Raw genomic sequence first — 281,102 nt, forward strand, 5'->3', positions numbered from 1 at the left:
AAAAAACAAATTAACTGATGCATTACCGCACAACTAAATTAATATCATTAATCATCATATAAGTAGATCAAAGACTAGAGAATTCCTCAGAATTAAACAAAATAACTTACATAGTACTCAACCCATAGGAGGCTTTCAAAATGGGTTAAATGGATATGACTATGAATCTGAAAAAGAAAACTTTTTTTTTTTCAGTTGGAGTCTGAGGTTTCTAGTAGATTAAAGAGAATGGCATTGATCTACTTTGTAAAACTCTTGGAAACAGACTTAACTACTTTAAGATTGAGTTTCTTTATTTGCAAGGAAGGAATGAAAATTCTTGATGTCTGTCGAAATGCCAGGGACATCATAGAGATTCGTGAGTTGAACGTTGGTAAAGAATATTATGTTCCTTAGAAGAGTAGTGCTATATAAAGACTCGGTTCAGTATCACGTGAAACTGGCTACAAGGGCACTATGAAATATACTCTACGCCATTTTTAAAGTAGAGTATAAAATCATAACAAGACAAATAGCCCTGCTCACAAAATTATAAAGTGTCATTTTTCTTCAAAGAGAAGAAAATAAGAAAAATGAAGACTCCTGTCACTGAACTTAAACACAAAATTAATATACAAAAGAATCAAGTTCTGAGTCCGGAATGTTTTAGTTCCTTCAGCATTTTAGTGAATAAATACAAAATAAGTTTAATGAAAATAAAAGTACTTTGACAGATGTTTTCACCTTTTTATTTTCTTTTTTATGGTTGTTGTTTCCTTTTTTTTTTTTTTTTGGTGACAGAGTTTTGTTCTTGTTGCCCAGGCTGGAGCACAATGGTGCGAGCTCGGCTCACTTCAACCTCTGCCTCCCGGGTTCAAGCGATTCTCCTGTCTCAGCCTCCCGAGTAGCTGGGATTACAGGCATGCACCACCACGCCTGGCTAATTTTTGTATTTTTTAGTAGAGATGGGGTTTCTGCATGTTGGTCAAGCGGGTCTCAAACTCCTGACCTCAGGTGATCCTCCTGCCTCGGTCTCCCAAAGTGTTAGGATTATAGGTGTAAGTCACTGCACCCGGCCTGTTGTTTTCTTTTCAATAGTAGAGCTACCCTGAGAAATCTTTTTCTATGGTCTCCTGTCCATCTGATTTTCCTAGAGGCAGCCCAAATGAGTGAAAAAGAATGGACTTCACTCCTGTAATCCCAGCACTTTGGGAGGCCAAGCCAGGAGACTCGCTTGGGCGCAGGAGTTCAAGACCAGCCTGGGCGACATAATGAGACCCCGTCTCAACAGCAACAACAAAATTAGCTGAATGTGGTGTCATGTGCCCGTAGTCCCAGCTACCTGGGAGACTGAGGTGGGAGGATCACTGGAGCCCAGGAGGTCCAGGCTGCAGTGATCCGTGATCATAACACTGTACACTCCAGCCTGGTCAAAAGAGCGAGACTCTGTCTCAAAAAAAAAAAAAAAAAAAAAAGAGTGGGCTTCTAGTTAGGGAAACTAAACTTTAACTCTGACACTGCCTCTTAAGTGGGAGTGAGCCTGAGCAAGCCAATTCAGCTCTCTAAGACATACTCTTTTCTATAAAATGGGAGCTTCTGATAATAGCAGCAGCTTTTCCTCTCCCACAGTGATGATTAAGTGAAAATGAGTAACTTTTCTTTAGGAACAGTAATTTCCAAATGTTAATGACGGTTTTTCATATCTTTGTTCCTTTTTGTCTATACAAACCTATCAATCTTGACTTTATCAATCACTGAGTCTCGATGATTTTACTCCAAAAGTCTCATATCCAGTTCTTCTCTGTATCCCACCTCTGCTGCCGTAGATTCTACAGGAACCGCTGCCATTCACCACCACATCACCCCCCCACTCCCTTCCCCCAACTATTGCTGGGCTCTAATCAAACCACCCTGACATCAGGGTGAAATTTCCCATGGGCAAATGTAACCATGCCTTCCTAGTGCTTGGTATTCATTACGGCTCCCAATCACCTACAGAATAACATCTCAAGTTTTTCACCATCTAGCCCTGCCTACCTGTTCAGCAAGCTTCATTTTCTGCTGGTTCTTTTTTGCCCTTCACAGACTCATAATTCCAAGATTGTTTTTTTCCTGCCTCTCTGCATTTGCACACTTCTCCCGCCTAGAATGTCCTCCTCCCACTCAGCATCTCTAGTACAATTTTTCTGCAGAATCTTCTCATTCATTGCTGGCAAAATCCTACTTACTCTTCACATATGAGTTCAAAATGCCTCCTTTTCACATGCTCCTTTCGCACTCTGTTTGCATCTTCTTTGTGGTTCTTCATTGTACTTGCTGTGTCCCTGTTAGACCTTTGATACCTAAAGAGGGTTGATCATGTCTTTTTATGTTGCCATCTCCAGCCCCAGCACAATGCCTGCACCTAGTAAACACTTAACAAACACTTAACAATCTTTCTTTGTTGCATGAATAAATATTTTTTAGTATTCTTAACACTTGGGTTGGTTTCATTTTATCTATCTTATTTTTCCCATTTTCACAGGATTTAATCATTTATGTATACCAATTTAGCATCCTTCTTTTGATATTCATAAAAGTAGCTATAATAACCTTATCTTGGGGCATCATTACTGTATTAAATACATTATTGCTGAAGTCAGGACTTTTATAATTCAAAGGAACAGATAATCACCCAAGCTAACTCCAGGGAAGGAAGGGCTGTGGCTGTGGGTATTTTTAAGACACTGCAGTGATCCTGTGGTGAGCCAAGCACAGGAAGCCTCATGGGAAATGGGGCTGGTACAGAGCAGGTTTTTCATCTCTTGTCATGTCGTGGCATCTTCCTACGTACGTGCTCTAGTGTTTTTCACTCAGCTCCATCTGTTTTCAATTTCCTGGTAACTTGCCTGTGAATTTTGGCTATCATTCAAGTCCCTTACGTCCTTTCACTCTGCCTCACTATGTCCTCCCTTTTTCTCAAATTTCAGATCCATAAGAGGGAACTCTAATTGACACTGTTCATCTATTTGGGCCAAGCCACAGTCATTCATTCATTTATCAAATATTTATGGAACACCTAATATGTGCCAAGGACTCATCTAGACACTGGGGTAAAGACAGTGAAAAAGACAGATACACATGTCTGCCCTCATGGAATTTACATTCTACCCACCGCAATCAAGACACTGAACTGGCAGTACCTAGGCCAGACGCTATCTTTTGACATCATCACCTGGGGTGGAAGTGGAGAGGCAGGGTCATGTGGCATAAAACATGGCCATTTGGTCAGCAAAGGTGGGCAGGGCAGATTCCCCAAAAGGAGGTGTGGGCAGGCATGGAGGGACTTTAGCACAATTTTGGTTCGAATTTTCTCTATATTATTCAGAATTCCCTTACTTTATTCTCCCTGCTTCCTGTATGTCTCATATATGGCTTTAAAAACATTCTTTTAATCTTACCTTCCTTGATTCATACAAGGACATCATGATATCTGAACACATTGTTACATCTTCTAAGTAGGTATAATCTTGAAAAGTAATTTGAAGGACTTTACCTTAAGAAAAATCTAAAATTTGAAATGTTTTTCAATGCCTAAGGAGCATATTCCAAGGCAGGATGGTTAACCTTCTACTTTTGATTTAATTGTCTTGGCTCATTTTGCAAGTACCAGATGTTGTTATTCCCGTTTATATCTTGTGGTTGGGGAAAAAAGAAATGACTTTAGGAGCCTTTAATAACAAACCCTAAACTCCATTAAAGTCTATCTTTCTGTGTGAGTCTGCCTTTCTAGGATCAGTGTGTGCACAGGCACAGGTGTATATGTTTGTGCACAAAAGAGCATAGCATATTATTGTCACTGTCTCTTGATATGTCTGTCTTTATTCCTTTGCTCATCTTTTTCGCCCTCTACCTCTCCATTTTTTCTCCCTTCTCTTCCCTCAGCCCCCAAGTCTGTCTGTCTCCCTCAACCAACTATGACATAGAATTGAAATCAATGTTTCAGTACTGGTGCCACCACTTCACCGGTTTGCAATGATAGATAAGTACCCCAAGACTAACTTACCATTTGGTAGTATGCCCAAAAGTCAGTTAGCTGCCAACAGGTGAGAAGTAATGACTCAGCCATAGGCCCAAATGGGAAGGCTTCTTACAGGAGTAGCTCTCACCAAATGATACCCTTTCACTTACAACTCCATAAGTTACTGAATTGCATAAATACATTATGTGAAATTCACAATGATGGTGCTCATGTATTTTTTATTAGGAAATGGTCACAATGCATGACAGTGTCAAGAAAATCTAACACCCTTCTACAGTCAAGAACTTTGCTCATTAGACTTAACTATAATCAAATACTCTCCTCAATAATCCTCTGTTTAAACTAGCCCAGGGTTACTCAGGCCTACACAGATTAAATTTGCCATAAATCTCTTCAAATCAAAAGTCTACAAGGGTCCTGGCTCCAGGTCTATGGGACTTTGGAACAACTTATCAATAAACTCTTGTTGGTAGTTTTCACTCTGCTTTTATTTTTATTTTAATTTTATGTAATTATTTATTTATTTATTTGAGATGAAGTCTTGCTCTTTCACCCAGGCTGGAGTGCAGTGGCGCGATCTCAGCTCACTGCAACCTCCGCCTCCCGGGTTCAAGCAATTCTCCTGCCTCAGCCTCCTGAATAGCTGGGACTACAGGTGCCCACCACCATGCCCGACTAATTTTTGCATTTTCAGTAGAGATGGGGTTTCACCATATTGGTAAGGCTGGTCTCGAACTCCTGACCTTGTGATCCGCCCACCTCAGCCTCCCAAAGTGCTGGGATTACAGGTGTGAGCCACTGCACCCAGCTATGTATTTATTTTTTATTTTATTTATTTATTTATTATTTATTTATTTATTCATTTTGAGATGGAGTTTTGCTCTTGTTGCCCAGGATGGACTGCAATGGCCCGATTTCGGCTCACCACAACCTCCACCTCCCAGGTTCAAGCAATTCGCCTGTCTCAGCCTCCTGAGTAGCTGGGATTACAGGCATGCACCACCATGCCTGGCTAATTTTTGTATTTTTAGTAGAGACAGGGTTTCTCCATGTTGGTCAAGCTGGTCCCCAATTCCCGACCTCAGGTGATTCACCTGCCTCGGCCTCCCAAAGTACTGGGATTACAGGCATGAGCCACCTTGCCCGGTCTATTTATTTATTTTTAAAGATAGTCTCATTCTGTTGCCCAGGCTGGAGTGCAGTGGTGAGATCTTGGCTCACTGCTTCCACCTCCAGAGTTCAAACAATTCTCCTGCCTCAGCCTCCCAAGTAGCTAGGACTACAGGCACCTGCCACCACGCCTTGCTAATTTTTGTATTTTTAGTAAAGACAGGGTTTTACCATATTGTTCAAGCTGGTCTCAAACTCCTGACCTCAGGTCTCTTGACCTCCTGCCTCAGCCTCCCAAAGTGCTGGGATTACAGGCGTGAGCCACTGCACCTGGCCTAATTTTTTTTAATCTTTGAGACATGGTCTTGCTCTGTCGCCCAGGCTGGGGTGCAGTGGCACAATCACAGCTCACTGGAGCCTCGATCTCCTGAGCTCAAGCAATACTCCTGCCTCAGCCTCCCAAGTAGCTGGGACCACACGTGTGCCCCACCATACCTGGTAATTTTTTTTTTTTTTTCTGTAGAAATGGGGTTTCTCCATGTTGCCACGGCTGGTCTCAAACTCCTGGCCTCCAGAGATCCACCCATCTCGGCCTCCCAAAGTGCAGGAGGATACAGGCATGAGCCACTGTGCCTGATCATTCTGCCTTTTTTTTTTTCTTTTTTTTTGAGACAGTCTCTCTCTGTTACCCAGGCTAGAGTGCAGTGGTGCAATCTCAGCTCACTGCAACCTCCGCCTCCCAGGTTCAAGTGATTCTCATGCCTCAGCCTGCCAAGTAGCTGGGATTACAGGTGCAAACCACCATGCCTGGATAATTTTTGTATTTTCAGTAGAAACAGGGTTTCACCATGTTGGCCAGGCTGGTTTTGAACTCCTGGCCTTAAGCAATCCACCTGCCTCAGCTTCCCAAAGTGCTGGGATTACAGGTGTGAGCCACAGCGCCCAGCCTACTCTGCTTTTAAACTCCAGCTGGACCTATAACGGTTTGCTTACAAATTGTAGAAAACCAGCATTCATTACTTTCTCGAACTTTCCCTGTTCCTTCTGACCTCATCTCTTTGATCTTATAGCAAAAGTGTATGGCAGAGGAGACAATGTTTCAGCATGATCTAGACTGGAATAAAAATCCTAGGATGATCCTTTTTCAGTCAAAAGGCCATTCTACAACTGTTGACTAACTTCATCCAATTCCTTCCACACTCGTAATTGAATTTATACCTACACTTACCATGTGTATATTATTGACTCATTTGAAACAGCTTTAATAACATTATAACACCTTTTTAAAAACTTGCTTCTTAATGTGACACAATCTTGAAATGATGTTAGACATTACCCTCTTGTTCTAAAACATTTTTGTAACATGTTAGACTAATGAGAGTTTTAAAACAGTTTGTTCAATTTTTCAACAAATGTTTATTGAGCCCCCACTAGTGATAGTCACTAAGAATATACCTGAATACAACAGATAAGAATCTTGACCTCATGGAGCTTACATTCTAGTGGGGATGAAGAAGACACAATAAAATAACTAACAAGTATGCAGTATGCAAAAAGATGAAGTGTTCTAGAGAGAAAAAATGAGAAAAGGCAGAAGTTGGGATTATAATACAAAATAAGGTGATCAGATAGGCTGAGTCTTTTGAGATAGTTCTGTATTTCCTATTCTTGATTTCAAAAGCAGAGAAATGTCCATTTATAAGCCTCCTAGTATAAAAAGGTAACTTACTATTTTTAATTGCTCTTGAACTTAAATGCTCTCATTATGTATTTTTATGTTGGATCTTCTGCCAGAAAATTAATAAATAAATAAATAATACATAAATAAATAAACTAAACCAGAGCTTAGGTTTTGCTGATTGTCTGCAGCTGCTTCAATTTATCAACTTAGCAACATTCTACTTTCTGAATTGACTGGCAATTTGGGGCATCAGAAGACATGTACCTAAGAGTTGATAATTCCAGAGAAAGAGTACTCTAGATTGTCTGGGACCAAAAACTCTGGTGAAGCTGTCTGATTTTAGTCATGTCAAGCTAATGCAGAAATTTCTTGCATTTCATGTTGTCCATTTCACATACAACAGATAAAAATACTAACCAAATACAAGTTAGTTTAAACTGTTTGCAAGCATATGAGAATGGGTTTAGGTTCTCTATTTCTGTTGCTTTCCTGCCTTTTTCTGAGTACATTTTTTTTTTCCTTTCACCTTGAAAAATCCTCTGCTGAGTACCTACTTACCAGTCAAATACTTATGGGACATCACTTCAGCTTCTGTTAAACCAAATCAGTGGTGCTTAACCCTGGCTGTGCACTGGAATCATCTTTTAAAATTACTGATGTCTGGGCCCTGATTCCAATTAAACTAGAATTTCCAGGGGTGGGACCCAGGCATGAGTACTTATTCATTTATTTATTTATTTTGCAGTCAATCATGTTTTCATTTTCCCTTCTTGTATTCCTTCTTTCTCTCTTTTACCTTTCATTCGTTCACATATGCCTCACATATACTTAAAATTTTAAAGACATGCCATTATAGTCCACATTATGATTTTTTTAAAAATTCCAATTACATAAAAGATTCCAATGCTCAGCTTAGGCCAACAGTCTCTGAACTTAGCCTACAAGCCCCCAGCAGCCTCCCACCTGGCACCACTGAGGGTGTCCTAAGGTAATCAATCAGTACTTTGTTACCTCTGTGGGGACTTCAGCTTTCACATCATTCTCTTATTCTTTCAACTCCTTTCCTCCCTCTCCCTTACTTCTTGTCCCCTCTTGTCTGCTTCTGCCTGAGGCCTGCTGACAGCACCTGCTAACACTGTTTAGCCCTATTGGTGGCCAGCATTGGGTTAGTTTCAGCCCCTGATGCAAAACAGATCTAGTTACCTGGAGATTGCCCACTCATCACTTCTGCGGCTGCTTCTGTGGTTCTCTGGGGCCTCTCCACACCTGCCAGGCTGGCTGCTCTTCATGGCTGGTGCTGCCATGGGCCAACCCCAGGATGGCATGCTCTGACCCTCAGAATTCCTGTCTAAGAAGTGCTGTCAGAGCATGTGTGTATGCTCTCAGTGTGGCAGGTAAGGCATTTAATCATCATCTGGCCCTTTTCCTCTTTCCCATCTCACTTCCCACTATCACCACCACAGTATTCCCTGGCTGCCATACACACACATCATATGTGTGCTATTATATCTCCCTAGATAAAAACCTTTCCTCAACCTGGAAAACTGCATATTCATTCTGCAGAATCCTAACTCAGCTGTTACTCCCCTAAGAAGCCTTCTCCAATCCCCTTGATCACAGTGTTGTTCATATTGTATCCTGCTGGCTTGTGTGTTTATGTTCCTGGCTCCTCCTCTAGGCTCAAGGCAGAGGCTGGCTCTTTATTCTAAATGTCTTGGCCGGGCGCGGTGGCTCAAGCCTGTAATCCCAGCACTTTGGGAGGCCGAGACGGGCGGATCACGAGGTCAGGAGATCGAGACCATCCTGGCTAACATGGTGAAACCCCGTCTCTACTAAAAAAATATAAAAAACTAGCCGGGCGAGGTGGCGGGCGCCTGTAGTCCCAGCTACTCGGGAGGCTGAGGCAGGAGAATGGCGTAAACCCGGGAGGCAGAGCTTGCAGTGAGCTGAGATCCGGCCACTGCACTCCAGCCTGGGCGACAGAGCGAGACTCCGTCTCAGAAAAAAAAAATAAATAAATAAATAAATAAATAAATGTCTTTAAATAGATAATAGCTTCTCAGTAAACATTGAATGGAAGAAAATGTGAATAGACCCAAGGAATGTACATGGCAAACTATAGTTAGCTTGTAGACCACATCTGGCCCATCACTTGTTTTGGTATCTAGAGTTTTATTGAAATACAGCTACACACATTTGTTTATGTATTCTGTGGCTGCAGAATACAAGTGCTACAAGGCCAGAGTTGAACAGTTGAAACAGAGACCATATGGCTTACAAAAGGCAAAAATATTTACTCTCCAGTCCTTTCCTGAAAAAGTTTGCTGACCTCTGATCTAAAAGAAACCTGAGAGGTCTCCTACAGTAACATATCCAGTAGAAAGATAATACAAGCCATACAGGTACTTTTAAATTTGCTAGTAGCCACATTGAAAAAGAAAAGAAACTGGTAAAAATTATTTTAGTAATATGTTTTATTTAATCTAATATATCCAAACATTATCATTTCAACATGCAATTAAAAAATTGTTTTGTAGTGAGATATTTTACTTTCTTGGTGTGGTACTAAGTCTTTGAAATCCAATGGGTATTTTACACTTACAGAATATGTTAATTTTGACTAAGTTCATTGTAAGTGCTCCATAGATACATGTGTGGCTAGTGACTATCTTATTGGGCACTTCTAGATCAAATCCATTAGGTTATAGTTGAAGAAACTGGTCCAGAGAGAGAAAAAGTTTAATCTAATGCCACATTGCGTAGAAAAATTGGGCATTAAGCCTGGCTGTCTTTATTCCTAGCAAAGTGCTCCACTGTCACATCATGCTGACTTTGGCCTTATTGTTCGTTCACTGGAAGAGATCCGATAAGAAGATCTAGTTCCTAGGCCGGGCGCGGTGGCTCAAGCCTGTAATCCCAGCACTTTGGGAGGCCGAGACGGGCGGATCACGAGGTCAGGAGATCGAGACCATCCTGGCTAACACGGTGAAACCCCGTCTCTACTAAAATATACAAAAAATTAGCCGGGCGAGATGGCGGGCGCCTGTAGTCCCAGCTACTCGGGAGGCTGAGGCGAGAGAATGGCGTAAACCCGGGAGGCGGAGCTTGCAGTGAGCTGAGATCCGGCCACTGCACTCCAGCCTGGGCGACAGAGCGAGACTCCGTCTCAAAAAAAAAAAAAAAAAAAAAAGAAGATCTAGTTCCTAATTCTGTACAAGCGTTAATAAGTTGTGTGACTTTAGGATATTTCTTAGCTTCTCAGGATTTTCATTTTCTCATCTGTAAAATAAGAGCACTCAATTCACTAAAACTTAAAGGTTTTTAAGTTTTAATGGTATATGACAATCAAACATGTTTGGTTTACAAACCGGAACACACTGCAGTTATTTTGCCAGATAATTCTTTTCCTAAGAGGCTGTGTGCAAATATGGATTCATGGATATGTTGACTGTCACCATAACTTGAGGAAGGCTCTTAGAGGCCAGATTTCTGATGGACAATCCATTCACATCTACATTTTAGTAATAAGGACCAAGAGATTTGGAAATGATCCAAGAAGGTCATCGCTGAGGAGTGAAACAGCAAAGAAGGGACTAGTGTTAGGGGCCATATGGGGCAGCAGAATGGCTTCCTCTCTCTGCTAAGCAGCATCAGAGTCTGTCACAGGCAACACGGCAGTGAAAGGAAATGGAGCTGGCATATCTTAAGAAATTAGAGGATAGAAAACTATGACAAAGATTAGATAATCAGATTTGTTTGTTTATTTATTTATTTATTTATTTATTTATTTATTATTTGAGACAGGGTCTCGCTCTGTTGCCTGGGCTGGAGTGCAATGGCATGATTTTGGCTCACTGCAGCCTCGATTTCCTGGGCTCAGGAGAGCCTCCCACCTCAGCCTCCTGAGTGGCTGGGACCACCAGTCATGTGCCAGCATGCCCAGCTAATTTTTTTGTATTTTTTATAGAGAGAGGGTTTTGCCATGTTGCCCAGGTTGGTCTCAAACTCCTGGGCTCAAGCAATCTGCCCGTCTAGGCCTCCCAAAATGCTTTGATTAGCCACTGCACACAGCTTTTATTTTGTAAATAGTAAATATTGCAACAGAATCAATGGCTTTATTAAATTTGTACTCAAACCACAGAAGAAACTTAACAATGTAGGAGAAAGGCACATCGAAATGGAGAAATAGAGGTGGGCAGGCACCAAAAACAAATGTGATTTTTTAAAAAAGTTTGGCTAAGATTGATTGTGTTCACTTTAAAACCCATTTACACCTTGCCCCTTCCTCTTAACAGAAACATTGCTTTCCTTCAGGGACTGGAAAAGATTGCAGTATAAGGCAAAAGGTATGGGCTTTGGAGTTAGACAGACTTGAATATGAACCCTAGATCCTCCTGTAAAAATTATATGGCCTTGGCACAAGTTCATGCCTCAGTTTCCTCCTCTGTAAAATGTGCATAATAGTACTTAACTCACAGAAGATTAAATGATTAAATGAGGCAATATATGAAAAGTTCTTAGCACAGTGGGTATCACATAGTAAGTTCTAAATTAACCTTAGCTATCAGTCTCTCTCTGAAAATAGGATTCAAGAGGCAGGAGAAGAACTACCAGTGTGCTATATCCACAGCTGGCTATAGGTGAATCAGAACCGGTCCACCATGTTTATGGAAATGGTGGTATAAATTAAATTGTGTACATGTAAATTAGTGCAACTCTAGAGCATTCTGAGGGAATCTCACTGTATCACTGACTCCTCTGTTATAAATGCCTCCAGATAGTGACTGGGCAGCTGGACATGAAGGTAAGGAGTCTCCCAGGGAGCAAGACATCTTGCTTTTGTTACCTGATAGGTAGGTTCTTCAGAATTCTAAAATGGAATTTTGTTTCTTTATGGAAGCATTTCATTTTTATAAGCGTGTGCATTGCTAACTGACTTTAGAATGGTTTTGTTATCTTTCATCTTTCCGGAAAAAAATGACACAACAGTTTAAGCGACTTCAAGTTTACATCTTGTGTAGGAAAATTTACCCCCCAGTACCAAATGACTTTATAAAACAAAACTTGTGCATTTGTGCAGCCAGCAGAGGTGGGCTCCCTCCCAGCCAACTCATCTACCACGCTTCCTGCAGGACGGATTCAACTTCGCATATTTGCAATCACTGGTCAAAGACCAAGGAGACAACCCTGGGGATTTCTTCCTGGGACACTTCTCAGGGAAAACTCAGCTCCTTAGATAGAACAGCAGATTTATTTTGAACCAACTGTCAGCTACAATTGAACTAGGAGACTACCCTTTTTCCTGTAATTTAGAGTATTTAAAAGAAATACACAATAATAACTACATCCAACACTTATGTAGCACTTATTGGCCACCAGTATTCTGTCTATTTTACTTTTATTAACTCATTTAATCTTAACAACCCTATGAAGCCCATCCTGCTATTATCATCATTCTTATTTAACAGATAAGGAAGGACAATGATGTTAAGTAACTTGTCCAAGACTATACAGCAAGTAAGAAGCAGAGCCTGAGATCAACCCTAGGCAGTCTGGCTCTAGTCTGTGCCTTTATTTCCCTGTGTCACGTCTACAAGTTAAGAAGTGCCTTTTTAATTTTTGGCCAATGTTTTTGATGCGACTGCAAGTATGTAGAATTTAAAGACTATTTTATTTAATAAAAATTATGTATAATACTTGACTTTGATACTAAGTCAATTTGTACTTTTTCACGACTTTTAAGTTGTTAGTTATTTGCCAAAATGATTATGGAATTACAATATATTTTATTTTGTGAATAAAGAAAGACAAACAGGTGGGGCACAGTGACTCATGTGTATAATCCTAGCACTTTGGGAGGCCAAGATGAATGGATTGCTTTGAGCTCAAGAGTTTGAGACCAGCCTGGGCAACGTGGCAAAATCTCATCTCTACAAAAAATACAAAATTAGCCAGGTGTGGTGGCACGTGGCTGTGGTCCCAGCTACTTAGTAGGCTGAGACTGGAGAATTGCTTGAACCCAGGAGGTGGAGGTTGCGGTGAACTGAGATCATGCCACTGCACTCCAGCCTGGGCGACAGACCAAAATCCTGTCTCAAAAAAGAAAAGAAGGAAGGAAGGAAGGAAGGGAGGGAGGGAGGGAGGGAGGGAGGGAGGGAAGGTACGCTCCTGCTTCCTCTCATCTTCATGTGAAATTCACAGTCATCCCTCAAAATCAGTGTATACACATCACCTCTGATGTGAGGCCTTCAGTTGTGGAGTTAATTACTTCTGCTACTGCTACAGCTTATATACATATCTATAATTTTACTTATCACAGTGCACTGTAATTATTTGTGTATCTTACTTATGACCTATGCTTGACAGGAAAGCCTGAGGATAGGATCTATGTATTACTCATGTGTGCATTTGTGTAATAAAGTCAACAAATTTTTGTTGAACTGTATTTGAGGAAAAATTCTTATATTTAAATGGATTTCTTTTTTTCTTTTTCTTTCTTTTTTTTTTTGAGATGGAATCTCACTCTGTTGCCCAGGCTGGAGTGTCAGTGGCGTGATCTCGGCTCACTACAACCTCCACCTCCCGCATTCAAGGAATTCTCCTGCCTCAGCCTCCTGAGTAGCTGGGATTATAGGTGCCCACCACCATGCCCGGCTAATTTTTGTATTTTTAGTAGAGACGGGGTTTCACCATGTTGGCCAGGCTGGTCTCATACTCCTGACCTCAGGTGACCTGACTGCCTCAGCCTCCCAAAGTGATGGGGTTACTAAATGGATTTCTTTTATTTGAAGTGTTTTTATTCAGTTGATCAGGCAGATTTAACATGAGAGAAATTTCTGGAATACATGATGACTGATGGCTACTCATAAAATTTTTCTTATTTGAAATACCGTGGGTGCAAAACTATGGAATAACTTAGCTGTATTCATTCTAAAGAACTGTAGCCTTTACTGCATGAAATATTTATAATCCATTCTTCTAATATTAATAACTCTACCATTTAGCCGGGCACGGTGGCTCACGCTTGTAATCCTAGCACTTTGGGAGGCCGAGGTGGGCGGATCACGAGGTCAGGAGTTCGAGACCAGCCTGACCAACATGGTGAAACCCATCCCTACTAAAAATACAAAAATTAGCCAGGCGTAGTGGCGCGCACCTGTAGTCCAAGCTACTCAAGAGGCTGAGGTATGAGAATCGCTTGAACCCAGGAGGCGCAGGTTGCAGTGAGCTGAGATCACGCCACTGCACTCCAGCCTGGGTGACAGAGCAAGACTGTCTCAAAAAACAAAATAAACAAAAAAACTTCTACCATTTATTCTAAAATCTACCATTTATTCTAAAATTACATTTATTTACCATTTATTCTTAAATCTTATTGAGTCTAAGTTTTAAAGAGTTATGTGAAGCAGACGCAGTGGCTCATGCCTACAATCTCAGCACTTTGGGAAGCTGATGCAGGCATATCTCTTGAGCCCAGAAGTTCGAGACCAGCCTGGGCAGCATAGCAAAACCCCGTCTCTACAAAAAACACAAAAGTTAGCCAGGTATGGTGGCATGCACCTGTAGTCCCAACTACTCAGGAAACTGAGGCAGGATGATTGTTTTGAGCCCAGAAGGAAGACGCTGTATTGAGCCATGATCTCACCACTGGCTTCCCACCTGGGCAACAGAGGAATACTCCGTCTCAAAAAATAAAAATAAAAATAAATGAGCAAATATACACACATCAGATTTTAGTGGAACAAGGAGCACAGCACTGCAGCTCAATTATACAAATAGAAGCAAATACATTTATGTAACGCTTAAATTTCACCACTTAAGCACTGCTTTTTATAAGAATAAAAGTAAAGTAATTATACTGCATAATCTTTGATTAAAATTAGTTGAAAATCAACATGGTTCTAACATGCTGTAATTCACCCAGCAGCTACTATTAACAATAATTTTTTTAAATCCCAAATTTATGTAATTTCTGCTACTAAGCATATTTACATGGCCTGAATTAAAACAAAACTTAAGCTTATGTTACTTGTAACTGGCTTCCTGAATTTAATATAAGAGCTCTTTTCAATTAAAATTTTTTTGGATCAAGATTTATAATTTATTTTGCCATTCTAAGAGAATATATTTTCATATATTTAAATTATAAACATGCTGGTGTTCACAATGTTTTTAATATAAGCATTATGAATCCTGGACCTCAGATTCCCTAGGGGGGTTTTAGGAACTTGTAGTAAATATTTAATAGAGGATATGAGCTTTCTATTTTAATTTTAATTTTTCCAGAAGGGGATATTGTTTAATCCACCCATATTTACTCTATATTCCTGTAAGATAACGCCACTAGGGATGTAGTGGACTTACAAAATCTAACTTCCAAATTCTCAAAGTCTCATTGTATTTTGAACGTTTGCCTATAATGGGATATTGCAGAGTCTGTTGAACAAACGGAAGTAATTAGTTAAAGGATGTCAAAAGAACAAATTTTTTTTATCTTTCTCCTTCCTTCCTTCCTTCCCCCCTTCCTTCCTTCCTTCCTTCCTTCTTTCCTTCCTTCCTTCTTTCTTTTTTGAGACAGTGTCTTGCTCTGTCGCCCAGGTTGGAGTACAGTGGCACGATTTGGGCTCACTGCAGCCTCTACCTCCTGGGTTCAAGCAATTCTCCAGCCTCAGCCTATCAAGTACCTGAGGCTACAGGCATGTGCCACCACACCCGGCTAATTTTTTGTATATTTAGTAGAGACAGGGTTTCACCGTGTTGCCCAGGCTTGTCTCGAACCTCTGAGCTCAAGTGATCCACCAGCCTTGGCCTCGCAAAGTGTTGGGATTATAGGTGTGAGCCACTGCACCTAGAGTACAATTTTTTTTCTTATGCTACGTTTACAACTAATTGTAAAGACTTTTAAGAATTAATCTAGAAGCAAACTGGTTTTGCAAATAAAGTATTGGAGAATTTTTTTCTTCATGTACAACCTTTGAGATGTAAAAGGAAGCTATTATTTTCATGGAGTCATCTTGTCTCAAAAAAAGTCTGTGTTGTTTTTAAATGTGTGGCTTGCTCTATTTTAAAACAATAATTTTATTTTATTTATTTTTATTTTTATTTTTTATTATTTATTTTGAGACCAAGTTTCGCTCTTGTTGCCCAGGCTGGAGTGCAATGGTGCAATCTTGGTTCACTGCAACCTCCACCTCCCGCGTTCAAGCGATTCTCCTGTCTCAGCCTCTCAAGTAGCTGGGATTACAGGTATGCACCACCACACCTGGCTAATTTTGTATTTTTAGTAGAGATGGGCTTTCTCCTTGTTGGTCAGGCTGGTCTCAAACTCCCAACCTCAGGTGATCCACCCGCCTCGGCCTCCCAAAGTGCTGGGATTATAGGCATGAGCCATGGCACCCAGTCTTATTTTATTTTTTGAGATGGAGTCTCATTCTGTTGCCCAGTCTGGAGTGCAGTGGTGCTATATTGGCTCACTGCAGCCTCTACCTCCCAGGTTCAAGCAGTTCTCCTGCCTCAGCCTCCCAAGTAGCTGGGATTACAGGCACACACTACCATGACTGTCTAAATTTTGTATTTTTAATAGAGACAGGGTTTCACCATGTTGGCCAGGCTAGCCTCAAACTCCTGAACTCAAGTGATCCACCCGCCTTGGCCTCCCAAAGTGCTGGGATTACAGCCACTGCACCCGACCAATAATGGGGAATTTTTAAAGTCACCCATAATCTCACCATCCTAACAAAATAAAATTTCATTATTTTATGTTTCTGCATCAGATTTGTTTTGCACGTTGCTAGACAGTCTGTAGCACTACAATTTTAATAACATCATAGTTCCTCTCTCTTTTGCCCTCTATATATATACATCCAATCATCAACCAGACATTTTTAACAGGTATGGAAATGGACGAACGTAGGAAAATAAGGGAAGGTAATCATTTGTTTTTGAAATGGCTGAATCTTTTAATATCTCCCTTTGCAGACAATCCACACTCATCTGCTTTGCTTCTGACAGCAAATAGCAAAGCTAGCCTTGGTCATTACCAGTTCTATCTTTCATTCAAGTCCAACTTGTCCTTATTCAACCTACATTCTAGCCATTTTAGTAGATTTCTCTCTGGGGCTTAGAGCGCATCAACAAACATGTGGACCTTTGATTTGTTGGTCACGAACAAAAGCTAAACATCTTACAAAGGGATAAAACTCATCTTTTTTTCAGCTTATGTTAGCAGGAAGAGTTGTTTCAGCTCCATGGAGACTCTGAACACTATTTTGAACTTATTGCCTGGTGCTTCGGAGCAATGGGATCAATATTTGGAGGCATTTTTTCAAATCTTACAATTCCAAATCAATCTCAGCAAGTCGAACTAAACTTTATTTGGCCTTAACAATTCAAATCTTCAATATTTCTTTCCAGAGTTTTGCAAGTCAATCATATCTGTTCTTTAATGTGTTTAGGTTTTGTTTGAAGCATGGGTCTTTCATCGTTTGTAATTTTAACTTTTTATGTTCATGAAAGTAACATAAGCTCGTTATAAAAAGTTAAAACATTACGGAAATATTGTAGAAAGTTAAACTTCTGTGATGTGGAGAGCCGTTGTTAATAGAGAAATAGCAGATATTCGTCAAGAATGTTTTCCTGATTACTAGCACATATCCTTATATAGACGTTTTTAATTTCTTGACTGTTATATAACTCTTAGAAACATACTCATCATACATTACATATTGTTTTGCACATCGTGTTTATCATCTTGTATCTCTTGGGTCTCTTTCCATGTTAGTACTTATAAAGTTTACTTCATTCTTTTCATTAGTCACATAGTATTCATGTATACATACACACATATATAATAACTTAAATCCATAATGATGGACATTTGTTTCCAGATTAGTTTTGTTTCTTTGTGTTGTTTTGTCATACCAATGCTGCTGTGAATATCCTTTTAAATATACCTGTATATGTGGAACACAGTATTTTAAAGCTTTAAAAAGGAAAGTAATGAACTCATACTGTTTTAAGTATTTCATTCTTGTTAGCAGTTCATCTTACCAGCCTACGAAACGTGTAATAAATATTCCAAAAATTTTCTTCAATATCTTTAGTTCTCAAAGATAACTGCATTTTTCTAGAATTTAAGAATATTGTCCTACAAATGACCTTCCAACATGTTCTTTTATGATTCACTGAATGATAGTAATAATGATTCCTTGACCATTATATAGCTCTTCAGTTTACAAAGCACCTTCACAAAATTATCTCATCTGACTCTCACATCAATGTGATGTATGCAGGACAGGTTTATAGGAAAAAAATGGTGCTGAGTTGGAAATTTTTACTGCCTAAAATAGTTATATAAAGTCTTTTGTTCTGCTAACTCAAGGGGTCAAGTCCACTGTCATGATGGGATTGTGGTATCATATTGGTAACTTAATGTGAAAAAAACACTTCTGCGTCACTTCAATAACTGATGTTGCTAAATTACTGTTCAGTTTTCAAGCGTTTTATTTAATTCTCTGATATCTAGAGATTAGGCCCAGCAGGCATTTTTCAGGTAAGTGCTCCAGTAATTGCTACTCCAAAACCAAGTATTTGCAGTAGTTGTTAAAGGTTGGTGAGTTTCAGTGTCACTTTTTCTTGTTTAGAATTGGAAGAACAGAGGGTAAAGGTGGGAAAAAAAAAAGTTTACAGAAATGTAGCACCAACAGGACAGTGCCTGCTAAGACCTTGGAAATTTCTATCCCCACCCGTTATTATTTCTGTATCCCTATGATCCTTCCTTTAAACAGTGCCTGTAATGATTGGGCACGTAATAAATGGTGATGCTTCTCTCATTTCCCCCACTCCTGGTAGGAAGTAGGCTCCTATACAGGAAGGGAAAATCATTGTCCTATTGCCTCCCACTTTGAGAAAGGAAGCAATCTTGAATGACACTATTGTTTCCATAGCTGCAAATTTACTTTGTCTCATTAGTAAATCTATCCATACCCTCAGTTTAGCTGAGAATGCACTTCTGAATTTCCTCTCTCCCTACATCTACTCTAACAAGTACAGGAACTCAAAATCAGTTCCCAGATCTGAAATCCTATGAGATTATATAAGTTCATTTTCTGTTGTTTATAACAGAATATCTGAAACGGAGTAATTTATAAAGAAAAAGAATTCGTTTCTTATAGTTACGGAGGCTAAGCAGTCCAAAGTTGAGGGGCCACATCTGGTGAGAGCCTTCTTGTTGCTAGGGACTCTCTGCAGAGTCCCAAGGAGGCACAGAGCATCACATGGTGAGGGGTTTGAGTGTGCTAACTCAGGTCTCTTTTCCTCTTCTTATAAAGCCACATGTCCCACACCCTGGATAACCCATTAATCCATTCACGAGAGCAGAGCCCTCAGGACACAATCGCCTCTTAAAGGCTTCTCAACACTGCCACACTGGGGATTAAGTTTCAACATGAGTTTTGGAGAGGACACATTTTCAAACCATAGCAGAGATCCAGTCCACTTCAAGCTCTGCTTGAATATGATAGCAATTTCTAAGCAACCATGATCCTACAGAGTGGCTACATCAATGTTTTAAAATGAGTTATATTACTTACAGAGAAATTACATTGCTAGGACTTTGAAATTCTGATGCTCTGTTCTTTTCCATCAGTAGAATTATAGGAAGTTGATCTGCCCTTATCCCATCTGTCCTACAGTACTTTGTATTGCTCAAATTGTTCTTGGCTGTCAAGTCTTCACTGTCTGGTCTCTTCAGTGTCCTGTGTGTAATACCTAGCTCATTCTCACCTCTCTGCCTTTCCTTATATTGTTGCTGTCTTTCAAATCCTTCTCTCTGACCTATCTGAATTCTAATCAAGTTTTGAGAGCAAACCCCCAAGTCACACCACATAAAGGCTTCCCTCCTACGACAGAGAGCCCCACTGTTGTTGGTACACAGGCAGAGATAACTCAACACCTTTCTGCACATTCTGATGTCTTTCCATTCCCAACTTATATCAAACTTGTACTCTTGAAACCAAGCTTTTAAAACAGTAACATGTTTATTGGGTTGCAATAATCATATTAGACACCAGAGTGTAGCATATGCCTTGCCCATTCTCACATCCCTAGGGCCTTCTCTCTGACCCAAATGGGGAGACACACTGACTAAAAAGCTTGGATTTTAATACATATCTCTGGGCCTATCAAAATACTCCCATTGAAAACAAGAGTCATTAGTTGATCAGTTTCTTACTCAAGTAGTGTATGGGAATGGTAGATAGTTCCAGATTGATCAACGGCAAATGCCCTGTTCTTCTTGTTTGACAAACGAATTCCCCTTCTGTACACAAGAATGACCTATTGGCCCTCATGATATTTATACAGCATGTACACTGACTCAGGGTATTTTGAGCATAAATATTCCACAATTGGTTGGAATTTCTCGAATACTTTTTTTTTTTGTAGAGACAGGAGTCTTGCTATGTTGCCCAGGCTGGTCTGAAACTCCTGGCCTCAAGCTATCCTCCTGCCATGGCTTCCCAAAGCGCTAGGATTGTAGGCGTGAGCTGCCATGCCCAGCTTTCATTAATACTTTCTAGTTCACAATAATATATTTTATAAGTCTGATAAATAAAAAAATTCCAATTCAGATAATTTTAAAATGCAGGCACTTCAGCCAGGGCAAAAGAGCGAGACCTTGTCTCAAAAAGAAAAGAAAAGCTTAAAATCTCCCAAATTGGCTCCTTTGACTTGTTCTTCTGTTTCCTTTGACTTCTGTTCTTCCTTCCTTTAAAAAAAAAAAAAAAATACACGGCCAGACGTGGTAGCTCACATCTGTAATCCTAGCATTTTGGGAGGCCGAGGCAGGAGGATCACTTGAGGTCAGGAGTTCAAAACCAGCTTGGCCATCATGGTAAAATCCTGTCTCTACTAAAAACATAAAAAATTAACTGGGCATGGAAAGTGAGCATTTCCTAAGATAATTTTATCTGCTTTCACCTGCCTAGTCCTATGAGCTACCTAATTTAAGATTTAAAGTCCTATGTTCCATGTTAATCGTTTAATGTGTTGATCATGGACTTCCTAACTAAAGTATAAACTTCTCAAGGGCAAGAATGCCACATAAATGACTTTTTTTCTTAAGGCTAGTCATGTGAAGCAATGGGAGTAGAAAAGAAACAAAGAAACCTGCCACTAACTGTGATCAATTTGTTGTAGACACCACCGCACTTGGGCTAGCCTCAAATGACTCTTGTACCTGTCATAGCTCTTGTTACACCCTTAAGCACATCAAGATGCTCAACATGTACTCATTGATTGAAGTCAATGTCATCTTTGGGATGAGGTGCTTAAATTCCAATTCAATGAGTTTTAGGTAAGTGATAGTGAATTAGTTGGGATCCTGGGGAAGAAACAAAATTCATCTAGATGGTTCAAATGAAGAGACTTTAATGAAAAGACTATTCAAACATACATAAGCAAGGTTAAGAAGAGACAAAATACGGTGAGATACCCAGGGACCACCTTCAGAGGGAAAACCACTTTCCCCCTGGGGCTGTAGAAACAAAGAAAATAGAGTAGTTAGCAGGGCCCAGTAGAAGCTGGAGCTGGGGAAGAAGACCAGTGTGGTTGGGGAGTGATGCGGCTACTGTGAGAGATGGGGTGCCAAAGTGGGGGCAGGGAAGACATGCCGACTTTACACTCTCAGATCCCCTGTGTGTTTCAATTCAAACAGACTTATGGAGACACAGTTAGCACATTTCAGCCTTCTGAGGCACAGTCCAGGGCACAGAAGGGGGAAGAAGAGATGCAGGTGGAGAGGAAAGGGAAGGACTGGGCAGCATTGGCAAAATAACCAGCATAGAAGGTTTCCATTATAAACAGGGGCAAGAAAAGGCTGGATCATTATGTACAGAATAAGGAAAGCCTGGCAACCCTAAAATTATCTGAGAAAAACTAAATCTGACTTAGCCAAATTTAGGCCCCACAATTATAGGACATTGATCTGCCCCATCCCATCTGACACGGTGTTAATTTCTTCATTAAATCTCTCTGAATACACTCTGAATAAATAGATTAAATACTGTTAACATTGTTTCAATTTTTGCAGGAAGTGAACATATATATCTATCCATCACAGCAATGAATAAAATTCATTTACAGACGTAACTGCCATCACACTCAAAAGTTAGGGCCCTACTGCTTAAATGAGCATCTCTGGTGTTTTCGTTTGCTTTTGGCTGTAAAGTAAAACAATAAAACAAACATGTACTTTCTGTTAAAATTTATTTTAAATTTAAATTTAATGTCTTTTACTTTGGTTTTGTGCCTATTCATAACATGGTGGTTAGTGAATATTTACATAAATAAAATCACAGAATAGAAAATATTAAAGTCTTGTAATCTATCATCTCATTTAACATATAAAGAAACAGGTTCTCACCAGTTAATTCACCTGCCCTTGATCAAATGGTTGTGGCAGTGCCAGACCAGAATGCAGACAGTTTGAATCCTAATCCAGCTACCCATAGTCCTAGAAATGCTTGATCTAGCTCTAATTAAATGGCAAAAGGGCATAGAGGTTAAGGGCAAAGGTTTGGAATTAGGCAGATTTAGGTTCAAATGCAGGTGGATTTTAGGCAAATGACAAATTCCTGCTCAGCTTCCTTTTCCTTCCCTATAAAGATGGCATGAATACAGAATACCTATCCCATTAGGGTTGTTATGGGTTGAGTGAGGAAATATACATTAGCATAATGCTTGGCATATAATTTTTTTTGAGATGAAGTCTTGCTCTGTCGTCCAGACTGGAGTGCAGTGGTACAATCTCACGATCTCTGCTCACTGCAACCTCCACCTCCCGGTTCAAGCAATTCTCCTGCCTCAGCCTCCCAAGTAGCTGGGATTACAGGCGCCCACCACCACGCCTGGCTAATTTTTTATTTTCAGTAGAGACAGAGTTTCACCATGTTGGCCAGGCTGGTCTCAAAATCCTGACCTCAGGTGATCCACCTACCTTGGCCTCCCCAAAAGTGTTGGGATTACAGGCGTGAGCCACCGTGCCCAGCTAGATTTCACTTTTTAGAGCAGTTTTAGGTTTGTAGGGAAAATAATTACCTTTTGATTCACAGAGATTGATATTATTGTACCCAGTGAAAAGCTGAAAATAACTGCAAAGCATAAAGCACTATACAAATATAAGGTGGTGTTTTTCTTATGAATGAATAGTAGGAAATGCCCAGGACCTAGCTAACACACCAGAAAGAGATAAATCAACAGAATTTGTTCTACCTAGGATTTTAAAGAATATCAAGGGTAACGTTGTGCAATTGCTAGCAAAGTTGTGTACCCTGTTATGGCAAATTTTCCAGGGGACTGATGAATTGCCTATCTGAATTCTATCTGAAAGACAAGTTGCAAGCATAGCTGTGGAAACATACACATAGTGAGTATCACACTATACTGGACAAACTAGCTGAATCTGTAATTAAATGGTAGGATCACTGAAAAATGTAAAAACAACCTACTGGGGAAAAGGCACCATAGCTTATAAAGGAAGTTCATGTATAAATATTGTGAGCTCTTTAGGGAAATAATGACTATTGTGGCAAAGGGGAAACCAGCAAATCCAATTTACAGACATAAGACTTCTCAAAAATCTTTATATGCAGAGACATTTCCTATTCTTAAATAAGTTTTTGTTTGTTTGTTTTTTCTTTCGAGACGGAGTCCTGCTCTGTCACCCAGGCTGGAGTGCAATGGCACAGTCTCGGCTCCCTGCAACCTCCGCCTCCCGGGTTCAAGCGATTCTCCTGCCTCAGCCTCCCTTAAATAAGAATTTTTTAAATTGGGTTTCCTTGGATTGGAAGCATGTATTTTATTAAAATACATGAGACAAGTGCAGTGGCTTACACCTGTAATCCCAGTATTTTGAGAGGCCGAGGCAGGCAGATCGCTTGAGCCCACAAGTTTCAGACGAGCCTGGCCAACATGGCGAAAACCCGTCTATACAAAAAATACAAAAATTGGCCGGGCATGGTGGTGCGCGCCTGTAGTCTCAGCTACTGGGGAGGCTGAGGTGGGAGGATGGCTTGAGCCTGGGAGGCAGAGGTGGCAGTGAGCCAAGACTGTGCCACTGCACTCCAGCCCGGGCAATAGAGCCACATCTTGTCTCAAAAAAAATTTATATATATAGATATAGGGATGGGAGCTGGTTTAAAATGATGAAAGAGTATATGAATCAATAAATACATCCTAATTTGGAGAAGCCTAAAGAGCAGAGTTTCGAAGATCCCTCTGCTGGGACAAATATATTTAAAATTTGTGTAAGTAATCTGGAGGCCAGAATACCCAGGGTCATAGATGATGTGACTTCTTCTAAGTAGAGAATGCCTACAATAGCAATGGGGGAAATGACAGGAAAATAGGAAAACTCTGAAGTTCGGGTAAGTAGACAGAAAGGTAGTAGCTTCCATTGTTTTACACTAAATGTCCAGGAGTGTTGATTCCCCTTTCAAATAAAGGGATCGCAGGGAGATGCTGTTAGTTAAGGGAGTGCCATGAGCAAAAGGAAAGCTCCATGTAACTGAAGCCTCGGTGTTCATTCTAAAGTAGGTTTTGGGCAGGGCAGAAAAACTATGAAGACAGACTTTTTCCTTAAGGGTAAATGCCTTGTGGAGGTTTAGATAAAATTGTAGTTAGGTACAATTTTCAATGATAATAATCAATTTTCAATGATAATCTGCACTCCCGTTTATAGATGAAAAAGACCAAAATGTAGCTTAGTTCAGAAGGATCCAGAGATCACTGAACATGAAGTAAAAAATATTTTCTGTTTGTATGCTAGGGTCTCTGTTTTGCTTTCCTTTTACACTGGATAAGATCACAGAGTTGGTATGTATGCCGCTGTGTAAAAAACACACAGGTTTCAGATGCTTTAAAAGAATACATTTCAGAAATTTGAAGTTGGTTTCCCTAATTCTTTTTTTTTAAAGGAAAATTTGCATTACTTTAATTATTTTTATATATAGAAAACTCAACAGTGTATATTCAACCCAGTTTGATGCAAGTTCTTTAGCCTTTGCCTTTTTGAGCTTGGCAATGTGAGCCACAGACTTGGGACCCAGGACATTGTCTCGGATCTCATCATATATGTTGTTGTAATTGGTCCTGATAGCTTCCACCCGCGTAGCCAAAGCTCCTTTGTCTTCCACATCAACTTGTGTGAAGGTGACAATGATCCAGTTCTTCCTGTGGACTAGACGTCCCAGTCTTGCTTCCCTCTTGATAATGTAGTAAGTGACCCCCATTTTACAACACAGGGCAGGCAGGAAGACAACCAGACGTTGTGTGCCACACATTGTGTGCAATCACCAGCAGCTGAGCTTTCTTGTTCTCCACCAAGGTTTGACGGTCTTAACTCCTGCTCAAAGGCCAGGTAGTCTCTTAATGGGGACATCCCCTTTGCTGGCAGCTTTCTTCTCAGTCAGACCAACAGCCTCTGCTTCTTCTCCTTGCTTTGTCTCTGTCCTGTACTTGTGGGCCAGCTTAAGCAGCTGAGTAGCTGTTTGGTGGTTCAGAGCCTGAAAGAACTGGTTAATCGCAGGAGGCACTTTAAGCCGCTTATAGAGGATGGCTCTCTGCCACGGCAATGTGATACAGCAAGGCCATTTCACAAAGCAGGTGAGGTCTCTTTTGGGCTGGATGTCCTGTCCAATGCCAAAATTTATAGGCCTTTTCTTAAACCAGGGGATTCACCACTTTCTTGGATTCCTGATTCTTCATGGCAGCAGGGGCCGGAGCCACCTTCTTCCCCTTGGCCTTTGTTCCTTTTGGCATCTTGGGTGGTGGAAGACAGAGCCAGTTTCCCTAATTCTTACATAGTCGAATGTTCCCTTTTCATTTTATAGTTCCTCTTAAGTAGATGATTGTAAGGTAATACAAGGAATACAAAAAAATGCAACTAATTTTCTTTTTTTTTTCAGTGACTTACTAATTGTTTTTTTTTTCTTTTTTTTTCTTTTTTTTTTATTATTATACTTTAAGTTCTAGGGTACATGTGCATAACGTGCAGGTTTGTTACATATGTATACTTGTGCCATGTTGGTGTGCTGCACCCATCAACTCGTCAGCACCCATCAATTCATCATTTATATCAGGTATAACTCCCAATGCAATCCCTCCCCCCTCCCCCCTCCCCATGATAGGCCCCGGTGTGTGATGTTCCCCTTCCCAAAGATACAACATACCAGAATCTCTGGGACACATTTAAAGCAGTGTGTAGAGGGAAATTTATAGCACTAAATGCCCACAAGAGAAAGCTGGAAAGATCTAAAATTGACACTCTAACATCACAATTAAAAGAACTGGAGAAGCAAGAGCAAACACATTCAAAAGCTAGCAGAAGGCAAGAAATAACTAAGATCAGAGCAGAACTGAAGGAGATAGAGACACAAAAAACCCTCCAAAAAATCAATGAATCCAGGAGTTGGTTTTTTGAAAAAATCAACAAAATTGACAGACCGCGAGCAAGACTAATAAAAAAGAAAAGAGAGAAGAATCAAATAGACGCAATAAAAAATGATAAAGGGGATATCACCACCGACCCCACAGAAATACAAACTACCATCAGAGAATACTATAAACACCTCTATGCAAATCAACTAGAAAATCTAGAAGAAATGGATAATTTCCTGGACACTTACACTCTTCTAAGACTAAACCAGGAAGAAGTTGAATTCCTGAATAGACATCAATAGCAGGCTCTGAAATTGAGGCAATAATTAATAGCCTACCAACCAAAAAAAGTCCAGGACCAGATGGATTCACAGCTGAATTCTACCAGAGGTACAAAGAGGAGCTGGTACCATTCCTTCTGAAACTATTCCAATCAATTGGAAAAGAGGGAATCCTCCCTAACTCATTTTATGAGGCTAACATCATCCTGATACCAAAGCCTGGCAGAGACACAACAAAAAATAGAAAATTTTAGACCAATTTCCCTGATGAACATCGATGCAAAAATCCTCAATAAAATACTGGCAAACCGGATTCAGCAGCACATCAAAAAGCTTATCCACCATGATCAAGTGGGCTTCATCCCTGGGATGCAAGGCTGGTTCAACATTCGCAAATCAATAAACGTAATCCAGCATATAAACAGAACCAAAGACAAGAACCACATGATTATCTCAATAGATGCAGAAAAGGCTTTTGACAAAATTCAACAGCCCTTCATACTAAAAATGCTCAATAAATTCGGTATTGATGGAACGTACCTCAAAATAATAAGAGCTATTTATGACAAACCCACAGCCAATATCATACTGAATGGGCAAAAACTGGAAAAATTCCCTTTGAAAACTGGCACAAGACAGGGATGCCCTCTCTCACCACTCCTATTCAACATAGTGTTGGAAGTTCTGGCTAGGGCAATCAGGCAAGAGAAAGAAATCAAGGGTATCCAGTTAGGAAAAGAAGAAGTCAAATTGTCCCTGTTTGCAGACGACATGATTGTATATTTAGAAAACCCCATTGTCTCAGCCCAAAATCTCCTTAAGCTGATAAGCAACTTCAGCAAAGTCTCAGGATACAAAATCAATGTGCAAAAATCACAAGCATTCTTATACACCAGTAACAGACAAACAGAGAGCCAAATCATGAATGAACTTCCATTCACAATTGCCTCAAAGAGAATAAAATACCTAGGAATCCAACTTACAAGGGATGTAAAGGACCTCTTCAAGGAGAACTACAAATCACTGCTCAGTGAAATAAAAGAGGACACTAACAAATGGAAGAACATACCATGCTCATGGATAGGAAGAATCAATATCATGAAAACTAATTTTCACATCAGTAAAAGAAACAGAAGTCTGGGCATGGTGGCCCACACCTGTAATCCCAGCACTTTGGGAGGCCGAGGCAGGCGTATCACGAGGTGAGAAGAGCAAGACCATCCTGGCTAACGCAGTGAAACCCCATCTCTACTAAAAATACAAAAAATTAGCCGGGCGTGGTGGTGGGTGCCTGTGGTCCCAGCTACTTGGGAGGCTGAGGGAGGAGAATGGCGTGAACCCAGGAGGCAGAGCTTGCAGTAAGCAGAACTTGCGCCACTGCTCTCCAGCCTGGACGTCAGAGCAAGACTCTGTCTTTCATATGTAAAGAGTGTATTTACTAAGCATTTGCTTAGTAAATATTTCATTTAATTATTACAATAAATCCTTCAGGTACTATCAGTATTCACATCTTAGAATCTGGGAGACTGAGGCTTACAGATGATGTGTTTAAATAACACATCCCATGCTACCTGGCTGGGCCAAGAGGACTCAAACTCAAAATCCATCTGATTCCAAAATTCATGTTCTTAATAGCCCTATATAAGAATTTACTGCTATTCTCAAAGTTCATGTTTGTATTTGAGTGTGATTAGTATTAACATTACAAAGGGTAGTTTCATTAAAATATTTTCTTTTTTAATCTCTAATTATCTTTAATCACCACTTTTATTTTTCATTTTATTCTACATGCAGCTTACCCTGTTAGTACAACAACCAACATTATAGATTCTAAAATTGTTTTTCAATAGGGACATGTTGCTGAATGTCATGACTATTCATATACTGGTTCTGGTGCTTTCAAATAAATTTGCTTTGTGATGCCCACTCTACTGCATTTTGAGTAGGTTGTAAATCTTGTTAAAAACCAATAGAAAATATAATTTCAGAATGTTTCAAAAGTAATCTCTCATCTTACTGGAACCTCAAATATTTTATGTTTCTTTCTTTGCACAGTTCAAAAAGAACTCTGATAACAATAATTTTACCTTGAAAAATAACATTTTTTTTCTGATTCCAAAAAGTAACACATGCTCACTTGAAAGAATTTACAATATGTATAAATGTATAAAGAAAAAGCATACAACATTTCATTAACCAGAGATAAAATATAATGAACGTTTTAATGCACTTCCTTTAAATACATATAAGACTAAAATGTTAACTTTGGTTTATTTTGCAGGTGGTGGTGAAAGAATTTTAAGTAAAGTTATATGTATATATTCATCTAAGATATTCATCTCAGTTTTCAAATGCTTTCTCTAGCTTAAATTTATCCCATTTCTCTACATGGCGACTATGAAATGTTATGATGATAAGCAAAAATGTGGCTAATTGGTTGGGTGCGGTAGCTCACGCCTGTAATCCCTGCACTTTGGGAGACCAACGCAGGTGGATCACCTGAGGTCAGGAGATCAAGACCAGCCTGGGCAACATGATGAAACCCAGTCTCTACTAAAAATACAAAAAAATTAGCTGGGTGTGGTGGCACGTGCCTGTAATCCCAGCTACTCAGGAGGGTGAGGCAGGAGAATCGCTTGAACCCGGGAGGCAGAGGCTGCAGTGAGCCAAGATTGTGCCACTGCACTCCAGCCTGGGCAACAAGAGCAAAACTCTGTCTCAAAAAAAGAAGTGGCTAATTAGTCTAGTTGTGAATTGAAAAATGTAAATTAATGAGATATAAACAGAAAATTTGATGTTTTTGTATGTTTTAATTTGGTTTACAGTAACATGTAGTCACTGTATACAAATCAAATAACATATAAAAGTCTTAAAAATAGCTAACATATATGAGTGCTTTTTGTGTACCAGGCACCGTTCCAAGGGTTTTGTTTGTTTTCATTCACTTAATCCTCACAACTGTATGAGGTAAGGACTATTATTTATTCTCCATTTTACAAATAAGAAAGCTTAGGCATCAAGAGGCTAAGTAATTTGCTTAAAGTCTTGGTTTGCCAAGAAATTAATCATGGCAAGCTAGAATTTTTTTTTTTTTCTTGTTACTCATTGGGTTATTTAAAATTTAATGGAAAAACAAAGATGATAAATTAGGGCATTATCATGGACATATTAAATCTTCATTTCAGGAAGGAAAATGATAGTTCCACATGACATTCTTGTAGATGAAGAAGGTATTAATAAAAGAGGTGAATGCACTCCTAGGAGAGACTGGAGCTGGCTGAGCCCTTGGATTGAAAGGGCAGCTTAGTGGATCAGTATCAAGAACATGAAGTTACTAAATGACAGAGCTGAAATTCAAACCTAGGCAGGATGTCCCCAGAGTCTATACTTAACCACACCCTAAATTGCCTCTATAAAGTATAATGAAGAAAGGTAGCAAAAAGCAAGCCAAAGTCTTCGGATTCCATGACCCAGTGACAACTACCATCACTTTGTTTTTTTTGTTTGTTTTTAGAGATGTGATCTTGCTTTGTTGCCCAATATGGGGTGCAGAGGCATGATCATAGCTCACTGCAGTCTTGAACTCCTGGGCTCAAGCAATCCTCCTGTCTCAGCCTCCTGAGTAGCTAGAACTATATAGGTGCTCAACACCACATCCAGCTAATTTGTTTTTTATTTATTGTAGAGACAGGGTCTCTCTGTGTTGGCCAGGTTTGTCTTGAACTCCTGGACTCAAGCAGTCCTCCTGCCTTGGCCTCGCAAAGTGCCGGGATTACAGGCATGAGCCATTGTGCCCAGCCCATTACTTTGGCAAACATATTTCCAGACCTTTTTTCATGCAAGCCTTAACTGTAGCTGACATAAATTTTTGCAGAATTTCTTGTGATCCTCCTGGAACATGAGACCAAGGGAGACCTGGGAGGAGTTGCTTCAAGGCAATTTCTCACTTGCCTTCCTATCTTTCAGGAGGGTGTCATGAGACAGTTTCTCATTGTCTCTTGGGTTCTGAGGAGGTATGTGGTTTTTCCTTCTGCAGTGCAATTATCATGCTACCTATTTGGAGTTAGGTAATGTTTCACAGGCTAAGGGCAGTCTCCCACAAGACTGACTTCACTTCACATACCAGCCACAAGATCAGGAGTTTCCAGGTTACTTACGTTTCTGATCAACTGGCTACAAACTCAGGGGTTCCCACCATCCCCTCCCATTAAATAACTTGCTAGAATAATTCATAGAACTGAGGAAAGTGCTATACTTATGATTATAGTTTTATTATAAAGGACGCAAGGCCAGACGCAGTGGCTCATACCTGTAATCCCAGTGCTTTGGGAGGCCAAGGCGGGTGGATCACAAAGTCAGGAGATGGAGGCCATCCTGGCCAACAGGGTGAAATCCCGTCTCTACTAAAAATACAAAAATTAGCTGGGCATGGTGGCACGTGCCTATAGACCCAGTTTCTCGGGAGGCTGAGGCATGAGAATAGCTTGAACCCGGGAGGTGGAGGTTGCAGTGAGCTGAGATCGTGCCACTGCACTCCAGCCCGGTGACAGAGTTAGACTATGTCTCAAAAAGAAAAAAAAAAAAGGACACAAATCAGGAACAGACAACTAAAAAGATATATAGGGTAAGGTCTGGGAGGACCCCAAATGTGAAGCTTCCGTGTCCTCAGGACACTTTCCTGGCACACAGGTGTATGACTACTCACTAGGGAAGTCCACCTGAGCCTCAGTGTCCAGAGTCTTATTGCTGGTTCCTTAAATAGGGATCACGGATTGATTCACTCGCCATGTAACTGAACTCAATCCCTAGTCCCTTTCTCCTTCTCAGAGGCTGAGCTAATAATGTCTTACTCAAAGCCCTCATCCTCTAAACACATGCCTAGCATTTCTGGTATGGCCTACCCCTGTGTTGAGTAATTTCATTAGCATAAACTCAGGTATGGTCTAAGGACCCACAATGAATACAAAGGTTGACCAAATTCTGTTTTATACAACACTTCCTTTCCCTTCTAGCATACAACTGTAAAACTGCTTAGCAGCCTCATAGAATTGACTCTTCAGCAACAGGGTATCCCACTATTCATGATGCAATAGAGACAGGGTTTCTCCATGTTGATCAGGCTGATCTCGAACTCCTGACCTCAGGTGATCCGCCCGCCTCGGCCTCCCAAAGTGCTGGGATTACAGGTGTGAGCCACCGTGCCCAGCCAACTTACAGTATTTTCTAACAAAAAAGATATAAAGGAGAGAAAGATAGGACAATTAAGAGTATATTAACGTCTTTTTTGGTCCTCCCACAATTGAATTTTAAACATATTTGTGTATTTTTAATATTTTCAAAATAATATGGTTTGGTTTTGTATTATTACAATAATATATAATCATGATAAAAAATGCAAACAATACAAATGGTGTTACAGAAATCTTTTAAAATCCTCCTCTCCTCTTTAAATCTCAAATTTACAATGGCACTCTCTCAAGTTAACCACAATTCAGTTTATTATATCCATCCAGAATTTTTTTCTGTATTAGGCATCTTCCCATATCAGAACTATAGATCTACCTCATTCTTTTAAATAGCTGCATAGTATTTTATTATATGATTGTATCAGTCCTCTATTGATAGACATACAGGTTGTCTCTTCTCCCTTTTTTCATTTTAAAGCAATACAAAAAAATCTACGTTTATTTGAACACTTGAAAAAGAGTATCTGTAGGATAAATTCCTTAAAGTGAAACTGCTGTGTCAAAATTTATATATGTCTTTAAGGATATACCAATTTGCACTCCTACTAACTGTGTGGTAGTGCTTGTTTTCCCATATGTCAAACTTTAAAATAACTGCTAATCTGATAGCTGAACAGAATTTGGGCTGGGTATCTTTAGTTTGCCTCTCCAGATCCATCTTTGAGCCTTCTTTTTCCTGCTCCTTGCCCCAGGACGACGTGGACTGCATCATTGGGCTTCTCTGCCCAGCTTCCTGTATGTCAGCTTTAGAAGGAGGAATGCAACAGGAGATGGCAGGTGGGGTGGGAAGGAGAGTAAAGTTGAGTTATTCATTTCCTGGGCTGCCTCATTGTGGGGTCTCTGTGAGCTGGCTGTGACCTTTAAGCAAAGGATATAGCTACTTCAGACAACGCTTTCCACACAGCCGTCTCTGCCTCCAGGTTCCTTGCATTGCTCTTTCTTCCTGTCCTTTCAGGCACAGATGGGATAGTCTGTGCTGCTATGCCAGCCACTGTCCTCTCTCTTATGGTTTTCCTATATTGTGCCCCACCTTTGTAAAGAGTAGCATTTTGCTGAGCATAGCGGCTCACACCTGTAATCCTAATACTTTGGGAGGCCGAGGCGGAAGGACTGCTTGGGCCCAGGAATTTGAGCCAGTCTGGGCATATAGTGAGACCCCATCTCCACAAAAAATACAAACATTAGTTGCCGTATTGGCATGTGCCTGTAGTCCCAGCTACTTGGGAGACTAAGGCAGGAAGATCACTTGACCCTGGGAGGCTGAGGCTGCAGTGAGCTGTGATTATGCCACTGCACTCCAACTTGGGTAAGAGAGCGAGATCCTGTCTCTGGAAAAAAAAAAAAAAGTAGTATTTTTTATTAAGCACAACTCAAAATACCTAATTTGAATGTTCTGTTTCCTACAAGTTCTTGTTCCGGGGACTTCAGCGTGAGGATTCCCCAGCCCTCCCAATGATTCTATGAGCTATGTATACCACCCTACCAAGTCCCTGTGTTCTAGTTAGAGCAGATGCTGTTGTTTGCTCCAGCTAACTTGTTAAGAACCCTGACTAGGCTGGGCACTGTGGCTCAAACCTGTAATCCTAGAACTTTGGGAGGCCGAGGTGGGTGAATCATCTGAGGTCAGGAGTTTGAGACCAGCCTGGCCAACATGGTGAAACCCCGTCTCTACTAAACATACAAAAAATTAGCTGGGCATGGCAGCAGGCGCCTGTAATCCCAGCTACTCGGGAGACTGAGGCAGGAGAAGGGCTTGAATCCGGGGGGTGGAGGTTGCAGTGAGCTGGGGGCAGAAGTTGCAGTGAGCTGAGATCAGGCCACTTCATTCCAGCCTGGGCTAAAGAGCAAGACTCTGTCTCAAAAAAAAAAAAGAATCCTGACTTAAGTAATTTCTACCTAAGGATAACCGAAAGTCCTAGCAAATCCATTCATTCAGTAATCATTTATTGAGCACCCACTCTGTGCTAGACATTGTCTTGCTATTATAGACAGGAAAGTAAACAAGGTAGGCAAAGTTCTTCTTCATGGGGCTCTATTCTACGAGTACACTGATATATAATACTATTTTAGACAGTGTTGAATATGCTATGAAGAAAATAAAGCAAATTAAGTGGAAGATTAATGGCTATGGAGGTACAGATATTTTATAAAGAGGATCTTTTTCAAGAGATGTAATTTGAGCACAGAATTGAATGATGAGGAGGACCACACTATGTGAAGGTCTTGGACATACGTGTTCCAGGCAGAAGCAACAAAAACAGTGCAAAGGCCCTGCATTTGGAGCAAGCTTGTCATACTTGAAGATCAGCAGAAATATGAGTGGCTTCAGGCTGCGTGGCAAATATGTGGTTTGTTTGCCCAATGGCCACTGGTCTTTCTTCCATGCTGAGAGTTTTAATTTGGTTCAGTCGCAATAGGCAGACTCAAGGGGTGAACCACCATTTGTCTAAGCCAATCATGAAAATCCAGTTCCAAACTATCAATCACTGATTTAGGGATGAGCATGTAATCTAATTCTGGCCAACAAGACATGAGAAGGAATTTTCTTGAGGTCCCTTCAGAGTTTTTCTCCATGGTAAAAAAAAAAAAAAAAGAAAGAAAGAAAAGCAGCCATAAAAGAGAAAAGAACTCAGTCTCCTTCCCTCCCTTCCTGCTTTGGGTGTTCTTTGAATGTGATGCCTGGAAATACAATAATCTTCTAAAAAAGAAAGGGACAGCAATCCAGGTTTAAAAGACAACACATGAAGATAGCAAAATAAAAGGATGGAAAGACTCTAATGACACCTTGGACTTTCCAAATCAATTGTTAAGACCACCTACCTCCAGACTTCTTTTTAATAAGCAAATTAAAAAATGACCTTATTGGTTAAGTCACCATTACCTGGAGTTTTTGCTCACGCAGTTGACAATGCACCATCCCACACACTAGCAATGGAGGGGGAAATGGAAACCAAGGTAAGAGAGGTGAGCAGGGGCCAGATCATGCAGTACCTCTTAGGTCCAGGCATGGAGTTTGGATTTTATTCTAAGTGTAAGAGATTTTAGAAGATGACCTAATCAAAACAGGAAAACTATATTTTTATCATGTATTGCCATCATATATATCAGGGGTCCCTAACCCCTGGGCCACAGACTGATATGGGTCTGTGGCCTGTGAGGAACAAGGCAGCACAGCAGGAGGTGAGTGGCAGGTGAGTGAGCATTACTGCCTGAGCTCCACCTCCTACCTCCTGTCTGATCAGTAGCGTGAATCTTAGGAGCATGACGGTTCAGGGTTCTTTCTCACAGCAGCATGAACCCCATTGTGAACTGCACATGCAAGTTCATTCATTCATTCATTCATTCAAGGGATCTAGGTTGTGCGCTTCCTACCAGAGTCTAACTAACGCCTGCCGACCTGAGGTGGAACGGTTTCATCCTGAAACCATCTCCCCCACCCTACCGAGGGGAAAAATTGTCTTCCACAAAAGCGGTCTCTGGTGCCAAAAAGGTTGGGGACCACTGATATATATTATAAAAATATATGATTCGTTATTAAAAATAATAGAAGAGGCCGGGTGCAGCGTCTCACGCCTGTAATCCCCACACTTTGGGAAGCCGAGGCAGGTGGATCACCTGAGGTCAGGAGTTCAAGACCAGCCTGGCCAAGATGGTAAAACCCTGTTTCTACTAAAAATACAAAAATTAGCTGGGCGTGGTGGTGGGTGCCTGTAATCCCAGCTACCAGGGAGGCTGAGGCAGAGAACTGCTTGAACCCAGGAGGCGGAGGTTGCAGTGAGCCGAGATCGTGCCACTGTATTCTAGCCTGGGCGACAGAGCGAGACTCTATCTCAAAATAATAATAATAGTAATAATAGAATAAATATTGACTACAGATATGATGGTTTATTTTGGGTATCTACTTGACTGGCTTAAAAGATACATAAGTAGTGGGTAAAGTATTATTTCTGGGTGTGTCTGAGGGTGGTTCTAGAAGAGAATGGCATTTGAATCTGTGGACTGAGTACAGAAGATCCACCCTCGCCAATGTAGGTGGGCACTGTCCAATCTGCTGAGTACCTAGGTAGAACAAAAAGTCAGAGGAAAAGCAAATTATCTCTCTCTTCTGGAGCTGGGGTATCTGTCTTCTCCTGTTCTTGGACATCAGAATTCCAAGTTCTCCGGCCTTCAGCCTTGAGCTGAGTGTTACAACATTGGTTTCCCTGGTTCTCAGGCCTTGTAGGCTGAGACTGAAATATGCTGCCAGCTTCCCTAGTTCTCCAGCTTCAGACATTGATTTCTTGGCCTCCATAATCACATGAGCCACGTCCCATAATAAATCTCACATCTATCTACGTATCTGCCAATCATCTACTTACCTGCCTATCATTCTCCCTATATATACCCTATTGGTTCTGTTTCTCTAGAGAACCCTAACTAATACAGAAACATTTACCATTTCCATTTAATATTTAGAGAAATTAAAATTTAGAACAAGATGAAAAAAAGCCTCATAAATAATTCATGAAATATTTTGGCTGAAACTCTCAAGTGTTGAGAATCTTCATTTATTTCTGATTCTTATGCTTGGGAGAAACTTTAACACGGGTTCTAGGTCTTGCTTCTGCCTGCTTTAGCCATAAACATAATATTTATCCATTATGTTCTGCTTCAGAGAGTTTGCAATTGCCATCTTAAAGCCCCATCTCTCTTTGAAATACTCCAGAATTTCTGCCTCAGCCTTGTCTCTCTGAAAATAAAGACATTTCCTTCCATAAGAATGACTGTCCTAAATATCTTGTGGGTTGTTTTTGTTTTAGCTGGCACCATAACAGTCACAAAACAAGGTGGCTCATTTAAAACATTTTCCTCATGGTTGTTCTGTTCCCCCATTCAGGAAAAAGATTATTGGTTACCATGGCAATCAGCTTCCACAGCATTCCATTCTAAGTAACTGCACAGGTACAGCACAACCTTTACTCCACATTCTTTCCTGTAGTTCTCTGCAGATGTGCATATTTTTCTAGCCTGTTTTCCCTAACTCCTGCTTGAAACAATCAACCAACCAATCCAGGTTAAGTCAGACAATTTTTTCAAAGGTACAATATCCCCATCTTTTCTGAATATTTTAACAATTTTATATAGACAGTTGTACTACCATTTCCTCTAATTTTGTTCTATCTGGGCCCTCAACAGCAGCTAACTGAAAACTTTCTAGCATCCTCTTTCACTATCTAGGATTACATTTGTATCCCTCTGACCATGTTTGGAAAATAAATGAATTTACAGTAAAAATCAGAGCAGGAGGTAGTTCTGAGATCATTTCCCATGGCTATCTACCATAGTTTTCCTAAGGCTAATTCTTTAGCTTCCTTTACTCTACCACTCTCAAACTTCTCTAATAAATTGTCTTCAAGCCTTGCCTTGAAGATGCCAAACACATGTTCCCACCCTTGAGACTGTTTAACTACTTTGCTTCTGTTCAAAACATTACTGATAATAAAAGATGGTTTTATTACAGGCCATACACAACTCAATGGTACCCGGTATCTGCTATGTAAATGGAGGAAGTGGGATGATTTTGGAGAGTCACTGGATAAATTCTGTTTCCCTGCAACTCTTTCATTCTTACCATTACGTTTACTCTTTGCTGGTTAGTTTCTTCATGACTATGTACTACCAACTAGGAATTATGATATTTCTTTTATATAGAGAGATATCTTTTAACCTATTTTTCAATCTGACTTTATTTGAATTAACAGTGGTATTCTGGTAATTAAAAAGAGGGCGTTTAAAAGGAAGTTGTTATTACCTAATGTAAGGCAATTAAAAATAAAATCTGGCTTTTACTCTCTTTCCTGCAAAGGTTTTCTATCTCATAGATGTCTTTTCATTGAAAAAGCCATATCTCATGACCAATGTATGAACACCCCATTGAAGACTGCCATCTCCTATTAAGGGCATGGAAATAAACTCTGTAACTAAAACAGATGCCTTCGCCCACAGATTCTAAAATCAGAGGGTATTCATAAACCGCCCTACAAATTTTCAGAGCATAGTGGGAAACAGGAACTGTTAAAATTTGAAACTCTACTAAAGTACTTTCTTCCTCTTCCGGTAAAAGAAAATATATTACTTTCTAGGAAGTTTACTATTTTAAAAAACATACAAAAAAATCAGGGTTGGGAATTCACAACTAAAATGTGGGTTACATCAGCTCATCTTAGGAGAAAAGATATTTACTTATAGATGGAAAGCCATAGAATGCCTCTCTGACGCCTCTTAAAACTGTATTGGAATTGTTTCAAGCAGGGAGAAAAGGCTATTTTTTTCTGAGAAGACATGCCATATTACATAAAATGTTTCAAAGTTTTACATATTCTTTTGACTACATGGACATATGTACTTACTGATCCTGATCCCATATAAGCTGGCAAGAAATTGATACCTATAATTAATCAATCATAGGTAAAATTTTCTAGATTAAGAGGCTGAAGTTAAATAATCGCATAAACTGAGTAATTATATCACAGTGCACCATTCGATTTATGTAGAAAAAAGCTGCTCTCAATTTTCAGTTGACAAAAGAGCAGTTGAGAAAAGACGATGTGGTTGTGAAAAGTAGAAACTAACAAAGGGTCAGCACTCTAAAGGCAGGGAGGTAACTGAAAAGCTGTTTTGACAGTTGGGTAAAGATGAGGGGAAAAAAGACTGTAAATGAGAGGAAGTTGTGATGAAAGGGTAGAATAAAGTGTTTGAAAATGGTAAAGTGAGAGGTTTAATTAACACGGAAAGAGCAGGGAAGAGATAAGTTATTTAGTTAGGTAGGAAATCGTAAAGAAATTTTAGTAGTGTTAAGAACATAATTTGTATTTTAATTTGCAAGGGCCAAGGGATGACATTATTTGAAGAATGACAGTTTTATTGTTTTAACATTTTAGATATAAGAAGCTCCATTTGTCTGAAATACAAATTGGTACAAGTTTCTATTAATATGATAATAATATACATTAGACAAATTGGCAAGCGGGGATTTGCCTTTCATTAACCTTTTGTTATAACCTTAAAAACAAAACAGAACAAAACAAAAAAAAAACCCTGAGGCGACCGGGCGCGGTGTCTCACGCCTGTAATCCCAGTACTTTGGGAGGCCAAGGCAGGCGGATCACTTGAGGTCAGGAGTTTGAGACCAGCCTGGCCAAAATGGTGAAACCCCATCTCTACCAAAAATACAAAAATTAGGCGGGCGTGGTGGCAAGTGCCTGTAGTCCCAGCTACTCAGGAGGCTGAGACAGGAGAATCGCCTGAACTTGGGAGGTAGAGGGTGCAGTGAGCCAAGATCGTGCCACTGCACTCAACCTGGACAGCACAGCGAGACTCTGCCTCAAAAAACAAAACAAAACAAAAACAACAATAATAAAAACTAGGGTGAGCACTATGGGTCATGTCTGTAATCCCAGCACATTGGGAGGCTGGGGTGGGTGGATGACCTGAGGCCAGGAGTTTGAGATCAGCCTGGCCAACACGGCAAAAAATCATCTCTATTAAAAAAACAAAAATTAGCCGGGCATGGCGGCGGGCGCCTGCAATTCCAACTACTTGGGAAGCCGAGGCACGAGACTTGCTTGAACATGGGAGGCAGAGGTTGCAGTGAGCTGAGATAGCGCCACTGCACTCCAGCCTGGGCAACAGAGCGAGACTCTGTCTCAAAAAAAGACTTTTAATATTTCAAACTTTAAGCAAGATCATAATTGTATAATGTTAAGATGACCAGAGTGTTTGAAACAGTTGGCCGGGCGCAGTGGCTCAAGCCTGTAATCCCAGCACTTTGGGAGGCCGAGACGGGCGGATCACGAGGTCAGGAGATCGAGACCATCCTGGCTAATACGGTGAAACCCCGTCTCTACTTAAAAAAAAAAAAAAAATACAAAAAAAAAACTAGCCGGGCGACGAGGCGGGCGCCTGTAGTCCCAGCTACTCGGGAGGCTGAGGCAGGAGAATGGCATAAACCCGGGAGGCGGAGCTTGCAGTGAGCTGAGATCCGGCCACTGCACTCCAGCCTGGGTGGCAGAGCAAGACTCCGTCTCAAAAAAAAAAAAAAAAAAAAAAAAAAAAGAAACAGTTACAAATTGGTCTTTTTTGTTGTTGGTGGTGGTGTTCTTTAATCTTGGACTCCTAACTTGAGCAAGAAAATGTAAATACAGAAAGTTGCAAAACCAATGTTCCTTAATTAGGAACCATGTGAGTAATTTAACATTACAGTTTCTAAAAGTCACATGTGGTATACATTCTAACGAGTTTTACCTTCTTTTATTTAAACTGCGTTGAAATTGACATATAACTTTCCTAATAATCACTTCGTAGGCTAGTAATCCTATGTTCTGGATTTTCCACGTCACTTCAGATTCAAATTTTTTTTCTAATGTCAAATGGTGTGTCTAGATTTTGGTTTGGAAAACAGGGTCACTAAATTTGTAGACTAACTTGAAACAGTATTGGCCTTTGGCAATACGTATCAATTCTATTTCTTGGCCATGATTAAGTAAAATAAAACCAAAGTTCACTATATGAATTTACCTAACTTAAAACTTAAAAATTTTTTTTTACCTATTTATTTTAAAATAATTTAAGAACACTGTAGTAATTTACAATGTAAAAAGCATTCATAATGTGGTGTTTTATAGACACAAACACATACATAGCTAGCACACCTATAGAGAGCCAAAATGGTGAAACCCTTGCCATACAGAAAATGCAAAACAACACACTTAAGAGATATTGTAATTATATATTATGTGGTCAAAACTAAAGAAGATAAAAATATGCTTGTGTTAATGAAAAAGGATTTGGTGGTCTTTCCAATTTTTAATTTTTAATTTAAATTCCACAGACTGAAACCCATATTTTTTTTCTCTTTCTTGTTTTATTGTCTGGAGGCAAGTGTCATGGAACTCATATTCTTGATGAAGAGGAACTGAGAGGACACACTGGCATTTGCTACGCATGTGACGATAATTATCTGAGTGAACTAAGATTGACTCATTTTCCTATGCCAAAACTGCTGTTTTGCAAATAAAATTACTATCCTTTATAACATTACTTCGTTTGCTTATTGCTCTGCTCTTTACTCTTTCGTGTTTCAGGTAACCAATAAGAGAAAAAGTTTAAAAGTCGACTACGTCCAGAATGGCACTCAATAACTGAAAATTGAGGTAATTTTTCCGAAGTCCTTGTTGGAAGTACATCTACCAGTAGTGTGATCAGGCTCTCCCTCCCACATTTCCCTGCTAGTTAGGACAGGAGAAGCCCGGGGGTGCTGCTGCAACAGCGGTGGGAGTGGGAGATAGGATATTACCCGCTTGACACTTCTGCACTTCTGCTACGAATGATTCACTCCGGTTTGGCACATTTGTTGCAAGGAAATCTCCTCCCGCCGCTTCCTTGTTCGAGCTCCTCTCGGGCTGTCTCCTGTGCTTTGGCCTTTAAGGAGAAGCGAGAGAAGGTGGGCACACAGGAGCTCGCCGAGTCCTCCTCCCCCTGCTCCTTCCCTAATTTAGCAGTACTTCCGGCCGCGTGACATCATCCCCCGCACCCCGGTGACGTGAGCAGCGGGTGACGTGTGTGCGGAGAGGAGCGCGCTGACGTTGCTATTTAAAGGTCCTCCTGCGGGGAGGATGGAGACACAGCGCGAGCACCTGGTGTGGGGCGCGGAGGAGGCTGTGGCGGCCGGGAGCGGGGCCAAGAGCCAGCGGAGGAGCAGAGCGCACGGCCCGCCAGCCGCCGGCCTCTAGGGGAGGGGGGAAAACAAGGACGGACGGACTGAGGGCCTGCCGCCGGCCCAGCTCCCCACGAGGGCCGCTCGGCCCCGCACCACCAGCCTCTCCGCCGCCTCGCGGCTGCTGCTTGCTCCCGCTGCCCACTGCCCACTACCCGCAGGGCCCGTCGGGCTCCCGGGACCAGTCCGCGCCCTAGCCGCGGCTCCGCGGCGGCCACCGCCTCCCGCCCTCTCCCGCGAGCAGGGGGAGGTACCGCCCTCGCCCCCCCGTTCTCTCCGCCCCCTACCCGCCCCCCGCAGCCCACTGCCGCCGCGCTCGCCTCACGCCGGCGGCGCTGACTGGGAAAGCAGCACCCTCCGCTCTGCCAGCCGGCCGGTGCAGGCGGAGGCAGCGGCGGGCTTCAGGCCGCCGGGGCTGGCGCTGCTCTGCCCGGCGGGAGCCGGAGGCCGGCGGAGGCGGGCGCTGATGGAAGTGTGAAGAGGCGGCGGCGGGGCCCGGGGAATGTGAGGCGGCGCGTGGCGGCGGCGCGGAGCGTGAGAGACGAGGAGCAGGGGTGGGGGCGCTGGAGCGGCGGCTGCGCTTCGGCTTCGAGCCCAGCTCTCCTGGCCCCGACGCGGGCTTAGCCTCACGCCTTGGCTCGGGCAGGCGCCCGTCGACCCTTCGGCCCCTTTCGCCCGCCCTGGAGCTGGGGGCAGGGCGCCAGTGGAAGCGTGGGGCTTGGCTCTGTGATTCATTCATTCTCCGCCGACGGGAGCCTCAGATCCGCTGTGCTCTGAAGAGAGGAGGGAAGAGGGGGCAGCCGCGAATGAAGGGCCGGGCGCGAGCCGGGCTCCATTGTGCTCGGCGGCGGGGGGCGGGAAGGGGCTGAGGGAGGTGGGATCGGGCCCCCTCCTCCAGCTCCCCGGCGTGCGCTGCGCCCCCAGCCTGCTGCCAGCCTGGAAATGGCTCTGTTTATTCTCCTCGGGAGAATGAATCGATCCTGCCCAGCCTTCTCTTCCTCCTCCCCACCTCTTCTCTGCTCCGAGTCTTAGGAGAAGAAACATTTAAAAAGACAGATTCCAATGTGGAGTGCCGTGCAGGTTGCGAGCTGCCGGGTTTGCACTTCGAGGAGATTTTTCTATGTAGTTTTTTTCCTAATGTGAGCGCAGGGAAGCCGTGGCATTACTGCTTTTGGGATTTTTATTCACGTGCACGTCGCGTTTGGTTGCTCGCTCCACCCCCGGGGACCTGGTGTGGTGGAGAAATTTGAACCCGCAGCCTTAGCTCTGTAAAGGCCGAGTTACCTGGCTCTCCCTGAGTGTCGAGGAGGACATGAGTGAAATGACCAGCGAACTCATTTTTTATAGGACTCGGTGAAGCCAGATTCTGCATTTTCCTTCTTGTAGACTCATTTTGTGGAATAGAATTGATCGCTGTCTCCTCCGCAAAGCGTTTTAACTCGAATAAGCAAATGCCGCCTCTGTTTGAACGTTTTGGTGTTTACAAGAGAGAAGTCATTTTACCTAAGAGAACTAATTGAATTGGCAGCATCCTTGAAATACCTCCGGACAAAGATCTGGGGGTGGGGGTGGAAAAGCAACTGCGAAATAGCAGACGGAGAAATTCCTTTGGAAGTTATTCCGTAGCATAAGAGCTGAAACTTCAGAGCAAGTTTTCATTGGGCAAAATGGGGTAAGGATTTTTGTGCTTAACACAGCTTCGAATCTGTTTATGTATGTGTATTATTGAGCGGTGGTGGTGATTGTGTTTTGTGTTTTCAAACAAACTTGCCACCTTGCTAAGCTGGTCATACTTTAAAGAAATAGGCATGCTAACCTTTTAGGTTATTTTTGCATTTTTGTAGAGCGGTACCAGAGGTCATAATTAAGAAACACATATATCGTTTGTAACTTGAATATGGATTTGTGAGTAATATTTACAAAGATCGCATTCTACACTTTACTGGTCAGACTGCTGCATCAGTTTGTAATCAAAATCACATTATCTTAGCTTTTGCTGACGGTTATCTTTCAAAGAGAAGTACTGCACTCTCTCAGTACTTTTAGATAATCAGTTGCACAAAGGAACGATTGTAATGAGTGGTTAGACAACAGTCCTTGAAAGTGATCCAGAGTAAATTGTTGCCCTCACGGTGCCCTCTGTTTTGCCCTTGAATATCCAAAGCTAAAATGTATAGAATTGATTTACTGGGACGTTAAAACGAAAATCTGAAATTCAGTCTTACTGATGCGGTCACCACGGTGCGGGTGCATTCCGTAGGAAAAGGCTTTTTGTTTAAGGAACTTGTTCACTCCTTTTGTTTTTCCCTTTTAAGCTCAGCCCTTCAGTTTGTGTTAACAGTATCAGATCTACACCTTCCTTCGGACCCAGAAACAACCGAGAGTGCATTTTCCAGTCTTTTATTAACTCTTCACACTGTGGGTTGATGAAATGCTAGTGACACTTCCTAATTTAAGCTGGAAACCCATAATATGTTAATGGAGTAATCAGATTTCATTGACAGATTGTCGTTGGTTTTTGGCAGAAGAACTTCCAGAATTTTCTCTCTTTGTGTGTGTGTGTGTGTCGTTGAACAAACACATCTAAAGTATAGTTGAGGGACAGATTTTGAAAGAATGGACTCTGAAATTCATTGTGATGGTTTAGGGGTGTACACACGCTTGAAACTTCCTGAGGAAAGTTCTTGAATAGTACCTTCTTTTTGGAGTTAGAATTTGAAGTTTAATATGCATAACTTTGAAAATTTAGAACATGTTGTAGGAGACTTTCCTCAGAAATTAATGACAAAGTGATAATGGTTTTAAAAACTTGAATGACAAGTGATGAGAGTATATATAACTTGCATGATTTGGGGGTACTGCTAAGAGTAATTAAAATGCCTCATTCTATTTCTAGCGCAGCTATTAGTAGCTTAGTGATCTGAGGCAAATTGCTTAACCTCTGTGGACTCTATTTCTTATCTGTAAAATGAAGGAATTAGAGATGACTTAAAGATTTCTTCAAACTGTAAAAAACGAATTATTTTCTTTTTATTCTCCTCATTTTAATGATCACTAGTTGGTTTCTGGAAGTCAATCTTTCTGATGGAGACCTTTCTCTAAGCAGTTTAAGCACTTAACGCTGAAAAATAATGGCATTTGAAAAATGTTTTGGATGAATTGCACCAATTTTACATGAGAAAAATACTGAAAAATACTACTGTTCAAAACCTTAGAAATATGGCTTCCCTTGAGCATCTGCAGCTCTGTTTAAAACATGTTGGAGGAAAAAAAATCAAGCAGCAGTGTTTCATGTTGATGGCTGCATTTTGTCTAGACTGTGGAGTAGTAGCATCATGGAAGAAAATCAGTTTTCCACAACCTTTAAGCTGCATGAATGCCTGTCATTTTACCAAGGAAAGCTTAGGCTGAATTTTTTTTTTCCTGCCTCAGGTTTATTTGTACAAATAGCAGAGGAGGACCCCAGCCCCATGCAGGTGGCAGCCTGGTTGGGGGTTGCACCAGTCCTGTCCTCACATTGGCAGACAGATATCTACTCTGAAGCCTTTGTAGGGGCCTGGGCACCTTTGGGAGCCTGAGCTGGAACTGAAGCTGGAGCTGCAGCCTGGGCCTTGGTTTGATCCTTGTCCTTGGCCTTTGGCCAGGACAGCCTAAGCCCCTTGGCAGTGCGGGCACGAGCATGCTTCCCAAGCTTGGGGTGGGCAATGTAGGCAAGCTGATTGAGCTTGTGGCTGACACCCTTTGGGATCTTGGGCTTAACCTCCTTGGGCTTTACGAGGGCCTTGATAACCTTGGCACATGCACTCATGGCTTTGGCACTGTTAGCCTGCATCTTTTTTAGGCCCTTCTTGTTGTGTTTCTTGGCAAAGCACATGTTCCTCAGGAATTTGGGGTCCACCCCCTTAAGAGATTCGTATCTTTGTGATTGGGATTTCTTGATACCATTTCTGTACCATTTTCGGGACTGGTTGTGTGTGGTGTGGTTCTTGGTCTTGGTCATGTTTGCACCTTAAGCTGCGGCTCCTGAAGTGCCTAGAACCAGAAGAGACAGGATGAATTTAATACTGAGGGGGCTATTGTTTAAAATGGGAAAGTAAGCACCACATATAACATGTATTTAGACACTTAGCATAATTAATTTGTTTATAAATGAATGTATCTGTCCTTTAGTTAATAAAGTCCTATATATGGACTGAGGAGAAAAAGGAGCGGGCATTTTGTGGTGCTATTTTTTTTGGAAAGCCTGTGTTTGGGGCTATTACCCGTTCTCATTGATAGTGCCTTGTTTTATGTGAGTTGAGAGAGGAAGGGTAGGTGGAAGTAGAAGAGCGTACAGCAAAGCAAAGGCATTTGCTGATGTTTCTACACTTTATGCGTATTTATGCCTAATAAATGTTTGTGGAATTAGCATAGCTGCCTGGACCTATTTCAAACAAAAGGAAACAGGGCTTTAAATGGCCTTTAAAGCTTTACCTTAGCAATCCTTAATTACCTTGCTGTAATAGATATCTAAAATTTAATACTGTGGGTAAAGTGTTTCATATATTACAAATTTTTTTTTTAAACTAATGTTAGGTTATGATAAGGATTTATCTTTGTCTTAATTGTAGATAATTATTGCAAGTCTAGGGGCAGTCTAAACAAAGGAATTATTTTTAATAAAATCAGTGATTGGGCAGAAAAAAATTATGGCTCCCCTAATAGTAGTTTATGAACTTTGTGGAAATGGAAAAGAACAGCTGAAACTTGACAGTTGGCAAAGTCTGTCAAAGTATCTTGCATGTTGCATGAACTGCTGATTGCAGTGAAGGCAACTAAAGTATGGATTTGTAAAATAGGTGTATCAGATCCCCTAAAAATTAAGGCATTCACATATATAAAATGAAGTCTCTGAAAAGTTTTGAAGCCTCTGTGAGAAGCCCCTGTTAGGTGTGACCCCCACCTCCAAATAGTATCTCATAATGACAGCAGTGAGTCAGTAGCTATTTCAGAACTATTAGAGTAGGCAACAGAAATCAAGTAACTTCAACCAGTTATTTCACGACACCCTTTGTTTTTACTTAGTTCATATTGGCAACCTTGTGCCATCAGCAATGGTAAAGAATTCTTTCTCTCCCTTCTCTTATTAAGAGCTGCTTATACGTAAAATAGGGCTCTCCCTGCTAATGAAATCTGTTAATGCTGCTTCTGATTTACCTCACCTGCTTATGGGAACTTCTGGAGTCCTTCCTCGCCCTCTTTCCCCAGGTAACTTCTGGAAGCGTGGAAATGAGTGCTGCTACATTGCAGCCCAAACTGAGTCTCTTTGCTGAAAGACAGGAAGCTGACACCTCCTTCTGCCTCAAACTGCAGGGTTCTGCTCTCTAGGGGTTGTAGCAAAAATGTGAAAATCTTGATTCCAGCACTATGAAGGGATTTTATTGCAAAGATAACCACCCTATCATTTCTGACAACAGACAAGTTAGATGCAAGTCCTTGATTCTTCATTTGTTCATTTTACCAACTTCGAACCTATGTTATAGTGCACGTACTTAGCTCAGTGCTGCTGATAGGAAGGCTAGTACAATGTACTCCTTCCCTTAGTGAGTTTTTACTTTAGAAGTTGGGAAGACAGTCAAGCCTAAAATTAAAATGTGCAATGAAATTTTGTAGGAGCTATAATGTAGGGCATTATGGAGACACGAAGTGGGTATTGGGGCATTAGCTGCTGAGGGAAGGATAAAAAGCTTTGTAGAGGAGGTGATAGATGTTAAATACTGAAAGATGAGTACAAGTGAGCCTCTTAGAAAAATTAGAGGGCATTCAAGGCAGAGGGAACAGTGATTGACACCACTAAAACGAGGAACCGCAAATGAGTTTGGCATGACAAGCTTGTTTGCTTGAGCCAGCTCCCTTTGGTGTAGCAAGAGATCGGTCTAGAGCCTTATTATGCAGGGGCTGGTTGGAGAGCCATGTAGATCAAATGAAAGATTGGATTATCCTGTAGTCTAGTGTGTTTAGAGGTTTTTTTGGCTATGACCCATTGGAAAGATAACCATCTTTACATTGCAACCCAATATGCTTGTATATAAATGATAAAATGTCACTACATAATACCCTTGCTTTGTGTGGTGCACTCTGGTAGTTTCTATTGTGTTCCATTCTATTTTATTTTTAAGATAGACTGATGATGGTGACCCACTCAATTTATTTAATGACGCTGTGGTAGCAACTGGTAATTTGAAAAGCACTTCTCTTCTATGTGAAGATTACTAAAGAGTTTTAAGCAGAGTAAGAACATGATCAGGGAAGCAGAATAAGAGAGCAGTTTAAAAAATCATTTAAAATTCAATTTTGTGTCTTGCATCCTGTGGAAACACCAAGCCAGAACAATGAACTATAGCTGGGTAGAGGAAGTGGATAATTGGGCAGGCCCTGGAAAGTTCCGAAGTGGGGAGGGGAGGGATAGTGACTGAGAGATGTGTAGTTGACTGAATGCAGCTTCTTTAGAATTAGGACATTTCATGTGCAGAGGTAATAATGTAGCAAAGAGCATGGTATGTTCTTAGCAGAGTCACTAACTGTGGGTCATAAAATAGTGAATTTGGGAGTTAAGGGGTTGACAGAAGAAACTGTCTTTATTCATAGTTTATAGTTTTGAGTGATTAAACATCTCAGAAGAAAAGGTGGTTGTATCCCAAAAGGTCTGACCTCTCTACTGCCATGTGATTTTTTTTTTTTTCAGTCTTTAATGTTTAGTTGAAGTATTTGTTTGTAGTTACTGGATTGTTATTTTGGATTAATATGACTAACTGGACAGAAGAGTAGGGAAAATGAGTGGTGAGTGCTTAATGTTTTCTGATATAATTTTTTTCTGATGTAGTTTTTAAATGACTATAAAACATTTTATGTAGATTTATATCTCAGGACATATCTAATGGAATGAAATGTGCAGTTTTTTTGTGTTGCATATTTGTAATGCCTTATGACCTGTGGCTAATATTTCTGTTTGTTTTTGAAAAGTTGAGTGCTTTTGAGGCATTGCAAAGTTTCAGGTCTGTTAAATATCTTCATTTCAAAAGAATCTATATGTGATAAGGAATATTTATGTAGATTTTAGCCCATATACAAGAATTCAGATAAAATTTTCACATCTGTCTTATTGAATGAGTATTGCAAGAGTAGGTAAAACTTTTTTGTTTTGTTTTGTTTTGTTTTTTTTGGAGACAGAGTCTCGCTCTGTCGCCCAGGCTGGAGTGCAGTGGCACGATCTGGGCTTACTGCAACCTCTGCCTCCTGGGTTCCAGCATTTCTCATGCCTCAGCCTCCCAAGTAGTTGAGACTACTGGTGTACGCCACCACGCCTAGCTAATTTTTGCATTTTTTAGTAGAGATGGGGTTTCACCATATTGGCCAGGGTAGTCTCAAACTCCTGACCTCGTGATCTGCCTGCCTCAGCCTCCCAAAGTGCTGGGATTACAGGTGTGAGCCACTGCACCCAGCCAAGAGTAGGTAAAACTTTTTAAAAACTAATAATTCAATGGTCTTCAGTATGTGAATAAAATTATATATATATATATATATTTAATTATTGATTTATTTGAGACAGTGCAGTGACCCATGCTGGAGTGCAGTGGTGCCGTCATGGTTCACTGTAGCCTTGACCTCTCAGGCTCAAGCAGTCCTCCTACTTTAGCCTCCCGAGTAGCTGGGTCTATAGGCTCACACCACCATGGCAGGCTAATTTTTGTACTTTTTGTAGACATGGGGTTTCATCAGGTTGCCCAGGCTGGTCTTGAACTCCTGGACTCAAGTGATACATCTGCCTTGCTGTGAGCCATCACGCCTGGCCAAAATCATGTATTTTAATCTTACTTTTTATAGCACACCTCTCCGTAGTCTATAAAATTAGGACATCCATGATGACTCTCTGTTAAAAGAGTCAACTTTATTGATGAACTTATGTTCTTAATTTTAACATTTCATACCTTTTGATACCCCTTTTCCCATCTGTCCTGAGTGTAACACATTAGTCATTTCTATGCTTCTTCGTGAAATGTCTGAGAAAGAAAAAAAAGATGAAACTGATAAGAATCAATATTGTTTGTTTTAAGCAGTATTTTTGAGGGAAATTATTGACACATATAATCTTTTTTTGTTTTGCCTTTTTCTTCTACTTGCATTTTTAAAAATCTTGTTTTTAAAAGTTTTTAAAAATTGTTCAGTTCTCTGGTAAGTACAATTTAGAATTAATTTAATTTTTTTTTGTCTGCTAAATACTTCAGATAATATAATTAATTTTATAGGGTCATCTTTTTAACTCTTCTTTCAGTGAGGTTTTGTCCACCCAATAATGGATTGTGAAGCCAGTATGGATCTTGTGTAGCTAAAATAATTTTATATATCGAACTAACATTTGACTTAGTTAAGAACAGAATTTTATTTACCCTTATTTATGTTTTTTTCTGTCAAGGTAGACTACTAAAGGAAGGCAGAAAGTCATTGTTTTCTGTCTTGTATCAGAAAATAAAATTGTTTATAAAACCTCCCCCAACCAGTGATCTAATCAATGTTTTATCTTCATAGTGCACTTACCTTTGCATTTTCTCTACCTTTTAAAAAAATCACCTTTATCTCTTAACACCTAATATTAATATTAGCTTAAAAAATTAGCTCGGCTTTACAAACATCTTATTTTAATGTTCTTCCATAAAACAAGAAGAGTTTCAATGTTATCTTTTGAGAAGTGTTGGCACCAAGTCCTCCAGGCACAAAAGTTGTAAGAATTGAGGGCTTTTTGTAAAATTACCAAGTGAGAGTTGCATAGAAATTAAACACAAACAAAAAACTGTGCTTAGGGAACGCAGATACTAAAGCAATTTCATTACTTTATAAGGTCATTGAAAGTCATGTTTATTATGTCATGTCTGTTGGCATGTCTGGATCCATGTGGTCACATGCCTCAGAGTCCAGAGGCCTGTAGAAGAGAATGTCCTTGATTTCCACCCCCCTCCATAGAATAGTTTGTTCCTAATTTGTCATTGTCTAATTGGGGAGTCTTTTTTGAGACGGAGTCTTGCTGTGTCACCCAAGATGGAGTGAAGTGGCGCAATCTCAGCTCACTGCAACCTCCATCTCCCAGGCTCAGGTGCTCCTCCTGCCTCAGCCTCCCTAGTAGTTGGGATTACGGGTGCGCCACCACACCTGGCTAATTTTTGTATTTTTGATAGAGGTGGGGTTTCACCATGTTGGTCCTGACCTCAAGTGATCCACCCACCTCGGCCTTTCAAAGTGCTGGGATTATGGGCATGAGCTACTGCGCCCAGCCTAATTGGGGAATCTCAATAGAAGTCTACTGAGAGATATAGCTCTGATACATATCCCTTTGGGTATTATACATTGTGCTTCCTAACCCACAAATTCATAGTGCAGTACACATGTGCAATATTAGTTGAAAGGATTTGTGGGAATTAGCGCTCATATACAGAAAATCCTGATTTCTAGCAATTGGGCCAATAGTTGGATATACCAATTATTTTTCTGATAATTTTTCTAGATAAATTTTTGAATTGCCTTTATATTTATGTATATCTCAATCTTAAGTCGTTATTGTCTTTCTTCTGTTTTATTTAAGTATTTATAAGGGTTGTTCTGAACAAGACTTTCTTTGTGTGAGTTGGAATTTTCTGCCCAGTTACTTTCCAGTTTCCCTCATTAGACTCTTAATAATGATCTTTAGGACATGACTATCAAAGACCTCAAAATACTCATATTAGAAATTTCTATCAGTCAGTCTTCCTGGAAGATAAGTCTGCTCATTCCTAAATGTATATGGGACAGTTATTTTGAACCTATTATAATATTTAAGTTATTTAGCCTATCCCTTTACCTTTCTGTGCTTCTTTTTTTTTTTTCCTGCTTATTCCTTTGTAAAACAGTGCTGTTTTCTTTCTTACTCCGTTATGAATCACTGTCTCATGGCTTTTAACATTAAAATTTGTGTGCTTTGCTTAATCACTCTGCCAGCTCCCAAGAAGATGTTTACAGATTGAGGATTCCTCCTACTCTTGTTTACTCAGTATTGCCAGGGATCTGTATACATTAAGCTCAATAGGATTACTCCCAAGTCACTCTTAAACTCATCTTTCTTGAGATTCTGTTGATTAAAAAAAAAAAAAAAAATTCTAGATCTTGCAGGCTGCTGTTTTCCTTACCCAACTGATAATCTGTAAGATTTTAGTTGTGTATTTCATTGTTGCTTTCATTTAGTATTTTACTATTGTTAAATTGATATTTATTGCTATGCCTATATTAGTATAGTGGAAATAGACATTAATGATGACATTGCTGTTTAATTGTATTTTGCAACATTTTAGTACAGATGCCCTTGAACAACACATGTTTGAACTGTGTGGGTTCACTTATATGCAGAGTTTCTTCCACCTCTTGTTACTCCAAGACAGCAAGACCAACCCTTCCTCTTCCTCCTCCTCAGCCTACTCAATGTGAAGATGAGGAAGATAAGAATATTTATGATGATCCACTTCCACTTAATAGATAGTAAATACATTTTTCTCTTATGATTTTCTTTTTTCTTTCTTTCTTTCTTTTTTTTGGTGGCAGAGTTTTGCTCTATCCTGCCTGGCTAGTTTTTGTATTTTTAGTAGAGATGGGGTTTCACTGTGTTGGCCAGGCTGGTCTTGAACTCCTGACCTCGGGTGAACTGCCTGCCTCTACCTCCCAAAATGCTGGGATTACAGGCGTGAGCCACTGCACCTGGCCTCTTTTCTTTTCTTTTTTTTTCTTTGCGACAGAGTCTCACTCTGTCACCCAGGCTGGAGTGCAGTGGCGCAGTCTTGGCTCACTGCAACCTCTGCCTCCTGGGTTCAGGTGATTCTCTTGCCTCAGCCTCCTGAGTAGCTGGGATTACAGGCCCATGCGGCCGCGCCTGGCTAATTTTTGTATTTTCAGTAGAGACGGGGTTTTGCCGTGTTGGCCAGGCTGGTCTCGAACTCCTGACCTCAAGTGATCTGCCTGCCTCAGCCTCCCAAAGTGTAGGGATTATAGGCATGAGCCACCATGCCTGGCCTGATTTTTTTAATAACATGTTTTTTTCTCTAGCTTACTTAATTGTATGCGTACAGTATATAATACATACACAAAATATGTTAATTGACTATGTTATCAATAAGGTTTCCAGTCAACAATAGGTTTGAGTAAAGTTTTTGAGGAGTCAAAAGTTATATGCAGATTTCTTACTGAGCATAAGTCAGTGTCCTTAACTCACAAATTGTTCAAGGGTTAACTGTATATTCTGAGTAATCAGTGTAAAATCTAGAATGTTACATTATAGGCTATTCATGTGGTAGAAGCTATCCCAAAGAATGTTTTCAAAGATGGTACAGTGGTCAGTTAGAAATCAGGATACGAAATTGTATGTTCTGAATGACTTCAAGTATATAAAATTCTGTGTATGCATAAAAATGTTTGAAAGAGACTCATTAAAGTGCTACCATGTTTATTTCTGGGAGGTAAGATTGTAAAATTTTGTTTTTTAGTCTTTCTGAATCTTGTAGTTTCTCTATAATGAACATATTAAGTTTTAGAACTTCTCTTGGGTTTTAAGGGTAAGGGTATTAAAACGAGAACTTCTCTTGGGTTTTAAGGGTGAGGGTTTAAAAAAAATATTGATTACAGTAAAATGTTATCAGGACTGGCAGGGCGCGGTGGCTCACGTCTGTAATCCCAGCACTTTGGGAGGCCAAGTCAGGCGGATTACCAGGTCAAGAGATCGAGACCATCGTGGCCAACATAGTGAAACTCTGTCTCTACTAAAAATACAAAAATTAGCTGGGCTTGGTGGTGCACACTTGTAATCCCAGCTACTTGGGAGGCTGAGGCAGGAGAATTGCTTGAACCCAAGAGGCAGAGGTTGCAGTGAACTAAGATTGCGCCACTGCACTCCAGCTTGGTGACAGAGCCAGACTCTGTCTCAAAAAAAAAAGAAAAAAAAGGTATCAGGACCAGTCACTGTTCTTACATCTGGATACTTACAGATATTTGTATCAATTTTAGCTTTATCTCAAATTTTATCTCATTCTTTTCAAGATTGGCTAAAGAAGCAGTTACTCTAGTGCTAGCAAAACTTGTTTAAGTGTAAGGAGTATTTCTCTTGTCAGTTATTTTTTTTTTTTTTTTTTTTTTTTTGAGACGGAGTCTTGCTCTGCCACCCAGGCTAGAGTGCAGTGGCCGGCTCTCAGCTCACTGCAAGCTCCGCCTCCCGGGTTCACGCCATTCTCCTGTCTCAGCCTCCCCAGTAGCTGGGACTACAGGCGCCCGCCTCGTCGCCCGGCTAGTTTTTTGTATTTTTTAGTAGAGACGGGGGTTTCACCGTATCTCATGATCCGCCCGTCTCGGCCTCCCAAAGTGCTGGGATTACAGGCTTGAGCCACCGCGCCCGGCCTCTCTTGTCAGTTATTAGCGTATTAGCACTAAACTGTACTTTTTGTGGAGAAGGAGATGCAGCCCAAAGGGAAACTGTGACTATGGGAGGTTATGCAGCTTTGACATGGCAGATCATGTGCTGGATTCTCCAGCTCCTTGGGGCTCTTACCATTAGAACAGGTGCTCCTCAATGCATGCTTACATAGATATAGATTCATTTGGAGAAGGGTTTCTAAGTCCTTATAGTGGTTTACAAAGACTTAATTTTACTGCAAACTTAGTTTCTTATAGATGAGTTCATTAAATGTATGTTGTTTTCCTTCTAGATGGTACTGAAAAAAGCTGCATTTTAATTTTAGTGTAAGTAAGTCTCGCACAATACTTTATACAATTGTCCCTTGAACATGGTGGAGGTTAGAGGTACTACTTGCCCCACCAACTCACATTTAACTTTTGACTCTCCCAAAGCTTAATTAGTAATAGCCTACAGTTGACTGGAAAGCCTTATTAATAACATAAACAATTGATTAACACATATTTTGTATGTTATATGTTTTATATGCCGTATTTGTACAATAAAGTAAGCTAAAGAAAAGAAAGTGTTATTAAAATCATAAGGAGCCAGGTGCAGTGGCTCACGCCTGTAATCCCAGCACTTTGGGAGGCCCAGGCAGCAGATGGCTTGAGCTTACAAGTTTGAAACCAGCCTGGGCAACATGGTGAAAACCAGTCTTTACAGAAATACAAACATTAGCCAGTTATGGTGGTACACACCTGTAGTCCCAGCTACTGGGGAGGCCAAGGTAGGAGGATGGCTTGAGCCCGGGAGGCAGAGGTTGCAGTGAGCTGAGATCCTGCCACCGCACTCCAGCCTAGGTAATAGAGTCAGACCTTGTCTCACACACACACACACACACACACAAATGGCTGGGTGCAGTGGCTCACGCCTATAGTCCCAAGCATTTTGGGAGGCTGAGGCAGGTGGATTACTTGAGGCCAGGAGTTTGAGACCAGCCTGGCCAACATGGCAAAACCCCATCTCTACTAAAAATACAAAAATCAGCCAGGTGTCGTAGCGCACGCCTGTAGTCCCAGCTACTCAGGAGGCTGAGGCTGAATCGCTTGATCCTGGGAGACAGAGATTGCAGTGAGCTGAGATCATGCCATTGCACTCCAGCCTGGGTGACAGAGAGAAATTCTGTCTCAAAAGAAAAGGAAGAGAAAATATATTTACTGTTTATTACATGGAAGTGAATCATCTTAAAGGTGTTCATCTTCATTGTCTTCACATTGAGGAGGCTGAGGAAGAGGAGGGATTGGTTTTGCCATCTGTGGCGGCAGAGGCATCTGCATTAAAAGCCTGTTCAGACAAATATCCTTTCTCCTCAATGATTTTCCTAATGGCATCTAGGAACTCATCTACTACCTTTTAGTGGGCAGAAGCTGCTTTTCCTGTTATCTGGACATTTTTTAAGCCAAAGCTCTTCTAATATTATCAAACCATCCTTTCCTGGCATTAAATTCTCTGGCTTTAGATCCTTCATCTTCTTTTTGCTTTAAGTTATCAAAAAAACTGCTTTTTCTCAATTCATATTAAATAGCTATTTTTTTTTTTTAATAGTAATCCTTCACCCACATAGAAGCTGCATTTTCGATATGAGAAAAAAGGTATTTTGCAAAAAGTGCAAGGTTTTTGCACCTGCTGGTAAGATGGTTTCACAAATTTTCTTTTCTTTTTTTGCAATGGTCCTTACTCTGGGTTCATTTATCTTGAAATGGTAGGCAACCACAGCTGCAGACCTCAATCTGCAGCACATATCAGGCAATTCAGCTTTTTCTTGTAATAGCATGACTTTGCTTCTTGGGAGCACTTCCAGCATCGCTAGTGGCACTTCATATGGGTCTCGTGGTGTTATTCAAAGTTTATGGTATTGCACTAAAAAGGATGAAAAACATGCAAGAACCGTGATTTTACTGTTGTGATACACAATTTACTATGGCATTTTAAGCAGACACTCAGAACACTTGAGCTCACTGCAATAGCAACAGGAGTTAGCTACAAATTATTACAGTAGAACAGTATGTACTAATGTTACACTATGATGTAATACTGCATCTTTATGTGTATTTGCAGTTTTCTAGATGTGCCATGTATGGTCTGTAAGTTTTTGCCTACGTTTTGATAAATTTTAACTCTTTGTGATAGATTTGTGTGTATTTTATGGTAGTAAATGAAAAAATAGACTAGAATCTACATATTTTATGCACTCATAATGCCTTTTTCTATTTTTTCAATATTTCTAAGCTATGCAGTTAATCTATAAGTTTTTTCAAATTATAACAAATCTCCAAAAATTTTTCTAATACATTTATTGAAAAAAATCAGTTGTAAAACATTATTGTAAGTATACTGGTGCAGTTCAAATCCATGTTTAAGGGTCAACTGTATTTTGAATACATTTAAGTACTTCTCATAAATGAAATGTTATTACATGTTTTTGGTATAGAGTTTTCAAAGTTGATATTACCATGTAAATGCCATCAGTCGGCCTTGTTAACTGCCTTTGTAGTTATTGGGCTCATGAGCCTCTGGAATACTTATGCATCTATTTACATAATACATAGGCAGGCTCTAGTTTTCTAAAGAGTTCAGACCAGAAAAAGAAAGCCTGAGATGCTATCTTGAAACATTTTTCCTGGGGCTTAAAAGTGGAGACCTTGCTGGGGACGGTGGCTCACGCTTGTAATCCCAGCACTTTAGAAGGCCGAGGTGGGCAGATCACAAGGTCAGTAGATCAAGACCATCCTGGCCAACATGGTGAAACCCCATCTCTACTAAAAATACAAAAATTAACTGGGCGTGGTGGTACGCGCCTGTAGTCCCAGCTACTTGGGAGACTGAGGCAGGAGAATTGCTTGAACTTGGGAGGTAGAGGTTGCAATGAGCTGAGATCGCGCCACTTTGCACACCAGCCTGGTGACAGAACAAGACTTTGTCTCAAAAACAAAAACAAACAAAAATAACAACGTGGAGACCTGCAAGTAGAAGGACCAATTGTAGCATATTGTACAATTTCTGAATCATCCCGAGGTAGTTGTAAGTTACTTGATTTCCTCACTTGTAAGAGAAGATTGGACCATATTGTATCCATATTTAAAATTATTTTTTTTGGAATTATTTTTCCCAGAGCTTTCAAACTCTTATGCTGTCATTGGCTGACCAGAAAAATGTGTGATAGTATGAGATAGAAGACAGTTGGGACTGGTGGGGACTGTAGGAAAGTGAAGAGAAGAGATCCTGCCTAAAAACATTCATATCCAGTGTATTCTTAAAACCCTCTGGCCAAAGAAAGACATCTGAAGCCTGATCCCTTATTCAGCAAACATTTTTTGAGTTCCTACTAGCAACTGTGTTACTCTAATGTAGGTCAGATACAGGCAGTTTGGAAATGCTTTAACTCTTTTTTTAACTCTTTTTTTTTGAGACGGAGTTTTACTCTTGTTGCCCAGGCTGGAGTGCAATGGTGCGATCTCAGCTCACTGTAACCTCTGCCAGATTCAAGTGATTCTCTTGCCTAAGCCTCCTGAGCAGCTGGGATTACAGGCATGCACCACCACACCAGGCTAATTTTGTATTTTTAGTAGAGACGGGGTTTCTCCATGCTGGTCAGGCTGGTCTGGAACTCCAGGCCTCAGGTGATCCGCCCTCCTCGACCTCTCAAAGTGCTGAGATTACAGGGGTGAGCCACTGCACCTGGCCTGGAAATGCTTTAACTCTTGACTGAAGAAGAAAGACCAGAGCATCAGCATCTAGTATGACAGTGGCAGCAATGCTTATTAGATCAGTGGCTCTCAATTTTGAACCTGCATGAGAATCACCTTGAGGCCTTGTTAAAAAGAAACACAGATTGCTGGACTTCCTTTACCCCCAGAGTTTTTGATTCAGTGGGTCTAGGAATGGGGTCCATGAATTTGCTCTTCTAACAGATTCCCAGGGCATGCTGATGCTGCTGGTCCAGGGAACTTCTTTGAGAGTGACTGCATTTGATAAATGAAGCTTACAAATCAAATGTGAGAAACTTTTGTCCATTCAAAAGCTTCAATGACTCCTAAAGTATGCTTGCTTGCTTGCTGCCCCTTCCTTTTGAAGTTGCAAAAACTAAGTTTGAACTAAGGGGGAAGAACTTGAGTAAGCTTTTTTTTTTTTTTTTTTTTGAGACAGAGCCTTACTCTGTCTCCTGGGCTGCAGTGCACGATCTTGGCTCACTGCAACCTCCGTCTCCCGGGTTCAAATGATTCTCCCGTCTCAGCTTCCTGAATAGCTGGGATTACAGATGCGTACCCCCATGCCTGGCTAATTTTTGTATTTTTTTTTTTTAAGTAGAGACTGGGTTTTGCTGTGTTGGCCAGGCTAATCTCGAAATCCTGACCTCAGGTGATCCACCCACCTCAGCCTCCCAAAGTGCGGGGATTACAGGCGTGAGCCACTGCACCCAGCCCTGTCTATTTTTTAATAAGCAAAAATATCCAAGACAACTTGAAACTGGTCTCTAATCTTTTTAAACCTGATTACTTGTAACAGTTATGCCCATTTCTTGGTCAGAGTTCTGCTTTTTGATATTTCTGAATGTATTGTTTTTTAAACTACCAGGTACTGCTTTGACTTCTGAAGTTTTCTGCTTTTGGAAGAAATCTTACTTCTAAGTTATTTATTCTGTCTAGATATCCTTAAGTTTGTCCAGTATTGTTGAAGCCTACATATTTCTTTCTTTCTCTTTTCTTTTGCTTTCCTTCCCTTTCCCTTTCCCTTCCTTTCTTTTCTTTTCTGAGACAAAGTCTCACTCTGTTACCCAGGCTAGAGTGCAGTGGTGTGATCTCAGTTCACTGCAGCCTCCTGAATTCAAGCAATTGTCCTGCGTCAGCCTCCCAAGTAGTTGGGACTACAGGTGCATGCCACCACAACTGGCTAATTGTTGTATTTTTTAGTAGAGATGGGGTTTCACCATGTTGGCCAAGCTGGTCTCGAACTTCTGGCCTCAAGTGATCCACCCACCTTGGCCTCCCAAAGAGCTGGAATTACAGGCATAAGCCACCGTGCCTGGCCTGAAATTTTTTTATTCCCTAAATTGTCTTTCTTTTGTGTTCCTTTTTGTTGGTTTAGTTTCTTCATTTTGGAAACTATTCTGGAATATCTAGTGAGCCTCAGCTGTGTATGATACTAAAAAGGTGATTAAAAGCTTTTTGTGAATTAGTGAGGCCTGTTACTGGTGGACTTCAACTTAGATATTTAGGTGGTGAACTGGCCTAAATTTTTTTGGTTGATTCCCAAGTTTGGGGAGGTCTGTTGTCTAAGATTGTAAGTTTTTCTATGACACTTTCCATTTTCTTTAGAGGAGAATCTTCCAGTGTAGAGTTCTAATCTTGACATTCTGAGAGCAAGGTAAGTATATTCTTCTGTTATATACCTCCGAGGCATATCATCCGCTGTAATCTGAAAGTCAGGAATGGGAAGGTTTTTGTGGGGACAAGGTTCTGTTTGCAGCCTTTCTCCTGGTGCTCCTATTTTAGGCCCCACTCCTGTCTTCTGCTATTGGAAAAGGTAGTTGATTGACTGTGGGAAGGGGTGGGAGTCTCATTTCTCTGTTATTTAAACCTTCAGTCAATTCCTCCATTTCAATTGCATACTTCACACCTCCTCTGCAGTCCCTTTGCTTCTAAATTCTAGCCAGCAGGTTGTTCACTTAGTTCCCTCTTTGCTGGCACTTTTATTATAGTTTCCTTGGTTTTGTCAAACCAGGCACCATTCCTTCTATTTTCCATCTTTAATACGTTTTGAAAACTGTATTAAAGTTACTTAAGAACTGCTACTGCTTTTTACAGTCTTTGGTGTTATAGGTTTATACCTTGTTTTTTCCCCCTTCACTTTCATTTTAGTGGAATTTTGGAAAAGGAAGATAAATGAGTATAATTAATTCGCCATGTTTGACCAGAATCACTGAGCCCTTAGCTTTTGAATTTCTATAAGGCATCTTTCAGAACAGTGTCGGAATGTGTTGACACTGTTGACAGTTAATTGATTGCAATTTGGTGGATGATAAAGTGTTGGCTTTCTAAAAATCTCTCCCTGTAACCAACACCTGAAAATCCAATGCATGATGTAAGCACATCTTAAAATTAAAAACTTAAAATTGATTAGCCCAAACCTAAGGAAAAGAGAGCACTGACTCAGCTGTGTCAGGTAACTAAGGTGTTGCTATAGTTTGTCTCCTAACACTGTGCCTCATGAGCACTTGTAAAAAACAGTAAGCACTTAATTTATGTCATGAGTCATGCCAGGCACTGGTAGTACAAAGATGAGTAGATAGCCATGTAAACAAGAAATTATAGTACTGTGATTTAAGTGCTGTAATAGAGATGTATGCTGTGTTTGGTAGCACAGAGAGGGAAGTGCCCACCTCTACCTTGGAAGGTCAGAGAAAGCTTCACATAGCCAGTCATGTTTGTTTTGAGCCTTAATGAACAAATAAGAGTTGAGGGAGGGGAAGATGTATGAGTAGTTGTTAGGGTATTTTAGGCCGAGAGGTGGCATGGGTAAAAAGCTTCAGAGGTGAATTACGCTAATTGGAAAGTTAAGGTAGTTAAGGCAGATGTGACTAGAAGGATAGAGGCCAGATCATGACTATGTCATGTTAAGAGGATTGTACTCTTCCTCTAGATTAATGTAATGGTCTTCAAAAATTTTATTTATTTATTTATTTATTTATTTATTTTTGTGAGACGGAGTCCACTCTGTCGCCCAGGCTGGAGTGCAGTGGTGCGATCTTGGCTCACTGCAAGCTCCGCCTCCCGGGTTCACGCCATTCTTCTGCCTGTAGCTGGGACTACAGGTGCCTGCCACCACGCCCGGCTAATTTTTTGTATTTTTAGTAGAGAGGGTTTCACCATGTCAGCCAGGATGGTCTCGATCTCCTGACCTTGTGATCCACCCGCCTTGGCCTCCCAAAGTGCTGGGTTTACAGGCATGAGCCACCACACCCGGCTGTCTTTAAATATTTTTGATGCAGTACCCATATCAAAGATTTTGAACGTCTTCCTTCATATGTGTATATTTATAAAATTACATGTACTCTCTATATTAATATATAAATATACATATTTAATGTGTATGTAATAAAACATATAAAAATAGAAATGATAACAGAGAATAGTAACTTCTTCCTGCACACAACTTTAGAAGCTGTTAAGTAATGGTGAGCAATAGAACAATTTTAAGTTGGTAGTTATTACCACGCTTGTATTTTAGATCAACTACTCAGGCTGCAATATGGAGGAAGTTTTGGACTTGGAGAAGGCAGGTGTGTGTGTGTGTGTGTGTGTGTGTGTGTGTGTGAGAGAGAGAGAGAGAGAAAGAAATGCTTGGGTGTCTCAGTGACACTTTTTTTTTTTGAGACTGAGCTTCACTCTTGTTGCCCAGGCTGGAGTGCAATGGCGCAATCTTGGCTCACTGCAACCTCCCCCTCCTGGGTTCAAGCGATTCTTCCACCTCAGCCTCCGGAGTAGCTGGGATTACAGGCACTCGCCACCATGCCTGGCTAATTTTTGTGTTTTTCAGTGGAGGCAGAGTTTCCCCATGTTGGTCAGGCTAGTCTGGAACTCCTGACCTCAAGTGTTCCACCGGCCTTGGCCTCCCAAAGTGTTGGGATTACAGGTGTGAGCCACCGCACCCAGCTGAGACACTCAATTGCAAGATAGGTTAATTGCAGCAATTTAGTCAAGAATAATGGCTTGAATTAAAACCGAGTAGAACAGGGCTTGAATTCAAGAGATTTAAGTAGTAATGTCTATAGTAGTTGACAGTGATCTAGATAGATATTATGAGGTAAAAGAGATTGCCTTGGTCAGCCATTAGTTGATAAAGGGAACCAAGAGGAGAGAAACAAGTTTGTAGCAAGATGAGATGACAAATTGAAGGAACCCTGAGATATTTGTGGTCAACCACGTGGGAATGCTTTATAATTGGATATTGTTGGTCTAGTATTCAGGAAAAGAGAACTGGGCTGGGGATAGAGTTTTGGGAGTCAGAATATATAATTTTTGGTTGGAGCTGTGAATGTGGATGAGCTCATACAGGGTATTTATATTAGCAGATCAGGCATCTCTGGGAATAGTCATTTAAGGGATAGCTGAGAAAGCTGTCAGGTGAGAATAGTGTCAAAAGAGCCAAGAAAGGGAGTGAGTTTCAAGAAATGAGTAGTAGCCAGGATCAAATGTAGAAGAAACATTAAATGAGGCAAGAAATAATTAGATTGGATAAGTTATGGTCCTTTAACAATCTTACCTTGAATTTGAGAAGCCTAGGGTGGAAATCAGATTGTCATGAAGTGAAGGTGTTGAAGGATGAGGAGCAGACACTAGAAATGTGTCTGCTTCTCCTTTAAGACCAAGCATCTTTGAAATAGTAGCTTTAGCAAGCTCTCGGGTTCAGGAAATTCTTTTGGTTTTGCTTACGGAATGGGATTAAGCATTATTTTTAGGATCTGGCAAAGGAGTCCATGGCAAGGTGTATTTAAAATATTAGAGTAGAAAGGGATAATTATTGAGAAAGAGATGGGCGAGAATGCAATATGGAGCACAGGTGGAGGAGTTAACCTTCAGTAGGAGGAATATTGTCCTCACAGACTGAAGGAAAGGATATGATTAGTTTGTAGGTTAAAGCAGGAGACTGAGGGAATTCCTTAGCTGATGGCCTTTGTTTCTTCCGTTCATTCATTGATTTAACAAACATTGATTACCTGTTATGTGTCAGGCAGTGTTCTAAGTTTATGAGAGCTGTGAACAGAGCCTTGCCTTCATGGAACTTCATTCCAGTGAATGATAAAAGGCAGGGCCATCTGCAAAGTGTGGGGATGTAAAGGTTGTCAGAGCCTTGGTAATAGAGGGAAGAGTGGGAGACAGTACTGAGTAACTTAAAGGTCCCAGCTGAGATTAGAAGCCACACATTCTGGTGTTCTTGAAGCCGTCTAAATCTAGTTATTATTGTACCTGAAGAGCACAGTAGAGTTAGAAGGGTTAGCAGAGTGTGTTAGAAGAGTTTTCATTTTCAAGCCAGATGCGGTGGCTCACGCCTGTAATCCCAGCACTTTGGGAGGCTGAGACAGGCAATCACCTGAGGTCAAGGGGTTCGAGACCAGCCTGGCCAACATGGCGAAACTCCATCTCTGCTAATAATACAAAATTAGCCTGGTGTGGTGGTGCATGCCTGTAATTCCAGCTACTTGGGAGACTGACGCACCAGAATCGCTTGAACCTGGGAAGCGGAGGTTGCAGTGAGCCAAGATCGTGCCACTGCACTCCAGCCTGGGCGACAGAGTGAGACTCTGTCTTTAAAAAAAAAAAATTCATTTTCTTCATTCTGCTGAAAATAAAGCAAGAAGTGGGTATATCCCATTTTTATAGTGTTCTATTCTGTTATTTTAATATATGTATCACTTTTTTCCCCCTTAGCGGCCCTTTTCCTTCTATGTAGAACATCTCTTATCTTGGAAGACCAACCTAATAATTATTGTTTTCCAAAATGTCACCAATTTTTTAAACATTTGATGTCTTTTCTGTGGAAAACATCCTGAAACCAAGTCCTGTGGAAAGTCTTAGAAGTCTTTTGAGGGCTGGGACTGCATTTAATATTTATATTCCCATTTCCTACTACTGCTCAGTACACATACCACACACAAAGCACTTGCGCTCGTGTGAACCAAAGTGTATAGGGATTCTTTAATGAGGTAGGGTTTTTTTTCCTTCTTTCATACCTAGGAAAGTCACAGAAGTTAATTGATTGGTATAAGCACTTAAACATTGTTCTGATTCTTACTGAGAATTCAGTATATTATTATTTTGGAAACAGTTTTAGAAGTTATCCTATCTTCCTTATTCTTGATAAATATTTTTAGTCTTTCTAGACAGGGTATACTTTTCAGTCAAAGTAGTTTCACCCAAAGTAACTGTACCCCTGTACTAATTCTATTACAGCCTCAATAGTGGATTTTTTTTTATATGGGGACTTTCATGATAGAATGCGTGTAACTAAATTAAGCAATATTTGTTAAGTGACAGAAGTAGTTAAAAGAGGCCTCAACATGAAATGAATTTTACTTTATGCATTGTTATATAACTTCATTATTAAGCTCTAAATTGATTGGACTGGATCCCTTAGAGGACTTTTTTTAACTTTGGGATAGGGATTTAGGCCACAAAAGCTGTGACTATGATAAAGTGTAGCATGATACAGTACAGGCAGAACTTAGCAATCAAGTGAGGTCTCTAGAGCCAGGTAGTGGCTACATTTAAATTAGTGATCCTCTTATTAGCTCCATAATCTTGGGCAGGGTAGTTTTGTGTGTCTCAGTTTCCTCATCTGTAAAATGGGGATACAATTATGAAGATGAAGGGATTAAAATAAACAAGTTTGCTTAATAAATTTGTTAAAAGTGTTTGTTGCACATAGTAACTTCTCAAGAACTCATAGCTATTGTTACTATGGGTTTTTGTTTTTTTGCTACATTTTACTTTATTTCGTATATAAGGAAAACAACCAGTTGACTGAGCAGTTCCAGAACTGCTGTGATAGTGTTCATTAGTCAAGAAGAAAATGAGATGGAAGGAAAACCTTTCATTTCTTCCCCAGACATATATTGCCAGTATCACAGTAACTCATGACAGCACATGTGACACAGGCTGATTTTCAACATAAAGAGAGCCCAAGCAAGAAGGGTGAGTATTCAGTTACATTTCTAGTACTCAACTGAATTTTATTTTTTAACTCCTCTTTTTTTTTTTAAGACAAAGTCTTGCTCTATCATGCAGGCTGGAGTGTAGTGGCGCAGTCTCGGCTTACTGCACCCTCAAACTCCGGGACTTTAGTGATCCTCTGCCTCCTACTTCCCCTCTTGCCTCGCCACCAAGTAGCTGGGACTACAGGCACACCCCACTGTGCCCGGCTATTTTTTGTAGAGATGGTACATTTTGTCATGTTGCTCAGGCTAGTCTTGAACTCCTGAACTCAAGTGATCCACCCACCTCAGCTTCCCAGAGTGCTGGAATTACAGACGTGAGCCACTGGCACCTGACCTGTAATTCTTTAACTTCTAAATAAAGAACATGAAAAGCTTGCTTTTTTTTTTTTTTTTTTTTAAAGCTTTGGTACTACTGAAGGCCAAAAATAATTTTATGGAATATATCTGTTCCCTTCCAATCAAAATCCACTTAAAAGTTTTTGTTTTCCTTTTCTTCCCCTGTATTATATTTCCAAGTATCTATTTATCTATTTATTTACTTATCTAATTTAGAGACAGGGTCTTGCCCTGTCACTCAGCCTGCATCCTCAACTTCTGGGCTCAAGGTATTCTTCTGCCTCAGCCTTCCAAGTAGCTGGTTCTACAGGCTTGTGCCACCATGCCTGGCTAATTTTTTTTTTTATTTTATTGTTTTTGTGGGGTTTTTTGGGTAGAGATGGGGTCTTGCTATATTGGCCAGGCTCGAATCGAACTCCTGGCCTCAAGCGATCCCTCCACCTTGGCTTTCCAAAGTACTGGGATTACAGACATGAGCCACTGTGCTCAAAAAGTTTATCTATTTAATGTTCTGACTTCATGGATTCTTTTGAAAATATTATGCTGATTTTAGGGGCTGTGATAGAGCCATAAAAATATTACTTCTCAGTAAGCAATTTGAGTTTTAAATGTTATTTATGATGAGTAATCACTAATTCTACTGTTATAAATTTTATAAGATACGCTTAAGTAATATTGTTTTTATGAAAACTCTTTTGTATAGGTGAGTCATCTTACTGGTTAGAGTACAGAAAAGTATTTAAATATCTGATTTGGTCTTATTTATTAAACCTGTTTACCACTTATGGGAAACTTTAAGGTCAGATATTGTCAGTTTCTTCAGACTGGGGTTTAATATATGAAAAGTTAATTAAAAAAATAAAACAAGCTCATATTACCTAAAAATACGTTTCTAAATTCTTATGGTAGCATTAGTTTAGACTATAGGTGTCATGAGGGCAGGGATTGCCTTGTCTATAAATTCATTTAACAAATGTCTACTGAGTAATTACTTGTGCCTCACAGTCTTCTAAATGTTGGAAGTATGACAGCAATGGACATAATAGGAAATCCCTGCCCTCGTAAGATAGCATTTTCATGTAAGTTATATTTGCAGTGATTGACATCACCATGACCTTTAGCTGCCTCAGGCTGAGTACAGGCATGCAACCTAGACCACTTACCTAGCCAGTTTCTGCTAGAGGTTACAAGTCAAGTTGTGCCAGGGGACTTCGTATGTCCCCTCTGTGAGTCAGTCTTTATAGATCTTGGGAATCTCTGGAGGATTCTAAGCATCAGAGTGAAATTTCAATTCACCTAAAAAATGTAGCATCTATGCAATAAATGTACTAATTTGATACCAGAGGGACTTTTTCTCTTTTAGTAATTTTTAATGTTGTAGTCTAAGTTGAACAGAAGAGAAAATTATAATAGTATATTAACATTTTAAGGGCCGGGCGCGGTGGCTCAAGCCTGTAATCCCAGCACTTTGGGAGGCCGAGACGGGCGGATCACGAGGTCAGGAGATCGAGACCATCCTGGCTAACACGGTGAAACCCCGTCTCTACTAAAAAAAAAAAAAAAATACAAAAAATTAGCCGGGCGAGGTGGCGGGCGCCTGTAGTCCCAGCTACTCGGGAGGCTGAGGCAGGAGAATGGTGTGAATCCGGGAGGCGGAGCTTGCAGTGAGCTGAGATCCGGCCACAGCACTCCAGCCCGGGCAACAGAGCGAGACTCCGTCTCAAAAAAAAAAAAAAATACAAAAAACTAGCCGTGCGAGGTGGCGGGCGCCTGTAGTCCCAGCTACTCGGGAGGCTGAGGAAGGAGAAAGGCGTAAACCCGGGAGGAGGAGCTTGCAGTGAGCTGAGATCTGGCCACTGTGCTCCAGCCTGGGCGACAGAGCAAGACTCCGTCTCCAAAAAAAAAAAAAAATAGTATATTAACATTTTAAAGTAGATTTTTCATGTAGGTGAAGGAAATAACCTTAGAGATAATAAATTCTGCCCTTTAAAAATTTTTTAATGTTTTATTTTTGTTTTCAAGTATAGAATGGCCTCTTGTAAATTGGTGCCTGTGTTATTTATTTTTATTTTTATTTATTTATTTTTGAGATGGAGTCTTGCTCAGTCGCCCAGGCTGGAGTACGGTGGTGCAATCTCTGCTCACTGCAACCTCCACCTCCCACGTTCAAGCAATTCTTCTGCCTCAGCCTCCCAAGTAACTGGGATTACAGGTGCGATGCCTGTGTTATTTTTAAATGAGGCAACTGAGGACTTTGCCCAAAGTCCTATTGCTAGCTGGTGGTAGAGCCTAGCCTTCTGTTGCTTGGCCGTGTATTCTTCTTTCCTTTAGAAAAAGAAATGTCCACCACTTAGTACAGTAATCCATTGGTACAGTGTCAAACTAAAAATTGGCTGTTTTATGAGTTTCTTTTTTTTTTCTTTAAAAAAAAAAATTTTTTTTATACTTTAAGTTCTAGGGTACATGTGCACAATGTGCAGGTTTGTTACATATGTATACATGTGCCATGTTGGTGTGCTGCACCCATTAACTCATCATTTACATTAGGTATATCTCCTAATGCTATCCCCCCCCTCCCCACAATAGGACCCGGTGTGTGATGTTCCCCTTCCTGTGTCCAAATGATCTCATTGTTCAGTTCCCACCTATGAGTGAGAACGTGCGGTATTTGGTTTTCTGTTCTTGTGATAGTTTGCTGAGAATGATGGTTTCCAGCTGCATCCATGTCCCTACAAAGGACATGAACTCATCCTTTTTTATGGCTACATAATATTCCATGGTGTATATGTGCCACATTTTCTTAATCCAGTCTGTCACAGATGGACATTTGTGTTGATTCCAAGTCTTTGCAAAAATATGCTTCACGAATTTGCGTGTCATCCTTGCACGGGGGCCATGCTAATCTTCTTTGTATCGTTCCAATTTTAGTATATGTGCTGCCGAAGCGAGCACATGAGTTTGTTTCTTCAACGTTTTTGAAATCTGTCTCTCCTGAATCCTCATAGTGCTTTATATTACCTCCCCATGGCATTTATTACTTTCCACTCATATTGTAATCATCTTCTATTAACAAGATTTTTTTTTTTAGATGAACTGTCTTTGAGAATGGAGCCTGTGTATGTTTCTTCTTTGTGTATTCCTCACAGCTCTTAACAGAATTCCTGGCATTCACTAGGTACTCACGTTATTAAACATGTACTCATAGAGATTATATTTTGGGTTTGGTAACAATGTGAAACCACAGGAATCTATTTAGTCTACAACATTTTAAGAGGCTGTTTGGCTTACCATCAGATCTAAGTTTGAATTCTGGCTCCATCCTCTTCTTGGCTGTGTGATCTTGAATAGGTCACTGAACATCATTTTCCTCATCTGTAAAATGAGAATACGTGCCCCGTCTAGCTTTAAAATTTAGGTAAAATATATACAAAGGGTCTAGCCTGATGTACTAATAGCTACTCAGTGAATGGTAACTATTATTGTTACATTTGAAATTTATTTTCTATTTATTATAAATGCATTTTAAAATAATATTAAATAGCTCTATTACCTATGTGAAGGATGTGCAGTAAGAAAAAGGTCCATGGTGAAAAACTGACAACATTTTGGTATGGTCAGCAGATTGTCCACTCTGGGCTTTTTAGCTTGCCGATTGCTTATTTAAGATGTTTGATTCGGGGCTCTTAAGAACTGGTTTACCATACTAAAACTCAAAGAGACTGATGTATAAACTAGAATGGCAGTTTATTAATAAGTCATTAAAAATGTATTCTCACATAGGAAAACAAATGCCACAGTGGAATCCAGATTGTAATCAGAAGCTTGCTTGAGGAATAAGGATAGTGGGTTGGGTATCTAATACTACATTAAGCTCCTGCATCAATCGTGACCTGCCACTTGGCTACATCAGGACCCCTTCTCTTCTAGAGAGTGCTAAAGGCACTGCCTAATCACCTCTTATAAATCCTATTCTAACTTACATAGTTGTCTGCTTTCAGATTGCATGTTCTTAAAGCAGACAGCAAAACACTGGAGGAGGTTTTATACTTACTCATTAGCCTGTCTTTCCTGCTGGAGTTTTACAACCTCACCTTAGTTGGATTTTGGGATCTTAAACAGACTTCTAAAAATGTTTTAAATTTAAACTTTGTATTAAGTGTACAGAAAGTTTTAAGTATACAAACACCTAAGGAGGATTATATAATTAACCCCTATGCATTCATCACCTGGCTTCAACAGTTATTAACATGTGGCTCATGTTTTATCTGTACTGCCTGCACCTCTCTATATTATTTTAAAGTAAATTCTAGACATCATATAATTTTACCTGTAAATATATGACTGTGTATTACTAAGAAATAAGGACTCTTAAAAAAAACACATCTTCAGTACCATTATCATACCAGAAAAATCACTTAATAATTCCTTGGTATCTAGTAAGTGATCACAGTTCCCCAGTTGCCACATCAATGTCTTTTTTACTATTGGATTATTCAAATCAGCTTTCAAACATGGTCCACACATTATATTTGGTTGGTGTGTTTGTGGATTTCTTTTAGTCTATAACAGCCTCCTTCCCCTCCTTTTCTTGCTGTTTATTTACCCAATTTGTCCTGTGGAATTTTTCACAATCTTTATTTGGCAGACTCATGGTATGCTTTAAAATGTTCCTCTATTCTGTTTCTGGTAAACTTGTTGCTAGATCTTGGCATGCTGAGATTCAGGTTTTAATTTTTTTCCTCCCAAGCATATGTTATGGGTGGTGTGGTATGCTTCTTCTCTGTTGTGTTACACAGGGAGGCACATAACAATGTCTGTCTTGCCATTTCTCTTTTTGTGTGTTCAGATTGATCATGGAGTTCAGTGTTATTAGCTTCATCCAGCCATTATGAAATTCTTTCCTCCCCTCCCCTCCCGCTCCCTTCCCTTCTCTGTATGCAGCCAGAATGATCTTTTAAATATAAAATGGATTACATACTACCTATCTTGCTTACAACTCAATAGTGTTCCACTGCTTGTAAACTGACGCCTAAACTTCCTACCACAGTCTATAGGAATCTGCAAAACCTGGGGTTTATCTGGCTTTCTAAACCTCATTTTATGCCATTCTGGGCTTTGAGAGGCAATGTGGCATTATTGTTAATAGCTTGGGCTCTTGTACTAGACTGGGGTTGGGGTGTGATCTTGGGTAAGTCACTAAACTGCTCGGTCCCTCTATTTTTTCATATCAAAAATTGATGTTCTAATAGTATCTACCAATAGGATTGTGATGATTAAATAACGCATATCAATATCAACATTGTGATGATTAAATAATGAATATCAATCACCTACAACAATGCCTGTATAACATAACAAATACCAAATGTTAGCTGTTGTGGTTGCTGCTGGTGTTGATGCTGTTGTTTTTTATATCTGTGTTCAGCCACACTGGTACTCTTCAATTTCTGGACGTGCCAAGCTCTTGACAGCCTCAAGATCTTTGCACATCGTTCTCATTGTCTCTTGCAACATGACAAACCATCCCAACATTTAGTGGCTTAAAACAACAATCATTTAGCTTACAAATTTGCAAGTTTGGCAGAACTTGTGAGAGGTAGCTCATCTCTGTTCCGTATGGCATTGGCTGGGGGTGGCTTAACTGAGGGCTATGGGGTTTACTTTTCAACGGATTACTCATATGGTTGGCAAGATAGTCTTCACTCTTGGCCAGGAAGTCGACTAGTGTGGAGGTCTTGATTCCTCTTGATTCCTTTCTGCAAGCTGCTAGTCCTTACAGCATGGTAGCTGGGTTTTCAGAGTGAGTATCCTGAGAGAAGCAGGCAGAAGCTGAATGGCCTAATACAATGTAGACTCAAGAAGTACACAGTGTTACTGTTGCCTCATTATTTTGGTTCAGGCAGTCATAAAGGTCCACTCAGGCTTAAGGGGAGAGAGCACATAGACTCTACCTTTTGATAGAGAAATAACAAGGTTTTGCTGTTGCCTGAACCTGAAACACTATTATCTGTCAGATTCCCACTCTTTTTTTTTTTTTTTTTTTTTTGAGACGGAGTCTTGCTCTGCCGCCCAGGCTGGAGTGCAGTGGCCGGCTTCTCAGCTCACTGCAAGCTCCGCCTCCCGGGTTCACGCCATTCTCCTGTCTCAGCCTCCCGAGTAGCTGGGACTACAGGCGCCCGCCTCGTCGCCCGGCTAGTTTTTTGTATTTTTCTTAGTAGAGACGGGGTTTCACCGTATTAGCCAGGATGGTCTCGATCTCCTGACCTCGTGATCCGCCCGTCTCGGCCTCCCAAAGTGCTGGGATTACAGGCTTGAGCCACCGCGCCCGGCCATAGATTCCCACTCTTTAGCAAACTAACCAACTTCAATTAGGTCCCTCTTTTTTCCATTGTCTTTGTTTGCTCTCTTTCTCATCATAGCTCTTCATTTTCCTTGGTAACACTTACCACAGTTTGTAATTTTTTTAAGTCCATGGGTGTTAAGACCTGTTATGTACTAAGTACCTAGCATTGGACCTGTTGAAATGTTAAAATGGGTTATTTGTTACTTACAAATGTAAACATCATGAATCACGTTTGCACTAAGGAAAGCGTGTTCCAAACTTTGTGGAAAAAAATGGAACGAATACACAGAAACACCAGGAGTCAGTCCTTTAACTCGTTAAATTTCATGCCTTACTGCTTAGCTTAGGGTGAGGATGCGATGAAGAAAAACATGTAAAAATGTTGGGGTGGGAGGAGAACTCAGTTGGAATAGCCAAATGTCTACTTACCCTCCCCATACTGTAAAAACCCAAACCCACAAATCTGTTTTCTATTCCTCTATCACCCTGTTCATGGCAAGAAGCTTCTAGCTGGTCCTTAAAATATTTGTTGAGAAGAAAGCATGATAACTAAGAAATATTTAGTACTCTCAGGGAATAGCCAAATATATTTATTTTACTCAGGGAAAGCAAAACACACCTTCACTCAGTAATAGTGTTTGTTTTTTTACTTTTGGCACACTTCTAACAAGATTGGTTATCAGGTTTCTCAGCCCCCAGGAGACTGGGCAGAGAAAAGAGAATAGACTTTCGGAAGGGAGGTATAGATAATAGCAAGGAGAACAGCTGTTGATGGCCTCAGACAGGAAATAGTTTTTCATAACCTTGAACAATGATGACATTGTAGCCTGGGAATCATAGTAATGTGGGGTAGAAGGTCCCATACATTTTAAAAGAATTTCATTCACTTAACAGATATTGTATGCAGTCTTGCTGGTTGTTGGAGACAAAAGGTGAATAAAATGCACATGCCCCTGCCTTCATGGAGATTTCATTCTGGGGATGGGGCAGACCTTATGATTAATGTTTGCGAGGTATATCTTTTTCCATCCTCTTTTAACTTATAGGTGTCTTTATATTTAAAATGGTTTTTAAGGTGATCTTCAAAATGATTTTCTTTTTTTTTTTTTTTATTATACTTTAAGTTCTAGGGTACATGTGCATAACGTGCAGGTTTGTTACATATGTATACTTATGCCATGTTGGTGTGCTGCACCCATCAACTCGTTAGCACCCATCAAGTCATCATTTATATCATGTATAACTCCCCAGTGCAATGCCTCCCTCCTCCCCCCTCCCCATGATAGGCCCCAGTGAGTGATGTTCCCCTTCCCGAGTCCAAGTGATCTCATTGTTCACTTCCCACCTATGAGTGAGAACATGCGATGTTTGGTTTTCTCTTCTTGTGATAGTTTGCTAAGAATGATGGTTTCCAGCTGCATCCATGTCCCTACAAAGGACGCAAACTCATCCTTTTTGATGGCTGCATAGTATTCCATGGTGTATATGTGCCACATTTTCTTAATCCAGTCTGCCACAGATGGACATTTGGGTTGATTCCAAGTCTTTGCTATTGTGAATAGTGCCACAATAAACATACGTGTGCATGTGTCTTTGTAGTAGAATAATTTATAATCCTTTGGGTATATACCCAGTAGTGGGATGGCTGGGTCATATGGTACATCTAGTTCTAGATCCTTGAGGAATTGCCATACTGTTTTCCACAATGGTTGCAAAATGATTTTCTTATAAACATCATATAGTTGGTTGTTGCTTTATATACAATCTGACAATTTCTGCCTTTTATTTTTTATTTTTTAAATTTAATTTTATTTTGTAAGAGACAGGGTCTTGCAGTGTTGCCTAGGCTGGACTTCAAATTCCTGAGCTCACCTCAGCCTCCCAGGTAGCTGGGACTATAGGCAAATGCCATGGTACCTAGCTAATCTCTGCCTTTTAATTGTGGGTGTTTAGATCATGTACATTTAATATGATTATTGATATGATTGGGTTTAAGTCTACCATCTTATATATGTTCTGTTTGTTCTGTCTGTTCTTTATTCCTCTCCTTCTTTTCTCTTTTGCGTTACTTTAGATTGAGTATTTTTTATGATTTATTTCATCCTTTTGTTAGCTTACTAACTATATCTCTTCTTTTTAAATGATTCTTTAGGGTTTATAGTATACATCTTTAACTTATCACAGTCTACCTTTAAGTGATCCATTTTACTACTTCATATATAATAAGAACCTTACAATAATATAGTTTTATCCCCCTGCGTTTGTTATTGTTATATATTTAATTCTAATGTTATAAACCCCACTTTTTTTTTTTTTTTTTGAGACAGAGTCTTGGTCTGTTGTCCAGGCTGGAGTGCAGTGGCATGATCTTGGCTCATTGCAACCTCTGCGTCCCAGGTTCAAGCGACTCTCCAGCCTCAGCCTCCTGAGTAGCTGGGATTACATGCACCTACCACCACATCCGGCTAATTTTGTATTTTTAGTAGAGACGGGGTTTTACCATGTTGGCCAGTCTGGTCTTGAACTCCTGACCTCAGGTGATCCACCCACCTCGGCCTCCCAGAGTGCTCGGGTTACAGGTGTGAGCCACCGTGCCCAGCCCCCCCCCCCCTTTTTTTTTTTAAACCACTTTTGGTGCTCTTCATTCCTTTGAGTAGATCCAGATCTCTATATGGAATCATGTTCTTCTTCTTAAAACTTTTCTTTTACATTTTCTCATAGTCAGGTCCACTAATAATGAATTATTTCAGCTTTTGTATGTCTGAGAAAATCTTTGTTCCACTCTCCTGTTTTTATGAGTTTTTTTTTTTTAAGGTAAAATTCACATAACATAAACCATTAACCATTTAAAAGTGCAATTCAGTGGCATTTAGTGCATTCACAGTGTTATGTAACCATTACCTCTATGTAGTTCTAAGATATTTTCATTACCCTAAATTGACTTGGGTAAATTCTGGCAGATGAAAGATGTTTTTTGCTGGGTAGAAAATTGTTAGGTTGACAAGTTTTTTTTCTTTCTATACTTTATACATATTCTGTCTTCTGGTTTGCATTGTTTCCATTGAGAAGTCAACTGCCGTTCTTATCTTCATTTGTATGTAATGTGCTCCATACCCCAAGACTGCTTAAGGTTTCATCATTGGCTTTTAAGTGTTTAATTATGATGTCCCTTTGCCCTTGGCATAGTTTTCTTAAATTTTTTTGTGCTTGTGGTTTGTTAAGCTTCTCAGGTCCATAGCTTTATAGTAGTATCAGATTTGGACATTTTTTCAAGCGAAATTCTTAAAATAATTTATTTTGGAAACAGGTCTTGACCTGTTGCCCAGGCTGGAGTGCAGTGGCGTGATCACGGCTCACAGCAGCCTCAACCTCCTGGGCTCAAGCGTTTCTTCCACCTCAGCCTCTTGAGTAGCCGGCACCACAGGTGTGAGCCACCATTCCCAGCTACTTTTTGTTTTTGTAGTATTTTTTAGAGACAGGGTCTTGCCATGTTGCCCAGATGGTCTTGAACTCCTGGCCTCAAGATTCTCCCACCTCAGCCTCCAAAAGTTCTGGGATTACAGGTATAAGCTACGGCACCTGGCCCAATTATTTTTAATCCTTCCCACTTTTGAGGACTTCAGTTGCATGCATGTTAGGCTGCTTGAAGTTATCCCACAGTAATTAATCACATTGGTACTATATATTTTTTTCAGTGTTTTTTTTCTGTGCTTCATTTTGGATAGTTTTGATTTCTGTCTCATCAAATTAACAGGTTTCCTTTTTTTTTTTCTGTAATGCCTTATCTGCTTTTTATTTCATCCAGACATATTTTCATCTCTTTTCATCTATAGAAAATTGATTTGGGGCTTTTTAATACATTCAAGTGTAACTGCTTATGTCTTTGTCTACCTTATTGAACATGTAGACTGTAGTTATTAATAACTATCTTAATATTCTTGTCTGCCTGTTCTATCATCTGTGTCGTTTCTGGGTGTGTTTCTGTTGTTGAATTTCCTACTCATTATGGGTTGTGTTTTACTTATCCACTGAATGTTAGATATTTAGGATTGTATCTTATTTGGTGCTATTTTTGTATTCTATTCTTTTTTATTTCTTTGAGACAGGGTCTCACTCTTGTTGCCCAGGCTGGAGTGCAGTGGTGCAGCCATGGCTCACTGCAGCCTCAACTTCCTGGATTCAAGTGGTCCTTCCACCTCAGCCTCCCAAGTAGCTGGGACTACATGTACACACCACCATGCCCAGCTAATTTTTTGTATTTTTAGTAGAGATGGGGTTTCACCATTTTGCCCAGGCTTGTCTTGAATTCCTGGGCTCAAGTGGTCTGCCCGCCTTGGCCTCCCAAAATGCTGGGATTACAGGTATGAGCCACCGTGCCCAGACTTGTATTCTTTTAAATATTCTTGAGCTTTGTTCTGAGACTCAGTGAAGTTGATTGGAAACAGTATGATCTTTTCAAAGCTTACTTTTAAGCTGTGTTGTGTGGGACCAGAGCAGCCTTTTACTGTACAGCTAATTTTAGCTCACTACTGAGGAGATGCGTTTATGGAAACTTTACCCAGTGTCCCATGTCCTCTCCCTTCTGGCAGAATGAACATGAACTGTTCCTTGTTTTATGTGATTCCTGGGGATTGTTCTACTTGCTCTTCCTAGTGGCTCTTCTCTGGACTTAGACTGTCTTGTCAAAGGTATGTACTGATCACTACTTAGCTGAAAACATGAGAGGAATCCTCTATAGATTTTGAGTGCTTTTTCTGTGCAGCTCACCTCTGTTCAGCTCCCTCCTCTTTAATACTCTGTCCTGCAAATTCTAGCTGCCTTACCTCTCCAAATTTTCAACTTTGTCTTAAACTCAGGGCTCTGTTATGGTTCCCTTCCCTATGCTGTGGTCTGGAGGTCTCTCCAGTGAGTAAGCGAGAATATTTGTAGAGCAAGGTTGTTTCCTGCCTCTCAGAGATCACGGTGCCATGCTATTTATTGTGCAGTGTCTGAAAACTTGTTTTGTATATTTTGTCTAGTGTTTTAGTTATTTAAGGTGGAAGGATAGATCTGGTACTCCCATAAATGTCTGGGGGTAGACTCTTAAAATATCACAGATAAAAATAAAGTTGTAATTGTGACACGTGTCATGAGGAGAGATAACTGGTGCTATGAGAGTGTTTATTTGGAGACTCTGAAAGTGCTGCCCAGTAATCATCCCATACCTAAGTGATGAAAGAAAAAGCAATTAAGAAGATGGAAAGTATGAATTGTAAATGTGTTTTAGGTAGATCTGTATCATAAATGATTAGTAATCACTTATATACACTATTGCTTTATGTGGGGCAAATAAAGCATTGTGATGGTTGAAAAGTATCTTTTTGTACTCCTGTTTCTTTGCATCATTCTTTCATGACACATCACACATTGTAAGTTGATTATTTAGTAGTCTGCCTCCTTTCCCCACTAGACCATTGATTTGACAAGGCTAGGAACTATCTGGTTTACTTGCCATTGTGTCTAACACAAGACACAAGAGTAGACAGTCAATAAATAAATGTTGAAGGAATGAATAAGAAAATGAGACCATGTTTCATACTTGAGGGTTTTCAGTTATGAAAAGTTTGTTTGCATGAGCAAAGTTAAAATTCTCAGTTTTTAGAAGGGCCTGGCGTAATCAAAGAAATAAAATATTTTCTAACATTTACATAAAGGTATAATAACTTACATGGGCATATGACTGTCTTGGAGTGAGAAAATACAATATATTTTGCCAGCATGACAGTAACAGATTTATAATTTATGAGATTTTGAGTTGGTCATTGAGTTATTCAGAAGTAAAGAAGAAATTTAAGTTTAGTTTCTATTACCAGATACCATACTTTTCTTTGGCAGTAGTGAAAAGTTATGGGCTTTGGAGTTAGTCTTGGATTTTAATCCCAGAAATACCAATGCTAGCTGTGACCATTGACTAGTTATTTAAACTGTCCCCTCCTCCAAGTCTTGTTATTACTTTTTAAATCTACTTTTATATCTTAGAGTTGTTTGAAATGTAAATGAGACTATATATATAAGGTGTTTACGTGTAATAAGAATTCAACAAAATGTTTTTCTCCACCTTTTCCCCTACTTTTCAGGTGTTTTATTTTTGTAACAGTACTGCTGCTGCTTTTGTTGTTGTTTTATTCTTCTTTAATTTTTCTTTTTGTTTCTGATTCTCTCATTGAATTTCATTATTTTTTAATTCTTTTTGCTTCTGAAACAGTACTATTTCTAAATGACATGTTGGTTTGCTATTTAGTGAAATGAGAAAAATAGACTTGCTACTCAACTACACTTGTTACTTTTGAACAATTGCTATAACTTGTCCCATGACAGTAATTTGTTATTCTTGAGCTTTAATTTTCATCAGATTACACTGTAGTCGAAGATACCCAGTTGGCAAACATATTGCCTAAAATTGCTTTAATAAATATAAAGTTCCTCTTATTAAGATTTTATGCCTGTTTTCAGTCATTCTATCACTATTAAACATTCTTAATAAAAAACACATACAATAGAATTTAGAATAATTCTAGGTGGCAGAGAGCTGATAGATTTTAACTGGATGATGGTTTGTATCATTATTATTGTATTAGTTTTCTATATCTACGATAAGAAATTACACAAACTTGGTGGCTTAAAACAACACACATTCATTCTCATATGGTTCTAGAGGTCAGAAGTATGAAAGCAGTTTAACTGGGCTGAAATCAAAGTGTCAGAAGCCCACACTCCTTCAGGAGGCTGTAGGGGACAATGGTTTCCTTGACTTTGTTAGCTTCTAGAACTGCATTCCCGGTTCATGGCGTCTCCCTTCATCTTCAAAGCCAGCACAGGAAATCTTCAAATCTGTATCTTCCTTCATCATATCACCTTCTGTAGCTAAGTGTCCCTCTGCATCCCTCTTGTGAGGATAGTAGTTATGATTACATTTAGGGCCTACTTGGCTAATTCAGGGTAATCCCCCATCTCAAGATCCTTAACTTAATCACATCTGCAAAATCCCTTTTGCCAAATAAGGCAACATTCACAGCTTCTAGGTCTAGGTTTCTTTGGGGGCCATTATTCAGCCTTCTACACTCATTTGAAGGGGCTATCAATGAATTCAATTTTTCAAATGTTAGAGTGTTTTTTATGCAGTCCTACATTTAAAAGTCTGTCAGTTTATTGAAGTCTTCTGTTGATCTTCCCTCTTCTGTTTACGGTTTCACCCAGTGAAGTATGTTTTTCCTCCTGTGCCTGTATCACAAATATTTAATTGTGATGATTCAGAAGAAAAAACCTACCTTATTGCATCATTTTCAAAGAAATAATAAGTACTTTCTAGAATAGGCCATATTAAAATTTATTTTTACAGAATCTAGCTTTTTTTTTTTTTTTTGTCAGAGTCTCGCTCTGTCACCCAGGCTGGAGTGCAGTGGCACAATCTCAGCTCACTGCAACCTCCGCCTCCTGGGTTCAAGTGATTCTCTGGCCTCAGTCTCCTAAGTAGGTGGGATTACAGGCACTCACCATCATACCCAGCTAATTTTTGTATTTTTAGTAGATACAGTATTTCGCCATGTTGGTCAGGCTGGTCTTGAACTCCTGACCTCAGGTGATCTGCCTGCCTTAGCCTCCCAAAGTGCTAGGATTACAAGCATGAGCCATTGCGCCTGGCCTATGGTTGATTTTTGACAGATTGGAATTATTTTGAATGACATCTTAAGGCAACTTAAGGTCATTGCACAGAGTGTGAGTTAAAAATGATCCAGGTTGTTTAACACACACTTTAGTATTTTATTTATTTATTTATTTATTTATTTATTTATTTATTTTGTATTTAAGTAGAGATGAGGTTTCACCATGTTGCCCAGGCTGGTCTCGAACTCCTGAGCTCAGGCAATCCGCCTGCCTCGGCCTCCCAAAGTGCTAGGATTACAGGCATGAGCCACTGTGCCCGGCCTAGTATTTTATATCTCTAACTAAATTCTGAAGCTTTCTTTTGAACCATCCAGCAAAATTTTCATTGGCCAATTTAAGTATGTTACAGACCCCTTTATCCTTCTATAATCTGAACACCACGCATAAAGGTATTGTTTCTTATCAAGAGTTTCTGAAATTAGAGTAGAATAAGTGTTTCAATGCATGTAAGATTTGTTGGAGTTCTACAGCAAAGGCATATTGAAATCAGTACAGAACGGTAATAGAAGGAACTCTGGTTTTGGAAACGGAAGATGTGGTTTCTAATCCCGACTCTTTAAATGCCTCATTGTAAGTATAAAAATGGTCTTGTTAAAATGCCATTTCTGCTTCCCAAGATTAATTATGAATACAATTGATAGTCCATGCAAAACTGAAAATAATAACTTATTGTACCAATGCAGACATTTTTAGAATTTTGTTATTCAGTCTGTGGCATACCTTTAGGTATGCCGTCATCATCTTGTATCTACTGACATTTCTTACCGAGGAAGGAGAAAATAAAACCAGGATAAAGATTGATTTAAAAAAAAAAAAATCTTCTGAAGCATGCTTACAACTCCTGGCTAAACTTAGGTTTAGAATTTATCATGGACCTGTTTTCTATCTCCTCTTAGTTTTTATTGCAATTTAAAGGTGGTTGTACTGAAGCATCCATGTCATTGTCTTCTCTCAGATTTCAGGTATTGGCTCTCAAAAACTGTTAGACATTTCAGAAATTTCCCTAGACTCTTGTCCAAACATGAACATTTAAAAATGACAATTGATTAGTGTATTGATTACTCTTTAAATGTTGGATAATCCGAGAACCTCCCTGTTCAATTTGAACAGATTGCTTTTTAGCAGAATGCTGCTGCCTTTGAAGTTTGTGATCTAAAAAAATCCATATCCAGTGGCCTCATATCCAGCCAACAGAAGGGATAGTGGCGGAGATAGAACTTGTGAATGAGAAAAGCTCAGCCCATGCTGGCCAAATTACCATGGAAAGAAAAAAATCTCTTCCTCTTATAGGAAGTAAATGGTAAATCTGAACAATGAGCTTAAAGACACTTAAATTTAAAAGGTTTGATTACTTTTACCCAGTAAAAGTAAGTTGTCCAATAAATAGTTTCTGGATTATAACTAATTCTTAATGTCAGCTTGGAAGAAGTCCTAGAAATACGAAGAATTACAGGTGAGGCTAGACTGCTGTGATGCTATGATATATATTGTTTTTTGTCCACAGTTCCTGGCTCATAACTTTCATAGCCTTTGTTACAGACTCTATAATGTTATAATGTTGGGGTGCTTTAGCTTCAGAAGCAGGTCTCAGGAAACAATTTCTCTCCGACCTGTTTCTTGTCCTATTTTTACTTACCCAAGGCAGGATTCTGATCTGATTGTGAGTCAGAAGATCCTCATTTCAGAGAAGGTTGTGCCCCATACTATAGAGAAGGAGTGTGCACAGAAAGTCCAGAAAAATCTGAAGAGATAGGCCTCGTTGGGTTTTTTCAGTTTATTAGCATTAAATTATACCCTTTTTGTCTAATCACATTTTGACGTGGTTGTCGATGCTTCATTCATGGCTCTCCAGTGAAGTCTCCATAAAAGGCCTAAGAGAACAGGGTTTGGGGAGCTTCTGGATAGCTAAATGTGTATGAAGGTTCCTGGAGGGCGGCATGCCTGGAGAGAGCCTGGAAGCTTCATACCCTTTCCCCCATACTTTGCCCTATACGTTTCTTCATCTGTATTCTTTTATATCCTTTATAATAAACCAGTAAACTGAAGTGTTTTCCTGAGTTCTATGAGCTATTCCAGCAAATTATTTGAACTCAAAGAGAGGGTTGTAGAACCCCAACTTAAAGCCAGTTGGTCAGAATTTCTGGAGACCCAGACTGGCAACGGGTGTCTAAAGAGAAGGCAGTTTTGGGGGACTGAGCTCTCAGCCTGTGCAGTCTGACACTATACTACCTCCAGGTAGATAGTGTCGAAATTAAATTAGAGGACACCCAGTTGGTGTCCACTACAAAAGTGATTGCTTGTTGGTTGATGGGGAGAAATCCCCCACATTTAGTCACAGAAGTCTTCTGTTTGTGTTAATTGTTGTGGTGTGAAGGAAAAAATAAACATGGCTTGAGTTCATGTTTTTTCCACTCAGAACTGTTTTCTTAGAACCCTTTCATTTTCATTATTTCAATTGGAAGAGATGTGGAAAGGAGGAGAGATGAGCAATGCCATCAATGCAGATGGTAGATTCCTGAGCAATGTTGACTGGATTCCTATTTATATAGTATTTGGGGGCTTTGTGCTATTACTATTGTCAGGTATAATATTTCAGTAACAACGGTGGTGAGAGAACTGTGAAGATCCTGTTACTAGCATCCAGAGTAAGTAACAAGTTATTGATACATCTTATTACTTGTCTCTTTACTGAATGTTATTGACAGAGTGGGATAGTACAAGCAACATAATTATGATTACCGTTAAGCACTTTTCAGGGTACCTGAGTGTTTTCATGAGGTGTATATATGTGCACTGATAACACTTACCTTTTATCTGTATTTTGAAGACAGTTTGTGCTGTAGTACTTGATTGGAATTATAGTGTGGTTTGGAAGGCTCTGAAAACTTATTTTCAGTCATTGCAATTACGCTAGTTCTTAAGTCTTCTTTCTGAACGGGAAAATAATCTGTATTTTGATAGAATGATCCCACTTCTATAACAGATTACAAAAAATAATAATAGTGTTAGCCTGTTGAGGCTTTGAGACTAGAAGTTGGTTATTCATTCCAAAGCATCTCGTATTTGCTTTAGACATTGGCTAGATTTTATCACATGTGGTATTCTGAGAAGGGTGACATTTTGATAAAGTATGAAGTTCAAAAATACCTTCTACTTTTCCCCTGCTGTTCTTGTCACCTGAATTTGTTTCTTTCAGGCAAAAAAAAAAAAAAAAAAATCTAAGAATTTAATTTTTTCAGCATTTATTGAACACCTCGCATGGGTCAGGCATGAGTTTGGTGACAGTGATGAACTGTCAGGTTTACATGATAAAATAATTATTCTCCCATTCAGTGACTCAGTATAAGATAAAGATACGGGCTCTAGAGCCAGACAGTATGCCAGCTCTATAATGTGTCATCTTGAGCAGTTACATACTGTCTGTATGCTTCAGGTTCCTCATCTTCAAAAGAGGGATAGTAATAACAACTTCATAAAGGCTGAGAGTTCAGTAACACAGGCACAGTGCTTAGAACAGTGTCTGACCACGTGTTAAGCTCTTTAAAATGTTAATTATAGCCAAAGAATGTACCACATACCCATTTTATAGGTTTAGGCCTATGTCTTCAGATTTAGGAGTAGCATATTTAAATTTCTGAGTTTGAATTGTGCAGCCTGTGGCTTCCCTCCTTTGGGACAAATGATGGAAGTTGTTGTTGAGTAATTTTAATTTGTGTGCTCAATTTATAAAAGGAAAATTGCTGAGACATCACATAATTCCAACTGCAGAAGGTTAGAAACTGTCATCAGCTTTTTTTCCTGTCACTGTTACTTTTTTGACTCCATCAATAATGTTTAAGCTATTCAGTTTTCATTATGTTAGATCTGTAACCATTCAGTTTCTGCAGAGAATTTTTAATATTTTGTAAAATCAGGAACAAGGTAAAACAGGATAGTTGAAAACACATTGTTGAAAAGAAAAAGATGAATAGATATAGTGGGAACCTGAGATGAGATCATCATGAGAGTAGAAAACAACCTGACTGAGTTTCTTGGCAAATGAGTGAGGAGTGTATTGAGTTGTAGTCTTGTTTGGGTGTAACAGCAAACAGATGATTTTTTTGCCTAGCACTGTCATTAAGATACTGAGTGATTTGATGATCCAATGGGAGTTTCTTTTATCAATCTGTTAAACAATTCAAGGGAGAACTTTAAATCTTAATTCAGTGAAGGCATCTTTTAGGAAATTGAGATAATCAGAAATTTGCTGTCTCACTATATTACTAATACAGGGAGAAAGAATTTAGTCTTAGAAAGTTTAGAAAGACCAGGAGCAGTGGCTCATGCCTGTAATCTCAGCTCTTTGGGAGGCCAAGGCAGGATGATCCCTTGAAGCCAGGAGTTCTAGATCAACCTGGACAACAAAGTGAGATCCCGTCTCTATAAAAAATTTTTTAAAAAATTGGTTGGGCATGATGGTGCACATCTTTAGTCCCAGCTACTTGGGAGGCTGACTGGAGAGGATCACTTAGCCTAGGAGTTTGGGGCTGCAGTGAGCTATAAGCTATGAGCATGCTACTGCACTTCAGCCTGGGAGACAGACTGACAGCCTATTTTTTTCTTTTTTAAAAAAGAAAATTTAGAATAGTTAACAGGCTCCAAAAACAAATACTTTTGCTATTTCTGCCAGAGTACCTACAAAACAGAAAAGAGTAAGTACATTTAGGATATACTGGTGATAGGATGGTGTCAAATTTTTTTAATGTTATGGTGTAACTTAGAAATGTACATAAACTTTGCGTTTTTCACTGTAGTCTAGCCATACCTAGTATTGGAATAAAGTTTTTAAAATTGTTGTCATGATGTTAAATTGTTGCAGGGTGATATGCTGTGCTCATGCTGCTGTTTGTAGTACCTTTGTAATTATTATTACCACTTCTGTCTCTTTTCTTAAGAAATAAGACTACTTCTTTTCAAATGTCTCCAAAGAGCACTCGATTGAGATTCTAGAACTCTTTCATATAATGAGAGGCTGTTTTTGATTAAGAAAGATTTAAGAGTAGGTATTACCACTTTGTCCAGACTCCAGGGCATGAATTTTAAAAGAACTGAAAATAACTGGTTCTTAAATGGTTGGATGAGGCAACTGAAATTGGAGTTCTAATATTAATATAATCCATTTGAATATTGTGGAATGTCTGCCAAATACAAAGTCTTTAGTATAAGGGTGTCCAGTCTTTAGACTTCGCTGGGCCATAATTGGAAGAGGAAGAATTGTCTTGGGCCACACATAAAATACACTAACACTAACGATAACTGAGGAGCTTAAAAAAAAAAAAAAATCACAGAAAGGTCTGATAATGTTTAAGGAAGTTTACAAATTTGTATTGGGCCACATTCAAAGCTGTTTGAGCTTCATGTGGTCCACAGGCCTGAGTTGGGCAAGCTTTCTTTAGTAGAATTGATACTTTTTCTGTTTATCATTTGGTTCAGCTATTCTTTATCTGTACTTGTTTAGTTAAACCATCATCTTTTATGCTGTGGTAGCCGGAGAACGAGTTAGGAATTTTTATCCAGCTTTAGATGATTGGCTTCCTTAAAGTTCATATTTATGGGATTCCTCAGGGCAAGCTTGCTGGTTCACAGTTAAAACTATATTGGTAGTTAAAGCTTACTTGTGTAGGATAACTTGTGTGGGATAACTGCACTACAGAGAGAATTCTGAACAGACATAGTTGATGGTAAAACTTGGATCAGTTGGAAATTTGTGGCTGATTTCTTTTGTTTTTTATTTTTTTATTTTATTTTATTTTTTTTTTTTGAGACGGAGTCTCACTGTGTCGCCCAGGCTGGAGTGCAGTGGCGCGATCTCGGCTCACTGCAAGCTCCGCCTCCCGGGTTCCAGCCATTCTCCCGCCTCAGCCTCCGAGTAGCTGGGACTACAGGCGCCCACCACCGCGCCCGGCTAGTTTTTTGTATTTTTAGTAGAGACGGGGTTTCACCGTGTTAGCCAGGAGGGTCTCGATCTCCTGACCTCGTGATCCGCCCGCCTCGGCCTCCCAAAGTGCTGGGATTACAGGCTTGAGCCACCGCGCCCGGCCGGCTGATTTCTTTTGTAAGAAACATTCTCCAGATAAGAGTATCCCCAAATCTGTTTGATGAATCAGATGAATCTGCTAGATGAATCCAATATCACGGGGGCTATAATTTTATTTTAATTAAAAACACTTTTTTAGAGACAGCGTCTCACTCTGTTGCCCAGCCTGGGGTATAGTGGCACAAACATTGCTCACTATAACCTCAAACTTTTGGGCTCAAGCAATCCTCCTGCCTCAGTCTCCTGAGTAGCTGGGACATAGGCATGCACCATCATGTCTGGCCAACTTTTTTTTTTTTTTTTCAGTAGAGTCTCACTTAGTGGTCCAGGTTGGTCTTAACTCCTGGGTTCAAGTGATTAAACTTCTGGGATCAAGTGATTCTCCTACCTCAGCCTCCCATTCCTGGGAATACAAGCATGAGCCACTACACCCGGTCTGGGGCTGTAATATTTTCAATTGGCATTTACTTTGTTAAAAAATTTAAAGCATGTCATATTCAGTAAAGTGCACAAATCTGCAGCTCTATGGATGTATTTATTTAAGACAATATTCTACTAGCTGTGTATTTAAAAGCAAGCAAATACATTGGATTAAAAAATTATTTGCTTAGAAAAACCATTTTTCTTAAAAATATAGAAAATTCACATAGAAAATTGAGATAAGAAAAAATAAGTCACTTGTAATTCCACCATCAAGAACTCTAAACATTTTGGTGTATAAGCATTCATTCATTTATTATTATTTTCTGAATATATAATATGTGCCAGAAATTTGAGATGCTGAGGATACAGCAATGATTAGAACAGTCAAAATCCTTGCCTTTGAGGAGATTATACTTTACTTGGGGGAAAGGGACAATATATAAGATAGTATATTGTGTGTCAGATGGTGATAAGTACCATGGGGGAAAATAAAAGAAATAAAGGGAAGAGGGAGTCCTGGAAGGGACTGTAATTTTTACCTAGAATGACCAAGAATGGCTCTACTGAGAAGGTAACATTAGAGCCAAGACCTGGAGGAGAGGAAGAAACATACTGGGCAGACCTGAGGGAAAAGAGCACTTCAGGCAAAGGCCTTGACAGGGGCAGTGCCTGGCATGTTTGAGAAACATCAGGAAGGCCACTGTGACTGGAACAAAAAAGGGCAAAGGACAAATGAAGGTGGACAGGGAGGAGGGGATTGTGTCCTCTAGTTGCTCTCCCTCCTGGCTACACATGCGAATCACCTTAGAGGCTCTTAAAAACAACTGATGCTGAGCTCCCCACCCAGGCCACTGATTCGGGGTGTGGAAGCTGATTTCTAATGTGTAGCCAGGGTTGAGAAACACTGGCACAAGGCCTTTAGGCCATTTTTTTCTTTTCTTTTTTTTCGTTTTTTTTGTTTTTTTGAGATGGAGTTTTACTCTTGTTCCCCAGTCTGGCGTGCAAATGGTGTGATCTCACTGCAAACTCTGCCTCCCAGGTTCAAGCAATTCTCCTGCCTCAGCTTCCTGAGTAGCTGGGATTACAGGCATATGCCACCATGCCCAGCTAATTTTTTGCATTTTTAGTAGAGATGGGGTTTCACCATGTTGGTCAGGCTGGTCTTGAACTCCTGACCTCAGGTGATCTGCCTGCCTCAGCCTCCCAGAGTGCTGGGATAGCATACGCATGAGCCACTGCTCCCGGCCTCCTTTAGGCCATTTTAAGGGCTTTGTATTTTACTGTGAGTGAGATGGGAAGCCATTGGAGAGTTGTGAGGAATGATCTACCTGACTTATGTTTTATTATTTTAAAATTATATATTATTGAATGTTCCAGACATACAGAAAAGGACTCATCATCCGACTCACTTTAATAGCCATCTGCATTTTCTCATGCTTGCTTTATCCTGCCTCCCCACCCCACTTTTTTTTTCCTAGAGTATTTCAATGCTAGATTGAGTTTTTACAAGGATCACTCTGGTGTCTGTGTTGAGAGGAGGAGAGGCAGAGCAAGGGCTGAAGTAAGTGTATCCTCTGTGTATTTTTTTCTAAGGCTTTATAGATATGTTTTTATACAGTATCCACTTATTTATAAACTATCTTCTTTATTATATTGCACATTTTATGTCACTGGATATGCTACAACTTTGTTTTCTCATGGCTATATAGTGGCTTTTGATATGCATTGCCAAGGTGTTTTTCAGAAAGACTTTACTAATTTATACTCCCACCAGCTGCTTTGGAAAGTGTCAGGTTTCCTTAAGCTCTCACTAACATTGAATTTAGTCATTAAAAATGTTTTCTATTTTGACAGGTAAAAAAAGATAACTCATGGTTTTAATTTTAGTTATTTGATGTCCAGTGGTTTAATTCCATTTTCATCTGCTTTAAAAACTAGACTTTTATCATTTGCTAGCTGTGCGACTTTAAGTCACTCAGGAGCACTGTTTTCATACTATAAGATGGGTGTTGTGTATCTGCTTTACAGAATTTTCATGAATGTTCAATAGAAGCATTTCGTATGCCCAGGTCTTCAAACCTTTGATCATGTTCTGCAGGGCGGGGGGGAAAATGCATCTTACATTGTGACAAGCATATATAAATATGTGGCTGAAAGTTTCTTGGAACAAGATATATGTCCTCAACAAGTATGATGCACTTCTGATATTTTGCATTTTCATTCACTTTTTAAAATACCCCTTTTGACCATTAAATTGATCATGATTCCTTGGATTGTGACCTGGGGTTTGAAAAACACTGTAGTAAGCTTGTCTTGTTAAGGTGCCCATTTATCTATAGGATTCCCTCTCTGATAGCTCAGAAGTCAGTCTCCATCTACCTCTAATATAATTCACTTTCAGGAAAGTTAAATAGGGAAAAGGCCTCACACTTAGATTATTGTATTCCTGTATCATATTTTTGGTCAGTGAAAAATGTTAATTGCTTTTCACAGTCAGAAAATGTATTTGGGTTTATGTGATACCATGATGACTGGGTTGTATTAACACTACTTTTATGAAATAGAGCTAATGCATCCAAGCACAAACACCACATCACTACAGGAATTATATTAGCAAAACCCAAAATTGAGACATTAGCTGACAAAAATTGCAAGTAATGTCGGGCGAGGTAGCTTGTGTCCAGTGTCCCAGCGGGAGGCTGGGGTGAGAGGATCCCTTGAGCCCAGGAGTTCAAGTTAGGCCTGGGCAACATAACCCCATCTCTTAAAAATAATAATTAAAAAAAGCAAAGTATAAGTCACATTTAATTATATTTAATATAGCCCCTTTTCAACAGAGAAAAATAATATGAAACCTGGATAATCTCGGGAAATTGAGACTGTATGACTACCATACATAAAATAACAGATGCTATTCATTGGTAGACTTATAGCTAGATGACTTGAGGACCATGCAGAAAAGACTTAGCTGTAATTAGTACCTGTGACTAGACAAAACTTGATCAGATGAAAGAGTCACTTCCAAGTCTGAGGGATGTTGGAAAGAAAATTGCATAGAGAAAGAGAGTGGGAATTTACTGTTTGAAAAACACTCAGGAGTTTAACTTATTTGGCAATAGAACTGTGTTATTTTTGACCTCTAGTTTAACATTAAATATGTTTTGTGTAAATTGTTTTTTGATGCTGAGCCAGGAAAACATTTTAAGCAACTCTAAGTTAAAAGTTTGACTAACATGCATTTACTTACTCCTCTATTACTTCCACAGCTCACCCTTTCACAATGGAATAATTTAGAGGAGTATCAGAAACACTTTGGTATGGAAAAATAAAAACTAAATTTTATACCAAAGGACCATAATTTACCTTTATGTGGTTCGAATTGGATATATGAGATGTGGTTTGAGTGCTGAATTTTAGACTCTGGCTTTTTCACTATTGGAGCTAAAATAAGGTTTTAAACAAGCTCAGAAATGAGTATAGCAATTTGTTGGGCTCAGATAGCCCAGAAATACATGAATAGCTGCTTAAGCTCACTAGTGGTCAGGGATGTGCAAATTGAAACTACAGTGAAATACCATTTCATGTCCAAAATTGGCACAAATTAAAGATGTTACGTGGACATTACCAAATGTTAGGAGAGTGTAGTGTAAAACTAATGAGTGTAAATTGGTACAGGTGCTGTGACTTGTGCTAATACCCTATGACTAGGAATTCTGCTTTTAGTGTATCTCTTGTGTGTGTGCACAAGAAAACATACAGGAACATTGGAATGCTAGTTTTTAACAGTGCAAAAATGAGAACTACCTATATGTCTGTTGGTAAGGAACTAGCTACAGAAAATATTGTCTAGTCCAACATTCTCCACAAGAAATATGATGTGAACAACATGTTATTTGAAATTTAGTTTTAAGGTTCTAAAAAGGAAGTCAAAACCAATTTTTATATATTTTGACACAGTTTATCCAAAATGCTATCTTTTTTAAAGTGATTAACGTAAAAATTATATTACATTTTAAAAAAAATACTAAGTCTTTGGAATCCATTATGTATTTTGCATTTAGAGCACATCTCAATTTGAATGTTAAATGTTTATTGGAAATACTTGATCTGAATTTAAATTTCTATTGGAAAAAGTAGATTCACATACCTGTTCCAGGTATTAATTACAGCTAAGTCTTTTCTGCATGGTCCTCAAGTCATTCAGTGTCTGAAAATACTTAAAAGCCTTTCAGACACTGAATTGAGTATCAGATAAAGTTTAAATGAACTCACTTTCTCAGTTACACCAGCTGAATTTCAAATGCTTAGTGGTCAGGTGGCTAGTGGCCACCATATTGGATAGTGTAATTCTAATCATAGCATGTATTGTTATGTGGCAGTTAAATGACCTAGGCTGGGCATGGTGGCTTATACCTTTAATCCCAGCATTTTAGGAGGCCGAAAAATGGGAGGATTGCATGAGCCCAGGAGTTTGAGACCAGCATGAGTAACATAGTGAAACCCCATCTCTACGAACTAAAAAAAGCTGGATGTGGTGGTGCACGTGCATCTGCAGTCCCAGCAACTCCGGAGGCTAAGGCAGGAGGATCGTTTGAGCCTGAGAGGTCACGGGTAAAGTGAACTGTGATCGCACCACTGCACTCCAGCCTGGGCAATGGGGCAAAACCCTATCTCAAAAAAAAAGAAAACACCGGCCTGTGTTATATAAAGTAAAATGTGGCAGATTATTCAAATTTTGCTTTGTCAATAAGAATTCCTAGAGAAGTGCTGTGACGTTTTATTGTTTGGTTTGAGCAATTTTAAATATTCACAATAATACAGGGAATACTATACACATATCCACTTTTCAAATTTCACAAATGTTAACATTTTGGTCAAGTATCTCCAGATCTTTCTCTTCAATTCTGAGTTTACTTATTAGAATTGAATGGACTGAGTATCCACTCATTTAGTTTGTAGTAAGTATAAAAGAAAAGTGTACCTAAGAGTATTATGATTGTTTGTTGAAGGTGATATTAGCACTTAAATGGCCTTTATAACAACATTTCATTAGTTTTTTTTTTTTTTTTTTTTTTTAATGGAGTTTCACTCTTGTTGCCCAGGTTGGAATGCAATGGAATGCTCAGTTCACTGCAACTTCAGCCTTCCGGGTTCAAGCCATTCTCCTGCCTCATTCTCCCAAGTAGCTGGGATTACAGGCCCCTGCCACGACACCCAGCTGATTTTTTTATTTTTAGTAGAGACATGGTTTCACCATGTTGGTCAGGCTGGTCTTGACTTCAAGTGATCCACCTGCCTCGGCCTCCCAAAGTGCATACAGGTCTGAGCCTCTGCGCCCAGCCTAATTCATTTGTTTTTAAAGTTTTTAAGGCTGGGTGCAGTGGCTCACATCTGTAATTCCAGCACGTTGGGAGGCCGAGGCAGGCAGATCACGAGATCAAGAGATCAAGACCATCCTGGCCAACATGGTGAAACCCCATCTTCACTAAAAATACAAAAATTAGCTGAGCATGGTAGTGAGCGCCTGTCATCCTACCTACTTGGGAGGCTGAGGCAGGAAAATCGCTTGAACCCGGGGGGTGGAGGTTGCAATGAGCCGAGATCGTGCCAGTGCACTCCAGCCTGGGGGACAGAGCAAGACTCCGTCTCAAAAATAAAGTTTTTTTTTTTTTTTTTGAGACGGAGTCTTTCTCTGTCGCCCAGGCTGGAGTGCAGTGGCGCCATCTCGGCTCACTGCAAGCTCCGCCTCCCGGGTTCACGCCATTCTCCTGCCTCAGCCTCCTGAGTAGCTGGGACTACAGGCGCCCGCCACCGCGCCTGGCTAATTTTTTGTATTTTTAGTAGAGACGGGGTTTCACAATGGTCTCGATCTCCTGATCTTGTGATCCGCCCGCCTCGGCCTCCCAAAGTGCATACAGGTCTGAGCCTCTGCGCCCAGCCTAATTCATTTGTTTTTAAAGTTTTTAAGGCTGGGTGCAGTGGCTCACATCTGTAATTCCAGCACGTTGGGAGGCCAAGGCAGGCAGATCACGAGATCAAGAGATCAAGACCATCCTGGCCAACATGGTGAAACCCCATCTTCACTAAAAATACAAAAATTAGCTGAGCATGGTAGTGAGCGCCTGTCATCCTACCTACTTGGGAGGCTGAGGCAGGAAAATCGCTTGAACCCGGGGGGTGGAGGTTGCAATGAGCCGAGATCGTGCCAGTGCACTCCAGCCTGGGGGACAGAGCAAGACTCCGTCTCAAAAATAAAGTTTTTTTTTTTTTTTTTTGAGACGGAGTCTTTCTCTGTCGCCCAGGCTGGAGTGCAGTGGCGCCATCTCGGCTCACTGCAAGCTCCGCCTCCCGGGTTCACGCCATTCTCCTGCCTCAGCCTCCTGAGTAGCTGGGACTACAGGCGCCCGCCACCGCGCCTGGCTAATTTTTTGTATTTTTAGTAGAGACGGGGTTTCACAATGGTCTCGATCTCCTGATCTTGTGATCCGCCCGCCTCGGCCTCCCAAAGTGCTGGGATTACAGGCGTGAGCCACCGCGCCTGGCCATAAATAGAGTTTTTAAGAACTGGATGTCTATTGGGAAATCGCTTAGATTTTTAATAAAACACCGGGAGTTTAATCTATTTGGCAGTAGGTTAAATAGTACTACCTATATTAACAAGAATTAAACTCTAGTTATTAACAAGAGGTTACTTTCTTTAGATTTCCCAGGCATATACTGTCAGTTGTCACAATTTAGCTTGAGTTAGTGGAAATCATATGGGAAGAGGAGAATATTTAAAGTCAAATAAAATGGAATGTACCATATCAATTCTAAATGTAATTTATTTATTATTATTATTATTTTTGAGACAGGATCTCCTCTTTTGGCCAGTGGCCATGATCTCAGCTCACTGCAGCCTTGACTTTCCTGGCTCAGGTGATTTCTCCTGCCTCAGCCTCTCAAGTAGCTGGAACCACAGGTGTACGCCACCATGCCTGGCTAATTTTTTGTAGAGATGGAGTTTCCCCATATTGCCCAGGCTGGTCTTGAACTCGTAGGCTCAGGCAATCTGCCTGTCTCAGCCTCCCAAAGTGCTGGGATTACAGGTGTGAGCCACCACACCCAGCCTAATAATGTAATTTTAAATGTGGTATATCAAGCATACTTTTTTATGTATTTTTAAACACTGACATTTTACCTGAAATGGATAGGGTTTTTAATGGGTGGCAAGGACAAAGTCACTTGGCAGTTATTTAATACATAGCAAGCAAGTTTCTTTGAACATTGAAGATGTTGCTTAAATGTACATTGAATTTGCTTGATTCAAATTCAATGTTGCTTGATTTTTACTCTGAATTTCAGCATATTCCTTAATTTTTTATGGCTACTTATGAAAGTGCCCAAGAGTAAGTACTAAAATCTCTTAGTAACTAATACCATGGTCTATAGATTATAAAAACTACTCTTAAAGTGAGAGATGATATATAAGAAATGTAAACAGTAGCTCACACCTGTAATCCCAGCACTTTGGGAGGCCAAGGCAAGCGGATCATGAGATCAGGAGATCGAGACCATCCTGGCTAACACAGTGAAACCCCGTCTCAACTGAAAAATACAAAAAATTAGCCAGGTGTGGTGGCGGGCGCCTGTAGTCCCAGCTACTCGGGAGGCTGAGGCAGGAGAATGGCGTGAACCCAGGAGGCGGAGCTTGCAGTGAGCCGAGTTGGCGCCACTGCACTCCAGCCTGGGCGACAGAGCAAGACTTGGTCTCAAAAAAAAAAAAAAAGTAAACAGTATTGTTACTCTTTAAGTGTATTTTTATAATTTAATAATCTTAATTTCCAAATGGAAATTTTAGATTTGTTATTTTCTTCAAATATGCCAGTTAAATAATGTCATGAAAGTATTTCTGATACTCAACTGTAATGCAAACATTTACTTTTTAAAACCTTTAATTTCAGTGTTCACTTAACAGATTAAAAGATCAAGGAATCCAGATCATACTGTTTTTTTTTTTTTTCTTTTTAAAAGATACAGGGTCTTGCTCTGTCACCCATCCTGGAATGCAGTGGTACAATCATAGCTCGCTGCAGCCTCCCACTCCTGGGCTCAAATGATCCTCCTGCCTCAGCCTCTTGAGTGGCTGAGACTATAGGCATGTGCCACCACACCCAGCTAATTTTTAAATTTTTTGTAGAGGCGAGATCTTGCATGAGGTCAAGCAATCCTCCTGCTTTGGCCTCCCAGAGCACTAGGGCTACAGAGGTGAGCCACTGTGCCTGGCCAGATCATACCAAAAACAAGCAAACAAACAAAAAAACCCAAAAATAACTCCTTCCAGAAGTCTTGATACCTCTATTACAGCAGGGTTACCTTACAATTTTTTATTTGCTACAGAGTAACTTCCAGGTTTTAAAAAACATGCACCTGCTCTGTTTTTGGTTCATCACTAGATGGAGTTATTGCAGTATAACTATGTGTTGGGTAGCCATTAGTAGAAAAACCTTTGCGTTCTTCAAAGTTTGTATATGGTTTTTAAAAAAGAACATTGTATGTGTAAGCAGTCAGCTTATTACACATATCATGGTATAGGAACATACAGTTGGTAGTATGTTAGATTATGCAGTCATAATCTCTGAGCAGCATCAAAACAGGTATCTTAATGAGATTTTTCTTAGGGTGGGTTGTATGTATGAGAAAGAGAGGGGGTGGTGAGATTTAAACCAGTTGTCTGATAATCGTGTAGAGTTTCAATTTATATTATTAAGTTGTACAGGATAATTCTTTCTAGGAAATTCTAGTGCTTGAGCTGCTGCATCCGAAGTCATGCTATGCCACTTCATAGTGGCACTGAAACAATTCTCCAGCCATTACCTATCAAGTTAAATGGTAATTAGTGTCCGTCTATTCCTGGACTTGTCCTTGCCATTCTTATTTTGACCTGAACAAGTGTTGTTCAGCTTCTCTTGCTACTTCAGTCACCCAAAGGCAAGCTGAGGGTAGAATGTTTTTTGTCTTACTTTCCTGTTCACTTCAAATCAAGGAGGATGTTTTTGTCGGGGATTGGATGTACCTTGAGCACCTGCAGACCTACAGTTAGGCATGTTTAGATTTCTGCTCCTCTCCTACTTTCCCTTATTCCTCTCAGTTGAGTTCCAACCTATTAAAATTGTCATTCTGTGATTCTTTGGCAGTGTTCAAAAATGGCCCCTAAAGCATTATTTTCCATTGTTAATTGTTATCTAAGTGTAATTTCTTCACAGTGCCATTTTAGAAAGATATTTTAATACTTATACAAGGTTAAGAAAAATTAAACAATACTTAAAGGATAAGAAAGAGAAGTAATTGCCCCTGTCTTATCCCTTCCTTCATTGAGCCCCATCCCCAGAGGCAACTACTTTTAAAAATTGTAATTTTTATTTCTTTTAGTGGTTGCTTCTGTAGCTCTAATAAGCTGTTATATTGCTTTTTTTTTTTTTTAATTAAAAGCTTTGGATTTTAAATCCTTATTGCAGAAAGTCAACTAGTGGTGAACTTTTGCAATTTCCACATTTCCCTTTCCATTTCTTCCTCTTCCCACCCATCTCAATGCAGTTATTCTTATAAATTGCTCTGTTGGTTCTACAATTTTAAATGGGGACCCCAAAATCAAATTGTGTATACTGTGGGGTGGTGTTATGAAGTGAATGAATGACCAGTGTGTAGCTTGTATAGTTCTGAACTACCACCAATCAGTTATTGGGGGGCATGTTATTGCAAAGTTTGTTGTAAGTAAACCTCTTTCCTCAGTTTTCATTTGCATAGTTTTTTAAATGACAACTGTTTGAAACAATTAGCAAACTTATTATCATATAGAAGCCTGGAGATAAGCTGATTTGTTGGTTCAGTGACATCATCAAGGAACCAGAGTCTTTGTTTTTCCATATGCTATTATTAACAGAGAATGTTGGCTTTGTTCTCAGGTATGCGCCCCTCATAGCACTAAGGATTTCTTTAGGTCCTGATGTCACATGCAAACATACCATTTCAGAGAATATTCCTTCTTACATGTGTACTGTCTGTGAGTGTACCTAGAAGTTTCTGGCAAACTTTTCTTGGTTATTTCTTGGAATTGTTTCAGAGGTCCATTCCTAACCCAACTTCTGGCAAGAATGGGATTGCCATGATTATCCTTAGTGAAGCTCACGGTCATATGGAAGAGGGTAGAGTATCTGAGGTTTGTTGGGGAGCAGCAAGGAAGAACAATTGGTAGATAGTCAGCCAACAGGGTTTGCAGCAGAGTCAAATCCTCAGTGAAAAATATTACCAGCCTTATTTCTAATACTTATTAGAATACTTAGAATACTTTCAGGCTACTTTCTTTTGGAAAATTAAAAAGAAAGATAATTGGAAAAATAAAAAGAAAGATAATATTTGAAACAATAACCTTCCTTATAATCTCCTTTGCTACAGTAGCCATTTGTACTTACATATCTGAAAAGGACACTTCTAAGGTAGGCATTAAAGGTAGACTAGGAAATATACAATTTCTCTTCCTTTCCTTGAGTTTGATTGTATTTATTGGACCTATGCCTTTGCACTCTCTTGGGATGAAGATTTACTGATTAATCATACAATATTTGTGAAAGTATAGACTTCATTGGTAACTTTAAAACAGCATCATCATTGATTTTTTAAAATCAGAGCTATCCAAGTGATGAATATTAACTGTCTGCTTTTTTTCTAGACCTAGAACTTACGTATCTTTTGGAAAATAGTTTTCTGTTTTGCTCTAGTTTTTTATGACCCTCATTTCTTTCTTATTGCGCAGATGCCTGAGAGCTAAGTGTAGTAATTCTTTATGTCAGCTCTAGGGAGTTTGAGTAAGTCTTGTTTTTAAAATAAAATTCTGATTTTACTACTTTTTTTCTCAGGGTTATCTTATCATTATTCCAGTTTTCCACATCCATAGTAAGTTTTAGCATCCATCACTGTATGTAGTACTTTTACAGAGTTGTAGCTCAAGATGAAGAACTTGAGAATTATTGTTACACCAATTCCTAGAATTATTTTATGAATCAACAGAAAAATACTCCAGTAAGCTTTTCTTATATCAGTAAAGTAGTTTGAATTACTTATTGTTCTGGTTATTGATGTAAGAAGTTACTGAATAGATGGTGCTCTATGATTAAAGTGTGTGTGTGAGTGTGTGTGTGTGTGTGTGTGTGTGTGTGGTTTTGCTGCTCTAAGCTAGTTTAAAGCATTTCAGAACTGTTGTGGTTTTCTGGTTTTTTTGTTTTTGAGGTGGAGTCTCACTCTGTCGCCCAGGCTAGGGTGCAGGGATGTGATCTTGGCTCTCTGCAACCTTTGCCTCCTGGGTTCAAGTGGTTCTCCTGCCTCAGCCTCCCGAGTAGCTGGGCTTACAGGCACGCTACACCATGCCTGGCTAATTTTTGTATTTTTAGTAGAGATGGGGTTTCACCATGTTGGCCAGTCTGGTCTCGAACTCCTGACCTCAAGTGATGAATCCGCCTCAGCCTCCCAAACTGCTGGGATTACAGGCATGAGCCACTGCACCCGTAATGGATCTATTTGTCTTTAAAATTGATTTTTAGAGTAATTTTTTAGGAATAATTTTTAGTTTCTTAGAAGAGATACTTTGAGTGTTCTTAACAAGCACCCATTTAAGAAATAATACTGTAGTCATTACTGAACAAGGCTTGAATTTTATATTATAAATATAATTAGTAATATCAGTAAAAATGGTAAACTGTCCATCTCAGTTGGTCTCACAGACCAACTTTCAGTGAGATATTTACCTCAGAATTGTCTTTTGATTTTGATTCTCATATTATAGCCATAAATATAAATCATAGGAGATGTAAGTATATTACATGAAAGAGTTCTGAGGTCAAATAATTTGCCAGATGCTGGATTATTGGTGTTAGAGTGGCTTCTTTACTGCAGAACTTCTCAGAAACTTTAACATACTAATGTACATTATAAATGTTTTAGAATATAATGTAGTATTTGCGAAACTTATTTAAACATGGAACATTCATTTCTCAGACTGCTGTTCAATATAAATATACTTTGGGAAATGCTGGTATTTGATTCAGTTAGTGTTTGTGTGAATTGTTGAAAAGAAAGTAGTGTCTAACCTTTATTTATGAGTGCTATACAGTTTATGAAAAGATATTAGCTTTAATACCTGGACACTTGGAACAATCAGTTTCAAATGTATTACAGGTCTTTTTAAGAGATTAAGAGCTAGATTTTTAAGATAGCTTTTTAAGATTTCAGGTATATGTAAATCTCTTAAAGATTTTAGATATAGCTTCTCTACTGCTTCTTCTACAGCTTTTTTCTAAATGAAATTTATGGACATGCTTAGTGTTGAAACATAACTATCATAAAATCTGGTGATTCCCCAAACTCTGCATGCCAGCCTGGTTTTCTCTGAGCTCCAAACTAGTGTTTTTAAGTTCCTGACCCAAGAGTTCTACATCCAAACCCTGTAGGCATCTGAACTCCTTCAAAACTGACCTCATCTTCCCCTTCCACTTCCCCAGTCTTAGACTTTACTTTCTGTGTCCCATCCTTGCTAGTGGCACTGTCTTCTTTTCAGTTACCCAAACTAGAAACTCAGGAGACTCAGATTCCTTCTTTGTCTTATACATCAGGATTTGTCAACCTTGGCACAATTGAAAATTCTTTGTTGCGGAAAGTTGTCTTGTGCATTGTAGATGTTTAGCAGCATCCCTGGATGCTACCCACTGGATGCCGACAGTAGTTTCCCTCATTATGACAGCCAAAAATGTGTCCAGACATTGTGAAATGTCCCGAGGAACAAATCACCCCAGTTTGAGAACCACCCTATATCCAGTCTATTACTTACCTACTGATACTACTTCCTAAATTTACCTTTAATCCCTTATCACATCTTCATCCTATTCTCTAAACTCCCAACCTCTTTATTTGTTAATATTTGCAATCCTTTAGTAAGTTTCTGACTAGTCTCCCTGTGTCCAGTGTTTCTCTCCAATCCACCTTCTTTTTATTGTGGCCAAGTTTTGTGCATGTATATGACAAGATCTGGCTCTGTCACACAAATTGGAGTGCAGTGTCATGATCTTGGCTCTCTGCAACCTCTGCCTTCCACCCCAGCCTCCCAAGTAGCTGGGACTACAGGTGTGCACCACTACACCAGACTAATTTTGGTTTTGTCATGTTGCCTAAGCTGGTCTTGAACTTGTGAGCTCAAGTGATCTGCCCAGCTTGGCCTCCCAAAGTGCTGGGATTACAGGCATGAGCCACCGCACGTGGCCCAGATTTATCTTTCTAAAATGCAAAGCTGAAGCTGAGCTAGGTGGCTTACTCCTGTAATCCTAGCAACTCGGGAGGCTGAGGTGAGAAGATTGCTTGTGGCCAAGAGTTCAAGACCAGCCTGGGCAATATAGTGAGAACCCATCTGCTCAAAAAAATAATAATAATAATAACTATTTCCTGCTTATAATATCTCAGTAGCTTTCAGTAGACACCCTCATGAACTGTCTTCTCTCTTTTTTCATTCTCTATTTTTTCATTCTAGCCTCATTCTTCAAAGGCACTCATACTTACCTGTACTAAGGTTCTTGCTACACAGTGTACTTAGCCCTCCTCTCACTGTGCAACAGTGTGTTTCAAACTCTGTTTAGGCATCTGTTTTCTATCATAGCTGTCAGTTACTTATTTTTAGAGAATCTATCATAGTGAAGAGGGTTTTGCTTTTAACATATCCATCTTTTCTTACCAAATTGAATTTTTCAAGGGCAGGGACCATCTGGATCCTACATCTTGGCATATAATAGATATTCAATAAAAGTTTGAATCATTTATTAGTATGCCCTGTCAGATGCAGTAACATCCTCATTACTTCTAGGAATTCTGTTCCCTGTATCTGTAGTGAAAATTATTTCCCTAGTCTTCATCATATAGACTTTGAAGCGCAGGCTTTTGACCACAGAAATCTTAAACTATAATTTTCTTTAAAAAACCAGCTATTCAGAAGAGAATTGAAGAAAGCTATGTACTTAGTTGATATTCAAATGTCATTTGCTTATAAGATAGCTAGTTTAAATATTTTTATTCTAAAGGGAAATTGTGTGGATTAATTAAATGTATGACTCAATATGATGTAGAAAGTCTTTACCATACTAAAAACATTGCATTTCCATTGAGTAAGGATTTGTTGATTGGTTGTAGAAAGCTTGCAAAAGCAATATTATTGTCTTAATAACTAATTTACTGTTTTAGAAAATGTTTATTAGAACACATTCCTATAATCACCAACTTGTGTTATTTAGGTGAATTTAGGAAATTTAACCCCTATCAAATGAAAACAACAAAAAAATCAAGTAATCGAGTTAGTAAAGAATAATGTCCTACCTCCCTTCCTTATGTGCCTTAATAGAGTTGTGTATGATTAGATATCTCTGTGACTTGTAAGTAACCACTCTCAGCCTTATCAACAGTGCTTTTACCTCAGACTTTAATTAGAAGGTGAAAAAAGAAAAATAGGGGTTACAGGGCTTTTGGAAGATAACCCAAGCTTATAGCACCAGCCTCACTGAAAGTCAGTGGTTGAGGATGGGGAAAGAGGGAATGAATAAGGCCTATTCCCAATTCAGAGTTCATTATCCTGGTACAGTGCTTTGCCAGATTGTTAATAATTATTAAATGAATCCATATATAATGGCAGTTAAACAAGAAGTAATGGCTCCACTTCATATTTTAGGGAGTGGCACAAAATATATCACTTTCTTTTAAGAGAGATCCTTTAATAAGAAAAGTTGTATAGGAGGTTTCCAGAAGTAAAACTAGGAAAGAGCCAGATTACCTACAGGGAAGGTACCTCCCTTTCACACAGCTCTCTAAGGGTTGAAATGGATATAGGGAGTCATCCAACCTCTTGTTAACCTTAAGAGCCATTTTGCCGTGGACTCATATTTGCCTTGCCTGTTTTTCTAATTTTTCTCCTCTCCATATTTACCCTTCCTTTCTTCAAATTTATAATTTTAAAATTAATTTACTTAATATTAAATATTACCAATTAAAATTTTCTTTATGACCTTGAAATGCTTTAGAAAAGAAATATGTGTAGTGAAATGAAAGAGATGAGTTTTATTTGGGCTCTTAAAAAAAAAAGCTTGACAAATGCTGCTTCCAAGATAATTTTTACTCAGAACTTGGAAATTTTTGAATTATGGTGCTTCCATATATATAGATCATCTCATGCTTGTTCATACTGTAAAGAATTCTGTAATGATATTTTAAGTAAGTATTTTTTATTAGTTTTTGTTCTTTGTAATTTTAAAAATCTCTGTATCTTTAGTGCCCTGCTTGATCTAAGTAAGAGATATTTGTGGTTTCAGCAACTTTGTTTTCCATAGACTTTTAAGTATAGTAGAGATTATAGTGAATGTATGTTTTCCCAGTAAGTTCTTTACCTATTCCCAGGTTATTCTGGGCTTTAGATGGGTAAAATATGTTTACATGGGTTTCAAATGTGGTTTTAAGTGGATAAAAATATTAACCTTGTAAGGGTCAAACATAACATACTTGTATTTTAGCAGAGCATAGTTTATTCTCATTATTCACGTCTTCCATGAAGGTGCCAGCAACACTAAGTTAGCAAATACTGTACTGAACCATTGGTCTTAGGGAAAAATACTGTGTCATGTTCCCACAAGCCTCTGCTCACGACGTTTTCGTCAACTAATCAGTACATAACCATGTTTTATATGTGTTTCTATTTAAAGACATCTTGCTTAATATATATTATTAATGCATTAACATTGAACTGATGGCCAACAGCACTGTAACTCATGCCTCAGTGAAACTTATCTAACACACATATTTTCTCCACATCACAGCCTTCTTGCACCTAGGAACAGCTAGCATCTGGGAACACTTCAGCATGATGCTTATGGGACATTTTAAACAAAAGCACCAACAAAGTGTGAAATGTGAAAAACATGGTGCTAAATAGACCACAAAAAGGACACTTGTATATGTAGTATGAGAGCTGAAACAAGAAGGCAATGTCACTTTGTTTAGCTTTAGATGGAAATGTGCCATGTCAGGTGACGCATGGTTTTGCACTGCCCTGTGTGTATCTGTGAAAGACTAAGAATGTGCCACAGTATTGATTTGGGGGTTACAGATAAATTTTAGTGACTAGGTGAATTCACATGTACAGAATCTTCAAATAATGAGGATTGACTATAATTGTTTTTAGAAACCTTATGACTGAATACTTAGAATATGCAAATTTGAAAGTTTCTCTTTCAGGTATGTGGAAATTGTTGATTAAGCAGAATCATCCTTGCAGTTTTCATGTTCTCTTGTCTAGTAAAATAAACATGGCTGCTTTCAGTTCATCATTTTCTTTTCTGCCCTGCAGGGAACAACCTATCTTCAGCACTCGAGCTCATGTCTTCCAGATTGACCCAAACACAAAGAAGAACTGGGTACCCACCAGCAAGCATGCAGTTACTGTGTCTTATTTCTATGACAGCACAAGAAATGTGTATAGGATAATCAGTTTAGATGGCTCAAAGGTAAGCTACGTTTACTTTGAATGATTTGGCTGTTTTTGCTTTTTTCAATATGGCGTTTTAGTTTTATTCAGAGGATTTTATCTTCATTAATATAAAATGTTTCTTTTTGAGTTCTTAGAACTTTTAAGAAACAAAACTGAATTATTAAGGTGGCAACATGTTTTGTCCACTAAATTACTTTGATTAACCACTTTATTATATTACATGCCAAAATACTCTACAAATTTGAGGTCTTTCTGTTTATTTAATATTCATTGCATATCTGTTATGTGTCAGGCATTATGCCAGGTACTAGCAGTATAGTGGTGCACAGAATAGACATGGTCTAGAATTCTAGGAGCTCTAATTCTTTTCAAATATACTGCTATAGACTAGTAGCAGATCAAAGTCCCTATATCTTATGAAGTTTGTCAGTGTCAATACTAAAGCTGACATTTCTTCTCTGAAGAGAAAGTATAAGGACAAATCCTATTTTATTTTTAGGAGAGGCAGATGATGTAACAGAAGCAAGGACTGCCTGGGTTCAGATCTCAACTCCACCATCTACTGAGTGTTTTGTCTTTGGGCAGATTACTTCTCTGAGCCTCATTGTGCTCAACTCAGTATTGGTAGTTGTAAGGATTAAATGAGTTAATATCTGCAAAGCACTTAAATCAGTGCTTAGTGGATAGTGTGCCCTTCAGAAGGGTTGGCGGGGAGTTCCCTTTTTCTTTTTGAAACAGAGTCTTGCTCTGTCGCCCAGCGTGGAGTACAGTGGTGCCATCTCAGCTCACTGCAACCTCTGCCTCCCGGGTTCAAGCGATTTTCCTGCCTCAGCCTCCCCAGTAGCTGGGATTACAGGTGTGCACCACCATGCCAAGATAATTTTTGTATTTTTAGTAGAGACAGGGTTTCACCATGTTGGCCAGGCTGGTCTTGAACTCCTGACCTCGTGATCTGCCTGCCTCAGCCTCCCAAAGTGCTGGGATTACAGGCGTGAGCCACTGCGCCTGGACGGGGGATCCTTTTATCATCAATGAACTTCATAGAACTTACTTAGAGAAAGAAATTCCAAAGAAAAATCAGATTCTAAGATTCTAGATTTAAAGTTTGTAGAAAGATGAGGTCTTCAGTTTCTTAAAGCCATGAGGCCTTTCCACTTCCAGGAATTTTTGCAATTAAATGAAGGGGTTAAGTGCACACACTGTAGAGCCAGACTGTCTGGTTTGAACTTTTGTTTCTACCATCTGCTTGCCCTCTGTATTAGTCCATTCTCACACTTCTATGAAGAAATACCTGAGACTGGGTAATTTATAAAGGAAAGAGGTTTAATTGACTCACAGTTCCACATGGCTGGGGAGGCCTCAGGAAACTTGCAATCGTGGCAGAAGGTATGTCTTCACAGGGTGGCAGGAGAGAGAATGAGAGCAAGCAGGGGAAATGCCAGATGCTTATAAAACCATCAGATCTGGTGAGACTCACTATCACAAGAATAGCATGGGGGAAACTGCCCCCCATGATTCAATTACCTCCACCTGGTTCCACCCTTGACACATGGGGGTTACAGTTCAAGGTGAGATTTGGGTGGGGACACAGAGCCAAATCATATCACCATCTGATCTTGAGCAAAGTATTTAGCTTCTGCATGCAGGGCTGGGCACTGAGGTTTGTGCCTGTCATTCTAGCACTTTGGGAGGCTGAGGCAAGAGGATCACTTGAGACCAGGAGTTTGAGGCCAGCCTGGGTAACACAGTGAGATCCCATCTCTACAAAAAAAAAATTAGCCAGCTGTATTGGTGCATGCCTGTAGTCCTAGCTACTCAGGATATTGTGACTGGAGGACTCCTTGAGCTAAGGAGGTCAAAGCTATAGTGAGCTATGATTGCATCCAGAGTGAGACCTGTCTCTTAATGGGGCGGGGGGGCACAAAAAAACACAACTTCTGTATGCCTCAGTTTTTTTGTCTATAAAAAGGAGTGAATAAAAATACATACGTCATTACACCATAGCGTTGTTGTGAAGAGTAAATAAATTTAGGCAAAAACACAGTGTGTATAGTAATCACAATACAAACACTCACTGCTATTGTTATTAATGCTAGTATCAGGTGATTATTGCCTAGTGTTATGTAGGGAATAAAAGGTAATTTAATTTAATGCTAAACTTTTTGTCTGATTTTTCTGTGTACTCATTCCTTATCTCCTTAACTAGGTTAACTAGATTATAAGACCCCAAGGGCTGTTTGCACTTTGTGTCTTGTATATAAGTAACATGTATTTACTTGAATAATTGATTTTTTCATTTTTGCTTAGAGGATTTAAAAGACTTGAGAAATAGAAATAGTTTGTTTCTGTGAAGCTTTTTTTAGTGAAGAATTTAGTGAAGAATAATTTTGTCATATTTTGTAACTGTCTGGTTTAGTGAAGTTTGACAGATACTGAATATTATAACCTGAGACTCTAGAGTGTTTCTTTCTTTTCCCTTATTTGAACCTTGAGTTCTCTGTAATCTGTTTTGTTTCTGGGCCCAAATGACAGATAACATGCCTCCTTTATTAGAAAGGAGGGTTAACAGAGATAACAGAAAAAGATAACAATCCTCCGTTGTTAGAAAGGAGGGTTAAATGTTGTACAGAAATAACGATCAACTGAGTTGTCCAGTGTCCGAGAAAAGAAACCATATGGAAGTGATTAAATAGATTTCATTTGCTAACTTAACCTTCACCAGATTAAAATACTTTGAGTTATTTTAAAGGAAGGAATTTTAGTGATTAACACATAATCCTCATGTGTTCTTCCCACTGAAGCAATATGAAATGTTGCTCTTGCATTTTTCCATTTCTGAATATACATTGCTGATTGTAATTATTAGAATCATAAATGTCTTTGAAAAGCTTTTTGTATTGTTTTAACAAAATCTATCTTCTGTAGCAGAGTTATATTTTCTGTCACATTTTCTAATTACTTTTCTAAACTGATGCTATTAACTGCTTCAGTTCCTACGGGAGTGGTTTTTTTTTTAAGTCAGCAGTAGTGGTTTATTTGACTCAGCTAAACAAGTGTTTTCTCCATCTCACCCCCCACTTCTGCTCTTCATGATTGAGTTGGAAACCCCTTAGGTGCCCTGCCTAGAAAACATGCACTTGTTCTCACTTAATCCCTCTGCTGTGCATATGAAGTTTGCTTTAAGGTTTTCTGATTATGCTACAGAGACCTCAGCATGGTCAAGGGCCAGGATTAGGGCACTCTGTGTGATCCATACATGAGGTAGTAATGACACTGCATTTCTACCTCTTTTCCTTAAAAGGACTAGAACTCCACGGTTGAGAGACATATTTATTTTAAAGAACTAAAATTTTTCTTTTAAATGCGTTCTACTCAAAGAAGCTAAGAAATAAAGCTTTTTAAAAGTGTGGGATCATCTATCATTTTAAGGTTTTCTTCATTAAAGAACAAGTAATACAGAGACAAGGAAAGGGTCAGAATGGAGATTAAAATAAAACTCGTCAAAGCAGAAAGAAGTTAATTTGAAATAGTTAAAATGAGGGGGCTTAGTGACCAACTAACAGCACATTGGTCAGTTTTCTTAGATGCCTATAAAACCTGTTGTTGACTCACTTTTGAGTTATTAGGGTCATGTATAAAATGCCCTTGTCTTTTAGAAAACACAGAGATCCCAGTTCAGACGTGCCCTCCTCAGGACCAGCAAATCTAAGGCAGTGCCAACCAGTCTTGACTTCTTGCCTTTCACTCTTTCACATCCTGGTCTTCACAGTACTTACTACTGTCTGAAATTATATTGGTCAGTTATTTATTTACTTGTGTGTTTACTGACTCCTCTTATTCTAGACTGTAATCTGCAGTTACATTGCCCCTCTTGTTGTGTCTCAAATTTTTAGAACCGTGTTTGGCATTTAAAAGGTATTCAATTAAAGTTGAATGAATGAATGATTCCTTACCATTTGTTAATAAATTATTTCCTATTTAGTCTTTCATTTGATGACTTCATTTGATGCCGTTCAAGTTAGAGCAGTTATTAGCCACATTTTACAAATCCCAAATGACATGCTAAGAAAAGCAGTTTTTGAACTGAAGGGTAAGGAAACTGTATAAGTCTGAATATGTAAATTTTGTCTGAGGTAAAAACACTTAATTGAGGATAAGGGCTCTCATAATTACAGTGGACATATCTTCTGTCTGAGAGGAAGGAAGGGACCACTCTATTTTACTGTTTTTTTTTATAGTAGGACAGGTGTCATGCATTCATTTTTATGACTTCTCCAATACCTGCATAGCTCTTAAATATTTACTTTTATACTGTTGTTCACATGGTAAGCAAATTTAATTTTGTTTAGAAAATGCTCACATGGTAAGAAAATTTAGTTCAGAAAGTGCTTGATGTTTCATTCCACATTTAAGAGTTCAGCAGATGACTGCTTATGAATTTGTTAACATCTATCTATTACTATTGGAATCACTTTCTAATCTTAAATTTGGAGTGCGTTAGACTAAAAAAATGATTCCCCCTCACTTTTATGGTATTAGCAAAGAGAATGAGGTAATATTTTATGATAGTTGAAATTTATTATGGTGATCACCAAAGTTAACATTTAGTAACATGCTAAAATGCTAGTTTTCTAAGAAATTATGTGTGAAACAAAAATGATAGCAATTCTCAACATCACGAATCTATACCACTTTATGAGAGAAGAAATGAGTATGCAATTGACTCTTGACACTGGTTTGAATTATGCAGGTTCACTTATATGTGGATCGAAAAATAGAGTATTTGTAGGATGTGAAAACCAAGTATTAGAGGGCTGACCTCATATATGCAGATTCTGCAGTGCTGACTATGGGACTTCAGTATGCACGGGTTTTGGTATACACAGGGGTCCTGGAACCAATCTCCCGAGTATAGCAAGGAATACCTCTATATTTAGAAGTTTGTAAAGGGAAAAAGTACTAAATGATTGCAAGTCTTTTCTGTATCATAATGTATTTCAGGTAAATCAGCTTGAAGAAAACTCAGTTACGGATTTTAGAAAATCAGTGTCGGCCAAGCACGGTAGCTCATGCCTGTAATCCTAGCACTTTGGGAGGCCGAGGCAGGTGGATCACGATGTCAGGAGATCAAGACCATCCTGGCTAACATGGTGAAACCCTGTCTCTACCAAAAAAATACAAAAAAATACAAAAAAATTAGCCGGGCATGGTGGCGGGCATCAGTAGTCCCAGCTACTCAGGAGGCTGAGGCAGGAGAATGGCGTTAACCCGGGAGTTGGAGCTTGCAGTGAGCCAAGATCGCGCCACTGCACTCCAGCCTGGGTGACACAGCAAGACTCCATCTCAAAAAAAGAAGAAGAAGAAAATCAGTGTCATATTTTCTATGTATGTTTTCATTTTTGAAAGATTCTTTAGAGGGTGGTACCCTACTTTTAAATAAACCACTATTAAGGCCTACTGTCTTCTAGTGATTATCATCCAATATTAATAAATGTCGATTCTAAACATTGAAAAAGAAAAAACTGACCACGTTAAAAACTCTGACATTTTTTGGATCATAGGTAAACTTACTTGAGTGTAAAATGTTGAAATTTTTGATAGTGTCATCATATTTATATTTTAGTTAACATATTTCCACACTATCACTTATAATGCCAGAAACTATTTCTGTAACTATCTTTATGTATTTAACATTGTGGCTTATTGATAATCCTAAGCTTTTATGTAACTGAATGGTCTTGTATTTAAATGCCTGTTTGCTGATTTTTTTGCTAGTTACTCATACTTGCTTTATTTTTTAGGCAATAATAAATAGTACCATCACCCCAAACATGACATTTACTAAAACATCTCAGAAGTTTGGCCAGTGGGCTGATAGCCGGGCAAACACCGTTTATGGATTGGGATTCTCCTCTGAGCATCATCTTTCGAAAGTGAGTTAAATCATAAAATTTGAATGAAAATCTTCATCTTCAAGTCATATATCTTAAATATATAATACCAAATGGGGAGTATAAAATATAGGAGAAATTTATTTAATATTCTTGGAACAACAATAGTGACTTCAGAGCAAGAAGCAAGAGATCATTAGATGCTACTGTCACTTGGAAAATGTATTGTACACATTAAAAACAGTCACCATTGGTTGAGAAGGATTTATGTGGTTAATTGTCTATATGATAGGAATTAAAAGGTGGGGATTATCACTTCAGAATGGATTTTTGTCAGAGATTAGTACCCTCAATTGGAGATGGTCTGCAACATACGCAGTTACCAAGGTCTTTTGAATTGTGAAAACTCAAGTTGACAGTGATATAGATTTCAGCATTTTGATGTGACAGCAGGTACTTACAGATTACTGTGTTTAGGGGAAATTGTGCTTTATCTGGATGTGGAATACTCCGAGTTCTGATGCAGTGCAGACTGAGATACTATAGACATTATGAGGACTTTTTAGATAATACTCACCAAGTGACCAGAAAGGCCAATAAAATGCAAAGCATCACCAGGGTGAATATTGGAAATAAAACAGTTCTCCTGTCAATAAGCAAAAGGCAGGTAATGTTTATACCAGCAGCACCTTGGGTTCTTGTGGATGTTACACAGAAAATAATATATAAGAAAAAACAATCTCATTATACTAAGTGATCAAGGAGAAAAGTAAAACTCACTTTTCTCTTCAGATCTTGTGCCTGCCAGACCTAAAGATTTATTCTTAAAACCTCTGTTTGAAGCATTCAGTTAAAAGAATAACCATGTATTTTAAATACTTTACATGTGATTTGGTATATGCAGGATATGATATAAAACTCAAGCTAGAGAGTTGAAATTTTTCAAGTGCAGAGAAATCAGGCTCTTAAAGATATACACTATTTATACTTACATTAAACTTTAAGCTGTTTTGCTTTACAGAAATTATTCTGTATTCAAATTCTTAAACTGGGTTCTTTTTAGAAATCTTACACCTGGTGTTGTGAATATATATTGAATCTATTTTGTTTTCTTCTAATTATAAACATTTCTTAACACAGTTTTCAAGTGTTTTTGTTATCTTTTGGATATGAATTATAGCTTAAATCTGAATTTTAAGTCTATTTTAACTTTTGCCTTGGTGATTATAAATCATTTTCTGTAGGATGATTAACACAAATATTAAAGCTGGGCACAGTGTCTCATGCCTTTAATCCCAGCACTTTGAGAGGCCAAAGTGGGCAGATCACTTGAGGCCAGGAGTTCGAGACCAGCCTGGTCAACATGGCAAAACCTGGTTTCTACTAAAAATACAAAAAAATTAGCTTGGTATGGTGGCACATAACTGTAATCCCAGCTACTTGGGAGGCTGAGACATGAGAATCATTTGAACCCAGGGCAGTGAGCTGAGATTGCACCACTGCACTCCAGCTTGGGTGACAGAGCAAGATTCTGTCTCAAAAAACAACAACAATGAACAAATATTATCTTTTTGGTTTCTCTTGTACACATCTTACTCTTTAAATATATTTCTTGAACTGTGGTAAAGATAAGAGTTTTACATTCAAAGTATCTCAACATAACTAGGATACAGGTATCCAGTGAACATTGCTCTTCCGTAAACAGTTTTGTTGAGAAATTTTATGTTTATTCTAACACTTTTGCCATCATTCAGAACATTTTTAGAACTTGGTGTTTTTTTGTTTTTTTGTTTTTTTATTGCCTATTAAAGACTATAGCAAAAAAAATCTCTAAATATATCTACTTGCCGAATTTTTAAACTTGACAATACAAGAACTAAATCGTGGATTATTTTCTCAAATAAACTTGGCTTAAATGCCTTAAGTGCTTTTTGGGCTAAGTAATTTTCTCTATAAATTAAGTTCTTCATGACATCTTTCAAGTTACTGAGCAGCTAGCTAATGTAGTAAAGGAATAGTTTATTAACTTCTGTCAATTCTACTCTTTTCCTTTGTTTGAACTTTTCTCTGAGAATGGCTTTTATTTATTTTTTTTAGATTTTTTCTTCTTCAAAGTTAGCATATACTTTTGACCAGCCTTACTGGTGGTAAATCTCCTAGTATTTGAAAGTGGGTTGAATATTGGGAAACAGCTCTTAAGCTCTTGGAGCCAATTCGAGCTTATATACTCATGGAACTTGGCTCCAAGAGCTTAAGATCAGTCTCTTCAGAATGTTTTGATCCAAAGAAGACAAAATCATAATTTATTTTTCAGGCTACCTTGTAGACTAATTTTGGTGTTTTGCAGACTGTAGGAGGCTCAAAGGAGTTTATGATATTTTACATAAACGAAGCAAGTACATATTCTAGCTTGTTTTATCAGTTAAAAGCCATGAGTAAGTCAAAACATTATAACGGTTTGGAGAAGGCAATTCTAGACAAAAATATCTCAAAATAAGGGAAAGTAACATCGTTGAAAAAAAAATGTATGGTCTCTTAAGATTGACTGGTATGAACAAAATTCCAGCTATGCTTGGATTGTTAGAGTGCTTACTAAGTTGTATTTTGTTATCATGGAAACCTAAGCTGTCACTTTTTTCTTTTGCTGAAAACTAGGGATATAAAACTTAGCTATAGTGTAGATTTTTACGAAGTTGCGAAGGCTTTTAAGCATTAACTGTTGTGGAATGTTAAATTAGGGTAAGAAAAACCTTGTATACTATTTCAGATTATATAAAGAGAAGTTTTGATTTGATTTCATTTCCACCAATGTGAAGGAGACCCTTGTAGCTTTGTATTCAGATATTTTACTGTTTGGAGATACTCTGTTCAATTAGATGAGTATAGTAGCACAAATTCACTTTACTGAGCTACAGATTATAGGTAGAAGTGACAAGGTTTAAGGTAAGAAGGAAAAGTTGCGATAATGACGACTTTAATTTTAACCCTCCTCCATCTCTCCAAGATTAGAGTATCACAAGCCTTTCCTTCCAAAATTTTTCTTCCCAGGATGGAAATGAAATCAGAGTTGGTTTATGGAGATTTGAGAAAGGAACTATAATTTCATGTTTTAATTACCAACTGTAACAGATACTTTAAGTTGCATAGAGATGTGGGGTTTTTAAGTGTAGTTATTATGTAGTCTTAACTTACTCTCACTGATAATAGTGATAGACTAGCTTCCACTTCCAAAACATAAATAGATATTCCTTGTGGCCAGGATGTTTTATAGTTTCCTATGAGTTCCTAAGAATTAGTGTTTCATGTACAATAATTTTTGTTTTGAAATTGTTATCCATCTTAAAGACCATTGAGTATTATTCCTTCCTGCTGCTATACATGAGCTGTTTAGGAATCGTCGGAAATTAATTTTAGTTATGTCAGTTAGTGAAAATAGTAAATATTGCTATTTGTATTAGTGAAAATAAAATGCGTTGTGTATTATGAGAGTTTATATTTTAGTAGAATTTAAAAGTGTTTTCTAAATACTGTGATGTTTACAAAAAGTGGTTATTTGTGGAATTCAGTTTTCTCAATGATAAACATAGCACAGTATGCTTATGTTTACTGATTCTTTCCCCTACCTTAGTCTTAGTAAATTATTTCTGACCAACCAGGAGTCCTTTTGGTAAGCTAGCTGACTCTGAAGTCTAACTTAGATATATCATGATGTTTTGAATAAGATTTGCCAAAATACTTCATAGTGCACAAATGTTTGGAATTAGGTTTCATTTCCTGTCATTTTCATAGTAGAAGCTATAATTGGTTTGGAGGCTATATTGCTTGTGTAGAGTCAGTTATTCAGAAAATGAATAACTTTACTGAGGTGAAAGTGGGCACTGTGACCTATTTTTATTTGGTTAATGTATGTAGTCTTTATACATTCAGTTTGCAGAGAAGTTTCAGGAATTTAAAGAAGCTGCTCGACTAGCAAAGGAAAAATCACAAGAGAAGATGGAACTTACCAGTACACCTTCACAGGTGAGTTTATCATTCCTATTCTTAATTATGAACCTTGTTCATTTCACATAGTATCCTTTATGCCAGAATTAAATATCCAAAGTACACATAGAAATGCACCCGTTACTGTGGTGGCTCACACCTGTAATCCCAAGACTTTGAGAGGCTTAGGTGGGAGGATTACTTGAGCCCGGGAGTTCAAGACCAGCCTGAGCAACATAGGGAGACCTCATTAAAATTAAATTAAATTAATTTTAAAAAATAAAAATAAAATTAGCCAAGTGTGGTGGTGCAAGCCTATGGTCTCAGCTGCTTGGGGAGCTGAGGTAGGAGGATCACTTGACTGGGAGGTCGAGGCTGCAGTGAGCTATGATTGTGCCCCTGTGCTCCAGCCTGGGCAACAGCAAGACCCTGTCTCAAAAAGAAAAATAAAGAGAGAGAGAGAGAGAGAAACATCCTTTACTTAATTTGTACTGGTGGGAAAAGGTTTTTCTATATGCCAATGCCTACAAGAATATTTTTAATCAAAATTTCAGTTTAGTAATTCAATTCAAAGTATTTAATGTGCTTGTAACTTAGCAAAAGTACTTAAATATCATGTGATAGTCAAATGTAACCACAAAGGGAGTCACAGGAAAAGTTCAGGAAAACAAGTTTATTATACTTGCAGGTCCTAGAAACAGGGAAAGTCTTAAGGTGGTCAAGAGACAGAAAGCAGGAGTGAGGGGAAAGCCGAGGTAGAGCCTTTATTGGAATTTCTATGGGAAAGGCAAAGCAGAGAGGGGGAAATAGTTTAGGATTGGCTGGGTTGAATAATTTCAGGAGTCTCTAAACTATAGGAGTGGTCCCTCATTGTGTGGTAACTGGCCCTGGGATGGATTAAGTTAGAGGAATATTGTCTCCTAGGATGTATGGATCAGATAGAGGAGGTATGGCTCTGGATTGGCTAGTTTGCATATCAGAGACATGCTCTGGACTGGGCTCTTGCTGTCCTTAAGAATTAGCTAGCCCTAGAGGGGAGAAGCAGTCTCTTCCCAGCCAGAAAATTTTTTTAAAAGATGTCAGAATGTCGTAATATACATAAAGTTAAAATACGTGCACACGCATGCACACACACACAAACAATAGGGTTTGTTTTACATACTTTTATTTATTTATTTATTTATTTATTTTGAGCTAGAGTCATGCTCTGTCACTCAGGCCGGAGTGCAGTGGCATAATCTCCGGTTGCTGCAACCTCTGCCTTCCAGGTTCAAGTGATTCTCATGCCTCAGCCTCCCAAGTAGCTGGGATTATAGGTGTGCACCACCACACCTGGCTAATTTTTGCATTTTTAGTAGAGGTGGTGTTTTATCATGTTGGCCAGGCTGGTCTCCCTGGCCTCAAGTGATCCGCCTGCCTCGGCCTCCCAAAGTGCTGAGATTACAGGCGTGAGCCACTGCCCCAGCCTGTTTTACATACTTTTAAAGTATACTTAAATCTGACAGTTGGAACATCTTTATGCTTAGCACTGAGACAATGGTTATAGGTTTTATAAAAGTATTATTTTTCTTTGAACAAAGGACCTTTTACTTGTCCATCATAATCTTCCTTCAGTTGGAAGTTGTATCTCCAAGTAAAGTTGATTAAATAGTTACATTTTGGTACTTTTATAATACAAGGGTTTTACTGTATGATTAATATAGAATGCCACTATTTTCAGCTTTTTAATAGTAGGCTTTTCTAAAATTAATTTTTATTTTAATTGTTTCCTACGAGTAGGATTCAGCTCTTGGCTGTTCTCTGTAGTAATTGTTTCTGAACTGTACTCAGTAGCTTTTATGGAAAGGAAGAATCAGATATTACAAATGTTTCTCTGGAATGTCAGTAGTAGCAGATTTACATGGAACTTTCTTGAAGTAAATAGGAATTGCCTTGGAATTTAATAACTAACCAATGATTGGAACATTTTAGAAAATTATGTATTCTTTATCTCCCTTTCCACTTCTGTCACCCAGCTCTATTTGGAAAACTCTACTGGTATAGAGAGTGGAATTTTTTTTTTAAATAAGAATAAAGGAGAGCACTGTTAAATATGCTTAAAGTACATATTCCCGCATAGACTAAAGGTGTACCCTGGATTGAAGCCAAAGCTCCATTATGCGTCTGTACATGCAGTGACCTGGAATAACTTTGATGATCATTTGAAACTTCTCTTGAATCTGTCTTCTCTAAGTGCTATGAAAGTGTAGTGATACATTTAAACATAAAACCCCATTTAAAATTAAATGCCAGTACATGTTGGGAGCTCTAGTTCCTCTAGTGAATGATTCCAGTATTATGAAAAGATGCAACAAACAGCACATTCAGTAAAAGAGTACTCAAAGGATTTTAATAAAATTGCAATGGATTAAACTTTGCCATTGTAATTAGTTTCTGTTTCTGTAATCGTAACTTCTGTTTTAGTTGAACTGGTCATGAACCATTATAAGTTGCTGCTAATACCTGTTCCTCTTTGGTGGAAGGAATGACTTTAAGCCTCTGCTTTGATTAAAGGAATATATAAAATATGCTTATACTTGAAAAATACTATGAAATATAAAGAATAAGGAAATATCTTAAGTTCATCACTATTTGAGAGCCAAAATATATGGACCTTAATTATCTTATCAAAACATTTGAAGCCTAATTGTCAATTTAATATACAGAAGCCAGAGAGAATCATTTTTTTAAAAACATTTATCAGTTCAGCCAGGCGTGGTATGCACCTATAGTCCCAGCTGCTCAGGAGCTAAGGTGGGAGGAGCTTGAGCCCAGCGGTTTGAGGCTGCGGTGAGTTATTACAATCACGTCACTGCACTGCAGCCTGGGTGATAATATCTAATGTGTCTGTTCTAGTTTGAATTATATGACCATTGGCCATGCCTACCCTACTTGATTCTCAGTGGTTTAATCCAGTCTGCTGAATTAATGCTGCCTGAAGAATGTAACATTACTGTGGAATTTAGCAAAAGAACTGTTAAGTGGGATAATTGATAATAGGTTAAATAGGAAAATCGATAGTAGTAGAAACTTGGTTGGTCATAGCTTTCGTTTTTATTTGAGGGAGGTGTAAGAGACTGGTTAAAAGTTTGAGTCAGACAAACCTAGATATAAATTACTTTTCTGTTGCCATGTAATACACTTGGTTGTTTAATACAAGTGTGTTTATATGTTTGTAACATGAGTATTACGTTACTTATAGAATCATTGATCATCATCAATAAATATGGTAACGACACAGTGTCAGGTCATGGTTAGTAATGGGAGTTCTAGAATCTGAATTTGAAATTGGGCTCCAACCCTTAATAGTTTTCTTAGCTTAGGAAAGTCACTGTTTTTCTTTCTTCCTCTATAAAATGAGAATGAGAACAATATGTTCTTATTAGGAATATTGTGAGAATTAAATGAGGATTACAAAGTACTTAGCATATAGTAGATAATAGATAAATATTAACAACTGATGTGGTTGTAATGGGGAGGATGATGATGTAAGGCCTTAACATCGTGTCTGGCACTAACAGTTGTCTTTAAAAATTCAGATGTCTTAATTGTATATTTATACAATATGTATTTGAAAAATACTATGCATCAGAATTCTGCATCAGAATTCCCTGAAAGACTTGCTAAAACTCAGGTTGGTGAGCTCCACTCCCAGACTTTCTGATTTAGTAGGTCTAAGATGGTACCCAAGTATTTACATTTCTAACAAGTTTCTAGGAGATACCGAAGCTATTCCTATGTTAGATATTATATTGTAGAATATTATATATGCCTAATTCAGTTGTTTTATTTTAATTTTTTAGCCATTTACATTTTAGTCATTTCAAAGTATTTAGCTTGGTTTTCATTAAAATAACCACTCTAGTTTTGCATTCAAAATCAGTAGTTTACATGGTACTTAATTCAGTTTTACAGTTATATAAATATAATTGGCATAAACAGGTTTGGGACACATACAGCTGACTCTTGGTAAGCATTTGATGCAGCTGGTGGTTGCAAAATATTCAGGCAGAGTGACAGTTAATCCACTAACCCTAAGCATCAATCAACCAGTATACTTTACATAGCGAAGGAAGAGCATAAATTAATCCAGAAAGTCAGATTATAAGAACTTCTGTGGTTGTCACAAAATGGATTTCAGAAATGGTGGCTCTGGATGGTGACCAACTAGAGGAAAAATGTATGACTGAGGATATGAGGATCTTGTTTGAGAGCTCAGCCTCATCTTCCTTTATGTATCCTCCTGCTGTCTTCTTTCTTTCCATTCTCACTGCCATAGGATCTCAACACTATTAGCTCCTCCCCCAATTTTTCTGTCAGACCCTCTGCTCAGAAAACAGTGGTGGTTCTCATCTTTGTTTAAGTATAAAACACTAGAATGGACTGAGTCTTCCGTGAATTTTTGTTAAATGGTAAAGAAAGGACCCTATTTTCCTTAAGCCAACAAGGTTGAAACTGTAATGGGAATTTCAGGTTTTATTGGCATGAAATGGAAGGTGGTAGTGATATTTGGTATAGTGGGTCATGGCAGTGCTGCTGCGTACCTCCCCAGCGCACCCTTCCAATATGCAGTAGGTCATTGATAACACCCTAAAGGCTTGTCCTAGAGTGAGGGTCAAGGTCAATTTTTTTTCCATGTGTCCCAGAATATTTCTCATTTTTTGACTTTTGAGCCAAAATTTCATTTGTAGGTTTTATTTTAATTTTAAGTTACCCACTTCACAAATGGGTAGGAAGAGAGAATTCTTAAGAAGCATTTCCTGAATCTCACATCTGTGCTCAGGTGCCTTTTTTATAATAAGTTGCATCTGTTAGTCTTGGTTTCCTTGATATTCTCTCAGATTTGTACTTCTAAACATGTATTTTTTCTTCAGTGCTACTGTTCTTTTTCTTACTGTAGATTATTTGTTTCGGTGGGAGTTATAGGGAGAGTTTTTCAGAAACAAAATGAGATGTAAGTGGTTTTATTTTCTCAAAGGAAGGATATAAAGTCAATAGAAAGGATCATTTGATCTGTGTTTATTTCGTTTTATTTTTTGCTTTTTTTCATTTTTCTTATCAGCTTTGGGTATACACACACACACCCACACCCACACCCCAAAAAAGAATAACTGAAGTAGGATGTTTAGGAAATTACACAAAATTTAGATTAAAAAAGAAATAGATGCTTAGAATATATTAAATACAAAATATGTTTCAAGTACTATTTTTAGCATATGCAAAATTTCTAGAAGGTTTTACAGAATGCTTTTGGCTACCTCTGGGGTAGTTGGAGGGAAAGAGGGTTTCAATTTCCTTTTGTGCCCTCATGTACTGTTGGAATTTTTTCTTATGTCTCATCAGTAAATACTAATTTTATATTTTAAAACTAACTTTTAAAAAACCCAAGTTCTCAATTGGTTCAGAATAAAAAATTAAATTAAAAAAATAAAATACCATGCTTTGAGTGGGCTTTTTGTTTTTCATTTTAGGTAGAAAGACCTAGGATAACTATGCCTTTACTTAAATATAACTAATATTCAAGTTTTCTGAAGAAAAACTTGCTGCTTTGAGATGTTAGGATTGCTACAACCTCTATCCCTTTCTTTCTCCCCTTCTTAACTTGCCCCTGGCAATAGTCTTTCTACTTTAGTAGCATTAACATTTGTAGCCTCCCCAAGTTCCATGCCTCAAACCCTGCTCCCTCTTATGTTACCCTCATCCCAGAAGATGGTAACAACCAGGAGTCAAACTGCTACTGCTCTTCCTCTCTCTCTTTTGATCCTAATGTATTTTTGCACACTCTTGTCAACCAGTTCCAGCAAATCCCTGAGTTAATCCTTAATTGCTAACCCTGGTTATGCCCTTTAAGTTTAATAGGTAATTTGCTTATTTTTATTTTTATTTTTTATTTTGAGATGGAGTCTTGCTCTATTGCCCAGGCTGGAGTGCAGTGGCATGATCTCGGCTCACTGCAACCTCCACCTCCTGGGTTCAAGCAATTCTCCCACCTCAGCCTCCCGAATAGCTGGGACTACAGGCACCTGCCATCATGCCCAGCTAATTTTGTTTGTATTTTTGTAGAGATTGGGTTACATCATGTCAGCCAGGCTGGTCTTGAACTCCTGACCTCAGGTGATCTCCCTGCCTTGGCCTTCTAAAGTGCTGGGATTACAGGTGTGAGCCACTGCGCCCAGCCGGTAATTTGTTTCTCTTACCATTTCTACTGAACTGAATCTTCAGCAATTTAACTGTTTAGTAGCTTGCACATTCAACGTTTTATTATTTTAGTTTGGCTTGGCCTGTCTTGGAGAGTAATAAGCCTGATTTGTTAATACCAGAGATTATTATTTTATGGTTTCTTACTGGCTGGTTAAATTTTTTCTGACTAATTAATATGGTCCATAACTGACCTAGAAGTAGTCAGTTTGTGATTGCTATTCCCATTATTCACTTAATAGGATTTGACTTTGTTGTAAAACATTTTTATATTGTCACATTATACTGTAGATTTTACTCGTGCATTGACTGTCAGCTAATGGTAACAAAGCAGATTTAGGAGAAAGATTTAATAAAAACGAAATTAAAGATCAAAATAGAGGTTCTACTGAAAATTGAAAAATGGTTAAGTGATAATGTGGAATTAAGAAAGTATCCTTTTGATCTTTAACAGCTTGTATAGTTTATAGCATTATGGAACTATTAATTAAAATACTTAAATGTGAAATAAAATACATACAGCAGTATAAAACCAGAAGTCCCAAAAACGTAAGTCTCACCACATTAATATTTACATATTTTTTTCTAGCACTTCATGTGTAACATTCTAAATGTGAAGGATATAAATATCATAACCCAGTTACTGTTTTACATTCTGAGTTTTAAAAATTATATGCATTTTGCTACATTGCTCATATTTGTCTTGTTTTTATTAGAGGAAATATTGTATTTTTTTAAGTTGACAAATTATGATCATTCCTAACCACTGTTCTGTTGGACACTTATTTTTTGCCCCCAAATATAGACAGATATTTCAATTGTGACATTTTATTGCCCAGGGATCATAAGAGGTCCACCAAGCTGCTCTTTAACAGTCTGGTTTTAGCACCTCTCCTAGTTAATAGGTCTATCAAATGACTCCTCATTCTGATTTCCAATATCAAATTTGGTTAATCCAATGGTGGCAGACATAACTGTCAGCTTGAGCTTCATTTTAAATTCAATTTATTTAAAATGAAATAAATTTTAATGCTATTTAAATAAATTTACTTTGAAAGACAAATCTTAATGAAAAGTAGAAATAAGACAGGAAATTTTGTGAAGAAAAGTAATTCCATTATGAGTACCAGACAAGGTAAGCTGAAATGCACTAACATCATTATAGATAATAGGTTATAGAGACATTTCTTCTTGCTTTTCTATGTAGCTCTATAGGGATTGAAAAGTAGGGCAGATAAAACGTACTGCAAATTTCATTCACCCCTTTCCTCATCCTCCCCCTCTCCTCATCCAGTTCTTCTCCTGTACCCCTTCCATTATCTACTTCTTCCACCAGAATCACATCTTCGTGTGTTTTTGTGCATCTTTTCTTCTGATGTATAGTAATTCTTTGAATATCTTTTATTCCGACCAATTAGTTATATAAACCAAACATTTTTCGGTTATTTGAAACTGTTTCTAAATTGCATTATATTTCCATTTCTAAATTGTATGTTTCAGAGAGTTTTCTTGTGAGTAGCCCAGCTTCAAAAACTTTTTCTCATAGCTTGCCATGAATAAAAAATAAAAATTTCCATGTTTTATTTTTTAAGTCTTTGACTCAAATTTCAGTTGAAATTTGGCTCATCAGTTAGCATACATCAATGGCAGTTTTAACCTAAAGATGATATTGTGTACTTTAACAAAAGTGTAACTATTCTTTATCCTCCACCCCCTTTTTTAAAGGAATCTGCAGGTGGGGATCTTCAGTCTCCTTTAACACCAGAAAGTATCAACGGGACAGACGATGAAAGAACACCTGATGTGACACAGAACTCAGAGCCAAGGGCTGAACCAACTCAGAATGCATTGCCATTTTCACATAGGTACAGATTCAATTCAGCAATCATGATTAAGTAAATGTATAAATATGGAAATGTTTGGTTTCAGGAACCCTTGTAGTTACAAGCTTTGAGTGAAAATTCTAGGTTGACTTTGACTTTTTTTTTTTTTTTTTTTTTACTGCTTCTGTTAACCTCAGAAATGAAATACACAAACTTTTTATTAATTTATAGTTTATAGTTGCATAGATGGACTGCAGTGAACATTTCCTTTATGTGGAAAAAGGAGCACTAGGCTAATTACAGTACAAATTGTTTTTCAGTGAAATAAAATCTTGTAAGTTGCTTCTACCTGTCTTTTAACATAGCCTCTAAAAGGCCTGCTTTATTAACCTGGTTTCTATTTTTGTGTATGTTCTTGAAGATTGTAAGTTGGAATTTTTTTTTTTTTTTAAGTAGGCTTTCCACTCTGAAATTAAGCTTTATCATAGTCTGAGGTGATCTCACCACATGATTTCACGGAAGGAAACAGTGGGATAACTTTTAGCATGGGTTTGTTAATGTTAATGGCAGATTTATCTTTGTACACCAACTAACAGGAGATAAGTCTTCACTTGCTTTTGAATTTTAAAAGAATCTGATAACTCTGAAAACATATAATTTATTCTAAATGTGTTCCAAACCAGTTACATTAATTATTGGCTATACTTGGTGTATTTGGGATGTAAGGAGGTCTGTGCAATTGCAATCTTGCAAATGTAAAACAAATACCTATCAGTCATCCATTTTAAAGTTAATTTTTTATCCGTCTTTGGAAACTTTTCACTAGGTTAGTTTTAGTTAAAATTAGGAAAACAGTTTTCCTTCATTGTACATTTCTTTTGGGGACCAATTAAAAAAAATCCTTTGGCATATTAAGCAAAATTGAAGTGAAGTGAGATACTCTTCAACTGTCTTTCTCATGAGAATTTTTATTTTGATTGAAATTTGTTGAATATTAAGGGCATAGGATTAAATATAGTAGAGGCTAACACTGAGAGACCTCATTGTCAGGCTGAGGAAGAAGAAAAAATTAGTTAAGATTTTTTAAGGAATGGCCAGGTGCAGTGGCACATGCCTGTAATCCCAGCACTTTGGGAAGCTGAGGTAGGAGGATCACTTAAGGCCAGGAGTTTGAGACCAGCCTGGGCAACATAGTGAGACCCCTGTCTCTACAAAAATGTAAAAACTTAGGCCAGGCATGGTGGTGCACACACCTCTTAGCTGCTTGGGAAGCTGAGGCAGGAGGATCACTTGAGCCTGGGAATCCAAGGCTGCAGTGAGCTATGATTGTGCCACTGTACTGCAGCCTGGGTGACAAAGTAAGACCTTGTCTATAAAAAACAAAAAAAGTTTGTTTAGGAATGAACAGAGGAAAACTGACTATGAGGCTATTCTAATTTGTTGCTAACAGTGCTAATAATTTTACGTAAAACGGTAGATATATTGTGGAGTTATAGATTTATTGTTTTATTGTGGTATAACCATATTTTCTATTTATAGTTATAAAGATGACTGAACACATGAAAAATTTTAGTTCTTTCGATCTGAATAATATGTTTACATTATATAGTCTTTTAAAATATGCAGTTACAAGTAAATAATCATATTAGTATGCAATTTAAACAAATATTTTACTATATTGAGGAAAGGAAAAATTTTCTTGCTATTAAATTAGATTTAACATATCCATTTAATAAACAGACTTACAACTTCACCAAATGTAATTATATACTTGATTTCTTTGGCTTATCTGTGTTGAATACTGTAGCATTTAGAAATAAGAAATTTTGTATTTAACATTTGTAAAAGCTATTTGTAGTTTACTTTATGCACCTAAAATTTTCCAATGTCTACAATTTTGTCAATCCTTGGTATTTGGAGTTACTACCTGGAATTGGTCTTCTCCATAGTTTTTCTCTGTTCTCAAGAGTCTTTAATAAGAGTTACTTTGACTTGAAGTACATAGCTGCTTTGACTACTGGAATTTATAGATGAGTCATGAAGATACTTGACGGAGTTCTGAATATAAAACTTAACAGGTCAATTTAAGTTTTTAATTATGTGAGAGGTATTACATAATCTTGTAGTTCTTGTTGAAAAATACTTCACAGGATTTTTTAAGACATTCTCTGAACTTGTTTTGGTTTTACATTAGTCAATATTAATTAGTATTCAGCTAGTTAGTTGACTGAAAACAAAATTTCCACCTGAGGTGTAGAACATTGAGTATTTTAAATTAATGCTAGAATCCCAGAATATCAGAGCTAGAAGAGACCTCAGAGATGATATAATCCATGATTTTCCGAACTGTGGTAGTTTGATATCAGTTTAATAGGCCATTTGTGGCTTTCTGAAAAATGAAATATAATGAAACCAAAGAGAAAACATTAGAGTAAAACTCATATTGAGAGTAGAAACTGTTTCAGTAGTGTACCTATATGTGTGTGTGCTGATTATAGTGTAAAATGTCAAAGTTTGAAAGTGTGTGCCTTTGGCATGTGGAAGACTAAATCCCAGAGGTTGGATGAGTTGCCTAAGTCACACAGTTCATTAGTAACAAATGTGAGTCTACAGCTCAGCTCTGATCCTGGTATGCACTGTCAGTTACAGTTCATTAGGCAAATACCCAATACAAGCACATTGTTGTGTCAGGAAGTTAGTAACTGTTCCTGTCCTAGGAGACCTGTATAGAAATAAGATCCATGTTTCATGATTAGAAAAAGAATATTAAAATAAATTTTATTGAAATCTAAAACTCACAAGTTTTTAAACTGGGAACACTATTATTTTTTCCCATCGCAAAGGAACACAATTAACTATTTATTATTTATTTATTTATTTAGAGACAGTCTCACTCTGTTGCCCAGGCTGGAGTGCAGTGGCTCAATCTTGGCTCACTGCAGGCTCCACCTCCCGGGTTCACGCCCTTCTCCTGCCTCAGCCTCCCGAGTAGGTGGGACTACAGGCACCCGCCACCACGCCCGGCTAATTTTTTGTATTTTTAGTAGAGACGAGGTTTCACCCTGTTAGCCAGTATGGTCTCGATCTCCTGACCTCATGATCCACCCGCCTCAGCCTCCCAACGTGCTATAAAATCTTAAGTTTTTAATGCTTAGACTATATTGTCTTCCTTCTCCAATATGTGTTTTAGCAGAAAATAATCAATAGCAAAAAATTTTTTTGCCAGTATTTCTCTGTTTTAGTTGATTCCATTTAACTGCTGAATAAGGAGCAAAATCACTGGAATGTCTACGTTCTAAAAAAAGATGGAGGGGGATAAAGGAAACAGTGATCTAGTCAGTCAGATTAATTAAGAGTTGACTGTAGTAATAGCTACTTAGCAAGCTATTTGTTCTTTTCTTAAAATTCAAATTTTATGACTAAACCTCATGAATTTGTTAATTAACATATCAAAAGAAGGTCCTGCTTTTCATTTAGCACTGAAAGTTTTAGTGATGTGGTTACAGTTTGTTCTTTAAGTCTTTCTTAAAAAATTACTTAGCTTTAGAGAAATAAGCAAGATTTAAAACATTTTTAATATTTATAACTTTTTATTATAAAAATTTTCAAGCATACATCAGAGAGAAAATACTACAATGAACTCCTGTAAACATGTCACCTGCCTTCAACAGTTATGAAAAAATGGCCAGTCTTGTTTCATCTCTGCCCTCATCTCCTCCTCCTCCACTGTGTTATTCTTAAAACAAATTCACAAATACTTTTCTAAAATTACTTTTGAACTTTTGAAAAACATATTTACTAAGCTATTACAACTTTTTGTATTATACCTGATTCAGTGGCATTATAGATTACCTTGAATCATTTACTACTTTCTTTGATTTTTAGCTATGCAGCTGAACTAAATTTTAAATGTATGAGCTGCTCAATACTCCTAAGTCAAGTGCTATAGTACTGTATTATATCCTTGTCATAAACTATGCAAAAATATTCTTATTGAATAAGCTTCAGTGAATTGATACTGTTTTAGTGTACTTACTTTTAAAGTTTAGAGATGTGTAAAAAAGGGAGATCCATGAGGATGAAATGTTTACTGATTTTTTGGGGGGGAAATGTTATTAAATTTTATCTAAATTGCTGTTTATCTTTTTTTAACCTAAATGATAATGTCTTTTGAGATTGAGCAGGTATACACTTGAAAATCCTTTGAAACCAATCTTAGATTAGTTATATATCAAGAAAAGTAGCTATATACTAATAGACTGGCATATACGTAAGAGGGAAGGTTTTGTTTTCTTTCCAGGGAATTCTTGTTTGCTTCATAGCATCAACTGTCTGGAATTCTAGAATTTACTTGTTTTTTTTGTTTTGTTTTGTTTTTTAAATAAATAATAATAGATTTTCTAAAAAAGATTTAAAGCCACTGAAAATTATCTTGGAAATAGTTGATTTTATAGTATTCCAGTGCTGTCACAATGTAATACTGAAAACTTAAAGTTTTCATTTTGTTCATTACAATTTTTTGATCCTCAAATATGGTACAATATTGATAAATAATTGTTGTCATATTTTCAGGAGTTCAGAAAAGACATATACATTAGCAGTTTGTGAAGCTATTTTTGTACTGATAAATTTTAATAACAGTTTGATTACCTTAATAGAAAATGGGCTCTTTTAAACACTGATTATATTTAGATTCTTCTAATGTTTAGATAATGTGTTCTCATGGTGCTTCTAGAATTTATGTATTTTTGGGGATATTGCATGTACCTTCTATTCTGTTAAAGAGATTGTTTTCTGCCACATTATGTGTTTCCAACAGATAATCATTAAAGGATGTATGCAGAAATACTTCTTTCTAGCATATTAGTCTTGCTTTAAATCAGTATAACTACAGTTTTATCACAATGTATGACATCTGTATGGGTTTACTCCATGTGTATTTATCATCAGAGTTTTAGGAACACTTTACTTTAAAACTATGACTAGGAATTTTTGTGCAATTTCAAAAACTAAATTTCCCTGGAAATTTTACATAGCATTTTAACTAAATGCTAGTTAAATACAAAAACATCAAAATAAGTACAACATTTTTATATTTACCAGAATAAATGCAAACTAAAATACAAAAGGAAGTGCTTAATCTTTTTTTTTTTTTTTTCTTGAGATGGAGTCTCACTCTCTTGCCCAGGCTGGAGTGCAGTGGTGTGATCTCGGCTCACTGCGACCTCCACCTCCCGGGTTCAAGCCATTCTCCTGTCTCAGCCTCCCAAGTAGCTGGGATTACAGGCTTACACCACCACGACCGGCTAGTTTTTGTATTTTTAGTAGAGACAGGGTTTCACCATGTAAGCCAGGCTGGTCTCAAACTCCTGGCCTCAAATGATCCGCCTGCCTCAGCCTCCCAAAGGGGATTACAGACATGAGCCACCATGCCCGGCCCTGATCTTAAATATAGTTTGGATTTACTGTACTTTTAAGATGATAAAAACAGGAAAAAAGTGATTGGCTGTTAAGAGCTCTCAGGTACTATATTCTCCACACTGTGATATGTTTCCCTTTTTAATGGATAGTAAGCAAATCTTAGATTATAGTAATAAACTAAAATAGAAGTAATTTCTGTGGATAACTTTTGTTTGGATAAGACTGCGTACTGTATATAAAGCTGGGACTTGATTTCAGAAGAAATGACTTTATCATTGATATAATTGTAGGTGAAAATTTTAAGTTATAGGATTCTCCTTAATAATTGACTTAAATATCATTATTCCTCCATCAAAACTCAAAAACTAGATTCGATTTTTCCAGATTAACTTGAAGGCAAGGAACATTTGTGAGAGATCATAATTCAACAATTTAGAGATGTCAGACATTTTTTACTATAATTGTGAACAATAGTATTTTATAAGAAGTATGTAGTAATTTGGTCATTTACACTGTTCTGCATTCTCTGGAAACTGAGAAGCAGTTTATTTATTTTAAAATAAGATGAAATAAGAAACATAGTTTAGTGACTGTTTATTAGCTTTCTGAATAGATACATTTACATTTTCACGTCTTGAATTTTTTTAAAGAACTAATGTTTATTCTCTAAAGATTTTGAGGTAAAAGTTAAAATTTGCTACACCATTTTGTCAAGCACTATCACTTGATATAGATTATTCACAAGAAAAAAACCATGTGAGATAAAGACATTATTAACCCACCTCCAATGGCGATTAGACCCTTCCTCTTCTTCACCTCTGCCTTACTGTTATAATTAATGGGAAAGAATGTTCATCAATCCATTCCTAGTGATTGTCAGTTTCTGTTTTCAAGAAGAGTGGCTGGAAATACAGGTGTGGTCATTTGCCATGGAACAGATTGATCCTAGATTAATTATGATCTCTTTCTTGTGGAGGGCTTAAAAAATTCCTTTTTCCCCTCCACTTCTGTTTCTAGCCTGCTACAGTGGGGATTTCATTGGAAGGGAGGTAGGTGATATGGACAGTTTTGCTCTAGGACATAGCGAAGAATGTTTTTTTCCTTTGGATTTGGCCATCTTTTCTCTTAACCAAAATAGTTAGGGCCAAGATAAAGTTGTAAACCTAGGCAGAGGCCAGGCAAGCCACAAAATGCGTGACATTTGTGTTATATGTGACAGTAAATAGTGGTGAGGCCTTTGGTAAAATGGAGTGGGCAGGGTTCACCTAAACATATTACAGCTTTTTAAAATGAAGCCAAACGAGGTTGGAGACTAGGTAACCCATATAGTTTCTAGTCTACGTCTTTAAAAGGAATCTCTGCAAAGATTGGATCCATTCTTGCATCATGGGGATAATACATAAGAGTCACACTTCATGTGGAAATAAGGACACAATCACTGATATTGAGAGTGGTCATTCTCCAGGGACTGCCTTCTTTGTAGAATGTGTCAAATGTAGATATGACTGAACAGTTTAAATAAATGTACATTGTACTTTTGTTTTCTGTCTGCCATTTTCCATTTAGAGTTTAGCTTGGCCGTGTGTTCACTGTTGACAAAATTATTAGGTTTTGGGATCCTGTTTTATTATATCTCAGCTTTATTGAGATATAATTCATGTACTAAATAACTTAACTACCTAAGGTATACAATTCAGTGGTTTTTAGTATATTCACAGAATTGTGTAACCATCTCCACAGTGAATTTTAGAACATTTTCATTACTCCCCACCCCAAAAAACCCAGTACTCATTAGTAGTCATTCTCCCTATACACACCCACTCTCCCTCCACCTACCCTAGGCAACCACTAAATCAACTTTCTGTCTCTATAGATTTGCCTATTCTGAACATTGTGTATAAATAGAATCATAATACATGGTCTTTTGTGACTGGCTCCTTTCACTTAGCATGTGTTGTTTGTTTGTTTGTTTGTTTGTCTGTTTTGAGTCTTGCTCTGTCACCCAGGCTGGAGTGCGGTGGTATGATCTCGGCTCACTGCAATCTCCATTTCCTGGGTTCAAGCAATTCTCCTTCCTCAGCCTCCCAAGTAGCTGGGATTACAGGAGTGCGCCACTATGCCGGCTAATTTTTATATTTTTTGTAGAGATGGGGGTTTCACCATCTTGGCTAGGCTGGTCTCGAACTCCTGACCTCAAGTGATATACCCGCCTCGGCCTCCCAAAGTGTTGGGATTACAGGTGAAAGCCACTGCACCCAGCCAGCATGTGTTTTTAAGGTTGATCCATGTTATAGAATATATCAGTATTTCATTTCCTTTTCTTGTCTCATGTTCTTGTTCTATGGATATACCATATTTTATTTATCCATCCATCAGTTGATAGACTCTTTGGTTGTTTCCACTTTTTGAAAGTTCCAGTATTATGAATAATGCTGTTATAAACATTTGTGTATGAGTTTTTGTGCAGACATATGTTTTCAATTCTCTTGAGTATATACCTAAGAGTAGAATCACTGGGTTGTGTGGTAATTCTATGTTTAGCCTTTGGAGGAACTGCAAAGCAGCTGTGCCATTTTGCATTCCCATCAGCACATATATAAGGATTCCGATTTCTCCGTGTTATCAGCACTTGTTATTGTCTTTTTTATTATAGCTATCTTGGTTTAAGTGTGAAGTGGTATCTCATTGTGGTTTTGATTTGTATTTCCTTGATGGCTAATGATACTGAGCATATTCCCATGTGCCTTATTAGTGACTTGTGCATATTCTTTGGAAAAATGGCTGTTCAGATCCTTTGCTCATTTTTAATTAGATTATTTGTCTCTTTGTTGTTGAGTTGTAGTTCTTTATAATTTCTAGTTATTAACCTCCTACCAGATAATTGATTTTTAAATATTTTCTTCAGTTCTATTGTCTTTTCACTAATTTTTTTTTCTTTTTTTGGTGCTTTGCAGCACAAATGTTTTAAATTTTTAAATAAGTCTAATTCATTTTTTTCATGCTTACACTTTTGGTGTCATATCTAAGAAATCACTGCCTAATCTAAGGCTACAGTGATAAACACATATGTTTTCTTCTGAGAGTTTTATAGTTTTGGCTCTTAGATTTAGGTCTTTGGTCCATTGATTTTTATATATGATGTGAGATAGAGGCCCACATCTATCCAGTTGTTCCAGCACCATTTGTTGAAAAGACTGCTTTTTATACACTGAACTGTTTTGGCACCCTTGTCAAAAATCAGCTGATGGTAAATATGAGGGTTTATTTCTGGAATCTTAATTATGTCCCATTGGTCTCAATGTTTATGCCAGTACTACACTTTCTTTTTTTCAGACAGAGTCTTGCTTTGTCACCCAAACTGGAGTGCAGTGGGGCCATCTCGGCTCACCGCAACCTCCGCCTCCTGGGTTCAAGCGATTTTCATGCCTCAAAGTGATTCTCATGCCTCAGCCTCCTGAGTAGCTGGGACTATAGACAGGCTACCACCCCCAGCTAATTTTGTATTTTTAGTAGAGGCAGGATTTCGCCATGTTGGCCAGGCCAGTCTTGAACTCTTGACCTCAAGTGATCCTCCTGCCTTGGCTTTCCAAAGTGCTGGGATTACAAGTGTGAGCCACTGTGCCTGGCCTACACTGTCTTGATTAATTTATCTTTGTAGTTAAGTTTGAAATTGGGAAGTATGATCACTTCTGCATTATTTTCAAGATTGTTTTGACTCTTCTCAGTGCTTAGAATTTCCCTATGAATTTTAGTGCCTAGAAATTGTATATGAATTTCCTTCTGTGTTTCTTCAATGAAACCAATTGGGATTCTGATAAGGATTGTATTGAATGTGTAGATCAGTTTGGAGCTCATGGCCAAAATATTCCTCTTAATGTTAACTTTTGTGATCCATGAACATGAGCTGTTTTCCCATTTATTTGGAGCTGCTTTAATTAATTTTAACAATGTTGTTTGGTTTTCAGAGTATAGATTTTCTCCTTTTGCTAAATTTATTCAGATTTTATTCTTTTTGGTGCTATTATAAGTGAAATTGTTTTGTTACTTTCACTTTTGAGTTGTTCATTGTTAGTATATAGAAAGACAGTTGATTGTTGTATAATGATCTTGTATCCTACAAACTTACTGAACTCATTTATTAGTCTTAATCATTTTTAGGGGGTTCCTTAGGATTTTCTATACATAAAATTATATCATCTGTAATGAAAGATAATTTACTTTCTCCTTTCCTATCAGGATATCTTTTCTTTCTCTCTCTTTTTTTTAAACTCATTGCTCTAGCTAGAACCTGTAGTACGGTGTTGAATAGAAGTGACAAGAGTGGATATCTTAATCTTGTTCCTGATAGAAGGAAAGCATTGAGTCTTTTACCATTAAGTATGATGTTAACTGTATGTTTTTCATGGATGCTCTTTATCAGGGTGAGGAAGTTCCCCTATATTCCTAGTTTTTTAGTGTTTGGTTTTTTCTATTAATGTTTATTCCTATTGATTAATGATTTCCTCTTATACCCTCACAACATGATGGCTTTAGGAATTTATTCTTTGATAAATAGAGCAATATGCTTTTTTATGTTTATTTCTTAAAAGCTAATTGATGGTTTATTTTAAAGGAAAAATGAGCTGGACTAAAGAGGAAGAATTCTTACTAAAATATCACTATCTTTAAGAGCTCTTCACTGAGTATCAGTTTTCCTATGTAAAAATATGAAACCTTCCTGTCTTCTAGCATTTTATCTCTCCAAAATAGGTGAGGTAGCTCTTATAGAGAGTAGGAATGGGGGTACATTTGCTGTCTGACTTTTAAAGAGGTTTAGTTGATTTTTTTCCTTTAATTTTTTTAATTGAAAGAAAATAATACAAAAAAACCTTTTTTTAAGAAAGAAAGAAGATTGTAAACATTACATGGCGAAACCCCGTCTCTACCAAAAATATAAAAATTATCTGAGCATGGTAGTGCACACCTGTAATCCCAGCTACTCAAGTGGCTGAGGCATGAGAATCGCTTGAACCCGGGAGACGAAAGTTGTGGTGAGCTAAGATCATGCCACTGTACTCCAGCCTGGGTGACAGAGCGAGACTCTGCCTCAAAAAAAAAAAAACCCGAAAAACAAACAAACACAAAAAAACTTGATAAATTGTAAGATTATTCCAATGAATAATAAAGCATGTTCTTATTAAATATGAATAAAAATACACATTCTAAAAATTATTTGTTTCAAATAACTCTTATTTCTAGTGTAATTATTACTCTAGAAAAAGACTTAACTTGTGTTTTTCCTTATTGCATTATATAAATGTCAGCTGATGATTATTTTAAAGGACCAATTATATGGTCAATACTTGTTTTACATGGACAGTGTTCTACCTAGTTTTTATTATAGAAGGTTTGTTTTTCTGGATACATGTTTTGAGTATTCAGCATACTTGTATATTAACCTTCAAGCAGTATATCAATGCCATAATTATGTCAAAGGATATTTTAAAGGCTGCTGTATGTACAAAGTACAGAATTAAGTCACTAAACCCAATTTTTAAAATTTTTATTTTTATGGATACATTATAGTTGTACATATTTATTGGGGTACATGTGATATTTTGATACAAACATATAATGTATAACAATCAAATCTGGGTAGCTGAATATCTGTTACCTCAAACATTTATCATTTCTTTGTGCTAGGAACATTCCCCATATACTCTAGTCATTTTGATATACATAATAAATTATTGTTAACTATAGTTGCCTTACTGTGCTACCAAACTCTAGATCTTACTTCTTCTATCTAACTATTTTTATTCCCATTAATCAACCCCTTTTTATATCCCCCTCCCCACTACCCTTCCCAGCTTCTGGTAATCATTCTATTCTCTACCTCCATGACATCAGTTTTTTTTTAGCTTCCACATATGAGTGAGAATATACAACATTTGTTCTTTCTATGCCTGGCTTATTTCGTTTAACATAATGTTCTCTAGTTCCATTCACGTTGTTGCAAATAACAGGATCTCATTCTTTTTTATGGCAGAATAGTACTCCATTGTGTATATGTAACACATATAGTACCACATATACACAATGTGGTACTATTGGTAGATATCCATTCATTGGTGGACACTTAGGTTGATTCCATATCTTGACTATTATGAATAGTGCTGCAGTAAACATGGAAGTGCAGATAACTTTTTGATATACTGATTTCCTTTCTTTTAGATATGTACCCAGCAGTGGGATTGCTGGATCATGTGAGTTCTGTTTTTAGTCTTTTAAGGAACATCCACAGTTTTTCATAGTGGCTGTACTAATATACCTTTCCCACCAACAGGGTGTGAACTTTCCTCTTTCTATCCTCACCAGCATTTGCTATTTTCTGTCCCTTTGATAATACATCCAAATCTTTCAAGTCTCATTTACCTGACACGCCAAAGGGATTTTTTTTTTTAATTTTCAACAGTAAAGGTTCTCCATGACATTTAATGTGACATAGTTAATGGAGAAAGATTGCCTTCATAGCTGCATTGGTATCTGTAACATGAGGCTATTGGAAATTTATATTAGCAAAAGTGTTTTCAGAAAGCTTATTTGATCTTATGGCTTAATTACCTTTTGTAATTGGATCATTTTAGGATATGCTTTACTCACAATCTAAGTTACTATTAAAGAGACACCTAAGGTCTCTTTGGCTCTACGAAGTAATAGATTTTTTTTTCTTTTTTTTTTTCTCTAGAGTTACAGAGAATGGATACTAGTAATTGGTTAAGTTATGTGAAGAACCACATCATGGGGTGTTACTTGAGTCCAAGAACACCACTACTATTAGTAGTTATATCTTTTCAGCTTTTTAAAACAGATAAACTGTTCTGTCATTATTACATATGGTAATAATGGTCAGAAAGTCTTAGGTTCCATAGCAAGGAAGGAAGCTGATCTTTAACTGTACTTTATTTGAAGTCTCACAACCCATGTGATCTACTAGATGTTCAGCCTTGAACTAATACTAGACATGTTATCACATCTGGGTTTTTTGCAGAGAGAATTATCTTGAGCAGTAAGTAATAAAGAAAAAGCATAACATACCTAAATAGTTTCTCCTCCCTTTCCCGTTACCACTTTTTAAAAATTTTCTGCTTGAACATTTTGTCTTTTTATGGAAAAGCTGGACTCTTTACTCTCTTACATCCTGATATCTACTGGATATATTTTTGAAGACAGAGAAGATCAGTTCTCCAAGTTAGATTTTTTTTTTTCATACTCCGGAGACAGCCAGTTTCCCTTGGTGGATGATTTCTCTGATCACCGTTAGTTTTGGAACTTAGTGGAGTCACCATTTCTCATGGAAGAAGAGGATCTACAATTTTTCCTAATTGACAAGATACAAATAGTCCCTGACTGAGAGAAACTAACATGGAAGAAACATGAAAATTTAAAAAGACCCAGTAATCACAGCTTTAACTTGGAAGAATCAGAAGTAGTATGTTTAAAGAAGACACTTAACTGCTTGGATTCCTTTGTATGCCTAGATAGCATTTAAGCTATCTCCATGTAGAGAAAGAAGAGAATGACTTGGCGTGACATCCCATGTTTTGTTTCTCTGGCGAAATGCCGTTATACTTGCTCTGCTAATTTTTAGAAGATTTAAAAGCCTTTGATGGAGAAAGATTTCTGTTGGTTGAAAATCAAAATAGCTGTTATTTCTGATAAATATAGTGAAAAATAAGCAACCTAATCTTCCTGGACTTCTTTGTAGAACTGACTCATAGATGCCATTTATTTTAAGATTTAAAAATATAGCCAGTTTCTACATGTAACCAGATACTAATATTTTGATCAATTTGGTTTGTTGTCATATGAGAACACTTACCTCCCTACCTCACAGGGATGTTGTGAGGCAAATTTTAAATGTTCCTAAGAAAAGTTTAGAAATAATAACTCTTGTGGGTAGTTATAATCATAAGATTTTGTTTATTTTAGAATTTACAAATGCTTTCCCATAGTTATGAATAGATATTAGGTAACATTTTTAAATGGAAGATAATGAAGTTTGTACTTGATTTATCAGTGCATATCCTTGTATAAAGAATAATTTGCATGAAATGTTGCATTTTTTTTTTTAACCAAGAGCTTTTATACAATTAAAGAAAAGCTAAAGTAAAAATGTCTGGTTTCCCCCTTTATTTAGTTGAGATTTAATTATTCATACCTCTTCTAGAATCTAACACCAATAAATTATTTTTGATTAAAATATTTAGAGAAAGGGTACTTCCTCCCCAAAATATGATACTAATACAATATGTGTGCTCTTCTATTATAGAAAGCAAATATTAAAATTGGTGAAGACGTACTTTAGAAATAAGGAAGAAATATAACAGAATTAGTCATTACCTTAACAGTATTGCTTTTCTGGTATTTAAAACTTAGAAGGGCTTGTTGTATCAGTTCCCATTTTATTATGGGAACAGTTTATAGAATGTGTTCTGAACCTGATAAAATTCAAGAGAAAATAATTTCCTGGGAGAAAATGTGAATAATACAGTGGTCTGTCATTATTTTGTTGGTCTCTAAAAATATGGCATTCCTACCACCATCTCTCTCTCAAAAATGAAGGGATTGTACTTGGGTTCTTCTAGCTGTGCCACCAGTCGTGTTCACAGTCTTAGACAAAAGACTTTATTTCTCTGAGCTACAGTTTTCTCATATATTAAGTAAAAGGGGTGGTCAGGTGGGTAATGGTTTCTAATCTCCTTATCTTGATTATCTTAAAGTGATCCTGCCTTTAGTCTAGGAAATAAATAAGATGTCCTCTTATGGCCTTCCATGGCAGAGCATGAGATTTAGTACTGCGTTTATAATCATTAAAACACTGATAATGTTATTGTGCTATAGAAAAGAACCCATTACATAAGGCAGATTAGCCATTTCTGTCTTTAAATAGAACATTAGAAAAAAAGTGGTGTCCTATGCTTTTGCATTATGCACACGCATAATTAAAATTACTGAAATTCCTTCCAGATGGCATCATGGATTAAAAATGTGTGATCCATCAGTTACTACTTTTCAACAATAATGTAAAATTAGCACAAGACACCGCATTACTTCATAGTATCCTGGAATGGATTATTATAATGGGATAAATTTCTGAACTACAATGCTGTCTAATAGCTAGGCTTATAGATTCAAACTTATAGATTGAATTAAATCTTCTATACTTGGGGATGGATTTTAGCAGTATTAAATTATAACCAGCAAAAAGAAACCAAAATGCAACTTGTGCTGTCTAGTGGCTCTCTTTGAAACATGATATCAATCAATGGAAAATAGTGAAGTCAATTATGCCATTTTTGGGAAAGCAAGATGTAAACATTTAATAACTTACATACTGCTATACTTGGAAATATTGTAGACATTTAGTGCTTCAAGTAGTGTTGTTTGATATCTCACCTGTGAGTCATACCTTACAGTCCTTAATATAAGTTCTAGACTAACTTAAGCGTTATACCCAGAAGGGCCAGGGAAGACTATCACTTGTTTTTAATTCAGTGAAGTTAGTGATAACAAATGAGAGAAAGATGATCCTTGTTGTTCTTCATGTTTCTTCCTTAAGAGATCATCTTGCTCCACTCCCACTGCTTTACTTGACTAGTCAAAATAATAATAATAATCATAATCATTTAAGAGTCCATTTATTCAGCAATCTCAGTATAAAACTTTGAAAGCTAGGTAGTGAGCACTATCCTTAGTACTTCCAAAAATTAGATGGTATAGTGTGTAGAAGTCTATTCAATAAAGGGCCTACTTGGTTTATATTTAATCCTGTGTTTTCATAATTTTTATTTTTTATAGTTTTATCTCTACGCCTTTTTTTTTTTTTTTTTTTTTGGACAGTTGTCTCATGAGAAGTAGAATAGATACAATTTCTACTTTTTCAGAAAGAAAAATCCAAAGCATATGGTTAGGGAATTTTTCTAAAATCTATAGATAGGTACCAGAACTAGAACTTTACTCTAGAATCCTTTGCTTCTCTACTTCAGTCTTTCCTTAACCTGTCTTGAAGAAATTTTAATTCACCATATGGAGACCAAATATCAGAAAGATGATAATTAACAATATTGATTCACTATTTGATGCAAAAATAAGTTATGAATCTTTAAAATGTGTAGTTGAAATTCAATGAGTATTGAGTCTATAGGCATTTAATATATTTAAGAAAATATTGTGTATTTCGGTTAAGTCAGCATGGTCATGTTGATTTTATTTTATTTTTTAATTTTTTTGAGATGGAGCCTCCCTCTTGTCACCCAGGCTTGAGTGCAGTGGCACGATTTTGGCTTACTGCAGCCTCTGTCTCCCATGTTCAAGTGATTCTCCCACCTCAGCCTCCTGAGTAGCTGGGATTATAGACGTGCACTACCACGCCTAGCTGATTTTTGTATGTTTCTTAGAGATAGGGTTTCACCCTGTTGGACAGTGTGGTCTCGAACTCCTGACCTCAAATGATCCACCCTCCTCAGCCTCCCAAAGTGCTGGGATTAGAGGTGTGAGCCACCGCGTCTGGACTATGTTGATTTTTTAACTATTTACGTTGAAAAATATTGGCCAGGCCCGATGGCTCATGCCTGTAATCCCAGCACTATGGGAACCTGAGTCAGGTGGATCACCTGAGGTCAGGAGTTTGAGACCAGTGTGGCCAACATAGAGAAGCCCTGTCTCTACTAAAAAAATAGAAAAAAATTAGCCAGGCATAGTGGCGGGTGCCTGTAATCCCAGCTACTCGGGAGGCTGAGGTGGGAGAATCACTTGAACCCGGAGGCGGAGGTTGCAGTGAGCCAAGATTGCACCATTGCACTCCAGCCTGGGCAACAAGAGCAAGGCCTTTTCTCAACAAAAAAGAAAAATATCTTAACAGGGTTTAGTGTGTGTGCTTGTGTGTGTATGTGTGCTCATAGTATTCTTGATTATGTAACTAGTAGTTTACATTTACAAAGCAAAAGTATTAGAGGATCTTAGATTAAGATAATTTACATGATTATAGGCCATGGTAAACTTTCCTTATATGTTATATTCTTTCTTTGCTCTTTTGACTATTGATTTGGTAATATAGTTAAGAATCCAGTCTGCATGTTTACCAAGAAGCTGGCTAAAGGTTTCAGTCCCGCTGAGAGTTAAGCTTTATGTTTCTGAAACCAGCATAACATAACCAAAATTTGGAACACTTGTCCTACAAGTTTTCAGATTTGCATGTAATGGTATAGCAACCTTACAGCATCTGGGGGAACTTGGTAACAAAAGTCATTTCTTAGAAGTAGAAAGTTGAAACTTGTAACATAGCTTCAAAGGTATTCTGCAAAATATTGCCCTAATAGTTCAGAAATAGTTTCTAAATTTTATTTGAAATAAAGAGCTCAAGTAGTTCTGTTGTAAACCAGTGACTGAAACATATCAAGAGTCTGGGAGTACCTGGAAAGCACAGTTATCTTTGTGGAGTATTTTGTAGGCGTGTTATATACATATATAATCACATGAATTAGAAATCATTTAACTAGCAAGTTATGCATCTAAAATCACCATGAGCACACACATGTAAGTGGTTAGTGTCCAGACCGAGCATGAGCAACTCTTTGGCATAGGTCCGTTTTAATACTACTTAGTTCAAAATCATGTATGGAGCATGTCTTTGTGCCAGGTCAAAGGTGAATAAGATTGCCCTCAAAGGGCTTCATGAGGCAGCAGAATATATAACCAGTATGGATGATGCAGAGGTAGTGATCCATGGGGTGCTCTGGAAACTCAAAGAAGAGTCCCCAAGCTCTCTCCATGATTACTTCAACATTCTCTGATGTTATACTTTCTTTACAGTTTTAACAAATATTTGAGTGCCAGGCAAATGTTAGTGAACAAGTAAACAGTCTCTGTTCTTACAGTGTTTAAACTTCAGTGAGGGAATAAGAGAAATAATTGCATAACTATATAATTACTGTTAGGAAAAGTGCCACAAAAGAAGAGATCCAAGTGAGGGAAGAGGGCAGACGGTGGTATGGCTGGATCATGAAAGTAGGCTCCTTGTGGAGTCACACATAACTCATCCTTCCAGTGGATCGAAGTTGGCCTGTAAAGTGGGGAAGGAGCGCTCCCGGCAGAGGGAGGGGCGTCTGCTTTGGCCTTTGAAGCAGTTAGGTGTTTTAGTGCCCTCATCCTGAGGTCGTGGTAGTGACAACTGGAAGGAATCTATAGAGAAGGACTGGTATGGAAGAAATGAGAGAATTGTTCACTATTTAGCTTTGAGAGAAAGGAAATAGGAAGAAATAGATTTCTAGTTCACTAGCCAATAACATCTGTATCCTCCAAAATATTAGATACATAAAAGACAATAAATGTTAATTTATTGCATTTAATACATTGATTAAGTTCAGAAATTACACAAACTGAGCCCATTTAGTTGTACATGACCATCACAATACCAGCATCACCTGTCTAAATAAATTAGAAATGCAAATCATAATGCAGATAAAAAAAGAATGCTTCTTTAATCATTTTACATCTCCTCCAATTGAAACCCATGAGTCAAGATATATAAATGCCCAAATTGTATTGAAATTTGTTATATGGTTCTCAATTGCTAAAAATTTTAAGGAAAAGGTACTTTTGTGTTAAAATCCAGAATGTCATTTAGCACTGTTTGTTAAGATCCTTTGTGAATATCATGTTAAGTAGTATTAGTAAATGGAAACTAGAATAAGCGTTTTTCTTCTTGAATTTATTAACTTTTACAAAAATGCATTTGAAAGAGTGACTTATTTTGAAAAGACTAACATTTTTTAGCTTGCATATGAAGTTTGTTGCCACAAGTCATTTTAATATTATTCTTGAAGAATACTCAGCATGGCAGATATGCTTCCAGATCTATATAGAATGTCTCCAGGCTTTAGTTTGTTTTCTATAAATAAGTAATAGTCACAGAGATATAGTTTAACTGGTTGAAAGATAAGGGAAAATACCACTTATCACAAGCTCATAAACTTTTACATAAGCAGTTCACTAATATGGGTGACCATAATGTATATGATAAAAGCCCCTCTCAAGCTTGGGACTATGTAGTCATTTGGGATGGTTTTCTGAAAGCTGTTAATAAGCTAAGTAACCCTATAGAAGCACATTTTAGTACTTAGAACCTAGTTTTAGTAGAATCTGCATTCATCCATAGAAAGCAGTCTAGCAAATGTTAACAGTAAGGCCTGAAGTAGTTCCACAGATATCCATGTTTACATACTGTTGTAAAATTATTTACTTTTCGTATAAATATAGGCAAAGCATGCAGTCATCCATCTCTACAGTGTAAAGTCTTTCAAGTATTAATGATAGATATCTATTATTTCCATATCCTCAAAAAGAAATGTGGACATCCTTTCTACTTTATTTGTCCATCCATATTTGTAACTATTCTGCATTTTGAAATATGTTTTGCAAATTTTGCTATGATATTTAAGGCCCTTAGAACAATAACTTAAATCTGTTAAATCCATACTTTACCAAACTATTAAATAATTTGACCTCAACTTTTCCTTTTGATTAGCATAATCTGATTATCACTAGTTTTTATTAATCCATATTCTAAACTAGTTTAAAAGTAGTCACCTATTTTTCAGTGATCTCTGTGTGGCATTCTCAACACCCTTATATATAACTGCATATAGCCAATTGTAAATTACCCCTAATGTAACAGAGCAAAGGAATAGCACATGTGAAAAAAGACATTGTAGTTCAGTTTGAAAAACCTTACGGTGGGCATCTTAATATTGCTGTGGTATGGAAGACAAAGTACCCATCCATTACAGCATTTGAATTTAATAGCCTGTGTTAGTTAATTCATACTTAGGTTAAAGGAAACCCAAGTCTCTGGTCCAGATATCATACATGACAATTTCATACAAAGAAAAATTCTTTCAAAGTCACAGATTACAAAAGAGGGTGTTAGATCAAGAGAAGCTGAGTTTTTGTGAGGAATATGCTCAAGACTGTCACTATACTGGAAAAACAACAAAGCAAATATCCTGCTGAAAGAAATTTCTGTTGTGTTGTCTTTCTGTAGCTAAAGTGGTGACTCTTGCTGAACTAATCTGGAGTTGGAATACAGCCAGGCTTCATCACATTGACCAGTAAAGTTGGTTCTTGTAGATAGCAGACTTTTGCTTCCATCGAGGCTGATCAGGAAGCCTTTAGAAGGAAAACCAAGAAAAGCTTCTTTTGATAATAGCTGAGCAGTCAGTAGTGGACTAGGCTATTATTTATTCTGGGCTGTACTCATGTATTATCATCTCCCTTTGCTTAGAATTCATTTGCATAATATTTTTCATCAGGGTCCTTACCTTTGCATATTATTTACATAGCTTATATGTGCATTAAATAAATGAAGTTGATAGGGATGATTCTGCCACAAGTAACATGCTATTAACAAACATTTAAATAATTTGATGTTATATCCTTTGATTCTGGCCTCCTCTTCAAAAACGAATTTAAACTGAATGCAAAAGTTTATTATTGGTTACTACTGTTTTCTAAAAGATGAAAATTTATGACAAATTTGGAAACACATTTTACTGTAAAATTATCCATATCTTTTCATGCAATTTTAACTTCGGTAAAATCTGTTAATAAGCATCTTTTCAATTCTGCCAGTACCTAGAGAGATTTTTATTTTAATTATTATGGTGTTTTCCAACAACACTATATATTGTGCTAAACAATTTTTAGGGTGAATTTTCCTTAAGTGACCTACTCTGCAAGGAAATGGTGGCATTTTTGCCTCCAAAGTTAAATCAAATTATAGAAGGCCAGATAAAAACATTCATTTCTATCTTGAATATTATAATAATTATAATGCTATTACCCTGTAAATAAGAGAATGGGCTTGAAATAAATTGATCTCACTCTTGGCAAGAGATAGATGTATATTCATAGGAGTTGAAAGAAACATAATTTTTTATTCAGTATGTAAGACTGGTTTTCTGAAGACATCCCACTGTGGAATGGTCTAATATCATTTCCTGAATAAATTTCCAAAGAAACTTTTAATCAATGGTCAGTTTTTTAAAAAGGGAAATCAACAAAAATACTTTTATGAATCTAGTAGATACATAATTCACAGTATCACCTTGGGTCAATTTGTTTTTCTTCTCACTTAGGAACTAGCAGTAGGTCCACTGAATAGTTTTTTATTCCCTTCCCTTAGATCTGTCTCTCAGCCCTCCAAATTCACTGATGTAGGGAAACTACGATTTACATTAAGGTATTTAAAACACCTGTAAGGCACTTTGAACCTTTCACACATATCCCTGAGCAAGAAGTTAGCATCCACATCTCCTTCCTAAAAGAGGATAAGCTGCTTAAAATTTTCAAAGGGAATTTCTTAAGAGGCTTTAGCATATCGTGGGTAGGGACCAGCAGCGAGGATACAAAGTGGAAGTGAAGCTGGGACTGCCTGTGGCCCTTCACCCTGGTATTTCCATTCCTCAGCCACAGCTACGTTAGGGCATGTGGCAAAGACTACAGAAGGCACTGTGCCAGGCAAACAGTGCACACGTGTTAGCAGATGTTACAGTGTGGAGCCATCTCCAATGGGAGCTGCTCGTCAGCACATAGAAATGTTGCTCTTACTGCTAGAAGCACAGTTATAGGAACCAGGACATTTCTCAGGGCCCCTTATGGGACTCTTCATTGTAGCGAATAAAAATGGAAGTAGAGCTAGACTTTTGCTGTGCTCTCTCAAATCAAATGGGAAACTCTGCACTAAAGTACAGAATGTTTTTATGGAGTACACATAACGTAGATTCCCTTCTCCCTTCTCACAATCAGAAATTAACCATACCACTTCTTAGAATCATTTATGTTTACTTACTTTCTCATTGCTTCATTAACTTGCTAAATTTATTCTCAGGTTACATGACAGGTTTAAAGTTGTTACAAATAATACATCTGTAGTAACTAAGAATGACAATATAAATCATTGAGTGCATACAATATAAATCATTAACTGGGTTTGATTTAAATTATTTCTATTTCTGTTCTTTACAACACTAATCAAAAGGAGCCACTTTAAAATATTTAATGTTAAATCTTTTCAGCTTTTTAGCAGTTCGCAGAAGGTTCTTTGAGGATTCTTTATTGACTGCATATATGGAAGGTACCACCATTTGAGTGTCTATTTTTTGTCTTCAGGAGTACATTTACATAGGCTATTTACTTCTCAAAATCACCCTATAAAGATAGTTATTATTAACCCTAATTTTATACATGAGAAAACTGAGACCTGATGAGGTTAGGTAACTTGCCCAAGGCCCATAACTATTAAATGACTACAGCCATAGTTTGAAGCAAGTCATCAGATTCGAGCCTGCACTTTTAACCAGCTGTTACAGCAATTGATTCTTAATACAGATGTTTAACAAAATTCTTTGAAACTCAGAAATATTTATAGAGTGATAAAGGCATACACTATACATTTTGAAGTAATTTGTTTCAGATTAATTTTCCTCAGAAAAGTCAATAGTGTTTTGCTTTCTTTACCAGAGCTGAGTAAAATTCCATATTTTATCTGATCTAAGATGCACCAAGAAAAAATATCGTCAATTAAACTATGACTGTGACAACTCTTTTAGGTTTACATGGACATAGATTTTAATACTAGCCTCTTTTGAACACACATAATATATGTAAAATAAATGGCTTAAGGTGTTCTTATAACTTCATCATATGCAGGGTCCAGCTCTTCTGATTCACTTTCTGACTACAATTTATGTCCATGTTTTTCACTCCAATATCATTTTTTGTGTGTGTGCTATCAGTAACATTGGTGATACATTGTTTCTTTAAAAACTTTTCTCGGCCAGGCACAGTAATGCCAGCACTTTGGGAGACTGAGGCAGGTGGATTGCCTGGGCCCAGGAGTTTAAGACCACCCTGGGCAACATAGAGAAACCCCGTCTCTACAAAAAAATACAAAAAATAGCCAGGCGTGGTGGCACTTGTCTATATTCCCAGCTGCTTGGGAGACTGAGGTGGGAGGATCACTTGAGCCCAGGAGGTTGAGCCTGCAGTGAGCCATGATTGCACTACTGCACTCCAGCTTGAGTGACAGAGTAAGACCTTGTCTCAAAAAACAAAAAACCAAAAAACTATTCTACTTTTATTTCTGGGATTTTCTTCCAATGTTTATTAAAAGTGTTAGTACTTAAATTCTACTTCACTTCTAACCACTGTGTTTCCTAGAACATGACCAAGTGATTTCTAGTTCACTATAGGAACTTCCTGTAAAACTTCATAAGTCAACATATATCTCAATCTGTTTACCTGTAGCCAACTATATTGTATGTTGATCCAGACATTCCAGACTATGTGACAAAGGTGGTGGATTGTTAGGCAGAGAAGAAATCTGAGATGGAAAGTAAAACCTGGGGGATTATCAAGGCACATTAAAAAAAAAAAAAACAAGGGCCAGAGGAGGTGACATTTAGAAGCAAGTGCCAGCAGAAGTATAAAGAATAGAACAGGGCCAGGCACAGTGGCTCATATGTGTAATCCCAGCACTTTGAGAGGGAGAAGCAGGAGGATCATTTGAGTCCAGGAGTTCAAGACCAGCCTGGGCAACATAACAAGATCCCCTCTGTACAAAATATTTAAAAATTAGTCAATTGTGGTGGCATGTACCTGTTGTCCCAACTACTCAGGAGGCTGAGGCAGGAGGATTGCTTGAGCCCAGGAGTTCAAGGTTGCAGTGAGCTATGATTGTACCACTGCACTCCAGCCTGGACAACAGAGGGAGATCCTGTCTCTAGAAATAACAGGCCAGGTGAATAACTGGCCAGGCCCACTGTTGGGAGACTGAGGAGGGTGGATCGCTTGAGTCCAGGAGTTTGAGACCAGCCTGGACAACCTTGCAAAACTGCATCTGTATAAAAAAAACAAAAATAAAAACAAAAATTAGCCAGGTATGGTTGCATGCCTGTAGTCCCAGCTACTCAGGAGGCTGAGGTGGAAGGATTGCTTGAGCCTGGGGGAGGCAGAGGTTGCAGTGATCACGTCACTGCACTCCAGGCTGGGTGACAAAGCCAGACCCTATCTCAAAATAACAATATAATAAACTTTTTTTTTTTTAAAGATCAGAATAATGCAAACATCTAATAAGAGGATCCCAAGAAGTACTGTGATTAGTAAGTTAATGACTTGCCAGCAAATGGAGGCTTTCAGTTATATCTAATAGAAAACTTCCTTCATATACTAGGCTATTTGCCTAGTGGGACCTGAAATCGCTACTCATTTAGGTCCTTTGACAATAAGTATTATTTATAAATAATGCAAGATTATTGTTTTCATTTCTTTCCTTTAAAAGGATAACTTCTATAAAGAAAAATTCAGACCCTAAACTGTTGAAAATGTCATTAGTTTCTAAGATGACCTATTATGGCTTGGGGCCAACAGGCTGATATGAAAGCACCTAGCCCAGAAGGCAGCACACAAGTAGTTTTAAGTCAATATTGGTTGCTTCTGCGTTCACAGTTCTGGAATGGGAAGTGAGTAGACAAGCCAGCAGGCAGATCCTGAGACAAGCAGTGCTGTGGAGTGCTTTCATAGTCGGGGATTGACCCCACTACTGACACAGAGAATAATGTTAAGAAAAAAACCTATTGCAACCTATTTATTTTCATTTCATTTCATTTCATTTTTGAGATGGAGTCATGCTCTGTTGCCCAGGCTGGAGTGCAGTGGCGTGATCTCCACTCATTGCAACCTCCAACTCCAGGTTCAAGCAGTTCTCCTGCCTCAGCCTCTCAATTAGCTGGGATTGCAGGTGTGCGCCACCACGCCCGACTAATTTTTGTATTTTTAGTAGTGATGGGGTTTCACCATGTTGGCCGGGCTGGTGTTGAATTCCTGACCTCAAGTGATCCACCTGCCTTGGCCTCCCAAAGTGCTGGGATTACAGGCATGAGCCACCACACCCAGCTGCACCATTTTTAAATTGTTTTTTGAAAGAGTGTCGGAATAATTTTTCTCAGTTCTACATAATTAGCATGCCTAAAAAGTACATGCAATGCGTTGCCATTATAGAGACTAATTATGGGTCCTAGGCCCTGGCGAAATGGGGGAGAGGCAGCTTTCTTAGACTCTGCAAGTGACCATTCCCATGTACCATTACTCTGTAGGTTAGATAAGTATATTACTCTTATTTTGAAAATAGAGCCTTTTGAAGTACTTTTTCTTCTTGATTTTACATAAACTAATTTAATGAAGTTTAATACTTTCTCATAGAACAACTTTGACTTTATTTTTATTTTATTTTTGAGACAGGGTCTCCCTTTGTCACCCAGGCTGGAGTGCAATGGCGCCATCTTGGGTCACTGCAGCCGTGACCTCTCAGGTTCAAACAATCCTCCTGCCTTATTCCCACAAGTAGCTGGGACTATAGGCACGTGCCACCATGCCCGGCTAATTTTTCTATTTTTGGTAGAAGCTAGTTTTCGCCATGTTGCCCCGGCTGGCCTTGAACTCCTGAGCTCAAGCGATCTGCTTGCCTCGGCCTCCCAAAGTGCTAGGATTATAGACATGAGCCACTGTGCTTGGCCAGAACTTTGACTTTAGATAAGGGAAAAACCGTAAAATTCCAGTTTAAGGAACCTTTCAAATGGTGTTTTTGAAGTGTTTTGAACTTCCTCTAGATTTCAAGCCAACAGGATGCCAGCTGGTCCATTTCCAAGGGAAACTTTACTTAACAGCCACAAGAATACAGAATTGGGTTGCCCTTATTTCAGTGTTCAGATGTGAGATCATAATGGTGTTTCACTATGTCTTCTGAATCACTGGTCTCTCCAGCTAAGCAAATTAGTGATTTCTTTGTGAACAGCTTTCTTAAGGTAAAACTACCAAAACTGTACCTATAAACAAGAAACCAAATTAGCAGCCAGAGAACCGCAACAGTTCTAAACAAGTATTCCTGAAATGTGAGATGCTAACTTAAAATTTTGGTATCAGAATTAATCCTAAGGTATTAATTATTGCTAATAAGTCTAATGGGGGAGAAATGTGATATCTTCGATTTGAAGATTAAAGAAAGGAACTTTTTTTCCCAAAATTAATGTGCAAAGTATTGAGGGGTGTGGGTATAAGGATTGAACACATCTGAGATAGCTCACATGTAGAACTTCCTTCAGGGTATCTTTTGAAATTTATTATAAATTGAAGTTGTATAGGATATTCTAATAGGAGCATTTATTATACTTGATGAAAGGAATATATGAAGAAGCTACAAAGAGAACAGGGAGGATTGACCGAAATCAAAAACATTTTGCTTCCTAAATTGTATTTATTTATTTATTTATTTTTGAGACAGAGTTTCGCTCTTTGTTACCCAGGTTGGAATGCAATGGTGTGATCTCAGCTCACTGCAACCTCTGCCTCCTGGGTTCAAGCGATTCTCATGCCTCAGCCTCCCTAGTGGCTGGGATTACAGGCATGCATCACCATGCCTAACTAATTTTGTGTTTTTAGTAGAGATGTGGTTTCTCCATGTTGGTCAGGCTGGTCTCGAACTCCTGGCCTCAGGTGATCCGCCCGCCTCGGCCTCCCAAAGTGCTGGGATTACAGGCATGAGCCACTGTGCCTGACCCTAAGCTGTATTTCATACTGCTCTAGAAAGACAGATTATTAAAGGAGCAGCTCATAAAATAGAGGAAGCAAGACTGTTCTCAGATTCAAATTTATAATACCTATGTAAGAAAAAAGAAAATACCTATGTAAGAAATACCTATGTAAGAAAAAAGAAAATGGTAAAAAGAAAATTATTTGAGACCCTGCTTCACTGCCTTTGGGCATATAACTAGAAGTAGAATTGCTGGATTTTATAATTCTAAATTTTTGAGGAATAGCCATACTGTTTTCCACAGCAGCTACACCATTTTACATTCCTACCAACAGCGTACCAGGGTTCCACTTTCTCCACATCCTCATCAACCCAACCCTGATTTTGTTTTTTGATAGTGCCATCCTAGTGGATGTGAGGTGGGGTCTCATTGTGGTTGTGGTTTGTATTTCCTTGATAATGATGTTAAACATCTTTTCAAGTGTTTAGCACCTGTTTGTTTCTCTTCTTTGGGAAAATGTCTATTCAAGTTCTTTGCTCGTTTTTAATTTTATTAATTAATAAAATTAAATATAATAAAATTAATTACAATTAATAACAATGTTATTGTTGAGTTATAGGAGTTATTTGTATATTCTAGATATTAATTCCTTATCAGATATATGATTTACAAATATTTTCTCCCGTTCCATGGATTGCCTTTTCACTCTGTTGATTGTGTCCTTTGGCACATGGAAGTTTTTCATTTTTTAATGTAGTCCAAGTTATCTATTTTGTCTTTTGTTGCCTGTGCTTTTTTGGTGTCATATTCAAGAAATCGTTGCAGATCCAATGTCACAAAGGTTTTCTCCTTTTTTTTTTTTTTTTATTTTGAGATAGAGTCTCGCCCTGTCACCTAGGCTGGGGTACAGTGGAGCAGTCTTGGCTCACCACAACCTCCACCTCCCTGGTTCAAGTGGTTTTCCTGTCTTAGCCTCTGGAATAGCTGGGACTGCAGGTGTGCACCACCATGCCTGGCTAATTTTTGTATTTTTAGTAGAGACGGGGTTTTGCCATGTTGACCAGGCTAGTCCCAAACTCCTGGCCTCAAGTGATCTGCCCACCTTGGCCTCCCAAAGTGCTGGGATTACAGGCATGAGCCACCACGCCTGGTCATGACATTGATTTTTGTATGTTGAACCATCTTTGCATTCCAGGATCTCTTCAAATTTTTTTTTTTTTTTTTTTTTTAAAGACAGAATCTTGCTTCATCAACCAGGCTAGAGTGCAGTGGCATGATCTTGGCTCACTGCAACCTCTGCCTCCTGGGTTCAAGCAATTCTCATGCCTCAGCCCCCTGAGTAGCTGGGATTACAGGCACCCACCACCACACCTCGCTAATTTTTGTATTTTTAGTAGAGACAGGGTTTTGCCATGTTGGCCAGTCTGTTCTCAAACTCCTGGCCTCAAGTGATCTGCCCACATTGGCCTCCCAAAGTGCTGGGATTACAGGCATGAGCCACTGCCTTGGCCTCTTCAGTTTTTAAATAGTGTTGTTCAAAGAGACGTTTTTAAGTTTATGAAGTTCCAGTGATCAATTTTTTTAATAGATCATGTTTTTGGTATTGTGTAATATCTAAGAAATTTTTGCCTAACCCAAGGTCACAAAGAATTTTTTCAAGTTTTATAGTTTTATATTTTATAGAAGTTTTATATTTTTAGTTAATTTGTGTATGGACTCTGAAATATGGGTTGAGATTTATTTATTTTTGTATGTGGTTATCCAGTTGTTTTAGCATCGTTTGTTTAAAAGACTATTATTTCTCCTTTGAATTATCATACTTTTGGACCTTTTATAATTACCTTCATTTTAATAATTTTCAGATACTTTCGTCTCTTTGTATAGATCTACATTTCTGTCTGAGATCATACTCTCACTTATAGAACTTTAATATTTCTTGTAGGACACATCTTCTAGTAATAAATTGTCTGAGCTCCCTATTTCACCTTCATTTTGAAAGATATTTTTCCTATGTGTAGAATTCTAGGATGAGAATTGTTTTCTTTCAACACTGTCACTCCATTGTCTTCTGGATTACATTGTCTGTGATGGAGTATTACTATACAGTAGTCCCTCCTTAACCACAGGAGATATATTGAAATACTCCCAGTGGATGCCTGAAACCATGGATATTCCTGAACCCTATATGTATTATGTTTTTTTCTGTAGATACATACTTGTGATAAAGTTTAATTTATATAGTGGACACAGTAAGAGATTAACAACATGAACAACAATAAAATAGGACAATTATAGGAATATGCTGTAATAAAAGTTATATGCATGTGTTCTCTCCCTCTCTCAAAATATTTTATCATACTGTAATATTTTCAGACTACAGTTGACCATGTGTCACTGGAACCACAGAAAGAAAAACAATGAATAAGGAGCTACTGTAATTGCTATTTTTGTTCCTCCATGTATAATATGTTTTTGTGCTTTTTGCACCTATGGTTTCATGTCTTTTATTTTTTGAAAGTACTCATCCTTTATGTCTTCAGATATTTCCTCTGCCATTCTCTCTTCTTCTTCTATGATTCTAGTTAAACATTTGTTAGATAGTTTATATGGCGCTTCATATCTTAGAAACTCTTTTTCTTTTTTCTCTTTGTGTTTCAGTTTGGCTGATTTCTATTGATGTTTTCATGTTCACCGACTTTATGCAGCTGTGTCAAGTTCACTGAGCCTGTCAAAGGCATTCTTCACCTCTGTTATTATGTTCTTTATTTCTAACATTTCTATTGGATTCTTTCCCATAGTTTTCATTACTCTGCTAAAATTCACAATCTGAGTGAAAGTGATGTCCTCCTTTCCACTAACACCTTTAGCATGGCTGTCTTACTTCCTTCTTTGATATATTCAAGATCAGATTAATCTCTGAGTATGATTCTGTTGATTGCTTTCTCTCTTGACAGTGAGTAGTGTTTTTTTTTTTTTGTTTGTTTGTTTTCTTGCTTTTTGGTACATCTTGTAATTTTTTTTTTCATTGTATGCCAAACATTGCATGGAGGACAGTAATGATTAACACTATTTCCTCCTAGAAATGGGTATGACTCTTCTGCTAGGCTGTTAATATGAACGTTAGTCCATTCAGGGGTTGAAATGGATTTTGATTTTGTTGTTGGTGTGGTTACTATGAGTATGCTATGGCCTTTAAACATCTCGAGCATTACCTTGTGCTTAGGATTGCTAGAGGGTTCTACTCACTGCTCGATACTCAATTTTTGGTCATTTTTGTGTGTGCACACCTCAAAGAAGGTCTGTCTCTGCAGTCTTGACCTTCCTGCAATGGAAGGCTGCTATCATAGAGGACAGAATGGGGTTCTCTGTTGTTTTTGTCCAGCCTCAGTCTTGGATAGACCCTTTGTCCCAGGATCTCAGAAATGAGGCTTTCTCAGTGATCCTGCCCCTCTCCCAGTAGCAGGTAAATTCAGCCTTGTGGTATTTGAGAGTCTTGTGTAGGAGTTTCCTGCCTCTGTCCCACAGGTTAGAGACCTCTGAATCCAGGACTATTTTCTGTTCCTCTCAACAGAGTTACAGAGTTTTATTCTCTTTGCCTCCAGCCATAATAGGTCTTCACCTGAATCCAGATTAAGTGGGAGAATGACAGGATTTAGGGGTATTCTTCTCCCATTGGTTTAAAATTTTGGTCCTGTGGAGAAGGGTCTTGGCTAGACTTTGTGAATTTCCCAAATGGAAGTCTCTCCCCTCATCCAGGATTCTTTCTTTAGTCTCTCTCTCTGCCTCTCCAATCTTTCTGCTGAGAACCTGATAGAAGTCTGTGGTAAAGAGCCTGCAAGAGGGTACAAATTCCCTTTTGTATCTCTGGCTCCCAAGAGCCTTAGAAATGCCTTTAGTAGCCATCTTGCTCATAAGTACCATTCCAAACATGAAATTGTGAAGTTATCTTCTTGATAAATGTAGAAAATAAAATGATTACACTTACCTGGATTTTATCATTAACGTATATTTTAAGATTTTACCAGAGTTGTATCTTAAACTTGAGCTTCCTTGGGTCTAAATACTAACCAAATATGAAAATGCTGGAAGATGCTAGGATGAATTTGAAGAATCTGCTAACCTACTTTAAATATACATTTCAACAGTCCAGCGTTTTAAAATAATTGATGTGGTATTATAACTACCTAGACTACTCATATAAAAAGTACTTCTGCCAGTCGGTATTAAGTTGTAAATTACACCAAAACAAGGCAATTTGTTCAGGAATACCAACCTTTTCTTAAACAGGTTTGTTGTAACTTTGGGAGACCGAGACAGACGGATCACGAGGTCAGGAGATTGAGACCATCCTGGCTAACACAGTGAAACCCCGTCTCTACTAAACAAAAAATACAAAAAACTAGCCGGGCGAGGTGGTGGGCGCCTGTAGTCCCAGCTACTCGGGAGGCTGAGGCAGGAGAATGACGTGAACCTGGGAGGCGGAGCTTGCAGTGAGCTGAGATCCAGCCACTGCACTTCAGCCTGGGCAATAGAGTGAGACTCCGTCTCAAAAAAAAAAAATAAAATAAAACAGGTTTGTTGTAGATTCTCCATGTTCTAGATCTACAGTGTTTTATAGATGAAATCCCTGTTATCGTTATGTGCATGCATGATAGGTTTAAAATGGGAGTCAAGAAACTCCCTATGATTCTACTACCCGAAACTAGTGTGAAATTTACTCCCTGATGTGAGAGCTAAAATATTTATATTTGAGGTTTTTATTAGTGTTGAAAACTATATTAAAATTAAAGTGTTATAAAATGTACTAATTAATTAATTTGATCTGAGGTTGGCCTTGCACTTATTTCATAGTGAATAACTTTACTTTTCATTTAGTCAGCACATTGGTTAAGCATGCACAGATTGGCAAGCACCAGGCTTTGCTGGTAAGTGAAAGGATGGATGTAATAACTGGAAAATACTTGTTGGAGAAAACTTGAATCAGTGAAAGGAAAAAATGCAATCTGATAAATGGATTCTGAATATAGAAAAAAATTGTACAAAAATTCATAGAAAACAAATGAGAATCTGATTGAGAACAGCTCATCACAGAAAAGCCAGCTTGATTAGAACAGGAAATATAATCCTTGTACTTCAGTTCAGGAAGATGGGGCAAATTGATAGGCTACATAGTGTGGGTTTAAAAAATTATGTTTATTAGTTTGCTTGAATTGTCCTAAAAAATGCTGTAGACTGGGTGGCTTAAACTATAGAAATCTATTTTCTCATAGTTCTGGAAGCTAGAAGTCTGAGATCAAGGCGTCTGCAGGGTTGTTTCTTCCAAGGCCTCTCTCCTTGACTTGTAGATGGCTGTGGTCTCTTTTTATGTTCATGTGTCTGTGTCCTAATCTCCTCCTCTTGTAAGGACATCATTTATACTGGATTACGGCCCACACTAGTGACCACATTAAACCTTAATTACCTCTTTAAAGACTATCTGCAAATACAGTCATACTGTGAGATCCTGGGAGTTAGGACTTCAATATATGAATTTTGGAGGGACACAGTTCAGCCTCATGCACAGAATTGAAGACGCAATCAGGGCTGGGCATGGTGGCTCTCACCTGTAATCCCAGCACTTTGGGAGGCCGAGGTGGGTGGATCACCTGAGGTCAAGAGTTAGCAACCAGCCTGGCCAGCATGGTGAAACCCTATCTCTACTAAAAATACAAAAAAAATTTGCTGGGTATGGTGGCAGGTGCCTATAATCCCAGCTACTTGGGAGGTTGAGGCAGGAGAATCACTTGAACCTGGGGGGCGGAGGTTGTGTGAGCTGAGATCGTGCCATTGAGCTCCAGCCTCGGCAACAAGAGCGAAACTCTGTCTCAAAATAAGAAAGAAAGGAAGAAAGGAGAAGAGAAGAGAAAAGAAAAGAAAAGTGAAAGAAAATGGCCGGGTGCGGCGGCTCAAGCCTGTAATGCCAGCACTTTGGGAGGCTGAGACGGGCGGATCACAAGGTTAGGAGATCGAGACCATCTTGGCTAACATGGTGAAACCCCGTCTCTACTAAAAAATACAAAAAACTAGCCGGGCGAGGTGGAGGGCGCCTGTAGTCCCAGCTTACTCGGGAGGCTGAGGCTGAGAATGGCGTGAACCTGGGAGGCGGAGCTTGCAGTGAGCTGAGATCCAGCCACTGCACTCCAGCCTGGGCGACAGAGCAAGACTCCGTCTCAAAAAAAAAAAAAGGAAGAAAAGGCAGAATGTAGGGATCCTCTTGAACAGTACTGCTCAGAAGAACTTTTTGTCATGATGAAATGTTCTGTATCTTTGCTGTCCAGGGTGGTAGCCACTAGTCGTGGGTGGCTGTTGAGCGCATGAAATGTTTCTCAAATTCAAAGCTGAATTTTTTACTTTAATTTTGAACTATTATGTTTAAATAGCCACATGCTAATATTTGGATAATATAAATCTTGACTGATCTCTTTATTTGACATATAAAGAACTGAGAACCAAAGTGCTTGAGTGTTGGCTCCAAAGTAACATAGATAATTACTGAATACTTGTGATGTGAGCAGTTATAAAATGCTTGATGGATTTTACTGTCTAGTGACTATAAAATAAAACCCAGATAAATATGATAGAAAAACACCCTCATTTTAAAATTATTTCTCCTGCTATAAATATGTGGTAATCCATTTTACTTTATAATTGTGTAATTTTGACAAATGGATTTTAGGAGTATATACTCGTTTTTTCTTCTAGTTAATTTTTAAAGAAGGGTTTGCTATTGACATATAACAAATGTTTAAATTAGTTCACTAAGATTTCAATTGTCAGATTGAAGTTTCCATTTAAATAAAATGCATCTCTGTAGGGGGAAAAACTGGTAGGTGGTTTAAAGAAAAATCTATAATTCAGTTAGAGCAGGTGAATCCAAGCATGCTTTGCTCAGAAGACCTGAATCTGAAAAATCATTTTACAAAGGAAGAATAAGAAAAGAGCTTTCTTTTTCAGGATAGAAATGAATTGTTAAATTAATAGCTTAGCTTGTTGCTTGATTCTGTCCTTTCATGTTTTGATGATATTTTCTCAGTAAACTTTAGGAATATTTTTAACTTTTCATTTTAAACTAATTTTAGACAGAAAAATCACAAAATCTGTGCAGAGTACCCATATACCCTTCACCCAGCTTCCCTTAATGTTCACATCTTGTGTAAACATAATACAATGATCAAATCCAGGACAGTAGCATTGATACAATACTACTAACTAAGCCTCAGTTTTCACCAATGTTCCCTTTCTGTTCTAGGAACCTACCTAAGATCCCACTTTGCATTTAACTGTTATTTCTTGTTTCCTTCATTTTCTTCACATGTTTGAAGAGTTTCAGTTATTTTACAGATTGTCCCTCAGTTTGGGGGGTTTATATGATATTTTCTCATTCTTTGACTGAAGTTATGCATTTATTGCAAGAATACTACAGACACAATCTTGTGTCGTTCTCTGTGCATCATCATATCAAGGGGTTCATGATGCTGATCTGTCATATTTCTGGTGATAAGCTTTAGAAATCTTGGTGATGAAAACTATGCTTTTAAAATAAAATATAAACTAAAATTACTATAAAATATCCATCCATCAAATTTACCCTAGAATACGAATGACTTATCAAGCCCCCAAAAAATGGTGACTTAGTAACTACTTAGTTAATGTGATGAGGTTAGTAGAATTTTACTAACAGAAATAAACTTCAATAATGAGAAAGAGAAACAACCTTTTTCTTTCTAATGAGGCAATTCTTTCTTTGTTGGAAAGTTAAGAAAGGAATTTTCAAGAGGAGTCTTTCCAACTAAAAGAATTGTCTTGTAGTAGAAAATTGTTTTAGTTGAGATACAGTTGAGATACTTAACTGTAGTAGCTTAACAAGTAGAACATTAAATGAGGAAAAAAGGTGACTGCTTTAGTCTTCTTCTTTTTATGACACTGGAATTATATCAGAAGTCAAGTCATTAGAACCAGTTTCTAGGCATAGCCTTTCCTATGAAATCAGTTTATTGTAGCAAATGTTTATATTTTTGACATTTTAAGGTGCTGAATAAGATGAAATAAATCAACAACAATTTCAAAAGAAATACTACATTACATATCCCAAACCTTATGACATTTAAGCATCCTCATATGTTTTCATTAAGGAATGACATTATACTTTAGGGTTTGACACAAGTAAAAATATAATACATTGTTAGTTTTTTTAAATAAATGTTTTTCAGGCTATAATGTTTGTTCCTTAAAAGAGAATAGGTGGAAACTCTTCTGTAGATACCTGTATCTGTCATAATGAAGGTGGGAAACATTCCACGTTAAGCCTGGTACTTGGGTACTTTTTGTATTTCTTCGCTTGCCAGGTTTTCTTTACTAGGAATATTTTGGCGAAGTATTTGTGTTTTTTAGTATTTTGGGGTTGTCTTTGAAAACATTCTTAGGGCTGGTCATCGTGACTTACATCTGTAATCCCAGTACTTTGGGAGGCTGAGGCAGGTGGATTACCTGAGGTCAGGAGTTCAAAACCAGCCTGGCCAACATGGCGAAACCCCATCTGTACTAAAAAAATAAAAAAAATTAGCTGGACATGGTGGCGTGCACCTGTAGTCCCAGCTACTTGGGAGGCTGAGGCTGGAGAATCACTTGAACCCAGGAGGCAGAGGTTGCGGTGAGCCAAGATTGCACCTCCAGCCTTGGCGACAGAGCGAGACTCCATCTCAAAAAAAAAAAAGAAAAGAAAACATTCTTAGACTATAAACCCTACAACAGAACTGAGTACTGCTGTCCCTTCAAGGTAACAGTAGTTGGTGTAATGGATAGAATTTTCTTTTTGTTTTATTTCAGTTCAGCAATCAGCAAACATTGGGAGGCTGAACTGGCTACCCTCAAAGGAAATAATGCCAAACTCACTGCAGCCCTGCTGGAGTCCACTGCCAATGTGAAACAATGGAAACAGCAACTTGCTGCCTATCAAGAGGAAGCAGAACGTCTGCACAAGCGGGTAATTTCAGGGCTGATGTCTACAGGGATTTAGGGCTAACAGGTTTTCTTGATCAGAAGAAATTTGCATGTAGATTCAGCACAGGAGTATCTTCTAGTTCTAGGATGTCAGGACATATATATGGGTTGTATTATATGCATTTGTTTGGTTAAGAAAAATATTTTCCATAGTTTAATGAGAATGAAGAATATATGCCTTTTGAAGTCAACAAACCATGTTGATTTCCTATATTGTCCATGGGGACTAGCAGTAATGCACAAAGTACATAAAAGCACGAATGTATTAGTGCTAGTTGATTAGTACTGACATGGTAGTTAAAATGTGTGCTGAGAAAAAATTCAGGGAGTAGTTTAATTAGAATTTCAGCTTTGGGTGTTGATGGTGAAGTGAGAATGCTTTTTCCCTAAGTTGTCCTGGATTGGGGATTCTCCATTTCTGGTTTACAAGACGAGAGTGTTCCAGAGTGTGAATTCCATTTCTACTGGTTATTATCTATATGATCTTCAATAAGTTATTTCCTTCTTCCAGGTCAATATTCTCATCTGTAAAATAGGAATAACAAGTACTCTGTACAATTCCTATGAAGATTAATTGAATACTTAATTGGCATGTAGTTGCACTGAGTCAAAAATATGTATTCTGTACAATTCCTATGAAAATTTGTTGAGACACTTAAGTGCCATGTAATTGCACTGTCTCAATGAGTTGCAGTGAGTCAATAAGCTGCTTTTATTATTTTCTTTTTAAAGAAGGAATAATTTGAAAAATACAAGTAGAAAATTATTAACTTTGGTAATATTAGAGATTTGGTGCAGAAAAAGAAAATCAGAAATTTCAATACCATTACTATCAGGAGCCCAAATAATTACTTGTAAAGTGTTTTAATGCTTCAGGCCAAGAGTTTGAGATTAGCCTGGGCAACATGGCAAGACCCCATCTCCATTAAATTAGCCAAACATGGTGACACACACTGTAGTCCTAGCTACTTGAAATGCTGAATGGGAAGGATTGCTTGAGCCCAGGAATTGGAGGCTGCAGTGAATTATGATGGCCCCACTGCACTCTAGCTTGGGTGACAGAGCAAGACCTGTCTCTAAAAAACAAAAAAAGAAGATTTTTTTTTTTTAAATTCAAGGCATAGAAGTGCTTCACCCAACAGATGCCTTTAAGTTCTCTTTTTAAAAAGGATTCCAAGCTGGGCACATTGGCTCACATCTATAATCCCAGCACTTTGGGAGGCTAAGGAGGGCAGATTGCTTGAGCCCAGGAGTTCTAGACCAGCCTGGGCAATATGGCAAAACCCCGTCTCCACTAAAATAAAAAAATTAGCTGGGTGTGGTGGCATGTCCCTGTAGTTCCAGCTACTCAGGAGGCTGAGGTGGGAACATCACTTGAGCCCAGGAGGCGGAGGCTGAAGTGAGCTGAGATCACGCCACTGCATACTCCAGCTTGGTTGACAGAGCAAGGAAAAAAAAAAGGAAATGGAGTTGAGACAGGGAGGAAAAGTTAGAAACCTGAGTAAATGTTTTTCTATTCTGTGTATAAAAATTAACTTAGATGGGGGAAAGGAGAGTTGTTTAATGGTTATAGACTTTCAGTTTTGCAAGTTAAAAAAGTTCTGGAGATCTGTTTCACAGCAGTGTGAATATACATACTTAACACCATTGAACTACACACTTAAAACGACTAAGATGATAAATTTTATGTTATATGTTTTTTACCACAATTAAAAAAAACAATTTGTGACCGTTGTCATAGTCAGAAAATATTAAGGAACTATCATGTAGTCATTTTTAATTGTGTATTGGACATCGTAAATGAGATGTTGCAGAGACCACAGATTTTGTTATTTTTGAATAATCAGTTTTTGTTTCAGCAGGCAGTTAAATTATTTGGGGATTATCTTGAATTTGTGGAATTGTGTATTTATGCTTTGTTAGAATTCATTTATTTCAATTTTGCTGTAACCCTAGGGTAAATCACATTGTCCTAGGAAATCTTTATCTCTAAGACATAACCCTTCCAAGGTTTCACTGAAAAGCTTGAGGTATTTACCAAGGCCCTCTAATTTAGCAGGGACTAGCAGAACTTCAAACTGTCATCTCTGTGTTGAGCACTGTCACAGTTTAGTTCTTTCAGCCTTCCAGCTCTTTTCCTACTCCCAGTTGTTCCAGGTGTTCTGCAGAGTCCTAAAATTCTCAGGCTCCTCAGAGAAATAAGACTATGGATTTCTGTTTGAGTTCAGTCAAGCAATGCAGCCAGACTGCAGAGTGCCTTCAGGCAAAAAGATATCGAAATGTGTATATCACCCAAAGTAACTGCTTTCTTGCAGATGTGGAAATGTATATGTCACCCAAAGTGACTGCTTTCTTGCTGTCTTTTGCCCACTTTGGTTACTCACCAGGTACTTCAAATAGTTGACTTTTACGTTTTGCTCACAATTTGCAATTGTTTTCTATAGGAAAGTTACTCCAATAAAAACTATTTCATCATTATCAGAATTGGAACTCCCCTTAAGGAATTTATTATATAATGAGACAAAGAAAACAAATACATATTAAACAATAAGTGAAATAATTCCCAAGATTTTTGAACAGATGCTTGGTTTTATGAACCAGAGGAGAGCCTTGAAGGCTTGGGCAGATAGGAATGACTTGCTGGAGAAAGTACGTGCTGAGCTAAGAGTTAAGGGTTTGGTTAGGTCCGAATGGTTTTCAGAGGCAAGAGAGGACATTCAAGTTAAATCAACAAGTTGGGAATGAATATCACTTGTTCTTAGGACAAGGAGATTTGCCTGCTTTTAGTTGGAAATACTCACTGAACATCTTGGGCAGTGTGGATGGTTGAGAAGGTTGGGGCCAATATACAGAGGATCTGAGGATTTAGATCTGATATCGTAAAAAAGATGAGCTGCTGAAAGTCTTTGAATGGCGGAATCACAGGAATGAAAGATGAATCTGTTAGCAATTTGCAGAGAAGAATAGGAAAAGGTTATAATTAAGTCCATTGGGAGGCTGTTGGTTTTGTTCAGGCCTGGGTGATAAGGGTTTGTAACGAGGCTATTAGTATATAAGAAGAAGAAAATTTTATAAGAGATAGAATCACAGAATGTAGAAGGTAATTTGATATTTGGAAAATGCCAGGGGGAGGGATTTACTCTGTTTCCTTAATAGTCTAGAATTTACTATTTTCTAGTAAACCAAAATTTTGTGAGTGCATGATATGTGTAAAGAGCTGCGATAGGGTGTGTGCGTGTGTGTGTGAGTGTGTGTTTATGTTGACTTCTATTATTGATTCTAGTTTGGGATGGTATAACTTTAAGGACAGTGCCCCTCTCTGTTCTCTCAGAAAATACCAAGTGCTCATTAAAAGTTATATTACTCTTTGGGCCCTCGGTAAATTCTTATTGACCAACAAAATTTTATCTTACCCATAAGAGACACTGTTGATGTAAAGTCATTCTAGTATGTAATGATTTAAGTTGTATTTTAAGTCTATTTTCTCTTCCAGATTCTCTTACATGTTGGAAATGTATTTGAAAAAATTCTCACTTCTGCAAGGCCAGTTTTCAGAACCCATATTGAATTTGAAGGCTACAGATGAAGGACAGATGGCCATATCTGATCTTGAATATGTTTTTGGAAGAAATTTTTAAAGAAGACTTTCATTATAGGGATTCTCTACTGTCATTAATCACTTAATTTAAGTTATCGTAACCTTTCCATGACCAAACCATGTAAATAATTATTTCCTTTAGTCTTTTTCCCTTTTCCTAGTTTTATATTCACTCTACCTTAAGTGTCTTAATATTTCTCAAATTAATTTTTATGTATTTATTCAGAATATACTCTTCACTTATTTGGGGCTATGTCTTTAGCAAGAAACTCTTTAAAGCTGAACTTTAAGTTAATCTGTGTTCTCATTTGATTTTAGGTGACTGAACTTGAATGTGTTAGTAGCCAAGCAAACGCAGTACATACACATAAGACAGAGTTAAATCAGACAATACAAGAACTGGAAGAGACACTGAAAATGAAGGAAGAGGTATTTGCTGCTTTTTACTCATCTGTAATCTAACTAACATATGTGTACCAAGTATTAGATTCCATGTCAAATTTAAAGGTATTTTATGGAATAAAGTCAGATTGTGACCTTTTTTTTTAGGATGAAATTTTTTTTGAGTGGTATTACGCTTGCTAATATTTTCCCTATCCTCATTTCTGTTATTGTGAACTGTGGTGAGGCAGTCAGACTGAGATACCACCTATTGCCTTCCAGATGAGAGTTACATTTATACAGTCAACAGAAAATCATTAGCGGTTAAATGGATTTTAAAAGCTGTTGCTTTCTCTGGGTTCCAGTCAAAACTTTAATATCTTAGGAAATAATTATATCCACAAAGCTTGAAGCAACATTAAAATGTTCAGATTGTTATTTCAAAGCAGTGCTGTACCAGAACCACCAAGTTAGACTTGTTGCTGTTGCTTAAGATTATTCCGTTCTAGACAACGTACTTATAAAGATAAATTCATCCCTCTAAAAGTCAGTATGAAGGAATGTTTTTAAAATCATCTTTTTCTAAAATAAATAATTTCAGGGAAAAACAAGACCTTCCCTTTCCTTGATATAGTTTAAATATTAAGACATTTCTCTGCCTTTTCTAGGAAATAGAAAGATTAAAACAAGAAATTGATAATGCCAGAGAACTACAAGAACAGAGGGACTCTTTGACTCAGAAACTACAGGTGAGCTGTAGTAAAAATTGTTATTCATCTCTGCATAGAAAGGCATCATTTTTTCACATACCAGTGACTTTTTTTCTGAAACTCCATTTTGTAGGTTTTGGTCATTTTTCTTTTCCAGGACTTCTGATTCATGACTAATCTTTGATTTTTAAAAAGTTACTTGGTAACTTCATCTATGTAGCTTATAATTATCATAGATGGTCATTTATAAATTGTAAATTATTGAGTAAATTCTTTTGGAAATTTCTACTTTTAATTAAAAAACAAAAAATACCCTGGGGTTGGGCGTAGTGGCTCATGCTTATAATTTCAGCACTTTGGGAGACTGAGGAAGATCACTTGAGCCGAGAAGGTTGAGGCTGCAGTGAGTGATGATCACACCACTGTACTCCAGCCTGGGCAACAGAATGGGATCCTGTCTTAATAAAAAGAAAGAGAGAGAGAAAGAAAGAACAAGAAAGAAAGAAAACCCTGAATTTAAAGAAAAATTTGCAAATTGATTTTATTCAATTTGGGAACATTGCTCTTTATTTTTTTTCCCCCCACAATGTACTGATGTATGAATTATACCAATAGTTGTGCCCTAATGGAACACAAGTTAGTACTCTTTGTTCTTCAGTGTAATTAATTTTACTCACTTTTTTCTGCATAAATAGTATGCTTCCTGATTCCAGTGTACAAAAAACATCATGTGTCAATGGTAGTCATATGTGTACCAAGTATTAGATTCCATGTCAAATTTAAAGGTATTTTATGGAATAAAGTCAGATTGTGACCTTTTTTTTTAGGATGAAATTTTTTTTGAGTGGTATTACGCTTGCGTAAAATATTAAGGAACTATCATGTAGTCATTTTTAATTGTGTATTGGACATCATATCACTGCACTCCAGCCTGGGTGGCAGAATGAGACCCTTTCTCAATAACTGCGTGAATGAATGGATTTCATTATAGAGCAGTAATTGAATTTTATAGCTGGCACTTGAAATTGTGAATATAATTCTTACCCATCATTTCACTGAATATCAAAATATCATTAACAAATACATATTAAACAATAAGTGAAATAATTCCCAAGATTTTTGATTTTTGGTTTCTCTTCATAAGTGAGACAATGTAAATGTGTATATAACTGAAAATATTTTTTAAAAGAATCATTAAGGATGACTTGACTGTTGCCTGAAGAAGTGTGATAATGCAGAAAGAAAAGACTTTGGAATAAAATAAATCTAGGCCTCATTACTTTCTAGCTAAGTGCCTTAATAACTTGTTAACACCTTTGAACTGCTGTCTTCTCTTTGAAAATGGGGATACCCCACCTGTTAATGTGAGAATTAGAGCTAATGTAAGTTAAATGCTTAACATATGTCTTAACATATGTGACTTGAAGTCACAAGTACATTTTCACTTTAGAACATGTGGAATATCTTTACCTGGAACTTTTACCCAGATCTTCAGATGGCTGGCTTCAATTTTTAGTTTAGGTCTTAGTTCAGATGTTAATTTCTCTGACTTCCCAATTTACTCACTATGCTACAGTCCCCATACCCCATCCCAGGTATTTTTTTGTAGTATTACTAATTTTTATTTTCCTTTTAGTACTTATCACTATCTGAAATGATCTTGTTTTTTATCTATTTTGTTTTTAAACTATTTATTTTTATTTCAATAGATTTTTGGGAACAGGTTGGTTACATAAATAAGTTCTTTAGTTAAACTTTTTATTTTGAAATAATTTCAATCTTACAGAAAAGTTGCAAGAATAATACAGAAATTTTTTATATACCCTTACTTATATTCCCCAAATGTCATTTTGGCTATATTTGCTTTGTTTTATTCTGGATGGCTCTCTTCTCTCTCTCTCTCTCCCTCTCCCTTCTTTTCCCTCCCTCCCTCCCTCCACCCCCTGTAAGACAGTGGTTAGTATTCATGTATTTGTATCTAAGCACATCTAGACACAGAAAACATAGAGTAAAAATACAGTAGAAACGATAGAAAAGGTACAGTAAAAATACAGTAGAAAAGATAAAAAATCGTATACTTGAATAGGACACTTACCATGAATGGAACCCGTAGGATTGGAAGTTGCTCTGGGTGGGTCAGTGAGTGAGTGGTGAGTGAATGTGAAGACCTAAGATATTACCATACACTGCTGTAGACTTTATCAACACTACACTTAGACTGTACTACATTTATTTTTTAAAAAATGTTCTTTCTTCAGTAATAAATTAGCCTTAGCTCACTGTAACATTTTAACTTCATAAACATTTAACTTTTTTTAACTTTTTACTTTTTTGTAATAGCTGCAAACATAAACATGTATTCAGCTGTACAAAACTATTTTCTTTATATCCTTAATCTATAACCTTTCCTCCTATTAAAAAATGTTTTTAAAACTTTTAAAACTTCTTTTAAAAAACAAAGACACAAACACATATATTAGCTGATGCCTACACAGGGTCGGGATCATCAATATCACTGTCTTCTACCTCCACATCTTGTCCCACTGGAAGGTCTTCAAGGGCAATAACAGGCATGGAGCTCTCATCTCCTATGATAACATTACCTTCTTCTGAAATACCCCCTGAAGCACCTGCCTGGGACTGTCAGATAATTAATGTTTTTTTAAATAAGTAGAAGGAGTACACTTTAAAATAACTTTAAAAGTTTATTATAGTATAGTATAAATACATAAACCAGTGACATAGCCATTTATTTTTATCAAATATTATGTACTATATATCATTGTATGTGCTATGCATTTATACAACTGACAGCATGGTAGATATATCGGCATCACCACAAACACATGAGTACTGCCTTGTGCTGTGACGATATGGCAGCTGCTGGGTGATAGGAGTTTTTCAGCTCCCTTATAATCTTATGGGACCACTGTTGCATATGCTGGTCACAGTTGATCAAAACATTGTCATGCTGTGCATGACTGTATTCAATGGGAACTCTTATACTTCTTATTTGATATACTTGTTCTTTTTCACTTTCTTTTGTGATTACCTAAAGTTAGTAGTGATGTGTCTACTTTGTGAAGTTTCTTTTTCTTTTTTTTTTTTTGAGACAGAGTCTCGCTCTGTTGCCTGGGCTGGAGTGCAGTGGCGTGATCTCGGTTCACTGCAACTTCCGCCTCCCAGATTCAAGCTATTCTCCTGCCTCAGCCTCCCGAGTAGCTGGGATTACAGGCACCCGCCACCACGCCCGGCTAATTTTTTGCATTTTTTTGTAGAGACGGGGTTTCACTGTGTTAACCAGGATGGTCTCGATCTCCTGACCTTGTGATCTGCCCGCCTCGGCCTCCCAAATTGCTGGGATTACAGGCATAAGCCACTGCACCTGGCCTTTTTTTTCTTTCAATACATAAAAAAAAAGATTTTGGCCAGGTGCGGTGGTTCACACCTGTAATTCTAGCACTTTAGGAGACCATGGCGGGAAGATTGCTTGGGTCCAGCAGTTTGAGACCAGACTGGACAACATGGCCAGACCTTGTCTCTACAAAAAATTAGCTGGATGTGGTAGCACCTACCTGTGGTCCAGTAGCATCTACCTGTGGTCCCAGCTACATGGGAGGCTGAGGTAGGAGGAACATTTGAGCCCAGGAGGTTGAGGTTGCAGTGAGCCTGGATTGTGCCACGGCACTTCAGCACTGGAGACAGAACAGGACCTGTCTCACTGGAAAAAAAAAAAACCCACAAGATTTTGATTAACTAGTAAATGCCACTTATGAATTTACCTTATGAATTTCCATGTTTATCTTATTTATTCCTGCCTTGTGCTTTGTTTGGTTTTTTATGTTTTAGCATTTTGAAAGGGGATTTAATTCCTTTTTTTCATTCTTTCACTTTTGTTTATATATGTGTTTCAGGCTATTGATCTTCCTCTGATCATTGCTTTAAGTGTATCCCATAGATTCTGATATTTAATGTTTTCATTATTATTTCTGGAAATTCTGTAATTTTGACCTTACTTCCTTTTCATACAACAGCTGTATGAAAACTATAAAAAGTCCCTTAATTTCCTGGTGGAAGGGTCTTTTTAATCTTTTGATTTAGTTATTAATTTCTAGTTCTGTTGCATTGGGATCACAGGGTTTTATTTGTGTAATTTCTATGTTACATAATTTACTGCTGCTTTTTTGGTGACCGAATATTTTATCAGTTTTTATGAATGCTCCTTGTGTGTCTTGTGTACATATACTTGGATAGTGCTTTGTGACCCAACTGAAAATATTTTTTGGTAGATAACTCATTCGTGTTTATTGATGTGATTTTTATGTTTGGTCTCAACTCATCATTATGTTATCATTTCTGTGTATGCATTATATTAATAATTTTTCTATATGATGTGTTCTTTGCTCTTTTTAACTATCTTTATATTTGCTTTTTAAATATCTCTTGATATTTAAAATGATCTTAATTTTGTTGTAATAGTTACCTTTGAACTTCCACCCCTTTAGAATGTTCCTAGTTACCTGTGTTCATATTTATATACTATCTGGTTTGTTTTTGGGGGGGGTTTTTGTTTGTTTGGTTTTTGTTTTTGAAACAGTCTCACTCTGTCACTCAGGCCGGAGGCCAGTGGCACAATCACAGATACCTACAGTCTCAACCTCATGGGCTCAAGCATTTCTCTCTACTCAGCCTCCCAAGGAGCTGGGACTACAAGTATATGCCACCAAGCCTGGCTAATTTTTAAATTTTTTGTAGAAATGGCATTTCACTCTGTTGCCTAGGCTGCTCTCGAACTCCTGGGCCCAAACAATCCTCCCACCTTAGCCTCCCAAAGTTCTGGGATTACAGGCATGAGCCACCGCGCCTGGCCTGGTTTGTTAGTTTTTAATGATATCCTTTGACTCTGAACTATTAACATATTTAATAATAATGTGCTTATTCTGCTTTCATTTTTCCCTTTCTCTTCCTGTTTTTTGGTTGCATTATTTCTACCTTGTCAGAATACTTAACAGGTTATTTTTTAACCATCGTCTACATTTGTTTTAGTCTTTATACATGAAATATATTAAATGTTTACTGTCTTAGTCCTTTTGTGCTGCTATAATAGAAAACTACAATCTGGGAAATTTATAAAGAACAGAAATTTCTCACACTTCTGGCAGCTGGAAAGCCGAGGTCAAGGTACGGGCAGGTTTGGTTGTGGGACTGCTTTCCCCTTCCAAGATATTGCCTTGTTGCTGCATCCTCCAGAGGGAATGAATGCTGCCTCCTCACGTGGGGGAAGATGGAAGAGCAAGCCAGCAGCACTGCAGAGGAAACCTCTTTTATAAGGACCTTACTCCCATTCATGAGGAGAGGAGCCCTCATGACCTAATCGTCTCTTAAAGGCCCCACTTCTCATTTCAGTACTTGAATTTTGGAGGGGACACATTCAACTCATAGCACTCACCATCAGTCCTTTTTCTGAAGTTTCCACGTGATCTCTTGGTTGGATAAAGCTTATCTTCTTGTGGATGGTTGCAAAAGAGCTCATGGATACATATTTTCTGAGATCTTGCTTGTTTAAACTTTTTTTTTTTCTCATATATTCAGTATTGGGGTGACAGCTTGGCAAGATATTTAATATAAAATCCCTGGTTCATAATTTTCTTTCATTGAATTACTTGAAAATGACACTACATTATACAAGGGTTTTGTATATCTCTTTTGAGAAATCTGATTCTCTTGCCTTATAAGTTTTGGATTCATTTTGCTTGTATGCCCTGAGGATTTTTCCTTTATTTTTAAAATAAAGTTTAAATGATATACTAGAATATTTCACAAAATCCATTGTTGAGGGCATTTTCCCAGGTACACAGTGGGCCTTTTTAATTTGTATATCCAGGTTTTTCTGTATTTCTAGGAAGTTTTCTTGCATAAAAGTTTTAAATACTAGTTCTGTTCTAATGTGTTGTTTTTCTTCTTCAGGAGCTCCAATTTTATGTAATTTGATTTCTTGTCTTTTGCAACCTCTTTTTATTTTCTCTACTTTATCTCACTTTCATTCTCTAGGATTATTTAAAATAATAAGTAATAATTGAATTAAAAATAGTTTTATTCAAATCTATTTTTCCTTGAGTCCTTATAACTCAGTTTTCATTTCTGAGAGATTTTGCCTCTTTCTTCTGTTTCTTTCATGAGTTCAGTCAACCTTTCTGTTCTTTGGAGTTCTGTTTGTTTTACCCATTTCTATTCTAAGTTTTTCAATATATAATTCAAACTTGTTTTTAAATGCTTATTTGAGAATATTTAGTTCAGGGTGGAATATTGTGTTAGAGTTTTCTTCTGCTTCATAGTTGGTTTTGGGCAGATTCATCTACTCAAGTGTTTTTAGCATTTTCTATTTTCTATTTCCTTTTATAACAGTTGGTGTAGATGAAGATTGCTTACACATTTGCGTTTTGTGGATAGAATAGCAGTGTGGGGTGGTTTATAAATTGTTAGTTCAAAAACACCCTCTTTTGCAGAGACAGTTGGAAGAAAGATTGTATGTCCTTTAATAGTTTGTCTTTGGTCTTAAATTTTCCTTTCTTGCTTCTTTTTCCCTTTACTCCGAAAGATTCCTTTCTCTTCCTTTTATCTTCTGCTCTTTGGAATTGTCTTCAGCGTTTTTCAGACTACTTCCTCAAGTTTCGTTTATACTGTTAAGTTCCTTTCTTATAGTCTGCTCAGGTTTTCTAGAACTTTTTTTTCAGTATTCTGGCATTCACACTGGTAATGGTCTTTCTCTTTCTTGAGATTACTGTAGTTTAGTCTGAGGCCTTTTGTTCTCTAATCTTCTGGGAATTGCCCCCACAACTTTGCCTTCCTTTTTGCAAAGGGTTAGAGTGAGAGCTTGAGAAATACCTCTGCTGGAAATTGATGCTTATATTTTCTAATTAAAGGCAATTTGATGTTTGTATTGTTCTGTGTCTTCTAGTTATGTCAAAGTGATGGAATTTGCACACCTTTGTATAGTTTATACAGTTTGGGGAGGATAGTTGGTAGATTGCAGTATACACAGTCACTGTTACCATGGCTGCCCGGAAATCTATTCTGTTTACCTCTTTATTGCCAGTGTCTTCCTTTTAGAATGTATGTTCTATTAAAATAGGAACCATCTTTGTTTTATTTACTGCTTTATCCCCAATGCCTAGTACACAGAAGATGTAATTGTTGAATAACTTCTTCAAAATGTGTGTGTATGTGTTTTACCCATTTTTCTTTTAAATTATTCATACTTGTCTTGATTATTTATATTTCCTATTATATAGAAGGTTAACAATCTTATAGGGCAATAATACATCTTATTCATAAGAGCTTAAGATGTATATCAGATGTCGATTTTTCTACAGCTTTTATTTAGATTAAATGATGCAAGATTTAAATTTATAGAAAATTAAAGCTGGATTTGGTACTATAATCTCAGTACTTTGGGATGCTGAGGAAGAAGGATTGCTTGAGACTAGGAGTTTGTGACCAGCCTGGGCAATATAGTAGGATCCTGTCTCCACAAAAAATTTTTTTTTTTTGAGACGGAGTCTTGCTCTGTCACCCAGGCGGGAGTGCAGTGGCCGGATCTCAGCTCACTGCAAGCTCCGCCTCCCAGGTTCACGCCATTCTCCTGCCTCAGCCTCCCCAGTAGCTGGGACTACAGGCGCCCGCCATCTCGCCTGGCTAGTGTTTTTTTGCATTTTTTAGTAGAGACGGGGTTTCACCGTGTTAGCCAGGATAGTCTCGATCTCCTGACGTCGTGATCCGCCCGTCTCAGCCTCCCAGAGTGCTGGGATTACAGGCTTGAGCCACCGCGTCCGGCCCACAAAAATATTTTTAAAATTGACTGGGCATGGTGGTATGCACCTATAGTCCCAGCTACTCAGGACTCTGAGTCAGGAAAATCGAGGGAAGGGGAGGAAGAGAGAGGGAGGGAGGGAAGGAAGGGAAGGAAGAAAGGAAAGGAAGGAGGGAAGGGAGGGAAGGAAGGAGGAAGGAAGGAAATTAAGTTAATCTGCCCCATTGGTGGTATTTATAATTGTTATTAATTTTCTTTTAATCATTGTAGTATTTTAGGCTCTTTAACAAATACAGAGCATAACCTCCTGCCCAGTCGGATTTTATACTTTGTTTTTGCCTTTGTTTCCTTTTATTGATAGATAATATTTTACATATTTATGGGATACATGTGATAATTTTTGCATGTGTAGTCTGTGTAATGATCACGTCAGGGTGTTCAAGGTATTCAGCTCCTTGAATACTTATCTGTGTGTTGGTAATATTTCAATCCCTCTCTTATAACTACTTTGAAATATACAATATATTGTTGCTAACTATAGGAACTCTAGTCTGCTATCAAACATTAGAACTTATTTCTTCTATCTAACTGTAAATGTATACCCATTCACTTATCTTTTTTCATTGTCTCCTCCCACCGTCACACCTTTCCTGGCTTATGGTAACCATCATTCTATACTCTATGTCCATGAAATCAAGTTCTTCAGGTCCCACTTATCAGTAAGAAGATGGAGTATTTGTCTTTCTGTACCTGGCTTATTTCACTTAACATGATGACCTCCAGTTCTATCCATGTTGCAGCAAATGAAATGATTTTACTCCTTTTTAAGGCTGAATAATATTCCATTGTATATATACCACATTATCTTTATCCATTTGTCTGCTAATGGGCACTTAGGTTGATTCCATGTCTTTGGTATTGTGAATAGTGCTATGATAAACATGCAAGTGTGGGTATCCCTTTGATGTACTGATTTATTTTCCCTTGGACATATATCCAGTATTGGGATTACATGATTGTATGGTAGTTTTTTTATTTTTAATTTTTAAAAAAATCTCCAGTAGTTTTTAGTAGTTGTACTGATTTACATTTCCACCATCATTGTGTAAGAGTGCCCTTTTCTCCGTATCCTCACCAGCATCTCTTCTTTTTTGTCTTTTTAATGATAGTTATTCTATCAATTCAATTCTGATGTTATCTAAAAGTAATAATAATGGCCATTGTAATCACAGTAAGATGATAGCGTTTCTTTTTTCTTTTTCTTTTTTGTCTTTTTTTTTTTTTTTTTTTGAGACAGCGTGTCACTCTGTCACCCAGGCTGGAGCACAATGGCACGATCTTAGCTCACTGCAACCTCCGCCTCCGAGGTTCAAGCTATTCTCCTGCCTCAGCTTCCTGAGTAGCTGGGATTACACATGCCCGCTACCATGCCTAGCTAATTTTTGTGTTTTTAGTAGAGATGGGGTTTACACCATGTTGGTCAGGCTGGTCTGGAACTTTTGACCTTAGGTGATCCACCTGCCTCAGCGTCTGAAAGTGTTAGGATTATAGGCATGAGCCATCACCTGGCCATAAGATTATATCTTATTTGGTTTTGATTTGAATTTCCTTGATGATCAGTGACATTGAGCATTTTTTAATATACCTGTTAGCCATAATATGTCTTCTTTTGAGAACTGTCTATGTCCTTGGCCTACTTTTTAGTGGAATTATTTGTGGTTTTTTGTTGAGTTGTTTGAGTTTCTTGTGTATTCTGGATATTAGTCCCTTGTCAGATGAATAGTTTGCGAATAGTTTCTACCATTCAACAGGTTGTCTCTTTGTTGTTTCCTTTGCTGTGCAGATGCTTTTTAGTTTAATATAATCCCATTTGTCTATTTTTGTTTTAGTTGTCTATGTTTTTAAAGTCATAGACATAAAGTCTTTGCCTACACCAATGTCCAGAAGTGTTTTTTAAAATGTTTTCTTCTAGTAATTTTATAGTTTTAGGTCTTACATTTAAGTCTTTAATCCATCTTGAATTGATTTTTATATATGGTGAGAGATAGAGGTCTCACTCTATCTCTGAGGGAAAAACTTTTCCTCCTTCATTATGATGTTAATTGTGGGTTTGTCACTTAGGCTGTTATTATTTTGAGACATGTTCCTTCTATGCCTAGTTTTTTGAGCATTTTTATCATGAAGGGATGTTGGATTTTATCAAATGTTTTTTCTGCATCTATTGATGATCATATTTTTTTCCTTCATTCTGTTGATGTGTTATATCATTTATTAATTTCTCTGTGTTAAACCATCCTTGTTTCCTTGGTATAAATCCCATTTGATTATGGTATATCATCTTTTTGATACACTGTTGAATTCAGTTGGCTGGTATTTTGTTGAGGATTTTTATGTCTGTGTTTATCAGCGATATTGGCCTATAGTTTTCTTTTTTTGTTGTGTCTTTGTCTGCTTTTTGGCATCAGAGTAATGCTGGCCTCATAGAATAAATTAGGAAAAATTCCCTCCTCTTCAATTTTTATGGAATAGTTTGAAGGGGATTGGTATTAGTTCTTTATTGTTTTGTACAATTTGGCAGTGAAGCCCTCTGGTCTTGCACTTTTCTTTGTTTGGAGACTTCTTACTACTAATTCAGTCTTGCTACTCATTATTGGTCTGTTCACGTTTTCTGTTTCTGATTCAAATCTTAGTAAGTTATAAGTTTCCAGGAATTCATCCATTTCCTCCAGGTTTTCCAGTTTGTTCGTGTGTACCTCATAATAGTCTCTCATAATCTTTTGTATTTCTGTAGTGTGAGTCGTAATGCTTCCTTTTCCATTTCTGATTTTTTTTATTTGGGTTTTTTTTCTTCTTGGTCTAGCTAGCGATTTATCAATTTTGTTGATCTTTTCAAAGAACCAAATTTTTGTTTCATTGATCCTTTATTTTTTTGTTTTGTTTTTTGGTCTTTATTATTTCCTTCTGCTATTTTGGGGTTTGGTTTATTTTTGCTTTTCTAGTTTCTTGGGGCACATTGTTAGATTGTTATTTGAAATCTGCGTTTTTGATGTAGGCATTTATTGCTATAAACTTGCCTCTTAGTACCGCTTTTGCTTTTGCTCTGTCACATGGAGTTTGGTATGTTGTATTTCTGTTTTCATTTGTTTCAAGATATTTTTTAATTTTCATCTTAATTTCCTCATTGACCCAATGGTTGCTCAGGAGCATGTTGTTTAATTTTCATATATTTGTATAGTTTCCAAAATTTTTCTTGGTATTGATTTCTGGTTTTATTTTATTGTGATCTGAGAAGATAATTAATACGATTTCAAGTTTTAGAAATTTGTTGAGACTTGTTTTGTGGCTTAACGTATGATCTGTCTTTGAGAAATTTCCATGTGGTAATGAGAAGAATTGTTGTGTAAGATGTTCTGTAGGCCAGGTGCAGTGGTTTATGCCTGTAATTCTAGCACTTTGGGAGGCCAAGGTGGACGGATCACAAGGTCAGGAGTTTGAGACCAACCTGGCCAACATGATGAAACTCCGTCTCTACTGAAAATACAAAAACTAGCCAGGCGAGGTGGCGGGCGCCTGTAGTCCCAGCTACTTGGGAGGCTAAGGCAGGAGAATCGCTTGAACCCGGGAGGCAGCGGTTGCAGTGAGCCGAGATCACACCACTGCACTCTAGCCTAGGCAACAGAGCTAGACTCTGTCTCAAAAAAAAAAAAAAAAGTCTGTTAAGTCTGTTAACTACAATCTGTCCAAGGCCCAGTTTAAATACAATGATTCTTTGTTGATTTTCTGTCTTGATCTGTCTAATGCTGATACTGGGGTGTTGAAGTACCACACAAATTACTGTATTGGAATCTATCTGTCTTTCAGTCTAGTAATGTTTACTTCATGAGTTTAGGTGTGCCAGTGTTGGAAACATATATATCCTCTTGCTGGATTGATCTCTCTATTATTATATAGTGACTTCATGTTTTCTACTGTTTTTGGCTTAAGGTATATTTTATCTGATATAGGTGTAACTACTCCTGTGCACTTTTGGTTTCCATTTGCATGGAATATCTTTTTCCATACGTTTACTTTTGATCTGTAAGTCTTTTTATAAGTAAAGTATGTTTCTTGTAAGCAGCATATAGTTGGTCATGATTGTAATCCATTCAGCCAGTCTATCTTTTAAGTGGAGAATGTAATCCATTTTCATTCTAGGTTACTGTTGATATTTGAGGTTTTGTTTCTGTCACATTGCTAATTGCTTTCTGGTTGTTTTGTTATTTGTTCCTTCCTTTTTATCCTATTGTTCCTTGTGGTGATTTGGTGTAGTGATACCATTTGAATCCTTTCTCTTCCTTATTTGTGTGTTTGCTTTAACAATGTTTTATACTTTCATATGTTTTCAGGATGGAAAATGTCATCCTTTCATTTCCAGACTTAGAACTCCCTTGAGCATTTCTTGTAGGGCTGATATACTGGTGATGAATTCTTTCAGCCTTTGGTTCTCTGGGAAAGACTTTATTTCTCCTTCATTTACAAAGGATAATTTTGCTGGATGTAGTATGCTTGGCTAGCAGTTTTGGTTTTTGTTTTTTTCTTTCAATACTATGAATATATCACCCCATTCTTTCCTGGCCTGTGAGGTTTCTGCTGAGAAATACCCTGTTGGTCTGAAGGGGATCCTTTTTAGGTGACAAGATGCTTATCTCTTGCTATTTTTAGAATTTCGACTTTAGACAATTTGACTATAGTGTGCAGTGGAGAAGACCTTCTTTCATTTTATCTGTTTGGGGATGTCAGAGCTTCCTGTATCTGGATGTCTAAATATCTTGGTAGATTTGGGGCATTTTCATCTGGTATTTCATTAACTAGGTTTTCTACCCTTTTGCTCTCTGTTTGCCTCCTGGAACCCTGATAGTTTGCATATTTTATGGCCACTTTATGGTGTCCCATATGTCACAAAGGCTTTGCTTATTCTTTTTTATTACTTTTTCTTTATTTTTGTCTATATTATTTCAAAAGACTTGTCTATGAGTTCTGAAATTTTTTTTTCTGTTTGATCTGGCCTATTGTTGAATCTTTTGAATGTATTTTTTATTTCATTAAATGAATTCTTCATTTCCAGAATTTCTGTTATAGTGTGTATCTCTTTAGTAAATGTTTCATTCATAGTCTGAATTATTATTTTTCAGATTTCTTTGTATTTTTTTTTTGGAGGTGGAGTTTTGCTTTGTGGCCCAGTCTGGAGCACAGTGGCACAATCGCGGCTTACTGCAACTTCCGCCTCCCAGGTTCATGTGATTCTCCTGCCTCAGTCTTCAGAGTAGCTGGGATTACAGGCACATACCATCATGGCCAGCTAAATTTTTGTATTTTTAGGAGAGACAGGGTTTCACCATGTTGACCAGGCTGGTCTCAAACTTCTAACCTCAAGCAATCTGCCTGCCTGAGCCTCCCAAATTTCTGGGATTACAGACGTGAGCCACTGCACCCGGCCTCTTTGTACATTTTTTAGAATTTTCTTGTATCTCACTAAGCTTCTTTAGAATCAATAATTTGAATTATTTTGGGGGTACTTAATGAATTTTGTTTTGATTGGGATGTGTTGCTGGAAAATTATTCTTTTCCTTGGAAGGTGTTTCTCATGTTTGATGTATTCTTACATTCATATCTACATAGCTGGTGTAACAGTCACTTCTGCCAGCTTTTAAAATTTGCTTTCATAGGGAAATATTCTTTCCTGTAGATGTATCTATGGTATTGGATGTACAGGGCACTTTGGCTTTTATTCTGAGTGTGTTCAGTAGCATGGTCTCTGTATGATTTATTTGGCTATAAATAGCATCAATAGTACCTGTGATTTTCTTAGTGGCTTAGGGTGCAGTTATTAGTGGAGGCTGTGGTGAAATTTTGCTGGGGACTAGGACATAAAAGGGCCAGTCTTTGGACCCTGATGGTGGCAGCAGTGGGCCAAGTGTGCCTGTCCTTAGGCTCCAGGGTGGTGTATGCTTGCACCAGTGTTAGCAGTTCCAGGCAAGCTGATTTTGGGGTCTCCTGGTGTCTTGGAAGCCAGTAGTGGTAGCAGTGCAAGGATGGGTGAGTTCTCTGACCCCCGGGCAACTGGTGTAGTATGAGCGATAGCAGTTGTGGGACAGTCCTCTGTGTCTCGTGCAGTGCATGCTGGTGTTGGCAGTGGCTGCAAAGGGCTGGACAGGCCAGTCTCCAGGCCTGCAGGTGGCATGTGCAGGTAGGTGCCAGCTGTGGTGGTAGCAGCCGGGAAGGTAAGCCCAACCTCATTCCCCTGGGAGGAGTGTTCAGGTGCCAACATTGGTGGACTGGGCTGGGCAATCCCTTCACTCCCCCTACCCCCCAATTGTATGCTGTTACATGGAGGGGATCAAGGCCAGGCCAATTAGGCTAGTTTTCAGGCCTCCTGATGGTATGTGCAGGTGCCAGCCATGGTAGGTAGGGGCAGGGCAATCCCCAGGAATGTTCACATTGTTGCCCTGCTGCTCAGGAGGACAGTGCCACCTACATTGTTAGCAGCCTTGGCTGATGCGTGGGAAGTGTGCACAGCAGTTGTCCCTCAGCTCTGACGGTGGTAGCCTGTGCCTTGATGGCACTCAGCCTTGGTGCAGTAGCCCGCAGTCACTTGCACCTAAACACTGGGTATAACAGCCCATGTTTCTGTTGAGCCTTAGCCACAGCACTGCTGGGCTCTAGGCCACCACAGTTTATTGGAGGTGGGCTCTAAAATGGTGCCTTGCTGCAGCTTAGGTCTCAGGGGTTGTGTGGCACCCAGCGCTAGCCCTCTCCCGAGAGCAGTGCTGTCACACAGTCTCCCAGCAGTGTTAGTTTCCAGTGCCTGGAGGGCCAAGAGACTTTCCCATGGCTAGGATTGCAGGATTCATGGTGGAAATACGGACCACCGAGGTTCTCTTACCCTTTATGCATATTGGGGAATCTCAGCTCCCCACCAATCCTGGCCAAGCTGACTTCCTTCTCCTTCCTTGCTTTAGGTATTTCTTGTCAGTTTTTCTGTTGAATTCCAGTGCCCTCTCTTGGATGATCCATTTGTAGTATGATTAGTCACTATTTCGGTTCTTCTTAGTAGAGAAGGCAAGTGCAAATTGCTTCTAGTCAGCCATCTTGTATCCTCTCCCACCTTTTAAAAAACTCAGAAGGGAGTTGATGATTCTGGTCTACTGTGCTTTATCAGGGCTGAACTATGCCTCTCTCTAGTTGCCCCTGGTGTGTGCCTTACATCAGTAAAGGAAAAGAGGGAAATAACAGAGCCAAAATGATAGTGAGCAGAAGAATGAGTTTGGATGGAGAATGAAAGGCAAGGCTGGGCATGGTGGTTCACGTCTGTAGTCCCAGCACTTTGGGAGGCCAAGGCAGGAGGATCACTTGAGCCCAGGAGTTTGAGACCAGCCTAGGCAACATAGTGAGACCCCGTCTCTAAAAAAAATAACAAATAGAAGGGCAGGAAGGGAAAGGTTGGTTGGAAAATATGAGCAAAAGGTGCTGAAGTTATTACTGTCAGAATATATGTATATAAAATTCTCTCTCTCTGAGATAGATAGATAGATAGATAGATAGATAGATAGATAGATAAAAGGTAGACACCTGAAAAGTGCCACTCACTATGGCTTCTGTTACGTCTTGGCCCCTGTGCTCTAAGTTGTCTATTCTTGCTCTAGGAACATATTCTCTTTGCCTAAAAATAGACTAGCACCATCAAGCAGTGTATTAGGTCCCTTTTGTTATCTAACTTGTAAAATTCCTGCAAACAGAGAGATGCTTAGAGTAGGAGATTCATTCTGGAGAGCATAACACAATTTTATTAGCTGAGGGAATTTTGTGTTTTGCTTGCTTCCATTGAAAATGTTCGGCTGTTTCATTGATTGGCAAAGAAACAAGGGAGCCTTTCATTTTTAGGAGGGCTTTAGAGGGCAAGCTGGGTGGTGCCTGGTGAAGTGGGTGTCTGCTAGTGAGTGACATTTGATCTATTTTTATAGTTGGAAACATTCTACCCTTAAGTTTATTGTTTAAGCAGGCAAGAGAGCATGCTGTGCAGTCATGAGTGGAATTTTTACATTTGATCTCAGGATCTGTTTTCTTCCTCATAGTTAAAACCTCCATGTGTTTGGCTTCTGAATTTATAAATATTTTATTAGTTTCAGATTCTCTTCTCAATTTACTTATCTTGACCTTGCAGATTATCCAAAGTCAAGAGATTAGAAACATACCTGGCTAACATCTAACAGTCAATAGTTTGAGATTCAATTCCTTAAATTCTTCCTTTAAAAATCATTATAGCTGCTTGATTCCTTTCTTGTATTTTCCCAGGCTCTTGCAACTCATCTGTAGCATCCTTGCTTGAGCCTTGTCAAACCACTGACAAAGATAACTCAGAGTTATTACTTTTTAAATGTATTCGAGCCAATTTCCAATTTTTTTTTTTTTTTTTGGAGACAGAGCTCTGTCACCCCAGGCTGGAGTGCAGTGACATAATTTCGGCTCACCACAACCTCCGCCTCCAGGTTCGAGCCATTCTCCTGCCTCAGCCTCCCGAGTAGCTGAGATTACAGGCGTACGCCACCACGCCCGGCTAGTTTTTATATTTTTAGTAGAGACAAAGGGATTCGCCATGTTGGCCAAGTTGGTCTCGACCTCCTGACCTCAGGTGATTCGGCCTCCCAGAGTTCTGGGATTACAGGCGTGAGCCCTGCCCTGATTATTTTTCTTGAAAGTTTAATTTTTACATTGTGAGAAAATTTTAATTTTTAATTTTTTTTTCATTCTTTATCCAACTTGGGAGAAAAATAAATTTTTGGGAAAAAGTGTCCATAAGTTCAACACCAGAACTATTTTTTATTTCCTATTTCTACATTAATTCCTAGTATTTGTCCTCATGCATACAAATTTTTACCAGTTTCAGTGAGCTACTCTATATTCTGTTCTTTTCATTTAACATTTACCAGATTGTCTTTCAGTGATCTATTTTTTTAAATTTCCACTGTTGTTTAGACTTGATTGAATTCCTTTAGAAATTAACATTTCAATGATGTATCAACATTTTGAAACATCTTATTTTCTGAGGCTATCATGTTGTGTAACTAACATCAAGATATTTTCACTGTCCCATATACTTTATATATCTTAATGTAATTTGTGTCAGTCACTTAGTTTCTCTCAAACGTAAAAGTGAGCTTTCCAGAAAGGATATATAACTTTCAATTCATTGCTTATCTGAATTGGTTATTTAAAGTGTAATAGTTAGCTTTCTCCCATTTTTCTCAATCTGATTTTTTAACCAAAATGAAATCATTAGCTTGATTTATGTCATTTTTTTTAAGACTCGCTTTGTTATATTTGTCACATGTAGAGACATTTTAAAGGCAATAATAGGCCAGGCGTGGTGGCTCATGCCTGTAATCTTAGAACTTTTGGAGGCCGAGGCAGGTGAATCATTGGAGGTCAAGAGTTCAAGACCGGCCTGGCTAACATGGTAAAACCCCGTCTCTACTAAAAATACAAAAATTAGCCAGGCGTGGTGGCGCATGCCTGTAATCCCAGCTACTCTGGAGGCTGAGGCAGGAGAATGGCTTGAACCCAGGAGGCGGAGGTTGCAGTGAGCCAAGATTGCACCATTGTACTCCGTCCTGGGGGACAGAGTGAGACTGCGTCTCAAAAAACAGCAACAACAACAAAAAAACAAAAGCAGTAATAACTTCTAAATAATTTTTAAGTGTGCCAGAGTTTATTCTGTCAAAAAAATTGTTTAGTTTTTTTTTGTTGTTGTCATGAACATTTGATTTCCTTTTATCATTTTTTTTCCCTTGGCTTGCAATATATTGGAACTGTTAACTTATAATTCTCCATTATGTATGGTTATTATGTATCTTCACTACAGTTTCTAGCAGATGAGTGATACTCTCTACATATACATTTATTTGATATTGAGGCAAAGTAAAGAATAATTTACATATTCAGAGGATCCTAAAATCACATTTTAGAGAGTTACTTTCTTGTCTAAATCTTTCTCTAGAGTTGCCAGTAAACAGAAAAAGTTAATTTCTCTCTCTTTCTCTGCCTGCTTTCACCTGTGTTTGCTAATAATTATGCGTTAGGAGAAATAGGTGGACAGCAATAAAAATAATATCTAAGTGATCCATAAATAGGTCTTCAAGCCTGTCTTGGTATTTGAAGTACCTAGAGTGTTGCCTGGGACAAAGTAATGAGTCAGTAGATTTTTGTTGAGTAGTTAGATTGAGTGATAACCAAGCCAGTCATTAAAACTGTATTGCTCTCTGGGATGGCCAAGTCTAAAATCTCCTTAAATTGTTCTAAATTAAGATTCTGAAGCTCATCCTGACTGTCAAACTGCATTGATTACCACAATATTGGTAATAACAGAGAGTTGTATTGTTTTCTAAGTGATGAATTGACATATATACGTGTTACACTTTTGTTTCTGAAGGAAGTAGAAATTCGGAACAAAGACCTGGAGGGACAACTGTCTGACTTAGAGCAACGTCTGGAGAAAAGTCAGAATGAACAAGAAGCTTTTCGCAATAACCTGAAGACACTCTTAGAAATTCTGGATGGAAAAATATTTGAACTAACAGAATTACGAGATAACTTGGCCAAGCTACTAGAATGCAGCTAAGGAAAGTGAAATTTCAGTGCCAATTAATTAAAAGATACACTGTCTCTCTTCATAGGACTGTTTAGGCTCTGCATCAAGATTGCACAAAAAAAAAAAATTGAATATCACTCCTCCAGGAGGAGGATCTTTTGAAAATTGGAATTGTATATTTCACTGTAAATTTTAGAATCCAGCTTGTAGCTAGTTGGGGAAAAAAGAGATGAAAAACTTGAACTACAAATTACCTCCATGTATATTATTGGCCATAGTTAACTGAAAGTTATAAATAGACACTTAATGCAATCTTTTTTCCTGATATTAGCCAATGGGAGAATTAACAATGTCTGGGTCACATCCCCTTTTTGTGTTCAACACAGTGAAGATTATCTGCTTTTTAAATTAATTTATTTACGATATCTACAGCTGTGTTTTGTGCAAAAACTTAGTGATGAAAGCCTGTCTTTTGTTGTAATCTGAATAATTTCTCAGGATATTTTTGCACTGCTGAGAAGCAGTGCCATTACCAATTAATTCTTGCCAGGAGTGAGAGAGAGCTGTATCTTTAATTGAAATATACTATAACTGGGTGTATAGAGTTCTTCCCTTTTTTGTGCTGGAAGATATTTCACTCTGGTGACTACTCTGGTACACTCTGATGTTCTCTAATCTTGTCTGTTGTATAGTTTACTTTTCCATATTGATTCCATGTATTTATGAGAAGATACTGTCTCCCATTTTATTACACATTTTAAAGCCAACTAACGAAGGCAGCTGAGTCCCTCAGAAATTTTTCTTTTTAAATTTCTAATAAATTTGACACACAGTACTGAAATACAGCAGCCCGTCATTGACGGTCTGGTCTAGCAATGTTAAGTATATTTACAGAATATGCAGTTACATTTATTTATATATTTTGCAAGAAATCTTTTCTGAATGATCAATGCATTTCAATTTACGAATAATAATGGTTATTGGGGAACTGTTTATTATAGATAATTTTAAGGTGTATAGCTATTTTAAAGGGGATCCATTTACATCAAACAGCTGATCAGAGGACTATCTAAATTGTGATCGTGGCAGATAGAGATGGAGTTGTGTGCTCTATCTGGCTCTACACATCAATCACATCTTGATTCAAACCTCACAAGGCAATATTCTGAACTGTTAACTAGGTATTTCAAAACAGGAATTAAATTCAATAGGCTCTTCTCAGTGAACAGGTTTTAATGTTGTTTTGATGTAATTTTAAAAGACTTTTAGCCAACATGCATTTCTTTATATATTTCTTTTATGAAGCTATTTTAAAAGTAAGCCAAGTGCTGTCTAGTCTGCTTATAAAGTAGGAATTGCATCAGAGTACATATATTCTTGCTGTACAATGCCTGTGATGTTGAGGAGGGTTCTTTTTTAAAGTGTATGCTTGAGTATCTGACTCTCTGGAGTCTATAAATGCACTGACTTATTGTTTGTACCCCAAAATGATCGAATTGTTAAGTACAAAATTAAGCTAATTAACCAATTTGTAACCATTTTTTCACTCATAAACAGCTACTCAATACTAGACAATTTTGTTTTTTATGTATGTGTATGTACGTAAATACATACATATTAATTTACATTAGAGTGAAAAATAAATGGTTTGTTTCTGAAGTTAGTTTCTAAAGTGAGTTTTCAGGTGTCTCTGAAAAATTTATAACAAACAATCATCATGTATTATATGTGCTGTAACATCATGTACGTTATCTCCATCTCTTTTAGGATATTTTCCTCTCCTATTTATTATAGGGAGAATAATTTAGATACACATGCTCAGAGCTGAGATATTTCTCTGATAAATCAGGTAACAAAATGTATTTGATTGATGAATTTTGAAGTAAATGTGATTTTATCCATCAGGTTCTGAGTAACAAAGAGCACCACGTTTTAATTTAAATAGGGGATTTAACACTGGGGATCAGGGAGTTTAGTTATGAAGAGTTAAAAAATTAAAAACCAGTGTAAGCTGTTGAAATGGCAAGTGAATTATTTTAATGATGTAATAAAATATTTTTAAATTTTGACATAGTGATCATTTAATGAAAAAACTCACCAAAATGGCTCCATTTGAATTGTATTGATAATGTGGGACATATGTGTAATTCAATATATACATATACCCATATGTATATACAGAAAATTATTTTTAATACTTTCCTACTGATATGAAATTTAAAATTGGAAATTTTGTGAGTGTTTTTCTTGTCCATTCGAGCCTAATTGTTTCCTTTTTTAATGATTTAACAATCTCTTGAGGGCTGCACCTTTAAATTCCCAGATTGTCAATAGACATGTACAGTATATGGGATAAGGTGGACACAAGTGCACATATATATAAAATCTTCTTAAGACTTTTAACTATTCATTTACAGTAGGAGAGTATGTAGAAATCATCATCCACAAGTCATAATTAGGTTGTGTGCCTACTGTAGCTTTTTCCATTTCTGTATTATATAAACATTTGCAAATTAAAATTTGATTTTTCCCAGAGATAAGTATTATATACTGTATCTATATTTAAATCAAACTGTGGTAATATATTTCTCAGAAAATAATGTTGGGGACTATAGCCTGAACATGTGGACTTGAAGCGACATGGAGGAGGAGGTTGATCCCGTTGTGTATAAGTTAATATGTGATAACTATCGAATCTTGTACAAAAACAAAAATTGAAAAAAAAGAAAAGCAAAAATACAGTTTTTATTTTGAAATACATTTGTTCTCTGGAGAATGTACTTTATCTTTTTTTCCTCCAGTCTTTTACAGATATTTAAAAGCATTTAAATGATGACAGCATTTACTTAAATCTTTCAGGTGCTACTGGATTTTGCATTAGTGTGTTATGTTGTGAAATCCTAACTTTGACATAAAAGGTTTCATAAGGATTCCCCTGACTGGAAAATTAGTTTTTGTTCTCCTCTCTCTCTCTCTCTTTCTCTTTTCCACTTTCTTTCTGCAGACTAAAACATGCTCGCGAAGTTGCATCTCTCCTTGTCTCTATAGAAGATCTCCAGTACCATCATAGATTTGATGTTCTGCTGTCATTGAACTGTTGGGAAGCAGTTAGAGGAAAAACTCACTTTTTTTTTCAGGTGGAAATAAAAGGAACACTCAAAATTAAGCCACCACCACCACTACCTTTAAAAACTAGTTTCTTTGCCCTGTTAAAATTATATGTATTCTTTAACATGTGGGCTACAGTCTCCCATGTTTTTATTTAACTCTGAAGTATATACACTTCAGTCACTTATCTGCTTGTGGTCTTGATTTTGTCAGTACTGGAATGGGAGGCAGGTTGGCAGAAAGTTTGTTGGCAGTGGATTATTATTGTCGTTTTAATCATTGCATTTATTTGATATCAAATGATTTTGACATCCTGAAATTCTGTGCTTGAAGTCATGAAATGGTTTTCATTGAATTTTTGCTTCCTAAATGTATAGCATGAAGTAAATTAATTTATACAAAATCTTAAAGAAACCTTTTGGGTAAGAAGTAGTTGAGACTGACACTTTTAGAAAATTTCTCAATTTTCTAAATTTAGAAATTACTAGAAAAGGAAAGGATGTGTAATTCACCTTACTCCAAATTGCGAAAGTGTATTTTTCCTAATATTCATGTTAAATTTTACGTTACAATTTTTATGATAGTTTTTCTTCATGAGAAACTGATATATAGATGTCACACAAATACAAGCAAAGTTACTGAATTAAAGTAGTGGGTACTTAGCATTTTTTGTTTATATATTACCTAGTACAACAGCTAAAAATCATATCCCAGAAAACTAAAAAGCTCAATCAGCACTGCACTGCCTAGTGGTTTCTGCTTAGTACACTAAATAGAAGAAAAAAAAAAATTAAGTGATTTTTACCAAAAACATGAACTAAGGAGAAATTGCGTCTGGACTAGAATAGACAGAAGGCCGCAAACTCCTAGTCGACTTCTTGTCAAATCTCTGATCTCTGTAAGAACCTCTTCTTTAGGTTAAAGGACACACCGCTCCTTGGCCTTTTGGCTAAGATCAAGTGTAGGTTAAAGGACACATTCCAGAAAACACCAATATTATATGTGGGTGGGAAGAGGATATTTGTTGTGAAAGCAGATGCAGAAAAAAGAACAGGAACATGCTGCCTTCAGTTTTTATCTAAGACGTACTAGGATGGCCAGAGACAAAGACCAACTATCTCCTACCTTGCTGCTGCTTTTAACCAGACTGAGATGGCACTAATGAGTTTCAGAGACTTTCAGAAAACCCTGTCACGTGTCTTGTCAGGATTTGTAACCCCATATAAGACACATGACATTCAGAACTCACCATTTTGTGGGGTTCTGACCTACCTTTTTTTTTTTTTTTTTTTTGAGATGGAGTCTCACTCACTCTGTTGCCCAGGTTGGAGTGCAGTGGTGCGATCTCAGCTCACTGCAACCTCTGTCTCCCAGGTTCAAGCAATTCTGCCTCAGCCTCCTGAGTAGCTGGGACTACAGGCGCCTGCCACCACGCCTGGCCAATTTTTACATTTTTATTAGAGTCGGGGTTTCACCATGTTGCCTAGGCCACTTTCAAACTCCTGACCTCAAGTGATCCACCCGCCTCGGCCTCCCAAAGTGCTGGGATTACAGGCCATGCCCGGCCCTGACCTACTTTTGTCAGTTGTTTTCATATCAAATATACCCAGGGATAGAAATATTGCTCTGTTTTCTTCTAACAATATGAAGTGAAGATAATGGGTGCCTAATAATTGCAAATATAAGGCCATTTCTGTAGCACAGAAAAATGTCTTTTGTGTTTTTTTATCAACATTCATGATTTTTCTCATTATCTGTGTATTATAACTACCTTACTATATACACAGATATATTTTCAGTCACTCTATATGTCTTGTGGATATGACTTGATTATTCTACCTTAATGTATAAAGAATGACTATCTCAGAAAGCATGACTAGAAAGTAAATGTGGTTGAAGTGAATGTTTTCCCTATGACTTCAGTTTGAAATGGAACATCAAGAAGTATGTATTAAACATCTGCTATGTGATAGGCACTGTACTAATGACATTTTATTTCTATGGACAGTGGCTTTTCCAGGGGTATTCCTGTGGGAGGGGAGGGAAATAAGGAAGGGGAGAGGCTCAGATGATTCTACCTGCTGTTCCCATGGTTATTGGTCTAAGAGTTGTAGAACAACGTGGTAGCTCACTAGCAAATCAGTCTTGGGGTTATCCAGCACACTGGTGAAAAGGTGGAGGTCTTGCTTATATTTGTGGTACAGTTTTTTTGGCTTTTCTGCCTTGCCTCTCTAGAGTGTCTCTGTTAGGGCACTTGTTAACTAAATATTTCATATCTGCTCTTCTGAACATCTTCAGCCTTCCTTGGTGTTTACAGTACTTCTTATGAAGTTATAAATTATACTTTCTTTGCAGGTGTCATTTATGCAATATGTTTTGGATTCAATTTTTTTTAAAACTTAGAAACTTCCAATAATCCAGTGAAAGTAAGTAATTCTTTATGTGCATAATTTTAATCTATCAAATTTAAGTAGCAAACTATTCGGCCTTGGGAAAGCAGCTAATCTCTTAAGTTTTTAATGAAATGAATTGTAAACCTGTAAAACTCATCCCCCAACACTATATAGTAGTTCAACAGGAATGGGTTTTGCTGTCAGTACTGGGTGACTTTATGGTCAGTTCTGGTTCTGCCAGAACTTAATGTCTTTCTTTCTTTCTTTTTGAGGCGGAGTCTTGCTCTATCCCCCAGGCTGGAGTGCAGTGGTGCCATCTTGGCTCACTGCAAGTTCCACCTCCTGGGTTCACACCATTCTCCTGCCTCAGCCTCCCGAGTAGCTGGGACTACAGGTGCCTGCCACCACGCCTGGCTAATTTTTTGTATTTTTAGTAGAGACAGGGTTTCATCCTGTTAGCCAGGATGGTCTCGATCTCCTGACCTTGTGATCCGCCTGCCTTAGCCTCCCAAAGTGCTGAGGTATGGGCCACCATGCCCGGCCCAGAACTTAATGTCTTTCTAGTTTGATCAAACTATTAGATCAGTTGCAGAAGTAACTCATGGCTCTAGGATCTTCAGACAGATGGTAACAAAGATCAGGGTGAAAACACTTCGTGGTTTTTGTTGTTGTTGTTGTTGTTGAGACTTAAGAGTTTTGCCCTTGTCGCCCAGGCTGGAGTGCAGTGGCATGATGTCAGCTCGCTGCAACCTCTGTCACCCAAGTTCAAGCGATTCTTGTGCCTCAGCCTCCTGAGTAGCTGGGATTACAGGTACACGCCACCACACCTGGCTAATTTTTGTGTTTTTAGTAGAGATGGGGGTTTTACCATGTTAGCCAGGCTGGTCTTGAACTCTTGACCTCAGGTGATCCACCCACCTCAGCTTCCCAAAGTGCTGGGATTACAGGGGTGAGTGAGCCACTGTGCCCAGCCTCAAGTGTTGAATTGTTAACCTTTCTTATTGTAATAAAATGTGCGTAACAAAATTTGCCGTTTTCACAATTTTTTAAGTGTATGATTCAGTGACATTAAGCACATTCACAACATTGTGTAACCATCACCGTGTATCCCTTTCCAGAACTTTTCATCATCCCAAACAGAAACTCTGTACCCACTTAATAATAGCTCCCTATTTCTTCTACCCTCTCCACCCTCCCTACCTGCCCCTGCAGCCTGTGACAACCTCTGTTCTACTTTATCCCTCTATAAGTTGGCCTATTCTAGGTACCTCATGTAAGTGGAATCGTATAATATTTGTTTTCTTTGTGTCTGGCTTGTTTCATTTAGCATAATACTTTCAAGATCCATCCATGTTGTGGCATGTATCAGAATTTCATTACTTTTCAAGGCTGAATAATTTCCTGTTGTGTGAATATATGATTATTAATTCATCCGTTGATGGATACTTTGGTCGATTCCACTGTTTTGTTCTTGTGATTGTTGCTGTTATGAACATTTGTGTACAATTTATCTGAGTTCTTGCTTTCTAGCATTCTTGTGGCTATATATGTAGGAGAGGAATTGCTGGATTATATGAGAATTCTATGTTTAACTTTTTGAGGAACTGCAAAAGGATTGGGTTTGAATTAGGTAAACCTAAAAGAGTTGTAGAACAAGGTGATAGCTCACTAGGAAATCAGTCTTGTGGTTAGTGTCTGGTTAATAGAATGGTTAATAGACCTGTGTGTAATTAATTGGCCCCTGAGTCATGCCTTTTATCATTTCTTTCCTAAAACATTTATTAAGCACCTACTTTGCCGCAGGCCCCATTTTGGAATACAAGCTATAGAGAAGCTCGCAGTTCATTGCAGAACACAGTTACTTTGCAGTGCACAAGTTATATGACAAAGGAGAACACTAGGACAGGGCAGTCCAGAGGGAAGAGAGCTTGGGAAGTCTTTCCCAGAGGAGGTGACATCTGCCTGAGGCTTGGTGGAGGAGCAGGAGCTGGCTAGTTGAAGAAGAGGTAAAAGAGCGTGTGCTGTGCAAAGGCTTAGAAGAGTGACGAAAATATTGGGACATATGGAAAGTTAGAATGGATCAGTACAGCTGAAGCATAGGATGTTAGGGAAGGACATGGCAAAAGATGGAGATGCTCTAGCCAAAGGCGAGAGCAGGAAGAACTTTGTAAGTCATTTTAAAGATTTCCATTTCACGCTGAAGGTAATGGAGAAATATTGAGGATTTTTTTTTTTTTTTTTTTTTTGCAAAGAAATGATGTAATCAGAAATATATTCTTTTTTTTTTTTTTTTTTTGAGGCGGAGTCTCGCTCTGTCGCCCGGACTGGAGTGCAGTGGCCGGATCTCAGCTCACTGCAAGCTCCGCCTCCCGGGTTGACGCCATTCTCCTGCCTCAGCCTCCCGAGTAGCTGGGACTACAGGCGCCCGCCACCTCGCCCGGCTAGTTTTTGTATTTTTAGTAGAGACGGGGTTTCACCGTGTTAGCCAGGATGGTCTCAATCTCCTGACCTCGTGATCCGCCCGTCTCGGCCTCCCAAAGTGCTGGGATTACAGGCTTGAGCCACCGCGCCCGGCCCAGAAATATATTCTATATAGCTATTATGTATCTACAAAAATTAAAAATTATAAAATATAGGCCGGACGCAGTGGCTCACGCCTGTAATTGCAGCACTTTGGGAGGCTGAGGTGGGCGATCACTTGAGGTCAGGAGTTCGAGACTAGCCTGGCCAACATGGTGAAACCCCATCTCTACTGAAAAATACAAAAATTAGCAGGGCGTGGTGGTGGGCCCCTGTAATCTCAGCTACTCTGGAGACTGAAGCAGGAGGATCGCTTGAACCCGGGAGGCAGAGGTTGCAGTGAGCCAAGATCATGCCACCTCACTCCAGCCTGGGCAGCAGAGTGAGACTCCATCTAAAAAAAAATTATAAAAAATAATATGTTTTATAAGTCAGGCAGCTATGTAAATCACAATCCCTGCTGAGAGGCTGTGTTATGGCAGTAGCGGTGGGAATGGATTCAGAGAGTCTCTAGGCAGTAGAACCAGTAGGACTTCTTGACTAATTTAGGTGGCAAGGAAAAGAGGAATGTAGGATGCTTCTAGATCTCGTGGACAACCAGATGAATAATCTCATTTCCCCAGAGAGTGAATTCAGGAGGGCAGAAACCAATTTTGTGAGTTCTGTTTTGCATTTTACATGCCTATCGAGTATCCAAGTGGAACTGTGGGTCTAGATGGAGCTTGAGAGATAACTATGAGCTGGAGATAAATATTTGGGAGTTGTCACTTTATGTAGTGGTAATTGAGGGCATAAGAAATGGACAGAATGCAGGGTGAAAATGTCACCTTGGGCCAGATGCAGGACAAGAGCTTGTGAAAGGAATGGCCAAGAGGGATGGGCGGACAACCAGAAGAGTGGGAACTCACGGGAGCTTGAGTGCAGTTTCAGAAAGCCAGATTTCACACAGAAACATCAACAAATCAACTTTGTGTCTCGAGGTGATGGTATTTAAACTGTGTTCTGTTGAGATCCTTCATTAATATTTGGTTTTGAAATATATTTTAACATGAGTTAAAAACTAACAAACTCAAATATGGTGTTTCTAACATTTTAAAACTTTGAAATCCAGCAAACATCAGTGCCAGGTTAACTGTTTTTTTGTGCAGATGCCAGAATAAGGCCATCTCTGGTAAATTGAAGAGCTTCCTGGTATTTCAAGGTGAGCTGTTAAAAGAACTGGTACCATTTCTCAGTGTGAATCACGGCTTTCTCAACGCTCTGTCACTGAAACAAAATACAGAAATAGGGTCTACATAAGATAACTTCTGTCTTCTGTAAACCTAGTCTCAAATGTTTGTTTATGAAAATGATTTATATTGAATGACTTACTGCTTAAGTGTGACATCCCATTCCTTCTGTTAATATATGGGGCTTTGATGTTGTCATTTTTAAGGGATGGGGAGGTGTATGTAGCCAAGAAGAAGTTAACCAACACCACTTTCTTTCTGTGGCTTATTTGCCTCTCTTCAAGTTTTAGAGGCTTGTGTGTATTGTGTTTCTTTTTACATGTATTGTTTTGATACTGAATACATCACAAGGACCACGTAACTTTGTGTTTGCATTACTATAGAAAGTTTAGAGAGTTAATATTTCTGTTATCTTAAATGGTCCTGACTCTTTTTTTCATATTGATTCATAAACGTAACTGCATACAAATTATCCCTGATAGAAATGCTCTCAAATTATACTCTGTGTTTGGTTTTAGATGACTATATGGTATTTGACTTTTATTTCCAGTTTAAATTACAATTAAAATGAGTTTGAATTTCTTGAGTAGACATGACTTACACTACTTGGTCAACAAATTGAGCATGTTCGACGGTCCAGGAAGAAAAAAGGAATGATCAGTACTCAACATTGGCTCCAAATAACCCAGAAAATTTGCAGATCACTTGCAAATTTTCTAATAAAGTCTAACTTTTAAACAACTTTTGTTTATATTTTTCTACTTAGTGATTAATAGTGGTCTCCTGTAGCAGAGCCTTTATTTTATAATTACAATCTGTGCATTAAAATCTCAGCATTATACATAATAGTATAAAGCATAGAACTACATAGTCTATGGTGCATGGCCAACTACTCCGTCTCACAACAGTTTTCATGCACTTTCATGACCTCAGTGTTAAATTGTTATCCCCATTTTATAGATGGGGAGTCTGAGGTTCAGCAAGATAAAGTGATCAGCCAAATAAGAGGCAGAACCAGGAATAAAACAAGTCCTCTGCCTCCTCTGTGCCTTTCTCCATCATGCCTGAACTGACCTGTGGGTATTTTTTAAGAAGGCAGGTACAAGAGTTTATCAGTTTTCAATATTTATCAATCTATCACTTAACGAGAAGGATCGAATGGTTTTCCATTTCACAATAGTATTATGTCTTTGAATTTCACCCTGCCTTTTTTTTTTTTAGGAGAAACAAGTTTAATTTTAATTATGTAAGTGGTTCATGTATACTTTTTTTTGTAATTGTTTTTAATAATACAGGTAAAGCAAAAGTCATCCTTGACCTCTCAGTTCTATCCCTAAAAACTGTTACTATAAGCTCTTTAATGTCTGTCCTTTCAGCATTTTACATGCATTTGTATACAGTATGTATGTACTTATAGAAACATGTAGTTTTGGAGGGCAAAGAGTCATAAATTTTATCATATGATATGTTTTATTCTACAATTTGCCTTTTTAAACTTAATCTTATTAGACGATCTGTCCAAGTTAATACGTACAGATCAACCTTATTCCTCCTAACTCCTTCAGAGTATTATTTCATTTTATAGCTATATATGATTTATTTAAACATTTCAATATTTTTTCTTTTCATTTTCATGCACCTACTTCTTCCCCACATTGAGGCTACTTGTTAAATGTTAGCAATATTCAGGAATAATTAGTACCCAGTCACCAAATATCTTGCAGTGCTTCTAATGTCTTCTCTCACTGGGGAGAATGAACTGCAGATGAACAAATATTCCGGAAAACTAAAACTCAAAAATAAGTTTTACTAGCTTTGATGAAAATCTTTCCAAACAATACTCAAACAATATCTAGCAACATACTTTGGACATAATAATTGCACAATAAATGTGTTAAATGACTGTAAATGCTTACTGCCTTAGGAAAGAGAAGACCCCACATGTAATTTTTTTCTCTTTTTTTTTTTTTTTTTGAGATGGAGTCTCGCTCTGTTGCCCAAGCTGGAGTCTCGCTCTGTTGCCCAAGCTGGAGTGCAGTGGCGAAATCCCAGCTCACTGCAACCTCTGCCTCCCAAGTTCAAAGGATTCTCTTGCCTCAGCCTCCCGAGTAGCTGGGATTACAGGTGCACACCGCCATACCCAGCTTTTTTTGTATATTTAGTAGAGACGGGGTTTCACTATGTTGGCCAGGCTGGTCTTGAACTCCTGACCTCAAGTGATCCACCCACCTTGGCCTCCCAAAGTGCTGGGATTACAGGAGCGAGGCACCACACCCGGCCACCACATGTAAATTTTAACCTTTGCTCAGTGACTTGATCTTTTTTTTTTTTTTTTTTGAGGCGGAGTCTCGCTCTGTCGCCCGGACTGGAGTGCAGTGGCCAGATCTCAGCTCACTGCAAGCTCCGCCTCCCGGGTTTACGCCATTCTCCTGCCTCAGCCTCCTGAGTAGCTGGGACTACAGGCGCCCGCCACCTCGCCCGGCTAGGTTTTGTATTTTTAGTAGAGACGGGGTTTCACCGTGTTAGCCAGGATGGTCTCGATCTCCTGACCTCGTGATCCACCCGTCTCGGCCTCCCAAAGTGCTGGGATTACAGGCTTGAGCCACCGCGCCCGGCCGACTTGATCTTTCAACTATTGTATGGTGTCATCATCTGGAGATGCTTGGGGATCACCAAGTTTAAAACCCAAAGTGCTGTGCTTTGTAGCCTTCAAAGTGGGAAAGTAAACGGTAGGATTAAAAAGGAAAGAAGGAATAGGGAAATGTTTGAACCCCAGTATATCCAGACATTTTTCTCTCTTACGTCAAGAGCCTTTTGTCTCCCGATTGGTGGCTTTGCTTCTGAAAGCATCCTCTGCCAGTTGGCTATTCAGTCAAACATCTTGTGAATACCTACAATGTCACTAGGTACAATGCCAGGCACTGGAATGCAAAGATGGGAAGACACAGTCCTATCCTCAAGAAGCTTATAATCTAATGAGGGAAGCATACATGTTAACCAAGAAACAATCAGACATCAATGCTGTTATGAAAGGAATATACACAGGAGAGAATTAGCCATTATCACTGAGAAGGTAACATTGGAACTAAGTGTGAAAGATGAATAGATGTTCACTTTGAAGATTGGAGTGATGGAGGAAAGCAAGCCACACATTTGAATTCACAGTCCTGACATACAGTCTGGCTGAGCTTGGGGAATCAGAGAAAACACGTCACACAGAGTCCTGACTGGACTTCGTTTCATGTCCTCAGCACTTCTGACTTTTCCCAAAGGCAGTGGAAAGCCACTGAAGCCTTTGAGGAGGAAACATAGCATGACTGGATGCACATTTTAGAGACAGTAAAACATTCTGGCTACAGTGTCAAGAATGGCCTAAAGAAAGCTTATGGGGCCAGGTGTGGTGGCTCACGCATATAATCCCAGCACTTTGGGAGGCTGAGGTGGACGAATCACTTGAGGTCAGGAGTTTGAGACCAGCCTGGCCAACATGATGGAACCCTGTCTACTAAAAGTACAAAAATTTGCCAGCGATGGTGACACTTGCCTATAATTCCAGCTACTCAGGAGACTGAGACATGAAAATCACTTTAACCCAGGAGGCAGAGATCGCAGTGAGCCAAAATCACACCACCACTCTCTAGCCTGGGTGACAGAGTGAGACTCCGTCTTAAAAGAAAAAAAAAAAAGATTTATGGAAGGCCAGGTGCAGTGGCTCATGCCTATAATCCCAGCACTTTGGGAGGCCAAGGTAGAAAGATTGCTTGAACCCAGGAGTTCAAGACCAGCCTGGGCAACATTGTGAGACCTCATCTTTATAAAAATTAATAATAGTTTCTTAAAACAAGAAAGCTTATAGAAAACCATATTCAGGAAGATCTTTTTTTTTTTTTTTTTTTTATTGTAGCAATCCAGGTAAGAGACACAGAAAACTGTAAATGATGCAAAAACAGCTGAACTGAATATGAGAGATGTTCAAGAGGTATGTGATGGGATGATGTTTTAAAATTTGGATTTCTGCTGCTTTCCTGGCATTTATTGTTCCTTTCAACAAATGTATTCTACTCACTTGGCCCTCAGGTTTGGGTTATTACCATAGTAATGAAAGGGTCAGTTCTCTACTTTTGAATTTCCCACCTCAAATGAGATTTTTTTTTTTTAAATGACACCCCTGCATGTAGCAAGGAAGGAGAGTGGAAGGAAATGAGAGGGTGGCAAATATCACTATGGAGGGGCCCTGAGCACAACCTCCTCTCCCTGGTTGCCCAGTACATCAGCCTTAGATGGGAGCAGGGAGGGTAAAAAAGTGAACCTTCAGACAGGAGAGGAGATTGAAGAGCAGAGGACACCCATACTTCAAGTTCCAGGTGTGACCTACAGAAGAGTATCCTTGGGCCAGGGTGATGCAGCAGCCACTGAGTGGAAATGACAACATGGTGTTTTTAAGCCAAGAGGGGCCCCACACATTTCTTGGGGCTCCAGTGTGGCATAGGAAGGCTTCTGAAATGTTTCCGTGTCCCATTGCTCTAGCGGGTATGACAAAAGAGCTACTGTGTTAGATAATGAGGACACACGTTCACCTGGGTGGATATGGGACCAAAGACAAGATGGACATCTCATTGGATGCTGGTAGAGAAAGGAGCCAGTGACCAGGGCCAGAGGGAACCCACTGTCTGAGCAAATGCCAGCATAAATCAGGTGGATCAAGAAACAGAACCCCTGGCTGGGCACGGTGGCTCACGCCTATAATCCCAGCACTTTGGGAGGCTGAGGTGAATGGATCACCTGAGGTCAAGAGTTCAAGACCAGCCTGGCCAACATGGTGAAACCCCGTCTCTACTAAAAATACAAAAATTAGCTGGGCATGGTGGCGGGCACCTGTAATCCCAGCTACTTGGGAGGCTGAGGTAGGAGAATCACTTGAACCTGGGAGGGGGAGGTTGCAGTGAGCCAAGATCGTGCCATTGCACTCCATCCTGGGTGACAAGAGTGAAACTATGTCTCAAAAAAAAAGAAAAGAAAAGAAAAAAAACAGAACCTGCCACACTCCAGCCCCGAAGTGCTTGAACACTGCCATCACTTAGATGTAACGCGAGGGAGCAGGTGGCAGAGGAGAAACCTTAAATTCTCTGAGTTTATATTGACTTGACAAAAACAAGGTTTCTACTGCCAGGTAGAAAAATGAATTTTGGAACAAAATTTAGAAGAACAAAATTATATTCTTTGCATTCCCTAGTTATGACCTGAGAAGATGTTCCCACTAGCAATAGACATTGCAGGATGTGATACCACTCTGGAGGACTTTGAAGCTTCTGGATTTGGTTGAAGAAAGATGCTTTGGACATTTTGAATTTGAGTTGCTTCTCCAGAAGTCTTCTGTATCTGAAGCATGGGAGAGAGTATAAGCTAGGGAAATAAGTTTGGGGGTTACCAGAAAAGCAGTGGGTAAGGCCATGAGCAAATGAAATCAAATAGAGGATGAAGAGAACAGGAGCCCTAGCAAACCCTGACAGTTAAAGAGTATGCAGGGAAAAGGACTTGGAAAGGACCCTGTAAAGAAAGATCCAACATGACCTGAAGAAGAACTGGTAAGTGATGCCAGATAATCAATCAATCAAAGCATCCAGCCCAAGGATAGTTCAGGGTTGCACAGAAACTCTTTATCATGGTTTTTTTGTTTGTTTGTTTTTTGTTTTTGTTTTGTTTTGTTTTGAGACAGAGTCTTGCTCTGTCTCCCAGGGTGGAGTACAATGGCACGCTCTCGCCTCACTGCAACCTCTGCCTCTAGGATTCAAGCAGTTATCCCTACCTCAGCCTCCCAAGTAGCTGGGATTACAGGCACTCACCACACACCCAGCTAATTTTTGTATTTTTTAGTGGAGACGGGTTTTCGCCATGTTTGCTAGGCTGGTCTTGAACTCCCGACTTCAGGTTATCTGCCCTCCTCGGCCTCCCAAAGTGCTGGGATTACAGGTGTGAGCCACCATGCCCGACCTTAGGCTTTTCTTATTGATCAGGAAATTATCGGCCTCACATTGGAACTTAAGACAATGTTCTCATTGCCCAGGGATGCCAGGAGGCTGACTGCAGGGACTAATTTATGCTAATGCAGTGCAGCCTTACTTGTCATAATGTTACTGCAAGGTAAATTATAGTTCACATACACACAGAACACTTCTGTGTGCTTTGTCAACATGCTGTTAGGATTTTTTCACTGTATTACCCAATTCCCCTTTTAAGAAAAGATCTCTCTCAAATCATTGTCAGACATTAGGACTAGATAAATTTGTCCTTTTTGGCCTATGGGTCTTCTAGGCAGAGGACTACATGAATCCATCATTCCCTCTTCACTGTGGCTCCTGGGAAGCTCAAGAACAGATTTTGGGCTTAATTGCTATAATGTTCCTCAGATAGTTTCTATAATTCTAGTGTTTTCTTCCTCTTAGCCCTTATTTATTTGTTCCTGCTCCTATTTCTTGATCAGTTTTTTGGTCCTGTTATACTGGTCTGATAAATTTGTTTTCATCAAAAGTTACTTCAAATCTTTGGTGCATTTGGCAAGATATAGAATAGCTAATTGAAAAAAAAAAGTCTAAGTCAGCTGGCTGTGGTGGCTCACACCTGTAATCCCAGCACTTTGGGAGGCCAAGGCAGGAGGATCACTTGAAGCCGGGAGTTCAAGACAAACCTAGGCAACATAGTGAAGCCTCATTTCTACAAAAAAGAAACCTAAAAATTAGCCAGGCATGCACCTGTGGTCCCAGCTACTCAAGTGGCCAAGGCCAGAGGATCACTTGAACCTGGGAGGTCAAGGCTGCAGTGAGCTATAATGCACCATTACACTCCAGCCTGGGTGACAGAGCAAGACCCTGTCTCAAAAACACAAAACAAAACAAAAAAGAGAAAAATATCATAATTGTACAGTTTTTTAAAAAACTATCTTTAAGGTTGACAATTGACATATAGTTGATGTCTTCATATATTAGTTATAAAGTTCATTCTGATAAATAATTCAAGGAAGCTTTTTCCCAGTAGTCAATCTATATATCAACAATAGCAAAAGTAACACTTGATTGCTTGATGCTATAGGACATTTAAAGAGCCACAGTGACGAGGGAATGATGGATTTATGTAGTTCTCTCTGCCTGGAAGGAAGAGATTAGGACTAGATACAAAAAGGACAAATGTATCTAGTCCTAATCTCTCACAATAAGTTGAGACAGAGATCTTTTCTTAAAAGGAGAATTGGGTAATAGAGTGAAAATAATCTTCATAGCACCCTGACAAAACATACAGAAGTGTTATTTGTGTATGTGAATTACAATCTACCTTGCAGTAACATTATGGAGGTGAGTAAGGCTGCTTTAATTAAAGGTAACCCAATCCAGTGATAGGAAGCTTTCCTCTCTAGCGTATTATCTATGCTTATCTCTAATGACCATCTGGTTAGAAGTGTGGCTACTAATATTGTAAGTCATTAGTATCAATTTTTCCTTCTTCAAATCCAGTATCAAAGCTCATAACAAGCTGCTTGCTTTGACTGTTGAACTGTCATGAGCAAGCACTTTTGAAGGTTATCAGAATCAAAATGGAGTCAGTTGTGTTAAAAATTAGGAAAAGGGCAAGGCACAGTGGCTTATGCCTGTAACCTCAGCACTTTGGGAGGCTGAGGTGGAAGGATTTCTTGAGGTCAAGGGTTTGAGACCAGCCTTGGCAACATAGAAAGACCCCATATCTACAAAAAAAGTTTAAAAATTAGCCAGGCATGGTAGTACACACCTGTAGTCCCACTTGGGGGGTTTGGGGGTCCTACTTGGGAGGTTGAGGTGGAAGAATCACTTGAGCCCAGGAGGTCGAGGCTGCAGTGAGCTGTGATCACACCATCACACTCCAGCGTTGGTGATGGAGGAAAATTGTGACTCTGTCTCAAAAAAAAGTAAAAAATTGGCTGGGCACAGTGGCTCGCGCCAGTAATCCCAGCGCTTAGGGAGGCCGAGGTGGGTGGATCATTTGACGTTAGGAGTTCAAGCCTGGCCAACATGGTGAAAACTGCCTCTACTAAAAATACAAAATTAGCCGGGTGTGGTCGTGGGTGCCTCTGGTCCCGGCTACTGAGGAGGCTGAGGCAGGAGAATCACTTGAACCCGGGAGGCGGAGGTTGCAGTGAGCCAAGGTCACACCACTGCACTCCGGCCTGGGCGACAGAGCGAGACTCTATCTCAAAAGAATAAAAAATAAAAAGAGGAAAATAAAACCCTAACAAATAGATCCAGGGAGGGCTATGAAGAGAGGGTTCTCACTTGCATGCCTGACAACAAAAGCTATCACAAAAGACTGCAAAACCCACAACCTTGCACAAAGGCCATCACAACCTTACACACAAAATATTTCTATGAGGACATCTGCTCAGCAACTACCTGTCCAACCTCAGTCACCACTGTTGTTGATCTTCGTAGTTTAGAATAATCATTTCAAAACAATTATGTAATCTGTAATCCTCCTCATTTTTCCTTTAAAACCTTTTGTCTTCTTTTGCCTCCCTGAATATATACATAGTTTGCTATGGCACTCATATTCCTATTCCTATTGCAATGCTCTATTCCTGAATAATTTTTTTTTTTTTTTTTTTTTTTTTTTTTTTTTTTAGAGAGCCTCTCTGTTATTTAGGGTGACACAAATAGTATCTGGAAGCAGGACCTGAAGTAGGATCAGTTTTGGACAGAGCTGGCAATTCTTGATACCAGTGTGCAGCACTTTCAGGAGCCCTTTGAGCGCTCCACTTTCGCAACTCACCTCTTCTGCCCTGGTGAGTCTTCTCTCAGGCTGAGCCTCCCTCTTTTTGGTAGGGGCTTTAAAAATTTTGGGGGGATCACTTTGGTTATAAGCCTACCTTAGTAAAAGACCTTAAAGGTTGGGCATGGTGGCTCATGCCTGTATTCCCAGCACTTTAGAAGGCAGGTGGATCCTTGAACTCAGGAGTTTGAAACCATCCTGAGCAACATAGCAAAATCCTATCTCTACAAAAAAGACAAAAATCAGCCAGGCATGGTGGCATGTGCCTGTAATCCCAGCTTCTTGGGAGGCTGAGGTGGGAGGATTGCTTGAGCCCAGGAGGCAGAAGTTGTAGTGAGCCAAGATGGCGCCACAGCACTCCAACCTGAGTGACAGAGTGAGACACTGTCTCAAAAAAAAAAAAAAAGGACCTAGCCAAGCACAGTGGCTCACACCTGTAATCCCAACACTTTGGGAGGCCAAGGCAGGCAGATCACCTGAGGTCAGGAGTTCCAGACCAGCCTGGTCAACACGGTGAAACACCGTCTCTACTGAAAATACAAAAATTAGCTGGGCATGGTGGTGGGCGCCTATAATTCCAGCTACTCAGAAGACTGAGGCAGGAGAATCACTGGAACCTGGGAGGTGGAGGTTGCAGTGAGCCAAGATCACTGCCACTGCACTCCAGCCTGGGTAATAGAGTGAGACTCCGTCTCAAAAAAGAAAAAAAAAAAGGACCTCAGATCCCTCCTGGAATGATAAAACACTTTTTGTTTTTTTCTGGCAAGTTCTTTTTGATACAAAGACAAGTGTCTTTCTGGGTTGAGCACTCCGAATTCTATGGAATTTACACTCTTTGAGGCATGTTTTTTCTGGTGAACTTACTTTTTAATTTGATATTTTGTTTGATCTGCAAACCTGGCTTAAAATTTTTGTGAACACTCTTACCCTGGTTTCATTTGGTTACAGGCATCTGTGATTTGACTCTTTTCCCTTGCTTGTTTCTGAATATCTTCTGAGAGCAAAAATAAAAATTCTAAATAGTGGGCACAAAATGGCTAATTAAAAGCCACTAGGGCAGCCACCATCTAAACATTGGTCCAAAGTCCTGACATTCTCTGATGGGATTTATAGGATTGTCTTTGCTCTCAAGATGTTAATAAGAACAGAATGAGATTCTCAAACATTATGGCATGCCACGTTTTCTGGGACTGAAGCCAGCTACATATGACCAGTACTTGTGCATATTTTTTAACAGACAAAGTACATCATGGAAAATTCAGAGCCAAAATGCTCATTATTTTAAACTCTCTTTAAAAACCTTGCAACTATAGAGTTAGCATATAGAGCCTTCTGAGTTATTTGTCTACCTCTCTCTATTTTCTTTTTTCTTCTGCCTACTTTGAATCTGCTGACTTTTCTATTGGTGTTAAGATAAAACTCACTGTTTATGGCATTCCAGAAAAGGTATTGGGCTGGGCATGGTGGCCCATGCCTGTAATCCCGGCGCATTGGAAGGCCGAGACAAGAGAATTGCTTGAAGCCAGGAGTTCAAGACCAGGCTGGGCAAAACAGCAAGACCCCATTTCTACCAAAAAAAGAAAAAAGAAGTATTTTACACTAGCTGGGCATGGTGGTGCATGCCTATAGTCCTACTTAATTGAGAGGCTGAGGCAGGAGGATCACTTGGGCCTAGGAGTTTGAAGCTCCAATGAGCTCTGTTGATGCCACTGTACTCCAGCCTGGGTGACAGACTGAGACCCTGTCTCAAAAAGAAAAAAAAAGAAAAAAAGATTTTAAAGCTCTTTCAAATTATTGGCTTTACACATTACAATAGCTCCATGGCAAGTAACAATCTAGAAATCTTTGGGAATGTAAATTTAGGTTTGCCTGACTAATAATTGCATATTGTGATGAAATGGATAACTGAAGGATTGATAGTATAAAAGAAAAAGAACCAGATAAGGCCAGGTGCAGTGGCTCACACCTGTAATCCCAATACTTTGGGAGGCTGAGGTGGTCAAATTATGAGGTCAGGAGTTTGAGACCAGCCTGACCAATATGGTGAAACTCCTAAAATACAAAATACAAAATACAAAAATTAGCCGGGTGTGGTGGCGCACACCTGTAATCCCAGATACTCAGGAGACTGAGGCTGGATAATCGCTTGAAACCAGGAGGCGGAGGTTGCAGTGAGCAGAGATCGTGCCACTGCGCTCCAGCCTGGGCGACAGAGTGAGACTTCGTCTCACATAAACCAACAAACAAAAAAGAACCAGATAAATGTTTATAAAGTTATATACTCAGATCAAATATATCAAAATCTTGAGCTTAGAGCAATAATATGATTGATGTCTTTGTCCAACATAAAAAATTTGCTTTGTCTGCCATGCAGGGGCCAAAAGGAGAAAGTCAAAACAAAAACAAAGCAAAGCCTTCTAAGATGTTTCCCTGCCCACCTTGACTAGTCAAACACACCAGATTGGCAAAAGATAGATTGTTACTAAAAATACAAGGCCAACCAGGCGTGGTGGCTCACGCCTATAATCACAGCACTTTGGAAGGCCAAGGCGGGCGGATCACTTGAGGTCAGGAGTTCAAGACCAGCCTGGCCAACATGGTGAAACCCTATCTCTACTAAAAATACAAAAAAATAAAAATTAGCTGGGTGTGGTGGTGCATGCCTGTAATCCTAGCTGCTTGGGAGGCTGAGGCATGAGAGTTGCTTGAACCCAGGAAGCAGAGGCTGCAGTGAACTGAGATCACACCACTGCCCTCCAGCCTGGGTAACTGAGCAAGATTCTGTCTCCAAAAAAGAATACAAAGCTACTTAGATATTTTGTTTTTCTTATACAGTTTGGCCAGTCCTGTCTAAAATACAAACATTGAAAATTTGACACTAAACTTATTTGAAACTAAGGAAAAAAGAGAAAAAAAAGGTGAAGGAGTTTTTAAAAAATCAAACTGCTATCTGCCCGTGGACGCCGCCGAAGAAGCATCGTTAAAGTCTCTCAGAATTCTCCCTGCCGTCATGTCTGAGAGTCTCCTAAAGAGCCCGAACAGCTGAGGAAGCTCTTCATTGGAGGGCTGAGGTTTGAAACAACCGATGAGAGCCTGAGGAGCCATTTTGAGCAATGGGGAATGCTCACGGACTGTGTGGTAATGAGAGATCCAAACACCAAGCGTTCCAGGGGCTGTGGGTTTGTCACATATGCCACTGTGGAGGAGGTGAATGCAGCCATGAATGCAAGGCCACACAAGGTGGACGGAAGAGTTGTGAAACCAAAGAGAGCTGTCTCAAGAGACGATTCTCAAAGACCAGGTGCCCACTTAACTGTGAAAAAGATATTTGTTGGTGGCATTCAGACACTGAAGAACATTACCTAAGAGATTATTTTGAACAGTATGGGAAAATTGAAGTGATTGAAATCATGACTGACCGAGGCAGTGGCAAGAAAAGGGGCTTTGCCTTTGTAACCTTTGACGATCATGACTCCGTGGATAAGATTGTCATTCAGAAATACCATACTGTGAACGGCCACAACTGTGAAGTTAGGAAAGCCCTGTCAAAGCAAGAGATGGCTAGTGCTTCATCCAGCCAAAGAGGTCGAAGTGGCTCTGGAAACTTTGGTGGTGGTTGTGGAGGTGGTTTCAGTGGGAATGGCAACTTTGGTCATGGAGGAAACTTCAGTGGTCGTGGTGGCTTTGGTGGCAGCCGTGGTGGTGGTGGATATGGTGGCAGTGGGGATGGCTATAATGGATTTGGTAATGATGGAAGCAATTTTGGAGGTGGTGGAAGCTACAATGATTTTGGCAGTTACAACAATCAGTCTTCAAATGTTGGACCCATGAAGGGAGGAAATTTTGGAGGCAGAAGCTCTGGCCCCTGTGGCGGTGGAGGCCAATACTTCGCAAAACCACGAAACCAAGGTGGCTCTGGCGGTTCCAGCAGCAGCAGTAGCTATGGCAGTGGCAGAAGATTTTAATTAGGAAACAAAGCTTAGCAGGAGAGGAGAGCCAGAGAAGTGACAGGGAAGCTACAGGTTACAACAGATTTGTGAACTCAGCCAAGCACAGTGGTGGCAGGGCCTAGCTGCTACAAAGAAGACATGTTTTAGACAAATACTCATGTGTATGGGCAAAAAACTCAAGGACTGTATTTGTGACTACTTGTATAACAGGTTATTTTAGTTTCTGTTCTGTGGAAAGTGTAAAGCATTCCAACAAAGGGTTTTAATGTAGATTTTTTTTTTTTGCACCCATGCTGTTGATTGCTAAATGTAATAGTCTGATCGTGACACTGAATAAAAGTCTTTTTTTTTTTTAATGTGCTGTGTAAAGTTAGTCTACTCTGAAGCCTTCTTGGTAAATTTCCCCAACAGTGTGAAGTTAGAATTCCTTCAGGGTGATGCCAGGTTCTATTTGGAATTTATATACAACCTGCTTGGGTGGAGAAGCCATTGTCTTCGGAAACCTTGGTGTAGTTGAACTGATAGTTACTGTTGTGACCTGAAGTTCACCATTAAAAGGGATTACACAAGCAAAATCATGGAATTATTGGTTATAAAAGTGATTGTTGGCACATCCTATGCAATATATCTAAATTGAATAATGGTACCAGATAAAATTATAGATGGGAATGAAGCTTGGGTATCATCCATTATCATGTGTAATCAATAAACGATTTAATTCTCTTGAAAAAAAAAAACTGCTATGGAAATTGCTTTACCCAACATTTTGGTCCACAGCCTTCGTTAGATTACCTATTTGGGGAAAATACGTTTGGTTGTATAAATACGTCCCAGTTTTGTCTGAAATTTTGTCATAACTTGAATCCAAGTATGTTTTATTCATTTTTTATTTTTATTTTTTTTGAGGCAGAGTTTCACTCTTGTTGCCCAGGCTGGAGTGCAATACCACAATCTCAGCTCACCACAACCTCTGCCTCCCAGGTTCAAGCAATTCTGCTGCCTCAGCCTCCTGAGTAGCTGGGATTACAGGCATGAGCCACCATGCCCGGCTAATTTTGTATTTTTAGTAGAGACAGGGTATCTCTGTGTTGGTCAGGCTGGTCTCAAACTCTCCACTTCAGGTGATCCTCCTACCTCAGTTTACCAAACTGCTGGGATTACAGGTGTGAGCCACTGTGCCCGACAATTCAAGTATGTTTTATAAGCTGGTGAGTTTGTATCACTATCTCATGAATAAAATTGTAAAATGAAAGCTGTAACATCTTCGTGTGTGTGTGTGTGTGTGTGTGTTTAGGTATGTTTGTGCATATGTACATATGTTGTGTCTGCATGATCAAATCTGCTGTGGTTGGCCAGAAATCATTAAGAAATTCTTTTCAGGTTGGGCCGGATGCAGTGGCTCATGCCTGTAATCCCAGCACTTTAGGAGGCTAAGGTGGGCAGATCACCTGAGGTCAGGAGTTCAAGACCAGCCTAGCCAACATGGCGAAACCCCATCTCGACTAAAAATTAAAAAATTAGCTGGGCGTGGTGGCACATGCCTGTAATCCCAGCTAACTCAGGAGGCTGAGGCAGGAGAATTGCTTGGACCAGGAGGTGGAGGTTGCATTGAGCCAAGATCACGCCACTGCACTCTAGCCTGGGTAAAAGAGTGAGACTCCATCTCAAAAAAAAAAAGAAAGAAAGAAAAAAGAAATTCTTTTCAGATTGGCTTATATAAATGAGTGCTCATATAAAATATGTGGTAATTCAAGTGTCTTTTAGTTCACAGGACTTAAGTAAATTGTTTATAAGATGCTTTTAAAACTATAGGTAAAATAAAAATACAGATATCTTCAGAAGTATCAACGTACATTTTTCCTAGGGTTTACTTGTCAGACAGTGTTATATTTGTCTCTACTAGATGTTTTAAGATGTCCAGGTTTGACACAAAGGTTATATAACTATAAACCCAGCATAAACCAGAATGATCTTTGTGTAACTCTTTGATATGTAAAACTAATTAAATGTTGCTCATAGTGAAAACAGCTTTATCCTATGAGTCATAGACAAAATACTTATATGTTTGTATTTAAAGTTGTGACTTAGGTGAACACCTGATACTCACAGACTATAAAAATGGTTAATAGCAAAATAATTTGAAAGGGTTCTAGGCTTTGTCTAATATGTCAGTTTTTATAAGTAATCTAGATAAATTATTAAATTGTGTAAATGTAAATGGTATAAATACTTATAAAGAAACTTTTCATTTAATTTGAAATCTTAAAATTATGTTAAATTAAGTAATGGATACTCATAATAGATACTCATTAAATGTCTGGGTCATTTCCAAATAAGATTTTTAAAAAATTGAACCAGGTCGGGCGTGATTGCTCACGCCTGTAATCCCAGCACTTTGGGAGGCTGAGGCGGGTGGATCACGAGATCAGGAGTTCAAGACCAGCCTGGCCAAGATGGCAAAACCCCATCTCTAGTAAAAATACAAAAAATTAGCCCAGCGCAGTGACAGGTGCCTTTAATCCCAGCTACTCAGAAGGCTGAGGCAGAAGAATCAGTTGAACCCAGGAGGGAGAGATTGCAGTGAGCCGAGATCACGCCACTGCACTCCAGCCTGGGCAACAAAGTGAGACTCTGTCTCAAAAAAACAAAAAACAAAAAAAAACCCTGAAACAAATTGCTGAATATAAGTTTATTTGTTGTTTCTTAAATTTTATACAAAGACTAAATATACTTGAGTCTATTAATACACACAAAATAATGTGTTTTTTGTAAGAAAAAAATTATAAGAAAGAAAAAAATGTGCTCTTTATTGAATAAGAAGAGTACGTTTGTCTGATTTTGAGGTTTTTAAAAATTATTTCAAAATATAAATTTAGGAAGGAAATAGAAGCAAGACAGAAAGGAACCAGTAAGTAGGAAAGAGAGAAAGTAAGTTATGTGCCACATGCAGTGACTTACACTTGTAATCCCAGCACTTGGGGAGGCTGAGGTGGCAGGATCACTTGAGGTCAGCAGTTTGAGACCAGCCTGCACAATGTAGCAAGACCTCGTCTCAAAAAAAACCAAAAAATTTAGCTGGGTATGGTGGCATGTATCTGTAGTCCCAGCTACTCTGGAGGCTGAGGTGGGAGAATCATCTGAGCCTAGGAGTTTTAGGCTGCAGTGAGCTATGAATGTGCCACTGTACTCCAGCCTAGGCAGCAGAGCAAAACCCTATCTCAAGAAAAGAAAGATGACTGGGCACAGTGGCTCATGCCTGTAATCCCAGCACTTTGGGAGGCTGAGGCAGGCAGATCATTTGAGGTCAGGAGTTCAAAACCAGCTTGGCCAACATGGTGAAACCCCCATCTCTACTAAAAATACAAAAATGTAGCCAGGCTTGGTGGTGGTCACCTGTAATCCCAGCTACTCAGGAGGCTGAGGCAGGAGATTCGCTTGAGCCCAGGAGATGAAGGTTGCAATGAGCAGAGATCGTGCGCCACTACATTCCAGCCTGGGAGACAGAGTGAGACCTTGTCTCAAAAAAAGAAAAGAAAAGAAAACAACAGAAGACAAAGAAAGAAAGCAAGGTGTATTTTTGGTAAGAAAGCATAAAAAGAAAAGAGAATAAATTTGTATGAGAAAGAATCTTATGTGGTAAATTTATTTATTTCACTTTCTTTTTGAAAGGCAGGGTCTTGCCATGTTGATCTTGCACTCCTGGCCTCGAGTAGTCCACCAACCTCAGCCTCCCAAAGTGTTAGGATTATAGGGGTGACCCACTGTGCTTGGTGTTTATGTGGTAAATTTTTACTTTACTAGTTGTTTAAGAGGAAGTATAGGACAAAGCAGAAAGTCTGAGCATGTTGTCAATGGTATGAGTAAGTCATGAAAAAGGTTTGTGGAGAAGAAATTTATGAAAGGAGTTGTGTGTGTGATTCAGTTGGCTATAATTAGAGGGGAATTATTTGTAAGTGTTTCTACGTTATAAGTGAGCTTTGATATTAAAAATACACTAATGCAGCTGGGCACAGTGGCTCATGCCTGTAATCCCAGCATTTTGGGAGACTGAGGAGGGTGAATCAAGAAGTCAAGAGATCAAGATCATCCTGTCCAACATGGTGAAACCTCATCTCTACTAAAAATACAAAAATTAGCCGGGCACGGTGGCGTGTGCCTGTAGTCCCAGCTACTCAGGAGGCTGAGGCAGGAGAATTGCTTGAACCTGGGAGGTGGAGGTTGCAGTGAGCCGAGGTCATGCCACTACACTCCAACCTGGTGACAGAGCGAGACTCCATCTAAAAAAAAAAAAAAAAAAAAAAAATACACAAATGCAAAATTGAAGTGTAGTTTCTTATGCTAGAACAACAAGGTTTTCTTTTTTAATTTTTTATTTTTCGAGAAAGGCTCTCACTCAGTCATCCAGGCTGGAGTTCAGTGGCCTGATCATAGCTGACTGCAGCCTCAGCCTCCCAGACTCAAGTGATCCTCCCACCTCAGCCTCCCTAGTAGCTGGCACCATAGACATGCACCACCACACTGAGATAACTGTTAAAATTTTTGTAGTGATGGGGTCTCACCATGTTGCCCAGGCTAGTCGATTTTCTTGAAATATTGATTTGCTCTTAGTAAAATTGCAAGAGGTTTTGATTTTTAAAGCTGAAATCTCCTTTGTAACAGCCATCTTCTAAATTGCAGTTTATATTACTGCCATATTTTGTCCTGAGATTCATTTAATTTCTATAGTTTTAGGTTAAACATGCTGTCTTTTTTATTCAGAGTGGTAATTTCATTTCTTGAGGTAGAGTTTTCCTCTAGAAGTTTCTCGGATTCATATCTCAGAAGTTCAGCTTTGGCTGTGTCTCACTGCACATGATTTGAGGGCATGTATCATTGTCTTCAACTCTCTTTTCCCCTCTTGAAAAGGCATATATTTTGGTTCAGCTGAGATACTAACTTTTTCAGCTTTTTAGTAAGCTCTTGTGACTTTTTTTCCAGTTCTAACTCTGCTGTTATGACCTGCTGCTAAAATGACTATCTTTAAGACCTAGAAAAGCAATGTTTTCTTCTAGTGTAACTTGATGTTGTACCCTTAGCTTTTCTTTTTTTTTTCCTTTGAGACAGGGGCTTGCTCTGTTGCCCAGGTTGGAGTGCAATGGCACGATCGTTCACCAAAGCCTCAACCTCTCAGGCTCAAGTGGTTCTCCAACCTCAGTCTCCCAAGTAGCTAGGACTACAGGCAATGCCACATGCCCAGCTTACTTTTTTATTTTTTGTAGAGATGGGATCTCTCTGTATTGCCCAGACTAGTCTCAAACTCCTGGCCTCAAATGATCCTCCCACTTTGGCCTCCCAAAGTACTGGGGTTACAGGCATGAGCCACTGCATCCAACCAGCTTTTCTTCATGTGTCTGAATTGTTTCATATAACCAGGAAACTTCACATGCTTTTACTTTTTCTAAGAGCCATGTGTTCCCCTGCTAAATGGTGGTGTGCGCCTGTAATCTCAGCTGCTCGGGAGGCTGAGGCAGGAGAATTGTTTGAACCAGGGAGGCGAAGGTTGCAGTGAGCCGAGATCACGCCACTGCACTCCAGTCTGGGCAACAGAGCAAGAATCCATCCCACGGAAAAAAGAAAAAAAAAAAAAAAAAACTTGTTAAATTTTTGTGGGCGTAGAAACTCAGAATAACGCTGACCCAACACTTTGAGATGACAACAAAAAACTACACAACAGACAAAATTGAACTTCATAATGGAGTGCAGGCAGACTTAGCCTGAGAACCAGTCCCTTCCGACCTCCCTTTTGTGCAAAGGTGTTTAAAAGAGTTTTGACAATGACTCCTACTTGCCATTCACTTTTTCCATTGTGGGATGGGACCAGCAACCTGGGACATGTCTATCCCAGCACCAAGGGACACCAAAACCCATCTACAGGGTGATTGACTAGTGACACTTTTGGAGAAAAATCTTGATCAAAAGAGGGAATGTTTTGCTTGTGGGAACTAACAATAAAGTATAATAAAGATACAAAACAAACAAACAAAAGAGGGAATGTGAAAATTAGCAGAATCAAAATGGAGTCACTTGTGTTAAAAAGGAAAAAAATAAAGCCTAAAAATAGAGCGAGGGTAGGCTGTGAAGAGAGGGTTCTCATTTATACGTCTAATAACAAAAGCTATCACAAAAGACTACAAAAACCACAGCCTTGCACAAAGGCCATTTTAGCATTACACGAAAAATACTTCTGTGTAGACATCCACCCAGCAACTGCCTGTCCAACCTCCGACTGGCCTCATCCTTGTTATTGATCTTTGTAGCCAAGGATAATAATTTCAGAATCATTATGTAATCCTCCTCATTTCTCCTTTAAAAGCTTTTGTCTTCATTTTTACGTCCCTGAGTACACACACACAGTTTACTGTGGCATGCATATTCCCATTGCAATGCCCTATTCCCAAACAAATATGTTTTTTCTTTTTGAGAGCCTCCCTCTGTTCTTTAGAATGACAAACTCAACAAAAATAAATAATAAAACATGTTCCTCTGTGCTGTGTTATATTCATAACTTTGGACTTTCATTCATCCTATGTCTTAGACTGTCATCTTTTTTTTAGGTGCTGGGATCTATTTTTGTCATCATCAGCCAGGAAGATACAAGGCCTCTTCCAAGATGAAGACGAAACTATTGACAGATATTTTGTCAAGACTAAATTTTCCCTAAGAGCCCTGTCATAGATTGCTCCCTGGGCAGGATGCAGCCTCCTTCACAGAGTGAAGAATACACCAAAAGATCCTCTACTAAATTAATCATGAAGCTGCATGAGCCAGGCTGGAATACAGTTACCAATCTGCTTTAATTCTCCCACTTAGATGGCCCGAAGCCACCTGAACTGAAAGTTGGATGAAGCTCTGCTTTGAGTTTCATCGTGGAGCATCGTGTGGCCTAGGTCCTTAGCCAATGCCTGCTAAATATTAGCTTGAGTCGCAATAAAGAGAAAAGGTCCAAACTCTCCCTTTGGCTAATGATTTATTCATCAAACCAACATGTCTCAAACCTGTAATTCTAGTTTTGTTTTCTGAAAAGATATCATTCTATTTGAAAGAGAAATAGCTGTAGAGAAGGAGAATAAGAACTTTCATGGAACACCCAGTGTGTGTTGCGCACTTGGCATGTAAATTCACTCAGCCCTTACTCCAGCCCTGGGAGGTGAGCAGTGGCTCTGCTTCACAGACAAGCACCCTAACACTCCAGGAAATCGGTCATCACCTAACACCCTCTAACTAGTGAAGGACGGAATCTGATTTGAACTCAGGTGTGCTTTTTTTCTCCAGGAAGCATACTTTCCTTTGCCAGCCTCAGCGATGAGAGTAACAGAGACAGAAAAATAAGATAAAAGGAGTTAACTGCTCACTTACGAGGCTGTTGCTGGACTTTTTAGGTCAGTCACTGGAAGATTCTAGTGTGTCTTCTGAATTGCTGACCATAATTCATTCTCTTCCCTCTTTTGCCTGGTTTGTTATTTGATCCCAAGACTGTGCTATAAGTTTTGGGTTGATGAAAGAGAGCTAAGAGTCCATGAAGCACTCACACCTCCCATCGAATACCTGATTCCTACAACACCTGCTTCAAACATAATGGAGAAAATATTTGCAAGGAAGTTTCATGCAATGATTAAACTGCATTCCAAATATAATTTTCCTCTTGTGCCAGAGGAGATTAATTCACATGGACTCAAAAGAGCCTTGGGGACAGGTTTTTGGAAAACCAGGCCCCGGCATTCCGGATGCTAAAATGCTGTCAGTAATACGAAGAGTGCTTAGGCCTCCTGTCTCCTCAGCCCTCTGGAAAGAGCCCCAGGGTTATTCGAGTTGGGATCAAATAAAGGGGGGGTCATTATGATAAAATGTGGGTGACACACCCCCATTCCTCACCTAGAGAACTTTCTTAGCCTTCCCATACACCTTCAGTAAAAAGCTCTCTTCAACTTAGATTTCAATGTGAAGATTTTGGTTCCACCTTGACTGAATACTGGAATAGTTTTTATTGCAGACTGGGAGTCAACAGTTTACCTTCAGAGTGAGAATATGTATGAGTTCCTTAAAAACATGCAGTAAAGCCAGGCAGCGTGGCTCATGCCTGTAATCCCAGGACTTTGAGAGGCCAAGGCGGGCAGATCACTTGAGGTCAGGAGCTTGAGACCAGCATGGCCAACATGGTGAAACCTGGTTTCTACTAAAAATACAAAAATTAGCTTGCCACGATGGCGGGTGCCAGTAATCCCAGCTACTTAGGGGGCTGAGGCAGGAGAATCACTTGAACCTGGGAGGCAGAGGTTACAGTGAGCTGAGATGGCGCCACTGCACTCCAGCCTAAGCGACAGAGCAAGACTCCGTCTCAAAAAAAAAAAAAAAAAGCAACATGGAGTAGCATGAAAAACACAAAAATGCCTTTGGGATTCAGTGTAATCTTCAGGCTATAAAAGCAACAGCAATGATGATGGGGGCTTTTTTCACCACAGAGCCTAGGATGCCTTTGAGAAAACCGACAAATTTGAAAACGTGATAAAGATAACATCTCTCAGTAAGTTGTTATTTCTTCCTCTTTATTATTTGGGTCAAACAATTTTGGCATTTCATTTCAATTCCTTTCACTTTGTGAAGAGAAACAGTCATTCCAGGAAACCAATTCTAAGTCATTCCGTTCTAACCGATATATTATTTTCATATCATGAATTCTCTTCTCAATGTTGTGTTTCCTAAAGGAATGAAGTAATTTTATTTGCTGTTGAGGTTATGGTCAAATACTTCCAAGTGACATGTTTCTTGCTCAAAATATGCATTTTTTAATCTACCTGTTTGTAACACTTAAAATATCATGCATCAATCAGCATACCATCTAAAATAAGATTTGCTATTTTATTGTTAAAAGTGATCTTATCAATATCCCTCCAGGAATCACGCATGCTATTAACAATAGACAGCAAACATGAATTAATTTTTTTTTTTTTTGAGACGGAGTTTCACTCTTGTTGCTCAGGCTGGAGTGCAATGGTGCCATCTTAGCTCACCGCAACCTCCACCTCTCGGGTTCAAGCGATTCTCCTGCCTCAGCCTCCTGAGTAGCTGGGATTATAGGCACGCAACACCACACCCGGCTAATTTTGTATTTTTAGTAAAGACGGGATTTCTCCATGTTGGTCAGGCTGGTCTCAAACTCCTGACCCCAGGTGATCCACTTGCCTTGGCCTCCCAAAGTGCTGGGATTACAGGCATGAGCCACCATGCCTAGTCAAATTGATTTTGATAATTAGAATTTTATGAGGCTTATGTTTCAGATTAGGAAAGAGATGTGGTCAATTAAAGAGTTCATTCCATTTTTATTGCAAACGAGGATGAAAAAGGAACAACTATTTCCACTGGATTCTACTTGAAGGAATTCAAAGTTCACTACTAGCAGTTTCACATTTGGCAAAGCTGTGAGGTGTTTCCACAGAGGTGCTGACCTCCTGGAACTGCAAAGGCCTAGCTGTTTGAGTGAGCATTGCTGGCCTGGGGCAAAGTGATGGTGGTCTTTCCACGTCTGTTAAGTCTCAGGGCTGGGGTTCTGTCAGAAACTCATGCTGAAAACTACTTTTCCTCATCAGATTCGAAGTTGCGACGATGTGATATCCAATATAAATGATGACTAAGGCCACTCCCAGCTGTGACCGTGCACAACTGTAATAGTGTGAGCCAGCTCCCAGAGCCATGCGGCTCTTCTTGCATTTCCTTCCATCAAGAGCTCCGCACACATGTATTTGCCACGCGGTGTTCTTCACACATGTTCTTCACCTGCCACAATCTTCCATACAGCCTGTAACTCTTTGTTGTTATTGTTTTTGGGGTTATTTTTATTTTTTAATTAAGCATGATTATTGTTTTTGTTTTTGAGACAGGGTTTCACTCTGTTGCCCAGGCTGCAGTGAAATGGCATGATCTTGGCTGCCAAGGAACAGGTGATCCTCCTGCTGCAGGCTCCTGAGTAGCTGGGATTACAGGTATGCACCACCACACCCAGCTAATTTTTGTATTTTTGATAAAGACAGGGTTTTACCATGTTGACCAGGCTAGTCTCAAACTCCTGACCTCAAATGATCCACCCACCTTGGCCTCCCAAAGTGCTGGGATTACAGGTATGAGCCACCACGCTGGCCTTGTTGGTTTTTTTTAGACAAGGTCTCATTCCCATCACTCAGGCTGGAGTGTGGCTCACTGCAGCCCCGACTTCCTGGAATCAGGTGATCCTCCCATCTCAGCCTTCCAAGTAGCTGGGACTCAAGGCGTGTGCCAGCATGCCCAGCTCATTTTTGTATTTTTTATAGAGACACGGTTTCACCATGGTGGCCAGGCTGATCTCGAACTTCTGGGCTCAAGTGACCTCAGCCTCCCAAAGTATTGGGATTACAGGCATGAACCACTGTGCCAGGCCTGTATGTAACTTCATTTTTGACAGGTACCTTCATCTTACCAGGCCCTAATTTCCTCCTCCGCAAATGAGGGAAATGATGTATAACTTGTTAAAAGCTCTTCTTCCATCCCTGTTATATTCAAAACATTCAGAGAAAGAGAATGTTAAAAATCAATGCCTCCAAAGAAACTCTAACCTTTTCTTCATTGAGAGCAAAGGTGTGCCTGGCAATCATTTATTGTTTGCCTCAGGATTTTGTGAACTTTCTTTTTTTTTTTGAGATGGAGTCTGGCTCTGTCGCCCAGGCTGGAGTGCAGTGGCCGGATCTCAGCTCACTGCAAGCTCCGCCTCCCGGGTTTGCGCCATTCTCCTGCCTCAGCCTCCCGAGTAGCTGGGACTACAGGCGCCCGCCACCTCGCCCGGCTAGTTTTTTTTATTTTTTAGTTGAGACGGGATTTCACCGTGTTAGCCAGGATGGTCTTGATCTCCTGACCTCATGATCCGCCCGTCTCGGCCTCCCAAAGTGCTGGGATTACAGGCTTGAGCCACCACGCCCGGCCTGTGAACTTTCTTTAAACATACACCTACCATATGATCCAGCCATTCTACTCCTATTTACTCAAGAAAAATAAAAATACACATGCACACGAAGACTTGCACATGAATCTTTATTCATAATAGGCCCTGGAAACAACCCAAATGCCCCCCAAGGGGTAAATGGATAAATAAAACATAGTACATCCCTACAATGGGTTACTATTTAGCAATGAAAAGAAACACATGTTGGTACAAGCAACATGAACAGATCTCATTATGCTGAGTGGAAGAAGCCAGACACAAAAGGACATACTGTTTGATTCTATTTATGTAAAATTCTAGAGACTCAAACTGATCTGTGTAGTGACAAAAAGCAGGTTGGTGGTTGCCTGTAGGAGGGGATGGAAGACAGGACTGCAGAAAAGCACAGGAATCTTTTGGTGGTAATGGCAGTATTGTCATCTTGGTGGCGATGGTAGTTTCATGGTGTATACAACTGTCCAGACTCATCCAGTTGTATACTTTAAGTCAATACAACTTGTATGTAACTTATGTCTCAATAAAGTTACTAGGGGAATCTTTTTTGTAAGCTGCTGACTGTTGAATCTGGGGCTAGGAGAAAGGTGTCATGGGCAGCTGAGAAGTTGTGTGGAACCACGTCATCCAAAAAGCATTGATGAACCCCTGCTTGATGAGTCAGTGGGTTTTTTTTGTTTTTTGTTGTTGTTGTTTTGTTTTGTTTTGTTTGAGATGGAGTCTCGCTCTGTCCCCCAGACTAGAGTGCAGTGACATGATCTGGGCTCACTGCAAGCTCTGCCTCCTGGGTTCAGGCCATTCTCCTGCCTCAGCCTCCTAAGTAGCTGGAACTATAGGAGCCCGCCACCAAGCCCGGCTAATTTTTTTTTTTTTTTTCGTATTTTTAGTAGAGACGGGGTTTCACCATGTTAGCCAGGATGGTCTCGATCTCCTGACCTCGTGATCCGCCCACCTCAGCCTCCCACAGTGCTGGGATTACAGGTGTGAGCCGCCGCGCCCGGCCTGAGCCAGTGTTTAAGAGTCATGTGAAACATTGTGGAAAGCCCTTTGGTTTCTGGGAAGCCTATGTGGATTTGTAGGAAAGGAGTTTATCTTATGAATTGGGGTAAAGCCCCTGAGCAAAGAACTAGCTGGGGACTGAACAGGGTCTTGGGCTCGTGGAGCCCTTCTCTTTCTCCAGTCCCCTGTGCAGCCCTGAGTGCCAGCTGCCGGCGGCGGGCATCCTTTGGGTTTAGTGTGTCAGGCCTCTAGAGATCTATTTCTTCCTGCGCCCTGCCCTGCAGTGGTGTGACTTCCGCAGGGGTAGATTCCATACTACTTCTTCAACCTCATATTCAGAAACTAGAAGGCTGGGAGCATGTTCTTGTTTTACTGCTCATTGGAGTAACCTAGTTCAGTCGGAGTGGTTCAAAGAATCATAGGTTGTGGTTTTTGGAAGAAATCTCAGAGAGTCTACTATCCGACCTCCTCATGTCCTGAAGGAGGAGACTGAGGCCCCGAGAAGCTAAGTGACTGGCCTCAGCTCACACAGGACGAAAAGCCACTGCCCTCCAGGAGTTGCCCCTTCACCCTGCTGTCTCCACGACAGGCTGAAAAAGTGCAAGTCAAAATCTTTCACTGTCTAAACCCAGATCCTAAGCTGCATAGCTTGCTGCATTTGTACAAAACAGAAGCTGGAAAATGGCAGGCTTCTAGCTGAGAGAAAGACACCAAAGTCTCAGATGTGCTGCGAGGACACGTGAGGGTCAAGCTTAGCATGTGAGTGAATGAGAGGCATTTATGATTATTGTGGAATTTGGCAGCAATTATAAAAGCCTGCTCCACAGTGGAAGTGACCATGTTAAATTTCCATTCTTATTTGCATTTGCAAAATAGAATAAAATTATTTCTTGGGTGGAAACATTTTCTGTGACTGAGCAGTGCTTCTAACTCATTGCTGCTCCTTTTACTTTTCATAGATTTTTTTCCCCATGACGGCTGTTGAAATAGGAAATACTTTATACAGATAGAACATTCATCACAGCACATTCTGGATCGACATTGAATCAGATTCTTCCAGTACCAGGGAGTAACCTAGGCCTTTCTGGAAACTGCACTAACACTCAGTCCAACAAGGCTTGAATTTTCAAAGTGCAGTTTAGCAGGCTGAGGTCTTAGTGGTGTTCCTAACCCTCTCCACTCACCTGGCTCTATAATACCTGGGCAGGAGTGCTGAGTTCCCAGGGCAGAGACACTCCCCTGGCAGGTCACGATGTTCTCTCCCGGTGAAAGCCACACAGTGAGGCAGTGCTGGGCCAGGGGAGGCAGAAATGACAGTTGTGTAAGTGAGCAGTGGGCTCCCCCCTGGGGTTGACCTACTGTGCTGGTAACATGTTTTGCTCTTCACACAGATTTCCCGGAAATCAGTTGCAGAATTTGGCAGAAGACTTCAGGTTGTAAGAGAGTCAACCCCCACACAAAAGTGGCACCAGCCTTTCCTAATCCTCTGGGGGGACTCCTAGGTTCCTGAGGGACAGCACTTCCCCAGGTGCTGCAGGGCTGAGGCCACAGCCTCTTCCCAGTGGATCCCTCTTTGCTTTCTGTGCCACACTGTCCTCTCCTGATGGCCCTGCTGTGTTGTGGCTGCAGCAGTTACCTCTTGCGTTTCAGCCATGGAAGGTGCCTTGCATGGTTCTCACACAGGTGTCCAGCACTTCCCACCTTACTGAGCATGGTGAGGGCAGAGGCCTGGCCCTTGCAGCTTGTCTCTATCACCTAGCATTGTAGATGCGTGTACCCTGCCATATTGTAGGGCTGAATGAATCCTGTTGAATGATTAAATTACTTGTTGAGCAAATGGATAATAAAATTACTGATCTGGCCAGGTGCGGTGGCTCACCCCCGTAATCCCAGCACTTTGGGAGGCCGAGGCAGGCAGATCACGAGGTCAGGAGTTCGAGACCAGCCTGTCCTATATGGTGAAACCCCGTCTTTACTAAAAATACAAAAATTAGCCAGGGGTTAGTTTCTAGAAAAAGTCTAGAAACTTTTTCTAGAAAATCAGTGACCAGAATAGATCTATGGTTATTTTCATATGTACTGTGTAATTATGGAGAACTGAGGCAGGTATATGGGGGGAAAAAAGTCATATCCTTCCTCATCTCTTATAATCCCTTGAATTTAAATCTTCCCCATCATTGAGGTCAAAGGTGTTTAGGCACCAGAATTCCTGAATTGGAAATTTTCTTTTCCATTTTCTTGTTATTTTCTTTCTTTTTTTAGAGACAGGGTCTTGCTCGGTCACCCAGGCTGGAGTGCAGTGGCGTGATCATAGTTCACTGTAGCCTGGAATTCCTGGGTTCAAGTGATCCTCCCACCTCAGCCTCCTGAGTAGCTGGGATGATGGGTGCATACCATTTTTTGCAGAGACGGGCCCTTGCTATGTTGCCTGGGCTGGTCTCCAACTCTTGGCCTCAAGCGATCCTCCTGCATTGGCCTCCCATAATGCTGAGATTACAGGCATGGGCCACCACTCCCAGCCCTCTATTTTCTTTATTATTTATAAATGTGAGACAGGCATGGTGGCTCACCCCTGTAATTCCAGCACTTTGGGAGACTGAGATGGGCAGATCCCTTGAGGTCAGGAGTTTGAGACCAGCCTAGCCCAGCATGGCAAAACCTTGCCTCCACTAAAAAATACACAAATTAAGCTGGGCACAGCAGCTCATGCCTGTAATCCCAGCAGTTTGGGAGGCTGAGGTGGGTGGATCACCTGAGGTCAGGAGTTCCAGACCAACCTGGCCAATATGGTGAAACCCTATCTCTACTAAAAATACAAAAATTAGCTGGACATGGTGGCACATGCCTGTAATCCCAGGTACTTGGGAGGCTGAGGCAGAAGAATCACTTGAACCAGGGAGGCAGAGGTTGCAGTTAGCTGAGATCACACCATTGCACTCCAGCCTGGATGACAAGAGTGAAATTCCATCTAAAAAAAAAATACAAAATACAAAAATTAGCCAGGTGTGGTGGCGTGCACCTGTAATCCCAGCTACTTGGAAGGCTGAGGCACAAGAATCGCTTGAACCTGGGAGGTGGAGGTTGCAGTGAGCTGAGATCGCACCACTGCACTCCAGCCTGGGAGACAGTGAGACTGTCTCAAAACAAACAAACAAACAAACATATATATACACATATATATAAATATACACACACACACATATATATATATGGTCTTCTTTACCTCAGAAACAGGAATACAATTGCTATTTCAAGCTACTTATACTATTTATTTTTTAAATCATAGAAGCATGTCCTAATGGCTCTTACCTTTAAAAAAAATCCTCCTCGAGATCAGGCAGCAATATTTGCTGTTCTGCAATATTTGCTGTTCTGCAGCCTCTGCTGGTGATACTTAGGCAAACAGGGTCTGGAGTGGACCTCCAGCAAACTCCAATAGGCCTGCAGCCGAGGGAACTGACTCTTAGAAGGAAAACTAACAAACAGAAAGGAATAGCATCAACATCAACTAAAAGGACATCCACACCAAAACCCATCTGTAGGTCACCCGCATCAAAGGTCAAAGGTAGATAAAACCCCAAAGATGGGGAGAAACCGAGCAAAAAAGCTGAAAGTTCTAAAAACCAGAGCGCCTTTTCTCCTCCAAAGGATTGCAGCTCCTTGCCAGCAACCAAACAAAGCTGGACGGAGAATGACTTCAATGAGTTGACAGAAGTAGGCTTCAGAAGGTCGGTAATAATAAACTTCTCCAAGCTAAAGGAGGATGTTTGAACCCATCGCAAGGAAGCTAAAAACCTTGAAAAGAGATGAGACGAATGGCTAACTAGAATAAATAGTGTAGAGACAACCTTAAATGACCTGTTGGAGCTGAAAACCATGGCACGAGAACTGCGTGACGCATGCACAAGCTACAATAGCCGATTCAATCAAGTGGAAGAAAGGGTATCCGTGATTGAAGATCAAATTAATGAAATAAAGCAAGAGGAGAAGTTTAGAGAAAAAAGAGTAAAAAAAAACGAACAAAGCCTCCAAAAAATATGGGACTATGTGAAAAGACCAAATCTATGTCTGATTGGTGTACCTGAAAGTGACAGGGAGAATGGAACCAAGTTGGAAAACACTCTTCAGTATATTATCCAGGAGAACTTCCCCAACCTAACAAGGCAGGCCAACATTCAAATTCAGGAAATACAGAGAACACCACAAAGATACTCCTCGAGAAGAGCAACCCCAAGACACATAATTGTCAGATTCACCAAGGTTGAAGTGAAGGAAAAAATGTGAAGGGCAGCCAGAGAGAAAGGTCAGGTTACCCACAAAGGGAAGCCCATCAGGCTAACAGTGGATCTCTCAGCAGAAACTCTACAAGCCAGAAGAGAGTGGGGGCCAATATTCAACATTCTTTTTTTTGTATATGCCAGCAGTACATATTTATTATTATTCATGAATGGTGAAAAGACTTACAAGGCCCATTATTATGAGTATAACCACACATATCACTTATCACTTATCGGTGACATGGGATGTCACTTATCGGTGACATGGGATGAAAAGGACAGTTATATATTTATATTAAAAAAATACACATTTGCATTCAATGTTTACCTAGGAAAAATATACACGTACACACGCTCTTTCAAGTGCTCCCTATAAACTGCTATAAAAGCAGGAAGCATCAAGCTGTAGAAGTTCCAATATACATAACATGTTGAAATATCTCAAGCATAAAAAGTGTACGTAACTTGCAAAAATAAAGTTCCTTTCTTCAAACATTTTGATCTGAGCTCAAGCAAAGCAAATAATGAACACCAATGATTTTTATACCATTTCACACAATTTAAAATAATGAACATGAAAAGGTCAACAGCTTCAAAAATCCTGAAAATATGGAGGTTATGAGAATGAACAATGCATTTCATCTGAAAAGTCTACAGCAGATCTGCTTCATCCTGGCTCTCAAATATTTAAGGATGTAATTTACTATACTCAAACTCCAAGTTTAGCCAGGACAAACAAAATGATAAAAAGAAAAATTACTGCAAACAGGGCAACATTGCCCTTTAGTTTCTTTAGACAATTTCACTAGTGCAAGAGCATCATTTACCTGAAAGATCCTAAGAGTCACAATTAAAGTACTCATATAAAACTATTTCCTTTGTTCTTTAAAAAGTGCCACACACTATACTTTTCATTAAAAAAAAAAAAAACCCCAACACAAATAAACTAATGAAAGACCATTTGTCTCCATCTCTTGTCAATGAGGAAAGGCCAAAGTGATTCTTTGATTCCAATTCGAACTGGTGTTCGTTGGCCAATGCCCAAGGTCTCCAATTTGGAGCAGTCAAGCTGAGCATTTCTTGGACGCTGTGTTCCTAGGACAGGGCTGTCAGTAATAGGTCTTAAGTGATTGCTGGGGAGGTTGAAGACATCTGCAATTGCACACGCCATTTCATACTTAGTCATCTGTTCATTGCCAGACCAGTGAAAGGTTCCCTTAATTGATGGATCCAGCATTGTCTTCTCTGCTAGCTGCTGGCACACAGTGGCCACCTCTTTGACATGTGTGAGGAACCTCTGCTGCCAGTGATCCATGTTTGCTGACTTGTTGCTGCACTGCACTTTATCAAACACAACAGTCACAGCACATTCTTTGAGCTTTTCAACTTCCCCATACAGAATAGGAATCCTCAAAACAGCTCCTAAAGTGTTCTCCAGGACAGCCTTTTCTCCATCTAATTTTGTTTTGCCATACAAATTTAGGGGAGCTGGTATGTCTTCCTCTCTTTAAGGTGGATTTGTTCCATCAAATACATAATCTGAGCTAATGTAGATGAGAAATGCCCCAACAGCAGCTGCTTCCTTTGCTAAATTCCCAGAAGCATCCACATTAAGTTGAAAGGCAGCATCTGGCTGATTTTCTACAACATCTGGTCTTCTCTCTGCTGCACAATGCACTATAACATGGGGCTGAAAATCATCAATGATGTGATGAACTGCATTAGAATCCAACAGATTAACCTGTTCAAATTTTGGTCTTGCTCTTCTAAAACCACAGCCAACAGCATGCCAATTATTCTGCTGAAATTATTTGTGTACAGCTCTGCCAAGAAGCCCAGTGGCACCAGTAACCAGAACCCTCTTATTAGGGATGTTAACTTCCTCCTCCACCAGCCGGCAGCTCCCGGGAACAAAGTGTATAGAGAGCTCTTTCTCCCGCCCCACCATGCCCGCTGTCTTCACGCCGCAGCCTCACCGGCCGCCACCTCCTCCAACCCAGGATCGATGCAGGCCTCCTCAACATTCTTAAAGGAAAGAATTTTCAACCCAGAATTTCATATCCAGCCAAACTAAGCTTCATAAGTGAAGGAGAAATAAAATCCTTTACAGACAAGCAAATGTTGAGAGATTTTGTCACCACCAGGCCTGCCTTACAAGAGCTCCTGAAGGAAGCACTAAATCTGGGAAGGAACAACCAGTACCAGCCACTGCAAAAACATGCCAAATTGTAAAGACCATCAATTCTAGGAAGAAACTGCATCAACTAGCGAGCAAAATAACCAGCTAACATCATAATGACAGGATCAAATTCACACATAACAATATTAACCTTAAATGTAAATGGGCTAAATGCATCAAGTAAAAGCCACAGACTGGCAAGTTGGATAAAGAGTCAAGACCCATCAGTGTGCTGTATTCAGGAGACCCATCTCATATGCAGATACATATAGGCTCAAAATAAAGGGATGGAGGAAGATCTACCAAGCAAATGGAAAACAAAAAAAAGCAGGGATTACAATCCTAGTCTCTGATAAAACAGACTTTAAACCAACAAAGATCAGAAGAGACAAAGAAGGCCATTACATAATGGTAAAGGGATCAACTCAACAAGAAGAGCTAACTATCCTAAATATATACACCCAATATAGGAGCACCCAGATTCATAAGGCAAGTCCTTAGAGACCTACAAAGAGACTTAGACTCCCACACAATAATAATGGGAGACTTTAACACTCCACTGTCAAAATTAGACAGATAATGAGACAGAAGGTTAACAAGGATATCCAGGACTTGAACTCAGCTCTGCACCAAGCACACCTAATAGGCATTTATTAGGAACTCTCCACACCAAATCAACAGAATATACATTCTTCTCAGCACCACATCACACTTATTCCAAAATTGACCACACAGTTCGAAGTAAAGCACTCCTCAGCAAATGTACAAGAACAGAAATCACAACAAACTGCCTCTCAGACCACAGTGCAATCAAATTAGAACTCAGGGTTAAGAAACTCACCCAAAACCACACAACTACATGGAAACTGTACAGCCTACTCCTGGATAAATAATTAAATGAAGGCAGAAATAAAGATGTTCTTTGAAACCAATGAGAACAAAGATACAATGTACCAGAATCTCTGGTACACATTTAAAGCAGTATGTAGCAGGAAATATCTAGCACTAAATGCCCACCAGAGGAAGCAGGAAAGATCTAAAATTGACACCCTAACATCACAATTAAAAGAACAAGAGAAGCAAGAGCAAACAAATTCAAAAGCTAGCAGAAGGCAAGAAATAACTAAGATCAGAGCAGAACTGAAGGAGATAGAGACACAAAAAATCTTTCAAAACATCAATGAATCCAGGAGTTGGTTTTTTGAAAAGATCAACAAAATTGATAGACCACTAGCAAGATTAATAAAGAAGAAAAGAGAGAAGAATCAAATAGATGCAATAAAAACTGATAAAAAGGATATCACCACCGATCCCACAGAAATACAAACTACCATCAGAGAATGCTATAAACACCTCTACACAAATAAACTAGACAATCTAGAAGAAATAGATAAATTCCTGGACACGTACACCCTTGCAAGACTAAGCCACAAAGAAGTTGAACCTCTGAACACACCAATAACAGGCTCTGAAATTGAGGCAATAATTAATAGCCTACCAACCAAAAAAAGTCCAGGACCAGATGGATTCACAGCCAGATTCTACCAGAGCTACAAAGAGGAGCTGGTACTATTCCTTCTGAAACTATTCCAATCCATAGGAAAAGAGGGATTCCTCCCTACCTCATTTTATGAGGCCAGCATCATCCTGATATCAAAGCCCGGCAGGGACAAAAAAAGAGAATTTTAGACCAGTATCCCTGATGAACATCGATGCAAAAATCTTCAATAAAATACTGGGAAACTGAATCCAGCATCACATCAAAAAGCTTATCCACCACAATCAAGTCAACTTCCTCCCTGGGATGCAAGTCTGGTTCAACATATGCAAATCAATAAATGCAATCCATCACATTAACAGAACCAATGAAAAAACATATGATTATCTCAACAGATGCAGAAAAGACCTTTGATAAAATTCAACATCCCTTCATGCTAAAAACTCAATAAACTAGGTATTGATGGAATGCATCTCAAAATAATAAGAACTATTTATGACAAACCCACAGCCAATATCATACTGAATGGGCAAAAACTGGAAGCATTCCCTTTGAAAGCTGGCGCAAGACAGGGATGCCCTCTCTCACCACTCCTATTCAACATAGTGTTGGAAGTTCTGGCCAGGACAATCAGACAAGAGAAAGAAATAAAGGGTATTCAGGAAAAGAGGAAGTCAAATTGTCCCTGTTTGCAGATGACATGACTGTATATTTAGAAAACCCCATCGTCTCAGCCCAAAATTTCCTTAAGCTGATAAGCAACTTCAGCAAAGTCTCATAAGCAACTTCAGCAAAGTCTCAGGATACAAAATCAATGTGCAAAAATCACAAGCATTCCTGTATACCAGTAACAGACAGAGAGCCAAACCATGAGTGAACTTCCATTCACAACTGCTACAAAGAGAATAAAATACCTAGGAATCCAACTTACAAGGGATGTGAAGGACCTCTTCAAGGAGAACTACAAACCACTGCTCAGCAAAATAAAAGAGGACACAAACAAATGAAAGAACGTTCCATGCTCATGGATAGGAAGAATCAATATCGTGAAAATGGCCATACTGCCCAAGGTAATTTATAGATTCAGTGCCATCCCCATCAAGCTACCAATGACTTTCTTCACAGAATTGGAAAAAACTACTTCAAAGTTCTTATGGAACCAAAAAAGAGCCCTCATTGCCAAGACAATCCTAAGCAAAAAGAACAAAGCTGGAGACATCATGCTACCTGACTTCAAACTATACTACAAGGCTACAGTAACCAAAACAGCATGGTACTGGTACCAAACAGATATATAGACCAATGGAGCAGAACAGAGGCCTCAGAAATAACACCACACATCTACAACCATCTGATCTTTGAAAAACCTGACAGAAAGAAGAAATGGGGAAAGGATTCCCTGTTTCATAAATGGTGCTGGGAAAACTGGCTAGGCATATGTGGATAGCTGAAACTGGATCCTTTCTTTACACTTTATACAAAATTTAATTCAAGATGGATTAAATACTTAAATGTTAGACCTAAAACCATAAAAACTCTAGAAGAAAACATAGGCAATACCATTCAGGACATAGGCATGGGCAAGGACTTCATGACTGAAACACCAAAAGCAATGGCAACAAAAGCTGAAATAGACAAATGGGATCTAATTAAACCAAAGAGTTTCTGCACAGAAAAAAAAAAAAAAAAAAAAAAAACTACCATCAGAGTGAACAGACAATCTACAGAATGGGAGAAAATTTTTGCAGTCTACCCATCTGACAAAGGGCTAATATCCAGAATCTACAAAGAACTTAAACAAATTTACAAGAAAAAATCAACCCCATCAAAAAGTGAGCAAAGGATCTGAACAGACACTTCTCAAAAGAAGACATTTATGCAGCCAACAAACACATTAAAAAATAGTCATCACTAGTCATCAGAGAAATGCAAATCAAAAGCACAGTGAGATACCATCTCACACCAGTTAGAATGGTGATCATTAAAAAGTCAGGAAACAACAGATGCTGGAGAGGATGTGGAGAAATAGGAATGCTTTCACACTGTTGGCGGGAGTGTAAATTAGTTCAACCATTGTGGAAGACAGTGTGGCAATTCCTCAAGGATCTAGAACTAGAAATACCATTTGACCCAGCCATCCTGTTACTGAGTATATACCCGAAGGATTATAAATCATGCTACTATAAAGATACATGCACATATGTTTATTGTGTCACTATTTACAATAGCAAAAACTTGGAACCCAAATGTCCGTCAATGATAGACTGGATTAAGCAAATGTGATGCATATACACCATGGAATACTATGCAGCCATGAAAAAGGATGAGTTCATGTCCTTTGCAGCGACATGGATGAAACTGGAAACTATCATTCTGAGCAAACTATCACAAGGACAGAAAACCAAACACCGCATGTTCTCACTCGTAGATGGGAATTGAACAATGAGATCACTTGGACACAGGGCGGGGAACATCACACATGGGGGCCTGTCATGGGTTGGGGGCAGGGGGAGGGATAGCATTAGGAGAAATACCTAATGTAAATGATGAATTAATGGTTGCAGCACACCAACATGGCACATGTATACATATGTAACAAACCTGCACATTGTGTACATCTACCCTAGAACTTAAAGTATAATACAAAAAAAAGAAAAAAAGAAAAAAATCCTCCTCGAATTGCTTGAACCTGGGAGGCAGAGGTTGCGGTGAGCCAAGATTACACCACTGAACTCCAGCCTGGGCAACAAGAGCAAAACTCCGTCTCAAGAATAAATTAAAAAAAAAAAAAAAATCCTATGGCCAGGTGCGGTGGCTCACAGCTGTAATCCCAGCACTTTGAGAGGCGGAGGCAGGTGGATCATGAGGTCAGGAGATTGAGACCATCCTGGCTAACACGGTGAAACTCCATCTCCACTAAAAATACAAAAAATTAGCTGGGCGTGGTGGTAGGCACCTGTAGTCCCAGCTACTCAGGAGGCTGAGGCAGGAGAACGGTGTGAACCCGGGAGGCGGACCTTGCAGTGAGCCGAGATCGCACCACTGTACTCCAGCCTGGGCGACAGAGCAAGACTTCGTCAAAAAAAAAAAAAATCCTTCTTGTAGCTGTCGGTTGATTTTCTTTCTCGCTGTAAAACTTGTGTGTGCTCACACATTGTCTCTGCTTCCTTCCATTCGCTCCTCAGACTTCCCTCTGGATTCAGCCCCACTACTCTGCCAAAATTGCTCTCACCAAGTTACCCAGTGACCTCCAAGTTGCCCACTCCAGGAGCACTCCTGAGTCCTCATCTTACTGGAATGCTCCTCATGACCATCAGGGAATCTTCTGCTGCCTGTGAAAGGAAGCCCAACTCCAACTGCTGCAAGCAGAACTGTGAGTTTCTCACATCATTTCTTTAATAATTTTCTCCCCTCTATTTTCCTCTCCCTGGGGCAGTAATTGGGTGTGGGTTTGGGAACTCATCCTCTGGTGGTCTTTTCTATTGTTCAGTTCTTTGGTTGCTTATTCGGCTTTAGGAGTTTCTTGCTCTACTTTTAAACTTTGTGTTGAATTTGTAATTTTAGCTCTCATAGTTTTAGTTTCTAAGTGTGGTTCCTTGTTCTCAGAATATTCCTTTTTATTGCAACACATTCTTGTTTCATAGATACAGTATCTCACCTTATTTTTTTCTGATTAAAAAATAATTTTAATTAAACTTTTTTTCCCTAGTTTCTGAATGTCTTTGTTTTCTCAGAATTGCTTTCTTCAGTCTGTTTGTGTCCATGCTGTGGACACTTTCTGAAAATGCCGCTGTGACTGTAAGTGGTCTGTTTCTGTTCTACAGTGAGATGCTGGAGCTCTGGGGTGGGGACGCTGGCTGACTGGTGGCTTTGGGGATCAACATCTTCAGGGAGATTGGGTGGGATGCCAGCTGTGTCATATGCCAAACCTTCCCCTCACCCCCAACACAAACAACATATGGAGGTCTCTTCTGGGGTCATTTAGTTTTTCCAGGGAGGGTCTTCCAGACCCACTGGGTGGTGTGTGCTTGGCTGACTGCCCTCTGAGAACCAGGCAGGAGAAGGCAGCCAGGAGTCTCACGGTTCTGGCAGCCGACTTTATTAATAACGGAGTCCTCCAGTGTTCCGTGTTGCTTTCGACCTCCTCTTGTTCCTGCTGGTTGAGTCCAGATCTTCTCTGGCTCATTTTGTACAGAAAATGAACTCTAGTATCTTGCAGTGGGAAGGGAGGGCATGGAAGAGGGGAAGGGGCTAACTGCTCCTGCTTCAAACTTTCCACCAGTCCCTTTTTTCAACTTTTTCCTTCAACCCCACCTTCCAAAGAACACAGTGCCTCTGAGTGCTGGGCTGCAGAGCTGCACTGCAGACCCTCAGGTCAGCCGCCTCCAGTCAGCTAAGTCATTTCCCCTTCGTGCATCTTTCAAGCATTTGTTGGCATTTCTCATCCGTCACTTTCTCCCCTTTGTTCTTTGTCTCTCTGCTGCCATGTTAGGGCCTTAGGAGAATCAAGAAAATCATGTTTCTTTTTTTTTTTTTTTTTTTTTTTATTATACTTTAAGTTCTAGGGTACATGTGCATGACGTTTATATCATGTATAACTCCCCCATGCAATCCCTCCCTCCTCCCCCCTCCCCATGATAGGCCCCAGTGTGTGATGTTCCCCTTCCCGAGTCCAAGTGATCTCATTGTTCAGTTCCCACCTATGAGTGAGAACATGCGGTGTTTGGTTTTCTCTTCTTGTGATAGTTTGCTAAGAATGATGGTTTCCAGCTGCATCCATGTCCCTACAAAGGATGCAAACTCATCCTTTTTTATGGCTGCATAGTATTCCATGGTGTATATGTGCCACATTTTCTTAATCCAGTCTGTCACAGATGGACATTTGGGTTGATTCCAAGTCTTTGCTATTGTGAATAGTGCCGCAATAAACATACGTGTGCATGTGTCTTTGTAGTAGAGTAATTTATAATCCTTTGGGTATATACCCAGTAGTGGGATGGCTGGGTCATATGGTACATCTAGTTCTAGATCCTTGAGGAAACGCCATACTGTTTTCCATAATGGTTGAACTAGTTTACAATCCCACCAACAGTGTAAAAGTGTTCCTATTTCTCCACATCCTCTCCAACACCTGTTGTTTCCTGACTTCTTAATGATTGCCATTCTAACTGGTGTGAGATGGTATCTCATTGTAGTTTTGATTTGCATTTCTCTGATGGCGAGTGATGACGAGCATTTTTTCATGTGTCTGTTGGCTGTATGGATGTCTTCTTTTGAGAAATGTCTGTTCATATCCTTTCCCCACTTTTTGATGGGGTTGTTTGTTTTTTTCTTGTATATTTGTTTGAGTTCTTTGTAGATTCTGGATATTAGCCCTTTGTCAGATGAGTAGGTTGCAAAAATTTTTTCCCATTCTGTAGGTTGCCTGTTCACTCTGATGGTAGTTTCTTTAGCTGTGCAAAAGCTCTTTAGTTTAATTAGATCCCATGTGTCAATTTTTGCTTTTGCTGCCGTTGCTTTTGGTGTTTTAGACATGAAGTCCTTGCCCATGCCTATGTCCTGAATGGTACTACCTAGATTTTCTTCTAGGGTTTTTATGGTATTAGGTCTAACATTTAAGTCTCTAATCCATCTTGAATTAATTTTCGTATAAGGGGTAAGGAGAGGATCCAGTTTCAGCTTTCTACTTATGGCTAGCCAATTTTCCCAGCACCATTTATTAAATAGGGAATCCTTTCCCCATTTCTTGTTTCTCTCAGGTTTGTCAAAGATCAGATGGCTGTAGATGTGTGGTATTATTTCTGAGGACTCTGTTCTGTTCCATTGGTCTATATCTCTGTTGTGGTACCAGTACCATGCTGTTTTGGTTACTGTAGCCTTGTAGTATAGTTTGAAGTCAGGTAGCGTGACGCCTCCAGCTTTGTCCTTTTGACTTAGGATTGTCTTGGCAATGCGGGCTCTTTTTTGGTTCCATATGAACTTTAAAGCAGTTTTTTCCAATTCTGTGAAGAAAGTCATTGGTAGCTTGATGGGGATGGCATTAAATCTATAAATAACCTTGGGCAGTATGGCCATTTTCACGATATTGATTCTTCCTATCCATGAGCATGGTATGTTCTTCCATTTGTTTGTGTCCTCTTTGATTTCACTGAGCAGTGGTTTGTAGTTCTCCTTGAAGAGGTCCTTTACATCCCTTGTAAGCTGGATTCCCAGGTATTTTATTCTCTTTGAAGCAATTGTGAATGGAAGTTCATTCCTGATTTGGCTCTCTGCTTGTCTGTTACTGGTGTATAAGAATGCTTGTGATTTTTGCACATTAATTTTGTATCCTGAGACTTTGCTGAAGTTGCTTATCAGCTTAAGGAGATTTTGGGCTGAGACGATGGGGTTTTCTAAATATACAATCATGTCATCTGCAAACAGGGACAATTTGACTTCTTCTTTTCCTAACTGGATACCCTTGATTTCTTTCTCTTGCCTGATTGCCCTAGCCAGAACTTCCAACACTATGTTGAATAGGAGTGGTGAGAGAGGGCATCCCTGTCTTGTGCCAGTTTTCAAAGGGAATTTTTCCAGTTTTTGCCCATTCAGTATGATATTAGCTGTGGGTTTGTCATAAATAGCTCTTATTATTTTGAGGTACGTTCCATCAATACCAAATTTATTGAGCGTTTTTAGCATAAAGGGCTGTTGAATTTTGTCAAAAGCCTTTTCTGCATCTATTGAGATAATTATGTGGTTCTTGTCTTTGGTTCTGTTTATATGCTGGATTACGTTTATTGATTTGCGAATGTTGAACCAGCCTTGCATCCCAGGGATGAAGCCCACTTGATCATGGTGGATAAGCTTTTTGATGTGCTGCTGAATCCGGTTTGCCAGTATTTTATTGAGGATTTTTGCATCGATGTTCATCAGGGATATTGGTCTAAAATTCTCTTTTTTTGTTGTGTCTCTGCCAGGCTTTGGTATCAGGATGATGTTGGCCTCATAAAAAGAGTTAGGGAGGATTCCCTCTTTTTCTATTGATTGAAATAGTTTCAGAAGGAATGGTACCAGCTCCTCCTTGTACCTCTGGTAGAATTCAGCTGTGAATCCATCTGGTCCTGGACTTTTTTTGGTGGGTAGGCTATTAATTGTTGCCTCAATTTCAGAGCCTGCTATTGGTCTATTCAGGGATTCAACTTCTTCCTGGTTTAGTCTTGGAAGAGTGTAAGTGTCCAGGAAATTATCCATTTCTTCTAGATTTTCTAGTTGATTTGCGTAGAGGCATTTATAGTATTCTCTGATGGTTGTTTGTATTTCTGTGGGGTCGGTGGTGATATCCCCTTTATCATTTTTTATTGCGTCTATTTGATTCTTCTCTCTTTTCTTCTTTATTAGTCTAGCTAGCGGTCTGTCAATTTTGTTGATCTTTTCAAAAAACCAACTCCTGGATTCATTGATTTTTTGGAGGGTTTTTTGTGTCTCTATCTCCTTCAGTTCTGCTCTGATCTTAGTTATTCTTGCCTTCTGCTAGCTTTTGAATGTGTTTGCTCTTGCCTCTCTAGTTCTTTTAATTGTGATGTTAGAGTGTCAATTTTAGATCTCTCCTGCTTTCTCTTGTGGGCATTTAGTGCTATAAATTTCCCTCTACACACTGCTTTAAATGTGTCCCAGAGATTCTGGTATGTTGTATCTTTGTTCTCATTGGTTTCAAAGAACATCTTTATTTCTGCTTTCATTTCGTTATGTACCCAGTAGTCATTCAGGAGCAGGTTGTTCAGTTTCCATGTAGTTGAGCGGTTTTGATTGAGTTTCTTAGTCCTGAGTTCTAGTTTGATTGCACTGTGGTCTGAGAGACAGTTTGTTATAATTTCAGTTCTTGTACATTTGCTGAGGAGTGCTTTACTTCCAATTATGTGGTCAATTTTGGAATAAGTGCGATGTGGTGCTGAGAAGAATGTATATTCTGTTGATTTGGGGTGGAGAGTTCTATAGATGTCTATTAGGTCCGCTTGGTGCAGAGATGAGTTCAATTCCTGGATATCCTTGTTAACTTTCTGTCTGGTTGATCTGTCTAATGTTGACAGTGGAGTGTTGAAGTCTCCCATTATTATTGTATGGGAGTCTAAGTCTCTTTGTAGGTCTCTAAGGACTTGCTTTATGAAAATCATGTTTCAATTCACTGTATTTAACTCCAAGTTCTTTTGTGTTCATTATATTTTTAGAATAGTTTGATTCTTTTTTTTTTAAATAGAGATGGGGTCTCGCCACGTTGCCCAGGCTGGTCTTGAACTCCTGGACTCAGGTGATCTACCTCGGCCTCTGGAAGTGCTGGGATCACAGGTGAGAACCATCGGTGATGTTTAGGATCCAGTTCCACAGAAAGTCAGTCAGAAAATAGAAATTCCACATTCTTCAATTGCACCCAGTTCTACAAAGAGCAGACAAGAAAGTAGGGATATTTCTCTGTTTTTTATTGTTGACTTAAAGTGCTCCCTATTAAATAACATTCATTTTGTGACATGTGAATGAAGCAATTCCCATTTCTCTTATATAAGGACATGTAGATGATTACTGATGCTTTTTCAGATCTGTCCAGGAGCATCTATTTTAGCCTCAGAGGTTTTTGCTTCTAAATTACTCAGATCTTTGTAAGTCGTTTGTGAATAATTTTGGCATCACATCTTCAGGAGAACAATAATAGCCAACACTTATATAATGTGCCAGGCACTCTTCTATGCACTTTAAATATACTCACTTAACCCATACAGCAACCATGAGGTCGATCTCATTACTGCCTTCAATTTACAGATGAATGAGAAGCAGAGAAGTGACTTGCCCAGCCTCATACAGCTAGTAGGCAGCACCAGAACCCTTGCTCTTAACCACTGTGCTATTTTGAAGCAGCTTTTTTCAAATTAACTTTAAAAAATGCACACCCACTTCTTTTTTTTTTTTTTTTTTTTTTTTTTTTTTTTGAGACGGAGTCTCGCTCTGTCGCCCAGGCTGGAGTGCAGTGGCCGGATCTCAGCTCACTGCAAGCTCCGCCTCCCGGGTTTACGCCATTCTCTCGCCTCAGCCTCCCGAGTAGCTGGGACTACAGGCGCCCGCCACCTCGCCCGGCTAGTTTTTTTGTAGTTTTTAGTAGAGACGGGGTTTCACTGTGTTAGCCAGGATGGTCTCTATCTCCTGACCTCGTGATCCGCCCGTCTCGGCCTCCCAAAGCACACCCACTTCTTAAAGGAGAACATTTAAAATGTTAAAATACCTAGAGCAGGAGAGTTTACAAAACACACACACACACACAGCCAATTAAAGGGAGCAGAGAACTGTGTAACCCAGAAGTCTGAGATGAGTTGGCTTTTCCATTGGAGCACTAAATTTAGCTCGTAATTCTTGCCAGCTAATAAAAAAAAAGTGAAGCATGTTAGATTATATGGTTCTCGTTGTTTTGTAACGTAAGAACACTAATTATTTTGTGGAGAAAAAACTTTTTGGCAACTGAATTCTAGAAGTAATTTCTAGAATTTTAATAAAAAGCCCGGTGTTAGAGGTTTTGAAAAACTTTTTATATTGTGAGATGTAATACTTTAGAAAAATGTGTAAACATCAATGTAGTACAGGTTACTGAATTATTGTAAATTAAACCTTACAACCGGCCGGGTGCAGTGGCTCACGCCTGTAATCCTAGCTCTTTGGAGGCCGAGGTGGGTGGATCATGAGGTCAGGCGTTCGAGACCAGCCTGGCCAACATAGAGAAACCCCGACTCTACTAAAAATACAAAAAATTAGCTGGACATGGTGGCAGGTGCCTGTAATCCCAGCTACTTGGGAGGCTGAGGCAGGAGAACTGCTTGAACCTGGGAGGTGGAGGTTGCGGTGAGCCAAGATCACGCCACTGCACTCCAGCCCGGGCGACAGTGCGAGACTCCGTCTCAAAACAAAACAAAGCAAAACACCTCACCACCAGCCTGGCCCAGAAGTAGAAACGTGACAGCCCCACAGCAGTCCTTGGTGTGTCTCAGTCATAAAGCTCTCCTCTCCTGCAAAGGTGACCACTGTTCTGATTTTTTTATGGTCATCACCCCCTTGCTTTTCTTTATAGTTTTATTGCCTGAATAATACCCCTAAAACACTACAGTTTAGTTTTGCCTATTTTGAAACTTTACATGACTAGAATCATATTTTATATATTCTCTTCAGCTCCTTTTGCTCAACTTTTTATCAGTGAGATTCATCCAAATTGTCGCATGTAGCTGTATTCGTTTTGCTCTATCTTACTCCATTGCATGACTAGATTACATTTTAGGAATATACCTCAATTTGCCCATTCACCTGTTGATAGACATTTGGGTTATTTTCAGGTGTTGGCTACTGAGAATCATGCTGTTATAAACATTCTTGTCTATGTCTCCCAGTTCAGACATCCACGTATTTCAGCTGCATAAAGATGTGTTGGACCACAGAGTGAGCATGTATTGAACTTTTGTAGATAATGCCTACCAGCTTTCCAAATAGTTGTTCCACTGTACATGACCATCAGTAGTATATGAATGTTGTTTTCCAAATACTTGCCCATACTTAAAATTGTCAATTTTAAAAATTTTAACCAGTCTTGGGGTTAAATTTGGTTTTAATTATTTTTTGTTACTTTTTTGTATGTACATTTGGCCATTTGTATTTCTTCTTTTATGAATTGCCTACTCAAGTCTCATGCCCGTGTTTCCACTGCATTGTCTGTCTTCTTTCCATTGATTTAACTTTTCAAAACAATGATACTAATATATAGAAATTCAGTTCATATTTATTTATTTATTTATTTATTGACACAGAGTCTTGCTCTGTTGCCCAGGCTTAAGGGCAGTGGCATGATCTCTGCTCACTGCAACCTCCACCTCCTGGGTTCAAGCAGCTCTCCTGCCTCAGCCTCCCAAGTAGCTGGGATTACAGTCAACTGCCACCACACCTGGCTAATTTTTGTATTTTTAGTAGAGACAGGGTTTCACCATGTTGGCCAGGCTGGTCTCAAACTCTTGATCTCAAGTGATCTGTCCGCCTTGACCTTCCAAAGTGCTGGGATTACAGATGTGAGCCACTGTGCCCAGCCTCAGTTGATATTTACTTTTATTACATTTAAAAATAAAAAATAATTTTATTAAGCAACCTTACTAAACCTCTTAGTCCTAGTAATTTATCTATTGATACTCTTGGATTTTCTACATACGTAACCATTATATATGCCCCCAAAATGTCCATTTCTCTGTCTTTCCCTCCAATTCTTATGCCTTTTATATATTTCTTGCCTAACTGCAATGTTAGTACCTCTAATACGATGGTGAAACAAAATAGTGACAGAGGGCACCCTTTGCTGCAATCTCAGAGGAGGCTATACTACCTGGCAGTGTACAAGCCCTCTTCATTTGCCACAAAAGAAGAGAAAGATTGGTGCAATCATGGACTTTCCTATCTCAGACTGAAAGTGATGCACATTATCTGCTTTTTCATCTCACCGGGTAGAATTAGTTACAAGGCTCTTCTGTCTGCAATGGTGCTAGCAGATGTAGGGGGCAGTTGATGGGATATCTGGTGAGCAGGCTCTGCCACACAAGGGGCCGACATAGAGGATAACGAGGGATGGACTTGAGGAAGAGCAGGAAGTCCTCTATGAGGAGCTGGTATCTCAGAGGAAAGCTCAATGATGATGCATTAGCTTCCAGGGCTGCTGTAACACAGGGCACAGACTGGCTGGCTAACCAACAGGAATCCCTGTCTCACTGTTCTGGAACTCAGAAGTCCAAAATCAAGTTGTCAGCAGGATTGGTTCCTTCTAAGGGCTGTGAGGGAGGGGTCTGTTCCAGGCCTCTCTCCTTGGCTTATGGATCACCTCTTCTTGTGTCTCTTCCTTCTTCTATAAATATCTGTGTCCAAATTTCCATTTTCATAAAGACATCAGTCATATTAGATTAGCGTCTACCCTAATGACCTCACTTTAACTTGACTATCTCTGTAAAGACTCTGTATCTCCAAATAAGGACATGTTCTGAGGTACTAGGGGTTAGAACTTGAACATATGAATTTTGGGAGACACCAAGTTGGCCATACTTACAAAAGGGAAGGAGGTGAACAATTCTAGGGAGAGGACAGAGTTTGCACACAGGTCCTAAGGTGAGAAAGAGATTACACATGTGACTGGAGCCCAGTAAGCAGTGGGGTGGATAGCAGGGGCCAAATCACATCTCCTTGTAGTTTATGGGAAGGACATTTATGACTTTATTCTAACTGCAGTGGAAATTGGAGAGCTTTATGCAGGGGAGAGACATGATCTCACCACGTTGTGGGTGTAGAATGAGTTGCAGGCAGACAAGAGTAGCAGTGGGAAGACAGGGTAGGAAGCCAGTGAAGCGTCTAGTGGATGGATGAAGTAGACTGGGACCCAAGGGTGGCAGGGGACAGAGAAAGAAGTGAGTGTGTACCAGGTGTATATTAGAGTTAGGTATGACAGGACTTGGAGAATTGGATGGGGGCTGGGAAGTGAGGTTGAGAAAGGTATCAAGGATAACTTCTAAATTCTGAATGGCAGAACTGGAGGAATTGTGAAAGGTGGGGAGAAGTGGGAAAATTTGGGTTCGGGTTTTAGTGGTGATAGGGTCAAGGAAACTGGGGCATGTTATATTTCAGATATGTGTGAGACTTCCAAAGAAAGAGGTCACTAGGCAGCTGAACACATATGGACCTGCGTAGGTACAGTGAACTGAGAAGAGGCGAGGACATTATGAGAGATATAGTATCTGGAACCATGGGAAAGAGTAACTAGGCAGGGAGGGAAAAGTTATGAAAGAAGCCTAGAAATACTTAGATATTTTTTGTTTCAACCATCCATGAAAGCCAAATCATCACGCTTCTGCGTAACAGTGGGAAAGCATGACTGGGGTTGAGATAATGCTGAAGTACTGCCTTCTGATAAATCAACTTGATGCAATGACAGAAGTTAGACAACGGCAGGCAAAGTTGGAACTGGCATTAGAAAACCTTTCAGCAAATGTTGGGTCACAATAAATGTTTGGTTGCATTTTCTGACAGTTGTTGGAAGTTCCAGAGTTAATCCTGTGTTTCAAAAAGTGTGGGACTGACCCGTGAGCTTGTTGCACAGGTAAGGCATCCTGTTTCTGAAAAGAGGTGGGTCACAAAATGGCCTGTAGGGAAGACCAAATAATTCCTCTAAAAGGATATTTGAGCCACCAGAATAACTTGAATACCTACTCAAATAAGATCCCAGAAGTTAGGGTCTTTAAGCATGAAAAAGATCATTTTGGTCTAAAACATGGAATGTTGTTGCCACCTGGACTACTTCATCTCAGAGAACCATTGTGTGGCATCTGTATAATGTAATTTTGAATACATATATAGATAATGTCACATGTCCTAGGCATATCACAAAATAATATGCCTAGGATGGCTAGATTATAAGTCCCCCTGCCTCCCCTTACTCCTCTCCCATGACTTTAGAAGTGATCTACTTAATGGCATTTATTCATCTGGCTTAAATGTACGCTTACATACTGTACAATATCTGCAAAACAGTTCACAGTAGGGTTTTTTTTTTTTTTTTTAAATTTTTTGAGACGGAGTCTCGCTCAGTTGCCCAGGCTGGAGTGCAGTGGTGTGATCTTGGCTTACTGCAACCTCCGCCTCCCAGGTTCAAGCGATTCTCCAGCTTCAGCCTCCTGAGTAGCTGGGATTACAGGCACACCACCACATCCAGCTAATTCTTACATTTTTTAGTAGAGATGGGGTTTCACCATGTTGGCCAGGCTGGTCTCGAACTCCTGACCTCAGGTGATCGGCTCGCCTCAGCCTCCCAGAGTGCTGGGATTACAGGTGTAAGCCACCGCACCTGGCCTATAAAAAGTTTTAAGAATAACCATATGATTAATTCCTGCTATATGTCCCTTCCATTGAAAAACGTTTACAAACAATATAAGGTTTCTTGTGGAGTTTTCCAATCTCTTGCCAGTCTTATTACACAAAACATCTGTTGATGCACTTGGGGATGAATAACCTTTCAGTTGTTCTTGGTATTAAACAGTTCTTTCTGACAGAAGTTGGCCAGTATATGTAATTGCTTAAGGCTTTTCCTTAAAACCATATTTTCCTCATAAACTTGCAATGACTTGGTAAAAGCATTATTTCTCATTTCAATATAAAGGGCTCCAGATCACCAGAGGAATATGGCAAGACATTTACTGAGGATGGAAAGAGATCAAACTGGCTGCGGTCACTGGAATGTTCTAGCTCTAGAAGCATGTAAATAGAAATTCCTAAGACTAAGGGAAAATTTCAGATACTACAGTTTTCAGAGGTATCACTGGAAGTGAGACAAATAACTGCTGAGGCATTGATGGGGATATATCCCTTCCCTTCCGTTCCCTTCTCTTCTCCCTTCCCTTCTCCCTTCCCTTCTCCTTCCCTTCTCCCTCCCCTCCTTTCCCTTCCCCTCTGTCCCTCCCCACCCCTACCCTTTTCTTTTCTTCTTTTTTTGAGATAGAGTCTTGCTCTGTCGCCCAGGCTGGAGTACAGTGGTGCAATCTTGGCTCACTGCAACCTCCACCTCCCAGGTCCCAGCAATTCTCCTGCCTCAGCCTCCCAAATAGCTGGGATTACAGGCGTGTGCCACCACACCTGGCTAATTTTTGTATTGTTAGTAGAGATGGGGTTTCACCATGTTGGCCGGGCTGGTCTCAAAACTCCTGACCTCGTGATCTGCCCGCCTTGACCTCCCAAAGTGCTGGGATTACAGGCGTGAGCCACCACACCTGGCTGGGATATATGTTTCTGACTCTCCCTGCAGAAATTACGTTGTGGGGACAGGATCTCAAATCTGGATGGGGGCCAATGGTTGAGCCCAAAACACTTCTAGTTGCCTCTGAAAAGATTTGGACTTGCCTTTTTTTTGTGACTGAATTTAAATTTTACTTGAAGTCACATCTTGATGCCTTTTATCCTTTTGTTCTATCCTTCCTGAACATTTTTGTTGACCAAGAGTTTCTATAATCCATCTCAAAAAACTCAAGTCAGGTTTTAGCCTAGAATCAAGAGCTCTTCTCAAAACAATCTGAACTTGGAAAGCTGAGCACTAGTTGGACCTTACAGGTTAAGAGTGAAGTTGACAATGCCATGGGAAGTCATGGAGAGGCTTTGAGGCATAGCTCTCTGCCATTTCATAGTTGTCTCCTTGGACAATTTCATCACCAACTGCTTTTCTCCTCCCTCAAATGAGGATTAGTAACATTTATAGAATTTTTGTGAAGATTAAAGAAGATGCTGTAATACTTCCTTTCCCATCTTAGCTCTTATTCTTATAATGTTCTCATTAAGAACATAGACAGGGAGGGTCAGACACACACTGCCCATGTGCTTTCCACATTAATACTCAATGGGTAGAAGTGAGACATTGTTGAGATAGGGAAGAGAGGCATTTCAGGGAGACATGTGCAGGTGGAAAGAATGGGATGAGCAAGTGAAATGCAGATACTGGGGGAAAAGATTGGAAAGGAGACCAATGTATACCCACAAAAAGCCCTGTAGCATCGGCACATTTCTCTTAGCCAGTGTGGAGGCAGGAAGTCTAGGACACTACTGAATGCAGGGCAAGGACTAGCCATGGAAGTAGTGACAGGGAAGAGCTTGAAATCAGAAAGGTGCTCAGTGGACTGAGTATATGGAATCATTCACAGCAATAGTCAATAGCAGATTGAGGTGGCAGGAAAAAGGTAAGAGGAAGATGTGGTTAGATGATAGATATGTATGGCCAACGTAGATGAATTAATGGGCCAGGTTAAGCAGTTGACGATTAGCCAACTTCAGAGAATCATGACAGCACACACCTTGTGAGCAAAAGGATCTTGTGAATGGGCAAATTTATTGGTAGAGATTTGAAAATGTTAACAGTGAAGAACAAAGTTCCTGGTGAGCAAGTGTTGAGGTCTCTGTGGAAGGGTAGTCTCTTATGTATCCATGTAGTAACTTGGCAGAGGGATAGAGGGCTATGAAATATGGTTAAACTTTGTTATCAATCCGTTTAGCAGTAGGAATGTAATTGCATATTGGTATGTTTGCACCAAAGGATTTTAAACATCTCCAAATAGCTTCCTGTGCCAAAGAATTCACAAGGATTGTACCCAGCTTATGGAACTCAGCAAGCTCAGGATAATGGACAGAGTCACAAAGAACTAAGAAATTTCAGCGAGGCCTGTTATTTCCAAAATAGGTTTTCACCTGTCTTAGTAAAGGTGAATAACCTGAGACATTTTGCAGAAAGTCCTTTCCTAAGCCAACTGTATCGTGGTTCCACAAAGATTATTCTACAGTCCTGTACCTAAGTTTAATTCAAGAGGTAGATGTTATTCTATATCAGTTTGGCTAAAGTTCCTCTATTGAGCCCATTCTTCAGGCCGTCTAGTCATCAGAAACCTCTGGTTAATTTCAAATTTACATTTGTAGAGGGAATACACATCAGAAGGCCCTTCCTTGGAAGAAAGTTCTCATATCTTATCACCTAATCCAGGAGCTGGAAGAAAGTTTCAAAGCTCATCCTGTTAAACCCATCGTGTTTTTTTTTTTGTTTTGACACAGAGTCTCGCTCTGCCACCCAGGTTGGAGTGCAGTGGTGCAATCTTGGCTCACTCCAACCTGACTCCAGGGCTCAAGTAATCCTCCCACCTCAGCCTCCTTGAATAGCTGGGACCACAGGCATGCACCACCAGGGCCTGGCTAATTTTTGTGTTATTAGTAGTGTTGGGGTTTCACCATGTTGGCCAGACTGATCTCAAACTCCTGAGCTCAGGTGATCAGCCCGCCTCAGCTCCCGAAGTGTTGGGATTACAGGCATGAGCCATCATGCCCGGCCAACCCATCATTTTGTAAATGACTACATCCAGGCACATACCTCCTTGGTTCATGGTACAGGCTGTTCAAAGGGCTTAGCTAATGTCAAAACGAAACAAATTAGTCATGTAGGGACTAGACAGTCATGATAATTTTTAAATTGGCAACAAAAGTTTCATTAACTAAGGGGAAAAAAACTGGCCAGGACTGCCCAGGGTAGAGACGGGAACTGGAGCCCTTCCAGATTCCCTTCCTTTGGGAACTAAGTCCCTTAAAGCAGTGGCCCCCAACCTTTTTGGCACCAGGGACTGGTTTTGTGGAAGACAATTTGTCAACAGGACAAGGCTGGGGTGGGGAGTGGTTTTGGGATGAAACTGTCCTACCTCAGATAATCAGGTGTTAGTCTCCTAAGGAGGACGCAACTTGGATGCCTCACGGGCACAGGTCACAACAGGGTTCATGCTCCTCTGAGATGCTAATGCCCTGCTGATGTGACAGGAGGTGAAGTTCAGGTGGTAATGCTCGCTAGCCGCTGCTCACCTCCTGCTGTGTGGCCTGGGTCCTAACAGGCCATGGACTGGTACAGGTCCGTGGCCCAGGGATTGAGGACCCTGACTTAAATGACTTGAATGTGTGTTTCTTGTGTGTTATGGGGGGGTGTATCAAGTCAACATCAGGTAAGGCTATCTGCTGGGCTCTAGTTAATCTACTTCCATGTTTCAGTGTAAAGCCTAATCCCTGCCTCTCCCCACCCCCATTTAAAAATTTTCCAATTTGGAAGTCAGCACTTCCAAACTTTGTGAATATTTACAAACTAAGAAAGTTCATTAATAGCACAAAGAAGGTTGCCATCAAAATAACGTCATAACAAACAGCACTCAGGAAGCGGCAGAAATACAGGCATGGATAGTCTCTGGATCCTGTTCTCCATGTTATAACTTGTTATAACAGACATACAACTTGCTATGGTCCTTCTATTTCAAATGAAGTGAAAATATGTACCACTGAAATTTTAAACAAACAAAATCAGGTTTAATTCAAATAAATATCCTTTATTAAAGAAAAAGAGGAATATTGTTAAAAGCACCAAAACTGTAGGTTGTTACATTGCATGTACAAGAGAAAGGTGATTGCAATACTTGGTGTACAAGTACTTAACTCTGAAGTCATGTGTAAAAAACATGAAATACAAAGCAATACAATTACAATGCAGAAAAGTTGCGCTAAAGAGCAAAAGGCAATGGTCAAAACAATTACTGGAGATTTCATGGTATTGCTATAAATGCTTGGTTTTTTCCTTTGTACTTTTAATACTTTAGAATGTTAATTGAACATATTTAAGTATTGTAAATTTGCAAGAGGTGGCATTTACAATACACTGTGCACACTGTCCATTTAATGTAATGGTATTAAAGCCATCCTTACAAGCCAAGCACAAGTGCTAGTGTTTTGCTTCTACCTTTTATTATATTGCACAAAGCTAGTAAATGTTGAATCAGTTTTCCATTAAAATTTTCATTTACCCAGAACCGATAAAAATCATGGCAGTCTCCTTAGCCCTAACGGGCAATTAATTATTCATGCAAAATAATGTGCAGCCTTCCATTTTTCATTAACTACATAGTATGGTTTCATACTTGGAAAGACATACAATACAATGAGAACTTCAATGAGACAATGGAGATTCTGTCAAAGCTAAAAAAGTCAGAAGTCATTGTATGGGTTGCATCATTTACCCCTCTTGGTTCACAAATGAAGGAAAAATGCCACCTAGTGATTTTGCAGACTTCTTAAAACCAATACCATTAGTATTGGGAAAAGCTGGAATAACTTGTTACACCCTTTGATAGCTACCCATAGAACATGCAAGTAAAAAAAAAAAATCCCCAAATTTCCCTTTCAAGGTCTTTCCTACCCACCAACTCCCCCAAATTTAGCCACTCTTAGTGTACCTAATTAAAAACAACAAAAAACACCAGCTAAAAACAAAACTTTCCCCTAACCCGCAAAACAAATGACTGCTTTGAGATTCAGTGTGAAATAACATTCATCAATTATTTAACAAGTCAACCTCAGAGGTATTTTCTGTACATGCCCCTTACAGTGGCATAATGTCTCTGCAGAAGGGGAGAGACAGTATAAATTTGGAATTCAATCAATTAAATCCTACAATTGCCAAGTTGTACATTTACTGTGGGCAAAACACAGAAAACTTTACAATAAACACATCTTGAGAATAACCCAATGAGGAAACTTTTCATACATTCACACACACAAATGCACACACTCGCCGAATCCAGACTCCCTCCCACCTTTACAAACCCTTTGCTTACATAACACAGTTTAGGCAGCAATATAAACTCACTTTGTAGGAAAACTTTTAAATTACACTATATCAGATAAAAAATACCATTGCTTCATTTTACAAAGCAATTAAGCAGTGACCCTTCTTAATGTGCTTTAACTAAAGAGCACTTTGCAGCAAAGTTCAGAAATTACTGAATTGTTCAGTAGCACTAATAGATGCAACACGCTCTAACAGTAAGGTGCTTCCACTTTCTCACCCCTCTTCCATCTGAAATACATCTTGCTGGCCACTCCTCTAAGCATAGCTCTTTTTCTATGCTCAACAGTAAGTGGGAAATAGAATCTGTTTAAAATGCACACTTAATTTTTTGTTACCATTTACATTTAGTGCAATAATTAGGTAAAACTTAAGGTTTCTGCTTTCATTATCAAATGGCTGCATTTTAACAATGTGTCTGCAACAGTTTTGAAATGTCTTACAGCTGTTCATTTTTTACAAGTAACCTGGTAAAGTGTATGAAATTTCAACTCCCTGATAGAGGCCTTAAGGACCCAATAGTACTTTTTACACACTGGTATCTGATGTTAAGTTTGTAATACTTCAATAATAAAGCTGAAAAAAGAAAACCCAAAAAACCTTGTATTTAGTGAACAAAAAGCTTTGCCTAGGCTAAAAGCATTGACTTAAATTTATACAAACACACTCACGTGACTGTAACTTAAAAATGGTGTCTTAGGGAATGTGTAAAATTAAATTGTATTAATTGTATACTGATCGCATCCCAGAGAATGCTGCCCATTAGTTTTTGTTCCACTGATTTAAGAATTTTAATTCTTAGTGTCTACAATGGACCAAGTATGCTTTGCAACTTGACACACATTCTGTGACAAAGTAGCCATGCCATGTGTTACCAAATATTACTACATAGTTCAACTTTGTGGAAACAATTGTTTTTCCTCATTACATAAAGTAAAAGTGCCGAAAATTATGTTCTGGTTTCGTGTTATGAGAAAAGCTCTGTATTTCTATTCTCACTATTACAGCTGTGTCTAGGAGTCTCCTTTTAAAAAATGCATTACAGAAATATTTCAGTTCCACAATGAAGAATTAAGGAATGATTGTTTTTATGCTGCTCACAAACTCAATAAGCCTATACAATACAAGCAAAACCATTATTCATCTTTTAAAAGATCCTTTTTAGCCAGGCATTCCTCATACTGCTGTAATCTACACAAGGATTTGCAATCATTAAGAATACCTTTCCTACACATGCTACATTGGTTATAATTTTGGGTGCATTAGGAGCCATTTGAAATTGACAGTCAAGTGGGCAGTAACAATCTCAAAACATTCCAAACTCATTTACTTGTTTTCCCTATTTTAAATGCATTGCAGTTGAGACCAGATAGGCAAATTAACTTCTAAATTGATTCAGCATAAGCCAACAGCTGCTTGTGGATATAGAAATCATATATTAACAGAAATGTAAGTGTCAAATATTTTGAAGCACATAAAAAGTATGGACGAGTTTGGAACTGGAAATGTGAGCATCTAAAGTACCATCATAACTAAATATACACATATGTAGTATTAAGGCCGAAGATCCTCATTTTATTAGAGGCAAGAAAAAAGGGCATTTAACCAGGTTTACATAATTTTTGTTAGGTTCTGAAGCTACTTTAAGATTAACAGGAGGGTTCCACTGGTAATGTCATCTTGATGGACAAGTAGACTCTAGTTATTTGAAATTTTATTATCATTCGTAACTCCAAAGGTTTCTGACCTGCAATCATTTGAAATTGTGTAGAAGCAGGAACCTGCACCTTAAGGCAAGGAAATGGGTGTGTTGGAAAGTTATTTACTAGAGAATGGGCATAGCTGGCTGCCAACGATACTCTGCTTTAACCTCCTTCTCTTCCAAGTGTGAGGTGACTCTCATGGAGCACTGTAACAGGATGGGTTGAGAGAATTGTAGATGCATCCATGAGGCTGAGTGGAGTTCTGTACACCCTCCACCCTCCAGTCTTTGCTAGAGACCTACTATTACAGCACACTCTGGAAGACAGACCACAGGACACATGTATAAATGGGCCTATTTTATAATAGAATCCCAAAACTAAAAGGGTAGCAAATTCCCTCTCAAGATATGAACGTTCCAGGGTTTTTGGTTAAATTAACACTACATGTGTCTATATTTTTCTGAATTTGAATAAATGAAAAAAAGTAATGAACAAGCACCCAAAGAACTGGATATATGAAATGTTGACACATGGGTACGTAAAAATTGGACAGCATAAAATTGATACATGATTTTGTAAAGGTTTGCAAATTTGCTTTAACTTTTTCAAATATATTAATATAACCAGTCACTCTTTGGGTTAAGAAATATGTTTTAATATTTTACCAAGGGCAAACAGGACACTATCACCACTCCCATGATGTTGAAGTTTCCATATTACATCTGTATTTCTAATCTTTCCAGACAAGATGTGGGAATAGTGTGGGAACTAAAACCAATGTATTACGAAGATGCTGCAGAGAAGCTCCTAGTCTCATCAATAAACGTATTACTAACATTTAAATAAAAGATTTTGTCAGGCTGGGCACAGAGGCTCACGCCTGTAATCCTAGCACTTTAGGAGGCCGAGGCCGGCAGCTTGCTTGATTTCAGAAGTTCAAGACCAGCGTGGGCAACGTGGCAAAACCCTGTCTCTACAAAAAATACAAAAATTAGCTGGGTCATGGTGGCATGTGCCTGTTTTGTTTTGAAATAATAAAAAAATTTTGCCTTACATAACCTGTTGCCAGAAAATTTTCTCCCTAATTATTTTCAAGAAAACACTTTAAAATAACAAAGGTGTGAGCATTTCTTTTTTCTCCAGGAATACCAATTCATATACAGTCTGGGCTTTTGCTCCAGTACTGCTTTCTGGGTTTAGGCCCGAGAATTGTCTTAAAAGAAATAAAGTTCTTTTTGGTATTTTATTTCTTAACTCCCTCCACAGACAGGCTAAGATCTGCTTATGCACAATTGTATGTACAGGGTACTGCACACTGAGTCCAACGATCTACATGTATTCAAGTCCACGACAATCCTGCTGACAATCCGGAACATATCAGTGTGTCCTTCAGGACTCCATCGCAGCCAAAATCAGCACCTAAAGCTGTGTATAAGTGTAAAATTTTAGTGACAATAACAAAGGCATTCTCCCAAAATTCCATTCAGTGCATGTGAAGATGGTGAAATGCCAGCCATGGAGACTTGTCTGCTTGTCTACTTTCTTTTTTTTTTTTTGAGACGGAGTCTCGCTCTGTCGCCCAGGCTGGAGTGCAGTGGCCGGATCTCAGCTCACTGCAAGCTCCGCCTCCCGGGTTAACGCCATTCTCCTGCCTCAGCCTCCGGAGTAGCTGGGACTACAGGCGCCCGCCACCGCGCCCGGCTAGTTTTTTGTGTTTTTTTAGTAGAGACGGGGTTTCACCGTGTTAGCCAGGATGGTCTCGATCTCCTGACCTCGTGATCCGCCCGTCTCGGCCTCCCAAAGTGCTGGGATTACAGGCTTGAGCCACCGCGCCCGGCCTGCTTGTCTACTTTCTATCTTTGTAGAGCACATGCTTTTCACTGTGGAGCATAAAAATAAAAACTTAAAATGGTGGTTTGTAAAAAGAGTTAAGATCTGTATCCCTATTACTGAACCTTGATTTTTGATTCTCAATAGGAAAGTCATGTCAGTCATAGCAATCAAGCAATAGTTCACACAAAATAAAAATAATTTGAAATATTATCAAAGTATTGCCTCCCATAAGCAAGGATGCACATAAAATTCAAACTATTATAAATTCAGAAATATGAAGAGTGATTTAAAAGCATGGAAACTTCAAAACCTTACAAAGTATAAGTCTCCTAAAAATATGCCATGTTAAATGTATCATGTTGTGAACATATTAATAGATGTATCTCCATGCAGCTTTTCAGATATTGCTGAACATCTTTATGAAAAATCCTTTGGAAATGAGTAATGTGGACATTTCAGGTGTATTTCCATCTGATTTTAATTCCTGACTTACAGCTATCATGATTAACTTTTTCAGAGTGTCACAGTATTTAACATAAGCTGATATGGAAGAAGCTATTTTTTCAGATGACTTTTCAGTGCACCGAAAGATGGTTCGCAAAGCAGTCCCAATACAGCTCACCGTAGATCTCAACCCAGTGTTCTTCCAACTAAGCCCTAGCTTAACTGGCCATTACATGGATGTAAATAGGTGGATGGAAGGAGAATGTGCTTAAAAAACAGAAATCTCCAGAAGGCCTTTTCTTCATTGCAGTCAGGAACATTGCACATGTAAAATTCATGTTAACCATCATCTATTGGAATGACTGGAAAGTGATAACCTGCCAATTGTGCTTCCTTTCTTCACACCACTGAACCAATGCACTTTGGATCTAATGTTATCCAACTGAGGAACCAAGTGCTTAAACTGTTATTTTCCAAAAGAATCAGAACCAATCTTGAATGATATTTTTCTTCTGTTATGTCACCTGTTTACAAACAAAATAATACAGACCATTAAAAAAAGATGACCCTTTAAAGATACAGTGTGTTTACGTTCCCTCAAAAAGTGTACAAAAGACATTTTTTACAAAAGGCCATGACTGTATTCTTAAAGCAGCAAAAATGAAAACAAAATAATCTAAATACAGATTTTGATCACGTTTAAAAGACTCTTAGATTTTCATTTTTATTCTTTTTACTCTAACACTGTATCAAAACTATATACTAAAAAGGTAAATTCAGTCTAAACTATTTGCCTCATAAACTGCTAGTAGAGTAAGAACAATTAAATGGTGTCTTTAAAATGCAGTAGAAACTGTTTTTGTTAGACTGACATTTATAGGACAGGATTAATACCAGTCTTTAAATGGATACTTCACTTGGGCATTTTATTGAAAAGTGTTGTGCTTAAGATCTATGGGGCTTATCCACAGTACAGGAGCATTTATATAAAAGACACACTCATCAGATAAAAGCTGACAGGAACATGAATAAAGTACCAACTTAATACAGCTCTGCCTTTCTAATACTGTAGCTACATGTGGCTAATGAGCACTTGATATGTGTCTAGTGTGACTGATTTAGTTTGATTTAAATCCAGTTTGATTTAAAAATCTAAAACAGTAAATAGTATTTTTCCATTAAATACAATTTTACTGTTTTGGTAGGACATTTCTCGTTAAGAATCAAATACTTAGCATTCAAATTGAGATGTGCTACTAGTATATACAAAAAATACACTGAATTTTGAAGATTTAATATGAAAAAAAAGAAATAGAAAGCCATGTCCTAGGTTTTTAATGTTGATTGTGTGTTGAAGGATATTACTTTGGCTACATTGTGTCAAATAAAATATTACAAACATCAGTTTCACATGTTCCTTTTCATTTTTGATGTGACTAGTGGACATTTTAAAATTACATGTCTCAAACTATATTTCTTTTGAACTGCACTGCTATAGTTACTTTAGAAGACTCCTGGCCGGGCGCGGTGGCTCAAGCCTGTAATCCCAGCACTTTGGGAGGCCGAGACGGGTGGATCACGAGGTCAGGAGATGGAGACCATCCTGGTCTACACGGTGAAACCCCGTCTCTACTAAAAAATACAAAAAACTAGCCGGGTGAGGTGGCGGGCGCCTGTAGTCCCAGCTACTCGGGAGGCTGAGGCAGGAGAATGGCGTAAACCCAGGAGGCGGAGCTTGCAGTGAGCCGAGATCGCGCCACTGCACTCCAGCCTGGGTGACAGAGTCTGCTAGACTCCGTCTCAAAAAAAAAAAAAAAAAAAAAAAAAAGAAGACTCCTACAGGGGCCCAGCACAGTGGCTCAGGCCTGTAATCCCAGCACTTTGGGAAGCTGAGGAGGGTGGATCAGTTGAGGTCAGGAGTTCGAAACCAGTCTGGCCAACATGGTGAAACTCGTCTCTACTAAAACTTCAAAAAAATTAGCTGGGCACGGTGGTGCGCCTGTAATCCCAGCTTGAACCTGGGAGATGGAGATTGCAGTGAGCCGATATGGCTTCACTGCACTCCAACCTGGCTGACACAGTGAGACTCCATCTCGGAAAAAAAAAAAAAGAAGACTCTCACAGGAAACAAACTAGAAGCTTATTTATTTATTGAGACAGGTTTCCTCCTGCCTCATCCTCCCAAGTAGTTGGGACTACAGGTGTGAGCCACCATGCCCAGCTACTTTTTGTGTTTTTGGTGGAGATGTGTTTTGTCATGTTGCCAGGCTAGTCTTGAACTCCTGGGCTGAAGTCATCCACCCACCCCCAGCCTCCCAAAGTGCTGCAGAATTACAGGCCTGCAACTTAAAAGTCCACACCCAGCCTGAAACTTATTTTAAATCTCTATGTAATTACACACATTTTAAGAAATTTCCTTGAACACGACTATGGCTATCTCTGGAAAGAGAAGAGTTTCAGAGAGGAATGAACAGGGCAAAACAAGGGACCTTCATTACCTACTTTATGAATATGCAAGAAATTACCTCCTAAAACAAAAGTATATAAGTACATTAATGACAAAATTACAATCAAGAAATCTGGCCAGGCACAGAAGCCTGTTAATCCCAGCACTTAGGGAGGCAGAAGCAGGCAGATCACCCGAGATCAGGAGTTCGAGACCAGCCTGGCCAACATGGTGAAACCCCGTCTCTACAAAAATATAAAAATTATCTGGGAGTAGTAACACGCGCCTATAATCCCAGCTACTCAGGAGGTTGAGGCAGGAGAATTGCTTGAATCGTGAGGTGGAGGCTGCAGTGAGTTGAGATCACACCATTGCACTCCAGCTTGGGCAACAAGAGTGAAATTCCATCTCGAAGAAAGAAAAAAAGAAAAAAAAAAAAAAAAGAGAGATCTAATAAATTAATGGGAAATACAAATTGCAGTAAAGCCTTTTTAGCTATTTATAGATAAAAAGTTCACAGCCTTTCAGTCTCCACGATCACAAAGTAGTAATACACAGCTACTTCATCACTGCCTAATCAGTTCATACTAGTCTATGGTTTGCTTCTGGGGTAGCACACATTTAGTAAAGGGTGACTTTGCAGATTTCCAAGCTCATATAAGTGTTTCACTATTTCTCTCTCAACATTGTACCACATATTCCAGCCATCAACAGTCTCCCACATACCCGAAAAAAGTTTTAAGCAATTTTCAAAGTGGTATACACCATGCACCATGTTCTTAACATCTGATACTAAGGCTAAATTAGTAGCCAGAAGCTATGAGTAACATCCCAGTCACTTGAGTATACAAAATGCTGATGCAATGTCTAGGGTTAGGCAGGATATGGTGGAATGGGAGAAGACAGTCAAGGATAGGCTGACTTGAGCAGCTGGTGTGCTGTGAATGGGCCACTGTGGACCATCTGTAATGAAACAGCTAAACACACATTTATGTGAAGGTCCAGCTGTGGAATTAGTGCAAAGATGGCAGTTTTAGGCACGAGCTTAAGCAGCTTCCTGAGAAGCTACAGCAGAAGAAGACAACACATAGTAGCAAGAACTGTAAAGTGGGAGACAACCTACAAATATCCACTATGGAAGAGATTCCCAGTCAGACACACCTGAGAGTCTAGACATTCACACACTTATATGTGTGTGTGTGTGTGTCTATCTATCTATCTATCCCTTTACAAAGCATAGTGGACATATGTATAAGCAAAAATAACTCGAAGTTACTTTGGGATCCAAAAACAGGAAGTCATACAAAGTGAGTGTTACATGTAACTATATACATAATGGAAAAAAGGCAGGATAATGCTACTACTGAATGTTGGCTGAATCATGGTAAATGTAATATTACCCTTTTTAAGTGACTGATTGATGCAGATGCTGATGGGGAGGGGTACAGTGGAGAGGTACTAGAGGAATGAACCCAAACCCAAAGGAACAGGTGAAACTGCTTTCAGTAATATTTTACCTAATATAACTAATAGAATTTTTCAATATGTAATCAATTGTTTAAAACGTGACATACATTACATTTTTGTATTATGTCTTCAAAATCTAGATGTGTACTTGCATATACATTAGATCTACTCAGAATTCTTTTTTTTGGGGCCAGGCATGGTGGCTCACACCTGTAATCCCAGCATTTTGGGAGGCCGAGGTGGGCAGATCATTTGAGGTCAGGAGTTTGAGACCAGCCTGGCTAAGATGGTGAAACCCTATCTCTACTAAAAATACAAAAAAAGAGCCGGGCGTCATGGCAGGCGCCTGTAATCCCAGCTACTCGGGAGGCTGAGGCACAAGATTCACTTGAACCCAGGAGGCGGAGCTTGCAGTGAGCCGAGATTGTGTCACTACACTTTAGCCTGGGTGAGAGAGTGAGACCCTGTCAAAAAAACATTTTTTTTTCTTTGTTGTTCTACTCAGGATTCTTAAGGACAGAATGTCCATTTTTAATAAGCTCCCCAAGTTAATTCTTATGATCAAACATGTTTTAAGAATTATTATGCTAATTGGGGCAACCATAGGGAGACCCTGTCTCTACAAAAAAATAAAAAAATTAGCCCAGCACAGTGGCATGTGTCTGGAGTCCCAGCTACTTGGGATGCTGGAGCCCAGAAGGTTGAGGCTGCAGTGAGCCATGAACGTGCCACTGCACTCCAGCCTGAGCAACAGAGAGAGACTGTGTCTCTAAAATAAAAAAAGAAATCCAACAAAAAGAATTCACAGGGCTAACACATAAATTAATTATTCCTTTACTTATTCCCTTCTAGGACTCGTCTTCCCACTTTGGTGAATGTTTGAAGCCCAGAGAAACATATTCCATCAAGAAAGTATAATAATTAATAGAACATGTTTGTATACTCTATAAATTTTATACAAATTACAACATTTCAGTTACCACCGTTATAAATTCGATATACTATTTAATTTATACCATGTTATCTTTACTGATTTATATATTTGGTATAATCTGTGCCATATTACCCTATAATTAGCTTATTAAAATGTAGTCGACTATAGCTCTCTATTATATTAGGAGAATGCTACAGGTGTAACCAAAGAGAATCTTAATATGTACAGGAGTATTCATTAGATATGTAGGTAATTTTTATATAATGATACCTGCAAATTTATCTAGATAATACAGTAACTGTGACAGGTGTAAGTAGTTTTTTTAAGGGTTTAGAAAGTTAAATAATCAGACAATGCAACAATTTTTCCAGATTGATCTTAGAAAACTCCTTTGAGGGCCGGGCGCGGTGGCTCAAGCCTGTAATTCCAGCACTTTGGGAGGCCGAGACAGGCGAATCACGAGGTCAGGAGATCGAAACCATCCTGGCTAACACGGTGAAACCCCGTCTCTACTAAAAATACAAAAAAATTAGCTGGGCGAGGTGGCGGGCGCCTGTAGTCCCAGCTACTCGGGAGGCTGAGGCAGGAGAATGGTGTGAACCCGGGAGGTGGAGCTTGCAGTGAGCTGAGATCCGGCCACTGCACTCCAGCCTGGGGGCAGAGCGAGACTCTGTCTCAAAAAAAAAAAAAAAAAAAAAAAAGAAAACTCCTTTGAGATCAGCTAATATGACATCAAAATTGAGTATGCATAACAGTTTGTTACTGAAATACTTTGTCAGAAAAGCCTTTTCTTTAAAAAAAAAGATTGATTTCTTTTTACAGACGGGTTATCGCTATATTGCCCAGGCTGGATTTGAACGCCTGGGCTCAAGAGATCCTCATGCCTCAGCCTCTGAGTAACTGGGACTACAGAAGCGAACCATTGAACCTGGAAAGCCTGTTCTTTTTTTTTTTTTTCAGACTGAGTCTCACTTCTGTTGCCCAGGGCAGTGGTACGATCTCAGCTCACTGCAACCTCCACCTCCTGGGTTCAAGGGATTCTCTTGTCTCAGCCTCCCAAGTAGCTGGGATTACAGATTCCTGACACCACACCTGGCTAATTTTTGTATTTTTAGTAGAGAAGAGGTTTCACCATGTTGGCCAGGCTAGTCTTGAACTCCTGACCTCAAGTGATCTGCCTGCTTCGGCCTCCCAAAGTGCTAGGATTATAGGCATGAGCCATCGTGCCAGGCCCTTTTCTTTTTTTTTTTTTTTAGGGCAAGAATGAGACTGTCACTTTACTTGTAATTACAGCTGTATGGCGGAAATTTTTAATGAGGAGGACATTTTAAAAAATCGTATTTACATAGCAATAATCATTACGTTTCTAGAAACTACAGAATTAAGTAAAACCTGAAGTTCACAAATTTGGGCTATAAAACAAACGATATGCCTCAGGCTCAATAAAAAATACCCCAAACCTCATCATCCGATTTAAAACCTGTATTACTGAATGGTACTAAAGACAATAAGGTCATTTACTTGTTAGTTCTCCCAGTCTGTGCAAGGCAAAGCCTCCTCTTCATCCTCTGACTCTGGGGATGCTTCTTTAATTCTTCTAAGAGCTTCATGGATGCTCCGTGTTAGAGGGTCTGTATCGGGTAGAAGTGTGAAGGATTCTCTCAAAACATCCTTCTGTACCTTCTTCAATTTTACCCCTTTCCTTATTTGTGCCAAGATATTATTACTATCATCTTCATCAGGAAAAGGAGGCAGAGTTCGCTGTTCAACCTTTTTCAGATGAAAACTACCACGCTTCAAGGAGGCTAGCACCTCATCCATTGGTGAACTCACTTTGGAAAATGAAACAGAAGAGTATTACAGTTAGGACTGCACTTAATTAGAATGAAACTGTATAACCTCTACTGTTTGCAACTGTGAAAGCACAGGACGCTGAAACACCATCTACAAAATGGATCGTGAAATGTGTGCAGAAGGTGACCAGAACACAAGGGATCCTAATTAGCCTTCTTTTTAGAAAATCCCAAGACCCAATCCATGGTCGGTACTATTGGTATTCCTATCATTTCCTATATGAGAGAAGTGACCAGACTGGGAACTGGGAGGTGGTCTTAGTAGTATTATGGGTGCGACTCCCAAAGGATTTCCATATTGCAGTTGCTCCACCCAAATTCAGTTACACGTTTTACTTTTAAAAATTACATTTTTGTTCATTATGGAGACTGTGCTTTTTTCATTTAGTTGTTTTACATGTGAAATCCTACTCAGATTATATCAAGAAATGTTTTATAGAATGGTCCTTCAGATTAAAATGTAATAGACAAGTAATATGTAACATTTATATAATGTTCTCCCTGTGCAAAATGCAAATTCCTTAAAGGCAAAAGGCAAGGGTTATTCTCTGCTCTTTTTAGAAATAATTTTATTTGTGCTTGAATATCTCATAACAAAAAAAAAAGAAGAAAAAAATAGTAACCTTATTGAGGTACATCTGTCACGTTGTAAGCTGAACAGATCACTCCCTATTCTTCTCTGCTTCTTTATACAAATACACACAAGTCCTCAACAAATGTTACATGATCCTGCCAATGTCTTCCCTGTGGTGACAGTCCTGACCAGATAGCTTACCCTTTCTGATGAGTAATTTTTAAAAAATCTCAGGTTTAAAATCAAATTTTTTTTCCCTAACACAAAAGGAGCCATCCATTATACATTACCAAACATGTATGTATCACTTTAGAAGATGTTTTTAAAACATGCCTAACAGCTCAAGAAGGCATACATTTCTGTGTACTTTATGCATTTGCAGATGTGAGTTAATAAGAATTGTCCTCTAGTGTGACTTTGAAAACCTGTTTACTATCAAATAATGTTCAAAAATAAAATGTTTTAAGTTTTGCAACGTCAAAAAATACATAGTTTTTTACTATGCCTGATGTCATACAACAGATGGACCATGAAAATATCTTGCCGTACCTCTCCTCCTCTGCAAACCTTCAGCAGTCTTTCTGAGCTTCTTCCGTGCACTGACCAGCTGGCTGCTGTCAAAGAGGTGTGCTGAGGGGGCACTGGCTGACTTTGGGATCCTCTTCTCATTCCCCTCCTTTCTAGGCAGATCTTTCTCCAGTGTCTCTGGGCCATTGTCTTTAGCAACAGGCAGAGGTGGTGGTGGTGGAGGGGGAGGGGGAGGAGGTGGGGGAGGTGGTGGTGTTGGAGGAAGAGGGGGTGGGAGTGGATTTATGGTAACAGAACATGGTTCGAGGTTATTATTCAAAAGTGGAAGAGATATAGGGGGAGACAGTTCAGAGGTAACACCACTGAGAGGTAATGAAGTGGCTTCAAGTTGTGTTAATGAAGTATCTTCAAGTTGTACAAGGCTCTCGGGTTCTGTTGTCTGTGATGGCCCACGCTTGACTCTTCCTTCTCCCACCTCTTCAGTTTTCTCTTCTACCTGTAACACACTTGGTAGAGAGTCACACTTATCCTCTCGGAGAACAGGACTTGCTGCACCTTTTCTTCTTGCATGAGCTAGTCGTAATCTGGTTGATTTAAGTATGACTTGCCCAGGATACCTCTAAAATATCAGAAGTTATTGGAACTGGTTAAATGTTATCGAAACAATTTATAAGCACATGCCTATTTATCTTATCCTTCAAATAAAAGATATTACGTGGCCAGGCATGGTGGCTCACGCCTGTAATCCCAGCACTTTGGGAGGCCAAGGTGGGTGGATCGGACCAGCCTGGCCAACATGGCAAAACCCCGTCTCTACTATAAATACAAAAATTAGCTGGGTGTGGTGGCAGGCACCTGTAGTCCCAGCTATTTGGGAAGCTGAGGCAGGAGAATTCCTTGAACCTGGGAGGCGGAAGTTTCAGTGAGCTGAGATTGTGCCACTGCACTCCAGTCTGCGTGACAGAGCAAGATTCCATCTCAAAAATGTTATGTTGCCTTATTGGTTATTTCACTCTTAAAGTTATACAGAAAATCCAAAAGTACCTAATAACTTACAAAAAATTATGAATTTATTATTTGCCTATCAAATCCATGATTAATTCAAATATTCAAAATTATCATGATTAAAAAAAGATTTTTAGTGAATAAAACTACTAAATGTATAAAACAAATAGCATGTAAAATGCAAAACATAAATTATGTCAAATGTATAAATGCTACTGGTATGCAAAAATAAACTAGTTTCCTATGTTTTCAAATGCACACACATGAGAAAATTAAAATATTCTTTAACAGGTTACTTGGCATTTTTAAAAAGCTCCAACAACTATATAGCCATTTTATGACAGAATGAAGAAGAGAGAATTACATTTTTTGAAGTACTTACTGGTAGAACTCTTATACATCTTTCACCATGGTAAAACCTTTTTTTTTTTTTTTTTTTGAGACTCACTCTATTGCCCAGACTGGAGTGCAGTAGTGCGATCACAGCTCACTGCAGCCATGACCTCCCTGGCTCAGGTAATCCTGCCACTTCAGCCACCCAAATGGCCAGAACCACAGGCGTGTTCCACCATGCCAGGCTAATTTGTATAGAGACAGGGTTTTGCCGTGTTGCCCAGGCTGGTCTTGAACTCCCTGGCTTAAGCAATCTACCTGCCTCAGCCTCCTAAAGTGCTGAGATTACAGGCGTGGGCAACATTTACTTAATAACAAGGCTTATCCCCTGCCTCACCTCCTTTTTTTCCACTGTAACACTTGTTCAAAAGCCTACTTCACTTATAAAGTGATCCTTCAGCATGCACAACTGAAGTAAGGCTCCAGAGTACTTTAAAAATGAGGCTTCAGCAGAGTTCTGAGGAGATGTGTGGATACTGTGGTATCAGTGTGTGGTCATGGGTTACCCTGGCAAGAGAACTGCTGAAGCATTTCTCAAATATGCTACTCCCCCCACCTCTAATTCTGCCAATGACACAGGTTGATGTATGTGGAATAAATAACAAGTTGATGCTTGAGCTGGATAGTCAGTTGTGATTTAAGTAATTTTTTAAACTCAAGAGGAATCTAGGTTTCCCAGAGGCCTTGATCATTCCTCTTATACTACTGAAGCTGTGGGTCAAAGATCACAAGAATACTAATTCGGAAAACCACCAGAGGAAATGGAGCCATGCCATCAAAACAACTTTAAAAAGGACTTCCATGGTTATAATAGTTTATAAATAAGGGAAAACCAAGTTTTTCCCACAAAGAAATCCTACAGGTGTATATGTAGCTCTGTTTTAAAAACAATGAAAAACAATAAATGGACCATTACTTTTAATACCTGTTTAAATGTTCGAAGTCTATCCAGTGTTCTCTGTCTCTCTTGGCTAACCCAGGCACTTTTTCTTTCTTCTTCATCATGTAATTTTTCTCTCTTCTGGTAAAAAATTAATAATAATTCCATTATGCTGTGTCCCAACTTTTATCATTAATAGGAAAAAAAGATGAGAAGTTATCCTAATATGGGCCCAAGGGGATGATTCATTGAACAAAATTTTTATAACATGAAACATAAAATATTTTTAATATACAATTTTAGTTAAAATACTTCTAGCTACTATATTATGCTAACTTCAATGTAGATGACTTTAAAAATAAAATCAGCAACCGGCCAGTCACGGTGGCTCACACCTATAATCCTAGCACTTTGGGAGGCCAAGGCAGGTGGATTACCTCAGGTCACGGGTTTGAGACCGGCCAGGTCAACATGGTAAAACCCCGTCTCTACCCAAAATACAAAAATTAGCTGGTCGTGGTGATGCACGCCTGTAATCCCAGCTACTTGGGAGGCTGAGGCAGGAGAATTGCTTGAATCTGGGAGGCGGAGGTTGCAGTTAGCTGAGATCATGCCACTGTACTCCAGCCTAGGCAACAGAGTAAGACTCCGTCTCAAAAAAACAAACAAATGAACAAAAGCAATCAAATCAACAATCACTTGGTCAGTAATCTGGATAGTGTACATTATTCTAAACAATATAACCAGTAGTTAGAAAAATATACTTCAAGCATTATCCATGAATCATCTGGTTTACTATCACACCTTATTTCTGGCAGTTATCTAAACAAACTTAACCTTCCCTATAGAGTTGAATCATCTAAAAGCTATATAATAAAATCTCATTTGGTAAAATTAATGTTAGTTAAATAAATGAAAAGGCTTTCTACATAGGTAAATGGGTTATTTTCATTACAGTTGCATTTGCACTGGATGATTGTATCATAAACTCCAAGAAGAAGGTATGAGTGGGGAGATAAGAGTGACAGGGAGACAACAGGAAACTGGAAAATAAAGCCAAGTGTGGTGGCTCATGCCTGTAATCCCAGCACTTTGGGAGGCTGAGGCAGAAGGACTGCTTGAGGCCAGGAGTTGAAGACCAACCTGAGTGAGACCCTATCTCTATTAAAAAAAAAAAAAAAAAAGAGTGTGGTAGGCTAATTATTCTGAATAAAATGCAATCTAGTAATATACTACTAATTTACACAAAAGGACACAAAGGTACACCACACATGAACACAATTCAAAGGGGGCTCTTAGAGCCTGAAATAAGTGAGCATGTGCCCAAAAAGAGGCATAAGCCTCCCTGTATGTTGCACATGCTTATAGCCGAGACAAGCATATGCCACCATGCCCAGCTATTTCAAAAATTTTTTATAGAGATAGGGTCAGCCTGGTCTTGAACTCCTGGGCTCAAGCGATCCTCCTGCCCCGTCCTCCCAAAAGCTAGCATTACAGGCATGAGCCACCATGTATGTTTTCTTGGAATGAAAGCCTGGAGTTTTGAGTGTGCTTATAAAAAACAAGAGTTCATTCTTTAATGGGGAAAACAGAATTCTCTCATCCAATTTGTCTCTAGGCTAATAATAATTTAAAATTGTAGTATTAATAAGTAAATCCTCACATTTTATTTCAGAGAGCTTACTATCAAATATTAAAATAAACTTCCTTAGTCTTGCATATTTAATTCACAAGGATGTCCAGGGGAAACTGTTGCAATAATAAGGTTAACATCTAAGAATCTATATTTTAAACAATCCACCACGTAAAGAGGTTCTGACACTGGTGGTTTAAATCTAGCATTGAAAAACAATTATCTATTTTGAGCTAAGCTAACTTTCCTTGTGCTTTATCTGTATGTGTTAAAGATGACTAGTAATATTTAATGGATTCATTCTCTGACAATTATATATTCCAACCAAGGTATTAGGCAAAATTCTAAGGCAGATGACATTTATCTTTGGGATTCCCTTAAGAATCAATTTCTTGGCCAGGCATGGTGGCTCACACCTGTAATCCCAGCACTTTGTGAGGGCAAGGCGGGCAGATAACTCAAGGGCAGGAGTTTGAGACCAGTCTGGCTAATATGGTGAAACCCCATCTACTAAAAATACAAAAATTAGCCAGGTGTGGTGGCACGTGCCTGTAATCCGAGCTACACGGGAGGCTGAGGTGAGGCAGGAGAATGGCTCGAACCCGCGAGGCAGAGGTTGCAGTGAGCAGAGATGGAGCCACTGCACTTCAGCCTGGGCAGAGTGAGACTCCATCTCAAAAAAAATAAAATAAAATAAAAATTAAAAAAAAAAAAAAAAAAGGAAAAGAAAAATAATCGATTTACTAATTTTTATTCCTGTTGCCCCAAAATAATAGATTTGGGAAAAAGATCTGATACTCATTCATTCTAAAAAGTTAATTAGTTATTCCCCTCCACCAAAATCTTATGTTTTATAAAAAGAAACATATTGGAAGTGTGGAACCTTCATAACTAAACTGATAATGCAAGTACAAATGGTTACAGCAGGGAGCAACTTACCTCAGTGTCATGCTGGTCCCCTGACTAATCTTACAAAGCAGTTTCTGACCCACAGAAATAGTAATGAAAAATAAAAGTACATTAATTAATTTGCTATTTCTAGATTCTAGGAGAAAGGTAATCTTACAGTTTATGGGTAGTTTGGCTAATTTTATGTGGCTAAAATGAAGAGTAAGGGGCAGCATTAGCTAAGAATGTGCCTTAAGGGGTAATGGAGACAAATTTAAGCCTTTTGGCCTTTAGTATGATGCTAAAGAAAGAAAATTTTAAAAATATCCAAATATAGCGATATGGTCATGTTGGCATTTCCGATGTTTAAGTACAAATCACTGGTGTTAAATAATTTAAGACACATCTGAAAAGATGACTGTCAGGATAATATATTGTGTGGGATGAGGCACGGCAATATGGGAGTAGAAGAAGGTTTCTAATGTAATTTTATATACAGTGAACTAATATTCTCAGCAAACTAGGAATAGAGGGAGAACTTCCTCTGCTTGATAAAGAGCATCCATCCCAAAACCTACAAGTAACATCATACTTACTGGTGAGAAACTACAGCTTTCTTGCTAAGATCAGGAACAAGACAAAGATGTCTCCCTTACCACTCCTTTTCAACATTATACTGAAGTACTAGCTAATGCAATAAGAAAGAGAAATAAAAGCTATACAGATTGGGAAGGAAGAAATAAAACTGTCTTTGCGGACAGATGTAGAAAATCTGAAAGAAAACTGACAAATCTGGATTATAAGAAAAAGCTTGATTAACAAAAGTCAATTGTTCTGTAACACACCAGCAATGAACAATTGGAGTTTTCAATTAAAAACATAATACTATTTATATTACCACCTCCCCGACAAAGAAGAGGAAGAAAGACTTAGGTATCTTAGGTATAAATCTTACAAAAGGTGTACGAGATCTTTATGAGGAAAATTATAAAACTCTGATGAAAGAATCAAAGAATTAAATAGATGAAACATATTGTTTGTTCGTGGATAGGAATATTCAATACTAAGATGTTAGGTATAGGAGAAGGAGGTAGAGGTTAAAATAAAAATAATAATTAAAAAGCAAAAAAACCCAGAGGAAAAGTATTTTAAAATGAAAAAAACGAAAAACATATTAGGTCATCCCTACTTGACTTATAAATTCAACACTGTCACAATCAAAATCCCAGCTATTTTTTTGTGGCTACTGACAAGCTGATCCTAAAGCTCATATGGAGAGGCAAAAGATCTAGATGAACGAAACAAAATAGGACACCCAAAAATAGACTGAAGAGACAGAATCATTTGATCTTTGATAAAGGAACAAAGACAATTCAATGGAGAAAGGATAGTCTTTTAAACAGATGGTGCTGGAACAACAGGAAGTCCACATGCCAAAAAAAAATCTAGACACAAACCTTATACCCTTCACAAAAATTACCTCAAAATGGATCACAGACTTAAATATAAAACACAAAACTATAAAACTTCTAGAAGATAACACAGGAGCAAATCTAGCTGATTTGGGGACTGGCAATAACTTTTTAGATGCAACACTGAAGGTATGAACCACGATAGAAAGTGCTGGTAAACTGGATTTTGTTAAAAGTAAAACACTTCTGTTCTGCAACAGACACTGTCAAAAGAATGAGAAAACAAGCCACAGATCATAAGAAAATATTTGCAAAACAAAGGGACACATCTGATAAAGGAGTGTAAGTCAAAACAATGAAGAACTCCTAAAATTCAACAATAAGAAAATAAAAATCCAATTTAAAAAATGAGCAAAAAGGCTGGGCATGGTGGCTCATGCCTGTAATCCCAGCACTTCTGGAGGCCAAGGAGGGCAGATCACTTGAGGTCAGGAGTTCAAGACCAGCCTGGCCAACATGGTGAAACCCTGTCTCTACTAAAAACAAAAATTAGCTGGGCGTGGTGATGCACATCTGTAGTCCTAGCTACACAGGAGGCTGAGACAGGAGAATTGCTTGAACACGGGAGATGGAAGTTGCAGTAAGCTGAGATCGTGCCACTGCACTCCAGCCTCGGCAACAGAATGAGACTCCAAAAAAAAAAGAGCAAAAGATCTGAACAGACACCTCACTAGAGATATATACAGGGGCAAGTAAGCATCTGAACAGATGCACTCTTTCTCTCTCTGTATATGTATCTATATGTCTATATATCTGCATTAGAGATTTGCAAATTAAAACAACAGTAAAAGCCAGGCACAGCAGTCCATGCCAGTAGTCCCAGGAGGTTAAAAGCAGAACTGCTTGAGCCCAGGAGTTTGAGGCTAACCTGGGCAACCTATCAAGACTCCATCTCTTAAACATACACACACCCACACACACCAAAATATACCACTATACACCTGTCAGAATGGCTACAATTCAAAAATGTGACAACAGTAAAATGCTAGAGAGGATGTGGAAAAACCTGAACTCTCATTCATTGCTGGTGGGAGTTCAAAATGGAACAGCCACTATGAAAGACAGTTTTGCAGTTTCTCACAAAACTAAATACACTCTTACCATACTCTCCAGCATTCATGCTCCTTGTTATTTACCCAAATTGGCTGAAATTTACGTGCACAAAAAGTCCTCCATGGATGTTTATAGCAGCTTTATTAATTGCTGCCAAAGCTTAGAAGCAACCAAGATGTCCTTCAATAGGCTCATGGATAAACAAAATGTGGGACATCCACACAGTGGAACATTATTTGGTGCTAAAATGAGCTATCAAGCCATGACATGGAGCAACCTTAAATGCACATTACTACGTTAAAGAGGCCAACTGAATAGGTTACATGCTGTATCATTCCAACTATACATTGGTAAAGGCAAAATATGAAGACTATAAAAAGATCAGTGTTTGCCAGGGGCTTGGGGAGAGAGGGATGAGTAGTGGAACAAAGGGATTTTTTGAGCAGTGAAATTATTCCATACGATACTATAATAGCAGATCCATGTCACTATACACTGTCAAAACCAACAGAACACAGAACACCAAGAAAGAACCCTAATGTAAGCAACAGACTTTGGGGAATGGTGATGTCCAATGTTTCACTGATTTTAACAAATATGCCACTCTGGGGGATGTCGACAGTAGAAAGGCTATCAAATGTGGGGACAGGAGTATATGAGATGCTACAGTAGGGGAGGCTACGTGTGAGGGTTGAGGGTACAGGAACTCTGTACTCTCCAATCAGTTTTGCCTAAAAACGTATCATTATATAAACTGAACTAATGTTAACGTCCAGTTATAAGCTTTTTATCATTCTTTACAGATTTTACCCACTCTAAAACATGTAAAAAATAAAGTTTTGTTCAAAATTTTCGAGTCCAAACTTACTAGCTGTACTGTGTGATGGGTTCTATATTCATCTTCAATCCGAGTGCGCTGTTGGATTTTTTCATTGTGTTTTGCAATACATATTTCCTGTAAATACATAAAATATGTTTTAATACAAGTGAAACTTGAAAGACTCTGAACACCACACCAAGGTTAAGTTTTGATCTTAATATATACCACCTACAGAACAAAGTATCACACTGACCACCTCTTGTTTCTTAGCTGGACTACTGAAGCTGTAAAAGCCAAGTAATCAGGATCTTACAAAAAGACTCCTCTATTAAACTGTTACCTTCTATAGACCACCTGGTTTCTCTTTTTTGAAGAAGGAGAGGTGGGGCAACGTGGACTGAAGGGGGTTGTCCCAAAAGGTCTCTTTTAGAAGATTCCATGTCTCATTATACTTTTTCTGAGAGACGGGGTCTCACTATGTTGCCCAGACTGGTCTTGAACTCCGAGCCTCAAGTAATCCCCTTGCCTCAGCCTCCTGAATTACTGGGATTACAGGTATGAGTCATGGCACCTGGCTTCATTATACTCTTTAAACATGTCTGGGCAAAAAAGAATAGCAAAGTATTTACTTATATAAAATATGTATTGTTAAGCTCTCTCTGACAATTTAAAGACCATGAATTTTTTGTCCAGACTGGCTTAAACAGTATGGGATCTGAATCTTTTGGTCACAGACATAAGAGCTGTAAGAGACTTGGAAGACTAGAAAGTCAAAATTATCAAAATTATTTGGAAACTATTTTTAAAAAGCATATATTTTCCAATCACAATATAAAACAAGATTTTTACAATAACTATGAGATATGCACTACTTTATAAAATAATGCACTATATTCTGGCAACTTTTTACCAGCACCAAGCTAAATCTTCATTACCCTGTGTCCTTTCCTAAGTAAACGATTTGGAGAAGTTTTCCAGATAAAAGGGTTAGTCTCCAACATTCCAAAGCAATACTAAAATGATCTGTCTTTTTTTTTTTTTGAGATGGAGTCTCACTCTGTTGCCCAGGCTGGAGTGCGGTGGCATAATCTCTGGCTTACTGCAACCTCCGCCTCCCAGGTTCAAGAGATTCTCCCACTTCAGGCTCCCATGCCTGGCTAATTTTTGTATTTTTAGTAGAAATGGGGTTTCACCATGTTGGCCAGGTTGTTCTTGAACTCCTGACCTCAAGTGATTCGCCTACCTTGCCCTCCCAAAGTGCTGGGATTACAGGCGTGAGCCACCATGCTCAGCCTAAAATGATCACTCTTTGAATCCGAGAAAGTCAAAAAATAACCTTTGAAGTCAGTAAACTGTATTTTAAAGCAAAATGTCATTTTTTACATCACGTTCTTTACTCAGTCTGGTTCACTCTGTTGCCTAGCGAGAATCTATCCAGCAAACAAAGGGCGCATTAGATAGCATCATGACAAGGTGATACAGTAACTCAGGTCTCTGAGTGTCACAGACCTAGGACAGAATCTTACCCCTGCTCCATATTAGCTGCTTTTCCTTAGGTGATTTATGTCACTACTAGTAGCGTTGGTTCCCTTGCTTATAAATGAGGATACAGGTTCACAACCCCTTATCTAGAACAGAGGTCAGACATGTTTTGAAATTCAAAGTTTTTTGATAATTTACAGAATGGTGGTAAGTTGTACATACCATATATATCCAAGATCTGAAACCATATCCCATAATAAGTAATAATAGTGAAATGAATTGTCAAAGTGAAAATAAGACAATAAATAACTTCATGATAGCACAGGTCTGGTTTTGCCACCAAGTGAAGTATGAAAATGATTCTAATTTTCTGAGCGCTCTAGATTTCATTTGACTACTGGGAGGATTAAAGAAGATAAAAAACAAAGAAAATCGTTATTTTTGCTACTCTTCTTGAAATGTTTAATCACAAAGCATTGACTTTACCAGCACAGCTGGAGACCACCTATCTCCACTCTTTCAAGGGGTGAGGCAGGACATGAACTGTGTATGCAATCTTAGGATGAGTGCCAGAGAAACCAAGAAGCCAGTGCCCTTGGGCATGTCAACATGTAAACGAGGCAATATAGGATTATGTTACATGGGGAGGCATTTGTTTTTCCTTGTATATTTGATCTTCTCAGTAGCTTTTCTTTTAGGACTTAGTGTTTCTCATTCCCTATCTTTTCACCACCCTTCCTTATTTCACTCCTCCTTCCCTCTGCAGTTCTGCCACCTCAGTTGCTGGGCTTGGGGTACAAGCATACAAGTGTAAATGGAGAGATTCTCCAGTACTGGGTTTCCCTACTTCAGATTTAGATTAACATAGAAATGAAGACTGAAGAATACTGATTAAATTGATATGAGCTAACACTTACCAACAAGGGAAGAGCTGGTATTAAGCTGGTATTAAGTTCAGCCTGAGGCTCTTAATGCTGCTAGAAGAGTACAACAGCTTTGTGGGACATGGTCACCAAGGTTGCTCCTCTTCACCCCTCACCTGTACAGTTTCCTTTGCTATTCCATCAGTCACTGCTCTAGACCTCTGCTGCACTCCTTTCTCAGACCACTGAGATCTACTTCTTGCCCCCAACTTTTCTCAAAACTCTCAACATAAGGCCCCAACAGTCTACCAATATTAGATGTCATGGAGTCATTTCTTTCTCCCTTTACCTTTCTGGAACACCTAAGCCTGCTGACCACCCGGTTGTGTGGAATCATCATCTTCACTTCTGTGACTTCAAGCTCTCCTGCTTCTTCCAACTGCGATTATTTTCTCTTTGATCCCTTTCTTCTGCACACACTCTCAAATGTTCCCCAGCGTTCTTTCCTTAGAGCCTTTCACCTTGCACTACATCATAGCAGCTCAGTCTTTCATGACCTGTGCCCTTTACAATGTTTTCTCACCCCTAGCCAAGAACGTTTTGCTTCCTGAATTACAAATATTAAATATAATGAAGGTTTTTCTTCCTCAAACTATGTATCTACCCTGCTCCACCACCTTCCCTTGCTCTCTCCTATCAGCCTCCCACCTCCACCCCATCATTCCTAAGAATATCCTTCTCAGGCTGGGCACAGTGGCTCACACCTGCAATCCCAGCACTTTGGGAGGCTGAGGATTGCTTGAGCTCAGGAGTTTGAGACCAGCCTGGGCAACATAGTGAGCTCCTGTCTCTATAAAAACTAAGTAAAATATTTTTAAAAATCACCTGCTCACTGTGTTCTTCTGAGACCATCTCATACACTCTTATAAGACCCAGGTGCCCAATTGTCTCAACTGTTTTACAGCCATCTCTACCTGGATGCCCAAGACCTCTTATATGCAAGTCTAAAACTCAGCTCATCACCTCCCACCCATATGTGCTCCTCCTCTGGGTTTTCCATCTTGGTTGGTGACACCACCATCTATCTCAATGCCCAATCCAGAAACCAGATAGCTGATAGAGAATGGCTCTTCCTCCCTCCTTCACCACATCACTAAATCCTACTAACTTTTTCTGCAAAGTGTCAGATCTAGACAGTTCAAGATCTGTCCATTTCTTAGCCTGCACAGGTACTCACTTACTTCATAGTCTTAACCTCTCAACGTTATTGAGGTGGAGGATAATGACACCTTCCAATCAGAACCTTTCCATGTCTTCTCCCTCTAACCTATTTTTCATGTTGCCTTATCTTGCTAAAATGTGAATCTGTTCATATTACCCCTATGCTTAACTTATACTACAGACAAAGCTCAGGCTTGTTAATGTGGTATGTAAAATTTCCTGTAACCTGGTCCCTGCCCTGCAGCATGTCTTACAATGTAGAATGCTCTGACAAACCATCCTGTTTTCCACTTCAGTGTTTTTGCTAAGCACTATTCTGTCCTGCTTGTAATTACCCCAACACCATCAATCTGGCCAATTTTTATTCAGATGTTAAAAGCCAATACAAGTGTCATCTCTTCAGAGAAGCCTTTCCTCACTCCCTGCTCTGGCTCTGTTTTTGGCCAGCAGAACACTCATCTGTTCACCTGGTTTGCCTTCTCTACAAGACTGGGAGGAGGAGGGACTATGCTATGCTCATCTTTGTATCCTAAGTCTAACAATGTGCCTAGCATACTGGTGAATTAAAATGAAATCAGACTTTCAATTAAGTCTGAATTGCATAGCATTTTCAAAAACTTGCAGGTTTGCAAATTCCGAATCTCAAAAGTACTGCATTATACACCTAAAAGTAATATATAAAATACTACTAATATTCCTAAAAAGTGTGCTCTTCTAAAATCTTATTTACTTTTCATTCTCCCCTAAAACTGTTCTATAGGACCTGCTGAAATCACTGCAATTTGCAATTTTTTTTATTTTAGATGGAGTTTCTTTTTTTTTTTTTTTTTTTTTTGAGACGGAGTCTCAGTCTGTCACCCGGGCTGGAGTGCTGTGGCCGGATCTCAGCTCACTGCAAGCTCCGCCTCCCGGGTAGCTGGGACTACAGGCGCTGCTACCTCGCCCGGCTAGTTTTTTGTAGTTTTTAGTAGAGACGGGGTTTCACCGTGTTAGCCAGGATGGTCTCGATCTCCTGACCTCGTGATCCGCCCGCCTCGGCCTCCCAAAGTGCTGGGATTACAGGCTTGAGCCACCGCGCCCGGCCTTAGATGGAGTTTCACTCTTGTTGCCCAGACTGGAGTGCAATGGTGCCATCTCAGCTCACTGCAACCTCTGTCTCCTGGGTTCAAGTGATTCTCCTGCCTCAGCCTCCCAAGTAGCTGGGATTACAGGCGCATGCCACCATGCCTCGCTAATTTTTTGTATTTTTAGTAGAGATGGGGTTTCACCATGTTGGCTGGTCTCGAACTCCTGACCTCAGGTGATCCACCCGTCCCAGCCTCCCAAAGTGCTGAGATTACAGGCATGAGCCACCATGCTCAGCCTGCAATGTTTACCTGGTTGGTGCAGACTGGAACATGAAATGAAGCTCACAACTAGGGCTGATACAGCAGTGGGTTTCAATTACCATTATCACGGGGAAATTATGTGCAAAGGCACATAATTATGTGAAAGTCATGGCTCTGGATGGCAAGGTAACTGTTCTGTTGATGGACAATGTGATAGAAGGTCCTGGGTTCCTGACTTACTATGGAGACATGTCTGCCTGAGTTTCTTTAATGTGCAAGAGCTATCTATTTCAAAAAGCAAAGGTATTGATTTTCTGTGGAATAAGGAAGTGGTAGCCGTGGAATAAGGAAGTGGTAGTCTTGGAATGCAGTGAAGAGCAGGAAGGTGGGTTCTCAGAGAACATGGCATATTTTATAATATTTGAGCTTAAAGCAAATCAGTACCACACAGTCATCAGTTTGGTCTAGGTTGGAGAGCTAGTTCCAGAGTTCAACTCTGCACTTACAGTGACTAGAAACAGCTCCATGATAGTTAACATCTGGACTAGAGTGCAAAACATTTTTTAAGACACAGGAAGAATCACATTTACACAAAATGAGCTATTCCAAATACCAAGAATCAAACATTTTGAAATGTAATCAAAGTTAAATAAAGAAATAACAATCTATAAAACTCCTTTAAGATTAAGGTCAGAATTACAGCTTGTAAAAAACATCCCTGGGCCTCCTTAAACAAAAAGGGAGCCAGGAATCGCATTATTAGGGATCCTGTAGTCGTGCCCTTTAGCAGAGTCAGTGTTAGTGTTTCTTGAGGTAAAGAGAACACTATTGGCTGTTCCAATGTGTTTAAGAGGGCAATTCTCAGAGCACTATAAATGCATTGAGCCCTGATAAGAGATTGCGCTTAGTTTTAAAACATATGCACGTTTTAAGGACAAAACAGATGAGAATAGTAGATATGGATAAAAGAATAAATAATGAACAAAAGCAATATTTAAATACCTTTTTATTTCTGAGGTAGGATTTCTTGGCGGAAACCCGTCCACGTCTTGCTTCCAGCTGGCGTGCTTTCTGCTGAAGTTTCTGCAGCTCTTCTCTCTGTAAGTATGCAGATGCTGCCATCTCTTCCTTCTCCAGCATTGCCTCCATGCTTTCGTAAGTGTCATAGTACACCACTTCATCTCTTTTTTCTGTTATAGAACAGCAAAAAAGAGTAGTGGTAAAGAATATGGGCTAGGGTTTGGACAGAACAGGGTTCTAATCTCATTACTGGCTCTGTAACCTCAGGCAAAGCCACTACCTCTTAAGCTTCTTTGTAAATGGTGATTATTTAATACACCTCATAGAGTGAATGTATGCAAAGTGTTCAGCAGTATCTGGTAAACAGTAAGTGCTCAATAAATGCTCGAAATCACCCCTCCAACACTATCCCTATAGAAAACAATTCTTTAAATGTCTTAACAGAAGAAACACACCTGGTGTCCATATGTATTTTCTCACATATTCAATCTTTTGTGAACTTAAGTGGTTAAATGCACGCCATACCTGATATAAGTCTTTTGATGCTTTCTAGTTGCGCTGTCAATAGTAACTCTTCACACTTCAAGATTTCAAACTGTACTTCATACAACTGAAGTTGCAGGTCATAATAGTCAGCTTCTAACTGATCCAATCGGGCTATGGCTTCTGTACCACCCCGCAAACTCTGCATCTGCATTGAAAATACAAATTAAAATATTTCTAGCTGGTGGGGACAAGAAAAAAAAATCAAGTTAGTATTAAAAATTAATACTAATCAGATAGCATAAACCTACTAAGTAACTGCTCTCAGAAAGAAACTTGTAGGCAGGCCAGGCGCGGTGGCTCAAGCCTGTAATCCCAGCACTTTGGGAGGCCGAGACGGGTGGATCACGAGGTCAGGAGATCGAGATCATCCTGGCTAACACGGTGAAGCCCCGTCTCTACTAAAAAATACAAAAAACTAGCCAGGTGAGGTGGCAGGCGCCTGTAGTCCCAGCTACTCGGGAGGCTGAGGCAGGAGAATGGCGTAAACCCGGGAGGCGGAGCTTGCAGTGAGCTGAGATCTGGCCACTGCACTCCAGCCTGGGGCGACAGAGCGAGACTCCGTCTCAAAAAAAAAAAAAGAAAGAAACTTGTAGGCATGGACTCTAGACTTTAAAAAAAAAAAAAAAAAAAAAAAAAAAAAAAATATATATATATATATATATATATATAAAACATTAATAATCAAGTCATTATATGGTGGAAGTAGGCAAATAAGGTAAAAATAAGGTTTTAATATTTATGTTATACTTATGGATATTTATGGTGATAATACATGTATCATCTGGATATAAATGCTTTCCCTCTCAAAAGTGGATGCTAAGTTATGTAGTTGCTCTTTTCATAGAGATATATGAAAATGATGGGGCCATTCTCAGATATTTACAAGAATGGTAAAAGCTGGTTAATGCCACATTTCTGGGGTTTTGCTTTGTTTCATGGTCACAGACTGGCTGGGTTCTGGGATCTGTTGACTGTAGAGTGAGGTGAGAATACGTGAGTGGAACAGCAGAAGACAATTGCTTTAGACAGAAATGCTTGCAATCCGTAAGGTATCACTTTAGATAAATGTAATCAGCATCCTAAGCTGAACTTAAAGTGAGATCCAGAAATTTCTGGGCATGGCTCATAAAGTGGTGGATGGTCTTCTGTGAGGTTTGCTTGGTTGGTCGGTTCTTGGTCCTGGAGAGGGAAAATTTTTGACACGAATCTGAATGAAACCACCAAGGGGAAAGTGTACTTTAGGTAACAGGTTCCTAACCCTACTATTTCTATGGCTTTCTATTTGGCTCTATGGAGAAAGGCAGATAAAAGAAGCCAAAGGAATGGCTTTTCAGGAGTCAGTGAGGTGTGAAGGACAAGCCTAGTTCTCTAGAGACAGTAAGCATTCTCCCAAGAACACAGCACCACTGCTTTGGTAGTTTAAAGGTTCATGCTTAGAAGCTCCAGGAAAGCCCCGACATGGGCATCAGTGTGCCCTCAGAGCCAACAGAGCAATGGTGAGGAGCCCTGGATTCAAGTGGTTTCCCAAGGAGTGACCTTCAAAGGAGGACACAGGAGGAACAAAAGGAAAAATTATTAAGATTATTGTTTACGAGGTCATGTGAGACATCACTGGGGTCCCAGAATACCAAAGAAATACTTGACTGTCAGGGACAACCCACAGGGAAAAAGACAGTGAATTCTTGTTTTCCTAAATGATCCCTTTTGTCTGGTGAGGTTGGTAAAATCTGTCAGCATATAAAAAGAATATGTTTTAAAGAAAATTCCAGCTTTTGCTTTACAGTCTAGGTATCTACACAGTCTTACCCAATAACTAGAATTTTTTTTCTTAAAATATAATTTCAAATCCCTTTCACAAGAATTTTGAACTGAAAAGCAATGGTTAGGCTCCAGTCTAAATGTGCAGTGGTAAAAACTGAAAAATAACCAGGTGAATTAAATACAGTGGTACTTTGTTTTATGAGTATTTTATAAACGGATACTTAATAGATTATCTAAGTGTAAGACTGTGAATGATCCTGCTGCGTTAGGGAATATTTTATGGGTGACAATGAATATAACACCACCAAAGTGGGTTTAATTATAGCGGCTAGAGAGAGGAATGTGAACAATATGAACTCTTGTTTTTGTCCTAAGTCATCAAATAACCAAGGAATAGTGTCTGCCCTGAGACTCGTGGACTTGCCACTTTAGATGATAAACATCCCTTTTCATACTGTGTTGGGGCTCTTGCCCAGCTCTGGAAACACAGCTGTAGGATATACATTGTTCCAATATCTGCGCCCACACTCTCTATAACCACAGCATACGAACAGGTAAGATATCTAATGTTAGAAGGTTTTATTCTCAAGTGGGGAATCGTTAGGTTAAAACCTTAGTGTAAACCAGTCTAAAAACCTTAATCTAAGATTACTTTCCAGTGATACTGTTCAGATTCCGGCTGTTAGTTCATTTTCATTACTCTGGTTTTACCCAAATAAGTGACCATTTTCTGCTACGCGCATGATGTTCTGCTAAGTTCTTCCCCTAGCACTCTGTAAATTTCTCTCTCCTGTCCAATCTCTTTGCTAAGGAAAAAGGTTGAAAGTCCCCCAGTGACATGCTTTTACACTATCAGCTGTGTCAACCACAAAGAGAACAGTACTTTGACTGCAGCCCAGGGCCAGTGTACTTTAAAAGCACTTGAGAAGCACAATGCTACTAGGACACACTCAATATCAAAAATCAAACTGAGAAAGGAAGTGGGTATTCTCTTACAAGAAGTGACCTCACCCTCAATTTTTTGGTTCCGTGAGTTCTTTCTAGACCAAGAGTCCAGAGGTGGATTTGCCAAGGGCTGTGGTCTAAAGACAATCAAAACCTCATCAGAGGCAGACAAGCAGTGAAGGAGTCTGTTAAATTCCAACCTCTGAAAGGACAAACAATAGGTCAGTGGTGGACTTTGGGAAAAGCTAAAGGGTTGTAGAACCAGAACATACAGGGCTTTTATGAGATCAGCAAAGGAGAAAGGGTGCTATGACTCAGAGGAATCTGTGAGGGCAAAATAATACTCTGAGGTCTATCTAATCTTCAACGTGGAGGCAAAATCCTTAGTATAAGAAATGAAGAGGTATGGAATAGGCGCCCTGCTCCAAATTTCCTGTTTTAACATCTGAAATTTCCAGACTGAGTTTTCCTGTCCTCAGCTGACAGCCACAGAACTAAGGGGAACAGAAACCAGAGTGAAAAGAGAACTAATTCCAGATAATGGAGCAGTGCAGGGAAGGTGGGTGCCACAATGCGGTGTCTTTTTTATACCCGAGAGGAGTGCTTCCCTGGGCAAGAAGAAAGAAGCCCTGAAAGTAGTTTAAATACTCAAAGGAAAAATTGGCTACCTTAAAATAGCTCAACTTTTACTCTCCTAAACATACTTCAAGTATCAGGATATCAGTACCCCAAACCAAATTGTAACCTCCCAATGTGATCCAGGTAATGACTAGCAAAGTTTGAGCTAGACTCAATTCTCCTGATTCCTACGAGAGTGCACCTTCCACTAGAAAAAATTAGGGATTATCAGCCAAAAAATAAGGAAAAATATCAAAGTGTTATTGTTACTGTTTTACAGTAAATCTAGTAAGGGGATGAAGTACCAATTCATGTCCATACATCCAGGTAAGTACAACATACCCTGCTGACTCCACAATCATTCTCACCATGTGTAATAATGATAAAGTAGTTTTCATGTATACCTATTTTGACTGGTGGCACTTTTTGCAAACTATGCAAATGAATTATGCCCTTGTTGTGCCTTTCACCCTACCGTGCTAGAAAATTCCAAAGACATTCGAGGACTATTAAAAAAGCTACCTGTGGACTGAATCATTCATTTGAAAAATACTAAGCATCCACCACTGTTTGAGTTACAGAAAATATGCAGTCAAGAAATGAAATGAGGGTTTGAAAATAAGTCACAGCCAGGCATAGTGGCATGTGCCTGTAATCCTAGTGACTTAGGAGGCTGAGACAGTAGGGGCTCTGAGCCCCAGGAGTTTGAGCTTGCGGTGAGCTATGATTGTGCCACTGCACTCCAGCTTTGGGGACAGGGCAAGGCTCTATCTTCTTTTTAAAGGGTCATAAAATCCTTGGACAGCATAAGGGGAATGACATTAAGGGCAAGTTTTCAATTAAACCTAGCCGTATTATGTAGAAAGAACGAACATAAGACAAGCCCAAGTATAAATACAGGTTTCACCAGTAACAAATGCACAAATAAGGGTAACACAAGTTGACAGAATTATTTGAATTCCACATGTCAGAAATCCTGGAAAACTGAAAATTCCCATAATTTAATGCCAAACCAAATCTCACAATCCATTTGTGGAAAAACATGATGTGAATTTTTCATAAACTATTTTTAATCCTTATTCCATTTAATGTGACCATGTGTTTCATTAGTGGATTAATAACACTTGTCTGAAGTTATATGCTCTATCTTACCTTTCTAAAATCTAAAAAAAACCCTAGGATTCTGAAATATATCTGTCTTCAGGGAATTCAGATAATGGTTTTGGGCTTATAGCATAAAAGGTTATGTTTGAGAATTTAACAAGATAATATACATAAAGCACTAAGGACAGGGACTAAAACATTTTAAACTTTTCTCTAACTGCTGCCAAAACAGAATTTATATGGTGAAAACAGAATTTAATATAAACTAAGGCCTTTACAGTGGAACCTACCTTTTTGTATTTAGACTCTTTGAAACACATAGTGTGCACCTATGGAATAATCTACTTATTGACAAATAAAATGAAAACTAAAAACCGATCTCCTTGCCTAGACAAAGACCTCAAAAACCCCACCTCAGCTCAGACTCAGGCTGTGTCTACCACATCACAGCTTCTTACTATTAGAACTTTCTGGCAAGGCCCATACAAAATGCCACATCACCTAGTCAACTGCACGCTTTGTGAACCCTGAAATGTTGGTTGAGGCAAGTGAACATCTTAAGCATGGAAATTATGTATCTTTTTCTTCTCTGTATTACTGAACCCTGAAATGTTGGTTGAGGCAAGTAAACATCTTAGGCATGGAAATTATGTATCTTTTTCTTCTCTGTATTACTGAACCCTGAAATGTTGGTTGAGGCAAGTAAACATCTTAGGCATGGAAATTATGTATCTTTTTCTTCTCTGTATTCCCTTCTGTGATACTGGCACAAAACATAACATAGAATTAAAGTAATAATCACTAATATTTATCCAGGTCTTACTCTATGTCAAGTGCTACAGCAAATGCTTTATATGCATTAACTCATGAAATCGTAACACCCCTAGAAGGTATACAATATTCACATTTCATAGGTTAAGGAACTCACTGAAGCTTTCATAAGGAGTTAAGTTTGCAGAACTGAGATCTACAGAGGTGCTCTGTTCAGTAAGGTAGCCACAAGCCACATGTGGTTAAATTTAATTTAAAATGCTGTTCCTCCGTTGCATAAGCCTCATTTCAAAAGCTCATTAGCCACATATTGCTGAAAACTACCCTACTGGAGAGAGTAAACATAGAACATTTCCACGATTACAGGGCGTTCTGCTGGACAGTACTGTCCAAATCCTAAGCTCAAATCCACCATGGTATATAATCAATGCTCAATAAATACCTGATGAATTAAAACTGAAAGAGGGGAATATAACCTTAATCATAATTTAGCTATATGCTTGTAGGAGAAAGACAAAAATAAGTAGCTAATCTTTAAGACTATTATGTATTCAGCTCAATATTCTAGCAGATCATGTATGTTCACAGAAATTATCAAGGAATTATAAATAGATAGGGAATTGTTAAAATCCTCTGCCAGGGAAAGAAAGCACACTGATATCAGACCTCATCTCTACAAAAAATAAGTAAATAAATAAAAATTTGCAAGGTGTGGGGGGGGTGCATGCCTGCTACTTGGGAACCTGAAGTAGGAGGACTGCTTGAGCCCCAAGAGATCAGGGCTGCAGTGAGTTGTGATCGCACTCCAGCCTGGGTGACAGAACAAGACACTGTTTCAACAACAACAACAAAGATGAAGATAAAGGTGGTACTCTTTTTCAAGCAAAAAGAGGGACTTAAGTTTAAAAGTTCTAGAATTTAAGACAACTCCAGAGAGCTAGTAACATGAGAGGAACAAGCTAATTAGAAAAGGATATTACAGTAGAAATGCCTCAGGGGAACATGAGATGGGGATGAAATCCATGCACAGAGATTCTGAATATAAAGTGTGAACAATTTCCCGGATAAGCCAAGTTCCAATTTTACCTTCAAATAGCCAGTAAATAAAAATAAGGGGAAAATGAAATAATGATAAAAATCCATCAACAAAAAGATTTCTAGATTGCAGGTATGATACCTTATAGGTTACTTCATATACTATTTTTTAAACACATGTATATGAGCATAAGCACTTCAAAAATGTCAATGAGAATCATCTTGCTGTACAACCTAAGCCAAAAAAAAAAAAAATACATATTTTACATAAAGCTGTATTCTTATAACTAAAGCAGAGATGATGATTTGTTTTTCTCTAGACACTAAAATGTGCTACTTTAATAAATATGTACTCAGTGTTTTCAAGCCAATAGGGACAACCCGCAAAGTAAGTATGAATATTTATACCCAAGTCAATAGTAAAAAAGGATAGACAACGACTGTAGGGGGTAGAGAGGAGGTGTGAGATCGGAGAGACCGGTGTGTTCCAGTAGGAATAAAATGGGAAGTTCCAAAATGTAGTGGTATGAAAGCATTATATAATAAATCCTAACAAAATGCCACTGCCTAAGAAATTTTACTAAATTTCTCTGGTCAGTGAAACTTTTTAAATAATTGCTGGAAAGCTTTATGTTTTTACAGTACAAAAAACTACAGAAACTAAGAAATTCTGATGCTGGCCCCTCTGATCAACAGTACAGTGCTGCCAACCATCACACTGGGATGCTGTGAAATATGATACGTCTAACTCTTCTAATGACAACTTAAGTCACAGGACCTATTCTAAGTGTTTTCATCTCATGGAGATGGCATAAAAGTACTGCCTATGGAATAAAAAAAAAGTCTTGTACAAAGATTAAAATGACAAATTGTTAACTTTTTCTGATTTTATTTTTCTGATGATTTTTGTTACCTCTTCCTTTAGTGCATGTTTCCGCTGTTCCAAGCATATCTCTTTAGCTCTCATCATCTGCAAAGTTTCCTTAGAAACTGCATACTGGAGTTTTTCCATCCGTTCAGCAGCCGCTGCCCATGATGCTTTACCAAATTTCTTCTGATCAGCTCGCATTCGATCGTACACAGCTATTAATAATTTTTAAAAGAGAAATTAAGACAACAACTTAATACTGAAGCATTTGAAAAAGTTTCACTGACCAAAGAAAAACAAATCCTGCTGTCATGATAAACTGCTTATAACTTTTTTTTTTCTTTTTTGAGATGGAGTCTCACTCTGTTGCCCAGGCTGGAGTGCAATGGCGTGATCTCGGCTCACTGCAATCTCTGCCTCCCGGGTTCAAGCAATTCTCTGCCTCAGCCTTCTGAGTAGCTGGGATTATAGGCATCCGCCACTATGTCCGGCTAATTTTTGCATTTTTAGTAGAGATGGGGTTTCACCATCTTGGCCAGGCTGGTCCTGAACTCTTGACCTCGTGATCCACCGCCTCAGCCTCCCAACGTGCTGGGATTATAGGCATGAGCCACGGTGCCCAGCCAACATTTCTAAAATATAATTTGAAAGTATCTTAGATTCTAATGTCTTTGATTTGTCCTCAGAAATAACATTCTGCAGTTAAAACACTTGTAAAATTAGCTTTCAGAAACTTTAAAAATACTCTCACATGTCCAGTGTTATTCACTTTCAAAGTTTCGAGGAAAACATTAATTCTGTGAGGTTTTATGCTTTTTTCCTCAGTATCTTAGTAGAAACATATTTACTATTCATATTTAAATTATATATATTTAAATATATATATCTATGAAAAGACTGATAAGACGTGCCTTAATTTGCTAATAGTGGTTTTCTGTAACTGCTGGGATTATGAGTGATCTTTACATACTTTCCTTTTTTTTTTTTTTTTTTAGACGGAGTTTCACTCTTGTTTGCCCAGGCTGGAGTGCAATGGCACAATCATGGTTCACCACAACCTCTGCCTCCCAGGTTCAAGCAATTCTCCTGCCTCAGCCTCCCTAGTAGCTGGGATTATAGGCATGTGCCACCACGCCTGGCCAATTTTGTGTTTTTAGTAGAGACGGGGTTTCTCCATGTTGGTCAGGCTGGTCTCGAACTCCCGACCTCAGGTGATCCGCCTGCCTCCACCTCCCAAAGTGCTGGGATTACAGGCGTGAGCCACCGCGCCTACCTACATACTTTTGTATGTAATTTTTCTGAACATAAAATACTTAACCACTCATTTTCAAAAATACCTGAAGGATAAATTTACTGAGAAACCTACCTTTTTGAGCTTTAGCTGTTATTTCAAAATACTTGACAGTAAGATCTTGAATAGACAGTACAGCCATGTGAGCTTTCCGCTGCCAGTCAGCATCTTCTTTTTGTAGACTCTCAATTCTTCGAGGTCCCAGATAATCGTTCTCCATGGAAATCTTCAGAGAGAAAAAGAAAAAATTAAGTTCGCATCTTCTACTCATTCCTCAAACATTTAAAGTTTATATACCAGAAAGAATACATGTTCTTCCCTGCTCCAGAGGAGAAGCTATTAGTTTACAAAACAAGTGAATTAACAATAATACTGAACCTATTTGACACAGAAACTATTCCCCATTCTGCCCTTTCTTCCATCCCCCTCTCACTCCATACATAGGCAAAGGATATATACCAATATGTTAAGACTGATTGTTTTTAGGTGTCTCGATGAGGAATTTATTTCCTCCTCTATGATAAACTATCTTTTTTGGTTAAGACTTATTTATTCCCCCCCCAAAATTATTTAAATTGTTTATTTCCTTAACAGCCACTATATAAAACAATAGAAAACATTGACAATATAAAAACCAGCCTATATGCATACTGAAAAGGCTTTAGATAACGATAACAGAGGAAGGCCAGGCACAGTGGCTCAGATAGCTGAAAATCAAAGGATAGACAGGAATGAACCGGGTGAATGCTAAAACAAAATTTAAAGAAGTGATAATATTAAAAGTATATTTCAAAACACTACATATGTATGTTTTAACATGGAAGAAAGGTACAATCAAGAACTGCAATGGATCACTTATACATACAATCTTGCTTTACCACATATAGAGAAATGGCTATCAGCAAGTTATATATGAAGCCAATGACAACTTTATTAGGATAAATTAAAAAACAACAACAACAAAAAAACAGGCAAAATGTTAATCCACCCATGACACACTTAAAAAAACACTGACCAAGTATCCTTAAGTCACAAAAAAGCTAGTAATGAATTTTGAAGGTAGAAATAAGACAACCCATATTCTCCCTGTTTTTTTTTTTTTTTTTTTTTGAGATGGAGTCTCGCTCTGTCGCCCGGGCTGGAGTGCAGTGGCCAGATCTCAGCTCACTGCAAGCTCTGCCTCCCAGGTTTACGCCATTCTCCTGCCTCAGCCTCCCGAGTAACTGGGACTACAGGCACCCGCCACATCGCCTGGCTAGTTTTTTTGTATTCTTTTAGTAGAGACAGGGTTTCACCGTTTTAGCCAGGATGGTCTCGATCTCCTGACCTCGTGATCCACCCGTCTCGGCTTCCCAAAGTGCTGGGATTACAGGCTTGAGTCACCGCGCCCGGCCTTGTTTTTTTTTTTTTTTTTTGAGACAGAGTCTCGCTTTGTTGTCCAGGTTGGAGTACAGCAGTGCGATCTTGGCTTGCTGCAACCTCCGCTTCCCAGGTTCAAGTGATTCTCCTGCCTCAGCTTCCTGAATAGCTGGGATTACAGATGCCCGCCACCACACTCAGCTAATTTTTGTATTTTTAGTATAGACTGGGTTTTGTCATGTTGGCCAGGCTGATCTCGAACTCCCGACCTCAAATGATCCACCTACCACAGCCTCCCAAAGTGCTAGAATTACAGGCGTAAGCCACCACACCCGGCCTACAACCCATACATAGTCTCTAAACAATGCTGTGAAAGGAAAATAAAATCTCAGGACCCCAAACTTACTGTATCAAAGGGCAAGATAAGCTTGGGAGCCGAGACATGCAAAAACTGCTTTCCTTTTGCTCCCAGACAGACAGGGAGGATTGCTTGCAACCAGGAGTTGGAGACTAGCATGGGTACCGTAGCAAGACCCCATCTCAACTAAAATTAAAAATTAAAAAAAAAAAAAAAAAAAGAATTAGAATATGAAAAAAAGTCATGAGTGAGCATGCCTAAGACATCAAGGGGAGCATCAGGTGTAGATCTGGGTGCAAAGTCTCGGCAGACTTTTTAAAGGGAATAATGAGTAATATCTGGGAATAATGAGAATTTTATATTAACAGAATTTTAGCCAGATGGTTAAGTGTGTCTCTGGGTAAAACACCTTTGAGAAAAATAAATGGTACTGTGGGGAAAGAATATCAGTTGTGTAGATGAGGACAAACTTCGTTGAGGCTGATAAATTGCAGATGGCTTTGAAGAAGGGGTGGCATTTTGACAGGCACATAAGGAGAGAAAAACCACTGAAACGGCATGCCAGAGGCGAGGAGCAATCTGAGCTAAAGCCTAAAAATTTCTGTGCCTGCTAATGGATGGAAAGCAGTCCAGCCTGCTTGCTTTCAGGAGAGAAAAATGAAAGTAATGAGAGATATTAGGAAAGCAGGTTGTTATCATATGAGGTTGTCTTAAAAGGCATTTAAAATGTCAGGCTAAGGATTGTGTATTTAATTTGACAGGAAACCACTGTGGGATTCTACCCACTAAGTGACATATTTAGACTTCATCTTAGATTTACGGATTCTAGTGGAGTTGTTTGCTATAACAAAATCAGCATGTGTGCTTTCTTTTATTGCAATTACCTCTGAATTGAAAACATACAGGTTTAAAAGCATAGAATTAGGATTTACAAGTATGGGATAGAAATTTAATAATGCTACAAGTCAAAACTTAAATCCCTTACTCAGGATATTATAATAGAAGTTCTTTTCAACGACATGATTACACTTTATTTAACAATACAAATGGAAATTAGAGAAGTTATACCTTCTTTGAAAAGTCTAAATCCTTGGACAATTATGTGAAGATAACATAGTTTGCCACCTTAATATATTCAAATATACGGAATATGAAATACTCGAATGCCCAGTATGCTTTTCTTTTAAGCTGCTGTTTAACTAAGTTTTTCTTTTCTTTAGAGATGGGGGTCTCACTATGTTGCCCCGGCTGGAGTGCAGGGGCTAGTCACAGGCACAATCATTAGCGCACTGCAGCCTCAAACTCTCAGCCTCAAGTGTTCTCCTGCCTCAGTCTCCCAGCAAGCTGAGAGTACAAGTGCACACCACCATACCCAGCCTTTAACTGACTTTTAAAACTCAGCAGCTACAACATCTGTCCAAAGGTTAAAGATCTGTAATTAGTCGATTGTACCTAAAACCTTAAGCTAGTTCTCCTTAACTTTCAAAGTCTGAAGATGTGTGTACATTCCTGTCTATTCATCTCCAAGTTCATCCTTCTGTCTTGTGATGCTAGGTTTGAGAGTGCAAATCACATTCAGCCTTTGCCAATAGGAGAGTTTGGAAGAAGGAGGAGATATGCTTCTATCTGCATCCCTTGACTTCAGCAGGTTGTTGTTCCTGTCAGCATCACCCCAGCCTTATTTCACCCCAGCCTCAGCAGTTCCTTTCTGAAGCAATAACAGAATCTAATTTGCAGTTTTTTCAACCCTAGGCTCATAGTACAACACCAAGACAAACCAATCCCTCAGTACTGAATCCTCTGAGAACTAGGTCTCTCCATTAAGCACCAGGCAAGCAATGCCCTGTTTTTCAGGTCAGCTCCACGGGGTTCCTCCTCTATGCTTCAGTTTTAATAATTCCAACCCCTTCTCTTTGTTTCTCCAACCCAAGGAGTGGTAGCTGTTTTTACAGCTGCTTCCTCTGAGGTACCTTAGAGTTACTTTCTTGCCTTCTCAATTATCTGGTTAACAACTTTATATCTAGTTAGCAAATTCTTTTTTTGTTTGTTTGTTTTGAGACGGAGTCTAGCTCTGTCGCCCAGGCTGTAGTGCAGTGGCCGGATCTCAGCTCACTGCAAGCTCCGCCTCCTGGGTTTACGCCATTCTCTCGCCTCAGCCTCCCGAGTAGCTAGGACTACAGGCGCCCGCCATCTCGCCCAGCTAATTTTTTGTATTTTTTTAGTAGAGACGGGGTTTCACCGTGTTAGCCAGGATGGTCTCGATCTTCTGACCTCGTGATCCTCCCGTCTCGGCCTCCCAAAGTGCTGGGATTACAGGCTTGAGCCACCGCGCCCGGCCTAGTTAGCAAATTCTTTATATTAGATTCTCTCTGTTGAAATAACTAGTTTTTCTGATTAGCTTTCAACAGACACAACTATGGAACAGAAATTTAATAGTGTTCAGAATTCAAAAATCTTAATACAAAAATCATTCTTACTTGCATGGTTAAGCCCATGTACCATTTATTGATAGAGAAGAAAGAAAAAAAAGTGTAAAAACTTGCATTATGGCTTCTTTTTTTTTTTAGATGGAGTCTTGCTCTGTTGCCCATGTTGGAGTACAGTGGCGCAATCTCGGCTCACCGCAACCTCCACATCCCAGTCTCAAGCAATTCTCCTGCCTCAGCTTCCCAAGTAGTTGGGATTATAGGAGCACGCCACCACACCCGGCTAATTTATTATTTTTATTTTTATTTTTAGTAGAGATGGGGTTTCACGATGTTGGCCAGACTGGTCTTGAACTCCTGACCTCAGGCCCACCTCGGCTTCCCAAAGTGCTGGGATTACAGTCATGAGCCACTGCGCCCAGCCTATTATGGCTTTTTGAAGAGGAAAAAAAATTTTCTTAAAAACCTGTGACAAGTTATTTGAAAGTGACTTGTACTTTGTTGTTGGATTAATGTCTTTACCTTTATAATATGAGTACAGCTACAAACACAAAGAACATAAACATGCTTTCTATGCTTTTAAATGCTATCTTTTGACTGACTTTTCATAGCTTTAATGTTGCAGCCAATTGGTAAGGAACTTGTTTAATAGTTTATTGTACCTAAGACATTAAACAAGGGTACTAAGTACTTTTCCTAACTTGGCAAATTTGAAGATGTGCAGCACTGGGTAGCTGGATCATGTGCTAAAAACAATGACACCTCTGTTTTCAATTTCAGTGCTAGAAAGAAAACAGTGCCTGTTTTTAACATGGAAAAAGAGCGTGTGTCAGCTACGATAGTGAAACTAGTTTATAAATACAAATTTCCTGGCATGGGATTATTATGAAGCATAGTACTTGGATACTGGCTTTTACGTAAGAAACATAGTAGGGGGAAAATCCACCTTAGATTCTTTGGTAAAACAAATGCCAAGATAAATCTGTGAACGTACCATCACAAAGATGGGGGGAGAAAACTGAATATACTAATGTAACAGCACCCAAAATGCAAATTTTCCGGACCCTGGAGTTGCCTGAAGATAACTCTTGAATGATCTAACAACATGATTAGCTTAGTATCTATTCATGGGTTTTTATATTCAGAGCAAATATTAAGAGATTCTTATAGCCAAGACAAGTGTGAAACACTATGCTTTAAAAAAAAAAAAATTAAAGAAATTGAAACTCAAGTGAACTAAAGGAAAATATAGCTCAGGTGAGATATGAGTATCTTAATGTACAATGGTGGCACCACCTAGTTCACAGTGTGCATGCAGTGGATGCATACAGTGGTAAAAACTGCACCCTGCACAATAAATAGCACCTGACCAAGGGGGCAGAGTAGATACTGAAATGCAGCCCATGTTTTGCAGGCCATGTGCATTTCTACACTTGATGAAAAAGGGCTCTTTCCTAATTTGTCTGATGGGCGAGTGGCAGTGGGCGGGTGGGGGTGGGGGAAGGGAGGGGGTGCAGTTTTCTATTTCACAGAAAGGCACCTACAGACTTGCCCTGGGGGCTAGGATAAGAATGAAATGCACATTCAAGAATTCACTAGGAGACAACTGGCAAAATGAGGTGACTCACTACAAGAGAAAAAAATGCAAGTGCCTTCCAGTTTCTAGCTTATTTACTTTCAGGAAGTGTTTAAAAATAAATTGGACAATCTGTTTGAAGTGCTTATGGTTGATCAAGATGATGGGTACAGGCCAACTGGCTCTGACCCACTAAAGACACTGGATTTAAAAATCTAAAGGTTCATCTAGTTCAACTTCATTTTACTTTCATTTGAAAGTAACTTGTACCTTGTTGTTGGATTAGTTTAATCTTTACCTTCACAATGTATTTATAGCTACAAATACAAAGAACACAAACATGCTTTCTGTGCTTTTTAATGCTATTTTTTAACTGACTTTTGAAGTTTCATAGATTTAATACTGCAGTCAATTGGTAAGACCCAGAAAAACTCACACCCAGAAAAATTGTAACCTTCAGTTCAGTATGCTAAATCCCTAAGTTGTTTCAAGTCCTATTTTATTAGGCTAGTGGTTCTCAAACTTAAGTGTGTATCATAATCACCTGGAAAGTCTGTCAGAACAAAGATTGCTGAGGTCCATTCCTAGAGTTTCAGTAGAGAAGATCTGAGGTGAAGCCCAAGAATCTGTATTTCTAACAGGGTTCCAGGTTATACTGATACTGCTAGTCAGGGGATCACATTTTTGAGACCCAATGTGGGAGACTTAGAATCTGTGAGCTCCCTAAAGGGGTGTCTATCTCAGAAAGACTTCCAGGCCTAAAATAATGCTGGGTAGGCAGGAGCTGCTTAATGCTTAACAGGTGAGATATTATGTTACTATCATAAACATTAAATGTAAAAACAAATATAAATACATTATACACTTGGGATGTCAAGTTCTCTTCCTTCCTATCATAGTTTAATACCTAGGTTAATGAAGCCCTTGGAAATCAAGCTCTTCATAAAGAGAAAAGGTCAATGATTTGGTTAACAACTTTATACCTAGTTAACAAATTCTTTATATTAAATTCTCCTTGTTGACGGCTGGGTGCAGTGGCTCACACCTGTAATCCCAACACTTTGGGACGCAGAGGCGGGTGGATCACCTGAGGTCAGGAGTTCGAGACCAGCCTGACCAACATGGAGAAACCCACTCTCTACTAAAAAATACAAAATTAACCA

At 39.0% G+C, this 281,102-nt stretch overlaps 3 protein-coding genes, 1 non-coding gene and 3 pseudogenes across 6 annotated transcripts; 2 read left to right on the forward strand and 5 right to left on the reverse strand.

Moving 5' to 3' along the window:
- Positions 1 to 21,922: 21,922 nt before the first annotated feature.
- LOC117066078 lies at positions 21,923 to 25,761 on the reverse strand (annotated as a pseudogene).
- A 15,908-nt stretch (positions 25,762 to 41,669) lies between these two features.
- On the forward strand, positions 41,670 to 181,217 carry HOMER1 (homer scaffold protein 1). Its single transcript, XM_033180175.1, has 9 exons — positions 41,670 to 43,178; positions 102,007 to 102,163; positions 107,949 to 108,080; positions 111,966 to 112,058; positions 119,982 to 120,121; positions 154,993 to 155,149; positions 159,083 to 159,193; positions 159,814 to 159,894; positions 178,131 to 181,217. Exons 1-9 carry the CDS (start codon positions 43,174 to 43,176, stop codon positions 178,317 to 178,319), a joined length of 1,065 nt encoding a protein of 354 aa, XP_033036066.1. The 5' UTR covers positions 41,670 to 43,173; the 3' UTR covers positions 178,320 to 181,217.
- On the reverse strand, positions 44,769 to 46,016 carry LOC117065392 (60S ribosomal protein L29-like). The gene has a single exon (XM_033180176.1). The coding sequence runs from the start codon at positions 45,504 to 45,506 to the stop codon at positions 45,039 to 45,041; it is 468 nt and encodes a 155-aa protein (XP_033036067.1). The 5' UTR covers positions 45,507 to 46,016; the 3' UTR covers positions 44,769 to 45,038.
- Positions 67,906 to 68,007, reverse strand: LOC117066152. The gene has a single exon (XR_004430153.1). It is a non-coding gene; the product is annotated as a U6 spliceosomal RNA (small nuclear RNA).
- An 18,205-nt stretch (positions 181,218 to 199,422) lies between the features above and the next one.
- Positions 199,423 to 200,629, forward strand: LOC117065393 (annotated as a pseudogene). The gene has a single exon (XR_004429909.1). The product of XR_004429909.1 is annotated as a heterogeneous nuclear ribonucleoprotein A1-like (transcript).
- Positions 200,630 to 216,892: 16,263 nt separating this feature from the next.
- Positions 216,893 to 218,564, reverse strand: LOC117065394 (annotated as a pseudogene). Its single transcript, XR_004429910.1, has one exon. The product of XR_004429910.1 is annotated as a methionine adenosyltransferase 2 subunit beta-like (transcript).
- A 19,564-nt stretch (positions 218,565 to 238,128) lies between these two features.
- LOC117065395 (junction-mediating and -regulatory protein-like) lies at positions 238,129 to 274,781 on the reverse strand. Its single transcript, XM_033180178.1, has 10 exons — positions 274,296 to 274,781; positions 272,975 to 273,144; positions 265,807 to 265,972; positions 265,264 to 265,451; positions 259,416 to 259,502; positions 253,547 to 253,642; positions 251,245 to 251,842; positions 249,790 to 250,100; positions 242,995 to 243,945; positions 238,129 to 242,682 (listed from the first exon to the last, which is right to left on the reverse strand). The coding sequence occupies exons 1-8, from the start codon at positions 274,489 to 274,491 to the stop codon at positions 249,793 to 249,795; spliced, it is 1,809 nt and encodes a 602-aa protein (XP_033036069.1). The 5' UTR covers positions 274,492 to 274,781; the 3' UTR covers positions 238,129 to 242,682; positions 242,995 to 243,945; positions 249,790 to 249,792.
- Between the last annotated feature and the right edge of the window lie 6,321 nt (positions 274,782 to 281,102).

The sequence above is a fragment of the Trachypithecus francoisi genome, unplaced genomic scaffold (assembly GCF_009764315.1).
Source record: "Trachypithecus francoisi isolate TF-2019V2 unplaced genomic scaffold, Tfra_2.0 Lachesis_group2, whole genome shotgun sequence".
Classification (NCBI taxonomy): domain Eukaryota; kingdom Metazoa; phylum Chordata; class Mammalia; order Primates; family Cercopithecidae; genus Trachypithecus; species Trachypithecus francoisi.

Coding starts and splice junctions, on each gene's coding strand:
- HOMER1 (XM_033180175.1), top strand. Junction 112,059..119,981: donor TTACCAGTACACCTTCACAG/GTGAGTTTATCA, acceptor CCTTTTTTAAAG/GAATCTGCAGGTGGGGATCT. Junction 159,194..159,813: donor CACTGAAAATGAAGGAAGAG/GTATTTGCTGCT, acceptor TGCCTTTTCTAG/GAAATAGAAAGATTAAAACA.
- LOC117065392 (XM_033180176.1), bottom strand. CDS start 45,506: ATGACCAAGACCAAGAACCACACCACACACAACCAGTCCCGAAAATGG.
- LOC117065395 (XM_033180178.1), bottom strand. CDS start 274,491: ATGAGTAGAAGATGCGAACTTAATTTTTTCTTTTTCTCTCTGAAGATT. Junction 265,452..265,806: donor CATCAAAAGACTTATATCAG/GTATGGCGTGCA, acceptor GTTCTATAACAG/AAAAAAGAGATGAAGTGGTG. Junction 250,101..251,244: donor AGGTTTGCAGAGGAGGAGAG/GTACGGCAAGAT, acceptor CATTTTCCAAAG/TGAGTTCACCAATGGATGAG.